At 36.1% G+C, this 268645-nt stretch overlaps 52 protein-coding genes, 4 long non-coding RNA genes, 4 other non-coding genes and 9 pseudogenes across 112 annotated transcripts in view; 41 read left to right on the top strand and 28 right to left on the bottom strand.

Moving 5' to 3' along the window:
• Window positions 1-239, top strand: part of LOC104745405 (homogentisate solanesyltransferase, chloroplastic) — a 2827-nt gene extending 2588 nt beyond the window's left edge. The window contains exon 10 of the mRNA XM_010466637.3: window positions 49-239. Within this exon, the coding sequence (XP_010464939.1) occupies window positions 49-123 (75 nt within the window). The 3' untranslated portion in view covers window positions 124-239. The remainder of the gene's footprint in view (window positions 1-48) is intronic.
• A 362-nt stretch (window positions 240-601) lies between these two features.
• Window positions 602-2179, top strand: LOC147926286 (small ribosomal subunit protein uS7y). The gene is made up of 5 exons (XM_087489674.1): window positions 602-721; window positions 808-902; window positions 1272-1543; window positions 1662-1865; window positions 1955-2179. Exons 2-5 carry the CDS (start codon window positions 810-812, stop codon window positions 2007-2009), a joined length of 624 nt encoding a protein of 207 aa, XP_087345800.1. The 5' UTR covers window positions 602-721; window positions 808-809; the 3' UTR covers window positions 2010-2179.
• Window positions 2180-3639: 1460 nt separating this feature from the next.
• Window positions 3640-6002, top strand: LOC104745404 (small ribosomal subunit protein uS7y). Its single transcript, XM_010466636.3, has 6 exons — window positions 3640-3726; window positions 3814-4459; window positions 4545-4639; window positions 5069-5340; window positions 5459-5662; window positions 5752-6002. Exons 3-6 carry the CDS (start codon window positions 4547-4549, stop codon window positions 5804-5806), a joined length of 624 nt encoding a protein of 207 aa, XP_010464938.2. The 5' UTR covers window positions 3640-3726; window positions 3814-4459; window positions 4545-4546; the 3' UTR covers window positions 5807-6002.
• Window positions 6003-6219: 217 nt separating this feature from the next.
• Window positions 6220-11640, bottom strand: LOC104745401 (uncharacterized). Of its 6 annotated transcripts, none has more exons than XR_015582997.1 (5): window positions 11214-11640; window positions 10804-10907; window positions 10598-10716; window positions 10272-10490; window positions 6220-6312 (listed from the first exon to the last, which is right to left on the bottom strand). XR_015582997.1 is itself a non-coding variant. In XM_019237279.2 (4 exons), exons 1-4 carry the CDS (start codon window positions 11512-11514, stop codon window positions 10397-10399), a joined length of 618 nt encoding a protein of 205 aa, XP_019092824.2. In that variant the 5' UTR covers window positions 11515-11640; the 3' UTR covers window positions 9990-10396. The 6 variants fall into 6 exon arrangements, 3 of the variants coding, with proteins under 3 accessions (XP_019092824.2, XP_087345799.1, XP_010464929.2); XR_015582998.1 differs by having other exon boundaries at window positions 10804-10904; window positions 11214-11590; XR_015582996.1 differs by having other exon boundaries at window positions 10804-10910; window positions 11214-11575.
• Window positions 7559-8326, bottom strand: LOC109129064 (uncharacterized). The gene has a single exon (XM_019236641.1). It carries the CDS (start codon window positions 8324-8326, stop codon window positions 7559-7561), a length of 768 nt encoding a protein of 255 aa, XP_019092186.1.
• A 1128-nt stretch (window positions 11641-12768) lies between the features above and the next one.
• On the bottom strand, window positions 12769-16044 carry LOC104745399 (uncharacterized). Of its 2 annotated transcripts, XM_010466624.3 has the most exons (6): window positions 14978-16044; window positions 14469-14524; window positions 14135-14365; window positions 13740-14034; window positions 13454-13650; window positions 12769-13132 (listed from the first exon to the last, which is right to left on the bottom strand). In XM_010466624.3, exons 1-6 carry the CDS (start codon window positions 15926-15928, stop codon window positions 12976-12978), a joined length of 1887 nt encoding a protein of 628 aa, XP_010464926.1. In that variant the 5' UTR covers window positions 15929-16044; the 3' UTR covers window positions 12769-12975. The 2 variants fall into 2 exon arrangements, 1 of the variants encoding a protein (XP_010464926.1); XR_015581529.1 differs by lacking the exons at window positions 12769-13132; window positions 13454-13650; window positions 13740-14034 and having other exon boundaries at window positions 14314-14365; window positions 14469-14549.
• A 1112-nt stretch (window positions 16045-17156) lies between these two features.
• Window positions 17157-19036, bottom strand: LOC147926285 (uncharacterized). The gene is made up of 3 exons (XR_015581544.1): window positions 18300-19036; window positions 18081-18211; window positions 17157-17994 (listed from the first exon to the last, which is right to left on the bottom strand). It is a non-coding gene; the product is annotated as an uncharacterized LOC147926285 (long non-coding RNA).
• Window positions 19037-21422: 2386 nt separating this feature from the next.
• Window positions 21423-30738, top strand: LOC104745398 (ubiquitin C-terminal hydrolase 13). 2 transcript variants are annotated; one of them, XM_010466619.3, is made up of 32 exons: window positions 21423-22009; window positions 22324-22390; window positions 22567-22717; window positions 22822-22979; window positions 23237-23502; window positions 23601-23819; window positions 23902-24010; window positions 24112-24227; window positions 24503-24601; window positions 24696-24805; window positions 25087-25161; window positions 25495-25573; window positions 25658-25804; window positions 25882-25962; window positions 26074-26193; window positions 26470-26592; window positions 26926-27003; window positions 27127-27215; window positions 27408-27516; window positions 27606-27674; window positions 27759-27866; window positions 28050-28105; window positions 28176-28353; window positions 28438-28539; window positions 28623-28694; window positions 28866-28931; window positions 29088-29153; window positions 29583-29666; window positions 29771-29887; window positions 30007-30081; window positions 30164-30250; window positions 30329-30738. In XM_010466619.3, exons 1-32 carry the CDS (start codon window positions 21980-21982, stop codon window positions 30368-30370), a joined length of 3348 nt encoding a protein of 1115 aa, XP_010464921.2. In that variant the 5' UTR covers window positions 21423-21979; the 3' UTR covers window positions 30371-30738. The 2 variants fall into 2 exon arrangements, with proteins under 2 accessions (XP_010464921.2, XP_087345797.1); XM_087489671.1 differs by having other exon boundaries at window positions 21443-22009; window positions 22327-22390.
• A 364-nt stretch (window positions 30739-31102) lies between these two features.
• LOC104748143 (amino acid transporter ANT1) lies at window positions 31103-33331 on the bottom strand. The gene is made up of 3 exons (XM_087489672.1): window positions 32705-33331; window positions 31963-32613; window positions 31103-31772 (listed from the first exon to the last, which is right to left on the bottom strand). The coding sequence occupies exons 1-3, from the start codon at window positions 32948-32950 to the stop codon at window positions 31365-31367; spliced, it is 1305 nt and encodes a 434-aa protein (XP_087345798.1). The 5' UTR covers window positions 32951-33331; the 3' UTR covers window positions 31103-31364.
• Window positions 33332-34399: 1068 nt separating this feature from the next.
• Window positions 34400-36740, bottom strand: LOC104745397 (uncharacterized). 4 transcript variants are annotated; one of them, XM_010466615.2, is made up of 2 exons: window positions 36562-36740; window positions 34400-36095 (listed from the first exon to the last, which is right to left on the bottom strand). In XM_010466615.2, exons 1-2 carry the CDS (start codon window positions 36725-36727, stop codon window positions 34513-34515), a joined length of 1749 nt encoding a protein of 582 aa, XP_010464917.2. In that variant the 5' UTR covers window positions 36728-36740; the 3' UTR covers window positions 34400-34512. The 4 variants fall into 4 exon arrangements, with proteins under 4 accessions (XP_010464917.2, XP_010464919.2, XP_010464918.2 ...); XM_010466617.3 differs by having other exon boundaries at window positions 36566-36699; XM_010466616.3 differs by having other exon boundaries at window positions 36441-36643.
• A 976-nt stretch (window positions 36741-37716) lies between these two features.
• On the top strand, window positions 37717-40532 carry LOC104745396 (myosin-binding protein 7-like). Its single transcript, XM_010466614.3, has 4 exons — window positions 37717-38160; window positions 38265-39741; window positions 39858-39904; window positions 40122-40532. The coding sequence occupies exons 2-4, from the start codon at window positions 38371-38373 to the stop codon at window positions 40225-40227; spliced, it is 1524 nt and encodes a 507-aa protein (XP_010464916.1). The 5' UTR covers window positions 37717-38160; window positions 38265-38370; the 3' UTR covers window positions 40228-40532.
• A 91-nt stretch (window positions 40533-40623) lies between these two features.
• LOC104748142 (F-box/kelch-repeat protein At5g51250 pseudogene) lies at window positions 40624-42363 on the bottom strand (annotated as a pseudogene). Its single transcript, XR_015582803.1, has one exon. The product of XR_015582803.1 is annotated as an F-box/kelch-repeat protein At5g51250 pseudogene (transcript).
• A 1617-nt stretch (window positions 42364-43980) lies between these two features.
• LOC104772005 (uncharacterized) lies at window positions 43981-47145 on the top strand. The gene is made up of 4 exons (XR_015582995.1): window positions 43981-44217; window positions 44937-45003; window positions 46107-46159; window positions 46809-47145. It is a non-coding gene; the product is annotated as an uncharacterized LOC104772005 (long non-coding RNA).
• A 125-nt stretch (window positions 47146-47270) lies between these two features.
• On the bottom strand, window positions 47271-48888 carry LOC104748141 (F-box/kelch-repeat protein At5g51250 pseudogene; annotated as a pseudogene). Its single transcript, XR_015582774.1, has one exon. The product of XR_015582774.1 is annotated as an F-box/kelch-repeat protein At5g51250 pseudogene (transcript).
• A 1563-nt stretch (window positions 48889-50451) lies between these two features.
• Window positions 50452-52461, top strand: LOC104745395 (E3 ubiquitin-protein ligase PUB24). 2 transcript variants are annotated; one of them, XM_087489670.1, is made up of 3 exons: window positions 50561-50748; window positions 50839-50953; window positions 51251-52461. In XM_087489670.1, the coding sequence occupies exons 1-3, from the start codon at window positions 50608-50610 to the stop codon at window positions 52303-52305; spliced, it is 1311 nt and encodes a 436-aa protein (XP_087345796.1). In that variant the 5' UTR covers window positions 50561-50607; the 3' UTR covers window positions 52306-52461. The 2 variants fall into 2 exon arrangements, with proteins under 2 accessions (XP_010464915.2, XP_087345796.1); XM_010466613.2 differs by having other exon boundaries at window positions 50452-50953.
• Window positions 52462-52514: 53 nt separating this feature from the next.
• On the bottom strand, window positions 52515-56565 carry LOC104745373 (T-complex protein 1 subunit eta). Its single transcript, XM_010466583.2, has 14 exons — window positions 56451-56565; window positions 56088-56348; window positions 55762-55887; window positions 55461-55664; window positions 54863-55032; window positions 54637-54772; window positions 54204-54320; window positions 53977-54096; window positions 53799-53897; window positions 53634-53723; window positions 53270-53357; window positions 53091-53179; window positions 52879-52953; window positions 52515-52797 (listed from the first exon to the last, which is right to left on the bottom strand). The coding sequence occupies exons 1-14, from the start codon at window positions 56463-56465 to the stop codon at window positions 52714-52716; spliced, it is 1674 nt and encodes a 557-aa protein (XP_010464885.1). The 5' UTR covers window positions 56466-56565; the 3' UTR covers window positions 52515-52713.
• Window positions 56566-64293: 7728 nt separating this feature from the next.
• On the top strand, window positions 64294-66271 carry LOC104745374 (syntaxin-121). Of its 2 annotated transcripts, XM_010466585.3 has the most exons (3): window positions 64294-64580; window positions 64700-65247; window positions 65594-66271. In XM_010466585.3, exons 2-3 carry the CDS (start codon window positions 64764-64766, stop codon window positions 66052-66054), a joined length of 945 nt encoding a protein of 314 aa, XP_010464887.1. In that variant the 5' UTR covers window positions 64294-64580; window positions 64700-64763; the 3' UTR covers window positions 66055-66271. The 2 variants fall into 2 exon arrangements, with proteins under 2 accessions (XP_010464887.1, XP_010464886.1); XM_010466584.3 differs by having other exon boundaries at window positions 64353-65247.
• Window positions 66272-67745: 1474 nt separating this feature from the next.
• LOC104745375 (uncharacterized) lies at window positions 67746-69131 on the top strand. The gene is made up of 2 exons (XM_010466586.2): window positions 67746-68823; window positions 68906-69131. The coding sequence occupies exons 1-2, from the start codon at window positions 67751-67753 to the stop codon at window positions 69036-69038; spliced, it is 1206 nt and encodes a 401-aa protein (XP_010464888.1). The 5' UTR covers window positions 67746-67750; the 3' UTR covers window positions 69039-69131.
• Window positions 69132-69267: 136 nt separating this feature from the next.
• Window positions 69268-70662, bottom strand: LOC104745376 (uncharacterized). Its single transcript, XM_010466587.2, has 3 exons — window positions 70269-70662; window positions 69816-69923; window positions 69268-69727 (listed from the first exon to the last, which is right to left on the bottom strand). Exons 1-3 carry the CDS (start codon window positions 70587-70589, stop codon window positions 69416-69418), a joined length of 741 nt encoding a protein of 246 aa, XP_010464889.1. The 5' UTR covers window positions 70590-70662; the 3' UTR covers window positions 69268-69415.
• On the top strand, window positions 70660-72746 carry LOC104745378 (MD-2-related lipid-recognition protein ROSY1). Its single transcript, XM_010466588.3, has 4 exons — window positions 70660-71329; window positions 71676-71777; window positions 71971-72131; window positions 72449-72746. Exons 1-4 carry the CDS (start codon window positions 71239-71241, stop codon window positions 72557-72559), a joined length of 465 nt encoding a protein of 154 aa, XP_010464890.2. The 5' UTR covers window positions 70660-71238; the 3' UTR covers window positions 72560-72746.
• A 367-nt stretch (window positions 72747-73113) lies between these two features.
• LOC109129063 (uncharacterized protein At5g39865-like) lies at window positions 73114-73950 on the top strand (annotated as a pseudogene).
• A 3483-nt stretch (window positions 73951-77433) lies between these two features.
• Window positions 77434-78765, top strand: LOC104745379 (protein RISC-INTERACTING CLEARING 3'-5' EXORIBONUCLEASE 1). Its single transcript, XR_015582592.1, has 2 exons — window positions 77434-77639; window positions 78006-78765. It is a non-coding gene; the product is annotated as a protein RISC-INTERACTING CLEARING 3'-5' EXORIBONUCLEASE 1 (transcript).
• Window positions 78766-78838: 73 nt separating this feature from the next.
• Window positions 78839-81913, bottom strand: LOC104745380 (uncharacterized). Its single transcript, XM_010466590.3, has 4 exons — window positions 81472-81913; window positions 80795-80953; window positions 80011-80700; window positions 78839-79922 (listed from the first exon to the last, which is right to left on the bottom strand). Exons 1-4 carry the CDS (start codon window positions 81808-81810, stop codon window positions 78984-78986), a joined length of 2127 nt encoding a protein of 708 aa, XP_010464892.2. The 5' UTR covers window positions 81811-81913; the 3' UTR covers window positions 78839-78983.
• A 2337-nt stretch (window positions 81914-84250) lies between these two features.
• On the top strand, window positions 84251-85633 carry LOC104745381 (dihydroneopterin aldolase 1). The gene is made up of 3 exons (XM_010466592.3): window positions 84251-84466; window positions 84839-85040; window positions 85150-85633. The coding sequence occupies exons 1-3, from the start codon at window positions 84430-84432 to the stop codon at window positions 85346-85348; spliced, it is 438 nt and encodes a 145-aa protein (XP_010464894.1). The 5' UTR covers window positions 84251-84429; the 3' UTR covers window positions 85349-85633.
• Window positions 85634-85808: 175 nt separating this feature from the next.
• Window positions 85809-87031, bottom strand: LOC104745382 (protein LURP-one-related 10). Its single transcript, XM_087489669.1, has 3 exons — window positions 86559-87031; window positions 86216-86446; window positions 85809-86091 (listed from the first exon to the last, which is right to left on the bottom strand). The coding sequence occupies exons 1-3, from the start codon at window positions 86766-86768 to the stop codon at window positions 85948-85950; spliced, it is 585 nt and encodes a 194-aa protein (XP_087345795.1). The 5' UTR covers window positions 86769-87031; the 3' UTR covers window positions 85809-85947.
• Window positions 87032-87497: 466 nt separating this feature from the next.
• Window positions 87498-89858, top strand: LOC104745383 (ras-related protein RABD1). Its single transcript, XM_010466594.3, has 8 exons — window positions 87498-87766; window positions 87863-87935; window positions 88040-88087; window positions 88199-88246; window positions 88349-88420; window positions 88619-88774; window positions 89086-89189; window positions 89582-89858. Exons 1-8 carry the CDS (start codon window positions 87753-87755, stop codon window positions 89685-89687), a joined length of 621 nt encoding a protein of 206 aa, XP_010464896.1. The 5' UTR covers window positions 87498-87752; the 3' UTR covers window positions 89688-89858.
• Window positions 89859-90425: 567 nt separating this feature from the next.
• LOC104745384 (uncharacterized) lies at window positions 90426-93501 on the top strand. Its single transcript, XM_087489668.1, has 10 exons — window positions 90426-90949; window positions 91044-91174; window positions 91256-91364; window positions 91440-91479; window positions 91562-91651; window positions 91751-91850; window positions 91949-92055; window positions 92141-92243; window positions 92339-92982; window positions 93060-93501. The coding sequence occupies exons 1-10, from the start codon at window positions 90832-90834 to the stop codon at window positions 93298-93300; spliced, it is 1683 nt and encodes a 560-aa protein (XP_087345794.1). The 5' UTR covers window positions 90426-90831; the 3' UTR covers window positions 93301-93501.
• A 205-nt stretch (window positions 93502-93706) lies between these two features.
• On the top strand, window positions 93707-97569 carry LOC104745385 (lysine--tRNA ligase, cytoplasmic). Its single transcript, XM_010466597.3, has 15 exons — window positions 93707-94149; window positions 94255-94330; window positions 94465-94530; window positions 94633-94798; window positions 94911-95004; window positions 95088-95173; window positions 95265-95368; window positions 95460-95522; window positions 95677-95802; window positions 95901-96280; window positions 96387-96543; window positions 96640-96783; window positions 96890-97102; window positions 97189-97246; window positions 97340-97569. The coding sequence occupies exons 1-15, from the start codon at window positions 94022-94024 to the stop codon at window positions 97363-97365; spliced, it is 1887 nt and encodes a 628-aa protein (XP_010464899.1). The 5' UTR covers window positions 93707-94021; the 3' UTR covers window positions 97366-97569.
• An 819-nt stretch (window positions 97570-98388) lies between these two features.
• On the bottom strand, window positions 98389-101002 carry LOC104745386 (fasciclin-like arabinogalactan protein 18). The gene is made up of 3 exons (XM_010466598.3): window positions 99363-101002; window positions 98757-98901; window positions 98389-98667 (listed from the first exon to the last, which is right to left on the bottom strand). Exons 1-2 carry the CDS (start codon window positions 100678-100680, stop codon window positions 98831-98833), a joined length of 1389 nt encoding a protein of 462 aa, XP_010464900.2. The 5' UTR covers window positions 100681-101002; the 3' UTR covers window positions 98389-98667; window positions 98757-98830.
• A 7006-nt stretch (window positions 101003-108008) lies between these two features.
• LOC104745388 (uncharacterized) lies at window positions 108009-109533 on the bottom strand. Its single transcript, XM_010466599.3, has one exon. It carries the CDS (start codon window positions 109002-109004, stop codon window positions 108240-108242), a length of 765 nt encoding a protein of 254 aa, XP_010464901.1. The 5' UTR covers window positions 109005-109533; the 3' UTR covers window positions 108009-108239.
• Window positions 109534-115207: 5674 nt separating this feature from the next.
• Window positions 115208-117700, top strand: LOC104745389 (aluminum-activated malate transporter 8). Its single transcript, XM_010466600.3, has 5 exons — window positions 115208-115565; window positions 115659-116072; window positions 116169-116278; window positions 116381-116524; window positions 117065-117700. Exons 1-5 carry the CDS (start codon window positions 115289-115291, stop codon window positions 117575-117577), a joined length of 1458 nt encoding a protein of 485 aa, XP_010464902.1. The 5' UTR covers window positions 115208-115288; the 3' UTR covers window positions 117578-117700.
• An 871-nt stretch (window positions 117701-118571) lies between these two features.
• Window positions 118572-119937, top strand: LOC104748140 (putative FBD-associated F-box protein At5g56440 pseudogene; annotated as a pseudogene).
• Window positions 119938-124150: 4213 nt separating this feature from the next.
• Window positions 124151-127959, top strand: LOC104745391 (digalactosyldiacylglycerol synthase 1, chloroplastic). Its single transcript, XM_010466603.3, has 7 exons — window positions 124151-125211; window positions 125352-125384; window positions 125578-125665; window positions 125882-126363; window positions 126463-126729; window positions 126831-127180; window positions 127265-127959. Exons 1-7 carry the CDS (start codon window positions 124522-124524, stop codon window positions 127773-127775), a joined length of 2421 nt encoding a protein of 806 aa, XP_010464905.1. The 5' UTR covers window positions 124151-124521; the 3' UTR covers window positions 127776-127959.
• A 1037-nt stretch (window positions 127960-128996) lies between these two features.
• Window positions 128997-129918, top strand: LOC104745392 (NDR1/HIN1-like protein 1 pseudogene; annotated as a pseudogene).
• Window positions 129919-133562: 3644 nt separating this feature from the next.
• LOC104745393 (NDR1/HIN1-like protein 2 pseudogene) lies at window positions 133563-134699 on the top strand (annotated as a pseudogene). The gene has a single exon (XR_015582994.1). The product of XR_015582994.1 is annotated as an NDR1/HIN1-like protein 2 pseudogene (transcript).
• A 2869-nt stretch (window positions 134700-137568) lies between these two features.
• LOC104745394 (T-complex protein 1 subunit eta-like) lies at window positions 137569-141398 on the bottom strand. Of its 14 annotated transcripts, none has more exons than XM_087489660.1 (12): window positions 141219-141398; window positions 140401-140526; window positions 140103-140305; window positions 139780-139896; window positions 139554-139673; window positions 139383-139475; window positions 139282-139304; window positions 139014-139065; window positions 138507-138926; window positions 138354-138402; window positions 138008-138225; window positions 137569-137907 (listed from the first exon to the last, which is right to left on the bottom strand). In XM_087489660.1, exons 3-9 carry the CDS (start codon window positions 140166-140168, stop codon window positions 138906-138908), a joined length of 492 nt encoding a protein of 163 aa, XP_087345786.1. In that variant the 5' UTR covers window positions 140169-140305; window positions 140401-140526; window positions 141219-141398; the 3' UTR covers window positions 137569-137907; window positions 138008-138225; window positions 138354-138402; window positions 138507-138905. The 14 variants fall into 14 exon arrangements, with proteins under 14 accessions (XP_087345786.1, XP_010464911.2, XP_087345790.1 ...); XM_010466609.3 differs by having other exon boundaries at window positions 138008-138200; XM_087489664.1 differs by having other exon boundaries at window positions 138008-138200; window positions 139383-139471; window positions 141219-141396.
• A 3675-nt stretch (window positions 141399-145073) lies between these two features.
• LOC104745372 (uncharacterized) lies at window positions 145074-146217 on the bottom strand. Its single transcript, XM_010466582.3, has 2 exons — window positions 145705-146217; window positions 145074-145617 (listed from the first exon to the last, which is right to left on the bottom strand). Exons 1-2 carry the CDS (start codon window positions 145834-145836, stop codon window positions 145261-145263), a joined length of 489 nt encoding a protein of 162 aa, XP_010464884.1. The 5' UTR covers window positions 145837-146217; the 3' UTR covers window positions 145074-145260.
• A 125-nt stretch (window positions 146218-146342) lies between these two features.
• LOC104745370 (2-Cys peroxiredoxin BAS1, chloroplastic) lies at window positions 146343-148450 on the bottom strand. The gene is made up of 7 exons (XM_010466577.2): window positions 148072-148450; window positions 147582-147656; window positions 147332-147413; window positions 147158-147237; window positions 146885-147010; window positions 146682-146795; window positions 146343-146597 (listed from the first exon to the last, which is right to left on the bottom strand). Exons 1-7 carry the CDS (start codon window positions 148279-148281, stop codon window positions 146481-146483), a joined length of 804 nt encoding a protein of 267 aa, XP_010464879.1. The 5' UTR covers window positions 148282-148450; the 3' UTR covers window positions 146343-146480.
• Window positions 148425-151162, top strand: LOC104745371 (uncharacterized). Of its 2 annotated transcripts, none has more exons than XR_015582993.1 (13): window positions 148425-148615; window positions 148757-148867; window positions 148960-149033; window positions 149149-149220; window positions 149358-149386; window positions 149511-149561; window positions 149683-149733; window positions 149886-149945; window positions 150025-150107; window positions 150218-150361; window positions 150527-150577; window positions 150694-150798; window positions 150890-151162. XR_015582993.1 is itself a non-coding variant. In XM_010466580.3 (13 exons), the coding sequence occupies exons 1-13, from the start codon at window positions 148446-148448 to the stop codon at window positions 151031-151033; spliced, it is 1149 nt and encodes a 382-aa protein (XP_010464882.2). In that variant the 5' UTR covers window positions 148425-148445; the 3' UTR covers window positions 151034-151162. The 2 variants fall into 2 exon arrangements, 1 of the variants encoding a protein (XP_010464882.2); XM_010466580.3 differs by having other exon boundaries at window positions 150218-150365.
• A 1278-nt stretch (window positions 151163-152440) lies between these two features.
• On the bottom strand, window positions 152441-153251 carry LOC104745369 (protein GL2-INTERACTING REPRESSOR 2). Its single transcript, XM_010466576.3, has one exon. It carries the CDS (start codon window positions 153034-153036, stop codon window positions 152671-152673), a length of 366 nt encoding a protein of 121 aa, XP_010464878.1. The 5' UTR covers window positions 153037-153251; the 3' UTR covers window positions 152441-152670.
• Window positions 153252-155464: 2213 nt separating this feature from the next.
• LOC104748139 (uncharacterized) lies at window positions 155465-155873 on the top strand. The gene has a single exon (XM_087489073.1). It carries the CDS (start codon window positions 155498-155500, stop codon window positions 155687-155689), a length of 192 nt encoding a protein of 63 aa, XP_087345199.1. The 5' UTR covers window positions 155465-155497; the 3' UTR covers window positions 155690-155873.
• LOC104745367 (uncharacterized protein At5g41620-like) lies at window positions 155799-159258 on the bottom strand. Its single transcript, XM_010466575.3, has 4 exons — window positions 159107-159258; window positions 158478-159008; window positions 157645-157767; window positions 155799-157242 (listed from the first exon to the last, which is right to left on the bottom strand). The coding sequence occupies exons 2-4, from the start codon at window positions 158970-158972 to the stop codon at window positions 155971-155973; spliced, it is 1890 nt and encodes a 629-aa protein (XP_010464877.2). The 5' UTR covers window positions 158973-159008; window positions 159107-159258; the 3' UTR covers window positions 155799-155970.
• A 14372-nt stretch (window positions 159259-173630) lies between these two features.
• Window positions 173631-176245, top strand: LOC104745365 (B3 domain-containing protein At3g11580). Its single transcript, XM_010466573.2, has 3 exons — window positions 173631-174478; window positions 175128-175300; window positions 176002-176245. Exons 1-3 carry the CDS (start codon window positions 173896-173898, stop codon window positions 176053-176055), a joined length of 810 nt encoding a protein of 269 aa, XP_010464875.1. The 5' UTR covers window positions 173631-173895; the 3' UTR covers window positions 176056-176245.
• A 2339-nt stretch (window positions 176246-178584) lies between these two features.
• Window positions 178585-180937, top strand: LOC104745363 (protein trichome birefringence-like 8). Of its 2 annotated transcripts, XM_010466571.3 has the most exons (5): window positions 178585-179107; window positions 179431-179820; window positions 179919-180077; window positions 180165-180498; window positions 180579-180937. In XM_010466571.3, exons 1-4 carry the CDS (start codon window positions 178701-178703, stop codon window positions 180490-180492), a joined length of 1284 nt encoding a protein of 427 aa, XP_010464873.1. In that variant the 5' UTR covers window positions 178585-178700; the 3' UTR covers window positions 180493-180498; window positions 180579-180937. The 2 variants fall into 2 exon arrangements, with proteins under 2 accessions (XP_010464873.1, XP_010464872.1); XM_010466570.3 differs by having other exon boundaries at window positions 178614-179107; window positions 180165-180937.
• On the bottom strand, window positions 180224-187047 carry LOC104745364 (uncharacterized). Of its 2 annotated transcripts, XM_087487754.1 has the most exons (19): window positions 186078-186242; window positions 185533-185965; window positions 185353-185444; window positions 185015-185140; window positions 184758-184922; window positions 184237-184630; window positions 183772-183890; window positions 183607-183679; window positions 183298-183524; window positions 183170-183214; window positions 182784-182826; window positions 182500-182691; window positions 182211-182314; window positions 182015-182081; window positions 181638-181787; window positions 181230-181352; window positions 180979-181149; window positions 180717-180776; window positions 180224-180641 (listed from the first exon to the last, which is right to left on the bottom strand). In XM_087487754.1, the coding sequence occupies exons 5-19, from the start codon at window positions 184889-184891 to the stop codon at window positions 180528-180530; spliced, it is 2016 nt and encodes a 671-aa protein (XP_087343880.1). In that variant the 5' UTR covers window positions 184892-184922; window positions 185015-185140; window positions 185353-185444; window positions 185533-185965; window positions 186078-186242; the 3' UTR covers window positions 180224-180527. The 2 variants fall into 2 exon arrangements, with proteins under 2 accessions (XP_087343880.1, XP_010464874.1); XM_010466572.2 differs by lacking the exon at window positions 185015-185140 and having other exon boundaries at window positions 186078-187047.
• LOC104745361 (uncharacterized) lies at window positions 186450-189084 on the top strand. The gene has a single exon (XM_010466568.2). The coding sequence runs from the start codon at window positions 186450-186452 to the stop codon at window positions 188880-188882; it is 2433 nt and encodes an 810-aa protein (XP_010464870.2). The 3' UTR covers window positions 188883-189084.
• Window positions 188991-190044, bottom strand: LOC104745362 (casparian strip membrane protein 2-like). Its single transcript, XM_010466569.3, has 3 exons — window positions 189675-190044; window positions 189462-189585; window positions 188991-189355 (listed from the first exon to the last, which is right to left on the bottom strand). Exons 1-3 carry the CDS (start codon window positions 189947-189949, stop codon window positions 189140-189142), a joined length of 615 nt encoding a protein of 204 aa, XP_010464871.1. The 5' UTR covers window positions 189950-190044; the 3' UTR covers window positions 188991-189139.
• A 337-nt stretch (window positions 190045-190381) lies between these two features.
• On the bottom strand, window positions 190382-196485 carry LOC104745360 (putative UDP-N-acetylglucosamine--peptide N-acetylglucosaminyltransferase SPINDLY). The gene is made up of 18 exons (XM_010466566.3): window positions 195796-196485; window positions 195076-195492; window positions 194758-194919; window positions 194476-194651; window positions 194296-194371; window positions 193879-194007; window positions 193509-193628; window positions 193355-193423; window positions 193194-193275; window positions 192921-193015; window positions 192780-192844; window positions 192499-192697; window positions 192196-192390; window positions 192009-192103; window positions 191779-191914; window positions 191466-191683; window positions 191263-191390; window positions 190382-191175 (listed from the first exon to the last, which is right to left on the bottom strand). The coding sequence occupies exons 2-18, from the start codon at window positions 195466-195468 to the stop codon at window positions 190778-190780; spliced, it is 2736 nt and encodes a 911-aa protein (XP_010464868.1). The 5' UTR covers window positions 195469-195492; window positions 195796-196485; the 3' UTR covers window positions 190382-190777.
• A 3709-nt stretch (window positions 196486-200194) lies between these two features.
• Window positions 200195-202220, top strand: LOC104745359 (vacuolar protein sorting-associated protein 55 homolog). 2 transcript variants are annotated; one of them, XM_010466565.3, is made up of 4 exons: window positions 200195-200373; window positions 200781-200832; window positions 201570-201694; window positions 201780-202220. In XM_010466565.3, exons 2-4 carry the CDS (start codon window positions 200800-200802, stop codon window positions 201961-201963), a joined length of 342 nt encoding a protein of 113 aa, XP_010464867.2. In that variant the 5' UTR covers window positions 200195-200373; window positions 200781-200799; the 3' UTR covers window positions 201964-202220. The 2 variants fall into 2 exon arrangements, with proteins under 2 accessions (XP_010464867.2, XP_010464866.2); XM_010466564.3 differs by having other exon boundaries at window positions 200203-200679.
• Window positions 202221-203348: 1128 nt separating this feature from the next.
• LOC147926284 (small nucleolar RNA Z266) lies at window positions 203349-203453 on the top strand. Its single transcript, XR_015583342.1, has one exon. It is a non-coding gene; the product is annotated as a small nucleolar RNA Z266 (small nucleolar RNA).
• Window positions 203454-203506: 53 nt separating this feature from the next.
• Window positions 203507-203592, top strand: LOC147926283 (small nucleolar RNA Z266). The gene has a single exon (XR_015583343.1). It is a non-coding gene; the product is annotated as a small nucleolar RNA Z266 (small nucleolar RNA).
• A 5778-nt stretch (window positions 203593-209370) lies between these two features.
• LOC104745356 (cyclin-B1-3-like) lies at window positions 209371-211423 on the top strand. Its single transcript, XM_010466560.3, has 6 exons — window positions 209371-209531; window positions 209626-209771; window positions 209856-210095; window positions 210185-210286; window positions 210377-210963; window positions 211057-211423. The coding sequence occupies exons 1-6, from the start codon at window positions 209492-209494 to the stop codon at window positions 211199-211201; spliced, it is 1260 nt and encodes a 419-aa protein (XP_010464862.2). The 5' UTR covers window positions 209371-209491; the 3' UTR covers window positions 211202-211423.
• Window positions 211424-211925: 502 nt separating this feature from the next.
• On the top strand, window positions 211926-213457 carry LOC104745357 (small ribosomal subunit protein uS11y). The gene is made up of 6 exons (XM_010466562.3): window positions 211926-212076; window positions 212367-212489; window positions 212593-212638; window positions 212714-212799; window positions 212891-213020; window positions 213136-213457. The coding sequence occupies exons 1-6, from the start codon at window positions 212074-212076 to the stop codon at window positions 213201-213203; spliced, it is 456 nt and encodes a 151-aa protein (XP_010464864.1). The 5' UTR covers window positions 211926-212073; the 3' UTR covers window positions 213204-213457.
• A 601-nt stretch (window positions 213458-214058) lies between these two features.
• LOC104745355 (putative small nuclear ribonucleoprotein G) lies at window positions 214059-215456 on the top strand. The gene is made up of 4 exons (XM_010466559.3): window positions 214059-214481; window positions 214631-214653; window positions 215011-215132; window positions 215247-215456. Exons 1-4 carry the CDS (start codon window positions 214447-214449, stop codon window positions 215304-215306), a joined length of 240 nt encoding a protein of 79 aa, XP_010464861.1. The 5' UTR covers window positions 214059-214446; the 3' UTR covers window positions 215307-215456.
• Window positions 214145-214216, top strand: TRNAP-CGG (transfer RNA proline (anticodon CGG)). Its single transcript has one exon. It is a non-coding gene; the product is annotated as a tRNA-Pro (tRNA).
• Window positions 215457-215847: 391 nt separating the features above from the next.
• LOC104745354 (rho GTPase-activating protein 4) lies at window positions 215848-219851 on the top strand. The gene is made up of 5 exons (XM_010466558.3): window positions 215848-218057; window positions 218492-218612; window positions 218707-218826; window positions 218909-219139; window positions 219216-219851. The coding sequence occupies exons 1-5, from the start codon at window positions 217672-217674 to the stop codon at window positions 219684-219686; spliced, it is 1329 nt and encodes a 442-aa protein (XP_010464860.2). The 5' UTR covers window positions 215848-217671; the 3' UTR covers window positions 219687-219851.
• A 1275-nt stretch (window positions 219852-221126) lies between these two features.
• Window positions 221127-223925, top strand: LOC147926282 (uncharacterized). The gene is made up of 7 exons (XM_087489174.1): window positions 221127-221276; window positions 221511-221620; window positions 222036-222101; window positions 222274-222506; window positions 222552-222604; window positions 222763-223290; window positions 223371-223925. The coding sequence occupies exons 1-7, from the start codon at window positions 221127-221129 to the stop codon at window positions 223923-223925; spliced, it is 1695 nt and encodes a 564-aa protein (XP_087345300.1).
• Window positions 223926-224475: 550 nt separating this feature from the next.
• On the top strand, window positions 224476-226791 carry LOC147926281 (uncharacterized). 3 transcript variants are annotated; one of them, XM_087487752.1, is made up of 4 exons: window positions 224476-225948; window positions 226039-226084; window positions 226361-226555; window positions 226652-226791. In XM_087487752.1, the coding sequence occupies exon 1, from the start codon at window positions 224828-224830 to the stop codon at window positions 225644-225646; it is 819 nt and encodes a 272-aa protein (XP_087343878.1). In that variant the 5' UTR covers window positions 224476-224827; the 3' UTR covers window positions 225647-225948; window positions 226039-226084; window positions 226361-226555; window positions 226652-226791. The 3 variants fall into 3 exon arrangements, with proteins under 3 accessions (XP_087343878.1, XP_087343879.1, XP_087343877.1); XM_087487753.1 differs by lacking the exon at window positions 226652-226791 and having other exon boundaries at window positions 226198-226555; XM_087487751.1 differs by lacking the exon at window positions 226652-226791 and having other exon boundaries at window positions 224593-225948.
• On the top strand, window positions 226666-228393 carry LOC104745349 (rho GTPase-activating protein 4-like; annotated as a pseudogene). Its single transcript, XR_015581893.1, has 5 exons — window positions 226666-226795; window positions 226992-227112; window positions 227179-227294; window positions 227393-227623; window positions 227779-228393. The product of XR_015581893.1 is annotated as a rho GTPase-activating protein 4-like (transcript).
• A 66-nt stretch (window positions 228394-228459) lies between these two features.
• LOC104745350 (salicylate/benzoate carboxyl methyltransferase) lies at window positions 228460-231070 on the bottom strand. 2 transcript variants are annotated; one of them, XM_087487743.1, is made up of 5 exons: window positions 230858-231070; window positions 230616-230721; window positions 229617-230012; window positions 229261-229521; window positions 228460-229136 (listed from the first exon to the last, which is right to left on the bottom strand). In XM_087487743.1, exons 1-5 carry the CDS (start codon window positions 230899-230901, stop codon window positions 228750-228752), a joined length of 1194 nt encoding a protein of 397 aa, XP_087343869.1. In that variant the 5' UTR covers window positions 230902-231070; the 3' UTR covers window positions 228460-228749. The 2 variants fall into 2 exon arrangements, with proteins under 2 accessions (XP_087343869.1, XP_010464857.2); XM_010466555.2 differs by having other exon boundaries at window positions 228460-229103.
• Window positions 231071-238969: 7899 nt separating this feature from the next.
• On the bottom strand, window positions 238970-241155 carry LOC104745351 (uncharacterized). 3 transcript variants are annotated; one of them, XR_015581483.1, is made up of 4 exons: window positions 240924-241155; window positions 240338-240524; window positions 240019-240100; window positions 238970-239785 (listed from the first exon to the last, which is right to left on the bottom strand). It is a non-coding gene; the product is annotated as an uncharacterized LOC104745351 (long non-coding RNA). The 3 variants fall into 3 exon arrangements; XR_760744.3 differs by having other exon boundaries at window positions 238970-239174; XR_015581482.1 differs by having other exon boundaries at window positions 238970-239170.
• On the top strand, window positions 239935-240693 carry LOC147926280 (uncharacterized). The gene is made up of 2 exons (XR_015581484.1): window positions 239935-240138; window positions 240251-240693. It is a non-coding gene; the product is annotated as an uncharacterized LOC147926280 (long non-coding RNA).
• Window positions 241156-242355: 1200 nt separating the features above from the next.
• LOC104745352 (rho GTPase-activating protein 4-like) lies at window positions 242356-244386 on the top strand (annotated as a pseudogene). The gene is made up of 5 exons (XR_015582599.1): window positions 242356-242639; window positions 243158-243176; window positions 243254-243373; window positions 243462-243673; window positions 243748-244386. The product of XR_015582599.1 is annotated as a rho GTPase-activating protein 4-like (transcript).
• On the bottom strand, window positions 244359-247059 carry LOC104745353 (salicylate/benzoate carboxyl methyltransferase-like). Its single transcript, XM_087487750.1, has 5 exons — window positions 246694-247059; window positions 246365-246470; window positions 245503-245895; window positions 245131-245388; window positions 244359-244593 (listed from the first exon to the last, which is right to left on the bottom strand). Exons 1-5 carry the CDS (start codon window positions 246729-246731, stop codon window positions 244528-244530), a joined length of 861 nt encoding a protein of 286 aa, XP_087343876.1. The 5' UTR covers window positions 246732-247059; the 3' UTR covers window positions 244359-244527.
• A 3977-nt stretch (window positions 247060-251036) lies between these two features.
• On the top strand, window positions 251037-253590 carry LOC104745346 (uncharacterized). Of its 13 annotated transcripts, none has more exons than XM_010466552.3 (9): window positions 251037-251333; window positions 251474-251568; window positions 251754-251929; window positions 252288-252355; window positions 252452-252553; window positions 252662-252817; window positions 252941-253045; window positions 253197-253326; window positions 253406-253590. In XM_010466552.3, the coding sequence occupies exons 2-9, from the start codon at window positions 251507-251509 to the stop codon at window positions 253483-253485; spliced, it is 879 nt and encodes a 292-aa protein (XP_010464854.1). In that variant the 5' UTR covers window positions 251037-251333; window positions 251474-251506; the 3' UTR covers window positions 253486-253590. The 13 variants fall into 13 exon arrangements, 11 of the variants coding, with proteins under 11 accessions (XP_010464854.1, XP_087343872.1, XP_010464851.1 ...); XM_087487746.1 differs by having other exon boundaries at window positions 251090-251329; XR_015581892.1 differs by having other exon boundaries at window positions 251201-251333; window positions 251474-251572; window positions 252723-252817.
• LOC104745348 (putative pentatricopeptide repeat-containing protein At3g11460, mitochondrial pseudogene) lies at window positions 253053-255462 on the bottom strand (annotated as a pseudogene). The gene has a single exon (XR_015581889.1). The product of XR_015581889.1 is annotated as a putative pentatricopeptide repeat-containing protein At3g11460, mitochondrial pseudogene (transcript).
• Window positions 255463-255644: 182 nt separating this feature from the next.
• LOC104745345 (uncharacterized) lies at window positions 255645-258673 on the top strand. Its single transcript, XM_010466546.3, has 2 exons — window positions 255645-255824; window positions 256466-258673. The coding sequence occupies exon 2, from the start codon at window positions 256528-256530 to the stop codon at window positions 258460-258462; it is 1935 nt and encodes a 644-aa protein (XP_010464848.1). The 5' UTR covers window positions 255645-255824; window positions 256466-256527; the 3' UTR covers window positions 258463-258673.
• Window positions 258674-258812: 139 nt separating this feature from the next.
• On the bottom strand, window positions 258813-262291 carry LOC104745344 (transcription factor MYB65). The gene is made up of 4 exons (XM_010466545.3): window positions 261740-262291; window positions 260428-260863; window positions 259330-260311; window positions 258813-259243 (listed from the first exon to the last, which is right to left on the bottom strand). Exons 2-4 carry the CDS (start codon window positions 260794-260796, stop codon window positions 258966-258968), a joined length of 1629 nt encoding a protein of 542 aa, XP_010464847.2. The 5' UTR covers window positions 260797-260863; window positions 261740-262291; the 3' UTR covers window positions 258813-258965.
• A 3352-nt stretch (window positions 262292-265643) lies between these two features.
• On the bottom strand, window positions 265644-267978 carry LOC104745343 (glycerol-3-phosphate acyltransferase 5). Its single transcript, XM_010466543.3, has 2 exons — window positions 266954-267978; window positions 265644-266833 (listed from the first exon to the last, which is right to left on the bottom strand). Exons 1-2 carry the CDS (start codon window positions 267539-267541, stop codon window positions 265913-265915), a joined length of 1509 nt encoding a protein of 502 aa, XP_010464845.1. The 5' UTR covers window positions 267542-267978; the 3' UTR covers window positions 265644-265912.
• Window positions 267979-268645: the final 667 nt, after the last annotated feature.

The raw sequence follows: 268645 nt of genomic DNA, 5'->3' as shown, positions 1-268645 counted from the left end.
CATTGGCGTGTATATCTAATGGAGTGTAGAAACTTTTGGTTGTTGCAGGAAGCTATCTCAGAATATTATCGGTTTATATGGAATCTCTTCTATGCAGAGTATCTGTTATTCCCCTTCCTCTAGTTCTCTTTTGTATATCTTTTCTTCCTTTCTTCTTTGTCCATGTACATCAATCACCAAGGATATGTCTTTTTGGAATTTTGATAACTTGCAATAATATTGTTGTTACCAATGCAAAACACCAGCTTCTTTTTAGTTTGATGATCATCCTTGACTAAGATTAAACCGTAAAAGAATAAAACAAAATTCAATTCTGAATTCAAAAACTGATCCATTAATGTGAATATAATCCATAAATTCATGTACACAGTAATATCGATATATGTCCATTGTATATAATCGGTTTTCATGATTATCACAAAATTCATTCCTTAAACCATAAAAAGATTCGAATTTTTCACTAATCAGATTCAGATCATATTAATAATTATGCTATGTAAGTCCACGAGTAAACCCGCTAACCAAAAATAAACCGTTAAACCGGTTCTTTATTGGACAAACAAATGTGAAGCCCATTTGAACAGCCCAAAACCCTAACTTCCAAAATATATAAAAAAGAGTGATATTAGGGTTTTCGTTCGTCCTTTTAAAGCTTTTTAGTTTTCTCTGCCGTCGTCTCTCCCTCTCTCTCTCTCATTCGCGCGACGCTACACTATATCAGGTGATCTTATTTCTCCAAATTCTCTCTCTCGGTACTCTGCTTTCGTATTCGTGAGGTTTGGCTCATTACTCTGTTTCATCTTGCAGCCATGGCCGCCGTAGCAGAAATTGACGCTGAGATGCAGCAACAGCTCACCAACGAGGTCAAGCTTTTCAACCGCTGGACCTATGACGACGTTCAGGTAATTTCTTCAGCTTTCATTCTCTTGAAATTTTGTTTATGGAACCCTTTCTCATTGATTCTGTTTCATCCGAAGGATTCAATCATTTGCAATCTTAGCTTACTGTATTAGATTTGGTTGAAATCATTTCTAGCCCCTTTATTGCATCCTTCTCTTTTGTTGTGATACTCATATCTTTGCATTGCTGTTTTTGATTGGGGAAATGAGATTCAATTCGTCGAGTTCTGTAGCATAGCTGCAGGACCAATTTAGCTTTCACTAATATTTGGTTTGTACTTGTAATGCTAGAGATTAGTCACTATTTTTTTATTTTTCATGAGATATGAATCTTATTGATTGTAAGTAACGGTTTGTTTTCTAATCTTGTAGGTCACAGACATCAGTCTTGTTGACTACATTGGAGTTCAGGCAGCTAAACATGCAACCTTTGTCCCCCACACAGCTGGAAGATACTCTGTGAAGAGATTCAGGAAGGCTCAATGCCCCATTGTTGAGAGGCTCACTAACTCTCTTATGATGCACGGAAGGAACAATGGTAAGAAGTTGATGGCAGTTAGGATCGTCAAGCACGCCATGGAGATTATCCACCTCTTGCAAGACCAGAACCCGATTCAGGTCATCATTGACGCCATCGTCAACAGGTATTTGCTAAGCTTGAGAATTAGCAAAGCAGCCAGCATGTTTTACCCTGGAATATATCATTGCTACTATGAACATTTCGTTTTTATTATTAATGTTTTTGATTGTTGTTTGTTCCAGTGGTCCACGTGAAGATGCTACCAGAATTGGATCTGCTGGTGTTGTTAGGAGACAAGCTGTTGATATCTCTCCTCTAAGACGTGTTAACCAGGCTATCTTCTTGATTACCACCGGTGCTCGTGAAGCTGCTTTCAGGAACATCAAGACTATTGCTGAGTGCCTTGCTGATGAATTGATCAACGCAGCTAAGGGCTCTTCCAACAGGTACATACACTCCCAATGACTTCGTTATTTTGCTCTCATATACAATTTAAGTAAAGCGAAGCTAATGATAAAACTGTTGTGTCTTGCAGCTATGCCATCAAGAAGAAGGATGAGATTGAAAGAGTTGCAAAGGCCAATCGTTAAAGATTTTCCTTTTGCCTTGATGATTACAGTCTTATCGATGAGTTCAATGTTTTATTTTCATTTAGATTGAAATGTGTCTCAGATGTTTTGCTCTTTTGTGTTATGAAGTTTATTTCGTCTGAACTACTTTGAATAGATAAATTTTTGATGCTATAAGCTATTTCGCATCAGTTTATTGTCAGTTTTTGAACTTATCTTACTGACTGCCTTAAACCACCAAATGGATCGGTTTTGGTCGGATTGTCCAAATCAAAATTAGAAGGACAAGATGTGCTTAGCAAAAAAAAAAATTAGAAGGACAAGATGTAATCATTGTAAACATTCAGAGTACACTTTCAATTCTTTAATATGCCACTAATTATCTAAATCAAACACAACACTTACGTACACACACTTACGTTTATTTATAAGAATGTAAATAAATACAACACTTTTGATCTTGCCAAGCCACGACTACCCACAATAAGAAGATCAAAGTGCATGCATCTGCTCCACCACCTCGCAAATCATCTCATTGTCAATCATAATTTATATTTTCAAGATTATGTTATATGTAGATTACATTAGTAATTTGTAAAGAGAACAAAATAAAAGTTATTTAGGTTTTGAAAATATAATTTACAGTTATGAACTGTATCCTACAATTAAACATTTTATTTCAAGTTTTTTTTAAAAAAACTTGACACTTGAATCATTGGTGTACAAAATTTTCAATTTTCGAATTAGTTTAAAGTTAAGGTTTTGATACCAACAAAAGTATAAATTATAAAGAAGAAGCAAACAAAAAGGAGAAAATTAAAACTATGATGTTATCATAACTTAAAAAGCTAATACTAATTTTTCGGAAAGGAAGAAGCTTCTATGCCAACGACGTCAAAATAAAAGTAATCGATATTAGTTAGTAGTTCATGGATGCGTGATTTATTCATAGGACGTTATCAGAATAGTCTGTTTTGATATTAGTTAATAGTCTGTTTTTACATGTTATTATTTACTATTATTGCATAATAAGAAGAAAATAAAGTACATTTTATCAGTTATCAGATGAAAGAAATGAAAATGATTAATTAAAAGTCACTGATTAACTAATAGAGAAAGGAACAGACCTCGATAGAAGCATAATATAAGCCCGGATTAACAAAGTAGAGGCTGTCCCAACCACCATAAGACTCGACTCGGGCAATATTAGCTTCAATCAAGGCATGGTAGTGATTCCAAATGTTCAGTTATGTATTGTTTAACCAAAGAGAGTCAGATAACATTCAAGACTTATCCGGTAAGAGCCAACACCCGAAAACCAGATCTACCTGTTTATCGCCCCCATATTGCTCATCCAGTGCTCTTTTAACATCAACTATTTTTACTACTTCGTCCTCGAGTTTCAACCTAAAAGAACAACAACATTTCATTAGCGTACTTTTACATTTCTTGGTGAAATCCTCTTTTACCAACATTTACCACAACAAAGCAATAAAATTTAGCAAGTATTTGGTGGATTTTAGCAGATAATTACTAGCAATTCAAATTTAACCAAGAAAGGCAAAGTTTTCATTAAAAGGGGCTACTTTTTTTGATTTTTTTTTTGTTAAATTTTTTCATCTAAATAATAAATTTAAATGATAGAAAAGCTACCCGAATTGGATCTGCTGGTGTTGTTAGGAGACAAGCTGTTGATTACCACCGGTGATCAACTCAGCCAATTGGGCTCTTCCAACAGGTAAATAAACTCTAAATGACTTCGTTATTTTGTTAACATATTATATAAGTACAGCGCAGCTAATGATAAAACTGGTGTGTCTTGCAGCTATGCCATCAAGAAGAAGGATGAGATTGAAAGAGTTGATATTCCTTTTGCCCTGAGAGTTACAATCTTATCAATGTTTTATTTTCATTTAGATTGAAATATGTGTCTCAGATGTTTGCTCTTTTGTGTTGTGAAGTTTATTTCGTCTGAACTACTTTGAATAGATAAATTTGTGATGCTTTAAGCTATTTTGCATCAGTTTATTGTCAGTTTTTAAACTTATCTTTACTGACCACCTTAAAGACTACCAATTGGATCGTTTTGGTCGGATTGTCCTAATCTCTTTTCTCATATTTTTGTATACTTCTGTAAATTCAATCTCGATCGTTAATACCTATTATTCGTTCCCAAGAGGGGATTTGATTTACAAGAAATCAAAACAAGAAGAACAAAATGCTTCTACCTATCAATCATTTTAAACATTCAACAATATGATTTGGAACAAGATGCTTTAATTTCAACCCATATTTTCATTGACATTACTTTTCAGAGTACACTTTCATTTCTTAATATGTCACTAATTTATCCAAAGTATATAAAAAAGAGTGATATTAGGGTTTTTCGTTCGTCCTCTTAAAGCTTTTTAGTTTTCTCTGCCGTCGTCTCTCTCTCTCTCTCTCATTCGCGCGACGCTACACTATATCAGGTGATCTTATTTCTCCAAATTCTCTCTCTCGGCACTCTGCTTTCGTATTTGTGGAGTTAGCTCATTACTTTGTTTCATCTTGCAGCCATGGCCGCCGTAGCAGAAATTGACGCTGAGATGCAGCAACAGCTCACCAACGAGGTCAAGCTTTTCAACCGCTGGACCTATGACGACGTTCAGGTAATTTCTTCAGCTCATTCTCTTAAAATTTTGTTTATGGAACCCTTTCTCATTGATTCTCTTAGCTTCAGAGGGATTCAATCATTTGCAATCTTAGCTTACTGTATTAGATTTGGTTGAAATCATTTCTAGCCCCTTTGATGCATCCTTCTCTTTGGTTGTGATACTCATATCTTTGCATTGCTGGTTTTAACATTGTGCTCTTGTTTTGGTGTTTTTTGATTGGGGGAAATGAGATTCAATTCGTGATACTATCGTGATACTACCTGCGTTTCTTATTAGATTCATATTTTTGCATTACTGGTTTAACCTTGTGCTCTTGTTTTGATGGGGAAATGAGATTCGCTTTCACTGATTAGTCACTATTTTGATTTCATGAGGTATGGTTCTTATTGATTGTAAGTAGCGGTTTGTTTTCTAATCTTGTAGGTCGCAGACATCAGTCTTGTTGACTACATTGGAGTTGAGGCAGCTAAACATGCAACCTTTGTTCCCCACACCGCTGGAAGATACTCTGTGAAGAGATTCAGGAAGGCTCAATGCCCCATTATTGAGAGGCTCACTAACTCTCTTATGATGCACGGAAGGAACAATGGTAAGAAGTTGATGGCAGTTAGGATCGTCAAGCACGCCATGGAGATTATCCACCTCTTGTCTGACATGAACCCGATTCAGGTCATCATTGACGCCATCGTCAACAGGTATTTGCTAAGCTTGAGAATTAGCAAAGCAGCCAGCATGTTTTACCCTGGAATATATCATTGCTACTATGAACATTTCGTTTTTATTATTAGTGTTTTTGATTGTTGTTTGTTCCAGTGGTCCACGTGAAGATGCTACCAGAATTGGATCTGCTGGTGTTGTTAGGAGACAAGCTGTTGATATCTCTCCTCTAAGACGTGTTAACCAGGCTATCTTCTTGATTACCACCGGTGCTCGTGAAGCTGCTTTCAGGAGCATCAAGACTATTGCTGAGTGCCTTGCTGATGAATTGATCAACGCAGCCAAGGGCTCTTCCAACAGGTAAATACACTCCAAATGACTTCGTTATTTTGCTCTCATAAATAATTTAAGTATAGGGAAGCTAATGATAAAACTGTTGTGTCTTGCAGCTATGCCATCAAGAAGAAGGATGAGATTGAAAGAGTTGCAAAGGCCAATCGTTAAAGATTTTCCTTTTGCCCTGATGATTACAATCTTATCGATGAGTTCAATGTTTTATTTTCATTTAGATTGAAATATGTGTCTCAGATGTTCTGCTCTTTTGTGTTATGAAGTTTATATCGTCTGAACTACTTCGAATAGATAAATTTTTGACGCTTTAAGCTATTTCGTATCAGTTTATTGTCAGTTTTTGAACTTATCTTACTGGCTGCCTTAAGCTACCAATTGGATCGGTTTTGGTCGGATTGTCCAAATCTTTGTATATTCAATCTCGATCGTTAATACCTTTTATTCGTTCCAAAGAGGGGATTTGATTTACAAGAAATCAAAACTAGATGCTTCTATTGTAAACATTCAACAATATGATTTGGATACAATATTAGTTGCTGATAAGCAACAAAACGACGAGAATTCGCTTTATATTCGACCCATATTTCATTGACATTACTTTTCAGAGTACACTTTCATTTCTTAATATGTCACTAATTATCCAAATCAAACATTACACTCTTACGTTTATTTATAAGAATGTACATAAATAAATACCACAAGAAATGGTCACGATGAAAGCAAAACCATTACCAAACAAACAACAGACCACTTAAAATTGTGTGCGATATGTTTTTAGTGGTAAGAACTAAGAAGTACTAAATTTTAACTCGAACCTGAGATATTAGGCATAACAAAAGACTACTGAACAATCAGACCAAACAGATTATTTTGTATTTGTGGCCTTTCAGTTAATTATATCTTATGTGGCCTAAAGCAAGCAATAGCAGACCCATGATGCATTTTTACCCAGGTCAAACATAACTATAAAAAGAAATTTGATGGAGCAAATGTGTTTTTTTTTTCTTTTCTCAATAGCATTAAGTAAAATTAAAAATTTACACAGGTCATTTGAAAATATAAATTACAGTTATGAACTGTATCCTATAATTAAACATTTTATTTCAAGTTTTTTTTAAAAAAACTTAACACTTGAATCATTGGTGTACAAAATTTTCAATTTTCGAATTAGTTTAAAGTTAAGGTTTTGATACCAACAAAAGTATAAATTATAAAGAAGAAGCAAAAAAAAAAGGAGAAAATTGAAACGATGATGTTATCATAACTTAAAAAGCTAATACTAATTTTTCCAAAAGGAAAAGCTTCTATGCTAACTACGTCAAAATAAAAGTAATCGATATTAGTTAGTAGTTCATGGATGCGTGATTTATTCATTGGACAACTTGGAATAGTTATGTTTGAATTACAATCTCACTACTGATAACTGTACTTAATTATGACAACTTGCTAATGCCAGACCTTGAAAATCATAAATATGTTGTCAGCTGCATCATCATGTCTTTCTTTATCATTTTTTCATTCCCCTCTCTTTAGCCTCACCTGCCCAAAACACATTTTAGGTAGTTAGGTTATGCTTTTATATGTTCTTACTTACTATTACTGCATAATAGAAATGGTCTCTTACATTATGGTCAATGTTGCACACTAATATGAGCATGAAATCATTCCTGCCTTTCTCAAATATGAACGGTGGATGCTGCATCAAGACTTATCCGGTAAGAGCCAACACCCGAAAACCAAATCTACCTGTTTATTGATCCCATATTGCTCATCCAATGCTCTTTTTTTTTTTAATCTAATGTTAAATTATATTCAAAAGAAAAATAAACTGTTTACAAAGCTTTGATATATATTGTTTTAAAACCTTTTAGAAAGAAAGAGATTACAAGTTAATAGAATCTTGCTTCAATAGAATCTTGCTTCAAACCAGACTTGAATATTTGATCCTCCATCCTCCTTGATTGTACTTAGTCGATTACGGACAGTCTTGTCTATGAATTTGACAATCGTCTCAGCTAGGGAAGGTTTTTCTCCATGCCGTCGGTCGTTCCTCTCTCTCCAGATAGAGTGGATCGTACTTTGAAAAGCATATCCCACAATTAATCTCTTTGTCTTGTCCAGTATGCTCCCTGCTAATAGATACATGATGTCTTGCCAGTGGTTTGTGAACTTGTCAGAGAGCAGCTTCTGTACTAATACCTCCCAGACCTGCGCTGAGAAAGGGCACTGGAAGAACAAATGTTCTCTTGTCTCCAGAGGGTGAGTGCAAAAGATACAACCTGTATTAACCGGTTGATTCCAGCGTTGCATCCTTTCTCCTGTTGCGATTCTATTTTTTGCCACGAGCCAGGTGATAAAAGCGTATTTGGGAGTAGCATGTCGAAACCAGATCACTTTATGGTTCTCCATTGTGGGACGAACGACATGGATATGGTTCCACGTAGCTTTAGTAGAGAACTTTTCCCGATAAACACCATCTTTATCTTTCCACAGAGCGATGTCATATTCTGCAGGTACTTGTGCTATCCGATATTTTGATATTTCCTCCTCAACAGATTGGAGCCGAGCATCTCTATGTCTTTGATGCCGAGACATAGCAAAAACTTCAGCCACAATACTGTTTTCCGGGATTCCCATAGCAATGTATCCTCTATCTCCATTCAGTATTCGCATTCTACCCAAGGAGGACCAGTTATCAAACCAAAAAGAAGTGGTTAAACCATTTTTTACCTCCACACGATGAAACTGTGCCGCTAAATCTCGATATTTTAGCATTTTTTCCAAATCTATGAGCCACCTGTGGCATCATCTCGCACAGCCCATAGAGAACCACACTGTAGAAGATAGCGTGTCACCCACGCAGTCCACAGCGAGTCCTTTGCTGACAGAAGTCGCCAAACCAGTTTTAACATACTCTTTTAACATCGACTATTTTGACTACTTCGTCCTCGAGTTTCAACAACATCAACATTTCATCAGCATACTTTTAAATTTCTTGGTGAAATCCTCTTTTACCAACATTTACCACAACAAAGCAATAAAATTTAGCATGTATTTAGTGGATTTTAGCAGATAATTAATAGGAATTCAAATCTAACCAAGAAAGGCAAAATTTTCATTAGAAGAGATACTCTTTTTCCTTTCTTTTTTTTGTTAATTTTTTTCATCTAAATAATAAATTTAAAGAATGGAAAAGCTACCCGAATTGGATCTGCTGGTGTTGTTAGGTGACAAGCTGTTGATTACCACCGGTGCTCGTGAAGCTGCTTTCAGAAACATCAAGATATTGTTGAGTGCCTTGCTTATGAATTGATCAACGCAGCCAAGGGCTCTTCCAACAGGTAAATAAACTCTAAATGACTTCGTTATTTTGTTAACATATTATATAAGTACAGCGCAGCTAATGATAAAACTGGTGTGTCTTGCAGCTATGCCATCAAGAAGAAGGATGAGATTGAAAGAGTTGCAAAGGCCAATCGTTAAGGATATTCCTTTTGCCCTGAGAGTTACAATCTTATCAATGAGTTCAATGTTTTATTTTCATTTAGATTGAAATATGTATCTCAGATGTTTGCTCTTCTGTGTTGTGAAGTTTATTTCGTCTGAACTACTTTGAATAGATAAATTTGTGATGCTTTAAGCTATTTTGCATCAGTTTATTGTCAGTTTTTAAACTTATCTTTACTGACCACCTTAAAGACTACCAATTGGATCGTTTTGGTCGGATTGTCCTAATCTCTTTTCTCATATTTTTTTATACTTCTGTAAATTTAATCTCGATCGTTAATACCTATTATTCGTTCCCAAGAGGGGATTTGATTTACAAGAAATCAAAACAAGAAGAACAAAATGCTTCTAACTATCAATCATTGTAAACATTCAACAATATAATTGTCTTGTATTTTTTTGTTGTATAACTTTTTGTTGTATAACATTTTGTTGTTACAAATTATTAATCTTTTTATTTATTATCAAAAATACATGAAAATAGAAAAAAAAATATTATTTTTAGGAGAAAAGAAAAAAAATCTGATCAACGCCGGTCAACACTGGTCAACGCCGATTAAAACTGGTCAATATCGGTCAACATTAGTCAATGCCAGATTCCAGCGAATCAACCACCAGAATTGAATGTTTATAGTGTTTTACACATAACTTATACTCCCTCCGTTTGACAAAGAATGTCATTTTGGAGAAAAATTTTTGTTTAACAAAGAATGTCATTTTACATTTCCAATGAGTGTTTTAATGCGAAATTCTCTTTTTTATCTCTAAACCCAAAGCTATTTTCATTGAATTTAGATCATTAATCACTTATTAAATAGGAACAAATATGTATAATTCAAACTTTTCTTAATTTATGTGAAATGTGTCAAAATGACACTCTTTGTTACAAAGAGAGAGAGTATTTGTTTATGAATATCTTTATATGATGATAATAATTGACATAGTTAAAAAGATATTTATATTATTTATATATGTAACTATATATTGACATATACCTCAAAGTAGCTGACAAATATTTTTTCTTTTATATTTGACCCATATTTTCATTGATATTACTTTTCAGAGTACACTTTCATTTCTTAATATGTCACTAATTATCCAAATCAAACACAACACTTACGTACATACACTCTTTTTTTTTTTTCTTTTTCTTTTTTTCTTTTCGTAATTACTACACACTCATTATATATCAAAAGGAACTTATAATAATAACCCAAACATATAAGTAGATCCACGTTACTTAGTGAGGAGCTCCTTGGGTGGCTTGACAATAAGGATGGGACAGTTGGCGTGATGAGCGCAGTAATCGCTAACGCTCCCAATAAACGCTCTTCCGAAACGCACAAAGCAAACAAATTGAAAAGCGGTCATACGTTTTGGTGAGTTTGGTTAATTCAATATGATATATAAGATTAAGAATGTAAATAAATACAATACCTTTTGATCTTGCCAAGGCCACGACTACCCACAATAAGAAGATCAACGTGCATCTTCTCCACTGCCTCGCAAATCATCTCCTTGGCTTCGCCTTCAAGCACTAGGGTTTCGGTACGTATCTGCACATCCATCAGACAACATTTATAAATTACGTATCATAATAAGAAGATTTAGTTAGCTAGTATATAGTGAAATGTGGTTAGGACCTGTTTGGCTCGGCAAATTTGGAGAGCACGAGAGAGAAGAGCAGCAGAGGTCTCTTGTTGTGCTTTTTTCACTGACTCAATCATAGTCGAAGATGCGTACACTGCTGCTACGTGCGTTCACAAAACCAGGTTATCCACAATAACATTCTTATACAAAAATCAAATTTGTTCGAATGATGACATACTACAACGTTCTGTTTTTCGAGGGTTAATTTTATTTTTCGCTCTAATACGCACTATAACTTAAAATAGTAATCGTAAACAAGATTATATATATATATATATATATATAATCCGACCGTTATATTGGCTCTTACTATTGAAAACCATAAAATCTCTAATATGATCATATTTAAGATATTAATTAAAATTCTATAAGATGAGAGAGATCAAATTATATAGGAGCAGACCTGTGGCGCCGCCCGGTCCAGCCGGAAAGGCAGCAAAGTGATGGAAAGGGGACTGCACATGAACCACCGTGAGCATTCCACCCTCCGACTCAGCCGCCTCAGTGCCAGTTGTCATTAAGAGGTTAGAGAAATGGTCAATGACCCATTGGAGAGCGTAGAAGCTCGAGTCGCTCTCATCGATGGCAACCATCATCCTCTTCGTCCTAGCCACACTCGGTGCACCTTCAGCCTCTGCAATCGTCTCTGGCTGCTTCTCCACCGCCGATGTTTTCATTGTCGTAGCTGTTTGATCTTCGGCCATTGATCTTGATTCGTTTACAAGTTTGATTATAAGTGAATGATTGTGATCAAACTCTGTTTCGTTTGTAGTCCTTTTTATATTGCATGTTGAGGATGATACGTCTCAAAGTATACTGGACACGTGGCATGCATGGCTGAGAAGATTGTAACGTGCAATAGGATATACATAATATTTACTTTATTATTATAAATTATTAAAAGGAAGTTTCATGTTGATCAAATCAACAAAACAAAAAAAAGTTGTGTGCGCTATATGTTTTTAGTGGTCTGTTGTTTGTTTGCTAATGGTTTTGCTTTCATCGTGGCCATCCCTATCTCTATCTTCTATCTTTGATCCTTTTGCTTTAAATTTTTAAATGCCACTCAGTGTAAAGAAAGAGGATAATAGGCAGATATTTTTTAGTAGGGGTTATATGAGTTTAGCGATCGATTAGGCAGATATTTTTTCCGTTTAGGCAGAGATTATAGCTGAATTTGAGATTATATTGTTTAATTTAAAAAATATGTAAATAAAGGAAGATTACTTTTGTCCAAAAAAAAAACGAAGATTACTTTAATCACATGGAAGTGGTTAGGGAATAGGGAATAAGAGTTCCCTTAAATGTGTATAAAGTAATCTAATTTTGTAGATGGAAAAATATCGCATCAGAAGTAATTTGTTCGTTTCTCAATCTAACCGTCACCGTCATATAAGTATTACGTACACTCTAACTGCACCTTAAAGCTCTCCCTCTTCACAAGTTCCCAACAAACCGTGAAATAATTGTCATCAGAAATGATATTTCAGAAACGCAATTAATAGTGACTTTGTTAACAGAACAAAATGAACAATTAAAAATATACAATTTAAACTTATAAACTGAATCGTATTTAACAGTTAATTTCGAGTTTTCTTTAAGAACACTACGCTTTAAGTATAAATATTTTTATTTCTGGAATTAGCTTAAATATAAAGTTAAGGTTTCGATATCAAAGAAAATGAAAAATGTGAAGAAAAGTAAGAAAAAAAGGAGTAAAGTAAGACGCTGATGTTATGACTTAACATCAAAAGCTTATATCATTTTTCCAAAAAGAAGAAACTTCCACACCAACTAAATAAAAGTAATCTATATCATATTAGTTCATTAGATATGGGTGATTATTCATAAGACGTTATCCGAATAATAGTCTGATTTTATAAAATCTTTTGAATAACTGCTGCGTTTAATTATTGAGATTGTTTATAGTCAATATGATAGTTAGCAGTATAAGTCTATAAGGTAGCTAGCTAAGCCAATATATACATTTGAAATGATCCTCAACAACAGAGTAGTGAATACAAAATACTAAAGTAGTTACATTTAACTATTGGCCGTTGGAATATAGTATATTTATCTTCTTTGATTCTTAAAGAGTAAAGAGCCCCGCAGTGAATCATGCATGAACAAAAAAATGAGTTTTGATATGGATCAAAAGTTTAATTTCAATTGTTAATAGACCAATCATAGTCTTGATAAACGATGTTAACAGAACCTCCTCCATCACCAAGAAGATGGGTTAAAAGACCTGCTTTATTTGCATCTATATAACTCATTATCCACTTCAACATTTTCTTGTCTTCAGTGAAATCTTCTTTGTACCTATAATTACCATAACAAACAAATAAGTGCTTAAAATTCGATCGTAATTATTTTGGTGGATAATTACTAGTTATAATTTCAAAACACCATTTGAGCTATGATCAACACTCTCATTTTGGTTAACCGTTTGACTGCATGCATCGTGTCTTGGTCCATAAGTCCATTAGATGGGTGGGTGAGTATGAAAATTAGCAGAATCTTATTTTGAATTCAACTAGAAATTATGAGGGTAATTTACCTATGACTCATATGTATAAATCTCAACAAGTATATATCATAATATCAATATTCAATACTGATACTGTAAAAAGGATTAATTACCACTTCATGATTCTTGATAGATGTATGGTCCTCTTGTCCAAGACAACCTCAATTCCACCTTTTTGGAAAAACTCTCTAGCTGCTCGTTTGAGCTCAGCTTCAACTCCTTGCGGTGTGAAAAACCTCACCACTGGACTTGATTTAGTCCCATCGCATAGCCCAAAATGTACTAATGGATTCAGTTTTTGAAGACCAAGCTGCCATTAAACCAGAAGATTAGACCTATAGGGAATAGTATATCACGGGTACGTATGAGTATCAAACAGACCTGGAAGTCTAAAATTACCTCATGCCGTGTTGTATTTCCGTTGATGAACGGCCTAATAAATGGACTAGACAGTCTGCGACCGCGTCTAAGGATGTCATTTCGGATGGAATTAAGAGAATAAGAGTAGCCTCCTACAACGTACTGAAAATCTGTGAAGAAGGACCTTCTTGCGATCATTCCTTCGGGACGTCCGATTCTGATCAAGGCATGGATCACCATTGCGTTGTATAAGTTCAAGAAAAATGCTAACATCTCTTCCGTTGAGAGTTCCACAAGATTCAAACGGTGAAGGTCTTGAGCCATATTTAAGTACCTTTATTCATGGCCATGGTCAAAGCATATATAACCAAATTAATTAACTAAAATAAACTAAAATCCGTTTAAACACTCTTAAATCGATGACATGATAGTACCTTCTAAATTCTTCACTCTGGCTGATTCTCGTATAGTCAACACTAGTACGGTCATTGGAGGAATAAGACTCGAGAATAGCAGTCATGATTTTGAAAAGCTTCTGCCCAACCATGGCTGCACTTTGGGGCTCCATGTCGTTGGTAGAACCTCTAAAATTGTAACATTTTGTAATAAACGGCTCGTGCTCAAGGAAACGATAGTAATGATTGCCATCTTCAAACTCGTTCTCTCTACAATTTTTTTTATCAAAAAGAAAGAAAATTCCACTAGATTAAGATGACAACTTATGCAAAATCCTTTACAAAATAACAAAAGGGAAGGAGAATTATGTACCCAAAGACATGGTGGATAAAATGTTTCTTGGCTAGCCTCTTGCCAATCTCGACGGCCTTCACGAGAACGTCAACAAATAAGCTTTAACAAACAATATAATCATCAAGATTCAAGAATTATATTAATGATTATTCTAGATGAAGAATATATTATGTCAAATACTTTGACTTTAGGAAAAATATACTTTCTTCTAAAATAAATTTAAAAGTACACATATACACATATGCATGGATCACACATATTCGATTTTAGTGCCGAATAATAATATCTAAATCTACCAAAATTAGGTTGACCAAAAAAAAAAATCACATCATTTGACAATCAATCATGAGAAATTGGAAAGAAATATCTTTTCAGAGAATATATTGTTATAATATATTTGATTTGACCTAATTAAATGATTTCAAACCAAACTTGGTAATGTAGCGTCCACGTAAAGATAACATAGGTTACGTAACACATGATCATTATAAAATTATCGAATTCTCACGTATTAATTACGTACGTACCTTGATCCTCCCACAATCCGAGTGATGAACCATGAGTATCTCGATCATCTCACCGCCGGAGAAACAGTTCTTAACGATCTTCATCTTCAACAAACGATCCTTAATCGGTAGCTTCTGTCTCAAAACCCTAACGAATCTCATCATCTCATCATCACCATCTACAAAACCGTCTTCATTACTACTGCTCTCTTCGTCGAACCCGTACATAACCGGCGACGGCGCATCGCCGCAACATTTCTCCGTTAAAAACTCCTTGATCCTCCGATTGAATTCACCGCTGTTTCTCAGCGAGTTCAACGCCGTTAACCCTCCGAAGTGTTTCTCGTTGAAAAATATCTGAGGGACTTGAGACTTCCCTGTTCTCTCGACCAGCTCTTTCTCTCTCTCTGTATACACGTCGACGTTAATCTCCGAGAAATCGAAGCCTCGTTCCCGGAAAAACAATCGGACGGCTGTGGAGTCTCGGCAGTTAGATCTCGAGAAGAGAGTCACACGGCCTTTGAACTCTTCTTCGCTTTTCAGCTTCACGAGGACTTTGACTCCGGAGATTTCGAACTCGGTCACGTCTGACTTGACGACGTCGACGTCGTTGACGCAACTCTCCTGCGAGATCGAGAGGCGTTTCGAAATCGCGTCTCCGCTTCGGCGTATGAGTCTCATCAAATCGGACGTGAATTTCTCGGGAGGGTGCAACAGTTCTTCTAAAGAGACACGACGACCACGTGGCGGTTCGAGTCTCGGGAGCTGAGGATGTGGTGTGAGAATCTTCTGGTCGTCGATTGAGATTTGCTTCATCGGGTTACGAGTGGGTACCGTGGCGGGATGATCGTGATCACTACTGCTCGAGTTTGAATTTGAATATGGAGAAGAGATATGGTGGTTTGCATCTTTTACGGTTTGTAACTTATTCAGATTTTCTCGGACTTTGCCGAGAAAATTTAATTTCGTCATTGAGATTTTTTTTCTAACAAGATGTTGAAAATGGAGAGAGAGATATATAAAATCAGATTTCAACAATTTTGGTAATATTGAAGAGAATAAATTAAGCAGTTTTGGTAAGTGTTAAAAATTAAGTTCCATACACATCATCTCTTTAGTCAAATTACAATACTGTATGTATTGTAATGTAACTCATTTATGAACTAGTCAAAACTCAAAAAGTAGTTTTGGTCCAATGAGAATTAAATAGACCAAACCAGATGAAACCACTAACAAGTGCGAATTGGTTACCTGTAACCTGAAAGATCTGGTACGCTATAAAGTGACGTCCCTGCTAGGGTCATTTCTTCACTTTCACAAAGCTTCCTACCACTTTATCCGCCAAGCTCTCATTCTGCTTCAATAACTCTACGATTAAGCTCTTACTGAAGCCATGTTCCAACGGTATAAACCTACACCTTGAATTGACAAATCCTCTTTAGTTATATAATAGATACGCAAAACTCACAAACAACCCTTCATCACCAGAAATCCTCAGACCAAAACAGCAGCAGCATTATGTTTTTCCTTTATCGGAGTTAAACTAACACTATAAAAATTGTAAATAATCGATATTATTACTGATTTATATGACATTAATGAATTCATTATAATTGATGCAAATATAAATTATTTACATTACTTTCAAAATACTTACACAAAATATATAAATTTTCTTCACTTAATAATTGATGTATTTATTAATTTATATTAATTTATTAATTTATCCAAAATTTACATCATTTAAAAAATGATGCTAGTAAAATTATATGTCAAATTAATATATTAGCTGACCTAAAGAAAGGAAAAAAAAACGAAAATTATGTTACTCTTTAATCCACTGAAACTAAAATTCAAATTGGCAACACACAAAAAAAAACAAAACAAAAACAAAATAGCCTATATCTCACATTGGTCGTATAAAAAAAAAGTTCTCCTAATTGCTCCTATATATTCTCTTTTCACTTAGTCTTACATCTTTAACGCCATTACAACTATTTGTGTGGATCCTATCATAAATACAATATAAATAATATAGGTAAATTACAAATGAATATATATCATCGGTTTTTTTGAAATGATATAAATATTTAACATTAGTTTTGATAAATGATGTAAATATTTTATATCAATTTAGTAAAAATAATGTAAGATTTACAATATTTTTTGGAAATGATATAAATGAACATCGATTCTAATAGTCGAAGCAAATATTTATTTCAATTGATGCAAATTATTTGCATCAATAAAATAGAAATTATTTATTTAAGTGATGCAAAATATTTTAGCATCATTTAAATATGATATAAACATAAAATATAAATGATATGTTGAAAAAAAATATATAAATGATATGAAACCATCTTTTTTTTGGTAGTGAAATCTCCTCCTAGCAAATTAATTGAACAAGAAGTGTACTTAAACCAGTCAATATCATAATATCTGGTTGAGTTGTTGAAGAAGTGACTCCCACAAAAGCTAAGGCCACAAAGCATCGTAATATCAATTTATGTCTGGTTGTTCCATGTAAAGCAATCTTTTTGAATGAATCATCTTCAAGTTCTTAGAGGAGTTAATTTCATCCTCGTCTCTCATCCATACTAAGATGATCCATTCTTCTATGTCAACAACTAAGATATTCCAATCTCTGCCCACTTTTACAAGCAAATAACCATATTTGGTCATAGCTATCTGATCAACTGAGTATTGATGGGAAGTTGAGAGAATTCCACTTAGCTTGACATGTAGCTCAGTCCCATAAGAAGACCGCATAGGTTCATCACGATTCCACAGTTGTATCACTTTGTCTGACAATAGACCAATTACACATTTACCGTCAAATGCGCAAGAAAGAGTACCACGTCCGGTTGTTTCATAGGTTTGAATGCATTGTCCTGAGCAGCCCACCATTTGATTACCTCTTTGTCTCCACATGTAATTAGCTCTTCATCATTTTTACTCCACAAAATCATAACAACCGGAGACTTATGCCCTTTAAGTTTATGCTTGACTGAAAAACTCATATGTGAGTCGTCCATCTGTAAGAACACCATAATCAACCAATTCATTTTGAGGTTAAGTATACGATATAGCTAACACTTCACAGTTGGGTTTATGTACAAACCTCCCATATAATTGCAGAGTGATCTTTCGAACATGAGGCCAAGAAGTTACCATCGTGGGAGAACTTGAGAAACAATACTTCATCTCGATGTTCTTTCAACGTTAGAACAAAAATTGGATCATTTGGTGTATCTATAACATCACATATGTAGAGAGAGCTTAACATTAAGTCACTGAAAGTGTGAAAGAAAACCACAACGTCATAAAATTGTCTTATTACCTGTAGAGTCTTAGAAGGTATCATACCAAGCCCACAATTATGGTCAGAGTAGAGGGAAATCTCACTGTCATACCCAGTTTGGTCATACCAAGCCCACAATTATGAACATTGTGAAACTGGCAACGTTCTCGATCGATCAGTTTTAAGTGTACTCTCTAGCAGAGACTCCAGCCTCTTTGTTGGGATAACTGATAGAGGAAGCAACCTAGGGTACCACCATATGCATGGAATATAGCGTTGTCATTCCCAAGGATGATCATACTACATAAACCATGTAATTGTCTATGAATGAAAATATACTAGCTACTACTATTATATAGTTACGTTAATGTTTGTACTTGGTCTTGGTGTACATTGGAATCATCGCTGAAGTGATAAAGTCTATGCCAATAATGGTCCGATATATATAAAACAACACACTGGAAATAAAAAGTAAAAAATCCATGACCAGACAATAAGCATATCTATCGATTTCATCATCATTACTCAGTTTGAGAATATGAAGACAACTGAAATATCAAAGGATGATTGACATAACGAATATGAATGTCAATAATAAACACAATGTTGTCGACCTATTTACTAAGAAAAACGAGCGCAACAGATATTTTACAGACAGTGTCTATAACGAAACGCGTCTTCGAAAGTGATAGCCGACATAAGTTTTTTTTTCATACCAGAAAAAACAATCCTGGTAAGAAAACCATAGAGATAACCCCATTTATCTGATATAAATTATCAAATAATGTTATATCCGAGAAGTACAAATATAAAACTAACTTTAAATGTGTAAAAAATTACATTCAATTTTCATTAGAAAACTTAATTAAGATTAATAAAATAATTAAATAAAAATAATTAATAAAAAACATAAATTGGGGATATATTAAATAAAATAAATTGTAGAAAAGTAAAAAAAAATCTACTATAATCAAAACTAATCTGTATTAGAAAGAAAATTCCAACTAAGATTTTAAAAATCTAATCAAATAAAATCTACTACTACAAATTTTATACTACTATATTAATTGAGAAGTACAAATATGAAACTAACCTTAAAATGTGTAAAAAATTCAATCGCCATTAAAAACTTAATTAAGATTAATTAATTAATTAAATTAATAAAAATAATTAAAAATGAAAATCGGGGACACATCAAATAAAAGAAATTGTAGAAAAGTAAAAAAAATCTATTAGAATCAAAACTAATTCATACTTTTTAAAAAATAACAGGTAAGATTTTAAAAACCAAATCGAATAAAATATAAAGCTACAAATTTTATCAAAAAACAATTTCCACCACAGGTTAAAATTATTACAAACAATAAAAGGAAGCCACAAAAAAAAACAATGAATGTTTTTTTCAAAGAGATATTTTAGAACTTTTACTAGCTATATTTAGTTGCTTTTTTTACATGTTAGTAAGGATTGTGTTTAGTTGACAAAGGTTTAAACAATTTTATTTATTACATACAAATGTTTTATTGACAGATTTTCAATAAACATTTTTAAACTAGAAAAATTATAATATAAGCAAACCAAATTTTTAATCATAAACTATTATAAATAATATTATAATAAAATAAATTATTACAAACTTTTATTAAAAAAATGTTCATCCTGCGGTTCTCCGCGGGTTAGTACCTAGTTTGGTAGTAAAAGGAACCTACTAAAAAACAATATATTATGAATCAAAAAAAGTATTTGATCCTATTATAATTCAGTTCCACAATGTGATTTTGTTAATCTAGGTATTGGTTTGGCTTGTTGGATTTTTAATCAAATATAAAGCAAATGCAAAAATTTAATTGCCTTTTTTGGCTCTTGTTCAATTCACAGTTTTAGCAAAATATGTGTAGATTTCAAATGCTTTTAAAAGTGAAATTTTTGATCTTTTTCATTTTTAATTTGTTTCGATTACATTCTCTACATTTTATTGCAATGGAGAAAAGTTAACTTTTATACATTTCATTTTAGTGGATACCTCAAACCTCAAATAATGTACACTAGGAAATATCTCGTGCTTAAAGCACGAGTCAATATTTAAAAAGAAAATTACAATAGAATAATAAAAGTTATCGTTATATTTTTTTTAAAAATTATTTTGTTTGAGATAATATTTATTTTTAATTATTCTGTAAATCTATATTTTTTTTTGAATACTAATTATTTTAGATTATTGTAATATTTTATTTTTGACGTATATTATAGTTTTATATTGTTTGTTTGTTGTATTTCTATCATTATTTTGTGAAATATGAAGTAGTAATTTTAATATTATAATTATGAACAAATAAAATTTATTAATTTATCAGCTATATAAATTTAGTTTTACCAATCCGCCAATGTGAAAATTAAAACACACATTTTATTTTCATAGATCGAGCTAATATATCTTTGTTTTTTAAAATTCATATCACAACATATGCAGAAAAAAAATCTGCATTTTATTAATCATAAGTATTATATGAAAATTCCAAACAATTTGTAACTAAAATAAAATAAAGATGATAAGAGAATCATAATTTGAAATTTTAACAAAATTTTTGAAATCTAGTTTTTAAAAATAATTATATTGACTACTTAGTTTTTAAAATTCTGATTTGTTTATATTTTTTTAAAAAATATTTTGTAATTTTTGTCCATAATTTATTATAGAGAGAAAATATTTTTTTGAACTAATAATTATTTAAAATCAATGGCATGATAATATAAAATTAAACTCTACTTGAGAAAAATTTATTCATATTTTTTTAAAAAATCTTAGCAGTTATTTTTATTTTTCAAGTATAAATTAGTTTTGATTTGAATAGATTTTTTTTACTTTTCTAGATTTTTTTATATTTGATCTGTCAGCAGTTTTATTTTTAATTAACTATTTATTTAATTAATCAATTAATTTTAATTAAGTTTTTCTAATGGTAATTGAATGTAATTTTTTTTACACATTTTAAGGTTACTTTCGTATTTATACTTCTCAATTAATATAATAGGATAAACAACCTTTTTTTTTGGTAATAAATAATATTGTAACAAATTAATGTTAAATATAATATGTCAAAAAAGTGCAAAATTTATAAATGAAGGTGGATATTATAAGTATTGTTATACTATTTATATAGTACATCATTCACATTTAAAGTAGTGTGACAGGAAATAGTAAATAACAAAATCTAAGCATTAATTTCCGTATGAAATTTCCTAAAATATACTTATGAAACTTGCATTTCCATTTACCCTATTTATAAGCCCTTTAGAATAAATTTTTTTGAAGCAGAGAGAAGTAGAGAAGCCCAAAAGTTCACCGAAGACCTCCAAAACACCGTCACGGTCACAGTCACGTTCAAGCCACGTGGAGAGGTTTAATTGGTGTTAATATGAACCTGTCGCATTCTCATTAGCCTGTCACGCTTCTCAGACGATACCTCAGGGGAACATATAAATCTGAATCCCAATAGTATTTGGAATTACAAAACAAACCCTTAAGTTTAGTTAAAATATCGAAAATTATCCCTATCGAAAAGCGAGAAAGAGTAAGAAGAAATTGAGAGCGATTGATCTCTCTCCGTCCTTCTGCAAGTTCTCTCTATTTCTTCCCTCACTCCTTCGTCTTGTGCCATCTCTCTGCTCGACGCTCTCTTCTCTACTTCTCGATCCATCCGTGAATCGCTCTCGGAGCAATGACTATGATGACTCCGCCGCCGCTTGATGTAATCTCCGATTCGCCTTGTTTTTTTTTGTGTGTGTTTGTGTCAATTTGATGTCGTGTTCGTGGGGGTTTTTTTTAACGCGTATTCTACCTTCTTCTGCTTCGGATTCTTTGCTCTCTTCGTTTGACTGATCCGCTAGGGTTTTGTTTTCTTAGATTTTTTTGTTTGTGTTTCGAAAGCGGTAGAATCATCGGGAGATTACCGTGTTTTTTTTTGGGTGATTGCGGTTTCCGTTTGATCTTCTGATCACGGGGTTGGGAAATTAGGGTTTCTATTAGTCGGAAGTCTGATTTTTCTTCTTACGATTTTGACAGCAGCAGGAAGACGAGGAAATGCTTGTACCGAATCCGGATTTGGTCGAGGGACCTCAGCCTATGGAAGGTGAAATTTTCTGCTTCTTCTACTTTCGTCTGTGTTATATACTCTGATTGTTTTGGTGTAGATGCTGTATTACTAGTGGATAGTGCTGGAGTGTAGAATTGATGTTTTCACTGTGTGCTAGGGTTTTGTCTATCTTTTGTTTTTGGATTTCTTAATAGTTGTTTATGCATTTGTAGTTGCCCAAACTGAGACTGCTGCTACCACTGTGGAGAATCCGCCAGCCGAGGATCCTCCAAGTCTGAAATTCACGTGGACCGTCCCTATGTTCACTAGGCTCAATACCAGGAAGCAATACTCTGAAGTATTTGTTGTTGGAGGTTATAAATGGTAATGACATATAGACTTTTTGATGCTTTTTTTTTGCAATTGATTTCATGATGTGCATTTCATTGGTTGACGTCATGTGAGCTTTTTTTTTTTTCCTCTTGCAGGCGTATATTGATTTTTCCCAAAGGAAACAATGTTGACCATTTGTCCATGTACTTGGATGTTGCTGACGCGTCCAGTTTGCCGTACGGGTGGAGCAGATATTCACAGTTCAGTCTGGCTGTAGTGAATCAAGTTCACAGCAGATATTCCATCAGAAAAGGTATCTTAGTTTATTAATTTCGTTATCTGAATGCATGCAAAATGTGAATTTCCTGGCAGATGTTTATTTCTTGGAGTGATGATTTGGATTTGTAAGAGGAGTACATGGTCGACCTTGGAATGCAGTCAAGATACCTGAAAACTGAATTGAACATGATGATTTTCATGCAATTTTTTGAATTTCTTGAGAGCCAATGACTTTTTTACTTGTTTTCTGGTCAACCTGCTGTTCTGACTTCTTTCTTTTGCATGTTGCAGAGACGCAACATCAATTCAACGCAAGAGAAAGCGATTGGGGGTTTACATCATTCATGCCTCTCAGCGAGCTCTATGATCCCACTCGAGGGTATATAGTGAATGACACTGTTCTGATTGAAGCTGAAGTTGCTGTGCGTAAAGTTCTTGATTACTGGTCATATGACTCAAAGAAAGAGACTGGTTTTGTTGGACTTAAAAACCAAGGTGCTACCTGTTACATGAATTCTCTCCTGCAGACGTTATACCACATACCTTACTTCAGAAAGGTTGGATGCACGTCTTGTTTTTTCTTCTTCAATTTGCTTAATCAGGAGTTCACTAAATTCTATATAAAGACATCTGAATAATGCACCGATGCTTGTAGGCTGTGTATCACATGCCAACGACTGAAAATGATGCACCGACCGCTAGTATCCCATTGGCGCTCCAAAGTTTGTTTTACAAACTTCAGTATAATGACACCAGTGTAGCCACAAAGGAGCTGACAAAATCGTTTGGGTGGGATACATATGATTCTTTCATGCAACATGATGTCCAAGAACTCAACCGAGTTCTCTGTGAAAAGCTCGAGGACAAGATGAAGGTAAATTTTCTTCTTCGGCCCAGCCTTTCTTCCATTCCCAGTTGGTATTTTATGTTTTACTTTCTTTTTTGCCTTTTTAAAGGGAACTGTTGTGGAGGGGACAATACAAAAGCTATTTGAGGGTCACCACATGAATTACATTGAGTGCATTAATGTAGATTACAAATCTACTCGAAAAGAATCATTCTATGGTATGTACTTTTAAACAGTAACGCATCTTCAGTTGTCTTTTATTGAAGCTGATATGTTTATATCAAACTAACTGTACAGTTGTGTTTTTGACTTGTGACAGACCTCCAGCTTGATGTTAAGGGCTGCAAAGATGTATATGCTTCTTTTGACAAGTATGTTGAAGTCGAACGCCTTGAAGGAGACAACAAATACCATGCAGAAGGACATGATTTGCAGGTAGGCTGTCGTTTATCTTTCTTTTATTGGTTCTTGGGGATGTTGAGAAGTGTCAGTGTCTCTATGTTGGTCCTATGCAAGTCAATCTAGTCTATCATTTCCTGCAAATGATTTGGTGTTCATAATGCGTGTGGATGCTACCAACTACCAAGCAAGCTAAATTAGGAAACTAGAAAAGCTTTTTTACTTGTAATCTTTCAAAGCAGCGGAAAAAGTTGTGTTTCAGTAACTGTGAACTAATCTTATATTGGAATGATTTATCTATTTATTTTCAGGATGCAAAAAAAGGTGTTCTATTCATAGACTTTCCACCAGTGCTTCAACTTCAGCTCAAGAGGTTTGAATACGATTTTATGCGGGACACAATGGTGAAGGTTAGTATCTGAAATTCCACTTACCCAACAAAGACAGCATGTAGTGCCGACTGTGTTTAGACTTGCTTTTAGGCTGACGTTACTATATTTACAGATCAATGATCGGTATGAGTTTCCTCTGCAACTGGATCTCGATAGAGAGGATGGAAAATATTTATCCCCTGATGCAGACAAGAGTGTCCGCAATCTCTACACCCTCCACAGGTATATATTTTTATTGTATCTCTACTTTTGTAATTTGAGATACAGTAGATTCAAGCAGGGCTATACAGTGGTGGGATTTTTCCTGAAGTATATAGTTCTATTGATTATAAGGCTAGGTTCCTCTTCTCAGGAATCTGTTGCCGTAGCTTAGGTTTCCCTTGAAAGATGGACAGTTCATCTTCCTTCTGTGATAGTGAAATACAAGTTGAATTATGTTGTAGTAAGATCTTGTTGTTCCTTGTGGGCTTGCTTGAACAGTTTGCTGCTCATTTTCTATGCAGTGTCTTGGTTCATAGCGGAGGAGTGCATGGAGGGCATTATTATGCTTTTATTAGGCCAACACTTTCTGATCAGTGGTACACATCCTTCAACTCTTTCATGCTAAAACAAGTTAATTGAAAGTTAGTTTCCTCATCATCTAGGCTAGCAAGACCCGAGTCATTTCGTATGATACTGAAAAATGTTATCGTATTTCTAATGGCTCTTCTATCCACATATCCAAACGTGGATTTACTGTTATTAGATTCACTGTATAAGTGATCTTTATAGTTTCTTTTTTGCTTCCCTTTTCTCCCAAATTATCCACTGAAATAAGTCTTTCTGTGGCTTCTCGTGTCTGTTTAGATGACAATAATGAACAATTTTTTTCATTGCTTTACTTTTACACTATCTAAACTTAATTCTCTCAGGTATAAATTTGATGATGAACGGGTAACGAAGGAAGATGTGAAAAGGGCACTGGAAGAGCAATATGGTGGTGAAGAAGAGGTAACACTCTCTTCCTAGGTTTCTCTTTTTGCTTCGCTCTTATTTTTCTCATTTTATGTACTTTCAAATTTTGTGTCGCTTCAGTTACCGCAGAATAATCCTGGTTTCAATAATCCACCTTTCAAATTCACAAAATACTCGAATGCGTACATGCTTGTTTATATTCGGGACAGTGACAAGGATAAAATAATCTGCAACGTTGATGAAAAAGACATTGCGGAACATTTGCGGGTAAGAAATTCATTTACACGCTTTTTCCTGTTTACCTATCTTTGTTTTGCCTGAATCAGTTAATTATTTTCTGACAGGTGAGGCTGAAAAAAGAACAAGAAGAAAAGGAAGATAAAAGAAAATACAAGGCTCAAGCTCACCTTTTCACGACAATCAAGGTTTTCTACTAAAATTATATTTGGGTCTGAAAGTGAACACAGACGTAATTACCTATTGCTGGTATAGGTTTGAATTAATGATCTTACTAATGCAATTTAACTTTCATAAAGGTCGCAAGAGATGATGACATTGCTGAGCAAATTGGAAAGAATATTTATTTTGATCTTGTTGATCATGAAAAAGTTCGGAGTTTTAGAATCCAGAAACAAACCCCCTTTCAACAGTTTAAGGTACATGCCTGTATATTCCTATTTGTTTCCAGACAAATGCAATTTATTGCAGCAAGAGATGGGGTTTGTGAAGAAGCTTCTTTCTTGGTAACCTAAATCTATCTTGAAGGAGAAAAATAGTGATCAGGATTCTGATGAGAAGAATATTGCCTTCGTTTGGAATCTAGTTTGTTTAAGGGTTTTTATAAGATGCTGTCTTCGATGGAATTATTCATTGGTTGCAAGTTTCTTAGTGTCTTGTGTACGTAACATTGTTTAAAATTTGTCCTCATGTAGGAAGAGGTAGCCAAAGAGTTTGGCGTCCCGGTTCAACAACAGCGGTTCTGGATCTGGGCAAAGCGTCAAAACCATACTTATCGTCCCAATCGTCCCCTGTTACCTAATGAAGAATTACAGACGGTAGCTATACTTATGTTTTTTATAAGCTATACTTTGTTTTTTATAATTGCTTCATGCCTATGGTTTGCGTCTTTCATTTGGTATTATTCCTTTTCTGGACTTTAAAATGTACAACACATAAAAACCGTCACTGATTTTTTTTCTGTGTCTAGTTATCTGCTCTTAAGACATATTACTAGTGGGGATTATTCTTGTATTAGGTGTGGTGAGGCAGTGGTGCCTTTTTAGGTCTCGTTATTACACTAGTTTCTCGTTTCTCATATCTGCCATTCCTAGGTATTTAAATCATGTTTTTTATATTAGGAGTAAATAATTTTTAAGATGTTATTGTAGGTTGGACAAATAAGAGAGGCATCTAACAAGGCAAACAATGCTGAACTGAAGCTGTTTTTGGAAATAGAGCGCGGACCGGTAATACTACTCTGCTGCAAAGTTTAATTGTTGAGGCCTATTCATTGAATGAAAATCTGAAACCAATTGGTCAAAGGGAAGAAATTAAATAGTCGTACTAATTCTTCAATTAAAATTATCCAGGATGACCGCCCTATTTCTCCCCCAGAAAAATCTCATGTAGATATTCTTCTTTTCTTTAAGCTCTATGACCCTGTGAACGCAGTACTAAGGTAATTCTTGTACCCACCACTTTTTCACTTTGACGTCTGTTCAAACAAAAGGTGGCATACTCCCGTATATTCTCATCCTAAAAGCATTATTTCTTTCTTCCATTTTCTTTTTAATGGAGAATTTGTCACCTTTTCCCTGTTTCTTGTTTGCAACTTTCATCATACTTACATCACTTTGTCCATATGTTGTAGATATGTTGGCAGGCTCATGGTGAAAAGTTCCAGTAAGCCCATGGATATAGTAGGGCAACTGAATAAAATGGCCGGCTTTGCCCCTGATGAGGAAATAGAACTTTTTGAGGTTGAGGCTGGTGCCTTTTAGTTCTACCTTTTCATCATACTTATGGCCATGAAACATTTCATTTAATTGGTTTTTGTGCCCATTTTCAGGAAATAAAGTTTGAACCTTGTGTAATGTGCGAACATCTAGATAAGAAGACTTCTTTCAGACTGTGCCAAGTAATGTTAATCTCATTCTATCAAATGTGTCAAGTGATGTTTCATAGTTTGTCCTATTCATTGAAATGGGTTTCTGGCGTATAGATTGAAGATGGAGATATCATTTGCTATCAGAAACCTCTTCGTATCCAGGAGAGTGAATGTCTATACCCAGATGTGCCATCATTTTTGGAGTATGTACAGAATCGAGAGGTATAATAAACCTGGGCACTGATGGCAATCTTGAAATGGGCTCTAACAGTAGAGCTCCAACTGTTATAACTTCTTTTTATCAAACTGTGATGATTAGCGTCTTTTTATCAATTCCTTGGAAACTACTAATAGTTGTTGGCAAGTTTTGGTGGTAACTAACTTATGTGGTTTGTTATTTCGTAGCTGGTGCGTTTTCGTACACTGGAAAAACCAAAAGAAGACGAGTTTATTCTGGAGTTGTAAGTACCTCTATGGACAACTTTGTGTCATTTATTCCAGTATTGGAATTCGTAATGCTTCTACTTTCAGGTCAAAGCTGCACACTTATGATGATGTTGTCGAAAGGGTGGCTGAGAAGCTTGGCCTTGATGATGCATCGAAACTTAGGCTTACATCTCACAATTGCTATTCCCAGCAACCCAAGCCTCAGCCAATCAAATACCGTGGAGTAGATCATCTTTCAGATATGTTAGTTCACTATAATCAGGTGATTGACGTTGGTTTGAGTGAACTTACATATGTTTTTTTCGATTCCAATGCTGAATTGCTTATGACTCTTCTTCTTTTTCAGACGTCTGACATTTTGTATTATGAAGTTCTGGACATTCCTCTTCCAGAATTGCAAGGTCTTAAGACTTTAAAAGTTGCTTTCCATAGCGTCACAAAGGATGAAGTATGGGTTGAACTTTTATTTGTGATTTGTAGCTCTCTACACATGCTATTGTATTTTAGTCCTTAAAACTCTTAAAATTGCAGGTGGTTATTCACAATATCAGACTACCTAAGCAGAGTACTGTTGGAGATGTTATTAATGAACTTAAAACAAAGGTCAGTATAGTTACAATTTTTTATTAGATCATTGCCTGCATCTCTGTTAATTGGCCACATATTGAGCTATGTTTTCTCCTTATAAAGTGCTTGTCTTTTAATGGATTCTGCTCTATACTTTGTGGTTTAATCTATTTCATAGTTTAAATATAATCTACACTTGTGCATCAGGTGGAACTTTCGCATCAAGATGCAGAACTGAGGTTACTTGAGGTCTTTTTCCACAAGATCTACAAGGTAACAGGCTAACTTCTTGTCTTTTACATTGTAGTTAACATTTTAACTATTTTAAGATTATGGCTTGTAGACTATACCACATCTCGTGTGATGTACTTTGCAATCTTCTCGAACTTAGCAAATTTTTGATCCAATTTGTTCGGGTGCTCGTTGCAGATATTTCCATCTACTGAAAGAATTGAGAACATCAATGACCAGTACTGGACTTTACGGGCAGAGGAGGTATATCTCTCTTCCTCACCTTCTTTCGCTTTAGTTCTGTAATCGTCCAAGCTTTTTATTGTATTTTGTTAACTGACTTATCTTTTGTTTCTCCGATGGAAGTAGATTTTGTTTTCTTGGAACTTTTTGCCCGTCTCTTTTTTAGTTTCAAACTTGCAAAATTAAAATGATGTGGTACATTTGTAATTGAATAAGATAATCATTTTACTGCATTCGCTGTTTTGGAGTCAGAGGCATAGGTTGTTTGGATTGATAATTGCTTGAGAGGAACGTCATCTGCATTGTAACTAGTTTGTGCAGGTTATTTGAATGCTTGAGATGAATAGTTGCATTTGAGCTAACATTAGTAAAATGTAAATGCAAGTTTTTTGCTGGTTAATGACTCAAAAGATGCTGAGTTTCTTCTTTTGCTATCGTGTGAAATCTCAGATACCTGACGAAGAGAAGAATATTGGTCCCAATGATCGGTTAATCCATGTATATCATTTTACTAAAGAGCCCGGACAAAATCAGGTGGTAGTCCATGTCACTCTTAAGTTACTTGAAAAGCTATATGAGGGTCCAGTGTTTTGGATCGGAGGTTTTGAAAACTTTGTTAACCATTCTTTCTTTTGCAGCAAGTACAAAATTTCGGCGAGCCCTTCTTTTTGGTAATCCATGAAGGTGAAACTTTAGAAGAAGTCAAGACCCGTATCCAAAAGAAACTTCATGTCCCTGATGAGGACTTTGCCAAGGTATGCATGACTGTTGTCTGATTTGGTAACAGCTAGAAAATGTCAATAAGTTTATTAATTGTTATTATTGGTGGCGGAGTAAGATCATTGTTAATGTGTTTTTGTCTTGTGTTATTCAGTGGAAGTTTGCATCATTTTCAATGGGACGACCCGATTACTTGCAGGACACAGATGTCGTTTATAATCGCTTTCAGGTAAGACTTTTATTTTTAGTTCTGTTCAAAAAGAAATTCGGGATTTAACTCTATATTTTCGGAAACTAAAAATGACTAACAGAGAAGAGATGTGTACGGTGCGTGGGAGCAGTATCTTGGGTTGGAGCACATTGATAATGCTCCTAAAAGGGCTTATGCTGCAAATCAGGTAAGAAGCTCTCGCTCGTTTTCTAAGAATCCATCTCCCTTAAGACTACTAACATCTGCTTGAATGCTCTTGTTGTAGAACCGACATGCATATGAGAAGCCGGTGAAAATATACAATTAGGGGAGAGACATGGCGAGGAATCTCAAGGGTGGTTTTGGTGCGAGGATAGGATGTAGAGAGTCTCAATTTAGATTTGATAACTAAAATGAATATATATCTTTCAGGAAAGGGTTTTGATTTTGGCTCTGACATTAGTAAGTGTGGTCTATTTTGCTTCCGAAACTACTCAGTTGGTGTTAATATGGTATTGTCTGAGACTCTCTCTCTCTCTCTCCCCCCCTTTTCTCTCTGCAAAATTCCCATTTTGAAGACAAAGGCCCCGTTCTTGGATTTGAGAGGGTGTTGGCTTTTTTTGGTTCTAAATTAGGATATTGTATTTCGAGGTATAGTTTTTAATATTTTCAAAATATTCTACTCGTTTCGCTGTTTATTTCTCTCTCATTTCCTTCCAACCTTGGGATAGGTTTCAGATTCATGTCCTTGTACGTGACAAATCAAACCTGTGGCCTCTTGCACAAGAATACTAAATTGTTGTTTCTTGCACAAGAATACTAAATTGTTGTTTCAAGCTTACACTTTACAGTCTTTACTGTAATATGTAACAAATGAGTTATTCACAAACGTGTACAAAACAAACCCTCCCGAGATGAAAACACAATACAATCAAAACAATATTCCCCAATTATTTTATAGCATCAATGATTTCTTTTATAAATAATATTCGAATTACTAATGTTTAATGTGTTCTTTTGATAAGAGTATGGTTCCGACTATTTTGTTAAGACACACATATCCCGAGAAAATGGATCTATAATCTAGCCACGTTGTAGTAGTATTTAAATAGAACAAACGAAGCTTGTCAAATTAAACAAGTGATCACGACTTTCCCTGACACCATTAAATGATCATACAACAATCTCACTTTTCTCACCATATATTTCTATTTCAGATTCATGTAAAAGATCTATGCATTTTCTTGTTTGTTTCACCAAACTTCTTGTACGTGCTTGTATTCGTAATCGTTGCTTTACACAAGATCGCTTGCTTTCCCTTTTCACACTCCGACGACTGTGTTGTACGTACCATAAACAGCAAAGAGCAATCCGCAAATCACGATGAATACATCGACGGATTTGTTCCACACATTTAGTGAAGGACCGAGCAGCGTGAGGTGATAAGAAGCCGGCAACACAAACGATATGAGTGCACACAAAGTACTTCCAACAAGAGATGCACATGTACCAAACCCTGGGACTAAACTCGCGATTGCTGCAAGTCCTACCACCAAAAGTGTCCTCGTCACAAAAATTGCATATTTTGAGACTGAACCTGTTTCGTTGCTGTACCCATGATGATGCTTCCGTTGAAGGCAATCTATCCTCTTCAGTTTCTGCTCTATGATCTCGTTAAGCGGATGTACCATGATCGGAAATGTAAACGTCAATCCCACACATAACCCAATCTGGTCAAACCAAAGAAAACAGAAAAAAAAAAAAAAAAAAAGTGTTTTATCAGCTTACATGATCAACAAACACCAAGATGCCAAAACATACTTTTCAAATGATACACAAGCTTCCACACAAATCTATTCAAAGGGAAAATCATAAGCAAGAACAGAGCAGTAAAACATTGTTAGCCGCATAATTTTATACCTGGACAGCAATGGCAGACCAATTATTAGGGAGGTTAAGCGTGATGATATCCTTTGTTTGATCTCCATAAGCCATATAACCACAAAAACCAAACAACACATAGACAAACGTAATCCCAGCAAGAACTTTAGCTAACAACTTAGGAAAAGCTTCTCTATCCTTCATAGAACTTTCTAAAGCCAAAGTCATTGCAAAACCTTCAAAACAGAACACAGCAACTCCTCCAGCAAAAGGTAAACCACCAATGGTAGACGAAATAGCAATTCTATCACTAAACGAGAAGTCTCCTTCAACCACCATTTCAACATTCTCTTTCACAACGAAACACATCGCTATAATATTGCATATATCAGCAAAAATACTGAAAGGAGAGAGAGCTGATAAAGAAGTGATCCAAGACAATCCAACTTCGATTGGAACCAGAATCAAGATGAAAGAAACCATACTTAACCCATAGGAAGTGAATATAGAAGACAAGTTTCGACCTATGAAGACTAGATACGCTACTGATCCACCACATTGAGCTGTGAAAATGAGGAACTCGGTTAAGTATCGACCTTTTGTTCCCATACATTTGAAACCTAGATCACCATACGTTTTCGATTCTTCTTCTTCTCCTTCTTCAGATTCTAGCTTGTCTCTGCACTGAATCTGCAATCGAAAGATTCCAAATTAGATTACGTTGTTTTGAGATTTAAGGATTTTGGGGAGAGAGAAAAAAAAAAAAAGAAAGGGAGCTAACGAGGAGGAGCATGCAGTAATAGGTGGCGAATCCGACGATGATGACGCCGAGAGATCCGGCGAACCAACCGGCGATACGGAATGCGTAAGGGAGGCCAAGGACGCCTGTACCGACGATGGAGACGATAATGTTTCCGAGCGTTTGAAGAGCAGAGGTTCTGTCGCCGCCGGTTGTTTCAGACGGCGGAGGTTTTATCAGAGGAAGAGTTGGATCACCGTTCGCCGCCGTCAGGTCTTTAATCGCCATCGTCGAGATTCACTCTCGTTTATTTATTTTTATTTTTATTTTTATTTGTTTTGTTGCGAAGATTTTTCTCGATAACATTGGAGGAGACGTAAGAAACATTGCCGCCGCCATTTTTATAGGTGACATTGAGCCCCCGCCCAAAGATTGATTTCTCGATCTGACGTGGCGCCACAGCATCCTTACATCTGGCACGTGCGTACCACGCGCTCCGTCGATGAGATAGATAGATCTGTGCACGATTTGGAAGCCAGAGGTGATATAATAATAAGTAAAAGGAGGATGGAGAGAAATCAAAAAAAATATCCACAGATTTGTCTGTTCTTTTATAAAATTCAATTTTCTGACATCATAATAATTGTAGTTAGATCCAAAAAAAAAAAATAAGGATTATATTTATATATGGGAAAAATTATGCAAAGTTTTTGACGTGTCTGCAACAACTGAAATGATATGTCTGTAATATTAATGTTGATAAGAGTTTGTTTATTATGAATGGGGAACAATATATTGTCAATTATTTTGTAGAGAAGAAGATTGTACATATTGATATTGTTGTCGCATATGAAGCTTTGACTGTTTTGTCTTCTACTTTAAAAAAGAAAACGGGAAATACAGTTGTGTTAAACAACTCTCAAGTTATACTTAGCAACTAATAAATGTCAGAAGTCAGCTATAAATAAATTTGCGTACGCGTTTGTGAAGAACTTAATAGTAGAATCCTTGTACATGGTACAAGATTCTTGTAATTTATTGTATTTTTATAGTTAATGGATCTTGTAAACTAAACTACTATATCACATCATGATATTGCATGTGCAAACGCTCACACTAGAAACAGAACAAGTTATCCTCAATTGTCACAATACAAATAGGCGTGATATAACATTATCACATCAAATTCAGTGACATTGTAGCATTCACCACGTGAAAACACGTCAGTATTTCTACAATTTGTCCCACCTCATTTGTCCTTTTAATAATCATCATATATAGGCTTTGATTTTTGACTCATTGAATAAATTTTAGTTAAGTTTACGTCTTAAGCTTTTTAGTTGGATTTAAACAAAAAAAAAAAAAAAAATGTCCGAATTTATCGGATAACCAGGGTTGAGTGTTTTACCCACCTTTTGTCTAAGCAATGGTATAAGACTATATGTATCCGGTTATGTGTAAACCGTGTGAATTAGAGTCTATACCGGTCAAACCGGATTATACACTTCACTACATAAAGTGAATATAGTCTGTAACAGAATCTTTTGTGATACGAGGAAGACGAAGATGAACCTTACACAATAAACACCTATCTCGTTAAATTGAACTTCAACCAGGTGTTTCGTAACTTTACTTGGCTGACCTTGGAAAGCTTTAGGGAGAAGAATGAACAGGATCAGGGTTCGAATCCCACCATCAACAAGAGGTAAGAGACTAGTTTTACCTTGCTCTGGTCTATGGTCCAAAAAGACTATCACTTACCAAAAGATAATAATTGAACATCAGTCAACGTATCTAATAAGTATTATTGCCCCCACATTAATGGCTACACTTTACTAGATTGTTCTCAGTTAAAAGGAAGCACGGAGACAATGAGGGTGATAGACACAACAAATCGCATGTATAAGCTTTCTTCTTGGCCCAACGGCTAAAGCACCCATCTGCTTAAGCTTCTCCATTGTCAAATTTGCCATCTGAAACTTATTCATCCTCTGTCCTCTCAACATCCTCTCAAACTCTCTCCCCAATCCTATTGATCCAACCCACTGGTTCAATCCGCCTGCTTTCTCAACCTTCTTCTCCAGATTCAGCACTCTCAGCTTCTCATTATCCATAACAACTGAGCTGCACATCACTCTAGGAAACCTTATGGGCTTGTGGCCAGCACGGCTCTTGTGAATCTCCATTCTTCTATCCCGATTCTTACTACAATCTTGAAGTGATCTCCTTGGAGCTGAACCTTTCCTGGTTGTGACATTGCGACCAGTAACTATCTCTGGTTTGTCTACTGAGGTGAAATCAGGACAGGCCTCAGGTTCCACGGTGTGAGCATGAGTAACCACAACCATGTCTCTCAGCTGAGTTTGTGGCTGCGAAGCCGCAGTCTTCTGCGAAGTGCACTGTTCAATTACAGGAAGGGAAGGCACCACTGTTTGGACAAGAGTAGCTTTGCGCGTCTCTGCTCTTATCTCAGCTTGTGATTGAGATGTTGCAGGTTCAGGTACAAGAAGAGAAGGTATCACAGTGTGAACGAGAGTAGCTCTGCGTGTCTCCGTTCTTGACTCAGCTTGTGATTTAGAAGTTGCAGGCTTCTTCTGCAAAGTGCAATGTTCAGGTACAGGAAGAGAAGGCACCACAGTGTGAACGAGAGTAGCTCTTCGTGTCTCCGTTCTTGACTCAGCTTGTGATTTAGAAGTTGCAGGCTTCTTCTGCAAAGTGCAATGTTCAGGTACAGGAAGAGAAGGAAGTATTGTGTGAACAAGAGCAGTTTCGCGTGTATCCACTTGTGATTGGGAAGTTGCAGGCTTCTGCAAAACTAAAGGGTCAGGTAATGGAAGAGAAGACATCACTGTTTGAAGAGGCGTTGTAGTTCTCTTAGTATCCGCAATAACATCTCTTTTCTCAACTTGTAACTGAGAAGTTGTAGGCTTCTGCAACGTGAAATGTTCAGTTACCGGAAGAGGAGTAGTAAGTTCGTGCGTCTCCGCAACACAGTCTCTTAACTCAACTTGTGATTGAGAAGCTTCAGGCTTCTGCAGAGTGAATTGTTCAGGTAGAGGAAGAGAATGTACCAGAGTGTGAACAGGAGGAGTAGTTTCGTGCGTATCTGCAATAACGTCTCTTAACTCAGCTTGTGACACCGAAGTTTCAGGCTTGTCGAAAATACAATGTTCAGGCACCACAGTGTGATCACAATTACTGTCTTGCGCATCCTCGACGCCGTCTCTTAACTCAGCTTCTAACTGAAAAGTTAATGCAGGTTTATCCAAAGTGAAGTCTACAGGTGGAGGAAGAGAAGGCAAGACAATGATGATTCTCTGCTTTTTGACAAAGACCCAACCGTCTTCTTCTTCTTCTCCATCCAAACCAAACTTCAAAGGACCAGTCTTGCCTGGTTCCAACTGTCTCGGCCTTAGCCTTGCCATCATCAGACCTGAGATTATCAAAACAACATTGAGCTAAAAGAGCAAACCAAGTTTCAATCACAGAAGTACACATTTGGTAATACAAATTACAAGGAAGAACGCATAGAGAATTAGAGAAGTATGCTTGGAAAGACACAATCACGATAAGAAGACACCAATTTTGTGTTAAAACCCATTTTCGAAGAATCGAAGCAAAAAGAAGGACAATTTTGTAAAGTATTAAACCAATTTCAGAATTTGGACTCTTCGTATGAATCGGAGTAACACTAGCACAATTTTATGAAAGTGATTTAAGAAATTACAATCGAAACAAAAGACTAACCCAGTAAATTAGCGACGAGGAATAAACAAACCCTAGAATACAAAATCTTTTGTTAGCAGATAGAGAAATTGAGAGACGGGAGAAACATTTCGGAACCCTCCCAACAGAAGAGGGTGCTAAAAGCTTCAAGGGAAAATGTCAACGAGTCTTACCTACCCTCTGCGAGTGAGTGACGATGATGATGACTCTCTCTCCGACCGGAGCTAACTTTTTTTTTCCCGACAAAAGGTATACAGAATCCCAGTATTGACTACCTTGTCCTTTAACTATTGAGAAATTGGAGAAATATTGAAATGTTTTTTTGACATTTTTTAACATAAAATAGTAAAATACACACAAAAGAACAAAAAAATATTAAAGGCTAATTTAAAAAGCCTTTTTCGTAATAGTTCAAAATGGTTTTGTATTATCAAGGTTGAAGTAAATTAAGAATTTTATCTTAAAATTTACATTATATAAGACTATATTTGCTTTAAAATAGATTAAAAACAATTTTAAACAATATTTACTTTGAAACAGATATAAAATATGTTAATAAATCTTCTTATGCTTTTTAACTTATTAATGCAAATCATTTATTGTGATATAACTTGTAAACTTAGGATAATGAGATTCTAATTATCAACAATATGAGCATAATAAAAAAAAATATAATTTATTCAAATAAATAAAGTTGATTTGAAACTACACAAATCCTTTTTTGTACATAATAAGTCCAATTTTTTTAAAAAACCCCAAATTCATGACTGGTCTAATACATAATTTTACACTTGCAAGCAGAGTTCAAGAAAATGCTAGACGGCATGTGGACGGTGACCCAACGCTAAAATAACGTTAACTTTGAAGCAGATATAAAATATGTTAATAAATCTTATGCTTAATTTATTAATGCAAATTATTTATTGTGATCTAGCTTGTAAGCATAGAATAACGAGACTCTAATTATTAACAATATGAGCATAATCACAAAAATATATTATAAATTATTCAAATAAATAAAGTCAATTTGAAACTATACAAAACTTTTTTTGTACATAATAAATCCAATCAAAGCAAAACTTCAGTACACCCCAAATTCGTGATTGGTCTAATAAATTCTACACTTGCAAATTGCAACAAATCAACCATAATGTTCAAAAAAAAAAATTTATAAAAATTAAAATTGTGAATACAAAATAAACTCGCTCGAACAAAGAAAGCTAACCAAACGAATTTTTACTGGGTTGTATTGGGCCTTGAAAAACATTCACCTCGTGAAAAAAGTATCCAGTAAGTATATATATTAAGGAGATCATGCCGCCATGTATATTTTTCGTAGGTTTTTATTATGACTAATTCTCAAAGTCAAATCAAATCTGAACCGTTGATACTAAAGCCAAACCCATCCTGAACGTTGGTTCATTCAGAGCATCGTCTCCCTCGTTTAAACCAAAAATAGTCTCTCTGACAACCAGAGAGAGTCTCTGAGACAGAGAAGACACTCCATCAAACGCCTTCTTCCCCTTCTATTATAGCAAATAAAATCCAAATAACAAATTTGATATTACGAATATTCCTTTTTTTATTTTTTTTTTCCTTTTTCGTTTAAGCGATTAAAAAAAGCAAAACGGAGAAGGAGAAGCGCGCAGAGATATTGATTTTGGTTATCTCCTCCTCCCTTTGTGAATTTGTTTGTTTCGTGGAAAGGGAGCCAAAATTCTCAATCTAAGCTTCTCGATTTTTTCCTTCTCCGATTTCTGAGTCGCCAAGGGGTATGGTTTATCTCCGATGTTTTTTTTCCTTTTTCTTCCGATTGTGATTTTACAATTCCGAGAATTGAGTTTTTTTGGTTGTTGTTGTTGTGGTTTCTCTGCAGAATTGGCTTCAGCTTGATGTTCATCGATTTAGGGCTTTAGTGCGATTTTAGTTTTTGTGGTTGGTTTGTTTGTTGGAACAATCTCTGGGAATTGGAGAATTCGAGAATGGAGTCTCCTCCGATAAAATGTTGTGATTGTGATTGCGATTGTTCATCACAAGGTGGTTCATGGATTCGATCTATAAAGAGAATAAACGACGAATTAGTCAAGGATCAACGTTTCTCTGTACCAGAGCTAGACGACCTTGACATGTTCTCTAATCCCAGAGTCCATATCGAGAACGAATGTGAATTACTACGCGAGACCGTTACCAACCAACAGCAGACGATTCAGCATTTGTACGATGAGCTCGAGAAAGAGCGTAACGCTTCATCTTCAGCTGCAGATGGAGCTATGGGCATGATTCAGAAGCTGACGACTGAGAAAGCTGCTCTACAGCTGGAATGTACACAGCTTGAGCGTACCGTTAACGGCAGAGTGAATTACGAAAACGCTGAGATTGCTGCATTAGAAGATGTGGTCTATCAAAGGGATCAGATTATTCAGTCTCTTAAATTTGAGATTCAGGCTTATAAGCATAGGTTGATGAGTTACGGACTCACCGAGGCAGAAGCTGATGGTGACAAGAGCTTGCTTACTCGTTACCCGAGCAGCGTGATCGACGTTAGTTCTGAGTTTGACTTCCCTACTTATGACTATCCTCCTTTGAAGTGCAATATAAATGAGAACCAAGAAGATCCTCTGGAGGCTGATATCTATGTTGCAGATGATGAAAACTACCCACCTGTTGATTCTCCTCATGGCCGAGAACATTTGAAGACTTTGGATCGTAGACTAAGTCAGATGGAGACAAATCCTAGCTTTATTCCGTTGAATGGTGATTTCTCGGGAGGTAGAGGGAGGGATGTTTCGGAGAAGGTAATGGTTGGTGAGAGTCCTAGGCATCAAAGACATTTTAGGAGGATGTCTACCACTGGTTCAAGTTCACATTTGGGAGCATCTAAAGAACTAAGACATGATGTTTTTGTTGATTCCCCAAGGTATGAAAGCTACAGCTCTAAGAGAGTGGAAAATGCAGAGAATAATAATAATACTAAAGATGACTCGTCAGAGATAGGGGATGACATGAGTGATAGAGTTTATACCATTGATTCTGTCCATCACAGCAGTGTGTCTTATAGTGGCGGTGTAACTGAACAGAAGCTTGAGGATGGCACTTGTGATAGCAATGTGGTTTTCCCGAGAGAACAGACAGATCTTGGTGATCCTGATATAACGAAACTATACATGAGGCTTCAAGCACTGGAGGCTGACAGGGAATCAATGAAACAGGCACTTGTCTCTATGAGGACTGAAAAAGCTCAAATGGTACTGCTGAAAGAAATTGCTCAGCATTTGTCAAAGGAAGTTGTCCCTCAACGGAGATTGCCTCTACGTAAAGCATCTATTGCTGGGCCTTTCACGCCAGTCTTTAAGGTTGTTGTCATGTTTCTATATGATCACAAAAAATTCTGACTGGAAGCTACTTCTTCTAAAACTGTGTCTTGTTTTCTACTGTTCTCATTCTCTAACTTGATCTTTTGATTATGCAGTGGGTCACATCTTTTGTTTCCTGGAAAAGAAAGGCTCGTCGAAGCAAGTAAGTAACCTGTAACAAACTTTGGAAGATTTTATCACAAAGAGGAGGTGGTTGATTAAATCAAACCGTTGCTCGCTTGCATTATAATCTAGTCTTTTAATATTCCAAAAGCAGGGACACTGTTTCACTTGATAGTTAGAAATCACTGTTGAATTTTAGGGAGCTGCCTCTGAAACTTACGCTCGTCTCTAACCTCTATTCCGATGCAAACATGCAGATACATGTATGGAATGTCAGGAAACAACGTGGGCTTGCAAATGCTTCTAGAAAAAATCCCTCGGTCACAAAAATGGCGATGTCTTCTTAGGAGCACGCAAGTGTGAAACAGATTCATCCCTTTCAAACAAACAAAATCACTCTCATGACTCTAGAATTCGAAGCACATAATGTCTAATACTGATGGATTGGATTGCGAGGTAACATTTGTATGCCTTTCTTCAACTTGGAATTGGATTCTCTCATTCTTTCTTCATTGTGCTGTTTTCCCCGAATACTTCAACAGTTGTATAATAGAATTGGGTTGAAGAATGATATACCTCAGAGGCCATACAATCTTTGTATGGTTTCTAACTTGAATTGTTTCATTCATGGGTTTCTTTTTTCCAATATTTTATAGATCGATTCATCACAGTAAGTTCTTTAATTCTTTTTGTGTTTTGTGACCATCATAAGTCAATTACCACGTTTTTTTTCTTTGTATGTATTTCTCCGTTTTAATACCCAAAACTCTCTTTTAAATAAGGGTACAACAGAAAGTGATCTTAATTTAAAAACTACGAACCAGAACGACACCGAAATACAAATCAAAGCACAATAATACTTGGTTACAGGTGAGCCTCCTTACCCCCACGTGACTCCTCACTGACTCAATTCTATCTCCCAGGTTTCCTTAAGTTGTCCTCTTCTTTTATTCTCCCATATGTATATGGCATTGGAAGGTCTATCACATACTACACTTAAAAAGAACACTCACATTCCAAATAACCAAAAAGAACACAAAAGTTGAAGCCTTGCGACACATCCATCAAACAGTAACAGCAATAATACTGATGAATTCATCAAATGCATGTGCTGTAAGGGTAAGCACATGATCAAACCACTCAACTTTCCCCAAAATTTCACAAGTTGCGCTGCGCCTTTCAAGCACAATCTCCGCACACCAAATCTTCTTCTGTTGGGTGTAATAATAGACCGTCTCCCACATAACAGCTAGCTTTCCACCAAAATTAGCCAATCTAAAAACAGAATCACGAGGAAACTTGGGTAGTCCAACCAAACCCTGCAAAACTCTCCACCTTGCTGCCTCGGTGTCATACCATCTGAATGATTCCGGAGAAGCCGAGTAGACAACATTATCTATCTGGCAATAAGAATTAGAAACCATGCCATAATGCATTGATTGATTAGAGTATATGTCCCATTTAGCTTCCTTGACATCGTAAGCAGCCATCGTTTTACCAGCCACCACATGTACCTTTCCGTCAATAGATGCGCTGTGGCGGTCAAACATACCGACTGGACGGCAGGGGAAGGGCTGAGGATCCCAAGCTTGTGTTTTTGGGTCGAAAAGCGAGAACGAGTTCTTCAACTTCCAAATATTAATATTGGGATCGTCATCAGCGCATAATCCTGTGGCATAAATCTTTCCATCGATGACGCCAACAGAGACAGTATACAGCTCCATCGGCAAGCTTGGAGCCGTGCGCCACGTGTGAGACTGGCAATCCAGAATAAATACGCTAGAGAAGGAGGCTTTCCTGTATTGGATTTCGCGGGTTGCGGCGACGCCAATGTCGTAGATTTCAGAACCAACCGCCACCATACTCGCAAACTCCGCGCAAGGAGAATTGGGGATTGGGACTGAAGCCAAAGCATACCCACTTGTTGTTGTTGATGACTTCTTCTTCTCCTCATTGTTGGTTAGGGTTTGATGATGATCAGGTTTCCTGCAGAGGGTAAACCAACAAAAACCAGCAGAGCACTTGAAGCACGCATAGAGACAACTCTCGGTGGTTCCCAAGAGTGACCTGACCTTGTATAGCTCCGGTGAAGCTACGAGAGATCGAAAGCTTTTGGAGACGAGGGATAAAATCGGATAGTACAATCTTGAGACGCGTGCGACGATGCTCAATGCCAAATCATCGGGAAGTGAAGGGATTATGGCCCATTGCGGCGTTGACGGCTTCGTCGTAATCGTAGGCGGCGTTGTCTTCTTCTTCCTCTTCGTTTCCGGGGATGACATTGACGAACTAACGGTTAGGACGAGTTCACCATTGATCAACCTCGATCTCCTCTCCATTTAACTTTTAGGGTTTTGGGTTCCCGCGGAACGCTCAAACTAGAAGAAGACAACACATTTGTTGGGCTTTATGGGCCCATTACGAAATTGTAATACTTTTGTTATTGGGTTCCTTTGTTCTCTAGAGTAGGTTTTGAGGGTTTTTTTTTACACATGTTTTGAACCATATTATTATTTAGGTTTAGCAACAAATTAAGAAGCTAATATGCTTAACGCAAAACCCAATACATTTAGATGCATGAGCAAATATATGTCACAGAGAAACTCTCTTACAAGCACAATTTAAAGAACTCTTCATATTTTTAATGTATGCAAATTAGAATACATATATTATAAAATGTTCATCTGCTTCTTCATATGAATATATTGATGATTTGAGACAACCGAAAGAAGATTGTCAATGAATGTGTAAAAGAAAATGGTCCAAGAAACCGTTCCCAAAAAGAAATGCTTCCAAGAACACTACCAAAAACAGAGTTAATTTAATACTTAATAAATAAAATTAATTAAAAGACACTCTTGATGAGCTTATGTGATGGGTAAGGTCTAAGTATATTCATTAAATTATAAATATGTTTTTATGCTAACTCTATTGATATATAGTATTTGACAACCTAATTGAATTGTATAGTATAATAAATATATGAAGTGGATTAAGAAAATATATGACCAAGTCAGAGAACCAATATCCTCGGGCGGCTATCTATGTTGACGGTGATAAGAACCAAGATCCTCTAGAGTATTTATGAAAATAGAGTATTTCTAAATTTTTTTGGTTGAGAATAGAGTATTTTTGAAAATGAGTTTTTTTAACAAGAATTAACTAGATTAAAAAAATTAGATTTTTTAGATTTTAGAATGAGAAAACAAACATGGAAACAAAAAAGATTCAAATCAAAAATGACCACAAAATAATAGATTATCACCACTTTCAATATAATTTCTAATTTTAGTTTGTAAATCTAAAATAGAAGAAGACATATTTGAAAGAAGAGAAATTAACAAAGATTGAATGAAAATAAAGAGAAACTGGTTCAAGAGATGGTGGAGAAGATTCAGAAGAGACTACCAAAATATGTAGAAGTTTTAGGTGATTATTGCTTTAAAAAAAAAAAAAAAAGGTTTTAGTATTTAATAAAAGAACTAGATTCGGACCCGCACATACGTGCGGGATTATATTTAAAATACAAAATTTAAATAATTTATATTAAAATGTCAAATGATGTTTTGTGTATTTTATAAACTAATCCAAATATTTTTAACAATTTGATTAAAGTGTTAAATTGGATTTGGATTCAGATTTAGTTTGAGTTATTTTACGTATATAATCAAGACATATCTATTTTGGAATGGGAAACCCGTCCCGCCCTGGGAAATCCGCCCCGACCTGTCTCGTCGCGTAACTATAGAAGTATATGAACTTAGTAAAATGAATTATTTCAAAAACAAATCAGTTGAAATTTAGAAACTTCAAATATATTTAAAATTGTTTCTAAAACAATTATAACGCCATGAACCTTATGACCTATTGCTTTATTGATTAAACGAATACCAACTTTCATAGTGTAGGACCTGTAGGTTTCTGTTTTCAACAATTTGTATGAAACTCAATTACTAACGGGTTTGAACAAATAACGGATTTGTAAAAACACTTACTACTTTTAGACATTGACTTTGTTTTTGCCTTAACTAACAAAACCCAATCTTAATTGGGCCTTGACTTGCTTCTGGCCCATCTGACCTCTTCCTTTCTTCGTTGACACAAAAACCACGCTTTGTTCTTCTCTTCGTCTTCCTCCTCTTCGCTGATTCTTCTTCTTTCAATGATTTCTTCTGCAATTATTCTTACTAACTCTCTTCTTCTCATGCTTGATTCTCTTGACACATGATTGATCAAAGATGAGATTTCAACAGTTCCTACTCCGAGCAACCCTTTTTCCGGCACCTCGTATGCGGCCTAGATCTGGTGCTTCTGAAGATAAGTCTCAGGCTAGCACTATTGTACGTGCTCAAGGTACTGCTTGTAATCCGAGCATACACAACCCTTGTTCGATTTTTATTTGTTATTGATCCTTCAATTTCATCTCTATTTCCCATGCATTACTTTCTTCAATTCAAAGATTCAAGTTTTAGCCTTTTTGTTTTCTACAAATTTGGAAAATTTCTATAAATTTTTTTAATTCATGGGTTTATTGTAGTTTTGCTGAATTAGATTTGTGGGTTTTGTTGTTTCACTTTTGGTGGGTTTCAGCGACCTTAGCAATTGAAAAAGAAACACAGACAAAGCTAAATTGTAGCTGAAACTCAGTATATGAATTCATATAAGTAAAAGAATTTCATAGTTAATAAGTTTGTAAATAGATTTATATGTTGCTATTGGCCCGTCAAATTACTTTACGTCCTTGATTGATATTGAATAAAATTTGTATGCTCTTTATGTAATGGCTACATGATGGTTGTTTCTATTTTCCACGCCATTGTTTCACCTTGTGCATTCAAAACATCATAGGAAAGAATTTTGAGTTTTTTTTGCGTTCAGTTCAACTATATTTTAATCTAGTAAGTGCATTTGAAACATGAAAGTATACTATAGGATATGGTAAAACCAATGAACCATCTAATTGTATGTTTACATTGGTTAAACTCAGAAACTTGAGTTTTCAAACAATTTTTCTTGTTCACTGTAATTATACATATAATAATAATACTTTTACGGTTTGATTCATTTTACAGCCGGTCTGTTATACTGAAGTAAAAGATGGAAAAATCCGAAACAGGAGAGCACCCATCATCTCAACAGGTTAGTTACTATTACTATAATCGAATATTATTAGACTCATGTGGTTCATATTAGCTATATAGGCATAAGTAGGATGAAAAACTGATGGTGAAACTTAATTGAAAAACAAAGAAAAAGAGTAGGAAAATTATTCATCTGTTTATTTATGACATTGCATTACAAAATAAAACTCAACAAAGAAACCAAAGAATAGTCTTAGAAATGAAATTTAACGCAAGAAATCAAGTAAAATAACCAAACTTCACCATCAAAACCTAAAACCAGATCACTTCTTCTCAACCTAACTCCCATCAGCGTTTTTGTTTCGCCCTTGTTTTTTGTCATCATCACATCATCTTTAGATGTGGAAGTGCTTGACACATAAGTCTCTTGTAAATAAGTCAAGGCGAGTGAAACCTGATATTAGGCAAAATTCAATTGTTTAGCTTATAGACAATGACCAGATCATCAGAGAATATAAGATAGTATTAGAACCTGATCACGAGAGAAAATGGTAGTTGGTTTCACCATTTCAGCTGAATCATCAATGACTTCTTCTGCTAGAAGGCCATCCTTTAAAAGTACCTTGGAAACCATGTAGGAGTTCTTACCATCCCACAAATTTTCTTTTTCAACACACACCAAGAAAAGATAGGTCTTTGCAATCAAATTATTGTAAATTTTTGATTAGGAATATAAGATCTGATTAGGAACTTATTTCGATTATTTAAAAAGATAAAGCTTTAAATATATTAGTACCTCATTAAGTGATTCGGCCTTGGTCTTTGTGATCATCACATCATCTTTCTCATCACTCTCATCCTGATTGATTTTATCATTAAGTTGCTTATTCTCCATTGTCCAGGAACAATAACTCTCTGAAACTTGATGAGTTGTTGTTTTAACAGTGGCATGAATCAGGGTTCCCTGCAAAGTACATATAAAGAAACATATAAACTAATAACTAATGAAAAACGAATATGATAAATAAAACAAACTACTAATATAAGCTTACTGAAGCATCGTACCAAATGATTTCTATGGTTTATTTGGAGTAAGTGGTGTACTGCTTCCAAGTATGAATGATTTTAACTTGAATTCTCCATTAAAATCTGTTATTGCAGGAAGCTCAACCATTTTCGATTGAAGCCGTAAACAAAGTGAAGAAAGTACAAAGGTATTATATAATTCAGCCTTCATGAATAGCATGTATTTATAGCATTTCATGATTAAGTAGGTAATTAAATCTTTACCATATATATTTTTTGATTTGAATCAGTTAAGGATAATATTTTCTTAGATTTCCTAATCGTTCGCAATGAATTGAGGAACAATACGTTTTGGTATGATATTAAAAATATTTTCAAATGATTGATATCTTTTTTATTTGCGAAATCAATTATTGGTATATTTCGTATGATAATTTTTGGATGTTTTTTTTTTTGCTAAATAATTTTTGGATGTTCAAGTAGGATTTAATATTGATCGGTTTATTTTTTATTGTTAAGATTTTAATTAGTAGAAATTTTAAACGATGAAATTGTTAACTTTATTAGTTTCCTAAATTACAGGATCGATCAATATTTTTGTAATTAATTATGGGAGATGATTGAGTCCGATTAAATATTCGAGATTTTAACTGAATAATTTATTTTGAATTCGAATTTAAATATGGATAGTTTTTATATTGACTCGTTTGTTAGGTAGGATTTCTGAGTAATGCTCCGTAATAATAGCTATGGTATTGATTACGGGTAATGATCTTTGTATTTATTTCCTTAAAATGTTGATATTTATATTATCTTAATTATTATTTTTGCTTACAGGTTTCTAAGAAGTCATTGTTTGGAAACTCTCTTATCTATCCACGATCCGAATAAGTTTAGCCCGGATCATGTAAGATCCGCGAGTTTTTACTCATTAGGATTACCAGTTTGCCCTCGATTTAGTTTTTTCTTTGTTCTTCCTTTTTTCCAACGTGGGGGCATTGTATGGCATACTTGTTTTTTTGTTTTTTTTTGTATTCCTAAGTGTGCTCCCCAATTAATAGTATAGATATGTTTAAAAACGAAGATAGACATCTACCCAACTACACTACCGCCAACTTCTTGAAACAACGGCACTCAATTTAATATATACCAGATGCTTGTTGGGCTTCTGATCCGGGCTGGCCCTGAAGAAGGTTATGAATACCAAGAATGTGCGATAATGTCACTAACAAAGATGTGAAAAATCTTTTTTGGGTTTTTGCAAATACATGAATTCACAATCCAACTTTTGCAAATACATGAATTCACAATCCAACTTTTGATTCTCAATAAATCAGAACACCGACTATGAATTTAATCAGAGTAGCTTCGAGTGTAAACAACACCGAAAACGAACTGATGTAAATAAACTAAACAAATACAAATCTAAGCTCAATAATACTTCGTTACAGGTGAGCCTCCTTACTCCACATGACTCCTCACTAACTCCCAGGTTTCATTAATTTGTCCTCTTCTTTTATTCTCCCATATGTATATGGCATTGGAAGGTCTATCACATCACATACACTTACAAAGAACACTCACATTCCAAATAACCAAAAAGAACACAAAAGTTGAAGCCTTGCGACACATCCATCCATCAAACGGTAGAAGCAATAACACTGATGAATTCATCAAATGGACCGGATGTAGTAAGGGTAAGCACATGATCAAACCACTCAACTTTCCCCCAAATTTCACAAGTTGCGCTGCTGCGCCTTTCAAGCGCAATCTCCGCACACCAAATCTTCTTCTGTTTGGTGTAATAATATACCGTCTCCCACATAACAGCTAGCTTTCCACCAAGATTAGCCAATCTAAAAACAGAATCACGATGAAACGTGGGTAGTCCAACCAAACCCTGCAAAACTCTCCACATTCCTGCTTCGGTGTCATACCATCTGAATGATTCCGGAGAAGCCGAGTAGACAACATTATCTATCTGGCAATAAGAATTAGGAATCATGCCATAATACATTGATCGATTAGAGAGTACGTCCCATTTAGCTTCCTTGACATCGTAAACAGCCATCGTTTTATGAGCCACCACATGTAACTTTCCGTCAATAGATGCACTGTGGCGGCAAAACATACCAACTGTCTCACGGCAGGGGAAGGGCTGAGGATCCAAAGCTTGTGTTTTTGGGTCGAAAAGCGAGAGTGAATTCTTCACCTTCAAATTATTATTGGGATCGTCATCATGGCATAATCCTGTGACATAAATCTTTCCATCGATGACGCCAACGGAGACACGATGCAGCTCCACGGGCAAGCTTGGAGCGGTGCGCCACGTGTGAAACTGGCAATCCAGAACAAATACGCTAGAGGAGGAGGCTTTCGCGGGTTGTTCTGCGCCAATGTTGTAGATTTCAGAACCAACCGCCACCATACTCGCAAATTCAGAATAAGGGGTATTGGGGATTGGGATTGAAGCCAAAGCATACCCACTTGTTGTTGCTGTTGATGTCTTCTTCTCCTCGTCATTGTTGGTTAGGGTTTGATGATGATCAGGTTTCCTGCAGAGGGTGAACCAACGAAAACCAGACAAGAACTTGAAGCACGCATAGAGACAACTCTCGGTGGTGCCCAGGAGTGACCTGACCTTGTAAAGCTCCGGTGAAGCTACGAGAGATCGAAAGCTCTTGGAGACGAGGGATAAAATCGGATAGTACAATCTTGAGACGCGTGCGACGATGCTCAATATCAAATCATCGGGAAGTGAAGGGATTAGGGCCGATTGGGGCGTTGACGGCTTCGTCCTCTTCTTCTTCTTCGTCGTAAGCGCAGGCGGCGTTGTCTTCTTCTTCCTCTTACTCTTCATTTCCTTTTCCTCTCCATTTGAGAACATATTCAGTGGGAATTAACTTCCTATTTGGGTTCCCGCGGCGGGTGCTGTGTCGCTTACTCTCTTAAGTACACGAAGATAACACCTTTGTTGGGCTTTATGGGCCGTTACGAAATTCCATGACTTTTTATTGGGTTCATGTGTATAAGGAAATAGTCCAAAGAAATAGTTCCCAAAAAGAACGCTGCCAAGAACACAACCAAAAACAAAATTAATTTAATACTTAATAAATAAAATTAATTAAAGACACTCTTGATGAGTTTGTGTTGATGAGGAAGAAGGTCTAAGTGTATTCATTAAGTTACAAACATGTTTTATTGCTAATTGTATAGTACAATTAATATATGGAGTGGAATAGTGGATTAAGAAATCTATGATGGAGTGGTATTTTGGTTAGTAAAGGTAAAAATCTTATTATATCTCAGAGAATTTTAATTTTTTTGTTTGTTTCATATTAAGAGTCAACAAATATATAGGAATAGTGACAAAAAGGGAGTTTTAAAAAATACCAAATTAGAAAGAACAAAATAAATAGTAATAGTGATTGTTTTCTTGCCTAGTAGAAAACGTTTTTAACTATTTTTATATATATGTTTTTGTTAAACTCAAATTTTATTAATTAATAATAACAAATTTTATAGATTATTTCTTTTATATACATACGTTTGGATATTGGACCAAACTTGCCTAATACCATATAGCAATTTGATTTTTTTTAAAATATTTTTTTTCGAGAAATTCTTTAACATATAGAAGGAGAGGAAGACTAAGTAAAAAATATTACATTTTTATTCATCGGATCACTTGAAAAAGAGAATCATCAGTTTTGAAACTTCAAAACTGTGAGGAATCTCATATTTACGCCAAATTACGCAAGATTAGGCATAAAAGGATTAAAGGATGATGTAATTGCTCTAATGAGCAAGAGAGTAGTTGATATTGTTGCTTGTTGGGGAGAAAAGGTCACTATTAAGTTTTATGAAAAAAAGTAATTCTATTTCAATCATTTGAAAATAATGTTGACCTATACCTAAATGCGTTCCCCTAAATGCGTCCAACATGGCAGATCCTCTCCTAATTAAGGTTTTTTTTGTGATTATTTTTGCTCACCTCTAATAAGATTGTGTCTTACATGTATTTTGATTTCGATTTTCATCTAGTTAGGGTGATGGTTGAAAAAAATGATGCCAAATGGGAACTTTGTGTGACTAAAAGTGATAGTCACATGTTGATTATGTGACCAACCAAGTCTGTGACTATATAGAGAAGGTTATGAATACAAAGAACGTGCACTATAATGTCACTAACTTTGGGTTTTTGCAAATGCATGAATTCACAATCCAACTTTTGATTTTTCAACAAAAAAAACACTGATTATGAATCAGAGTAACTTCCAGTCTCAAGTAAAACTATAAGAACATCATAGATCAGAACATTCATAGCATTAGAGTACACATTCTTTGAAGAAACATTAAAAAAAAAAAAAAAAAAGTCAGTTACGTGCATGATTTCATTGACAATTAAAACATACACGTCTCATGTGTTTAATAATGAATATTCTTTGTCAAAAAACATATGTTAGTGGAAATTCAAAGCGTTGACAAATCAACAAACCGTTAGTCTCTGCTCAAGTAAACGGAGCCGCCACCTCTTACCTCCACCACATGTTTTTCTTCTCCTTCTTCTTTACTAATAAAAAATATTCTCTAGTCTACATATATATCATTACAAACTCATACGTTTTCTCGTCAAATGGATCATGAAGAGGAGGAAGAGGTCGAGATCCCTAATTACTTTATCTGCCCAATCTCACTTGAGATCATGAAAGATCCTGTCACGACCGTTTCTGGCATCACTTACGACCGTCAATGCATCGTTAAATGGCTCGAAAAGGTGCCCTCCTCTTGTCCCGTCACGAAACAACCTCTTCCTTTAGACTCCGATCTTACTCCTAACCACATGCTTCGCCGTCTCATCCAGCAGTGGTGCGTCGAGAACGAGACTCGTGGCGTCGTTAGAATCTCTACACCTCGAGCTCCTCCTGGCAAACCTAATGTTGTCCAGGAGATCAAGAATCTTAAAAAGTTCGGCCAAGAAGGTAGGAACCCGGTTATTTCGAATTACGTGGTTATTTGGATTAATTTTGGTTCGGTTTAGAGCTACAAATTTATAGTATTTTCGCTTTTGGATTAATAAATGTCAAAGTAATAACTATTTCTAAGAAATTAAATAGTAGTATTTTTTTTTGACGTAAACTTAGATAGAGTGGTCCAAAAGAAAACTCAATTAGTTAGGTTCGGTTAGAATAGATCAAATTTAAGTTCAGCTCGGTTAGTTTTTTTCTACTGATCAGTATAAGGTTAACAATTTTGGTTTGGTTTTTTGAATCGTATAGCCTTCGAAAGAGAAGATACGTTGCACAAGCTTGAAGTTTTGGCTATGGAAGGAAATAACAGGAGACTGATGTGTGAAGCTGGCGTACATAAGTCTTTGATCTTGTTCGTAGTCAAGTGCACTAGCGAAGAAGATGAAGAAGGACGACGTCATATCAAAGGGCTAGATGAGTCTCTTCGTCTTCTTCACTTGATCGGTGTTCCATCAAACGACGCAAAAACAATCTTGATGGAAGACGATCGAATCATGGAAGCGTTGACTTGGGTTTTACACCAAGAAGACTTCTTCAATAAGGCGTACACGATCTTGCTCTTGAGGAATCTAACTGAATACACTTCCTCTCATATTGTGGAGAGATTGAATCCCGAGGTTTTCATAGGGATCATAGGGTTTCTCAAGGATGTAGTAAATAGTCTTAACCGGACGAGCCCTAGCGTGAGAGATGCGGTGCAATCTTCAAGGCCTAGCTTGGGAAAAACGGAACCATCGAAACTTGATCATACTTTGGTCATCAAACAAGCTGTGACCTCCGCGCTGATGATTCTTTTAGAAACTTCTTCGTGGAGTCGAAACCGATCGATCCTTGTGGATCTAGGTGCAATTTATGAACTCATAGAACTCGAAATAAGCTACTCGGGCGAGAAGAGAATCACAGAACTTATGTTAGGAGTTTTGTCTCGTTTATGTTGTAGCGCGAACGGTAGAGCCGAGATTCTTGCTCATAGGAGTGGAATCGCGGTTGTGACAAAGCGGCTACTGAGGGTTTCACCTGCCGCAGACGATAGAGCTCTCTCTATCCTAAGCACTGTCTCAAAATTCTCGCCAGAAAACATGGTTGTGGAAGAGTTGGTAAATGTTGGGGCAGTGGAGAAGCTCTGTAACGTTCTAAGACTGGATTGTGGTCTGAACTTGAAGGAGAAAGCTAGAGAGATACTTAAAGATCATTTTGATGAGTGGAAGAAGTTTCCATGTATTGATATGAATCTACTTACTAAGCTTCTAAGCTCCTCACCCAAAGATCAACTCAACGAGTTCCAGTCACGAGTTGGTGTTTAACTTTCCTCTTGTGTACTCGGATCAAGAATATTTATAATCTGCCGGGCACAGCACATACTTTAGCTACATAATTAAATTAAAATACTCACCATAGAGATTTCGGTGTATTCAAGTGTACGCATTCAATAAATCCTCCATCGACCTATTATATCAAAATAATGATGCATAAAGTTAAGCGATACAGTCATTCATCCTTTGTCAAGATCTGATTAAGCAAATGTAATTCTTTAAGTGTAACCAAAACCACTCTAAAACTTCTGTTTCACAGATTGTATAGACAGACATAACCAACAAGTAATTCTAATTGAAATACACACACCCAATAATAGCCTTCTTAACTCCAAAACCAAAATTCAACAAAATCGAAATTAGAGGAGAATCCCACAAGTTTGGCATAAGAGACAGAGCTTATCGCCTTCGCATTCCACGGCCACGACCTCCACCGCGTCCTCTTCCCATTGCACCTGCAGCATCTCCCTGTGCGCTCTCCGACTGCAATGTACAACAATTATCAAAACAATATATACACATTATCACAACATACAAAAGAAAATGAGAGCATGTGTTATATACTTTAGGGTTCTTCACAGTTTCGTCCACACTTAGAATGAGGCAAGCCGCTTCAGTCGCAGCATTTATTGCGTTGATCTGCCAGAACAACGGGAATCAAACAATCAATAAACTTTTCAATAAAAGATAGCCACACAAGATATAAACATATTCATCACTGGCACAATAGTCTGAAGAACGACAAGAGAGTGAAATTTAAGAGAATCTTGAAATACCTTCACAACTGCTGGTTCCCAGACGAAGTTAGCAAAAGAATCTGCTATTCCACCAGTATTAATGTCCACTCCATAAGAAGCTCCTTCACCTGTTATAACACAGATATCATGAATGACATTAAGCAGCTGCCCATCAAAAGATTAATATATCAAGCTTGTGACAGTGAGAGAAGGCTCACCGCTTTGCATGGCGTGTTTTTGTCTAAGTTTATTTAAGACATCAGTTGCATCAAATCCAGCATTGTCACATAACTGTCGTGGAATAACCTGCAGTACCACCACAACCAGTGTGAATTTAGATTTTTGTGTATCATATGTTAACCAACAAATTTCAGATCCCGGGGGTCAAAGATCCTTATAAGTTGTTTACTAAACTCCTATTATACACAACAAGCGAACAGAATACGTCTTCTCTGTAATGCTTAATAAACAGAACACTTCGAAAACTCTTTTTCTTTATATGCCCATATAAGACAAATTTGTGAGTTTTTCAGAATTTAATAGGCACAAAAGAAAAACATCCAATCCAACCAGGAAGTGTACCTCCAGAGCCTTTGCATAGGAGTTGATGAATAGCTGTGACTTCCCAGCAATTGTTCTAGAATGCTGCCTCAGGTACTTGCTTATCTCCATCTACAACCAGGAGGAAGGATTCAACCCTACATGCAAAACATAAATACTGAACCAAAGTGAATGGAGGACACTTACATCTATAGCTCCACCTCCAGGAACAACAGTTGAGTTCTTTACAGCTCTTCTCACAATCATAATCGCATCATGTAAACTCCGCTCAGCTTCTTCGATGAACTGCGATTAATGTTTCAAAGGAATTCATATTTATGCTGATTAGTTTATATTCATGAAGCTTCCAATATCTGATGTATACCTGATCAGCTCCACCACGGAGGACAATAGTTGCTGTGCGGCCTGAAGGGCAACCACTGAATATGTTAAACCTCTCCCCACCAACTTGTTTTTCCTCAAAAATCTCACAAGTTCCAAGAACCTGCATAGATTAAAAACAGCCTTTGATTCAGATGAATGAAATCAACAAGTCACTGAAAGCTAGTAAGCTTATCCAATAGCAAGCAAAGAAAATCATTTTTCACGGGCCTCATCTATTATGTTGTTAACACTTGTCTGAACTGTTCCTCCAGCTGCAGCAGCCACACGGTTAAGATCTTCTTCTGCCACCCGACCAGCACAGAATATATCACGATCCGCAAAATACTGCAACAAAAAGCCAAGTAAAACACAGTCAAGCACTCTTGAGTGATACGAAAATGAAACATCAAATTGCAAGGTACCGCAGTGAACAATATCGATTGACAAGAGCAAACGAACATACAATTGCAACTTTGAAGTGTTGCTCATGCTTAATAGTCTTATACTGAGAATTGCAAGAGTATTAACCTACCAATGTAATCATGCTTATAAGTTGCCAAATGATTTAACAAGAAATACAGAGAGACGTCAGTATTCAGACTGAATATGGAAGCACATCCACCAGTAGATGAGAAGAATAGAAAAAAAGATATCAACAAACCTGAGTAGCTAGATCACCAATAGCCAGTCGAGAAAGAACAACTTTTGCTCCACTCTCAACACATTTGTCTAGCTTGTCATAAATGATATTCCATTCTGCATCAACTATTGACTGGTACTGTGATGGATCTGACAGCCTGTGAACAATGGGTGGAGCCAAGTCAAATAAGGCTAAAAGATTCTTCATTGTAGGGAAAAAAATAAACATAAAGAGCCAGAATGCCGACCTAATTTCAGCGTTTTCTTTCTCAGATTTCAACTCCAATTCAATGTTAAGCAAGAGAATTTTGGGGCTAAGAAATTTCTTTGGCTGTTGCTCAAAACCCGCATATGAGAATGTCTTTTTGAAAGCTACACCATCAACGAGGAAAGAGTCTCTCATATTGCCACCAGGAACCTGCAGAGAAAATCATGACATTAGCTTAGATGCATAATTAACCTGGCTTTACAGTATAGGCACAAATGGGAAAGTCTATAACTTGACTTGGATCATATGGACCCTGTAGCACTAAGCCAATTCACACTGCCCCAAATTTAACTGGACCTAGTAGAAATGAAATGCAATGGATAGAGGCAGAATGCAGCAGATATGCCATTTTTGGTACAAGATTGCAACTAGAAAACACGAAAATGCCATTCTATTTGATTGCAAATAGCCATGTAGAAATCCCTTGATAGATAGAATTGAAGTCGCAAGATAAACAGAACATAGCACAAAAACATTCATTGACATAATATGCAAAGCCAGTTTAAAACATTCCCGGAAATCCAAAGAATGAAAGAAACACAACAGATTTGAAGTATAAAAAACAAAAATGAGTTTACCTTCTTGATCCCAATCAGATTTAACCTATCGTCGTTCCCAATAGCCATTACAGCATCAACAACCATTGTAGCAAAAAACTCCTTTTCACCACCAATAAGCTTAGATGAAAGAGTAGTAGCAGCGCATTTAGCCAACAAACCTTTCTTTTCCTCTACACTCTTCCCCTCAATGCTAACAGCGAGTGCTTTAACCTTCTCAATTGCCTACATCAATAAAGAGTAGTGATTTTAAGGTGTTAAAAAGATCCAACAATTAAAAAAAAAACTTGTAACTGTACTAACGAAAAAGAAAAATACAAACCAAAGTGCAAGCAGTGCGGTAACTCCTAATTAAATTCTGAGCGTGAACACCATCCTCAATAAATGGCTTAGCCTCCTTCAAAAACTCTGCTGCAAGAAGAACAACAGTAGTTGTCCCATCACCCACCTATAACCAACCAAACAACAGAACATTCAGAGTTCATAAACTAAATCACGCATTCTAAGATCTGAATACTGGATCGGACTTCATATATCCAAGATTTGGATCAGTAATTAGGTCAAAATCAGAATGGGACACACAAAATCCAATTGGGAAAGTTTTTTGAAAAAACGAGATTGGGAAAAAAAATCGAAATCAAACAAGACCTCAGAGTCTTGGGATTTGGCGATATCGACGAGGATCTTAGCAGCAGGATGAACAATATCGAGGAGCTTCATGATAGTAGCACCATCGTTGGAAATGGTGACGGATCCTTTATCGTCGTGAATGAGTTTGTCCATACCTCGTGGCCCGAGCGTGGTTCGAACCACATCTCCAACCGCCGTACAAGCGTTGATGTTGCTCAGTAGCTGTGCTTTTCCCTGAGAAGTGTCCGTACCTTCCTTCAACAGTATGATCTGCGGTTGCTGTGCTCACGAATCCAAACCACAAAGTAGCGGCGCGTCAGTCAGTGACTTAGACATATATGTATGTAAAGCAGAGAGAGAGAGAGAGTAGATGCGACTTACCATCATCGACGCCATTGTCGATGCGTGAAGAGAGCTTTGTAGATTTGAAGAGAGTGAGAGAAATGGAGCAGAGAGAGAGAGAGAGAGAGAGAAGGAGTTAGGGTTTAGGTCTTGTGTTATAAAAGGAGCAACTAGATCGAACGATGATTTTTAAACCGGACCGGCCGGTTGAACCGATAATTTCACTCAAAACGCAGCGTTTATGGCCCCGACAAACAAACCCCTCTTAAAATAGTTGGAAAAATTAAAAAAAAGCTAGTCAGAAATTTCTCCTCAACTTAGTAGACCCTTCGATATTTTTTTTGTCTTTAAAAAACTCTGTTTTTAAAAACGATCCTGAAGATTCAGAGATCGTGATGGGGAGAAAAGTGTTTTCTGTTGTTTATTTATTGAATGATACGATTACAAGGTTTAAGTAGACTACTAAAAGAAAAATTTTAGAGGAGTATCGATGTGGCTCTTGATACCATGTAAACTGTGTATCTTGTTATATTTATTATTCAGAAGAGGTTACAGCTTGATATATATATACATGAGTCGAGATAGAGCTAACTATGGAAGGTAATATACAAGTAAATGATATATTGCAGAAGTAATGGTATGATACTGTCATATCCTTGACATGATACGGGCGTATCCTTAACACAAAGATCTAAAACAATACATCTACAATTGAACAAACTCCGAATTGCTTGTGGAACGACTTCTAACTTCTTGTTACCTCATTATCCGTTTAATACATCCCCGTTATCGTACGTTTTATCAAAATTCCTGAGTGTTTTGCCGAATCATATAAATTGTCCCTTTACTTGGGCTCAAAGTACAAACGGAATTGTAATTAGACTAACTCATTCACAAAACAAAGGGTGAGAGATTGAGAGTGACCGATTCATCACATGCTAAAATAAAGGAGAAGTAGTTTGTGGCCGGAGAAAGCTTCCTCTTAAGGATGGTACGGTGTACCATCAAATATTAACTTCATTTTAATTATATACAAAAACCAGGTTTGATCGTAGTCTACCGGATTGTAATCTTCTTAAACGCTGTTATTCTCCGCGTCCAACAACACTGATCACTTCACCTTTTCTCTCGGTAGGTCGCTGTTAGAAACATTATAACAGCGACGTTTTCTCTTACCTATTAGTGATACAAGACTCTGAGATATTGTTTGACGATATGAGAGACTGTTCTCACAACTAGTTACTTTAGTTCGCATTTCTATCCATTATGAGATTATACATAAATTGTTGCTGGCGTAGATTCGTTGTGAGATTGTTATGCTTATGCATGTGTGTAAGAAAGAAAGAGAATGATTGACATAACGACTACAGACCATTAACACTTGGAATCAAAATCAAACAATTGACTTCTTCTTTATTACATTTTGAATATATTTTTTATCCTAACACAAGTCACCTATCTAATAAGATTAAGCCATATCATAAATCTTTTATCGGCAAACTAAACTGTTCCACGATCTCCAATTTCTTCTTATTTTTTTTTTAATATCTTTTATCCTATAAAGCACAAGTCACATGTCCAATAAGATTAAGCCATATCAGAAATCTTTTTATTTTGTTTTTAAAAATCAGTTTTTTTGTAACAAATCATCGTCCAGAGAAGAGAGAGGAAAAAGAAGAAAATTTTTACTGATGTGTGAAATAAGTTTTATCGGCAAACTAAACTGTTCCACGATCTCCAATTTCTTCTCATTATTTTTTTAATATCTTTTATCCTATAAAGCACAAGTCACATGTCCAATAAGATTAAACCATATCAGAAATTTTTTTATTTTGTTTTTAAAAAATAATTTTTTATACAAATGATCGTGCAGAGAAGAGAGAGGAAAAAAAGGAAAAATCTCACCGATGTGTGAAATAGGTTTTATCGGCAGATTAAACTGTTCCACAATCTCCACTTTCTTCTCATCATTTTTTTAAATATCCTTTATCCTATAAAGCACAAGTCACCTGTCCAATAAGATTAAGCCATATAAGAAATTTTTTTATTTTGTTTTTAAAAATCAATTTTTTTTACAAATGATCGTGCACATAAGAGAGAGGAAAAAAAGGAAAAATCTCACTCATGTGTGAAATAGGTTTTATCAGCAAATTAAACTGTTCCACGATCTCTACTTTCTTCTCATCATTTTTTTTAATATCCTTTATCGGTTTATCCTATAAAACACAAGTCACCTGTCCAATAAGATTAAGCCATATCAGAAAAAAACATTATTTTGTTTTCAAAAAATCAATTTTTTTAACAAATGATCGTGCAGAGAAGAGAGAGGAGAAAAAGGAAAAATCTTACTGATGTGTGAAATAGGTTTTATCGGCAGATTAAACTGTTCCACAATCTCCACTTTCTTTTCATCATTTTTTTTAATATCCTTTATCATATAAAGCACAAGTCACCTGTCCAATAAGATTATGCTATATAAGAAATTATTTTTTTTTTGTTTTTAAAAATCATTTATTTTTACAAATAATCGTGCAAAGAAGAGAGAGGAAAAAAAGAAAAAATCTCACTGATGTGTGAAATAGGTTTTATCGGCAAATTAAACTGATCTAGTATCTCTACTTTCTTCTCATCATTTTTTAATATCCTTTATCCTATAAAACACAAGTCACATGTCCAATAAAATTAAGCTATATCAGAAAAAATTTTATTTTGTTTTTAAAAATCAATTTTTTTACTAATGATCGTGCAGTGAAGAGAGAGGAAAAAAAAGAAAAATCTTACTAATGTGTGAAATAGAATTTATCGGCAGATTAAACTGTTCCACAATCTCCAATTTCTTCTCATCATTTTTTAATATCCTTTATCCTATCAAGCACAAGTCATATGTCCAATAAAATTATGCTATATATGAAATTTTTTTATTTTGTTTTTAAAAATCAATTTTTTTTACAAATGATCATGCAGAGAAGAGAGAGGAAAAAAAGAAAAAATATTACTGATGTGTGAAATAGGTTTTATCAGCAAATTAAACTGTTCCACGATCTCTACTTTCTTTCATCATTTTTTTAATATCCTTTATCCTATAAAACACAAGTCACCTGTCCAATAAGATTAAGCCATATCAGAAATTTTTTTATTTTGTTTTTAAAAATCATTTTGTTTACAAATGATCCTGCAGAGAAGAGAGAGAGAAAAGGAAAAAACTTACTGATGTGTATATTAGGTTTTATCGGCAAATAAAACTGTTACCCGATCTCCACTTTCTTCTCATCATTTTTTAAAATATCTTTTATCCTATAAAGCACAAGTCATCTGTCAAATAAGATTAAGCCATATCATAAATCTTTTTATTTTGTTTCTAAAAAATCAATTTTTTTACAAATGATCGTGCAGAGAAAATAGAGGAAAAAAAGAAAATTCTTACTGATGTGTGAAATAGGTTTTATTGGCAAATAAAGCTATTCCACGATCTCCACTTTCTTCTCATCATTTTTATAATATCCTTTCTCCTATAAAGCACAAGTCACCTGTCCAATAAGATTAAGCCATATCAGAATTTTTTTTATTTTGCTTTTAAAAATCAATTCTTTTTTTTACAAATGATCGTGCAGAGAAGAGAGAGGAAAAAAGGAAAAATTTTACTGATGTGTGAAATAGGTTTTATCGGCAGACATGTGTAGAATAGGTTTTATCAGCAAACAAAACTGTTACACGATCTCCACTTTCTTCTTATCATTTTTTTAATATCATGTATCCTATAAAGCCCAAGTCACCTATCGAATAAGATTTAGCCATATCAGAAATCTTTTTATTTTGTTTTTAAAAATCAATTTTTTTTACAAATGATCATGCAGAGAAGAGAGAGGAAAAAAAAAAGAAAATTCTTACTGATGTGTGAAATAGGTTTTATCGGCAAATAAAACTGTTCCACGATCTCCAATTTCTTCTCATTATTTTTTTAATATCCTTTATCCTATAAAGCACAAGTCACATGTCCAATAAGATTAAACTATATTAGAAGTTTTTTTATTTTGTTTTTAAAAATCATTTTTTTTACAAATGATCGTGCAGTGAAGAGAGAGCAAAAAAAAAGAAAAATCTTACTAATGTGTGAAATATAATTTATCGGCAGATTAAACTGTTCCACAATCTCCACTTTCTTCTCATTTTTTTTAATATCTTTATCCTATCAAGCACAAGTCATATGTCCAATAAAATTATGCTATATATGAAATTTTTTATTTTGTTTTTAAAAATCATTTTTTTATAAATGATCGTGCAGAGAAGAGAGGGGAAAAAAAGAAAAAATCTCACTGATGTGTGAAATAGGTTTTATCGGCAAATTAAAATGTTCCACGAGCTCTATTTTCTTCTCATCATTTTTTTTAATATCCTTTATCCTATAAAACACAAGTCACATGTCCAATAAGATTTAGCCATATCAGAAATTTTTTATTTTTTTTAAATCAATTTTGTTTTTCAAATGATCGTGCAGAGGAGAGAGAGGAAAAAAAAGAAAAATCTTACTGATGTGTGAAATAGATTTTATTGGCAAATAAAACTATTCCACAATCTCCACTTTCTTCTCATCATTTTTTTAATATCCTTTATCCTATAAATCACAAGTCACATGTCCAATAAGATTAAGCCATATCAGAAACTTTTTTATTTTGTTTTTAAAAATCAATTTTTTTACAAATAATCGTGCAGAGAAGAGAGAGGAAAAAAAAAAAATCTTACTGATTTGTGAAATAGGTTTTATCGGCAGATTAAACTCTTCCACAATCCCCCCTTTCTTCTCATCATTTTTTTAAATATCATTTATCCTATAAAACACAAGTCACATGTCCAATAAGATTTAGCCATATCATAAATTTTTTAATTTTTTTAAAAAATCAACTTTTTTTTTACAAATGATCTGCAGAGAAGAGAGAGGAAGAAAATCTTACTGATGTGTAAAATAGGTTTTATAAGCAAATAAAACTGTTACACGATCTCCACTCTCTTCTTATCATTTTTTAAAAATCTTGTATCCTGTAAAGCACGAGTCACCTGTCTAATAAGATTAAGCCATATCAGAAATATTTTTATTTTGTTTTTAAAAATCAATTTTTTATAAATGATCGTGCAGAGAAGACAGAGGAAAAAAAAAGAAAAATCTTAGTGATGTGTGAAATAAGTTTTATCGGCAAATTAAACTGTTCTACGATCTCTACTTTCTTCTCATCTTTTTTTTAATATACTTTATTTTATAAAACACAAGTCCTATGTCCAATAATATTTGGCCATATCAGAAATTTTTTATTTAAAAAAAAAAAAATCAAATTTTTTTTTACAAATGATCGTGCAGAGAAAAGAGAGGAAAAAAAGGAAAAATGTAAAATAGGTTTTATCGGCAAATAAAACTGTTACACGATCTCCACTTTCTTCTTATCATTTTTTTAATATTCTGTATCCTATAAAGCAGAAGTCACCTGTCGAATAAAATTAAGCCATATCAGAAATCTTTTTATTTTGTTTTTAAAAATCAATTTTTTTTTTATAAATGATCGTGCCGAAAAGATAGAGGAAAAAAAAGAAAAATCTTACCGATGTGTGAAATAGGTTTTATCGGCAAATAAAACTGTTCCACGATTTCCACTTTCTTCTCATTATTTTTTTTAATATCCTTTATCCTGTGAAACACAAGTCACCTGTCCAATAAGATTAAGCCATATCAAAAAAAAATTATTTTGTTTTTAAAAATCAATTTGTTTTACAAATGATCATGTAGAGATAAGAGAAGAAAAAAGGGAAAAATCTTACTGATATGTGAAATAGGTTTTATGGGCAAAATAAACTGTTCCACGATCTCTACTTTCTTCTCATCATTTTTTTTAATATCTTTTATCCTATAAAATACAAGTCACCTGTCCAATAATATTAAGCCATATCAGAAATTTTTTTATTTTGTTTCTAAAAATCATTTTTTTTATTGTGCAGAGAGAGAGGAAAAAAAGGAAAAATCTTATTGATGTATAAAATAGGTTTTATCGACAAATAAAACTGTTCCACGATCTCCACTTTCTTCTCATCATTTTCTTTTAATATCCTTTATCTTATAAAGCACAAGTCACATGTCCAATAAGATTAAACCATATCAGAAATCTTTTTATTTTGTTTTAAAATATTAATTATTTTACAAATGATCGTGCATAGAAGAGAGAGGAAAAAAGAAAAAATCTTACTGATGTGTGAAATAGGTTTTATTGGCAAATCAAACTGTTCCACAATCTCCACTTTCTTCTTATCACTTTTTTAATATCCTTTATCCTATAAAGCACAAGTCACTTGTCCAATTTGATTAAGCCATATCAGAAATTTTTTTATTTTGTTTTTATAAATTAATTACTTTTTACAAATGTTCGTGTAGAGAAGAGAGAGGAAAAAAGGGAAAAATATTACTGATGTGTGAAATAGGTTTTATCGGCAAATTAAACTGTTCCACGATCTAACTTTCTTCTCATCATTTTTTTATTATACTTTATCCTACAAAACACAAGTCACATGTCCAATAAGATTAAGCCATATCAAAAAAAATTATTTTATTTTTAAAAGTCAACTTTCTTTACAAATGATCATGCAGAGAAGAGAGAGGAAAAAAAAGGAAAAATCTTAGTGATGTGTAAAATAGGTTTTATCGGCAAATAAAACTGTTCCACGATCTCCATTTTCTTCTCATCATAATTTTTTAATATCCTTTATTCTATAAAACACAAGTCACATGTCCAATAAGATTAAGCTATATCAGAAATCTTTTTATTTTGTTTTTAAAAATCAATTTTTTTTACAAATGATCGTGCAGAGAAGAGAGAGGAAAAAAGGAAAAATCTTACTGATGTGTGAAATAGGTTTTATCGGCAAATGAAACTGTTCCACAATCTCCACTTTCTCTTCATCATTTTTTTTTAATTTCTTTTATCCTATAAAGCACAAGTCACATGTTTGATAAGATTAAGTCATATCATAAATCTTTTTATTTTTATTTTTAAAATCATTTTTTTTTACAAATGATCGTGCAGAGAAAAAGAAGAAAAAAATAAAAAATCTTACTGATGTGTGAAATATGTTTTATCGGCAAATTAAACTGTTCCACAATAGTTTTTGTGCTCAAAATTATGAATATACATGTGGACTTGTAGGTTTATATTCAAAAATCAAGTCTCTAGTTATGTCACTTGAGATATTACACATATTTCCTTCTAAATAAGTCTGGAAATAGAATCATGTCAAATCAGCGTTGGATTGTCCTTACAGTTCTCATTTGTTTCCATCGGTATGTCACTTTGTTTTCTTTGTATTTTATTTCATCCAAAACATTTCGTTAACTTCTCTTTCTCCTACAAGAAAGAAGTTTCTAACATGAGACTGATATTCTTCTCTACACTTAGTATAAGATTGTGTTGAAAATGATTTTTAAGTGAACTGACCATTTCTCAATTTTGCTCTCTCTATATTGCTTTCCTTTTCTGTTAAAAGCAACAACAAAAAAAAAAAAAAAAAAAAATCTTAGCATTTTGCATATGTTGGTTCTTTGAAATTTTGTGTTAAGCTAAGTTTTATAAATCTTCAAAAATTTACTCACTAATATTTGTTTGGGTGACTCTTATCGTGCGTCATATGTAATACAGATTTTTTATTTTGGGTCAAATTCACAAAGCAATACAGGTTTATAACATCAATTAAGTGAATCATTTTCTTACGTACGGGTAGTAATACTAGTTAATTATAAATTGTGTAATCTTTTAATATAAAACACTCTTTTTATTTTATTTTCCGAATTATTTCCTTTTGAAGTCAATTTTAATCCAATATATGTATACATAGTAGATTTATCAACAATGTTCCATATGGGACAAATTAAAATTATAAATTCATTACATTACGAATGTTTTTTTTTTTGTTTTTCCAAATGAAATTGCGATTTGTTTCCATATCATTACTTACGATACGGGACAAGGCACTAGACACGCTATCACTTTCAACATCACCTTCCCTTCTCCGCCATTGCTACTTTCTCAGAAGCTTCCAAGTCAACCCATAGAGACTTGCTAATATTTGACCTCTTCCGCCTTACCTTATAATCTCCCTTTTGGACTTTTCAATAAAACCGTCTCGTTGATTGAATCAGTACGACTTCTCTATTCCTTCCTCTTTTAAGTCTATCCTTTTTTGTCTTCCGATTCCGATCTGAATCTCTCTCGATTTTGATTTCTTCGATTTTTTTCAATGAACGATTTGTTTTCCAGCTCGTTCTCACGCTTCCGCGGCGGAGAACCATCTCCTCGCCGAGACGCTCCCGGAGGAGTTCAGATGACGAATCCAGCGGTGGGATCAACCGGTGGTGTAAACCTCGACAAGTTCTTCGAAGACGTTGAATCTATAAAAGAAGAGCTAAAAGAGCTAGATCGACTCAACGAATCACTCTCTTCCTCTCACGAGCAGAGCAAAACGCTTCACAATGCTAAAGCCGTTAAGGATCTCAGGTCTCAAATGGACGGTGACGTTGGAGTCGCTTTAAAGAAAGCCAAGATGATTAAGGTTAAACTCGAGGCGTTAGATCGCGCCAATGCTGCTAATCGTAGTCTCCCTGGCTGTGGACCTGGCTCTTCCTCCGATCGAACCAGGACCTCTGTCCTCAATGGTCTCAGGAAGAAATTGATGGACTCTATGGATAGTTTCAACCGTTTGAGAGAGCTCATCTCGTCCGAGTATAGAGAGACTGTACAGAGGAGGTACTTCACCGTCACCGGCGAGAATCCTGACGAAGGAACCCTAGATCGACTTATTTCCACTGGTTAGTTTACTCGTTTCTTCCATTCATATCACTCTTCCAGATTCATCTATAAGTAGAGAAGCATCATCTAGGTTATATATACTGTAGTTCAAGCCTTCTTTGAGTTTGGATGATGAACAATTGGTTTCAGAGTAACTGATTCAAGCCTTCTTAGTTCACAATATTGTTGATTTGTGAAAGAACAGTAACTTCTGATTTTGCATTAGACAATGAAATTGGATTTGTAGCAGGAATTGTGCAAGTTCTTAGTTGCTTAGAGCTGGAATTGATCTCTGAAAAGGAGATATGTTGTTACATGAGTGGTGTGTGACATATTGGGGGATTTTTGCTACTGTTTTTGTTGCAGGAGAGAGTGAGAGATTCTTGCAGAAAGCAATACAAGAACAAGGAAGAGGAAGGGTGTTAGACACCATTAACGAGATTCAAGAAAGGCATGACGCGGTTAAAGACATTGAGAAGAATCTCAGGGAGCTTCACCAGGTTTTTCTAGACATGGCGGTGCTGGTAGAGCACCAGGGAGCTCAACTTGATGACATTGAGAGCCATGTGGGAAGAGCCAGTTCTTTTATCAGAGGCGGAACTGAGCACCTACAAACCGCGCGGGTTTACCAGAAGAACACGCGGAAATGGACATGTTACGCCATTATTATTCTCATCATCATCATAATTGTTGTGGTTCTTGTTGTTGTTAAACCATGGAACAGCGGAGGTGGCGGCGGTGGTAGTGGTGGCGGTAACAGTGGAGGAAGTCAACCAAATTCAGGGACACCACCAAGTCCTCCTCAGGCAAGGCGTCTATTGCGTTGAAGTTGAGTTTCGTTATTTGCAAATATATTCTTTCTTTGAAAAGCTTTTTAATCAAACCAGCTTTGTGTTTCTACTTTCTAATGCTGGTTTGTTGTTAAATCTCCCTTTGATTTGATTTTTTGTGAAAGAAATTAAAATTTGGGTTAGATGAGAAATATTAGTAGAACATTCTCTTTGTATCTATGTTTGCTATATGGGTTATTTTTTTACGTTGTGATTTCAGGGTTTATAGTTTCTTGTTCTATTTGGTTGAAGCATTTCGAACCAAACAAGGCTCTATCAACCGGTAACACAAAGTCACAAACTATACAGAATTAGTCTTAGGCATTTTCCAAGTGAGAGCATGATACTATATCTAGAATTTGGTATTAAGATTTGTTCTGCTCTCCGAGAGAGAGGATCACTCTTTCGGTTGAGTTTGTCTTGTCATAACACATTTCTTTTGCTTCCAAAGCTTTTCAAAGTTAGTTAGTGATCGTCTACGTCACTTCCGATATGTCCTCTTTCGGCCATGAATTATTAATCAGTTGCGGTGTCAACAGCGACGACCTTAGTGAGGAACGAGAATAGAACAATGAGGATGTCATATTAATATAAAACACATCCAATTTTATAATATATAGAGTCGAACAATATATGAAGTCAACTAAAACGTCTTAAACTGTCTAGTTGCCTACTAGATACTGTATTTTAGACACTAGTACCGGTCAACTACACCTCAGCATTCCAGTTCCAGGAAATTCCTTAAACCAATAACTATGAAACTACAGAAGTACAGAACATAGTGTCGAAGAACCGTGTGTTAACCCAAAAAAAAAAGTGTCAAAACAGGAAAAAAATAATATACTGTATATAAATGGTAATATAAAACATAAAATTAAAATATTAAAATGAATCTTAAATTGAAGACTATGTACAATAATATGGTCATATATTTATTTATTTTATCTGTATGAAAATATTAAAATGAATCTTAAATTGAAGACTATGTATCGTCAACAATTAGTTTCCAAAATAATTGTCAAACACTACCAATAATATGATTCACAATAATGAAAATAATGTGGTCAATATAATTATTAGCATTAAGTATTGACAAAATAATGAATTAAATTAATTTCCTATATTGATTATGACCACAAATTTGAAAAGGAATTCAATTTGAATGTGCAAATAATTTAATTCCATTTAACATCACAACTACATAGAGATTTGAAGATGTTGGTGGTTTAATCCGGGTTTTAGTTTTGGTTTTTAAAGAATAATTAATGTAAACACCAAACAAAATCTAATATAAGTATGGTAGAATTATAACTTAGCTGTGAATAAAGTTCTTAAGAAATTGTATTTACTCATTTTGGTTCAAAATCGGTTGTGGTATTTAAGATATTTTTAAAATAATGATTATAACCAAACCAAAGGAATATTTTTCAGCTTTTGAGTTGATATTTTTAAACTTGATTTAAATTGAAAAGGTTCGGTTTAAATTAAAAAGCACAATTAACATTCCATACTTTTTAGTACTATAATTACATTTACATCTTTCTTACTATTTTAAAAATAGTAATCTTCAAAAATAGTAGCATTTAATTTTACATCTTGAATAATATCCATCTTCTCTCTTTCTTTTGACTAGTATTGGCAGCCAACATTATATGAATCTCAAAAGAGAGAAATTAAAAATCAAAGAGTGATCATGCCAAGAAAAAAAGTAAAACTTGCACGGATAGAGAATAACCAGACAAGAGCACTAACTCTGAAGAAAAAAATAACAGCATTACAAAAAAAAGTGAAAGAACTAACCATATTGAGTGATGTAAGGGCTTGTCTAATCATTTCTAACCCTAACGAAGTTAAACCGGTGGTGTGGCCATCTCTTGAAACGACTCATGGCCTTCTAGATCGTTTTTTCGCCTTACCAAAGTTCGTGCGAGATAAATATGCGATGACTGTCGAGTCATACATAGAAGAGGAGACAAGGAAAATCCAAGCTCAATTGACTAAGGTTCATAACGAGAAAAGAAGGTATGAAATTGATGAGATGATGAATCAACTACAAGAACGTCATATAACTATTGCGGATCTTAGCTTGAGTGAGAGATACGCCATGTTATCTTTCTCAAGAGAGAAGATCATATCTTATAGGAGGCATCTACACGAGCAATTTCCTCCTCTTCCTGATCTACCGGCGTTCCCAGTTGAAGTGCAAGTCGAGCCGCTTAATACCACCATAAATGATGTTTTTGTAGGACACAATCAAGATGATGAGAGAGCAACAAGAAGAATTAGCATTAATGCTTTAGTGGAGAATGGAAGTCATTACTTATTTGATCAATGGGTTTCTCCACTCAATCCGCCCATTCTTGAAATGGATCCAAACCCTAGAAGCTATCGTCCATACCAAGGAAGTAGTAGCAAAGGAAACCATCATTTGGAAATGGATCCAGTTTATCCCCAAATGATGAATTCTTATGGTTTGCTTGGATCAGTCTCTCAACCTTCACAACATCATAATATGAACGTTAATCCGATGATGGTTAATTATCCACCAAGGCAATATCCTTTTGATATCATGAGCTATGATGTGGGAGTAAACGAGGAAGGAAATAACATGAGCAGTTCACAATTTTACATGAGCAACAATACCAGCTTACCGACTAATGATGGTCTTCGTCAAGAACCACAAATGATGGCTTTTGATGGTTTACATGGATCAGTCTCTCAACCTTCACAATATCATAATCCGATGATGGTTATGAATCCACCAAGGTAATACTCTTTTGATATTATGAACCGTGAGATGAGAGTAAACGAGGAAGAAACTAACATTAACAACTCAAAATTTTTACAGGAACGACAACACTATAGCGACTAATGATGGTCTTCGTCAAGAGCTACCTCCTAATGGTCCTAATGGAACAATCACTGGAGAAGATAATGTTGATGCGACATTGTTTAATATCAATAATTGGTTAATGTTCTAAGTTTGATGTGCATTTATTTTAAATTTGTCTTTTTATTTTCTTATATGGATCGGATCTTTAAAACTTTTTATCGTTGTTATTTGAAATATTGTTGGTTTGTTTCGTTGTTTTGGAGTTTAGATTGTTTAGATTATCGTTTTTGATCTCTATAATGTTTACAACTCGTTCGTAACTTCGAGAAATTACAGTATAATAAAATTTGATTTAGAAACACTCATAAGAAAACATATCTAGAAAACGTTACACACTAAATAAATAAAAATACAGTGTATATATATATATAGCATAAATCATACGAATGAAACCAAAAAAAAAAGGTAGGCGAGGAAGAAGAATACAAAAGTAAGTAAGAAACACACAAAGGAGAAGGAAAGTGATCAGAAGATGTTTTTGAAAGGGTTGGTAAGAGAGTCCTTAACATTGGAGTATAGGCCATAGAGAGAGTACTGCTTTAGATTTGCAACCTCATACCACGAATTCAAAGCAGTGTAGTGCTTATCCGTGCCTGAAAACGCCAACTGGATCCCCAAGCTACAATCTGCTTGTCCTCCTTGGTTCTTGCAGTTTTGCGACTTGATTGCACATTGATCACCGTTGAGGCACACGAATTTCGTATCTCCAGAACATTTCGAGCATCCGTCTTTCTTCCAGAACATGTTCTCAAGCCTCCCCTTCTGGAACTCAAGAACCTAGAAGCCGATGACAGAACTAATGAGTTTTGTCCAAAATTTCTATAAAGAAAACAAAAATATAGAGCTTTATCCAATTACTACTTACAAGGGTGAAGCTTGTCACGATGTGATTGCTGTCTGCAACCATAATTGGTACTGATCTTGCAGCGTATTTTGAACCAGCGAATGCTACCATATATCCCTTTGACGCATCCTGGAATCACATAGTACCCATCAGACAAACCAATAATTTGATAGGGGCTATCAAGACCAATGCTACTTATATGCCAAATCTCTCTGTTTTGAACCTCTCATCTCACTGAAACAAATGCACAAAGGAACCAGATCTTCCAAGAACAGAGACTAAATCCTAACAAATTTGGTACCAAACTAAACATTCTAAGCAAGGATTTTTTTGACGAGTCAACTAATCTGGGAAGATGATAATTCCGATCTATACAAAATTCCCTTATGATCTACCTAAACCGTTTTCTAATCTAATCAAAACCGCTGCAATCGAAACCCTAAATTCACCAAGATAGATCAGAGAGACACGAACCGGGCGAAAATTGTTGGAGCTAGAGGTATTGATGGTAAGGAGAGTGATCTCATCGACTTTAGGTCTAAACACGGCGATCTCAGAGTTTCCGTTGAGAGAGAGACGACGGCGATCGCAAGGAGAGTATTGAACGGTATGGTTTGTACTACCACCGAAGAAAGTATCTTTAGACGCGAAGGCAATGCCGAAAGTGAATCCATCTCCGATCCCGACTGTAGAATCCGAACAAGGCGAGTAGACTCCGTTATCGTCTCTGGCCACCGTCAATGATGACGTCAGCGCCGCCGCGAAGAGGCAACACAGAAGAAGGAATCTAGCCATCTGTCAAAAAAACTCAAAACAGAAGCTTTCCTTCCAAAAAATTTCGAATACTCCGATTCATTAGGCTGTCTTCAAATCATTATTATTCAAATAAGCCTTTTAAGTTATGGGCCTGACCTTATCATTCGGCCCAATATCGGTTAAAGTATACAATTTTATAATTTTAGGAGAAAATATATCATGATTTCGTGTTGGAAAATAGAGGAAGATTTTTTTCCAAATAGGAAATATTTTTAATTTTGCAAAATAATGTGTGCTGTATTATTAAATAGAGTCAAAAAAACTGAGCTGGCAAATCTAAATTATTACTTAATTTAGTTTTGGTGCCAAGTGGGTAACTTAAAATTGAAACTGTTAAACAAATCCCACCTAACGGTTTGTTCACGGCTAATCATATGCGGTTAATCACACCGTAATAGATTTGACTACGAAATCTAAACCGTTCGTTTATAGTAATCATGGACCCTACGTAAACGAACGGTTAAGATCAATCCGACATTTCTTGTGAAATGAGAATCCCGATTCCGCATTTCTGTCTTTGTCTCTTGCTTCGTTTTAAGTTTTTTTTTTTTAGTCTTTCCTCATCGTCTTCTTCAATCATCATCTGAAGCTCTTGTAAAAAAATCGAACCTTTTTTGGATTTTCAATCATGTCTAAGTATATGGGATTATCTTCTCTAGCTATTTCTTATTTTCTATTCGTTTCAACGATTGTAGCAGCCACCGATGTTCATTACTGCGGTATGTTTTGGTCTCCTTTAAGTTCTGAGATTGCTGCTAATTCTTGCTTGTAGTAATTTGATCGGTTTAGTTATGTCTAGTTATGATGATTTTGATTGTTCGGACAGCTGCGTTGAAAATTTGGTGTTCTTTGATTTGTACTCCTAATTTGTGTTGAAATTTTGATTTTTATTTAGATGGTTTTTGGTTTGTAGTCTTAATTTGTGTTAAAGTTTTGATTTTTATTTAGATGGTTTTTGATTTTTGATCATTGTTGAGTTTAAAGTTTCAATTTGGATATCTTGGGAACTGCTGGGGAAACACCAGAATCTCGATCTGATTTAGTTACGTGTTTGTTTGGTTGCAGATAGTAATGAAGAGTATGAAGTGAAGGTGAAAGGAGTTGATATATCTCCTTATCCTATTGCTAGAGGCGACCCAGCCACTTTCAGCATTTCTGCTAACACAGGTACACACTCAGATTTATCTATGAGGCTTATATGACTTATAAGATCTTTTGCTTGTTCGTTTCTTTTGATGTTTTTGTACTATTAATTGCGTTTGTTGTTTTGATTTCAATGTTTATACTTTATACGCTGCAACTCCTTGTTCTTGCTTTAAGTATTGATCGTTTTTTAATCTGGTTTTGTTTCATTATGAAGACACTGAAATTTCGGGTGGAAAGTTGGTGATCGAAGTTTCATACTTTGGATGGCATATTCATTCTGAGACACATGATCTTTGTGATGAGACTACTTGTCCTGTGGCTATTGGAGATTTCTTGGTCGCTCACTCGCAAGTTCTGCCTGGATATACCCCTCCTGTAAGTCCATTGATTTTTCTTGGAATAAGATGTTTATGCTCATTAGAACTTGATGTATATCTCATAGAATCAGAGCAAATGGTCTAGTCTAATCAAATTTGTTTAGTTGAATAACCAAAATAGACTGACAATAGGTTTAGCTTGGTATCCATAGCTGATAATGAGTCCATATGGAAGCATAAAGTTGCCAAAGGGAAGAAGTTGAACCTATTAGTTGTCAACATTTGCTTGTTCTGATCAATAGTTGTTTGTCATACCAACATCAGTTTGCGTTTTCTGCATATAAGGACCAATATAATCCATTTTATTTCTCATAGGGTTCATACTCACTTAAAATGAAGATGCTTGATGGACGCAAGAAGGAACTGACTTGCATCAAATTTGGATTTGACATTGGATTTGGATCATCATCTGTGGCCGACATTTAGAGCTGATTCACTCTTGTGGAATATATACTATGGAATCACCCCATTTGTTTTTGTATAAAAAAAACACACTCCTTTTTCTATACAAGAATTGTTGATCAAAAAACCCTTTTATATTCTCATTATTGTTCTCATTCTGGACCATTTATGAAATCACATTTATAGAAAAGAAAAAAAAAGTATTGAACTATTGATTAGGTTTTAGAGAGCTATGGTTGATTCTAGTTGCAAGCTTAAAGATGAGCCTACTTTAATACATCATTGCATCCACGTTCATGGAATTATAAAGACGTGACATACATCATCATTCAACCAAACTAATGACTCTTACCAGAAAAGATGAATATTTTTTCCCACAGCTTCATTATACCAACATGTGAAAAGTCTCTCTTTCTTCCTTTTTTTGCTATGTATTTGGACAAATTTGGGCTAAAGTTGGGTAAATTAAATGTTTTTTCCTTTCTTATTGAGCTTCTTGTCTACTTTTATCTCTACAATGACCCATCAATGGAAAGAATTTGGGAAGCTAACCCACAAAGTAGCTTTTTTTTTTTTGTTCACTTAAGTATCTTTTGTCGATCTTGATATAGGTTTTGCCCCTCCTCTTTCACAATTTATATTGAGTTTTCCTTAAAGATCTAACTTTAACCCAGAATTGTATCGAATTTAGAAGCAATGAAGGATGTAAAGGAGAGAATGGTGAAGAAACTTAAGCTTATAACATCTCTCAACAAAAGCAATCTTGATCGCACAATCTTTCATCAAATAGATGAGAAAGAGTGTCTTACGCCAACAACACTTGCGGCTTCTCATGAACAACAACTTCAACAGAATCTTGAAGAGCTTGTATCGGCTTTTGGAAAGAAATGTGTAGCTGGACGGGAAGATTCTGTTTTCTTCTACACGACAAGTCTGCGAGGACCGAGGAATGAGAAAGACTTTCGAAGGTTGCAGAAAGAACTCAAGAAGAGACGTGGAGGTTGCTTGTGGAGAAAGTTACACCTCCTAGGCTCTTCGTAAAGTGTAAAATACATTGGTAGAGCAGACGAAGTGGTAGCTCTGAACGAAAACGGGAAGCTCAAGAAGCTTCTAGAAGGCTTTTCATCAGCTAAGTCTGAGGCAGTGTGAGCGATGCGAGAACGAACGGTTTTTGATGTGTTGGAAATGCAATGGGAGGTCGAGAGTGATTGCAGATGACGGGATGTGGAAGAGATGCATAGAGTGTAATGAGAATGGTCTTGTCAAATGCGATCTTAATTGACAAGAGTACAAGACCATTAAAAGACCATATACAGTGTATTAAAATTTTCTGTTGATCACTTTGTTACAGTAAAAACCATTCTCATTGTTTATTAGATTCTAATTTATAAAAGTTTTTGAAAAGTTCAACAAAATCATTAAAAGTGAATAAATGAAAGATGGTTAAAAACTGATAAAAAATTTTGTTTATTAGTTTTCTAAAATCTTGTAAAGTGTTCCAAACAATCAATGTATTTTTGTTATATTTTTCATGACTTTATTTTGTAAAAAAAGTGTCTAAAATCATGAACCAATAACATAATAATTGAATTCATTAACAATCTTAGATTCTTTTCTTTTAATTGAATAACACAAAATTTTTACTGATTTTATAAAAGTCTGAATCCAATAATCCAAATTTGTTAAGATTTTAAATGACTTTTTACAAATCACAAACTAATAACACTAAATTTTAAAAGAGTTTAACAAAATATTGATCTAATAACAACAGATTCTACATAACATTTAAAATCTTTAAAAGTCTATTCAAATCTCAAACTAATAAGCCCACTTAGTTTTCTATAATCTTGTAAATTGCTCCAAACAATCCCAGTATTTTTGTGATATTTTTCATGATTTTATTTTGTAAAGAAAATGTCTAAAATCATGAACCAATAACATAATAATTGAATTCATTAACAATACTAGATTCTTTTATTTTAATTGAATAACACAAAACTTTTAATGACTTTATAAAAGTCTGAATCCAATAACCCAAATTTGTTAAGATTTTAAATGATTTCTTATAAATCACAAACTAATAACACTAAACTTTAATGAGAATTTGTTAAAAATGCCCCTTTTGATATACCCCTTTTCAAAAATACCCTTTTTTTGGCCATTTTTATTTATGCCCTCTTTTAATTTTTAATGATCATTTTACCCTTAGATGAAAATTATTTTATTCAATAAAAAGAAAAACAAAATTTTCCCGCCAAAAAATTTCCGACATATTTTCCCGCCAAAAATTTTTCAAAAAAATTTTCCCGCCAAAAAACTTTTGATAAAAAATTTTTCAAAACAATTTTCCCACCAAAATTTTTCCGACCCAAAAAAAATTTACAAGGTTTTTAAAAGGTTTTATAAGGTTTCTACCTTATAAAAGCCTTATAAATACCTTGTAAAGGCTTTTACAAGATTTTTTAAAGAGTTTTAAAAGGTTTTTTAAACAACTTGTAAACGCTTTTACAAGATTTTTAAAAGGTGTTTAAAAGGTTTTAAAAGATTTTTAAAACGTTTTTAAAAGGTTTTCAAATGGTTTTTAAAAGGATTTTTAAAAGGTTTTTAAACACCTTCTAAACCCTTTTACAATGTTTTTAAAAACCTTGTAAAAGTTTTTATAAAATTTTTAAAAGGTTTTTAAACACCTTTTAAATGCTTTTAAAAAGTTTTTAAAAGCGTTTACAAGGTGTTTAAAAACCTTTAAAAGCATTTACAAGCTTTTTAAAAGCATTTACAAGGTTTTTAAAAGCGTTTACAATGTGTTTAAAAACCTTTTAAAAACCTTGTAAACGCTTTTAAAAATTTTAAAAGCGTTTACAAGGTTTTTAAAAGGTATAAATTTCAATATTTTTGGCGGGAAAATTTTTTTTTTTTGCGGGAAAAAATAATTTTTTCGGGAAAAATTTTCGATTTTGGCGGGAAAAAAAATTTTGGCGGGAAATTATTTTCGATTTTGATGACTGTACATTCTTGCTGTCACTCAAAAAGGGTAATTTGGTCATTTTGTATATAAAAAGGGGTAGTTTTAAAAATGGTCAACATGAAGGGGTATTTTTAAAAAGAGATATGGAAAAAGGGGCATTTTTGAGAATGCCCCAACTTTAATAGAGCTTAACGAAATCTTAATCTAATAACAACAGATTCTACATAACATTTAAAAATTTTAAAACTTAATTCAAGTCTCAAACCACCCCCACTTAGTTTTCTAAAATCTTGTAAAGTGCTCCAAACAATCTCTATATTTTTGTGATATTTTCAATGATTTTATTTTGTAAAGAATGTGTTTAAAATGATGAACTAATAACATAATAATTGAATTCATTAACAATCCTAGATACTTTTGTTTTAATTGAATAACACAAAACTTTTAATGATTTTATAAAAGTCTAAATCCAATAACACAAATTTGTTAAGATTTTAAATGACTTTTTACAAACCATAAACTAATAACACAAAATCATAATCTTATAATAACATACTAGATTAGGACCCGCGGTACACCGCAGGCAAAATTATTTTTGTTAAAATATTAAAATTATAAATTTTATTTGTTGGTTAAATATGTTATAATTATATAATAATTGTTAAATAAACCATATAATACCGCACTATAAATTTTTTTTATATAATATTTATTTAAATTTAATTAGATATATATATTTTCTGATACTGACAGTGTTAACAAAATAATGAAATGATGTTTTATCCGTGTAACACCGAATTACTGCTATTTTTTAATTTATATAAATATCGATAGAACATGTTCCGTTATATAACCCCGTCCTGAGATATTTTAACTCACACTATATCATCTTAACTTTTAATATTTATTGTGTATCTATGGTATAATATTTATCATATTTAACTTTTTAACAGTTTTAAATATTTTTCATATTTAATCTTTTAAAAATCTTTAAAATAAAGAACCGGAATAAACCAAATAAAAGTTTTTAAAGTTTGAATGCCTGATAAATCAAGAGTATATTGCAATGTAAATGAGAGTATCATTTTGGCAATTGAGAGTATCATTAATGTCGTAGTTATTGCAATGTAATTTTCCAGAAATTTTGTCTACAAATTCATTTTCTGGAAATTTTGTCTAGATTATTAGCAAAAGAATATATTTTCGCGGGTCCTATGAAATTTTGAACATTGTTTTATCTACAACCTAAATAAATGGAGACCCCTAAAATTATAAATTTATCAAGAGGCCCATAAAATAGTAAAGGGGGTGTATTCAAACCATGATTTTGGAGAATTTGATGGGATTTAGGAAATTTAGAATTTTGATAGATTTTAAGGAAGTTCATATGATTTTCTGTAAAATTCTTTCAAATCCCACCTAAAACCATGAGATTTGGATTTCTGTATTTTTAACTAAACAAATCCTCCAGAATCCTAAAAATTATTAAAATCCTAATCTACAAAACTGTTTTGAATAACAGTGGATTTTAAAGTAGATTTTTAAATCATCAGTTCAATAACAAGGGATTTTAATGGATTTTAAAATAGATTTTTAAATCATCAGTTCAATAACAGTGGATTTTAATAGAATTTTTAAAATCCATGATTGAATAACATAGAATTTGTAAATTTCACACAAATCACTTAAAATGTCAAGTTGAATACACCCCCCTAAGAAATCCATATAAAATTGCTAGAGGTCGACAAAATTAATTACATTAATAACATTAATTGCTAAAACTTTCCTTATTAGTATTTTTAAGCAAAAACTGCTGCAAAAATTCTAGTATAGATAAATAACATTTAAAATCTTTAAAACTCTAATCAAATTTCAAACCAGCAAGCTCTCTACTAATTGATATGAAACAGAGAGTGCCAAATGTTAAACAAAGTGAACCGAAAAATTAACCAAAGCACGCATGGCGACATCCGCACGTGTGGAATACGTAGATTAAGACACGTGTTCTTCTTTCTTTCTTTCACTGTGCAGGCCTTTACTTTTTCACTCGCGCAATATAAACCCAGAAACAGTCTCTCTCTATCTCTCTCTCCGACTCCGTTTACTATATCACCCTTCATCTCTCACCGGAATCTCAAGGTTCGTTTTCCTCTTTTCTGGGTTTATGTGTTTGGATGTGTATATGACAATCTTCAAACCAAATCAACAAAAGTATGTTCTATTTATCATCAACGTATTTTGGGGGTTTTAATCTCTCTCTGTTCGACACTTAGTAAAGGTCGTACCTTTGTATTCAGTTCATAGAATCCAAACGTTGACTAGAGTAAATTTGTTGTTCTAGCAAAGACCCATTAAGGATATTTCTTGAATAGCTGCTACCTTCTCAAATCGATTAGTTCACGTATCACGTGTCAGATGAATGGTTTTTATTAGAATTGTACTGATGGATCTACGATGCTGTGTCCAATGCGTAAATTTGATCTTATTTTCCTGTGATGATTTCAGACCACATGGCCTCCTTCGATGGTCCAGGGTTTATGATGGTTGATAATTCTTGGATCCAGACCAAAGCCATTGATGTTGAATCATCAACCGATATCTCTCCTTACCTAACCAAGATCCTTGAAGATTCCGTCTGGAACGGAAACCGCTCCATTGTCTTCGATGTGTATTGGGATGTTCAATCTGTTGACAAGAAGTCTGAATGGCGTCTCTGCTCAGTGAAGTTTAGCACGAAAAACTTCTGTCTCTTCCTCCGCCTCCCAAAGACCTTCAGCGATAATCTCAAGGATCTTTACCGTTTCTTTGCTTCCAAGTTTGTCACATTCGTTGGTGTCCAGATTCAAGAAGACCTCGCTTTGCTTAAGGAGAACCATGGTATTGTGATTCGAAGCTCCTTGGAGATTGGGAAATTAGCTGCGGTAGCACGAGGAACTCCAATTGTTGAGTTTCTTGGAACTAGGGAATTAGCTCACAAGATTCTTTGGTATGACATGAGTCGCCTTGATTCGATCCAGTCTAAGTGGGATGAAGCAAGTGCTAATGATCGTATTGAAGCTGCTGCCATTGAAGGTTGGCTTATTTTCAATGTGTACGATCAATTGCAGCTGTGACCTACCTAACTTATGTTCACTTTCTTGATCAAATGGGATTTGTGAGATTGCGCTTGATTGTTTCCTGTTGTGCATTTTGATTTGTTTGTTGTTGCTATGACTGAACTGTATTGTCTGAATAAAATCATGCCCGGATTGTCTTTTTGTCTGAAGATTTTGAGATTATGTTACTTGCCAAATTTAAAACTGGATGAATAAAACGAACCACAAATGAGACATGGAGAATTAAACGAGCAAAAATGTTTATTTAAAAGAGTTAGATACAGACTGGTTTTACTCTAGATCACATTCACAAGTTAGTTAAGCTAAGAGAGAGTTACAAAACTTACAAGAAACTCAACAAAACGTTAGCAACTCTCTGCCTATGCTTTCATACCACACTTTCTACATTTGTAGTGTAATGAAACTCGATCTGTAAACGGTGATGAACAGGCGCGGTGGAGGCTAATCCTTTCTTGATATCCTCCTGCAACTCTCTAATTGGTATTGCCGCCAAGAAATTCTTAATATACTCTTTACATGACTCCTTCCCTCTGCACACAATCTCTGATTCAGGTTCTGACTCGGATCCTGCTTCTTCTGTATGAAGAATCTTGTGGATGATGGTTTTGTGGTCAAATTTCAAAACGTAAGCTTGATCACAACCTTCGTAAAGCCTTTCTCCAAGTGTGTCAATGATATAGTAAGCTTCCTTTTCAACTTTGAGGACAAAGAAGTGATCATTCCAACTCACAATGTAAACACGAGGTGGAGAGTCATCAACATAACTATCGATATTCGTTGAGCTTTCCTCAAGACTGATAATCTCAGCCCAAATACTATCAAACGACATTGCGCCTTGCAAAAACTCGAATCTTCCTTCATTGATCATCCCGTCGGGGTGGAAAAAACCAACAAATGACTTCCCGGGGATAACTGTTAGAGGACGGATCTGCGCTTGTAGCACGGTATCGAGATCAAAATGCTTGTCGGGAAACTGCTGCATATACGTTTCGTTTTCACAGAGGTTTCTCCACTCTAAAGAACCTTCTCTGATCAAACTATCGAACTGAGACTTGATCGGTAGGAGATTACCATTCTTCTGAAACCAATCCGCAATAACAGCTACAAGAGCTGTGCAAGCGCTCTCACCAGCTGCTCGCTCGCTTCTCTGGTCAATAGAAGCAAGAAAGACATTTGTCTGAAGCTTCATGTGTCCATCTCTGCTTATCACTTCTTTCTCCTCCCAACTTCCAATCGCAAAACTGTCTTCTCCAAACTCCGAGAAAGAAGATCGCTGATTCGCATATGAATCTTCATCAATCTTGCTCTGCAAATTAAAACATGCAAAATGAGAACTTGATTCACATAGACCATACCAACTGCATTAGACACCTGACCAGTAAATAAGAACTTACACCAAAAAGAGAATGAGCTTCATCTGCACTAAGTTGCCTCCGATCATAATCAATGTCATCTCCACCTTCTTCTCCATTATCCTTCTTTAACAAAGGCTCTCCTTTGGATTTCGGAGACCTAAAGCTCAACTTCCGCTTTCTCCATGGCAATATGCTACGCCGTGGAAGAAGTGATGTCTCATAGACCAAACCAGCAGCGGGATCTTCAACGTCCGAGCAACCTGTTCCTACGTCGGACTTCCTGTGGCTATAATAAACCCAATCTTCGTCTTCGTCGCTGACTTTGGCGCCACAGTTTAAAGAAGTTCCCACACCATTTGCATAAGACAAAGGTCCATAAGAGAAAGATTTTCTCACACTCATCAAGTCTTGTTTGCATTCATCAAAATCTGTCTCGAAATCATCAAGTGATTCTGATGATTCAAAGCTTGAGAATCTGCCTTCTTCTTCCCGGCAAGCTTTCTTGGCTTTCCTTGTAGAAACAAACTCTGTAAAAATCTTGACTTTTCTGAGACCAGCTTTGATTGCAGAAACATCCTCCTTCTCATTTGAGTGTGTTTCACTAGGCTGTTGTGGTGATGGGGACGGGACAGGGACAGAGACAGGCACAGGCACAGGTACAATCGCAGTTTGTGCTGCCGAGTCTGATATTTCTGGAGTGGTTCTAAGCTCAAGCAGGCTCAATGATACCTAAAAGGAACAAGAGTATCTCAAAAGGTCAGAAAACCCATAACTGATCCAAGAAAGTAGAGAAGTAACGAAAGAGAGAAGAAGTAAACCATACAAAGAGCAATGGATGTGGCTCGGAGGCAACACAAGCAGAGAGCGTGAGAGGAATGTTTATTTCGAATTCTTTTTTATCAGTCACACGGGCATATTCAGCAAGATTCAAAAATGCAGTTCCAACAACAGGAGCTTTATTCTTCTGTCCTTGCTTCATTCCCTAGGAATCAAAAACCATAAATCAATTTATTTGTCTCTGAGGAAATTGACACCAACATACCTATAACAACTAAACATAGTTTGAAATGTAACACAATAGAACCTCAACCTCTACAACAACAGGAATCAAGCTCAAGTTTCAAGTCTTAATCAAACTCGTTGAGACATTAATCAGTATCAAAATCTTCCAGCCAACAAATCAAAATTTGATCACCTAGCTAGGAGGGTTCCATCTACAGCCTATAACAATTAAACATAGTTTGAAATGTAACATAATAGAACCTCAACCTCTAGAACAACAGGAATCAAGCTCTAGTTTCAAGTCTTAGAATCAAACACGTTGAGACATTCATTAATGGCAATCAAAATCTTCCAGCCAAAAAAATCAAAAAGTCTCGTGATTTGATCACCCAGCTATCTATGGTTCCATCTAAAGCCTAATCAAACCATTTCCAAAGTTCAACATTCGAATCTACAACTTAGATATCAAATCTTAAGATACTGATTCTAAAGACTTACATTGGTAAAGACAGAGAAAGCAATCTCCCAAGGATAAAACAAACTGTCCTTGTAAGAAGTAAGAGAGCATAAACTCTGAAACTCTTCATCATCCCATGAAACGACATCGCTTTCTCCCAGAGCTTCTTTGGTAAAGTTCCTCTTCACCGTCCTTCTTAAAGATCCCAATGTCGCTTTAGGTCCTTTCCAGCGAATCTCCACCGTCAACCTCTCCTCCTTCTCCGGTACACCTTCACGCACCAGATCCCAACCTTCAAGCTTCTTCACCGCAAGCTTCACCTCGTATTTCCTCGTTACCAACGGCGGCCATGGTCGCCACTTCATCATCTTCACCACCATTTACGCAAAATTGGAAAATTTGGAGTCGTCAAGATAAAAAACACACGAGATCAAAGAAACGTAACAAAACTCTTTTGCAGTAGTTGAGAAATTTTGCAGTGGTGGGCGGATAAAACAAACAAACCGGTCTTTAACCGATGCGTGGACTAATTAACCGTGGTTAAGTTATGTATAACGGTGTCGTTTTGTTCCGGTTTAGATTGACTTCCCATTTCTAACCATAATCCCAACGTCACGGGTGGGGGAGACGCGACTGCTTAACGGCGTTAATAAAATTCCGTTTTTGTCTTATCTTTTTTTTTTTTTCCTTTTCTTTTGTTTAATCAAAACCAAATTAGTTTAACACTTCAAATTTTGGTTTCATGTGTTTTTTGTCCATGTGTTGAGGAATTTGTAGACCATGTGTTTTTGTCGCATAATCTTTCTTGCACTTGTCTATTATGAATTTATGATGATTCCTCTCAAAATTATAGCAAAGAAATGTGTATGAGAATGAATATGATGATCTTGTTGATTAATAATATTATTATTTATTAGAGTTAAGCTGCTGATCGATCTTTAATAATCAAATTCCATGTGAAAAAAAAAATTACATCCTACAAGCCTTTTTCATAAGAAGTGTTTATATATTTTAAGGTTTATATTTGTTTGTTTGTCCTAAGAGTTTTCTGACTTTCTCTATGTAAGTTTGACTTATCTTTCACAAGAAAAGAAGAAGAAAAATATTAGTTTCACTTTTACTGTAAAATTTTATAGTTTCGGGTACATACCCATTTTTAACCCGTTTGATTTCTTAGAAAAAAAGGAAATCCCAAAACCCAGTTTTAAACATGATTTCGGATATCCATTGGGGTTTTACTCTCTTTTAACATCCCTACTTTTACATGATTATTTTATGCGACAACATGGTTCATGCCACTGAATGTGGTGGTCACTGGTCATAGTTATGCTTCACACGAAAGGAACATACGGTATCTTTGCATTATGCATGGTCGTGGATTTCTATTATCGCATAAGAATGTGTTGTCAACAACTAGCTAGCTAGTAGTGTTGTAACATCCTTGAAAGGATTACTTTCGCAATTATTGTATAAAAATTAATTAAATAACAAATTTGAAATGGATCTCTTTATAATATGTCATTACTTTTATAAATTAGCACTAATTAGCCATGCAAGTCAAATTACTCACCCATCATCAGTATTACAATAAGATATATCTTTAAAAACCAATTAAGTTAAAAAAAATCTAAGAATACTATGATTAAAAATTACTGTAGAAATTATAATCATGAAAGCAAAATGCCAAGTGTGGATTCCTTGAAATAAAGTGAAACATCTTTTTTTTTTTGTAGCTCTAAGTAGCCATTACATTGTTTTTTACTAGATATTCTATTAAATAGACAAGATCATAAAAGTTTAGATTGCTTTAAAAATTAAAGTTTAGTTAGGAATTTTGTTTTTTTGTCAATAATTAGGAATTTTATAAGTAAAATTTATAGTAAAAGTATCTTCCAATTACATGTACTATAATAATTATCTATCATTATTTAGTGGATAGTGATGAATGCACTATATTTAAATATACTAATATATATACATTTTTAAAAAAACATACATATCTCTCAATTCTTAATTGGAAAATCACATTTTAAACCTTCAAAGTGTCACTGGGTAGCACTTTAAACATCGAGAGAATTTTATTAACACTATAAACCTTTAAAATGATTTTACTAACACTTTAAATCTTTAAAATGATTTTACTAACACTTTAAACCTTAAAACTAACTTTCATTTTGGTACTGCCATAAAAATAATAGAATAATAATATCCGTCAACGTAAAATAGTGAAAATATGTTGGTTTGATTTAAATTTTAATCAGTTTTAGTTTTTATAAATAAATATAAAGATAAAATATAATTTTGCGTTCATCTTCATTATAGACAAAAATTTTACGACGTTACTATTCACATTATTAATCATTTTAATAAATGTATCTCACTGGATTCTGAATCAAATCGATTGATTTCTCATTGGAAACCAATAAATCTTCTAAATATGTTATCGTCTTCAATTTTACATTTGTCAAATGTTTTAATCTTACCTCTACCTCTGATTCTTCATTTTTTTTGCTTTGATATATTTTTATTTTTTTTTGTATCAATTGTAATAAATAATTAAATTAAATTAAATTAATTAAACAAGTATTTAAATCAAACCAACATAGTTTAACTATTTCACGTTGACGGATATTACTGTTCTGTCATCTTTTATGGCGGTGCAAACAAGAAAGGTAATTTTAAGGTTTAAAGTGTTAGTGAAATTATTTTAAAGTTTTTTTGTGTTAGTAAAAAAATTTCAAAGTGATACTCTTTGACATTTTAAAAGTTTAAAATGTGATTTTTCCGTTGTAATAAATATTTTTTTAGGAAGAAAAAAGAAAACGAGGAAAATAAAAAAAAAATGTTTTCCAAGATTTTTTGGGCCTACAGATTTGAGATTGTGCTACTACTATAGAGCCTCTCTGTCTGCTTCAATTATTCACTTTCAATATTTAAACTGATTTCGTCCGACATCTCTCAATCTAAATCCCAAAAATCAATCTACTGCCGCGAACTCAATGGAGACGACGGCTCCGGCGACGTTGGAACGGCGAGGTATAATCCATATTTTTCCTTTTGAAATCCTGTACCGGTTGCAAAAATCTCGAGTTATCATGTATATCGGATTTTTTTTTTTTTTTTTTTTTTGGGTTTGTTGACTTTAGTGTCGAGTAGATGATGAAGATCGAGATATCTACTAGTTTTTTATTCTTGTCTTCCAATTAGTTATTTTCTCTTGACATGGTTTTACTGTTCATTAAGCTCCAGTGATAGATTTGGTGTATTCTTCGTTAGTTAATGTTATGTGTGTATAAAACTGTCACAAGACTCTTGCTTTTGTAAACAAAAACTGTGGATGAAAACATATAATATATACTTTTTTTGTTTTGTTTTCATAAGACTTAATTTGCAGTTTTTGTTATATAGTTGGCACAGAATTATCAGAGTCAATGCTTGGGGACAAACTGGTACTAAAAGGGTTGAAATTTTACGGATTCCATGGAGCGATTCCTGAAGAGACGACACTGGGGCAGATGTTTCTTGTTGACATTGATGCTTGTACCAGTCTGAAAAAGGCTGGTGTATCAGACGACTTAGCAGATACAATCAGCTATGTCGACATTTTCAGGTTAGATAATTTATTATTGTATCCGATTTGTGTCCATCCTTAAGTTATGATGACTAGCTTTGTCTTTGAAGTTATGATTTTATTGTGGAAAGAATGATATTGTTTGCAGCATAGCTAAGGAAGCTGTTGAAGGATCATCAAGAAACCTTCTAGAGGCAGTCGCGGAACTCATCGCCACCAAAACGCTTGACAAATTCCCTCAGGTAACCGCTGTTCGAGTGAAGCTCGTGAAGCCAAATGTTGCACTTATTAAGAGCACTATCGATTACTTAGGTGTCGAGATATTCAGACAGCAACGCAAGCACTAGTTCAATTAAACCTGAACAACCCTCAAAAACTTTGTCGGGATAATAAAGTTTATTACTCTATCCATGTGTATCTTTTTCATATCATCTTCATGTATATCTAAAAGCTTTGAACCATGTCATGAGCTGATTTAGATGTTTCTCTTTTTTTTTTTTTCTTTTTTTATTAATGCTCTTTCGGAATCATAGATTGTCTATTGGGATTGGTCTGTTCTTTTCCTATGTCACAAGAGATTATGTTCTTTGTGTGTTGTTAAGTAATAAAATCATTGCGCACATTTGGGATCAGTTTATAGTGCTTATAACAAGTATTATTGAAATCATCATTCAGCACCCAACCAGAACCAGTTGTCATATTTGGATCCGAGTATCTTTTGACGCATCACTGTGCCAATAAACAAGAAATCGCTCATTGAAAAATAAGGTCTGTTTAAAAAGAAACAATGGATTTTTCTTTTGCACATTTTTTATAAATATGATATATATTTATTATAACGATATCAATAATTGTCAAAAAAATAATAAAAAATGATATCAATGATATTATATATCACTTCAAGAATTTGCAACGCACAAAAGAATTTTAGCTGGAAAAAATAATTTTAGTCTTCAGAATCTTCCTTGTTAATGTCATCGAGAATTACAATGAGGGAGACAATAAAAGCAAAGTCAACATTCGGATAGACCGTAACCGAGAAATTACTCTTCCCAATTAATATGCTTTGTGCGGTATGTTTCTTGTGCATCTGAAAAACCCACATAAAACAAAACAGCAATGAATCAAATCAGCACGATCTGATCTCGATCATATATATACACACTAGCTAGTCCATTTTATAAATTACAAAACATCTGAACCAGTTTGATTACCTGAGCAACAATGACATCAGACTTGCCGGCGTAAACGACACATGACCGGTCGAGCCAACTTCCTTTGACATGGAAGTCGCATACCTTCATTTCTTTATTTTCAGCCAAGAAAATGTCAAGTTTTGGCTTCATAATTTGAATCATCGACGATCGTTTCAATGTGTATACTAGATCACTTTGGCTCGTACTTTTTCCTCTAAATACTTGCCACCTATCATGCAAGCTCACCCTCTGCAGTTTTTAATTAACGTCACAAAATTAAATAAAGAGTCTAAAATTGTGGCTAATTTCAACCATTACAAAAAAAAAAAAAAAAAAAAAAAAGAACTTTTGTAAAAGTTACATTTTCACGGAGAGTCAATATAGGGTTATCTGATGCGTCCATTAAAACCCGTTTGTCGCTGAGGCTAAGCAAAGGCTCTTTGACCTTGAAAAGGAGATTGCCGTTGGCGTCGGTGACAGTAAAGTTACCATCTGTTATAGTCATCACCTTGCGTACAATCCCCAACTCTATTGGGTAGGGTGCACAGAAATTGGGACTCACGATCGCCATTTTTTTGTTGTTGTTGTTGTTGTTGTTGTGTGTTCTCTAACCAAAATGGCGATCGTGTTGTTTCTTTCTGATTATTCCTTATTGAATACGGATTGTGTTGGTTTATTTATAATCAGGATCATATTCCGCGGAATAAAAGAAAGATACTCCGCGTAAAAGGGGGATCAACCGCGTATAATGTGTGTAACAAAAATCTTTGTGAAATTTTTTTATCCTTCTTTATTTTGTTTTTGCTTATTTTTAGTCATTTATCTCTTTATCTTATTTTAAGTATGTTTACCAATTTTATTTTTATTTTTGGCCAATCCTGGAAAAAATTCATTGACGAATTGTATCTTTGGTTGTTTCATTATCTACTTTCATTGAGGGAAACAAATAAAGTAAAATAAGACGGTAATTTTGTGGTAGGATTGAAATTATTTAATTTGACAGAAATGGAGTAGATGACAATATAATGATTTATTTTGTTGATAAAAATATACTACAATGTATGATATAAAATTAAAAATAAAATCTATGCGTATTCAAACATACTGTACCTTTTTAAATTCATTTTAAAGATTACAATTGTGTGTTATTAATTCACGATTAATAGTAATTAATTAATCAAAATCCAATATTTTTAAATCCGAGGACGAGGTATAGCCAAAGATTTGAGCTCGGCCCAATATCTAAGAAAAGCCCAAATAAGGAGAGAGTATAAGACACACATACACGTAAAGAAGAAATAAGTGAGACAAGGTCAAAAGCTTCTTTATTGTCTCGTGACTAAACAACAAGCAAAGGAATTAAAGTTAATATTTTAAACAAACAGTTTCGATAAAAAAAAAAAAAAAAAAAGGAAGTGGTGGGTTCCCTTCTTCAATGTTCATCTCAATTGATTGACACGCCTAACCGTAGAAAAGTGCTTCTTCCTCTCTTTTTTTCTCGTCTTCTAATAAGAAATCAAATCGAAGAAACGCTTCTTTAGAATCAAAAACAATCATGAGCAACGAGTAGTAAGTGTATCATCCCCTCTATCCTTTTGTTTGTTAACATTGTATCCTCCTTTTTCGTTTCGTCTACGCATTAGCGAATTCGTTTTTTGGTTGTAGCGATTACCTGTTCAAGCTTTTGTTGATCGGTGACTCTTCTGTTGGAAAATCTTGTCTTCTTCTTCGATTCGCTGTGAGTTTGACTTGCGTTTTTTTAAGAATTTAGCTTAGCTCTTGTTTGTTTTAGGTTTATGTTTCGTGATTTTGGGGTTTTTTTTTTTTTTTTTGTTTTACCAGGATGATGCTTACATTGACAGTTACATAAGTACCATTGGTGTTGACTTCGTGAGTTCCTCTTTTTCACCTTGTTATAGTAAAGGATTCATGTGTATGTGATCAATTGAGATTGTTCATTCCATTAAAGTTAACTTATATAAATGTGGTTCTAATTGGCAGAAAATTAGAACGATTGAGCAAGATGGGAAGACCATTAAGCTGCAAATTGTGAGTTTTTTTCTTATGAGGACTTTTTATATGATATGAATCGGATGTGATTTGTGTGTTTACTCATTTTGTACTTTACTGTTTGTTGCTGCTCTCTTTTAGTGGGATACTGCTGGACAGGAGCGTTTCAGGACCATCACTAGCTCCTACTACAGAGGAGCTCATGGCATCATTGTTAGCTTTCTTTATTATTTCCTTTCTTTACCTGCTTTCTTATTTTAAGTGGTTTAGTTTGAGATCGATATTGCAATGCTCTGTGTCCTCTGTCCTCTGAAACATGTTTGTTAGTTGAAAGAAGATCCTGAAAAAAAAACTAATTTTGATTTTTATGTTCAAAATTCCCCTTCCTTTAACTGATGATAATTGTGACAGATTGTGTATGACTGTACTGAGATGGAAAGCTTCAACAATGTGAAGCAGTGGTTGAGTGAGATCGATAGATATGCTAATGAGAGTGTATGCAAGCTTTTAATCGGTAACAAGAATGATATGGTTGAAAGCAAAGTTGTTTCCACCGAAACTGGAAAGGTAAAGCTCACATCCCTATTTAAGTTCCCAGCAAATTTTTCTGCACTCTATTTCCAGTTATGATTTTTGTTTCTTTCTTGTGCAACATCTTTTGCCTGTAACTTTCCCCTTTCCTCATTTGATTTCACAAATTGAAAACCAACAATGAACAATCACTGCGTCTGAATGTATGTATGATCATTGACCAAACTCCAGAAGTTAAAAAATCTGATTCCAGTGATTATAAATTGCATAGTTTTAGTAGCTTTTCCTCTTGACACAACTGTGATATGGTTTTCTTAAGTTTCATTTACTCATAAAAAACACTACAGGCGTTAGCAGATGAGCTCGGAATTCCCTTTCTTGAGACCAGTGCTAAGGAATCTAACAACGTCGAACAAGCATTCTTAACTATTGCTGGCGAGATCAAGAAGAAGTATGTTCACTATCTAATCTATTTTCATAATTTCCGCAATAAGTTAGCCTATATTCTTTTAGTGAATCTGATCAAAACTATTTCCGTTGATCATCATTATTTATCAAAGCGTTTTCTATAGAATTTGCTGCAAGCCTCTTTGATGCTGAACCTTCTTCATCAAAATGAACTATTAAAGTGTTATATACAATTTGCAGTTTTCTAGAATTGATGACTAATTTACAGGAAATCTACAAACATATTGTTGTGTCATGTAGCCTCAAGCTCTTGTATCTATTAATAGATTTTTTTTATATGATTGATATCTTTGTGTACAGACATTTACTGATTCACCTTTTGATTATGCAATATGGAGGATTGAGTCTCATATGGTTTACTCATTTGCTTTGCAGAATGGGAAGCCAAACGAATGCGAACAAGACATCTGGTCCTGGAACAGTCCAAATGAAAGGTCAGCCAATCCAACAGAACAGTGGCGGCGGTTGCTGCAGTCAGTAGTTAATATAAGAAAGTACTATTATCAAAACTATCTAAGACTCTTTTTTCCCCCTTTTTACTACGCGTTGTGAAAACCAATGGCTGCTGTCTAAAACATCTGAAAACTGTAATATGTCATGTCACTGTCCGAATAAGCTTTGGTGTTAATTGCAAGATCCTTCGTCTTTAATATTCGGAGATTTGCAACACGTGATTTTGACTTCACGTATATACATAATCGGAGACCTGCAACACGTGGTTTTGATTGTACATAGATTAAACTAGTACATAAATTTGTTTCTTTATAGGCTGATTATGTTCATTGCAATCAATATGATCTGATTTTGAAAACTTGCAGCTCAATAGAATGAGAAAAATATACTATAAGATAAGAGAAAAGAGTCAATACATTTTTTACATTAGCATGTGGATCAAATTAGAATGGTAGTTAGTTTTTTTTTTTCACTTTTGCTAGAAAATAACCAAATTTTTCTGATTTTGATGAAATCGTTTCGAAGTTTGGATTCATTCATCTACCCCCACAGTTTCAAAAGAAACTTTCATTCATGCACATTCTTATTTTTCTTTTAAAACTCAAAAGTGATCTTCTAAATGATTATACTACCGTGCACATTAATTGGAGATCAGTTTTTGTTAACTAATCAATTTTGTTGTTTAATTAAAGTAAGATTAAAAAAAGACACAGAAAATCTCATGACAGCGATACTTAACCGACCTGGTCCCTCTAAAGTAAAGTCTGACATAAGGCTCTCAAAACTTTGTCAAATGCAAATTCGTATTATTGGGACAATGAGAGACTTTTTCTTCCCTTTCCAAAGATGTATATTCCCGAGAAACTGAGAGAACGTATCTAATCGGGAAGAACACAACTCTCCACGTTCTTTGCCCGTCTCGTAGGTTACGCAACGCATCAGCAGCTGGGTTTTGTCTGTCTAACTTCTTTAAAAAAACTTCCTTTCTTATAGTTTGCCGTACGTTTAAAGGTGTTCTCTTCTCACTTCTTCAACACGATTCTTCTTGATGCCACAAACTCCAGTTTCTTAAATCAAACAAATCTTCTGTCTTCTGTTTTGATCCTCTTTGGTCTTTGATTTGAGTGTTAATCTGTTCTCGAAAGGAGGTGTCTCTACGGATTCAATTGAATATGCAGAAGAAACAAGAAGTTTCTGAGTACAGAGAGAGACTTAACGAGACATTGTCGTCTCCTGATCTCTCTAATGACCAAACTCTTAAAACCCTTATCAAGAAACAGCTCAATGAAGGTTTTTGTTTGTTGTTGTCGTTGATGATTTGCTATATATATACTCTTAATTTTACATTTGCTGTCAATGTTTTTATTTTCATGTTTCTTCACAGAGTGTAATGTGGATATATTGGATCGGAGAGTAGCTGCTTTATCCAGTACGATTGAGAAGCTTAGGAGTGTATCAAAAAAGGATCAAGAACTGGCTAAATCAAACAATGATGCATCTTATGGTGATTGGAAAGTATGTTTTGTATAGCTTTTGTGATTATTGTTCTTAACATTCTTAAACCAGAATTGGCATAAAGTGTTTTCTTGTTTGCAGTTGAAACATGATGATGAAGATTGTCGTGTTATGTACCGTGAAGGACTTAAAGGAAGTCCATTTCATACACTGCTCGTTGAAGGTTGCATTGATGGAACTATCGAAGACTGTAAGTTTTCTTCATTAAGAGTTTGTACCGCAAGAAAAAAAGGTTTTGGATTTGATTCTAACTTCGTTTATGCAGGTTTATGTGTATGTTTGGAATCATCATTCTATGAGAAATGGTGAGAGTTTTATTTTTCCTTTTATCAAAATGTCTCTTGTTTGCGAAGTTTGATCGTCTTATTGTTTTCTATGTTGTTTCAGGTGGCCAAGATTGACATTTCCGTCATTCAGGGTCTTAGAATCTAAATGCTTGCAAAAGTGTAGGATCGATGAACAGATATGTTTAGTGAGGTCTGTTTCACAAATTGTTATGTTTGTTCATATTGTTATTTATTCATGAAGCTAATCTAAAACCTGATTACTTTGATGATGTTTTTTTTGGGAAGAAAGGGTGAAAGCACCGTGGCCACTAACAGACAGAGAAGCTATTTTGCAGTTTTGCGTATTCGAATACTTTAAAGACGGTTTAGTCACCATTTTATTAAATTCGGTAACCAAGATTAGATTTGCATATTTTTGTTGCATCCTTATTCATTTCTTAATGATATGACAGCATCCTAAACTGTTATCTGTTAGTATCATCTTTAGATCGAAGTAGAGAGCAACGGTATAGCTGAAGTAGTGAATGCTGTGAGGATTGATTTCGTAGGCGGAGTTGCGATACAAAAGGTGACTCAAGAGAGGAGTTACGTGAGGTGAGTGTGATATGATATCATTTTGGATAACCAAAAAAAAAAATGTCTTTGGTTTTTTGTTTCTGAATTGCTAAGCTTTTTGTAGATTCATAGCAGAAGTGGATATAAAGCTGGACTTGGTCCCTCCATCTCTTATTAATTTTATGTCTAGGCAGCTCCTCGGCAACGGTTTCAAACTTTTCAAGAAGGTAAGTTTTAGGCTTTTAGCTCATAAAAAGTTGATTTGTCAGTTGCTGCTAGCTTATGTGAGAGATGTTGTGGTGTGTACTTGAATGTTTTACAGACTATAGGTTCGGTGGCTGAATCCGATGATTACAAGAGAGTTTTAGCTGATCCATTGTATACTCAGATACATGAAGCTCTGTATTCTACTGCTAAAACTAATGAAATCTGCCAAGTAAATGAGCTTTGTAGCCAACAAGGAATAGACTGTGAAGAGAATGAACCCAAGTTGGAAGCTGATGATCTATATATGGCAAAAGGAAATGAGACTCAACATGGCGAGAATGGATTTGTACCTAGCAAAAGAGATGTTCCTGAGATCCAGGAAGAAGATTGTGTAGATGAAAAAGAAGAAGATAAAAGTGTTCACTCTTCTTCTTCTTCTTCGGTAGAGGATGAAAATTTCACCGGGAAGACTCAAAACAAGGTTGGTAAAACACGGTTCTGCATAAGTCCAGAGGTGAAGCAAGCTTTAGGGACACTAGAGAGAGTGATATCAATGGTTAGAAAATCAAAAACAGATAATATTAATAATAAAACATCAACCTCTTCGGGGGAAGAAGAAGAAGCATCACCAATGCAGCATTCAGGGAGCGCTCAGATTGTTTCTAGTAGCAAAGTTTGTATTCAAGATCCTAAAACTGAACTTCTTGAGGAAGCATCCTTTGCACATTATCACAACAACAATAACAACAACAGCAACAGGTAAAAGAACCTTAAGTTCTTAAAAAAAGGTTTGCTTACGAGTAAAAGTTTTTAACCTTAAAAGAATTGTTTTATAGGAGAAGTGGATCGAGTTCTTTTGCAAGAGAAGGCAACAAAATAGCCCCTGCATCACCCGAGATCGATCTTACAACAGAGGTCCCAAGGATAACAGTCTCACAAGCCACAACTCTTTTTAGTCAAACAATAGAGAATTGTGAAGACAAACCGAGTGGTTTAAATGGAGGTAAGAGCTCAAGTGTACAGAGGAAACGTAACAACTCGGGCTGCTTTGGTTTCAGGTTTTGCGTAAGGACTTGAAAACTGGCATTGGTGTAGAAAAGCCAAAGATTTTGTTTCTTTTGAGTTGCATATACAGGGAAACATCAATTGTTTTCACTTCACTGTGGTCAGTGTTAATATTTTTCAACGGTCTAGAATCTTATGAATAAGAATGAGAAATTCGGTTGTAAAAGTTCTATTAATAATTCCAAATAAATATAATAAGATGAGATTTTGAGATTTTGATTTAAAGCATTAATAGACTTTTATTTTATTTTTAAATATTTGATTTTATATAAGCCATGAACTTTGATAGAATTTGCAAATAATTTAAAATTTCACATGGTCTTTGTAAAAATATCAAATTAGCAGTGTAAAGTTTGAGATCATGGTATTAAATTTTGTCACTTTCTTTATAATGTGGAACATTTAATTGTTTTTTCTTAACTTACAGAGAATTAAATTAACCTATAACCGAATATTTAGATCTTAAATACTATTAAAATAATTACGTTACGACGAACCGGTTCGGTTAGTGAATAAACCGAAGAAGCCCTACTTGGCTAAATGGGCTGGATCTGCGTAAAGGAATAATAAACCCTAAACAAGTCTCGTCTCTTTGTTTCTTCTCTTTTTCTTCGCCGTCTTACCTCATTAGACTTAAGAAAAATTCACAAACCCTTGAGAACAAATCTCTATCTTGTTACTTCACTGAGGAAAGAGAGCATTTTATCATCTGGATTTTGGAATCTCCGTTACGATGGAAGGTTCGGCTGATCAAACCACGAAAGCGTTATCTGAGTTAACCATGGATCCTTCTTCTACCACCTCGAATGCTGCTCCTGCTGAGCCTGCCGTTGCTGATGCTTCTGAACCTCGGAGTAAAAAGTACGTTTTCTTCTGATTGTTATTCTTTTACACTCTTGTGAATCTTCGTACGTTGATTTGATTGTATCGGATGCGTTTTGTTGAAATTCGTTTTCGTGTGTGTAGTGCTCTGAAGAAGGAACTGAAATTGAAGCAGAAAGAGGAAGAGAGGAGACGCAAGGAGGAAGAAAAGGCAAAACAAGTAAGCACTCTCTTCTGATTCGTGACATTCTTGTTGGGGAATTATCATAGATTATTGAATTTATCTTCTTGGTAGCATCTCTATCGAGAAATTTCAAGTTTGGTAGTTAATGAGATTTGATTTTATTGATGCAGCCTCCCAAGGCAAGTTCCCAGAGCCAGAAGCAAGTGGCAGCAGATGATGATGAGATGGATCCAACTGTATGAATCAGTTTGATAATTTTCCTTGTTTATCTTATGCGATGCAGCTTTACATGTGATGTAGGTATGAATCAAGTGCTCTTATTCTTTTTGTTGTTGCAGCAATACCATGAGAACAGGTTGAAATATCTTGCCGCTGAGAAGGCTAAAGGGGAGAATCCATACCCTCATAAGTTTGCTGTGTCAATGTCAATTCCTGAATACATTGAGAAGTATGGTAGTTTGAACAATGGGGATCATGTTGAAGATGCTGAAGTTTCTCTTGCTGGTATGTCTTCTAACTGCTAAATGCTAATTGAAATGGAGATGCTGAAGTTTCTCTAGCTGGTATATTTCCCTTTTATTGAAATGGAGATTCTTTGGTTGTTGAACTTTGATAGGGCGGATTATGAGCAAGCGATCTTCTTCTACCAAGCTCTTCTTCTATGATCTTCATGGTGAAGATTTCAAGGTTCAAGTGATGGCTGATGCAAGGTGAAATCCTTTGTTTACCAGATTTTGAGAAAAAAAAAAACTTATGCTGCATTACTTAGATTTATTGCCTTTTATCCTTTCAGTAAGTCAGAATTGGATGAAGCTGAGTTTGGTAAGCTCCATTCGAATTCTAAGAGAGGTGATATCGTTGGAGTCACTGGATATCCAGGTTTGTGCAGTCTCTGTTTCTTTTTACATATATATTGAGATTTGATATAATCCCAACATCCTATTCACTGTTCGCTATACTCTAATTTCAGGAAAATCTAAAAGAGGAGAATTGAGTATCTTCCCCCGATCATTTATTCTTCTTTCTCATTGCCTCCACATGATGCCGAGAAAGGCTGATAATGTGAATGTGCAGGTAGAGTTAATCCTCTGGGGCTGTTATAATACCTTAAGATTCACCTTATTTGTTTTAAACTAACCTCTTTCACTTTTATACTCAAATGTAGAAACCTGAAACCTGGGTTCCAGGTGATACGAGAAATCCTGAAGCATATGTTCTGAAAGATCAGGTATTATCAATTTTACAAAGGCCTATAAAGATTGTTGTAGCCTCTTACACTGTTGAATGTTATTTTTTTTGTGGTGGACTTGTCAGTCGATTCTAGTGACTCTATTATTCTGTTTCTATCCAAGCAAGCGTGTGATGTCTTTGTTTATTTTCAGGAATTAAGATATCGCCAGCGTTATCTTGATCTCATGTTGAACGTGGAGGTTCGTCAGATTTTTAAGACCAGAGCTAGTATCATCTCCTACATCCGCAGATTCCTCGATAGTAGAAAGTTCTTGGAGGTTCTCAATTTCTCGCAAGACAAATCTTTAGCTTCTTTTGATTTTGTCACTGGTTCGAGTGTTCTTTCCTGCATTTGATTTTCTGAAGTTTTATATAGGTCGAGACACCTATGATGAACAGAATTGCTGGTGGAGCAGCTGCTCGTCCCTTTGTGACACATCACAATGATCTAGATATGAGGCTGTTCATGCGTATCGCACCTGAACTCTTTCTTAAGCAGCTTATTGTCGGTGGCTTGGATCGTGTTTACGAGATAGGAAAGCAATTCAGAAACGAGGGTATTGACCTGACCCACAATCCGGAGTTCACCACTTGCGAATTCTATATGGCCTTCGCAGACTACAATGACCTGATGAAAATGACTGAGGATATGGTGAGTGGCATGGTCAAGGAATTAACAGGTGGTTATAAAATCAAGTATCATGCTAATGGATATGACAAGGATCCAATCGAAATAGACTTCACACCTCCATTCAGGTTTGAGACAACATCTTCATTGATTAAACTATAGCCTTTAGGATAGAGCTTTTTGTAGGAGCTTTCCTTTGGTAATAATCTATCTACCCAATTTTTGTTTTTGTAGGAGGATTGAGATGATAGGAGAGTTAGAGAAGGTGGCTAACCTTAATATACCAAAAGACTTGACTAGCGACGAAGCTAACAAGTATCTGATTGATGCATGTGCGAGGTTTGATGTCAAATGCCCTCCTCCTCAGACAACAGCTCGTCTGTTAGATAAAGTAAAATCTTCTGTCTCACAGATGCCTTTCTAGCATATTTAGTAGGATAAGAAATTTAAATCTGAAATATTGCCGTTTTTATTTTTTATTTTGCAGCTTGTTGGTGAATTTCTGGAAGTGACATGTGTGAACCCAACTTTCATCATCAACCATCCGGAGATCATGAGTCCATTGGCAAAATGGCACAGATCGAATGATGTTTTGACAGAGAGATTCGAGCTGTTCATCAACCAACATGAAGTAAGCAAAAAAAAATTAAAAAAAAAAACTGATGAAACTTTTGATTCATTGCTTCCTGTCTTTAATAGTGTTTTTCGACTAACATGTTATAACTTGATCACACAAGCTCTGCAACGCCTACACGGAGCTGAACGATCCTGTGGTACAGCGCCAGCGTTTTGCTGATCAGCTCAAGGACCGACAATCTGGAGACGATGAAGCGATGGCTTTAGATGAGACATTTTGCAATGCTTTAGAATACGGATTGGCTCCTACAGGTGGTTGGGGATTGGGAATCGACAGACTTACTATGCTCTTTACTGATTCACAGAACATCAAGGTCACACTCTTACCTCCAAAATATATCTCTGTGAATGATCTAAATTCTTTTTTACCTAGAACTCATGATTGGAAATAATGTTACAGGAGGTTATTCTCTTCCCAGCAATGAGGCCACCACAGGACGAGACATTAGCCGCTAAAGGTACAAATTAACTTGTACTTTAGTAATAATAATCGACAGGTAACTTTTCCCTCAGGATTGCTATTTTAAACCTGGTCTTTTGATATGTTACAGCTCCTTTGACAACAGAGAAGAACTAACGAGAGATTCTGCACAAGTTTTCAGTCTATGCTTTTAAAGTTTGGTAGTCAATTTGCTATCATGCGCTCCGTTCTCATATTACTTGTAATTGCAGACCATATTTTTCAAAAAAAAAAAAAAAGTTACCAATTAGTTTATTATCGGAAACCTTTGTAAGACGTTTTGCAATCGTTGATTGGTATTTTAGCCGTGATTTGACTTCATATTGCAGAGCGTTATTTGTTTTAATATCATATTATCATGTATTTTTTATAACCAGAGCTTACCTACCGATCGCTACTCTACATATAGTAAACTATGGTGGGTATACGAGTGGAGACAACTCAGACTAGTAACAGTTCTAGTGAAATTATTGTGTGTGTGTGTGGGCCATTTTTCTTTGCCACCGTTCAACATTATTATCAAGTGCGGTGCGTTTTTAGTTAAAAAGGAAGAGAAAATATAGCCAAAAACAAAATGTGGCCGCTCCATTGTAATATGATATCATATCTAGACCGAAGACTCTGAATTAATAAACAGGTTATTATTGTTTAAGTGGTTGAAATGGTCTAGTGTTGTTGATAAACTTGTTTAGACTAAAAGGATTGAAGGGGGAACAAAACAAAAAAAGTCATCGATTGAATATGATAGGTCATTCAGCTTTAAGCTTTGTGTTGTAATTGGGTCTCAATTCATGATAAATAATATCTCACAAGACAGCCATAAGCCAACTCATCTCCTCTCTCCAACACATGTTTCATCATGGCTCTTACCAAATATACCTTCCATTTTATTTATTGTATTTGCTATATAAATTAAGAAAAAGAAAAGTCATACCTTTCGATAGTAGTATATGCCAGTTGACACACAGAAATATTAAGAAATTACTCAGAATTAAAAAATATTTAGAACAAGAAGTACAATTTTGGTATCTGATGATATAATGATGTCATTATTTCCAGTCAAGTGTAATTTTACTTACCAATTTACCAAAACCATTCACAAGTTGAGTAAAGAAAATAATGGTGGTGGGTTCTCAAGTCTTTTTCTTTTGTTCCCCACTTTATGATTCTTTTTCATTACACCAAATCAATTGAAAAAATGAAGTTCACATATCTAATTACAGTATTTATAACCCAAAACTCAAAACCCCACCCAAAAAAATATACTCTTTTTTTTTTATATTAGAAAGAAAATTCCAACAAACCCCTCTTTCATATTCCATTGAAGAAATATGCTTTCAACATTGATGTATATTCCTCCTCTCTTGTGTTTTTTTTTTCGCTCTTCCTCCAAATCTTTTCATTGTTTCTCCAAAGAACCTGCAAAAACACACCAAAAAAACTATGAGTTCACTTGTTTATAACGATGCAATTAACCGATAGTGAAGGCTATTACCGCAAATACTAACCTTTCGTATGTGTATACAGATAACACTCAAGAGATCTTTCTTCAATAAATCTCTTCCGGGTTTGTGAATTACCATCAGCATCTGCTTAGATAAGAGTCCTTGCCAATAGCTCCAAGCATTCTACATGCTACTTCCAGCAACTTCCCTGTTTTATTTTTCCCATCAATAAAGAAACTTTTAATTAATTATTAGGTCATGATCACAATCAATCACAATCACAATCTCCTGTCACCTAATTAAAATATTTCTGGAAAACAAAAAGCTAAAAAAGGTTTAATTAAATTAACTCAATATAATAAGTGAAGTTTAGAAACGTGAGAAGATGCTTTTAGGTAATGTGAAGAAGCTTCTTTTGATTCTTTCTTCTATTTGAAATAATCCTCACAAATCTTTCTTTCTAATTACTCCGATTATAGGAATAATCCAATAATATCTTGAAACTAATTACTTTGAGCCAAAACAGTTTCTTTCTAACATGACACAAACACAAAGCCTAATTAGTGACTCAATATGGTAAATATTGTAATAAACTCAATGAACCTACATAACTAATGTTACCGAATCTAGACACAAAATTAAATCAAACAAGAATGAATTAAATCGTACCTCTTCTCTGTTGAACAACTTTCTTAACCGAACCGGTCGATTTCTTAACCGACTCTTCTTCCTCCTCCGGGAACAAAACACCGTCAATCCCTTGAACCGAAATCCGACCGTCGGTGTAAATATCCGGATCAAACAAATAAGCAGACCGGTCACCAGAACCGAGCTTAACCGAACCATCAGCTTCTTTAGCCCCAACCTTATGAGGAAAACGCAGCGTTTCATACTTAACCTTCCCAAATCTCCTAACCGAATTATACATACTCTCCTCCGTCTGGTACTCCGGTATAATGTGGTAATACATGATTTGTTCCGGAGCTCCTGGCTCGCTAAGCTGATCCGTCGTCAATTTCGCCATAGCTTCGTCGTTCGGAGCCAACACGGTGAGTACGTAACCTTCCGACACTAATCTACCCATCTCCGTCGCGAGTGACGTCAGATTCACGAGTATATCAGCCATTTCGTTGTATCCGCCGTAATGCAACAATGTGTGGATGAAATCTTTGACCTGAGCATCGCCGTTGAAGTGTTTGCGAGCACCTCCTGGTCCCGGAGCCGGAGCCGGAGCTAGCGAAGGACCTGGAGCCATAGCGGATTGAATCGGAAGCACCGGCGGAGATCCAGCGGGTACTGCGGCGGAAGCGGGTTTCTTGAGACGGTTGGTTCTCGGATCGATCTCAGGAGCACCTTCGGGTAACACGGCGGAGATTGATCTGAGACTTCTCCGTCGGTTGAAATCTTCTTGAACGGAACGAGGGATTAAAAGCCGTTCGATACCGTGGATCAACCCGTCGGGTCGGGTCAAATCATCGGGTCGGGTGATAACAGCGGAATTCACCAATCTCTTTCCTCCTCCGTTTGTTCCTTTGAGTTTACTCAAATGCAGCACTTGATCATTCCCTAACGTGACGTGTTTAACACGACCCGAATTCTCCTCAGGCCATTCGTTTGACCCGACTCGTTTTGGTATAATGTGTGACAAGAGAAGCGTTTGGAGAGATTTGAGGTTACCTGGTTGGAGCAAGAACCGTTTAAAATCCGGGTCAAGGTCACGCTCAAGCGCTTCATTGCGAGGTGCAAAAATAGTAATATTGTGACGACCGACGGCGTCTTCTAAGGTTTGGAGGAGAAGAGCCTTCTCGACTAATTCGGCTAGCTCGGTGTAACGAGAGTCGAGGAGAGCTACGAGGACGGAGTTTGAGTTTATTTGACCTGACCCTGTTACGTTGTGGTGACCCGATTCGAGAGCGGATGCATTGAGGATAAAGTAAAAGAAGAAGAGAGTAATAATGGCGGAGCAACCATAGATACAACGATCCATGGTGCTCTGTAAGATTGAAATATTCTTTTGTAGAAGAAAGTGATTAATAAAAAGCTGTTTTTAGGAGAATTTAGTACGTTTAGTTGAATCGTCGGCGATTGGAAAGTGGAGAGTGAGAGACAGAAGAGATGAAAGATAGAGAAAGATCAAAGATGTGAGAGAGCTTTTGGTGGTGGTCTGTGTTTTTGTTTGTGTATCAAAACAGGTTTGGGTTTTCGGACAGGCTGGTGGTAGGGACCACACGGTGTCTGAAAGCAAAATAAAATTCATTATTTTTAGCTCTGACTTTTTTATGTATCGGCTCGGCTCGGCTTCGGCTTCCATTACTACTGTACGTCTCCTTCTTTTAATCAACCCTTTTTATGGAGTAGTAGTATTATTTTTTATATCGGCTAAATTTTTTTATATATAAAATCATTGAAAAAACAAACACCACTTTGTTTTTTTGTCTTTATTAATAAAACTAGTATTTTTAAAAAATAAATGAAGTATATTACTATGTCAGAACAAACAAGGTCTGCTTATACTAGGTATTAAACTCTTCAGATGGAATTTCTACTTTGCAAGTGAATAACTAACTTATTGCTTTTTTTTATCTGATATTTAGGTAATCAGATGTTCATGCGCAAGAAATGAATGGTCATTTACAATATCAGATGATTTGTTACTCAAGTTAAAAAATTCTTTACAATCGATATCCCGAAATCATATATACTAAAACAAAGTAATTGTGATTTGAGTTAAGAACAAAACATTTATAATAATTTGCCTGTATTGATACGTAACCGTAACATACGTCAGAGTGAAAGTGATGGTCTTTTTAAGTTTTCTTTACAAGTCTTTAACTCTTAACATACAAAGGACTGAGACAATCAGCGCAAATACAACAAGATGATAATAAAGGGGAAAGTAGTTAATTAGTCAGTCTTCTTCTATAGTTAATGAATGATGTTAGTAGTTAATTAGTCTGTCTTCTTCTGTAGTTAAATGATGTGGTGTGATACTTGAATCGAAAGTGTAATTAAGAAACCCAACCAAACATAATAAATAAAGAAAGAAGAAGAAGAGAGACATGTGAAGCAAAGGAAGAAGCCGAAGAAGAAGGAAGAACACGTGGCTTGAATTGGAGCTGTCGGTGTAGTATGACCTAATACTACAACCATCATTTATTATTAAAATTTTTAATAGACAGAGACACACCTTTTGGTTGCTACGCTATGTTCGTGAATCGTGTAATGTCCCACCCTCAATTTCCTTCCACTTACCTGTTTTATACTCACTCGTACGCGCTCCAACTTGGCACGTGCACTTACGTCCAACCAAATCAACTAATCATGGACAGCTTCTTTTTGCAAATTGTTTCGTAGACTACTTCTCTAACTTTGTAATGATAACGCAAATTCTCATTGTTCCCGCCTGATAGGAAGACAAGCTTTAAGGCCCAATTGAATTAAGTTAAAACCCATTATTTCAAAGTCTCGTTTATCTTATTTTCCTTGGCCCCTGATTATATCTACGGGCTTAACTCTTTTGACTAGAACGATTTGAAATCCATATGAAGAAAACAGTTAATCAAATATAGGCCCTAGGGATATGTTCTAAAGAAGTTATGAGCTTTAAACGATTTGGCAATGAATGAATCAACCTATGTAGTATATGTATACATGCATTGACATTATTGACCTAATAGGAGGATCACTTTTTAGGATGCTGGATGCATAATTTGATTCAAATGTGATTCAAATTATGCATCCAGCATCCTATACCCTTATGTTATCCTCATGATCATGTTCATTTAGTTCATTCTGCCAAACTGAAACCTGTATATCGTTAAAAAAAAGTGAGAATGGGTTATATAATTACAGCTATATAAAACCTATGACAAACAAAGATTCCAAGGTCACCAACTTTAAAAAATTTCGTAACCGTCCCACTAGGTGAATTACCTTTTTTGCATTTGAAGAAATAAAATAATCGGATCTTTGAATAACAAGAAAATGTAAGGTCCAAGTATAAATTAACTAAAGTGTTGCCGAAAGAGCCGAAAGATAATACATTTTTAAAAAACCCTCCTGATTTTAATACTAACAACAAAATAACAACCAAGACATTCTTAATAAAAATATTATCTTATATAAGTAAGTTGAATCCTGCAGCATTTCCTTTCAATACAAGACACGCACGATTTCACTTAAAATACGATTTATGTTTACGGTTTTTTTTGTAGGATACATGAAATATATTATTTTAGCAATCAATGGTTGGGGGAATGGGTTTGGTTGTTCAGTCTTCATTAAATAAAAAAGCCATATTTTACAGATTAATTTTTAAAATATGTTTTTGGGTTGTGTTGGGGCTAGAAACAACAATTAGAAGAATAAGTTTGTAAAATGAGATCTGGGCAGATTTTCGGTACAAATCGACTTAGAACTATGAAAAACAATGAACTGGACTTTTGTATTCACTTTTTCTATTGATTCGCTCTGAGCTTGATTACATGTGTTGTGTCCTTCACATTCATCTGCTATTTAAACTAAAATTCCTCGAAACCCTTCCTGAACGTCTTGCTGCAATCTCGGCTCCCCAATCCCGATTTCTTCTCCAGGTTGACTTCATCCTCCTGCTCGGGTTTTCCTCCATGGGCCCTTACTGGGCCTCTTTTCCTGGCCTGCGCGTACGCCCTAATGGGCTTATTTGGTGGGCCTTATGATCGTCGAAACCCAACACCAACAATTGCCCCCCAGCCTTTTAACCTATTTTTGGGAGGGTTGAAAGGCGAATATCCAGAGAATCTTTCATGTCGTTTCGGTTTCGCGATCTTCCTCGGGGAAGGGGCAAAACATGCGGAGGCGACTCGTCGAGCTGTTCGTGAGGCCAAGGAGCGGATGTCCCAAGACTACCGGGCGGTGCTGGATTCAGTGAAGAGCAAGTGGGAGAGGAAGAAAGAGCAGACCGCGGTCGAGAGCGATCTCGCAGAGATCGAATCCAACCTTCTTTTGATCAAGCAGATCGACGGGGGGAGGACATCAATTGCGGAGGAGGTGCAAGTTCTCGAGATGCAGCGGGCGGTCCTTGCGGTTAGGTCCAACTCCTTGGCGGTTTCGGACTTTTCGGTGAGCAAATTGGACCTTCCTCAGATCTCGGAAGACTCGGTCGCGCCCATGGAGGTTGACGCCGGAACCGGGGTCCCGCGCGGTCTGGACGAGCATGGGAGCAACGCGAGTGCCGCGAAGGATCCAGAGGCTGGGACCGGGGAAGAAGACGTTTGAGTTATGGCGTCTTTATTTTATTTATCGTTTTGAACTTGCGTTATTTGCCCGAAAGGGCTTTTAAATCTTTTGTTATGACTTGCCCGGGGGGGTCTTAACCCAAGACTTTATTTCTTTTCGTTTTTTGGAATCAACTGCCTGGGAAGGCATTTAAACCCTTGTTCTTTTCATATTGTCTTTGTTAACTGTTTCGGGTCGAAACGCGTGAGTTCTAATATGTACTCGGGGTATACGGAACTCTCCTAGGCCGGCTTACGGACAGCGGGAAATGTTCCCCGGGCACCTAATTTGTGAACTCCGTAGAATTCACTAAAAATTTGCTATTTGGGGATGAAGTCCTTTGAGGTTTTCCAAATTGGGTAGTGAAATCTTATTTGCTTTCACGTGAGGTCGTGGGGTGCGGACCGTTAGCTAGAGCTGTGTTGACCTTGTTGTTTTTTTTGTTTTTGATGAAGTGTTCGAAAAAGCTTGAAACGGTTGCAAGACAGTGCGAAATTCGCATGTGCTGTTTGGTGTCGTAGGTACGTTTATTTGTAGGCAATTTCGTCGTGCCGTTAGAAAGAGTTATTGTTTGTTGATTTGGTATATTTGGTAACGGTGCACCAGGTCATGGTAAAATTCGCGTTTTATTTGGAAAGATTTTGCGGAGCGGATCGAGTTGGGAAGGTGGCTGCGCTCAGGATATTGAGCTGCCTACGTACCCCGTAAGGGGATCAAGCCAGGTCGTAGTTCGATTATTATGGATACCTCTTAGAAGTATTTTTTGAGGTTCATGACGTTCCAAGGCCGGAGCTCGGCTTTACCGTTGCTCTCGTCTACGAGGCGATATACGCCATTGCGAACGACCTCGGTGATACGGAAAGGTCCTTCCCATTTGGTTCCCATTTTGCCGGCGTTCTTTTCTTTTCTGTGATCGAACATTCGACGGAGTACTCGGTCCCCGACGGCGAAACGCCGAGGTCGGATCTTTGAGTTATAGAAGCGAGCGATGGCATTCTGGTAATTTTGAACTTGCACGTAGGCTTGTTCTCTCTTCTCGTCGATGACGTCGAGGTGATCGCGCAGCGCTTCGCTATTTTCCTCCTCATTCTCGGGGGAAACAGCTCGGCGAATACTGCCTATGGTAACTTCTGCCGGTATTACGGCCTCAATTCCGTAGGCTAAGGAGAACGCGGTCTCGCCCGTGCTGCCACGCGGCGTAGTTCGGGTGGCCCACAATACTCCGGGGAGCTGAGCGTCCCAGCCTGACTTCGCCGAGGTGTACTACTAAAACCATTTACGGTGCTTTTGATGACTTATGGATCTCAGCCAGAGCGGCCCGCTCCTCTTCTGCTCGGGCGAAATTAATCGACCTATGGAGTGCGTCGTCGAGCGACGGGGGTTGTCGAACGGTGAGCTCTTCGCGGAATTTTGAGGTGTACCATAAGCCATGCCGAAGGGCTGCCAGGGCAACCTCGTCGTTTAGGTTGGTTATCCTGGCTTTGGTTGACTTGAAGCGATTGATGTAATCGCGGAGCGGTTCGTCTTTTTCTTGGACGAGAAGCCAAAGGTCTGATTCGGTCACCTTAGCTTGGAAAAAGACTGAATACTGCTTCAAAAATGCCGAGGCGAGCTGATCCAAGCTGTCAATGGAGTTAGATTCCAAAGAGGCGAACCATTCCAACGCCGGTCCCACCAGGTTCTCGGCGAAGTAACGGCAGTAGCTGGCTTCACACTCGTCGTCGGTGAGATAAGCTTTTGTTATGGCTAATCTGAAAGCTCGGAGGTGCGCTCCCGGGTCCGTTATGCCCGCGTATTCGGGAAGGCGGAGCTTGCCCACGTCACGAAGGCGAACCTTCGTGATTCGGTCTGTGAACGGGGTACGCCTTGTTTCGGCGATCACGCGATCGATGTCTGGGGCTGCGCTTGTTGCCAGGTGCACCTTAGAGCGGATTTGGGCCATCTCGGCGCTTGCCTTATTCATGTACTCGGTTAGGAACTGCGCGATGAATGCGCCGCTACTCGGAGGTCCGGGAAGACCGAGATCCTCGGTCGTTATTCCTCGTGACACCCCATTTCTGAGTTCTCCTGTCGGGACTGGATCCAGTCTCACCGAGGAGCCCTCCAGAGCCCCCGAGGTGCGGAGGACCTGCCCTGCTGACCCGACGTCCCCGGATGGGGGATGCTCGTCACGTCGCGAGCTCGCGTTACCATTTAAGACCGACGAGCTCGGAGCTCCGTTGCTCTCTAACGGCGCGAAAACGGGTAACGTTCTGATCCCGGGCGGGGTAACATGGACCGCCTCAAAGTCGAGACGAGTCCGGGGAAGCGCTCTTTCCGTGGGATTGGTTAAAGCTGTTCCCGAAGAGTACGCGGAATCCCGATAGGGTCCGAGATTTGCGCGAGAAGCGAGCTCTTGTTCATGCCGCTCGATTCTGTTCATGAGGGCCCGATTTGTCGCATCTTGACTTTGGGTCTTATCGATCAGAACGGCGAGCATTCCGCGAATCTTGGACAGATCGTTGCTGACGGGGTCCCGGAGGAGACCACCGGCGCATGGTGCTGTCCGGGTCGGTTCGTTCCGTTATTCTCTGAACGAGTCCATACTCGGGACTGATTCCTGTTTCCTGTCAAGATCGCGGGGGCCGTGGGAACAACCCCGACGGTAACCCCTGGGTTTGTACTACCGAGATTCTGAGTTTGGGCGGGTCTGTGATGAGTGAGACCCGAACCTCCCAAAATACTTTGGTTCGGTGCTTGACTGTCGTCAAGTGATGAGCCTGTCCCGGGTCTGACTAGATCTGTAACCTCGTTATCGGACTGGGCTGACGCGGGTGCACCCTGGGAAGGTGCACTGATGGAGGTGGATCCGTGGACTGCCGCTGGTGGAGCAGTCTCTGAGATGATTGTGTTAGCGGTGGATGGATCCATTTCGCTGGAGTTCAAAGCAGTCGATTTTTGAGAATAGAAAGACCTAACTCCCCACAGGCGGCGCCAAATTGTTGGGGCTAGAAACACCAGTTAGAAGAATAAGTTTGTAAAATGAGATCTGGGCAGACTTTCGGTACAAATCGACTTAGAACTATGAAAAACAACGAACTGGACTTTTGTATTCACTTTTTCTATTGATTCGCTCTGAGCTTGATTACATGTGTTGTGTCCTTCACATTCATCTGCTATTTAAACTAAAATTCCTCGAAACCCTTCCTGAACGTCTCGCTGCAATCTCGGCTCCCCAATCCCGATTTCTTCTCCAGGTTGACTTCATCCTCCTGCTCGGGTTTTCCTCCATGGGCCCTTACTGGGCCTCTTTTCCTGGCCTGCGCGTACGCCCTAATGGGCTTATTTGGTGGGCCTTATGATCGTCGAAACCCAACACCAACAGGTTGGTATGAAACTATGAATGTTCATTTTTCTCTCTTTAAGTGTATGAATCTATTATATTTTCAAAGATGTGAAAAAAAAAAAAAAAAAAACAGTTGCATGGGATTCACCAAATGATGAAATAAATGAACTAGGGTCACATCAAAAGCTGAATTAGTGAGAGAGAGTGTATAGTAAAAAGACAATTGAAACACAACAAAGCAGATAAAACTAGGAAAAAAAAACACACAGAGATGAAATAGGAAAGAAGAGTAATTAGAGAGATGCAGAAGAAAGAGGTGGGTAGTGGTGGTAGCCAACACCTGAATTAATGCTTTAACACTAATGACAAGTGATTTTTTTCCGTGGTCCCCCCCTATAATTACCTCACACACCTGCAAACAAGTTCTCTCAAACCCCCCCTTGAATGAAAAGGACAGCTTCCCATTATAAACTCTAAAACTCCCACTTTTCTTTTTCACCCTCTAAATCTTACTGCATGTCACTAAATATTTACCACATCAGCTAATCAATGTTGATATGTTTTGTTGTAGGAGTGATAGACATAACACACACCAAACTAAACTCTCAATTCTGTGTTTATGTTGTTATTTCTGGTTATCCTCTTTTCATTTTAGTATTCATGGAATTTGGTCTAACGAATCCAACTCCCATATCAAATCCGAATGTTGGGATGGTTTTAGTCACACCAATAAAGATCGACAAATTACATAATCACAAATTCAGTTTAGAAAATTCACATTTGACGATCATACAATCCCATACCATCGAGGAAATTTAAAATCACAACACCAAAGATTTGACAAAAGGCAGAATCAGAAGAAGAAGCTTAGACACACAACAACAACAACAACTCTCTCACAACACAGATCGAACTATTAACAAAGAGACAACAAATTTGTTTCATGAAGCCTTCTCTCATTTCACCTAATCAAAATGCCTAACGGCTCTCGGTGTCGTCGTCGTCGCCACCACCGTAGTATTAGCTCCTCCTCCACCGCCTCTACTCGTTATGTCCCTATTCCGGTATACTTCAGTAAACGAAGGTCTCGGCGATGATGAAAGAGACTTTGAAACCCTCGGAGACGAAACAGATTCCCTCTGCGACGGACTTCTCCAAAACCCGGCGCCGTAAAACCTATTCCACATCTCTTTCTCCAATGCCACCACGGCCTCGTCGTCTTCATCGGTCTCCTCCTCCTCCGTCGTAAACCCCGCCGATATAGGTTTTCCGATATACTTCAGATCCAAGAAATTATCATCGTCGTCGTCCTCGGAGACGTCTTCGCTATCCAAAGGATGAATAGCGAACTCTGAGTTCTGAAAAACCCGCCGCTCGTCGGTCGGAAGCGGCGGAAGGATACCGTTCTTGACGAGTTGTTTACGGCGGCGGTTACGGATAGCGCGACGGCAGATACCTTTAGGGACTTTGTAGATGGCGAGAACGAGGAGGTTAACGAGTCCGCAGGGACAACAACACCAGACGGCGGCGCAACTTGCGGTTGTACCACCGCAAAACTCGGCGGGAGTGGATCCGCCGCAAGTGGCTCGAGGAGAAGGGGAAGAGAGGCTTCGTTGGAGTAAAGGCTGTCTACGGTGACTACGTGAAGGAGAAGACGATGGTGTATCTGATGGTTTCGTTTGCCTCGAGATCTGTCTTGGATCGTAACGTAACGTCGTCGTCTTGTTCATTTTCTTGAATCGTGTTGTTCTTTCTTCTTCTTCTTCTTGCTTCAATTTTTTTTTGTATCACAAAGAAATTGAAAATTTCGAAAGGCCAAAACGCAAACAACCACGGAGTAATCTAATCTCCGGTGATGGCGACGGCGAGAAGAAGAAGAAGAGAGGCCAAAAAGAAAAAATAGAGAAAAGATGAGTGACCCAAATCGTTTAATTTTTGACACAAAGAGAAAATAAAATTGTGTTACGGTCGTCCAAAATTGGAGGGAGAGGGATGAGTTTTGGATTTTTGTGGTAAGGACTTGTTGGGTCGTGGGAAGGTTAAAGAAGAAGGAAGAAGGAGAGGTTGATTTGTTCTGTCTTTATATATACATAAGAGAGAGAGATCGATAGATAGATAGAGAGAGATAAGACACAACAAGGAGAGAGTCCAACGAAAGTCTTTTAATTGTTTATCTTCTTCAGGTTGGGGCTTACTCTGTTCTTTCTTCTCTCTCTATAACAAACTTTAGTTGTAAAATCATATTTTGACCGCAAAACCCCTGCAATTATGACTTATCACTGTAAATTTATCTTTCTACATTTACTCGTGTGCACTAATTCGATTACAAATTTTTGTTCATATATTTTCTAAAATTGATTTATTGGTTAATAAAGAAAATAAAAGAAGAAAGCATATCATTATTGCACATAAGGCTACGAAAATGACATTTTTTTGTTGTCGAGAGAGAGATATAAATTTAATGATTAGCTTATCTATCAATACACGTATGTGTTTGTGTATTTTTTTCAGATATCTGACAGTATCTGGATTTAATTTATTAGACGTCATCTTCTATCGTTTCTGTAGATGTTGATTGGTTTGTTTTTTTCCCGAATTTTTTTTTTTTCGTCAACGAATTTGATGATTTAATCAACAACAAAACAAAACAAAACCAAGTATGGCGTACCACTATCAATTAAAACATGTATTATATATTATTATCTGGAAAGCTTTTTAAATTTTTCTTAATTTTGGGGAGACTGGTTCATGCCTTCGAGGCATATTGGTAAAAAAAGGTCAATATGCAAATACTTATCTTGAAAATATTTGGAGCAAGAGAAAAGTAACACAGTATTTTTCTCAAGAACCTTTTTGGCAACCAAATAAAAAAAGAAAAGTAATTAAGAAAATATCATTCTACCTGTGAACCTAAATGACACATCAATCTTAATTTCTTTCTTTTTTTTCTTTATACATTGACAAGTTTTTTTTTCGAAAGACATTTTAACGTCAAAAATAATGCCATGAAAGATATGCCGGCACAAACTTCCACGAGTTGTGTGATTAAGTAAACGCGTTTAAAATAGAAATATCAGTTTCTGGTTCAAAGTTTTTAAATTACAGTCCCAAAATGTGTAATGAGTATATAATGCTAATAGTAACTCCAAAACACAACAGACGAGAAGGAATCAATCCATTAGTGGCAAAGGTAAATACCTTAAAATCGGACTATAAATTTTATGAAATAGTAGTGAACAAGTTGAAAAGATTTGCTTTTTACAGTGGTCACTCATCATCAGTCATCACTACCTGTGGACCGGGTTGGGTTACATACAAGATCCCTCACGACCCCAGGAGTTGCTGCAATGTATAGAATAAAGACTGATTCTCACTTTCTCCTTTTCAAAAAGATATCCGCGAGTATCTTTATCTAGAGTACTCGGAAAGTCGTATTTTACATATGTATGTCATGTAACTAGAATCAAAGATTTGAGTATTTTGGCTTAGATATTCGGTGACAAATGTTTTTGGATGCGTATACCAAGTCTTGCATAAGTTAACACATGATGATCAATGGCCTGAAACAAAACAAAACATAACAAAACAAAAGATTGGCAAAAAGATACGCGGCCTACGCATAGATAGATTCATCAGATTAGATGTAACGCTCCTCAAAATTTCAACTAGCTCACCTAACATTATTTTCTTACAACAGTTTTTTGTTCTCTTAAAATAGTGATTGATTTCCTTTCACGTCAAATTATTTCTTCTATTAAGAGGTACCTATTGACAACTTGCATGGGTCCTGTTAGTATACAAGTATAGGGGGAGGAAGCAACCAAAATGGGTATAATTAACTAATATAAACCATGTTTCAAATTAAGGTCTATTACTCGAATACATACTTACAATATATGGACCCTCTATGCATCTCTAATGTGGACAGGAAATGTTTCAGTTTTTTCATCTTGTCTGCATCCAAATTTTATACATTATTTAATTCTTAATGGTCAAATCATGTCATTTTCTACTTCACGTACGCGATCGACAATATATAAAAATACATGTCATAATAGAGAAAGAGAAGTATTGACAATATGTAGATAATATGATAGCTTGAGTCCAACAATTTTATAGTTAAAAAATCCTAATCAAATTTACACAACCTCCTCAAGTAGAAAATGATTAAAGAAGATGAAAATGGAGGAAGAGGATGTTTCCGCAAGTGCACGAGAGAACGAAAGTAGAAAAGGACATCGTATAACGTTTCATAAGTCATAATCATTATCTTCTCTCTCTCTCTTGCTTCTTTCTTCATCAGAAAGTTCCATAAGACTACAAAAATCTCATGTCTGGGATCTTTGTTTTGTACTTTGCACTGAACTAAGGATATATATATACATGTGAATTATTAAGTACAAGGTTATTTTTGTTGCTTAACTTGTAATATAGTCATTTGAACAATTGAATTAGTGATATGGCTATGTATGAATGCTCGCGGAGAAAAAGAAAAAAAAAAAACGAGTATGCAACAACTTACGAGAGGTTTATTTTTATTTTCATTGGTTGATTTGATATTTGGATTGATGGTCCCTTTCAATTTTGTGAAAGAAATGACACGTGTTAACCAGAAATGGAAAAAGCATCAATGCAAATATTTCAAATCTTGAACTAACTTGTCACTAAAATGTATTATTGGGATATTTTATAAGAAAAAACATGGCACTACAACAGAATGGGATACACACAAACGACGACACAGCCATACGCGTGTAACGTGTTCAGTTGTCAATTACGATGATGATCATGTTCAGACAAAGGGTGGACATAATGACAATTCAGGTTTGGTCCGCGACTGTTTCGTTGATGCAAAATTTATAGCTGGATTGATTTTCGTATGACTTTTATTTGGGTGTAGATTATAGAATAGCTATAAATTACAGTATTTTTAATTTAAATTAATATACATTAAAAAATATTATCTATAGATTTTATTTAAAATTAAGCTGGTTCACTCAGTTGGGTTGAAATAGTTTTGAATTAATTTCAATTTATTTCGGGTGGAATTAAATTTCGCTAAAAACCATGATTGTATAAGCGGGGTAGGCCTAATTTAATATTATATATCATGGGTCTCAAATCAGGCCTGAATCAAAGCCCAATTAGGCTGTAGACATATTGGTAAACCATTTCAATATCTCGTTTCGGTCATAATCACTTTTGTTTTTTTTATTTATATAAATGTATAATTTCCCGAGCGGTTCTTGATATATTTGATTAAAATTTCGGATTTGTTTCTCTAGTTTATGGGTACAAAATGGGTTGGTTCTTAATGGTTAGGTTTAAACATATATATATTATATACAACAAAAAATAACACCAAAAAACGAATGAGAAGTTAAGCTAAATTGTCATATAGTGATGAAATGTTCCTTTTTGGCCGGTCTCTCCCGACCAATCCGACGTGAATTTTGATGTCCTTTCTCTGACCAATCTTACGTTTCATAAGAAGACCCACGTTCCGGTCACATTGATCTTCTTCACTTCGGGCATTAGTCACGCACTAAGTTTTGTTGGAACTTATCACCGAAACATTTTTGTATGTATGGTTCGTGTATACAGGTGTATTTATTTTAACAAACACGCTTACAAAAGAACAGCATAAACATTTTTGTCTTAAATGATCAATCGAGATACAACTTCTACAAGAAATTTCTATTCACCAACACACCCATTCCGATATCACATTTTCTAGCTAGATATTCTATTGTTTTTTTAAAAAGATTCTGTTGATATTTAATATGTATTTATAACTTCAAAGTTATCTGATTTGATAAATAGTAATTAGCGAATCGATGACTGATAACGGGTGGTCGAGAGTTTGCAGCAGGTGTTCATAAGCATGCAAACATATCAAAGGAATATTTTGTACATCACTAGTCACTAGTCACTAGTCACAAATATATATAATTTTCTCGAGCTTTCATATGGAATTCCATATTTTGTGTTTGTTTTCGGACTAGCTACGAAAATTTTATTCACTTAAAATATTTTGTTATCAATATATATAAATATTTTACAACTAAAACCCTACCATTTTTTTTGAGAGCATATATTTCTTGGTTTCCAAATACATTAGAATGTTGAAGAATTGTATGCTACTTGTTCATGTTTTCAAAAACTGATTTCGTTTTTTGGTTCATTCATGACATTAATTCATTGCAATTTTCAATTTCACGTTCATAGCAACGTTTTTAATAACTGATACTAATATATATGTTACACTGATGACTCATGTACATACACATATAAAAAAATGTAAATCAGAATTTTGGCAGGTTATGATTATTCATTAGAACTTGTGTTCAAATCATGTATTTCTTGTTATGTTTTTAGTCCTCTCTGAACTCATTATACTATTTATCATCAATATAACAACACGTTAAGTAGTTGTTTGCTATGGATTAAGTAATCGATATATTCCTACCCAAAAAAAAAAGGGAGTGAAAGAGGATATTTCAATAATTAAAAAATAGTGCGACACAAAATTGTTCTGTTGTAGTGATAAGTTATCTTGTCACATTTAAAGATGTGAAAATGAAAGAAGAAGAAAAAAACAAGAATATTATATACGAAGTACGGATTGGTGCAGAACTCAGAATGAAATCTCGATCATACATTCATGTTATATTCTTGGAATAATGCTTGGAATAATGCTTAGATTTGGTGCCAACAAAATGAAAATAAATAAATGGATGTGTTTTTACAAACTCTAAAGGTAGAACAAAAAAAAGAATGGACGAAATGACCATTGTTTATAAATAGTTCTTGCACTTAATTCATCTTACACTTTTTTAATAATAAATCAGTGGTTTTACAGAGATTGACTCGTCAATTGATCAATTTCCGAATCCTTAGATATCAAATGTTTTTTGCCAAAACATTGATATTACTTAGTTTCGTCTAATTTGATCTAAAACTTTTGGGTACATAGATAATATGTATCAGTTTTCAGAAAAAAAAAATCAATAAAGAATCAAAATATATTTGCTGTGGTTATGTTCCTTGCATACAGAGTTATGGCGTTTTTGTTCATAGATAAATTTAAAATAGACAAATACCGTAAAATATTAGTACTAAATTTACTCTTTACTCTATATAATTTTTTTTTGGTTTTAATACTAAATTAATACCAAATTTATATCAACAAAGGTTTGAAGCAAAAACGTGTTAGGTAGAGAAGCTGAAAACAATGTAAAAAAAAAAAAAAAAAACTAATTTTCCCAAGTTCATTCCAACATATCAGTATTCACTTATCAGCCATATGATTATCATTATCATTATCTTTACTTATTTATATATCAATTATTATTATCTAATCATCATAATACACATTGGGAGCACTTAGTTTGACAATTTTACAATAATATTTATTTTGTAACATAAAGTTGCCTGAATATTTTCTTTGTTTATCAAACAAACACACAACTGCTGTAAAGTTAGAAGCAAAACATTCTCAACCTCTGATTTAGAGAGCTTCTCTGCTAAGGTCTAGTGGGTTCGATCAACTTGGTCCTTTAATTTTAATTTTCTTCTCCATTTCATTTTTTATATATAATATTTTCTTCACTTTCCTGACTATTACCGTGTGTAATACACTGGAGCTCGTAAATAAATAAAAATACAAATTATTAAAAAATAAATTTCAGTCTTATATTCGTCCTACGTAATAACAACATGTACATCTATATTCTACCTAGTTAAATGAACATCCATCAATTTATGAGATCTAAAAAAGTCACCATCACTTTAAAGAAACTGAAAAGAAAAATCAAGACATCCATAAAATATTGGTTTAGCTGCAAGCTTAGTCAGCTATGAAAAATATGTCTATTCACAAAACTACGCTATTTTTCTCTACCTATAAATATAGCCCAAAACTATCCCACATAAGCACCACACATCCCAAAGGTTTTACGAATATAAGCCAATTTCACTAGCTTTGCTTTAACATTTTCTTTGAGATTCTAAAATGGAGATGGATTTGAATGCTCAAGAGAAGAAAGAAGGGTTCTTTCAAAGGCTTAAGGATTTCCCTAGCAAGCTCAAAGATGGTGTCACCAAACGCATAAAGAATGTGCAAAAGTTTGGGAAGGATGATCCAAGACGTATCATCCACTCCATGAAAGTAGGGGTTGCTCTCACATTAGTATCATTGTTGTACTATGTGCGGCCACTCTATATCAGCTTTGGGGTTTCGGGTATGTGGGCAATACTTACTGTCGTCGTAGTCTTCGAATTCACTGTTGGTAAGTCTATCAAACCGAATCAGTTACAAAACTGTAGTATTTAAAACGTTCTGATAATAACAAAACAACTAACAAAAAACAAATTTTTAATAGGTGGAACACTTTCCAAAGGTTTAAACAGAGGCTTTGCAACATTGACAGCAGGAGCCTTAGGGGTTGGTGCCGTACACCTAGCTCGTTTCTTTGGACACCAAGGAGAGCCCATAATTCTTGGAATCTTAGTGTTCTCACTAGGTGCAGCTGCAACATTTTCGCGGTTCTTCCCAAGGATTAAACAGAGATATGACTACGGCGCCTTGATATTCATACTCACGTTTAGTATGGTTGCCGTTTCGGGTTACCGTACAGATGAAATATTGGTTATGGCATATCAAAGGTTATCCACTATTCTCATCGGTGGAACGATCTGCATACTTGTGTCGATCTTCGTTTGTCCTGTATGGGCTGGTGAAGATCTTCACAAGATGATTGCTAACAACATTAACAAACTTGCTAATTACTTAGAAGGTGACTTACAATATAACATTTTGCTTTCTTCTTCTTGGTAAATATATATTTTATAAATCTATAACTTATGCATGCATACACGCTTTTTCTAAAAAGCTTTCGAGGGTGAATATTTTCCACTGTCGGAAAAGATTTCGAAGGAGACAAACTCGTGCGTTCGAGAATACAAGAGCATTCTAGCATCAAAAGGCACCGAAGATACTTTGGTATATATATGTAATATAGTTTAAAATAATTAATATAGTGATCAGTGATAAATTGACGTTCTTATATATATACTCATTAATTAATTACTGGTCCTTTTGCAGGCGAATCTTGCAAGATGGGAGCCAGGGCATGGTCGTTTCAGGTTACGCCACCCATGGAAAAAGTACTTGAAAATTGCAGGACTCGTTCGCCAATGTGCCTTCCATTTTGAAATCCTCAATGGCTACGTTCTTTCTAATTATAAGGTTCGTGTGAATCACCTAAAACGCCGTTTTTGAAGGAATTTTAATTGTTGTTAACTTGGACGTGTGTATATTTTATTTTATTTGTTTTGTTATGTCGTCTGCTTTTATTCTTTTTTATACTACCAAAAATTGCGTATAAATGTCAACCCTCTAAATGATTAAAATGACCTTATTCAATTAACGCTTGCAACAACACATATATATACTCTTCCATAAGAAATTAGTTCTCTTTTTTTTTTTTGGTCAACAAGAAAAAATACATTAATTCTCTAGGTTTTTGTTTTGTTGAATGAAAGAAGTTCATACTTATTTATAGCTTTGAATGTATTTTGTATTAGTTGAATAGTTGATGTATAATAAATTGTACAGTTCAAAAATTATAGATAGAAAATGCATGTTTACTATTAGTATGTAATTAGACGTAAACTGTTTTTTTTTTTTTTTTTTGTGTGTGTGAAAACTCTGTAAAAGTTCAATTCTTTAAATAAAAACAAAAATTAATTGTTATATCCGATAAATTGTTAATAATAACTAAAGCAGGCACCAGAAGAATTCCAAAGTAAGATTCAAGAGCCAATAGCAACTATGAGCAGAGAAGCTGGTGAAGCACTAAAAGCCATAGCCAAATCTATTAAAACAATGAGCAAAGACACTGCTTCAGTGAACGCACACATTGACAACTCCAAAAAGGCAATAGAAAACCTAAGGATTGCACTCAAATCTTCTTATCCGGAGACAGAGAAAGATCTTCTGGAGATCATTCCCGGAGTCACAATGGCATCAATCCTGATCGAGGTTGTGAACTGCGTCGAGAAGATCTCTGGGGCTGTGGAAGAATTCTCCAGCCTTGCACACTTCAAAGAGACTTTGGATCCAAAATTACCAGTGGAAATAGGACAACATCAGTTACTTCACAGGGGAAGTGTAAAGCCGGTTCTAGATGGTGACAACGAGGAAGAAGACAATAGCTCTCCTCATGTTCTTATCACTGTCCATGATGAACAGCCACCAACGACCACCGGGAAGAACAGTTTGGGAGCAGAAAAAAACTAATGTCCTGTGATTATTTTTGCTCATTACCAAACTTTCAAAAACTCTTTGAAGAGAACTTGTTATAACATTATTTAGTATATGAGAGACATCGATCGGCATTCTACTTATTGCCAGTTTATATGATTTCCGATTTCAAAACTATATATATATATATAGATAAATTATATATCAAATGTAGCTGACGACATCGCAATATATTAAACCTTTAATGAAAATGTAGTTTAATTTAAGAATCAATTTTATGGTTAAACCACACGACGCAGTAGTGCCTGACTTATAGATTGACCACACATGCATGGCATAAAGACTAAAAAGAATAAAATCATCTTTGGGATCCAAAAGCTCAAACCGAGGAACCTTTGCTCTGTTTGCAAATGATATAGTACTGTTAACAATACTATCTTAATTAGTTTAAGTTATGAACATATACGAATCTGTTTTTTAAAAGATCCTGATGAATATACCTGGCCACTTTAACCAGGAGAAAAAGTGGAACAATTAAGCAAGCAGGTCATCATGTGACTAGGCAGTTCAACTTGTGTTTGCACTGGTTAATTGTGCTTGTGAGTTGTGAGTGATCAATAATTAACTTAAGTTAAAATATATCTATACTAGACGTAAAAAAAGTTAATATAAAGTATGATAACAAATCAAATATATAGAAGAATAAATTAGATTTATAAAATATTAATTTACTTGATTTGTTTTGAACTTGATGCAATTATTCTCCCTATCTATCTTCTTCTCTGTTTCTCTTGCTATTGCTTGTTTAACTTATCTCTTATGTTACCCTTTTCTTAAAAACAAAAATTGGCTAGGGTTTTGTCTGATTAATAGGGACTTTAACTTATTTCTTAGGTTACCCTTTTCTTAAAAACAAATTGGCTAGGGTTTTGTCTGATTTATAGGGACTTGATCTGTTTCAAGTTAAATCGAAGGCAATTTCTGTTTATCAGTGTGGCTAATTTTAGGACTTGCAGAGGAGTTTTTAAGTATGAGCAGTATTTGTGGGCTTAATGACGATTTGCTCGTGACGATACTGTCATTGGTTAAGACGAAAGATGCTGTTGCCACAAGTCTTTTGTCAAAACGATGGCTTTCTCTGTGGAAACTGGTTCCAAGGCTTGACTATGTTATTACTCCATGGTATGCATCACATTCAGGTTCAGATTTTATTGATAATTTTCTGCTGCTAAGCGAGGCTCCAGTTCTAGAAACAATGCATCTCAGACTCGGGTTTAATTGTGAACCTGAGGAACAAGAAAGATGGGTTGATATTGCACTGGCTAGACATGTGCGTGTTCTTGAGCTTATTTATTCCCGTTCCCCTTCATCACCAATGCCTTTTCCTAGGAGCTTGTTTACATACAATGGCCTTGTGGTTTTACGCCTTCAAGAAGTGGTGATTTGGGATATTCCTTCGACAATATTTCTCCAGTCCCTCAAGACTCTGTCCCTTTTATGTGTCAGGTTCTGCTCTAGGGATGATGAACTTGTTCATACGCTTTTATCCGCTTGCCCTGTCCTTGAAACACTGGTCGTACGTCGGTGGCTTTATGACTGTGTTACAACCTTCAAAATTGCGGTCCCGTCGTTGCAGAGCTTATACATCATGTGCAGACCAGGTGGTCATGCAAAGACAGATGATCGTGAGTATATAATCAATGCTCCTTCTCTAAAGGATTTAAAAGTTTGTGATGAGTTTAGTTGGTTCCGTCCATTAGTGGAAATGCCGAAGTTGGTGAAGGCAGAAATCAAGATTAGACCGGATAATTCTAAGAAGCTTTTGGGATGTATAGCCTCAGCCAAACACCTCTCCTTATGTGTTACCTCAGCCAAACAATTACTAATGGAAAAATCTGTTGAGTATCTCTGCCAGCTCGAGTATTTAGAGCTTTGTACTAATTGCTCTTCAGATTGGTTATGTCTTTTACTTAAACATTCCCCTAAATTGCGAGTTCTGAGGTTCAACAATCCAGTAAGTTATTTGCTTTTTTCAGTTTGCTCCTTCATCTTTTCTCCACTTAAATCTCATTCTTGAAAAAACTCTGTAGACATCTCAGATAGACGGCTGCAACTCGTTGAGACGGATCAGAGATAGGTGGGAGGAACCGTGTTGTGTACCTGAATGTTTGGTGACGAGTCTCGAAACTGTTGAGTGGGTTGAGTATGAAGGAACAGAAACAGAGAAAGAAGTGGCGATCTACATCTTAGAGAAGGCAAACCACCTAAAGAAGATGACTATATCCCGACATATCACCTACTTGAGAGAGAAATACCGTACGCTGATAGATTTGGTGTCCAGGCTGAGCTGTCCTATCAAATGTCGACTTGAGGTTGTGGCCTTGGAGCAGCATTAATATATTTTTTAGTGGATTTTGGGTTTATTTTCACTTATAAATTTGTCAATTACTTGTTATGTACTTTCTATCTATGTCAAAGTTTGTATACCAAAGATATTGTGAGGTCAAGAAGAGTCGTTGACACTTGACAACTTCAGACACCACTAAATGTATTTTACATGAAAAGGTCAAAACAGTGAACAAAAAAGGTACTACTTATACAAGTATCAAGATTTTTGCTAATTGTCTGTATGATGGGTTCACTATATACTCTCTATACTTACCCGGAAGCACTTTTCTTTACGGAAATAATATGAATATACTATAGATTTTATCTATGTTTCTTCACTTATTACAATGAATCATGATTGACATTTTGCGTTTGTCTTCCCAGTCCGTTTAGGCCTGTCCCAGTTTGTTCGTCCTGAACTCTAGCGACCTTGATGATGATACGAGTTAGATTAAGAGAAGACAATTAATTATATCAAATCACCGTGATTAAATATTAACCTTGATTATGACAAAGCTGTCGGTTTGATTATCTTCTGCTTTCTTCAGCCTTGCTGCTTTCTTCAGCCTTGCCTATGAGAAAAAAAAAAAAAAAACTCAATTAGTTAAGTACGTATTACATGTTCAACCATAATTCCTCAGTCTTACATGCTCAGGTATGTCTTTATCATCCATTGTGCAAAATATATTGTCCTTCTCACTTTTCCGGACATATACAAGCATAATTGCCTTCGAGCCCTTTGTAAAGGTGAAAGGAGGAAACTACAATAGTATTTTTGCAGCAGTTTTTGCCATTTAAATCTGTTTTGAAAAGTCTGAGCATTTAATACCATTCAATGTTATATCTATATCCAAACAACTTTAATTAACTTTCTCTAATATCCTTATAACCAAACACAATTAAAATATTATATATATATAATGTTTAAAAATTAATATAACTATTTAGAAGATTTATTCCAGATTTAAACTAATATAAATCTTTGTTTGAATTTAGTTTTTAATTATTGCATGTGAATCATCATATGATACATGAAATTAATAAAAATGTATATTTTCTGCACATATTGTGATTTACATTTTTAAAAACAAACATATTTTTATCAATTAATATAAACACCGTGTGTTCAACATACATATATAGTAAATTTATCATATATAGTAAATTTTAAATTTTTAAGAAGTTCAAAATATATAACTGATATATCTAAACTTGATAAGAAGTTTAAAATTATGAATATCTTAAAATATTAAAAATTTTAAATAACACAGACGAGTTATTGCATGACGGTTTATATATCTGACGGGACGATTTTGAATCAATAATAAAAAAATTATTAATACGATCTTCAATATGGGTTAATTTTTCATTTTAATATTTTTAACAACACCAATGTATGTCAAACTTAATTAAGATTGTGCTAAACAAATATAGTTTCATGGTATATCGCGAGTTTAATTTGGGTTTTTAGTTGAACTATTTAAGTTAACCGTATAAAGTAAATTTTAAACTTTTAAGAAGTTTAAAATATGATAATTAATATATCTAAACTTAATAAAAATTTTAAAATTATGATTATTTAAACATTCAATTTTCAAAATAACACAAACAGGTTATATTGCAGGACGAGTTATATGACATGATAATGTTGAATTGGTAATACTAAAAAATATGATACTTCAGTATGGGTTAAATCTTCAATTTTACTATTTTAACAACACAAATATAAAATATATTGAATTAGACTGATTTAATTAAAATTGTATTAAATAAAAATTGTTATGCGGTATACTGCGGATTGCATACTAAATCACTAGAATTAACAAAATAATACATTAATACCGCAGCGTCCATGAAACGATTTGTATAGAGAAACCTTTATTCCATTTGTCTCTCATTAGCTCATTTAGTGCCTTACAAAAAACATCTAGTCGCTGGTACAATGTTCTAAAAAGAAAATTAATGACTCTTTGTGGACAATGATACAATGATAACAAAAACTACAGAGCTTACCACAAATCTGACAGTCTGGGCCTAATGAGAGCTAAGTAATTTCCATCTCCGTTGTGGACAATGACACTGTTAAGTGAAATCAGTCTCTTGTCAATCGACTTGTGAAGCACAAAGCACAAAAGTAAAGACGGATAACTAATTAACCACTAACCTGTGAAGAGTGTATAGATTCCGGATGCTCCTGTCAGCATCAATGGACAGATATTTACTGTTCTCCTTATCAAGATCCAGTTCTAAGGGATACTCGTACCGAGCAATTATCTGTAATGAAGAAGATACATTAGCTGCCATATAGCTAAACAAAGACAAACACTGCTACTGCAGCATGATGCAGATTACTATGTACACTCTCGCCTTAATCTGTTTGTAGCTTTCGTATAACCCATAGAGTCAAACATATTTCACTAACTACTAAGAGGTACGAAAACAAACACAGTCTCACATCTGGAGCTTATACTATATTACCTTACTATTTTGAAACCTCGAAAGATGAAGTTGAAGAACTGGAGGAAAATCTGTGAACAAAACACCCCATTGTTGCACCCTGAAACAATAAACAAAACAACTTCTTGTGAAACTTCTTAATCCTCCTAATGTTAGCTATATATATATATATATAACAAGTACCATCCAGAAATTGAAAAAAAGGGCGCGGAACAGAGTGGTACATTGAATTTTTTTTTGTCAAAAGAAGCATACACATCCTTGCAGTTTGTGACATGAAGCCTGAGACCTTCAAGAAGAAATAAAAAATGTCAAACTGGCTTTGTTAATAGAAGACAGAAGATAGGATGGGACGCGTAGTTTAAACTACATACTGGAGAAGGATTCCTTTCTTGTATTGTTGTCATCAGCAGTACCCTGGACATACAAGTAAGAGATGATGAAACTTGGCAAAGAAACAGAACCGAGAAGGAAGCAACAGAGAGGAGACAGACATGTTGTACCTTCAAAGATTTTTCTAGCTCTTTACAGAGAAACTGAACATCATATCTTGTAAGGTAGAGCCAGAGCTAGACGTGTTCAGCCCCGTTCTTGAAACACGAGAGACGACACTTTAGACGCAGAGTCGGGGGGATGTGCGAAACAGCCTACAAACCAGCATAATGCAGCAATTCATATGTATGTATATCTTGAATCTTTCTTCAGGGTTTATTAGCAAGGTGAAGAAGACGAGTGAACAAGAAATGGATCCTTAAGGAAACTAAGTGGAAACAATTGATTCCACTAATTCGATCAATTGATTCTTTGTTTCTGCAAAATTTAACAGAGGGGCCGCTTCCAATTGACATTTCGCTACCATATGACTCTAAAAAACAGTAGGATCCTTAACAAAAACACAACTCGAGGAGTAGATATATGTCAATCAAGGAAATGGGACTATGCATGAAAGAAGAAGATATCGATGGAATCGTATACATATTAATATTAGAATTAAGGCAGAAAAGAATTAGTATTTATATTGATCATCATACGATACTAAGGTAAAATAACCAAGGCTGGTAATGATTATTGCTGTTAACATCCACACACAAAACAAAAAAACAAAAGAAAAACCCAAGTGATAAAAAAAGGAGGTTGAGTTATAGTATATGTTATATAGCAAGTGTTGGCCTAAGATTGTGCCTCTGGAAACTTCACTCGAATTAAGAATGTCATCTTTGAGATTTGATTGGAAAAAAGTTCCCACTTTTGTAAAGAATGAGGGCTACAAATGATAAGTCCAAACTAGACTATCATCAACATTAAAGTCAATAATTTCCATAGAGTCAAAAGCTGATCAAACTCTCTTGGAACTAGGAATGGGCTTTGAAGAGTCCAAAGTTAGAATGTTTATCAGAACTTAGCCATGATTTGGAATCAAACATATTTATTTGTATTCTTTAATACAAAGCTTTAAAGCAGATTGATCCAATTCAATCGTTAGAAACTCTTAAGCAAGCGAAGCGTTCATGTCGACCGTGATATTATTGCATGATATATGGTCAAGATTCAAGAATCAAGATGGTGATCAAGACAAAGATTCAACTATTTTATTATGTTTGTATCAAATTTTTTGCTAATTTGTCTATAAACAAACCAGTCACAAGCTTGTCACGTGGCGTCCGTTGCTTGTTTCGGCTAAGTCGGCCACTATTTTGGGCCGTTAATGGTACTCTCGTCTCGTTAAGGCCTCCATTTTGAGCCGTTAATACTATGTTTCTTTTTGGCCGATGTCATTGTCATTGCCCATATGCCTCGTAGGACCAGATTCTTCGGTTCCAGCATATTCCTGCGTAAACAATCCGACACAAATCGGATAATCTCGTCAACCATTCACAACACGCCATGTCATCAACGAATAAGACTCATGCCACGTCAGTCACGGGTCAAGGGACTCAAGCTTCACAAAAAAGCTCCTATCGTCCGACTTGTTTATTTTCCACGTGTTCAATCTCTTTCAGAATAATAACCAAATTAATCTCAGCCGTCCGTTTCTCTTCTTCTTCTTCTTCTTCTTCTTCCCCCAATTCTCTCAACAAACCTTAAGCATATACACTCACGAAATCGTCGTGACGAAACGATAAAACCCTAAATTCATGGTTAAGGAGACTCTAATTCCTCCGTCGTCTACATCAATGACGACCGGAACATCGACGTCTACGTCTCTTTCGATGACGCTATCTTCGACGAACGCGTTATCGTTTCTGTCGAAAGGGTGGAGAGAGGTATGGGACTCAGCTGATGCGGATTTGCAGCTGATGAGAGACAGAGCTAACTCCGTTAAGAATCTAGCGTCGAGCTTCGACAGAGAGATCGAGAATTTCTTAAATAACTCGGCGAGGTCTGCGTTTCCCGTCGTCGTATCACCATCGGCGAGTGAAATTGGTATCATGAAGAAGCTTCAGCCGAAGATTTCGGAGTTTCGTAGGGTTTATTCGGCTCCGGAGATTAGCCGTAAGGTTATGGAGAGGTGGGGACCAGCTAGGGCGAAGCTTGGGATCGATCTATCGGCGATTAAGAAGGCGATTGTTTCTGAGATGGAATTGGATGAGCGTCAGGGAGTTTTAGAGATTGGTAGGATGAGGAAACGGCGTAATAGGGATAGGGTTAGGTTTACGGAGTTTTTCGCGGAGGCTGAGAGAGAGGAGGGGGAAGCTAGTTTTGGTGATTGGGAACCGATTAGGTCTTTGAAGACTAGGTTGAAAGAGTTTGAGAAACGAAGCTCATCGGAATTATTGAGTGGATTCAAGAACAGCGAATTTGTAGAGAAGCTCAAAACTAGCTTTGTAAGTTCTTCCAGCTTTCAGGGAACCTATTTCAATTTCTTGATTAATTCTACTCAGATGGTGAAATCCTTCTCTTGTAGTTTCTTATGGTATATGGCAACTTATCTAATTGGCGCTTTCTCTTTTGTTCTATTTTGCAGAAATCAATTTACAAAGAAACTGATGAGGCAAAGGTTGGTATTTGGAAGTTGGAGCTCTATCAATTCCATAATGTTTTAGATTGTTTACTCAAGTTGTTTTCTTAATTTTCTTTACAAGAACATGTTAACCTGCTGGGTTCTTCTTGTTATAACATATAATTTAGGTAGACCTTGGTATAGTGTTATATTGGGAGTTTAACGTGGCATACTTTAATGTTTGGTGCAGGATGTCCCTCCATTGGATGTACCTGAACTTTTGGCATGTTTGGTTAGACAATCTGAACCTTTTCTTGATCAGATTGGTGTAAGGAAGGGTAAGATTGCATTTTTCTCTTCATGATGCTTACTCTTTTTTTATCTGTTGTACGTACTGAGTTGTGGATGGTTATGGAAACATATCACTCAGATGACATCTGCCATAGACTTGACAATTTCCAGATGTGTAGGTTAATGGTTTTAAATTATCGCACAGTTTAGTACTTACATGAGAAACTAAGTCCCTGATTATGTTCCATTATTTTGTCTTACAGATACGTGCGACCGAATAGTAGAAAGCCTTTGCAAATGCAAGAGCCAACACCTTTGGCACCTCCCATCTGCCCAAGCATCCGATTTAATTGAAAATGATAACCATGGAGTTGATTTGGATACGAGGATAGCCAGTGTTCTTCAGAGCACAGGACATCATTATGATGGTGGGTTTTGGACTGATTTTTTGAAGCCTGAAACATCAGAAAACAAAAGGCATGTGGCCATTGTTACAACGGCAAGTCTTCCGTGGATGACCGGAACAGCTGTAAATCCCCTATTCAGAGCGGCATATTTAGCAAAATCTGCAAAACAGAGTGTTACGCTCGTGGTTCCTTGGCTCTGCGAATCTGATCAAGAACTAGTCTATCCAAACAATCTTACCTTCAGTTCACCTGAAGAACAAGAGAGTTATATACGTAAATGGTTGGAGGAAAGGATTGGTTTCAAGGCTGATTTTAAAATCTCCTTTTACCCAGGAAAGGTATGTTGATCATTTTGGATTCTATACTTTGTTTCTGTGACTGCCAATATGCTTTTCAATTATTTCTTGAGAGTAACTGAGCTTTCTGGTTTCTTGTAGTTCTCAAAAGATAGGCGGAGCATATTTCCTGCTGGTGACACTTCTCAATTTATACCGTCAAAGGATGCTGACATTGCTATACTTGAAGAACCTGAACATCTCAACTGGTATTATCATGGCAAGCGTTGGACCGATAAATTCAACCATGTTGTTGGAATTGTCCACACAAACTACTTAGAGTACATTAAGAGGGAGAAGAATGGAGCTCTTCAAGCATTTTTTGTGAACCATGTAAACAACTGGGTCACACGAGCGTACTGCGACAAGGTGAATCATCTAGTATCTCTCTTTGAACCTTTGTACTGTTGCTTGAACCCTCTTTAAAAATAGTACACAAGCTAATACATAATGTTTTCCACTCCTGAAAGGTTCTTCGCCTCTCTGCGGCAACACAAGATTTACCAAAGTCTGTTGTATGCAATGTCCATGGTGTAAATCCCAAGTTCCTTATGATTGGGGAGAAAGTTGCTGAAGAGAGATCCCGTGGAGAACAAGCCTTCTCAAAGGGTGCATATTTCTTAGGAAAAATGGTGTGGGCTAAAGGATACAGAGAACTAATAGATCTTATGGCTAAGCACAAGAGCGAACTTGGGAGCTTCAATCTAGATGTCTATGGGAACGGTGAAGATTCAGTCGAGGTCCAACGTGCAGCAAAGAAACACGACTTGAATCTCAATTTCCTCAAAGGAAGGGACCACGCAGATGATTCTCTTCACAAGTAAGCTCTGAAAATATGCGGGTGCTTTTGAAAAATGTTTAATGTTTCTCTCTCTGATTGTTTTCCCCTCTCGTCTAAATGAAGGTACAAAGTGTTCATAAACCCTAGTATCAGCGATGTTCTATGCACAGCAACCGCAGAAGCTCTAGCCATGGGGAAGTTTGTTGTCTGTGCTGATCATCCTTCAAACGAGTTCTTCAGATCATTCCCGAACTGCTTAACTTACAAAACATCCGAAGACTTTGTGGCCAAAGTGAATGAAGCAATGACGAAAGAGCCATTACCTCTCACTCCAGAGCAAATGTACAATCTCTCTTGGGAAGCAGCAACACAGAGGTTCATGGAGTATTCAGATCTCGATAAGATCTTAAATGAGGGAGATGGAGGACGGAGGATGCAGAAATCAAGATCTGTTCCAAGCTTTAACGAGATGGTCGATGGAGGATTGGCATTCACACACTATGTTCTAACAGGGAACGATTTCTTGAGAGTATGCACCGGAGCAACACCAAGCACAAAAGACTATGATAAGCAACATTGCAAGGATCTGAATCTTGTTCCACCTCAAGCTCACAAACCAATCTACGGCTGGTAGATTTTTCCCTCACAGCTTTTGACTTGTTAAGCATCCACTCGTTTATTGTTTTCCTTATTATTATTGCTACTTTCTATAGTTGTTGAAGGTCGTTTGTTAATAGAAAGGGTAGATAGATGTCTTTTTGTAGAATACGAAGCGTATTTTGATGATATATATATTAAGAAAAAAAAACTTTTGTTCACGGATCCAAGCTATTTCCCATTTCTTACTCCAAAGATCATGTAAAGAACACTATTAACACGAAAAAACGAATCAATATAGAAATTATATATGCCCTCGACTAATAATACTTTCTCCCCAAAGTTACATATTAATCAACGTAAAAGGACAAGGAAAATGATGGGAAAAGTGGTGGTGGTTTCTGCTTTGGCAACTAGTGTTAGGTCACTTACGTCGTCTTTTCTACGTGGGAGAATACGTGGATAAATTGAACTTTCTTTTAATCTCTATCAATTATTAATCCTACACATGGTATAGCCGATATATGATCATTAAAATATATTACAAAAGTTAGATTGGGGTATAATTTCTTATCACCAAATTGGACTCATAATTGGTAGTGAGAATTCATTTACCCATATGATGGCTCCAAAAAGCTGTCTGTATCCATGAGTTTTTCACTTTGCATCAAATATTGTAGATTTTTTAAAAATTGATCATGAAAAGAATTTCATAAGTTCGATAGTGAATGAATAATATCGAGGGATGGAACAAATCCGAGTTCCATGTTTTGATTTTAACATAACCTTTATTATAGTAGATATATATTTGTTTGTTTTTAGGTTTTAAGTGTCGGTTTTTAAATCGGGAAACTGAAAGTTAAACTAACTAAGCTGAATTTCTTACTATGGTTTGGAGTGGAGCCGATGAAAGTTTCTTCGATCACACATAAAGTCACCTTTCTAAAGAGAAACTTGCACCGACCATATCAAATCATGTATTCATATTTTTCAACATTTCTAGAAATGTAGAACAAAATATATATATTCAATTATAAATAATAATAAAAAATCCTTTTAACATTCAACATATCACAATACAAATTTGATGTTATAAGGTTAGTACATATTGTTTTCAAATATCTTGTATTGTTTTGGAAAAAGAAAATAAAAAATATATTAAAATACCGTTATCACTAGGGAGAATTATTATTTTTGGTTTAATGTAAGACTACCTTTATTCCCCTATCACGTTCCTATAAATCCTACATATAATTAGCACCATTATTTTAGAGCAACCAAAAATAAAATTATCTCTTAACAACTTCTCCACTTGCTCCCCCCACCACCACCCACCGTCGGAGAAAAAAATAAACTCACCACCATGACCTCCAAAGACTGTGGTTCCCACAGCCACTCTCGCCGGAAACTTATCCGGCGAATAATATGGTCTATAATCTTTTTCCTCTTCATAATCTTCCTCACGATCCTCCTCGTTTGGGCAATTCTCCAACCTTCAAAGCCACGTTTCCTCCTCCAAGACGCAACCGTCTACGCTTTCAACGTCTCCGGAAATCCACCGAACCTCCTCACCTCTAACTTACAAATCACTCTCTCTTCCCGGAACACTAACGACAAGATCGGTATCTACTACGACCGCCTTGACGTCTACGCTACTTACCGAAACCAACAGATCACTTTCCGAACATCGATCCCTTCCACGTATCAAGGACACAAAGAAGTCAACATCTGGTCGCCGTTTGTCTACGGAACCTCCGTTCCCGTCGCTCCTTTCAACGGCCTTGGTCTTGACCAAGATCAAGATAACGGTTCCGTTATGTTGATCATTCGTGCTGACGGTAGAGTGAGGTGGAAGGTTGGTACTTTTATTACCGGCAAGTATCATCTTTATGTGAAGTGTCCAGCTTATATAGACTTCAATAATAAAGCTGCCGGAGTTATTGTCGGAAACAACGCCGTTAAGTATACGTTTACCTCTAGTTGTAGTGTTAGTGTCTAAAACGGCGACGGAGAAAAAAAAAAGGTAACCAAAGTCTACGTTAAATAATTTGTCTTTCCTTAATTACCATGTGAATTGTACATTTTGCTTATACGAATAGCAAATATTTACAGATTCGTGATGTTGTTTCTTGTAACGAGTTTTAAGAATTTCAATATGGATCGGATTAGTACTTTTATTATAGTTGAATGTTAAATTCTATTTTAGTGAGTTTGTTTTAAAGTATATTTTTACTGATTTTGATGCATCTTCTTCTGATCCTGTCAAATCTACTTTTGTTTGTAAACTTTTGATATGATTCTCTTTTGTGTAATGGTAAAGTTGGACGGCGATGGAGATTAAATTTTAGTTGAATAGATTAGAGTCGTTAATGTTTTGTGGACGTTGTGTGATGGTGTCATTGTCCATTTGTCTCCATCTTTTTTTCTGAAATTAAATAGAGATCCATGCATTCTTCATATAAAGACTTTTATATATTTGTACAATATCCCACAAACAATAAATTTATGTGGATTGGATTTTTTTTAGTCATATTTAATCATATTTATGGATTATGTATAGATTATTTTCATCTATTGGTGTCTGGCTTAAAATATGGTTTTCTTGCACATTACAAAAGCCCATTCCCCTAAAGTTTTGCTACATTCAAATAAAGTTAACACGTAACGTTACTTAGGGGTTACACCGTGAATATTCTTGGATCTTGAAATGAAAATATATGAGAATCCGGTATTCGCTGTTACAAGTACAACTTGCAAGAATAGTGCCCTAGTTTTAATTTGCATTTTTATGCTAGTTACTACTAAATAATTAGTATCTATACTTGGCTCTAATGACTCTAGAGATTATGTGACGCAGGGGAGAAGACTTATCTCTTGCTAATTTGCATTTTCATACATTGTGATCTCAAACATGGTCCCTTAAATTGACAAATGAAAGAGGAATATATGGTCCTTTAAAACTTAGTATTATTGAAGTGTTGGGAGAAAAAATAATATAAGAACCGTTGACGGAAAAGTCAGTCACCAATAAATATCACGTTGGATTTCAATCACATGATCATAGACACAAAACGTTCTATATCCCAAATAAAGTTTAAGAAACCTAACCCTTGGATTTTCTTTGATAAAACAAAAAATAAAAATAAAGTGGTTATGAACGTGCTATGTGGGCTGTTACACACAGGCACTAGAACGTCCGAGTAAGACTCTGCCAAACTCATAGTATAATCTCATATAACTAAAAAGAGATCATTCTAAAATTTTATTTCAGAACTTGACACCTATCACCTAAAGAGTTATTATCTGTAAAATATATTATAAAATGTTTAATTTTTATTCTACTTTTAAATAGTAATTTCCAATAATAATTTTCTGTTTAATTTGTTCACTTTAATAAAAATAATTCAAATAATATGATTATTCATTTATTTTGTAATTTTATTCTAATTATAATAAACTAAAGTATATTTTAATATAAAGTTTATTTTAAAACTTTCTTCTAAAATTTGACATCTATCACCTAAAGAGTTAGCATCTGTAAAAAACAACTTCAATTAAGTAATAAATTATAAGTTGTTCAATTTTTCTTTTATTTTTTAACCATAGTTTCCAATAATAATTTTCTGTTTTATTTCTTCACTTTAATAGAAATAATTCACATAATATGATTATTAATTTCTTTTGTAATTTCACTCTAATTATAATAAACTAAAATTTCTTTTAATATATAAAATATATAAATATTTATAGAGAAATAGCTAAATACATATTCCTTTCTAAGAGAGAACAAAATGTATAATTATTACAATTTGATTAGCTTGAAGCTCCTGTCATATATTTATATTAATAGTAATTTCAAATTTTATATTCAAACAAAAAAAATCAGTTCTTTATTCACAATAAATTTATTTTATGAATTCTCTCACATATTTTATTAACTTACATATTCTATAAAATATTTTGTAACTCTCATATTTCTAATCATATCCACATTTTAAGGCACTAAATTTTAATTAATTACAATTATTTATTTGTGTTTATGTTATTTTTTTCACCTCCACCTCCATAGTATTTATAGCATTCTAATGAATGATTAATGACAATTAAAATAGAATAAATAATAAAATATATTAATAATTAATTATTGCATTTTTTAATTCTTATATACTTTATGTAAGAGTTCAACATGTGTGTAGCATATGCTATTATGTTTATAAGAAGTTCAACATGTATGTATGATATATATATATATGTAATATATGATATATATATATATATGTGATATTTTTTTTAAAAAATATGATTGAAATATTTAAGTTTTCTATCATCTAAATTGTTCTTAATTTTTTTTAGGGATATTAGTACTACATATATATTATTCCTATATTATGAACATCAAGATGTATAATTTTATTTTCAATTCTACTTGTCATCCTTAATATATGTCGCATATTTTCTATTTCGCGTTTATTATTTTATTAATTTTAAGATAAATAATTCATATGAAATTATTATGTAATTATTTTTTAATTTCTATTCACTTATTCATATCATTCTAATCATATATCATTTATCAGTATATAGTTAATTAACATATATATATATATATGTATAATATGTTTATATTAGTTTATTAAAATCAAATTATTATGAATTGTAAATATATATAAGTTAGGTTTTGGTCTCACTTATACTGGTATAATTGAATCATTTTTTATATGGACTTTATCAATCATCTCGGAAAAACGTCTTTAGTTTTCGATTAATCATCTCAAATAATATTTATTTTCACAATGAATCTAAATAATATAATAAATAATAGGTAAGTTTTCTTGCATTTGTTGGACAGTGATAAAGCTATTGAAGGAACTAAGAAATCTATAAAACCATAATTGAAGGATTTTTTTTATAATTTCTGTACAAGTTTTGAAAATTACTTATTTCAAAGAATATTTATGTAATATAAACTATTAAATAATTAATTTATTCAATTTGTTACTAAACTCCTTTAAAAGTATATAATTATATTTTATTATATTAATTATAATTACTAAGCTCCTTTAAAAGTATATAGTTATGACATTATCTAATTTTAGAGAAATTGGGCTTATTCTACCTGACTCCAAAATGATTTACAACATCGGAATTTTTGGATTACTACTTGATCAATTGTGTGCTTACTGTTTAGAATTAAGCAATATTGGATTAAATGGATCTATCTCCAAATTTTAATACATTTTTTAATATCAAAACAACTAATTTTAAAATGTGAATAAATAATGATCTCATCTACGAACAATTGAGTTTGTGGATTCATGACTATTGGGCTTAAGCCTATTTATGTTGGGCCTAATTATTATTCGTTAGGGTCTGTTATGATCTAGAGTCTTGAGCTGTAAACCAAACATCATAGAAATTAGAACGACAAGGCTTCTACAATTTGGGATATCATATTACTTAAATCACATTTTAGTGAGAATTGACTAATTGAGAATTAAGAAACAAAACTTTCTAGAGAAAAAAAAAACGTCTGCTTAAACCTTGAGTCATTTGCATGGAAGAACTACATCAAATAAAAAGCCTCATATTGAAAATATTTAATAGTCTATAAAAAAAGTGGCTAGCTAGTTTTAAAAATTAGTTAGAACTTTAATAAGATTTGAATTGCTTCTCGATTGCTGAAAAAGCTCCTTGACCACATTCAAAACCCTATCAAACCATGCAACAGCTTATAACGGCACTTTTTTTCTTTCTTTTCAAAAAACTAAACCATTGGTCAAGAAATAACCCAGTCTTAAGTTGTAATCAATAACTTTAACAAAATTTGCAAATATGGTCATAATTAAAACTTTCTTAATAATTGACAAAAAAATATACACAAAAATTCATTTCCTAAATTAAAAAACAAAACCGCGTTACATTAATTAAAATCTTTGATTTGAATTAAATCACACAATTATCTCTTTTCTATATATATATATATTAACCTCTTCATCTTCATCTTCACTAAACCGAACCATTGGTATTCTGAGATTCTCTCTCTGGCAAATCGTCGAACACTTATGGGGTCCAAACAACCATACCTAAACGGCGCCTACTACGGCCCATCGATTCCTCCACCTCCACCACCCAAATCTCACCGCCGTTCATACGACTCGCCAGGAATCGGATGCTGTTGCTTCAGCTGCATCGGAAGCTGCATCGGAAGCTGTCTACGCTGCTGTTGTTCATGTATCCTAAGCCTGATCTGCAACATCCTCATAGCTGTAAGCGTAATCCTCGGACTCGCCGCTCTTATCCTCTGGCTCATCTTCCGTCCAAACGCCGTCAAATTCTACGTCTCCGACGCTAACCTGAACCAATTCAGCCTCGATCCAAACAACAATCTACATTACAATCTCGATCTCAATTTCACAATCCGTAACCCTAACCAACGAGTCGGGGTTTACTACGATGAGATCTCGATTTCTGGATACTACGGAGACCAGAGGTTTGGATCTGTGAACGCGTCGTCGTTTTATCAGGGGCATAAGAACACGACGGTGATCGGAGCTAAAATGGAAGGACAGAATCTGGTGGTGCTTGGAGACGGAGCGAGGTCGGATCTGAAGGAAGATGAGAAATCTGGGATTTATCGGATTGGTGCTAAGTTGAGGCTTAGTGTTAGGTTTAAGTTTTGGTTTGTTAAATCGTGGAAGCTTAAACCGAAGATGAAGTGTGATGATCTTAAGATTCCTCTTCTTGGTGGTTCCTCTAACTCGACCGGAGGGTTTAAGTTTCAGCCAGTGCAGTGTGAGCTTGACTTGTCTTAGTCAAACTCTCCTAGTTTTATGATTTCTTTATTGGATTTATAGTTTTTGGCATTAGAATTATTGTGTTTTCTTTGATTAATTCATATGGATATTGGATTTATGTTGGAGTTGGAACTTCGAAGATATATATATTCCATATGGCTTTAACTTTTATGTGAATAGATTAAAATAAGATTTTAGGGTATGAATTTGTATGCGTTAACATCACATTTCAACCACAAATTAAAGAATTGCAAAACCAAAAATATCTGACGTTGCGAATTTTAGTGTTTGGGTGTTTGGTTTACGTATAGTATGATCATACATCGAATTGGTTCTTAGTTCTTGCTCTTTTTTTTTTTCTCTACGAAAAGCGAATCTAAATGCACTAGCTATATAATCGGTTTTACAAGTTAGAACAATGGGTAAGCTACTAAGCTTATTAAAGTGAACGCTGGATAGAATTAGGATTTCTAAATGGGATAACAACAAATTGCGTTTTGTGTGTATCGCACTAAAAGCCAATCCAAACGGTGCATAAAACACTTTTACTTTCTTAGCCCTTTTTCTTTGGCTTTTGTAGAAAGAAAAGAAAAGTTAGTATCATTACCATCACATCGTTTGTTGTCAAGAAATAGACTAGGTTAACTAAAAAAGCAGGTTTGCTAATTCGATTATACTTCATTTCATTTGTAGAAACTAATCTATATATTGCAAATGTGTAGATAATATCTTCTTCTTTTTTTTTGGTTTTGTTCTTGTGGTTTAGATCTGGTTGATCATTCATATATATTACTGAGAATTCAAAGTCAAACTCTAGATTCAACTCTGGAGTATTAAAAGACTAGATTATAATGCAAGCGAGCAACGGGTTGATTTAATCAACCACCTCCTCTTTGTTACCATTTAGAGAGCACTTTTTAATATTTCATACTAATTGTTCATATATCTTTCCAGGGGTTGGGTACAAATTCGTCTGTGGAGGGAAAAGAGTACTTTTCTAATGTTTATGAATATAAAAAATATCTTGTTTGCGAAAAATATGATCTTGATGAAGCGGATTTCGACACTGCGTTCGGTAAATCAAAATTATTTGGTGATAAACAGATAAAGTGGATTAAAAGTTATGTGGTATGAAAGATTGAGTTATCATTTAATTATCTGCTATCTTTGCTTGTTTATATGCATATGCTGATGTCTCTTATATCGTTCAGCCTGGCAGGTATATTGATCCGAAGGAACATCAAATAACATTTGGTGATTTCATCAAGCAATAACTTATTATGTATTTCAATGCGGAATTTCTAAGATCCATACCTTCAGTGGTTGATGGGCTGAAATCGAGTCAAAGACAGATATTACACTGTGTTTTTATGAGAAATTTAGTGGACAAAGCCAAGGTTAGCCAGCTCGGATACTTTGGGACGTCCGTGCGAACTGGCTAACTTCATTCGTAATAATTTAAGCACAATACGTGCGAACTGGCTGACCTTGGCTACATTATGAGAAATTTAGTGGATGGAGCCAAGGTTAGCCAGTTCGTAATAATCTAAGCACAATCGCAACTACAATCACAACATTTGATCTCCATTATCTAATTAACCAAGGCCCTAAGGATGTATATCGATAATATTTTGACATGTATGAAAAGAAATTTTATTTAATAATTATAGGAAAAACATAAAAAATCCTAAAAATAAAAGGATTAAAGTTAATATTTTTGAAAATATATAAAACCAAAAGTAATCTATTATATCACTAACTATAATAGGAAATTTATCTATTAAGTTACTAATTTCAATAGGAAAATATGTGCAATTAATAAGAAAAATATTTGCAGTTTAATTGCAATTATTATTTATTATAATCATATAGTAAAAAAGAAATTTATAAGAAAAGTGATTAAAGTGTACAAAGTTTGATGCATTAAAATTAGTGATTATCATAATATAAGAAAATTAAGATAATCAAAATAAAAAATTAATGTAATTTTCTTAAGTTCTTTAATCCATGAATAATTTGATAGCATATTTAATATTTGATTGATATTTGGAAGAAGTAAAACTGATCATATGTAAGACGTAAAAGTAAAATTGATCTATCATTATATGTGTTAGGTAAAATGATTACATGAAATTTCTTACGGAGAAATGATTAATCATAACAAGACTGTCATAATGTAAATGTGACAATAGTGAAAACTCATAAGCTTTAATAAGAGAAGGCTTCAGAGGAGGATCTTGGTTCTTGTCACCAGATTCAGCTGAGGATCACCACCAGCTTCAGCTGCTGCCTCGGTCAGCCCGTAGCTCTTCAATCTATCCTTAAGAGATTGAGTTTCAATCTTAAGTAATTGAATAATTTGTGCGCAATTGCAATTGCAATCACAACATTTCTCCATTCTCCAACCCCAACCCCAAGGATTCCCAAAAAAACTCAATTCAATTCAATTCTCTTCTAATCGTGAAATCGGGAAACCTTTACCCCTAAATCGATTTTATTAATAATAAAGTAAATGTTGTTTAAAATTATTTTTTTAATCTATTTTAAAGTAAATATAGTCGTATAATATAATGTAAATTATACTATAAAAAATATATATATTTGCTCAAAGAGACTATTATTACCGTACCACTTCGTCGGCCTAATATGCTTTTTATTGTAAAGTTATATCACCATTTTGAAACGCTTTGTTTAGCATGTGACGATGACTCGACCATTCTCAGCCTTTGGTTTTGTGAATGAGTTGGGTTAATTACAATTTCGGTTGTTTCCAAGACGAATAAACTCTTTTACAATAAGTCCAGTTTTTTTCTTCTTACACACATGCGATATATTAGACACAGCATCCTTCCCAACCTCTGTAACAGCCTCTGCGATTCTACGCCCAAAAACAAAACAAAACAATTTATGTAATATGGTGACTTTAGATGGACCACAACACATGTCTTCTCCTCTGTTCTAAAATCCAGCTGAAAACCTTGGCAACATATTGATATGGTGGTTTGTATAGAATTTATCTTTGTGCTTCAGGCCAAATAAAAGGACAAGTTATATATATGAGATTCCTCAAAACACTCCTACATATTTTACATATACAACTATGGTTTTTGATGAATAAAAAACGATATGGTGGTAATCATTCTTGAGCGGAACACGCCAAGCCACAAGAAACATCTCTCAGCTGGTGTTTTCCACATTCCAGATAAACAACAAGTGGAAGACATCATTCTTAGCTGCATTACTCTTAATCTTGAAAAGCTCTTCATAGTGAGTTACAATTGTCCGGAGCTCAGTCTCACCTGCATCTCAGCTCATTCATTTGCCCGTTCTTTTCTTCAAGCCACCGTGAATGTTCAGCATCAAATGCCAAAGCCCCTGCAGAATCCAATGAACAAACCAGAAGGACCCAAGGATTTATTTTAGAGCATTACCACCTTTACCCAAGAAAACTATCGATGACCCATAATTCTGTTACCTCCTCGACTTCAGCTAATCCAAGACTCGACTAACTATTCCTTATTAGTTGAACTGACATATTAGGCCTCGGCTGAAGTCTCTTTTATCTTATTTATAAAGAGTTACTTAATCAGAATCAAACCAAGTCTCTTTTGTCTTGCTCTTTACAGCTCTTGCTCAAGTTGAGTCTTCTTTAATCGACTATTCTCCAGCTGCAGAACATACAACATATGCCTTCTTCCTCAATGGAGGAAACAATAACATGTTTTAAGGTAATGGCAAAATAGACATTCTTCTAGAGATGTTGCAAGGAAGTAAGAGGAATATATAAGAAATATCAAAACAAGAACAGATGCAATATATACCTTCTTCCCCAATCTGCTTTTTCTTGTTACCTCACGATTTTGAGCAAGCCTACCGAAGGGTATATGGATCAAAATATATAAGGAAACAAAAAAGATTACGAATATGCGCAATACAAACAGATACTTGTTCATCAACAGAGAAGAATTTATCACCTTTTTCATCCAACATATCCGTTGATTGGTCACTGGAATCAGACGCAGCAGCAAGCATCATTTGCCCTCTCTCAGACGGCAATTAATATCAGGAATTACTATGTCATTCAAAATTTTGACGTTTGGTGAACATAAACAAATGATTTGTCCTGTGGATTTGGCTCTACCCGGTAGATTGTCCCAAGTTTTACCAAGGGAACCCGGTGCAAGCCTCCCACGACTGACATTTTCGAGAAAATACAATAATAAAAAGATTAGAGCCAGATTACGAGCTAAACCCCCAGATCTCTGTGATCTGTATCGCCATCAGTCCTTGAACTGGTATCATCCATATTACTTTCTATAGTGTTTACTTGACGCAGAGACTATCCACTTGTGTTCCCTTTTGCCGTGGTAACTTTACACTAGAGGGAGCAAGGACTGCCAAGAGGAAATGAAGATGAAGGAAATTATTAGATACCAGGGTGAATAAACATCAAAACAGAAGAGAGAAACTAAACACCTTACCAAAACAACCAGTACATATGGAAAAGGAACAACCAGTGAACCATTGACTGTGCTGAATTAAAAAAACAGACAGTTAATTTTATATAATCCATAAAAATTCTGTTTCATCCATTAAAAAGAATGCAAAATGGTCCTTACTATTGAACACAGAGAAAACATTAGACTAAAAAAAGATGTAGATAACACACGAAGGAGCTTTAAAGGTTTATCTGTATAATAGAAAAGGATCAATAGCTGTGACTTCCCAGCAATTGTTCTAGAATGCTACCTCAGATACTTGGTTATCTCCATCTATAAAGCCAGGAGGAATGATTCAACCCTACATGCAAAACATTAAAAACTGAACCACGGTGAATGGAGGACACTTACATCTATAGCTCCACCTCCAGGAACAACAGTTGAGTTCTTCACAACCCTTCTCATAATCGCATCATGTAAACTCCGCTCAACTTCTTCGACTAACTGCCATTAATGTTTCAAAGGAATTCCCATTTATGCTGATTAGTTTTTATTCATGAAGCTTTCATATCTGCTGTATACCTGATCAGTTCCACCACGGAGGACAATAGTTGCTGTACGGCCTGAAGGGCAACCACTGAATATGTTAAACCTCTCCCCACCAACTTGTTTCTCCTCAAAAACCTCACAAGTTCCAAGAACCTGCATAAATTAAAAACAACCTCTGATTCAGATGAATGAAATCAACAAGTCACTGAACGCTAGTAAGCCTATCCAATAGCAAGCAAAGAAAATCATTTTCACGGGCCTCATCTATTATGTTGTTAACACTTGTCTGAACTGTTCCTCCAGCTGCAGCAGCCACACGGTTAAGATCTTCTTCTGCCACACGACCAGCACAGAATATATCACAATCCGCAAAATACTGCAACAAAATGCCAAGTAAAACACAGTCAAGCACCCTTGAGTGATACGAAAATGAAACACCAAATTGCAAGGTACCGTAGTGAACAATATCACAAAAACATTAATTGACATAATATGCAAAGCCAGTTTAAAACATTCCCATAATGAAAAAGAATGAAAGAGACGCAACAGATTTGTAGAAAGAAAAAACAAAAATGTGTTTACCTTCTTGATCCCAATCAGATTTAGCCTGTCGTCGTTCCCAATAGCCATTACAGCATCAACAACCATAGTAGCAAATAACTCCTTTTCCCACCAATAAGCTTAGATGAAAGATTAGTAGCAGCGTATTTAGCCAACAAACCTTTCTTTTCCTCTACACTCTTCCCCTCAATGCTAACAGCGAGTGCTTTAACCTTCTCAATTGCCTACATCAATAAAGAGTAGTGATTTTTAAGGTGTTAAAAGATCCAACAATTAAAAAAAGACTTGTAACTGTACTAACGAAAAGAAAAATACAAACCAAAGTGCAAGCCGTGCGGTAACTCCTGATTAAATTCTGAGCGTGAACACCATCCTCAATAAATGGCTTAGCCTCTTTCAAAAACTCTGCTGCAAGAAGAACAACAGTAGTTGTCCCATCACCCACCTATAACCAAACAACAGAACATTCAGAGTATATGTATGTGTCAGAAAAACAAAACCATAAATAAATAAAGGAAAGAGATACAATTTTGTAGCAAACTTAATATACTGCTAGACGACTTCAGTACTTATTAAACTAGACAACAAAACACTAGCCCTACATAAAACTAAGTTCAAAGCGAATACCAAAGCAAGAAGCAAACCGAATATAATTCTATCCAACCAAAATAAATAGTTCCAAAAAGTCCAACACCCTTCAAAGATTGATTAACTACGTTCAGACAATCCTCGAAGCCAACACTAGTGGAATTTATGTAACTGCAGAGACAGACAAAAAGCTGCCTTCGGTTTGGAATTTTGGCACACTCACAAGTATCAATTGGCTCAAGTCACAATGAGTAAGTAGCTTAACAAACTGAGTTTGTTTAGGAATTGGAGTCGAAACGAAGAACGGTTCAAGTACTAACATCGACTGAAACAATTACAGTGGAATTTTGAGAACTAAGGTTATAGCAGCTCATCACTCAAATCAATAACTGACCGCAGAGGATTCAAAATCTATTCTCTTATCAGAATCCAACAGACACATGAAATTCAAAGCATACTAACATTAGTAGAAATCCCAAGTAAGAATTCGTTCCAGGATTCGATGAATTTTGGTTTGCTGAATAGAGTTGGAGAAAGCAAGAAGCTCACCAGAGAAATGAAATCTTCTGTCTGAGTAAAAAAGGTTGTCCAAAATCGGATTGAAGGAAGAAGCAGAGAGAGACAACGATCCCGTAGTTTCAATCACCGAGACATCGTTTTGTCTACAAATCAAAAACCCACCATCCCCCAAAAGAACATCGAACGGGAAATTGCAAACTTAACCCCTATACTATTCTTATTACCACTAAATTAACCTCTATATTCTTAAAATTACAAAATATCTCCTACTACAGAGTTTAGTTTTTTTAGATATATGGCAATCGATCGGTTTACATAGTTAAACCGATACTCAACCGAAAATTCTGAGATTGAGAGTAGTCCAGACAAGAATGCACGGCCCTTTTTGTCTCGACCTGCTAAACTAGGTCACTTGAAACTCATGCACATATGTTAACCTTAGCAATATATATATATATAATACGTTTCTCCTCGATCATCATCAATATCCCTTCCCTTCTTTCTTCTTTTACGACTTACCATTTGTCTTTACTAAACCGGTTTTTTACGACTTACCATTTGTCCTCTAACTCGACCGGAGGGTTTAAGTTTCAGCCAGTGCAGTGTGACTTTGACTTCTCTTAGTCAACTCTCCTAGTTTTATGATTTCTTTATTGGATTCATAATAGTCTCTTTTTTTTTCTCTCTCTCTCTCTCTAGTTTTTGGCTTTAGAAATATTGTGTTTTCTTTGATTAGTTCATATGGATTAATGAATTTTTATGTGGTGGTCTTGGAGGAGTTGGAAGATATATTTTGTGTTCTTAGTTCTTTACTCATTTTTCTCTACGAAAAGCGAATCAAAATGCACTAGCTTTATAATCAATTTTACAAGTTAGAACAATGGCTAAGCTTATTAAAGTGAACGCTGGGTAGAATTAGGATTTCTAAATGGGATAACAACAAATTGCGTTTTGTGTGTTATCGCACTAAAAGCCAATCCAAACGGTGCATAAAACACTTTTAACTACTTTGTGATGCCCTTTTTCTTCGGCTTTGGAAACGTTTTGTAGAAAAGCCAATGTTTGGTAGAAAGCAAAGTCAAAGTTGAGAAAAGAAAAGTTAGTATTATTACCATCACATCGTTTGTTGTCAAGAAATAGATTAGTTTAACTAAAAGAAGTAGGTTTGCTAATTCGATTATACTTCATTTCATTTGTAGAAACTAATCTATATATTGCAAATTTGTAGATATAATATCTTCTTTTTTTTATTATTATTATGTTCTTGTGGTTTAGATCTGGTTGATCATTCATATATATTTCTGAGCATTCAAAGTCAAACTCTAGATTCATCTTCGGGTCGACTGTTTCACTTTTGGTTAAAGTTTATTTTTCTCTAAAAAAAACTTTAACCGGTTCATTGTTTTTTTTTGACTTGTCATGAGTCACAGGACTCATCATATTCTTTCAATCTCCGTCTGAGTCACATTCATTGATGTTAATATAGTAACTTCTGTTTCAATTTTCTTTGAAAGTCATTGCACCAATTCGTATTGTGTTTTATTTTTTCCGTGATATATATAAAATCAACTATGTATACCTCATAAAATCAACAAGCAAAAAGAGAGTAGATAATCAAATGATAACTTAATCCTTCATACCACATAATTTTTAATCCAGTTTATCCGTTTGTCATCAGAAGATGATTTTGATTTACCTGGAAATATGTCAAACACTATAAAATATTGGGATAAAATGGGTATAAGTGTTTATGTGAAGATGAATTGAATCTAAATACCTTCACATCCTACTATACTAATTGAGAAGTACATATATGAAACTAACATTAAAAAGTGTAAAAATTTACAGTCAAATGCCATTAGAAATATTTAATAAAGATTAATTACTTAATCTAATAAATATAATAAATACTTTGACCAAATATAAACAACATATCAGAATTTTCTAATAAAAACTTTGAAATAATTATTAATTTTAAAAAATATATATATTTTTTCTAATTATAATTATGGACGAAAATTATTATTTATTTTTAAAAATATATAACCAATCAGAAATTCAGAATTTTAAAAACTAAAATTTTATATCCAAGTAGATAATATGATTATTTTTCATAACTAGATTTGGAAGATTTTGTTAAGATTTTAAAATTATGGTTCTCCTATCATCTTTCTTCAATTTTATTTACAAATTGTTTTGAATTATCATATAAAAAAAAAATTGTTTTGTTCTGCACATGTTGTGATTTGAATTTTTAAAATCAAAAATATATTACTCAATCTATGAAGAAAAAATGTGTATTTTAATTTTTCATATTGGCGGATTGGTAAAACTAAATTTTATGTGGCTGATAAATTCATAAATTTTATTTACTCATAATTACGATATTATAATTACTACTTCAAAATATTTCACAAAATAATGATGCAAATAATACAAGCAAGCAATATAAAATTGTATTATACAACAAACAAATTAAAAACTATAATATTCTAAAATAATTAGTATTCAAAAAGATATATATAGATTTATCGAACAATTACAATATTAAAAATAAATACTATCTCAAACAAAATAATTTTTTAAAATAAATATAACAATAAATTTTTTTAACAAAAATATAACAATAAATTTATTATTATTATATTATTATTTTTTAAAAATATATTGACTCAGCATGGAATATTCCTAGTATGGTGTAACTAAAACAGTGATGAACGATGGAACCCTTCTTAGTAATTGTGGTAAAAAAGTGTGGATGAGGTTGATCATAAGACCTTTGATGTGAAAACCGTCACAGTCTTGTGGATGGAGAGAAAGATTAGGTAAAGTGCATATATATAAACATCTATAGAATAATGAACTAAGGGCATAGAGTAGAGTGCAATATTAGAACAATTTATTTGAACAAATTATATTTTTTTTATTATGCTCATCTCGTTGATAATTATAATCTCATTATTCTAAGCTTACAAGTTAGATCACAATAAATGATTTTGCATTAATAAATTAAAAAGCATACAAAGATTTATTAACATATTTTATATCTGTTTCAAAGTAAATGCTGTTTAAAATTATTTTTTTAATATATTTTAAAGTAAATATAGTCGTATAATATAATGTATTATATAAAAATTTATCTATTTGCTCTAGTGAATCTCTTGTTCAAATAAGATTACCAAAAACAATTAAAATGATTAATAAGAGAGGTCTCAAAGAGACTATTACTACTTCGTCGGTCTAATATGCTTTTTATTGTAATGTAATGAACTAACTAATGATATATCACCATTTTTTAACACTTTGTTTAGCATGTGACGATGACTCGACCATGCGGATCCACCTTGACTAAGGGTGGTGCATGGGCACCATATGAAAAATATAAATTGTTTAATTTGTTTATAAATTTATAAGGTTAAAGTAGCTTAAGGGTAAGAATGCACCAGTTGATTATGAGGTCAAGAGTTCTACTTTAATTCTCGTAACTTATTTTTGAATTTTCTTGAAAGTCATTGCACCAATTCGCATTGTGTTCCTTTTTTTTCTCATGGTATGGTCTCTTAAATCAACTATGTATCTCATAAAAAATACAAGACACAAAAATAGCCTAAATGTTTGAATCAAACATAAAGTGATAAAACAATACGGAATTGAAACACAAGGGAGATCAAGTTCCCAAAACAATTTGGTTCATTTAGGTATAACCAAAACCAAAGTTTCAATGAATCAAACCAAATCAAAATACATTCACAATCTAAGAAAACAAAAAATGTAACCATCCCTCCCTCTTTTACATCATCATCATCAGCTTCATAGCGTCATGCCGTCATCTCCACGACTTATCACATATTCACAATTTCACATTACGTCCTAATTTTGACAACATTTGTTTATGATGCTGCCTTGGTTAATATTCAAATTGCCGGAAAAAAAAATGACGACGACAAAGTTGTAGTAACAAAAAAAAACGAAATACTAAAATAATTCCGACAAAACCCGTAAAAATAATTACGGAACTGTTCCACCTAATCTGTAAAAACCGTTGGAAGTAATTAAGCAAAATAAAACAAAATTAACACATCTGAGAGCCTTGGAAATTGAAACAACAGCTAGTACTTCTGCTGCTGATGTCATAAACATCAATGACGTCATCCTCATCCCGACCAGGAGATGGCGAAGGAGTGAAGTACGTAGGAGAGTCGCACGGCGTCAAGAACGGTGTTGGATCGCCGGAATATTCCATTGGAACGTCAACTCGGAGTTCGCCATCAGTATCTACTTCCACAGAGGCCACATCATCATTATCATCTTCCAATTGATCCAAATCCTCTTCCTCGATTGTGAACAAAAGCCTCGACACTCGCCACTTGTCCGCAGCCGTCACATCCTCCTCCGGCGCCGCCGCAGCAGCAACAGCGTGCTCCTCCATCTGTACAGAAACGATTCCGGTACTTGGCTCAATACGAGAACGAGAGTGATGTTTCTTCTTGCAACACATCAAGAATTGGAAAATAACCTCTTGACTTGCCGGAGACGGTAAAGATCTAGTGCGGCGACAAAAGATGTAAGAGAGTTCGGCGACAAGGATGAGGAGGAAGAAGAGTAAAACGGCGAGAAGTACGGCGCCGGAGTTGGTGAGGGCATGCATTGTTTAAGAGAGTGTGAACAAACAAAAAATCACAGTGACCGGGGGGTCGTAGTGTAGTTAAAGCGGAGAGAGTTGACCGGCGTTTACCGGTTACCGGTTGGTCGGAGGAGGTTGGGTTGATGATGATGATTAATGATGTTGGAACTTGTTGGCAGGGGGACACATGAGGAGCTTTTTACAGGTAGCATCAGCTTTTTTAAGGATCATAATTATCATATCCTACATATTAATGATAGTTAATACTTGTTGTCTTCTTTGCTTCTTTTACATGTATGTCTTTAATTGTGGTGTGTACTGTATGTGCTTTGGAAAATATACTATTATCATATTTTTGATTTCTCAATATATAAACTGTTCTGTTCTGCCAAAGATCCCAAAATGAGTGATAATTCTATTTTTTTCTCTTTAATATATAGAATGGTTGTTGTTACATCATATAATTTTTACCATTAATATGACTACTGAATATGATGAATGTGTAAGCGTAACACAATAAGACTCTTTCATTAACGGAAAAAAGTTTTATTATGGCATTGAGGACAAAGTGAGAAATCAAACAAAGGATTGTTTTTAGCGTACAAGAAAAAAAAAAAAAAACTCAGCCCACATGATTTGTACCTTTTTGCTATCATAGTAGAGAGTTTCTAAATAGCAGCGAAGTAATCTTTGCTGAGTTTAGGGTCGGGTTTCATTGACTTCTCACCTGGCTTCCATCCGGCTGGGCAGACTTCATCCGGGTTTTCCTGGATGTACTGCAACGCCTGCAACATTTGAAAACGTATTAAAGCAAAGGTGAAAGGAAAAGAGTGGTTGTGGAGTTGTGTGTATTTTATTTGTATCAGTACCTGGAGGGTTCTCATTGTCTCATCAACGCTTCGGCCGATACCAAGATTGTTGATGGTGGAATGTTGAATCACTCCTTCCTTGTCGATTATGAAGAGCCCTCTCAGTGCTATTCCCTGTTCTTGCACAAACAATGTTTATGTCTTTATATTTTTATCCCAAACAATATTTTAAGTTTAAAGGAAGCCAGAGGATAACAGTTAACCTGATCATGGATGAGCACTCCAAAAGATTTTGAGATTGATTTAGTGACATCTGAAACAAGGGGATAGTTCAGATCACCAAGACCTCCAGATTTCCTGTCTGTTTGGACCCACGCAAGATGCGAGAACTGCATGGACAGACAAGAAGTAAGCATGAGTCGAGCAATTTGCAAACAGATAAGAACACCGGTGATGTAGGTTCGATTTTTCAATACCATCATAAACAAGGATGAGAGATTGAAATAATATGATAGTAACTGTACAGTTATACTTACCACACTATCGACAGACACACCTAATACTTCTGTGTTCAACTTCTCAAATTCTGAGTAGCGGTCACTGAAGGCAGTAATCTCTAGAAGACAAAAGAAAAAAACAAAAGAAAGAGATTAACACACAGTGAATCTTGGATATTCAAATTTCAATATACTTCTTGAGAAATCCCTAACCTGTTGGGCAGACGAAAGTGAAGTCCAAAGGGTAGAAAAAGAGAACCACATACTTCTTCCCAATGTACTCAGAGAGCTTCACCTGAAATATTCATCAAATACCAATTAGTTTCGTGAACAAAAAGAGACATACTCAATAACAAACACAACCTAAATGTCTCAGATTAACTAGAAGCATGACCTGTGTTTAACATTTGTTGTAGGAAAGTAATCAAGATAGAAAAGGAAGGCTCTTAAGACAATAATATACCTTGATGAACTCTTGATCGAACACAGCCTCTGCCTCGAAATCAGGAGCCTTGTTTCCAACCAGTGGAAGTTCATCCTATAACACACACAAAAGTAAAACTCGTTAACGCATCAAAACCTATCAAAGAAGCAAAGATCAGTCAAATCAACAATCAGAGAACCAGTGTACTGCCTAAACAACATAGAAATCATTCAACAGACATATCAGGGGTAACAAGTATAGCATCTGTTTCACTAAATCAGAGATTCAAATTCACCAATAAGAACGAAATTGACAACCGTAAACGAAAATGTCACTCAAATTTCTAAACTTTTATTCAGAGTAATCTGCAGTAAAGCATATAAATCGCTAATTCAATCCCAAAAACCTAAACTTTTAAAGCTAACAACAAGTAGGAAGAGAGTGAAGTCTATGATAGACTAATGGATTCAAATTCCAATCAAAATTCAGATGACACCGAACGAAAAGTATCAACATTGCGATAACTTACGGTCTGGGCCTTGACAGCAAAGCTCCGGCGAGAAGTAGAAGTGAGGGAAGAGCGTCGAGCAAAGCCGGAGCGGAGAGCAACAGCAGATGCGGAAGGAGAAGAAAGGGTTCGAAGGAAAGAAACAGATGGAGACGAAAGTGAAGACTTTACTGGAAAAACCCTAGAAGAAGGAGAAGAGATGAGAGTAGTTGAAGAAGCTACAGACGCCATTGGAAACACACTTTGTGACTCTCTCTCTCGCTCTCGAAAGCTACAAATGAAAACTTATCTATCTGCCAATCACTTCTCTCTTTGTAGTGGAAGCATGAGGTGGAGATAAAGGGGCGGAGGAACCTGGAGAGATAAGCCCAACGACCCCTACACTCTTCAAAACGATGTCGCATTGCTTCAAAACGATGTCGCATTGTGTTGCAAGCGAAAAAGATGCGACTTGTTGTTGTCAATCTTCTTCTCAACCTTGGCCTTGGGTAACTCCGTCTCTCCGTTGCTTTCTTCCTAAGATCGAGGGTTCGATTCTCCGAAGTGTCCACTCATCCCGTTTCAGGTGCATTGTTGTGGTCTCTTCAAAAAACAACTTTCTCTACTCATTGTAGTGTACAAAGTTTCGATTTTTTCCTCTGTATTTGTTGTCCTCTGTTTCTCAGTTCAATCTTTAACTGATTCTCTCATTGATTCTCTTTTTCAGTTCTGGAAGAAGATATAGGTTGAATCGTGTGACTGCAGATATGGAGACTCAAAACAAACTAATGGAAAAAGCTAAAAGACCTGTTAATTTCAGATTGTGCAGAGTCTCTGGGTATTTATTTATTTATCAATCTGTTTTCTTCTCTTATTTTAAAAAAATTTCGACTTTGATTATAATTTACCTTATGATCGACTTTGATCAAGTTCAATGACGGAGATAATGGAGATTCAAGCTGAGAATCCCACATTCCATGTATTGTTTATCCCAGGGAATCCAGGTTTCATTCTATTCTTAAGCTCAATATGCGTGTGTCTGTGCATGCATTGAGACTGAGATATGACAATTATATTTCTTGTTTTAGACATTGGCTTGTTTTTTTTTTGTTTTCACAGGTGTTGTGTCATTTTACAATGAGTTTTTGGAATCTTTATATGAGTTTCTTGATGGCAATGCATCTATAGTTGGTATGGCTCCTCAAGTCACTCTAGAATCTCGAGTTTGTTTTCTTTGGTTCCTTGTGATTAGAAGATGTTTATTTATGAGCTTTTGTTTGGCTCTTCTGCTCTCTCTAATGGTTGACTGGTTTGTTTGATTTGTGTAGCTATTGGGCATATATCTCACACGAGCAAGGTACTATAACTTTGTGTTCCAGATTTTGCATGTTTGCATTAATACTACTCTTCATATTTATCTTAGTTTGTGGTTCTAAAGCGTGTAGCTCAATTCATGCTTTTGTTGTTTCCCTCCTTTTTAGGACTGGGAGTCTGGGAGGCTATTTTCGTTTCAAGAACAAATCGATCATAAGGTAATAATAATTGTTTGAAAAGAAGTCATTTCTCTTGATTGCTCTGGATTTGAAATACTTCAAGTTCTTGTATCTTTCATTCCATTAAGTAAAAGATCTTAATCTGTTAGTTATCATACAGATGGATTTTATCAGACAGGAGTTGGAGAAAGTGAAAGTTCCAATAGTATTGGTAAGACTTATTGTGTCATGTAACAATGAGGTTGCATAACATGTTTTCCATTCACATATTGCAGCATCTTATGACTGTAGACGTCCATTAATTGAAGGATTTACAAATTCTCATGAAAATTTTAAAACTTGAATCGTAATTGCTCTTGCTAGGTTGGGCATTCTATTGGATCTTATATATGCCTTGAAATATTGAGGAAGTTCTCGAAGAAGGTAAAGACGGATTCCTCTAAGTGTAATTCTTTCTCTCCATGCTATGTATGCTCTTATATTCTCTGGAGTGCTTTTGCAGGTGGTATATTGCATTGGCTTATATCCATTTTTGACTTTAAACCAACAATCAACAACGCAATCATTAATTGGGAAACTTGCAGCGTGAGTCAATAATATACGTGATGAATCCTCCTCGATATGAAAAAACCAATGAAATCATCTTTATTTAGAATGATAGGAGATTGTGACCAAATCATGTTGTTGAAATTCAGGTCTTCTGTTCTGTCAGCTACAGCAAGTTTTCTGATTGCATCACTGAGACTATTACCTATGTCAGCTGCACGGTTGCTTGTGGCCAAATCTGTTGGAGCGTCATGGTCTGATACTGCTGTTCAAGCTGCTTGCACTCACTTGAGGCAGGTATTAATTGTCTTCTCTCCATATTCACTGATTTTCTTGGATTTTACACTTGAACTTAGCTGTATAAAATCATTGCATCTTCTTTTATTTTCAGTTATTGTTCCCTACTACTAACTATTAAGGCGAGTTAACTTCATCTGATGCTGATTCTTTCATTGCAGTACCACACGATGCGCAATGTTCTCTTTATGGCAAAGTCAGAGTTTATACAGGTACTCTTCTTTCAACAATGTGTTCATATAAGAGTTTAGAGAGTCTCATGTTGAATTATAAGTATGCAAGTGTTTACTCGGAAGCTCTCAAACATGTTTCATATTTGGCTTATAAGCTTGCAGCAGAGCCAGATTGGGATTTCATGAGAGAAAACCAGAGCAAGCTTGCATTTTTATTTGGCATTGATGATCATTGGGGTCCTCTGCAACTCTTTGAAGAGGTTTAAGTAGTTTCCTTTCTCCTCGATTAATCAAAAATGCATGTTCTTGCACAGAATGAAGGAGAGTCTCTCATAGAATCCCTTTGTCCAGATTTCTAAGCAGGGTCCGGGTACTTCCTTATCTATCGAGAGGGAAGGTCACACACACGGATTCAGCTGCACGGTGGCTGGCTCAGAATGGGTTGCGCAGCACGTAGCCACTCTGATCAAGAACCGGTTTTCACAGCTCCAATAAAGTACATTCCCCTTCCTCTTCCTTAAACAAATTAAACCAGTCTGTGTTTTGTTTGTTTAATAATAGTTGTCTTTTGGTTATGTAAAAAAATGTTTGGTTTCTTGGTAAAACTGAACCACAGTTCGAATATACATTCTTATAGTTTGTTTGTTGGGGTTAAGATAGGAGCGAGTTGGTAAACCACAAATCGTCTTGCAACCACAAAAGTTGCATTAATTCTAATCTTAATCCAATAGGCAATAATTCACGTTTAGTCAACTATAATTGAATACCCCAAACAAGAAAAATTAGTTTAGTTGGGTTTGACATTCTAGTGTATTGAAAAAGGTTGATTAGCTAACGCATTTGCAGAGCAACCACAAATACATTAAATGCATAATAACAAGAAATTGAGGCTTTTGAAGAATGAATGAGAGATTTGCTTAAATATGAAGGAAGGATGATGCAACATAAAGGTGACATTTAGTGAAATAAAGAAAAAGAAGAGATAAACCAAAAAAGAAAAAGTAATTTGTATAACTTATTCTTTGACAAATGATGAAAAAAAAGGATGTACTGTAGTAGTAATATATTTAATTGAAGGGTGGAATTAAATTCGTATTTATCATTTCTTACGTAACGCTCATAATTCTCAACTGCCTCAATTACTACTATATGCATTTATATTTGATTTAAATGATTTTCATTACCATTTTATATCTATTGAAACCTATCTGAACTACCACCTCTTCAATTTTAACCAACTTTAATTCACCCCTAGCATTATGAAAATAATACAATATATTTTCTAAATTTACCATTTAGATTTATCATTTTTTTCTTTGCCATTTGCAAGTCTTGTGGACACAAAATAAGAAGATCTATAATATTGGTTCTCCAAGGGGACAATAACTAAATATGAACTCAAACTGGGGTTTAGGTTTGAGTTGTTGGGAGTCAAATATTGGTACCAAACTAAAGACTTACATGTTTGGTAGGAGTAGGACCATAGAGACTAAATTGTTTCATCTGGATCCTAGTACTCCAAATTATCTTTGCTCTGTCTGTTGCAACCAAAAACTCAACAACATTTTAATCAATATAAAACGATATGTCTTGCTAGATAACATAGTATTTTAGACTATCACCTCTGGGCGTTTATCTCTAACCATTTGTAACAAAGATTGGGAAACATAGTCCGGAGAGTTTTTAGACATGTTCGAGAAACAGAGGATTAGAGACAGAGTACTCAAGTAATACATCTCCATTTGCATTAAAGAGTCATTGGTTAAGATTTCTTGTGAGAGAAACTCATCTTCGAACAAAGGGTTACTGGAATAGCTAAAGAAAATGGCTGCATGGTAAAAAAAGAAGTAAACGTGGAAAGGAAACAACAACAATAAATGTTTCATCAATACTAAGCATCAGTTATAAAAAATAATCTTTCATCCATTTTAAGCAAAGTTAGTGCTATTGACGCTCCACTTCAAGTCTGGTCTAAAAGTGGAGCGTGATTAGCACTACCCTAAAGACAAAACAACTATAGAGAAAAATCAAAAGAACAAACCATAAAAATACGGTTTGGAGTAGTTTAGATTTCGGTTTGAGATCCCTCGATTACATACACACACAACACAAAAAAGAAACACGGGTTTGGATCAGTTCCTCCACCAAGTCTTCTTGCGTTTGGTGTTGGCAACGGGAGCTGTTGTTGTAGCGGAAGAAGCGTTTTGATGATGGAGGAAATCTAGAAGAACGGTGCTTTTGCATTTAGGACATTTAGGGTCATCGTCAGAAAGCATAACGTACATAAGGCAACGAGGGCAACCTACAAGAACCATTGAGGTTGTTGTTGTGTCGATCTCGTCCTCCTGGTTCGTTTCAGACGAAACGCATGAGCTCGGTGAAGTTGAGTTGGATCGGGTCGGTGATCGAACAAGACTCATCTGGCTGGCTTGAGAAGGAGGCGGCGAAAGATTCAGCCTCAACTCAATCTTAGGGCCGTTCTTGTTTCTCCGGCTCATCGATCTCTCTCTCTCTCTCTCCTTGGTGTTTGAGAAAGAGGTTTTGGAATTATTGAGAAAGTCGTCTTCTTGTTGGTTATGCTTATGCCATTTTATAAAACAAACACACAAAAGTTGGTTAGAGGAAGGAGAGAGAGAGAGAGAGAGGGAGATGTATTCATTAAGGCCTAATCTAATTATGATAGGTGAGATGTATATACTCCAATAAATAGTACAACGATAATACGACTAGTCTCTTTAACTGCTACCAATTATTTTTGCTGAACCAGCTGAAGAGAAAGAAATTATTTTAAAAATAAAATAAATGTCAATGCTGACATGTTTATTTCAAAGTATACTATAAATGTGAGCTCGGTGAAATCGTGTTGGTAATTCTAATTACTTCAAGTCTATATAGCTCATCTATGATCTCGAGCAGTGAACTATATATTTTTTTTTTTTAACATCACAAATTAAGATTCCAAATTGGATGAGAGCAAACGCAAGTCAATCGCAAGTCCAGAGTTTTTTTTCTTGGTTATAAAAAAAATAATATGCTTTGACAATGGGTTTTAACTTTTTGAACTTAGAGTAACCGTACGGTACTTGTAAGTCTTTTAGTTGCGCTAGGTATCTCCACTGACACGGTCCACGGAACTAGTCGAGCAATATACGTACGTGATAGATTTGTAGACGTAAAATCATTCATTCTACATTCTAATGCATACATAGTAGTATAGTACTGTACTCTCAAGTAATCTCAGCTTAGTTCAATATTTGGTTATATTTGTAAATGCTTTTAACTTATTCCATTTTTGTTGTTTTATATCTCTTTGTGTACAATGATACAGTATATACGTTTATGTATTAGTGACTTAGTGTAATAGGATGTTATCAGTGTATGTTTATAAGTTTATTATGGGGTTTTAGTTTTGTAAGATTTGAACCAACAATATTTACTACTACATTTTAGTATTTTACAATACTTGCAGTCTTAAAAACTTGTAAACTAGCTTTGAACTTAGGGTCATTTATAATATGGAGTATATTATCAAGAAGGAAGAAATACGAATAGTATTTGAAATGTATTAATGGAAACAGATATACGTACATGTAAAGGTGTCTTAATCGAAGCAGTAAAGGAATTAAATGTATATTAATGTTAATCACAGGATTTACAAAATCTTCTAAAGAAACTTACAAGATACTTAAAAAAAAAAATGGCTACGTCAAAGTTATTTGTTACTATGACTTATAATGACTACAACAATAATAGTATCACGTAGCTTCACACCAAAAGCAAGCTATTAATATTGCAGTGTGAGTTAATTTCCCATGTGAAGTTATTTAATGACTTATTGTTTCTTTGTAAGATTAAATTGATAAACACAAATTTATAATTTTTTTTCCTATTAAAAACAAAAGATAATAAATATAATAACACGGAAGAAGTAATATCTTCCGAACTACTAGTATAATAAAAGCTGGCAACCTTACAATTAATTTCATTTAATTGACACTATGACCATGCATGGCTGGATTTACAATTAATGTTTAGAGATAAGTATGAATTTTTGGATTTGGCATCTCATAAGAATATAAGATGTAGAAATGCATGGAATTAAAATGTGAAAAAATGATGAGACAAAAAAAAATTACAGTTCCCTTTTGTTGACAAAACAGAAAATAAGTGCAATGTTTAAACAGAAAATAAGTTACTTTACTATTTTAATGTCTTTTTTACGTCAAACTTGATAGTCTATAATTCCTTAATTTTTTATTTTTTTTTTCATTGTAGTATGTAGGATTAATTAAATATGGTGGTCATGAACTATACGTTTTTACATTTAAACATTAAGTTCGACCGTATTTGAACAATGGATAGACGCGTGGGATCATAATAAATACGGCTAATCTAATTAAATTAAATGCATACTATTAATCAATGATTCAGTTTCGTTGACTAAAAAAAGTCCCTTTATAGGTACGTGAATCTTTAGGATTAAATTGATAGCGTTCGTGTAAACGACATGGGCAGACTAACAAAACGATTTGATTACTTTAGACTTAATTATTCTCTACGGCACAATACAAAATCTAAAGTAATAGTAATTCTCACAAGGAATATGAAATGTTTCTCAAGTAAAGCTAAAGCTTTGAACATGTGTCTTTGTTAGTCCCTACTCTTTAAGTCTTTATCAGTTTGCAAGAACCTAAGTGACGCATGATCAGGAAAACATATCATCATGTACAAGTACAATGTTCCTGAGATCTGAGAACGGAAACTAAAACACCGAAGATTTGGCTTTGAGCACGAACGAGTTATTCAGAATTCTCAACTACTAATACTATTCGTAGAATCAAAGTTATGATAGAAACTGGACATTAAGACTAAAGCCCAAAATATAAAGCCTGGCCCATTAATTGTTAGTACTATTAAAACAGACATTGCAAGTGACGGCGGTAAAGTAAAAGGGAAGGAATGGTGTTTTTTATGTCGTATCCGCCGACAAGGCGGCAGTTAATGGTGTCTGTGGGTTTTTTCGCGGCGGGCGTTTCTCTCTTCGTCGCTGGTGCGTATCTCTCACTTGCCAACATCGCACCGCAACAAGATCGCGTCAAGGCTCGGAATGATTTCGTCAAGGATCGACTCAGGAAATGGCTCGACGATTAGAGCTCAATAATATTATTATTATTATTATTAGTGTGCTTTTTCTTTGAAAGGGGTGTAGGCGAACTGAATCTCAAATGTTCACTTCGTGTAAAATTCATGCTCTAACATGTTTGGATCATTACCAGTTCATTCAAATTCATGTTTTTAAGTCACTTACAGATATGATAATCACTCTTTGACAAAACTAGCAAACAGAGATAACGTAGATGTAATCATTGTCTTTTAGATTCTGTTATCTTCTCTGCGCTGAAAATGTGAATACAAATTGCCGGATCATATCATCACCATCTTGATTTCCTAGCATTCTGGTTTTCGCCTTTGGCGGCATCCGATAACCGCGACTTTGAAACGGCTCCACCGCGGAAGTTACTTAGTCTCGAACCAGAGACGAGATGATGATCTTTTGAAGAAGCCTTGTTTGGTTTATAAGCTTGTGTTTCATCTAAATACCCTTTAGGCTCAACCTCAATAGATCTTCCCCAATCCAATCCTCCATCTCCTCCACTCTTTTGAAGCTTCTCGCTCTGTACAACCCAATCAACACAATCCGATATGCTTCTTTGTAGAGAAAGGCTTTTCCTTGGCGTTGATTTTCTCCCTCTGTTCTCTTCACCATAAGGCCATTTATAGCTCTTGTTGTCTATGTTCAGTTCTATGGAATGAAGATCGCTTTCTCCTCCTGAGTCCTCTTCATTTCCATCTTCGACTTCTCCGTCTTCGGTGTTATATGAACCGAAACCGATGTGGTGGTGGTTCAAGTACTCTCCTTTCTCTTCGTTATGTAACTGAGTATGAGGCGGTTCACGGGTCTTCTCTTTACATCTTTTGGCTTTGAGGTAGGTTTGAAGCTGGTTCCTTAGCTTATCAACAGCTGCATTTTTCTCCTCGAGCTGATGCTTAGCTTCTGAGAGTTTCATTTGCACTCTCTCTTCCCGCAATGCATCTGCTAACTGCAACATCTCTCTTTCCTTTTCGACTTCTTCTTTCACTTTAAAGGATTCCCTCTTCAGTTCTTCAACTTCGGCTTTGTCTTCGCTTATGTCTCTTGCTAGTTCATCACAAACTTTCTCGACCATGATTCTCGCTCGCTTCTCGTTCTCGATTTCTTTAACTGCTTTCATCAGAGCTGATTTTGTTTCAGCCAATTCTTTGCCCAATTTCTTGTTCAAGCTCTCAAACCGTCGCCTCAGCTTCCTCTCCACTTCTAGCTCACCCGCAACAGATTCGATTGCAGCCTCAACAACTTCCTGCTCGTTGCTTTTCCATGCTGCTTTCTCTTCAGCAAAACGCTTCATCAAGTAGCTGATGTCGTTGTTTTCAGGTTTATGTTCGTGAATTACCTGATTAACCTGTAAGCGAGCTCTTTCAAGCTCAGAATGTAAAGCAGAGACGAGGGACATGCTAGAAGATGGACGATCATCTTGACCCCACATCCTGTTTATGATTTTCAGAAGCTCTTTTGATGTTGTGAGAGCGTTACTACAATCCTTCAAACGTGTTTTGACTCCCACAGTTGATCCACTCGGTGTCTCCACCCGTGATCGAGTCTCAATCTGCATTGGAAAAACCATGTGAAATCTTTCTGTAAATGTCTTTGTTGCACACATAGTGGATTTACAGATGATGGAGGCAAACAGTCTAAATCATAACAAAGTCTCAATCTGTCATAGTTGCTTGTAGCCTTAAATGTGATGTTTATGTGCATAGCAAACAGAGATTGTAAGCGTCCAAAGTAAATAAGAAACTCTAATTCCAATCTCTAACTAACAGCCACAGAGCATAATGCTCAATCAAGCACTTTCTTCCAGTAGCATTTGATACGAACAGCTCAATCAAATACCGAATTTGGTCCGACAAAAGTATGAAAGCTGCATATAGTCCACAGAAAGGTTTCTCCACGATGCTCAAAGAAACAGCCCCAAAGAGTAAAAAAAAAAAAAAAAAATTAAACTTACATCCATGAAGCTGCCATTGCTAATAGGATCCCTAGCACCCACATTGCAGTCTCCAAGCCTAAGCTTCTGTACAGTTGATGAAGCTCTTCTCTGGCGACTTCCAGTCCCTGATCTTTCCATCCTCTACAAAAATCAATAAGTAGTTTCTCAGCTTCCCAATTACCCTAACACAGAAGTGAAGAAAGCATGGAAAGCCAAACTCTTTGCATTGTCCATAACCAGATTTATCATTATATATAACTTGCTTAGGTCTCAATTATAAGAGAATCTAGGTCTAAATTATTCACCAATAAATCAACCTCTAAAAAACCACCAACTAACTACCTCCATATGAAGAACGAATAAGAAAAAAAAAAAAACTAGTAGAACAGCCCAATTATGCAAAGAATAAACGGCACCAACTTATAAAGCAACGCCCTTTCATATGCTTGTTTTAGAGGAGCACATGACAAAAGATTCCGAAGATCAAAACAGTTTTCTATTCTTCTCTAATCCCACTCCTTAACATCAATCAGAAAGCTTTAAGACCTTGAATGAATAAAATACTCAATAGAGGTTGCCAAAGAAAAATCACAACTTTGACTAAATTCAGACCTTCAGAATCACACAAAGATTTATCAATTTGTATCAGTTAAAGAGATCTTTATAACTTCCCCCAATATCAATATATTACTAGTATAATAGTGTATTCGCTCTCTCTCTCTCTCTCCTTTGATCGGTCAGGGAATTAAAGCACATGACATCCAGCAAGAACTTGGAATCACAGCACATTCCCTTCACACTCAACCAATCATAACAACAACAACTACAACAACAAGAAAGCTTTTTTTTACCTCAGAGACTGGACTATGCGACGGATCAGAAAGATGAGGCGGTAAAGAACCAGAATGAACAGACGATCTCGGCGGAGGAAGCGGCGCGATTCTCTCCTTCCTACTCTTTCTAATCATTGGCACAGCCGCAGCCTCCTCCTCCACCACTCTCGGTGAAGGCATCTCGTTCATCTCCCACAACGTCGCAGCTAACTTCCTAGCGGAAACAGGAGCAGCTACTTTACCGGATTTGCTCCCGCAGTGAGACGGAGACGCGGCGTGTAATAAAGAACCGTTGGAAGCAGCAGCTCGTGGAGAAGGAGATCGGCCCATGAGTCTCCATGTAGGTACAGGAGTAGTGGATCCTCCTCCTCTTTTACCAACTACGATCGCTCTTTTGAATTTGTAACCTTCACGGAGGATCGATGAAGTCGACGACGTCGGCGATGAACATCCACGTTTCCTGATTTTACCTAGTAGAAGTAGATTCTCTACGCTTTGGTTCTGCCTCGGCATTTTTCAAAATACAATCCCTAGATCTCCTCCTCCTCTCTTTACATTTATCAGAAACCAAAACAAAACAAAATCACCGATCTGTAATTAAAAAAAGATCGAAGTTATGGAGAAGATGAGTGATGAAGAACACTTACAGAAAACTTCAAAGCATTTTTATGGTTTCTTGTTGTTGTGGAGAAGGATTGAGAAAAGTGAAGACTTCGCAATTAGGGGAATTTGGAAGGAAATGGCGGTTTTTGATATCAGTGTGTGTGTGTGTGTGTACAGAGTGTTATGTTGAAAGTGTAAAGGGGAAAAGAAAAGATGATTGGAGTGTTGATCTTGTGTGGTAAGGAACACTGTAACATGTCCACGTGGTTTGATCTCTGTGGATAATGGATGTTGTTGCTCCGTGATTTACAGGGTGGATTATTTGTTAACCGAATTAAACCGATATATTGAAATCGAAAACCGAAAATATTTTTTGAAATCGGAGTACTGTAATTGTTTATCTATAAAAGCCAGAACTTCAAATCAGAAATCAGAATGTCCTTTCTAGGGTAACGTAGACTAGAGTGAATATTTTGGTTCTCAGTTTTGGTTTATGAAGAATACTCTGTTAAGTTCCTAAATTGTTTAGTAAGTTAGGGTTAGATCGACTTCCTTTGTAATTCTATATCCATAAGTTAAGGTCGGATCGGCAAATTTCATATATAAACCAAATATTTGTGTAGTGGAGTTTTTGAATTTATATATAACCATATTTCACAGTGTTTGAAGGATCGTTGAGAACTTCGGTTAGGAGAAAGTACATCTGCTTAAAAGTAAAATAAGGAACTTGCTAGGATTATATATATATATATATATATATATATATATATATATATGAGTTGATTTGGATTTTGGAGATTGGATCGTGTTTGTACTTTGTACTATAAGCTTTCTAATTAAACTTCGTCGAATGTACTTGATTTAATATTTGAAATGATATTAGAACTTATTAGTACATTTGATCACTTGGCCATCAATGACGCATATGTGATTACGTGACGCATCAATGGTTTCTATAAAATTCTTTATAAACGGATAATTTTGAATGGTATACATATTGATATCATTCTCTCTTCATCTCAACTGTAAGCACACTGTACGTAAGTCTAATTGTGTGATATCGATAAAAGACCAAGTAATCTTATACCGAACCAAGATTTTTTTAATTTAGGTATATCATATATAGGGCTAAGAAATTTTGGTTCGTTTTGGTTTGGTAGAGAATCCTAAGGTGGAGCCCATATCGTGTTAATCTCATGCTTATGACTCATAAATCATATGATCATGTTCCCATGTACCCCTTTTTGTCTGTTAAACCGGTGAGAGTGAACCGGTGTGTGCTTAAATTTGCTCATTACAAATGGGTCTATCTATTATCCCATGTGTTTAGATAATCATTTCATTTTCGGTTCGTGAAGTTTTTATATATTTCCAAAATCTCTTTCTCTGTGTAGATGGATGTGGATACGAATATGGATATTACAGCTTTCATAAAACATGAATACTAGTATGATGTTCTCAAGATATGTAACCTATACACTAGTCGGTTATCAATTGACTAAACTGAACAATTGAAACTAAAAACATCTAACTGTACGAATAAAATCCACTGCCACATCGTCTTTACCAATGCTGATGTAACTATTTGTGCCGAAAGTAACTTAAAAGTATTTTGTTCAAAATTCTAATGATATTACAAAAACACAGTACACTTTGTTTTCCGAGTACTTTCTGACAGAACACTTGTTACTATTAATGGTGAATCCGAAAGGAAAAAAGAAAAAATATTTTGAAAAGACAATTCAACCTAGAAATAGTTACGTTGGATCTGTGTATATCATGTCAAAATACATAGGTGCCAATAAATAAAACATCAAAATACATAGTGTAGATAAAATTAATTGCGTAGTAAACATTCAAAAAGTACGAGAAAGATTAAAATATATACGAATCAGTTAGGCAGGCCCAACTAGGATCTAAATGCCCAAATAAAGAACTATGGAAATGGTTTCAAAACTTTATTCCAATGGGTTTGTTTTGTTGTATTAATCTTCTAACATCATTTTATTTTTGGTATGAATTAGTACTTTGGTTTATGCAAATATACCCGAATAATTGGATATCTGCAATGCTACGTAGTCAAGGAATATTTTGGATATCTATATGCCCAAAAGCCAAAATACATCTTTTTATATTTAATTCATTTATCCATGATTAAGGTACCTGTGAGCGTATTCTAACTTTTAACAGTCTAGGTTTTTTTTCAGTTGTAAAAACTGACACAAAAAAAATATATACATTTACATTATGGATATGGTATGGGGGTACTGGATAAAAAATGTGGTGAACCTATGAAACGAATGAATGAATATATACTGGATGGAATATGGATATATAAGATTAGATAAAATATATACAAGACAAAACAGGGTGGACCATTGCCGACTATAGCATGTTTTCATCCTTTTGTGCCCAGAAGCAAATATAAATTACCATTCTGTTGTACCTTGAAATAAAAATTTACAATTAGAAAAAAACTAAAAAGAAAAAATGGAATAAAAAGAAGAGATAATAATCAAAAAGCGTGAGTGGCTTTCGGATAAACACAGAAAATGTCTGTCTCACTCCATTTTCTTTGGAAATTTTGGGATCATGGGCTTTTTCTGTGGGACCTACTTTTTTACCCTATCTCTATCTCTCTCAGAGCCTGCTACTGCCACACTGTGGGCCCATTTTAAAAGCCCACTCTTGTTTCTTTTTCTCTCTCACGTGAAACAACAAACTTATAATAATATATATATTTTTTTTTTTTAAATACAAAACGCTCTATTATCTCCTCAACGTTTATCTGTCATTACATATATATGACTTGTATTGTATCCTAGTAATGTATAAACACAAATAATTGATTGATTCTAGTTTTAATTTTATCCAGGCATTTTGTCCACTAATGATCCTTTCCAAAACACATGTTCGCTCTCATTGACGAAGAGCTAAGTCAACAAGTCAAGTTCTTTGAAGATAGAGTTATGCATTACAGGGATATTATGTGCTCTTTTTATAAAAGGAAGCAAATAATATTACATTTGACCCTTAAACTTAAATTATTTATAAACACAGTGCTTTATTTACTGTATATTTCACACCGTAAAATGTAATTGTCATTTGGAATAAGACAGTACGTAAAATTCATTTTCATTGTGGCTTTATAAATTATAAGTTATCGATCTAATGAATTAACTAAGAAACAAACTCAAGGTAAATAAAGTGAAAAGGAGAAAGCAAAACGGGGTTAAATATGAAATGGGGCCTGTCATATATACTACTAGAATAGGGACCTGATGAAATCTTTGACGCATTGTGGGTAGAAGAAAGAGAGAGAGAGAGAGGACTGAGGAGAGGCGTGCAATTGTGTGTTGTTCTCATTGTCCCACCATCTCCATCTCATCTCATCTTCCATTCTTTTTCAACTCTCCAAAACCGCCAAACTTAGCCGTACCTTTTCTTTTCTTTTTTTCTCTTATCAATTTTATACATTTTTTATTTTTATTTTTATCGTAAGTTTTGTACGTACGTAATAGTTTTGAATATTTTGTCTTCTACATTTGTTAAACTTATCCTCCGTTTTTTAAAAAGAAAAAGTCTGATTGTCCTCCAAAATTGGATAGAACCTTGAAAGTATTGCGTGTAATCTATAGTTGCGGCTGAACCAAAATAGTCAACAGTTTAACACGATCAATAACACATGTACGTTACTGATATATCCGTTAATGCAGTAATTAATTAAGTGCAGTCAAAATATTTCAGTATGGTAAATTACTATAGTTTCTAATAGTAAAATGAATAATTATTCTTATCGGTTGTCTAATCTTTGATAATTGGTTATCTTTCAGTTTACTCTACTTCTCTTGTAGTTTACTTTTCTCTGAAGAGCTTTGGTATTCGTTACTTACTCTTATGTGTCTAATTATGTTCCTTTGGGGACATCCGATAAAATTGCTACTTACTCTTATTTCTTCCCTTAACATACTTGAGATTTTAAAATATTGTCGGTCTAAGTCTAAGATATCGGCTGCATAAATTTATATCTGAACGTTTTCCAAAAAAAAAAAAAAAAAAAAAAAAAAAAAAAAATTATATCTGAACAGTGCAGATATGTATATATCTTTTAATATTTTAAACCCATCAAAACAAATAAAGACGTTAAAGAAATAGTATGTGGTCCACTCCCTCCGGGCATTTAGCTTTGGTTTCATAGAATATACAACAAATAGCTTTGGTCCCCTACTTAGGAGAAATAAATATAAAACTTCTACATATATATATATGTAAACGAAAATTATCATCAGATTTATAAAATCCCACATGCAGATATATTTCTTTCTAGCTCTCAAAATATCTGACTGAAATTACTTCACTCTAGGATTGGTTAAAGATTTTACTGTCTTTAAGTTAACTGTGCTTTAAACCACTTTTCTTACCAATTCTTTTGAAAGAGAATGACGTTGTTTATATGAAAACGTTTCCCTTGTAATCCCTATCTCTCAGCAACTTGATTACTACATTAATCAAAACCAGGTCAAACACATAATACGCTTAATCACCATCATTAGCTTTTCTTGAGACGAGTTGTAACAAATCAAAAGGTTACTTTGGTAGTTAGCTGATTTTTGAAACGAAATGTGAAAAGGTAAGAGATAGACTGATTAATTAAGTTAATTATCTAGCTTTATAGTAGTTTTTTTGTCTCTTTTGGTCAAACGTTTTATAGTAGTTCTTAACCCTAAAATCGTGGTAGAGAAACTAACGTAATTAATCATTAAATGTGTATAACTATCTTAGATGGGGTCAATTTCTTTAATAATCTCGATTGTTCCTTCGTATTTGTATATATCATGCAGAACTACACCATTGGTTTCAACATGACTTGCATCATTAAATGTGTATAACTATTCATGAATACAATATCAAATACCCAAAAGATTCAGATTAGAAAGAAAAAAAAAACTAAACGGGGATAATATTGGAGAAAACAGTTCATAAAGTGGTCTTTAATTTGCTAGGGAATGGAGAAAATGTCAGAAATAGAAAAAAATAAAAAGCAAAAGTAGCAACTTACCCTGAGTTTCATGAAGCTTCTCGCACCACTTTCCATAAATGACAAACTAGTTTTGTCGTCTTCTGAACATTTTTATGAAGAAATTTGCATATTTTATCATTTTTAGGAACCCTCCACGAATTACATTGCAGATTCCTCTCGTGCATTTCCTTTGTGCTCAAGAGATATATATATATCTACATTATTGTCCACAGGTGATATATAATTTATTACTATGTGATCATCAATATTATCTGTTTTGTTTCTATGAACCTCTAAATGATCACATACTTAGATGTAAAACTAAAATTCAACAGATAATTTCTCTTGCTATATTGGTGTAAAGATTTCTACTAACTATCCTACTCCCTTTATTAAAAAAAACAAAAAAAAAGAGAGAGAAAAACTGCTAGTGGTGAAATCAATTATTTCAAAGAAAAATATACATTGTTTCGGATCTTTGTCTAAGCTAGGCAACGTCGCATTCATTGGAACTTTATTTTTGTCTCCTGATACTTTAATCATATAAATAACTATGGAGTAGTTTTATAAGGTTTAAATGGATTTTCGTAACACCTTTTTTTTGTTAGAGAGGTTTTCTGTAACATGGAAATTCATATTTTAAAAAGTTGAAATAACGAGTTTGGTGAGAAAGTTGTGGGATCGTATACGACTGTGACGTACCTAAACAAGCTGTAATGTTTGTTGAAAAAGCCAATTAATGTAATTAAGACTCTTGTTGGAAAGTTTGTTCGCAAAAAGAGACTAGGTTAAAACTAAAATGTGTCACCCGTTAAATAATCTACATTTATTTTGCAATACAAAAGCTTCAATAATTTTTGAACGATTATTAATTCGGATTTTACCTTTCTATCTTGACTTCTTGAGTAACCTAAAAAACATGCTTATTTACATTTTTCACCCAACAAAAAAATATGAAATTAATAAATAAAATATTTAAGTTAAATTGTAAAAGAGCATAAGAAAAATGAATATCTAGAACTTTTTCCTTCGAAGTTCAAACTATTGGTTAAAGAACTTCTGAATTGCAGACATCGATGAAAGAGGTTTTATCTATGTTGCAAATCGAATAATCAATCTTTCTGATTAATTTGGTGTACGGAGAAGAACGAAGTTTGATGCAGATCATAATGAGATCCTTTAATGCGTGGTGAAGGATAAAAATAAATATGACTAAAAGCGGTAAAATGTTATTTTATAATTTATCATTCGTTATTTCCAAACTAATGACGTGAATATGAAGATCACACATGACAACTTTGTGTTTGTGTCTTCATGGTATAAGATATTGTTTGTTGTTTGTCAAAAAAAAAAAAGAAAAAAAAAAAGAAAGAAAAGAAATTGTTTGTTTTTCTGTAATGCTATGGATTTATTAAATATCAAATAAATAATAAGAAGTGATATTAGTAAATTAAGCGTTTGTCAATTTCTTAAGTAAATTGTCTACTAATTTACTTTCTGAACTCAACATTATGATACAAAATAATAATCGTAAATGAGTTTTGCTCAAGGATGTAGGTACGTACAATCAAAATGATAAAAGTGACAGGTCAATATTGTAACACGCAAATCAAATTAGTTAGGTGATGGAATACATAATTTAGCATTATTGATATGTGAAGCTCTTCTCTTGTTAATTTTTATATAAAAGGATTCTAATCAGTTAGAGGTCACTAGCTAGATAAGTGATTGTCAAGTACATTTGAAATTTTAGACATCACAGTTCAATTATTTATTCGTATAAAGAAGCCTCCTAACTAATGGAGTTTTGTTTGAAAAGGCCTCTTGAATGAGATAAAAAGGAAAGTTTATTTTTGTGACTATAAATAACGTTTCTGAATGATTAAGCACAATACTAATTGGATGATTGAATTGTGTTGCTGATAGTAATTTACAAATTCGCGATGTTATAGATAAAGATTTGATGGAGAACGTCGGCAGTGTAATAATAATTTTGATGTTATTTTTATTACGATGCATATTTTTATGTATAATTCTGATACACCTGTTTTTTTTTCTTTCTTTCTTAGAATTGTTAATTAGAAAAAGACGAAGTAAGCAAGCGACCAACAACCTCTATTATTCGTGGGAAGGGATATGCCCCCCACAACATGTGCTATATTACTGAATTATTAATAAAAAAATTAAACTGGTTTGACTTAATTAATTATTTATTTCGAAAATATACTTAAAAAATACTACTACTAACTTATAGTGAATTGAAGAGTTAGTTTAATATGATATTTAATGGGGTCGAGTTGCAGACGTACATGCAAAAAGGTGCCTCTAAATCGACCTGGAAAATCATGTCAGATTTGTCTTTTGGTCCTTTTTTAATTATGCAACAATGACATAACGACATAGATTAAGTGTGAGGAGAGGAGTGAAACACGAAGTCTAATTGTAACAAATCTTATTGTGTTTTTTTTCTTCTTCTTAATGACAATGATATTTGAAAGCCAAGTTGTTTCGGTTATTATATAATACTCTTGTTATACATATCAGTCACAAGACTTGACCTCAACTGAAGCTTTTACAGAACATGAATACGAGAACCTATAACATAGATATGTTCTTAACTAAGTAAGTTAATTATATTGAGAGTAAAAAAAAAAATTTATATTGAGAGGAACCTTTTTCAGAGAGGGAATTATTGTCAAAATTTAAACTAATACTACTAATTTTGTGAGATAATTAAGAAAGAAAAAAAGAAACGTGTAAGCACCAATGATATTGTCCTGAAAGCACGTGACAGATATTTCATGATCCTATAATTTACAAATGATATATTAATTAAAATGACAATTGAGAAAAAACTTCAAATAAAATAGAAGAGGACCACGCACGTAACCATTTGCACGTCCCCTTAAATTTTTGTGGTAGACTGGTAGCTTGGTAAGTTATATATACACACACACACACACACATTTCTTTTCACAAAACTATTCATTAAACTCACGACTTAAGATGGTAATAACTAGCCAGGGAAATTTATACCATCAAACAAGAAAGCAAGTTCTAATAAACATGTATACGTAGACCAAAAACTTTCTCTTATCTTTTTTCATTTACTCAACCCCAATACATTTATATAACTGCGTCTCTTTTTATAAAATGGATCAAATGTTTCACACTCTTGTCAACTTCTCATTGAGGTAAACTATATGTTTTGTCACATATCACTGCATGTTAAGCATTAACTAGTATCAAAGTATAAATAACTAAGATGGTTGTTCAATATCATAAAGCAAAGAAGAGAGAAACAGGGCTAAAAAGTCAAGTCGATTTCAGAAATAAACCTTTAAGTCTTTATCCCTCCTCTCCATGATAAAATGATTAGAAAAAGAAAAAGAGAGAATAAAAATGTAAATAAAAAGTCGAGAAAGAGGAAAACATAAGGGATGGTATGAAGTAGAAGTGAAGATGCATGCGATGGTGTGTCGGAAAGGCAAAGCACATGCTCCACAACTTGAGCTTCTCACTTGCGTCAGGAGTAAGTATCCTCTGTACCTTCTTACTTTTGCTTAGTATGTACCACCTCACTTCTCACCCGTTGGATCCCAAATCATCCATTATATATTTCGGTTTGTTTCTTCTTTCACTGCATTCTATTCATGTTGTTTTCGTTTTCAATTCCTGTCTCGCAGATTCATTTACAAACTAAATATACTGTTTTCTTCTTTCCAAAGAAAGTGATATTTATGATTTCTTATCCGATTATAACTAAATTTAATTGTCAAAATTAAAGATTATCTTTTACGTTTATAGACAGCCGTGACAAACACTGTCTGTCAAAATCTATATATATATATATATATATTCTAATTATACTTTTTTTGTTTTTTTTTTTTAATTTCTGTAAACTTATGTTTATTAGTTTTCGTAGGTTCCTATCCAAAATATTGATGAACTAATTCATAGCGCTTATATATCACTTTAACTTGAAATGTGTGATATACTAACATCTTATATTCTCTTGTTGACCAAAAAAAAAAGTTCTAAAAAAAAAGCATCTTATATTTCTATAGTCGTTTGACAAAAAAAAAAAATATGTCTATAGTTGAAAACTACATGTATTCCTATAAATTAATAAACACATAATAATAGAAGTGAAAACATCAAGAGAACATTTAATTTATTGACTGTATAAACGAGTAGTTCTTATTTATGAAGTTTTCTGATATCTTACAGTTGAGATTTTCTGAAACAAAATCATATATTAATTACTTATAAAAAGGGTCTGACACAACTTACATATTAAGTTAAATTCAGATGGTTGGGAGAAAAGAAAAACAAAAGAAGAACTTAACTTGTCTACCAAAGAAATTAATGGCCGTGAGTGAAATTCTCAGCTTTAGGATACATCGAAGGTGAAATTTAAGGCATACAAAACTGAATGGTCTCTAACAACACATTTATGTGAATTTAATCCCTTAGAAAGCAATGAGGATTTAATCAATATAATTGCAAACCAACATTGAGTCATGACAAAGGATTGTTTGACTCACGCCAACCCACATATTTATGGCTGCTTGATAAGTAAGGTTTATCTGTTTTGACAGTCTATATATAGGATCTTGTTAATTAACAACGTTGTAGTTTTCTTTTTAAAACCGAGAAAGTATGGATTTTAATTATCTACACAACTACACCAATTAACTGATAAACTGTTTTATAAAAACGTAAAATCATCTTTTCTCCGAAGAAAATTCGAACTTTCAAGCCCGGCAATGCTGAAATGACATCTCTTTACCTGTTGAACTGATAAAAACATTTTTTTTTTATCATTCTTATTTTTGTTAATATTTCAATAATTACATTTTCTTTTACATGATCAAATCCTTTTCAACTCTAAAAGGGTTACTTCACGGCATTTTGTGTGGCTTAATCTTTTTCTAACTCCATAACTATAGAGAACACTCGTGGGATCCAATGCCTTTTAGGACATGATTTAATCAGATGAGAGAAAGAAAAAAAAAAATATCTTCAAATGTATTATGTATACTTATACATATATGGGACTAATGCACTGCAACAACAATATATATATATACTAGGAGTTGCCCCGTGCTACGCACGGGCTTATCTTAGTATTTGTTCGATTGGCAATTTTTTTAACTGTTAGATTTTTATATTTCTGTATTTTGTTTTTTTAATTGGATTTTTTTAATTGATAAAAATTATATAAATTTTAGGGAGAAGAGTATGTATCTTAAGTAATTAAACTACACCTTCATGTATAATAGATTTTATTAATCATGTTTACTTTTTTGAATAACAAAATGTTTAAAAGCTTAGACTGATTCTCTTTTAGGACATGTTGTTTTGCGATGTAACCATTTTGCAATACACTTAAGGCAAATTTTGTGATTATAAAATAGATGATTTATGTAATATATTTGTAAACATTGAAATGATATTTAACATTAAAATGGTCAATCAATATTTAAACAACTTCCAGAATACTAACATGCTTGATGTAAGCTGTATGGGCAAATGATCATCGTCTTTGTATTTTCTGTTGGGTGAAGACGTAATGTGTAAACTAAAAATTATAGACTCATATAGTCATATTAATATATGTCACTTTCAAACTACGACAATAACTTGTTTGGACGTTGTTTCCGCTGTGGCTTTACAGAAATAGCCGAGATCTACCATCATTGTTGAGTTTTGAATTTATCCCATGAGAAATCTTTTATTAAATATGGTGAAGTTTAGAGATATAAAATAAATATTATATTCCTTAATATTGCACATTTTTCATCTTCAGATTCAGATAATGTGTAATTTATTTCTCTTTTAACTGTTGGTAACCCCTAACATCAAAAGCACCTTTTTTGTCCTGTCAACACAAGATGAAAAATGATACGAATCCTTCAAACTTCAAAGCTTATTCAGTGGCTTTAAACCAAAAATAAAATAAAATAAAGATCACCTTTTGGTGATTTTATTCACTTCGACATTGAGTAAGGCAAATCCTCATCATCTTTATTTTGTTGTTACGTGAAGACATAAGCAAAAGTTGAAATTGAAGTCCCATATCACAAGTTAACTGAAATCAATTACAAATCACCTCGTCTAACGTTGTTTCTTCTAATGTCTTCCTTCGATATATATATAATAGAGATCTGATCATCTATTTTAAGCTTTAGGTCTCCCTATCCGTAGTAATCTTAACAAATATCCAAGTTAGAATAATATATAAATAAAAAATGTATAATTAAGTTTTAAACTCAAAAAATCATTTTCTAACACAATTATACCGTTGTGTGATAAATATCTTAGGCTAAGCTGCATTGTTTTAACTTTATGAATATGTCGTAGTGTACATGCACGTAGGCTCATGGTGTCTCCATAACTTAATAGAAAACTTTACTCAATATGGCAATAGAAAAAAAGCTTAAAGGAGAAAATAAGAGAACTAAATTTTTTATTTGATTGTTTGGTCATTCCGTAAAGGTTTTCTCCTCCACCTAACCACCAGTCCAGACTATTACCTTACATGCTTGCATAAACTTTAGTTCCTTGTCAGAGATCTTAAATCCTCCATTTTCCTTTAAAAATGAATTGTGCAATGAGCAAATCATTTACATGATCTAAAGGAAAAATGCTTCAGAGACATTAGAACTTTCCTCGAATCATAACTATAATTTGAGTATGAAGTAGAATACATCACATGAAATATACATATTAAGAAACCAGCCAGTCAACCATTATAGTAGCAGAATTTGGCCGTTTAAAATTAGGACAATATAGAATTTTAGTCAAAGAGAAATAAGAGATTGGAATGTATAAATTTATGACTAAACATTGAATTTGATTTTTGGATATAAATGTAAGTTAATTTATTGAGATTTTAAAGGTGATAATGGGATTTAAAAATTATATGTGCAATGAGCAAATCATTTACGTGATCTAAAGAAAAAATGTTTCAAAGTCATTAGAACTTTCCTCGAATCATAACAATAATCTGATTACAAAATAGAATACAATCACATGAAATATACATATTAAGGAACCAGCCAGTCAGACATTATAGTAGCAGAATTTGGCCGTTTAAAATTAATGGGACAGTATAGAATTTTAGATAAAGAGAAATAATAGATTGGAATATAAATTTATGACTAAACATTGAAATTGATTTTTTTACTATAAATGTAAGCTAATTTATTGGGATTTTAAAGGTGATAATGGGATTTAAAAATGAACTATGCAATGAGCAAGTCATTTACGTGATCTAAAGGAAAAATGCTTCAGAGACATTAGAACTTTCCTCGAATCATAACAATAATTTAAGTACGAAATAGAATACAATCACATGAAATATATATTTTAAGGGACCAGCAAGCAGCCATTATAGGAGCAGAATTTGGCCGTTTTAAATTAATGGGACAATATAGAACTCTAGATGAAGAGAAATAAGAGATTGGAATATAAATTTTTGACTAAACATTGAAACTGATTTTTTGATATAAATGTAAGCCAATTCATTGGGATTTAAAGGTGATAATGGGACGTTACTAAAACAATATTTAGCTTTCCACGGTTTATTGAATTGAAGATGAAGAACATCAAATCTTAAACAGAATTAACCATGCTCTAATTTTGAAATTGTCAACCCATGCTCTAATTTTGAAATTGTCAAGAATACATATGGCCCATTGTTAGCATTATATTCATTCATAGGCTCATATACATTGGTCTTAAGTTTTAGAACACTAAAACGTTGAACCAATTAATATTTAATAGAAAGTAGAATGTTAAAAACAAAACACTTACGCCTAACTTTTTGTGGGTTTACATGGGTTACAATGACAACAACTGTTTCATCTTTTAGGGTTAAAAGTTTGGCATGGACATCGACCGCAAGTTCTTTCCAAAGAGATATATATACGTTGTCACCACTACAACAAACACCATATATGTTACAGACTTACAAAGTGTAGAACGAATCTGAAAAAAAAAAAAATCCAATACCTTTCTAAAATGCAAGTATGTATTAAACTGAAAGTTGTCTTTGAAGGGTGGTTCTGATCTTTGTTTTCAAATGTTCGAGACGAGGATATTTGGCCAACAACATCTGGTGAGTGGAATGTAGATATAAATCATATACCAAAGAACAGAGTGGAAGCTAAGAGACCAGAAATACGAACAATGCAAAAAAGGTTGTTACCTGGAAGCTCCTCACTCTTGTTTACCATATCAAGCAAGTCTGAAAAAGTAGAGAACCTAAAATAATCAAAACCAATAGAGCATTGTCATTTTTTAACAGTCTCCAAAGACGTTTTCTCCGTGAAAACAATTATCCACTTGTGCTTGGTGTGACGATAACGGTTGGAGGATGCAACAACATCGAAAACATTGATGCTGTACAACTGGCCTTTAACCAATTGATCTTGAAACTTAGACACACGATTAGGAACATCTGAAGCTTGTATAGCACAATCCTGAAACAAAGGCTAAATGAATGTGTTAAAATGGAGGTAAATCAGGGGTCAAGAGGAACAATAATAGAGATAATATACATTTTCATCAGTAAGGAGACATTTTAATCAGGAACAATAAGTAACATATTGTTTCTTCAAAAGTCTCGAACTTCCCAAATATGGATGATCCAAACAACAATCCTATTGATACCAGTGTCGTGTATTTCGTTGGAGGTTGAATCAAGGGTAGAGTAGGGTGCTATTGTTTTAGTTTTACCCATGGTGTGTGAGAGAGAAGATGAGTGTCGTCAAAGGTTGTTATTTAAAAAAAAACTTAATGCAATGGTTGAGGGAGAGTAATCAGGGATTGGAATGAAATGTTAATGACCATGAAATCATAGGTGTTTGGTATTATTTTCATTACGTTATAATTGGGTGGTAAACGTAAAGATGAAAATGAAGGATATACTTCAATGGAATTCTTTAATTACCTTAAAGATTGTAATAAGTAATACAAATAACGTCATAATAATGGTTTATATGATTATAATTGATAGTGAAGATCTAAACCCCTTTCTTAATATTTCTAAATTTGATACCAAGCAATTTAAAAACGATTTTGGACAGGATTAATGTTACATACAATTTGGAACTTCAAATAGGTGTTCGGGATCTTGACACAGACATTAAACCGAAAATGATTTAGAATTTGGTGGTGGAGTAGGAAAATTAAACCAAAGAAACCCAAGGATTAGGAGATTTTGTGAAGGTACATCCGAGGTGGTAGCTGCTGGGAACGATGATTGTGAAAAAGTGAGTATAGGTGAATTTGACATCGTTTGGTTCATATCCTCTTGATGGGTGTAAGGGCTGTCAATTATATTTGCTGGACTTGTAACTGGTTTTATTTTGTTAGGCCCAATTTAAAAATGTAAAAACAATGGCCTTTAAGAATAAGAGAGGACATGTGTCAGTTATATAATAAGCCAGATGTCATGTTCTAAGCAGAAGTTGAGAAAAACCTTCTCTTATTATATAAGATATAAGATATATATAAAAAGGGAAAATAAAATAATGATTGAAAGGAAATATCATCACGCAAAACCTTAAAAGTACTATCGGTATCGTGTCCTCCTCTCCTCATCAAATAGTTCCCACAGTTTTCACATCAAATTTAACCCATTTTCAATTTTATCTTTTTTCACTTATACTCTCTGTCTCTCTATCTCTCCTCTCCTTCGTATAATACTATATTAGTACCATTACCCATCTCTCTTTCACCACCAAACCAACATCTGCAAATCCTCTCTCTCTCTCTCTCTCACTCCAAGAAAACACAAGAAAAATGTCAGTCAACCATAGTTACCACAACACTCTCTCGTTGCAGCAGCAGCAACATATGCACCACCAAAACGACGTCGCCGTAGCACAAAGAGAGTCTTTGTTCGAGAAATCACTCACGCCAAGCGACGTCGGGAAACTAAACCGCTTAGTCATACCAAAACAACACGCCGAGAAATACTTCCCTCTCAATAATAATGGCGGCGGAGGGGATGACGTGGCAACGACGGAGAAAGGGATGCTTCTTAGCTTTGAGGACGAGTCAGGCAAGTGTTGGAAATTCAGATACTCTTATTGGAACAGTAGCCAAAGCTACGTGTTGACCAAAGGATGGAGCAGGTACGTCAAAGACAAACACCTCGATGCTGGAGACGTCGTGTTCTTTCAGCGTCACCGTTTTGATGTCCATAGACTCTTCATTGGCTGGCGGAGACGCGGCGAAGCTTCGTCTTCACCCGCCGTCTCCGTCGTGTCTCAAGAAGCTTTGGTTAATACGACGGCGTATTGGAGCGGCTTGACCACACCTTATCGTCAAGTACACGCGTCGACTACTTACCCTAATATTCACCACGAGTATTCACACTATGGTAAACTTCAAACTCTTTATTTCCTCTTTTGTTTTTTTTTTTCTTCCCTTTCTTATCTATATGTCAGATTTATACTCCTTTCTGTAATATATATATTTTTGAAAAGGAGAGGTCTCGTATTTTTTTTTTTTTAAAGATATATATTTACATGGTATTTTTACAAGAACATTCATTATTTTTTTCCAATAACTCCTATATTAAGGTTATCAATAAAAGAACTCCTAAGTTATGATAATTTTTATTGAGCTCTTTGTTTTTGGTTTCCAAAACAAAAAATAATGAGATTTCCAAAAGGCTAGGGCAAGAACTCAAATTAGCTAGTGGAATGTATTTCTTGCAAACGAGTTATCTAAAACTATAGTATATGACAATTATTATAGTTGCGTGTGTATGTATACAAAATAACAACCTGAGATAAACATTTTGTTATATAGTATTATGTCCTTTTTTTTCTTCTTCTTGCAATTTAATTTTGGACCCGACAATTTCAATAATCTTCTCCAAGTTGTAACTAATCCGTTACATGCGCGTGAGGAGAACCGTCCAATCCACTTAGACTAACGTGCTCTTTATTTCTTCCTTTATAATTCATTTTAATCCATTTTAACTAAAAAGACGCGCACGTGTCGTGACGGTGCAAAAATTGTAGGCGCCGTCGCTGATCAGGCTCAGTCGACATCAACGGCGGTCGCAGGGAGCTCGAGGACGGTGAGGCTATTTGGCGTTAACCTAGAGTGTCATGGTGACGCTGTCGAGCCACCAGCTCGTACCGACGGATATAACGGCCAACACATTTACTATTACTCAACTCCTCACGCCATGGTAAATATTATTTAACTTACATTTTTTGTTTTTTTTTTTGGTTATTAGATTCGAATTGCTTATGTCATAGTATATGCATGCTACTATCTGATAAAATATGATAAAGATTGAAATGATACGTATGAATAATTAACAGATGTCGTGGCTGTTTCTCGAGACGAGACAGATGAAATTACTAGTTTTAAAATAGACCTGAAAGAGATTTTTTTTTGGCTTAACTAAATAATATTAAAAGGGGAATCAGGGGAGAATAATACCTACACTTACTGTAAAATCACATGGCCAATTTGTTTTTTTTTGTTGTTGTTGTTGTTGATTACTTTGATTTGTCTTTGTTTTCTTTTGGAGGATGTATGTAGCCTCCTCCTCGCATTTAGTATCTAATTTCCTGTGAGAAAAAAGTCTCTAGTTTAGTTTTACTATTCTTATTTAGTTTGGCACCGTCAAGTTTTTGTGAAAGCCGAAAGCTTGACTAATATTTTGTTGGAAAGCAAAACTGACCAAAAAACATCACAAACTTATCAGTGACATAAGTTTTGACTAGATAACTACGTTTTGTAATGGTTGAAAATAATTTGAAATTCTTAGACTGATATATATATATTAAATAGATATGAAAAAAGACAATATATATATCCATATTTTCTTACAATTTTTATGTAGATAAGAATAAAAACTTGCGTGTTGGGATTGTGAAACAGAATCTATCATTTGCTGGAGAAGCATTGGAGCAGGTAGGAGATGGACGAGGTTGATGACATCCAAAAAAGAAGAAGTGACCAAAACTTTTTAGATTTTAACTTTAGATTATGGGCCCATACTTGGCCCAATTGTCATAGACAAGAAACACCCAAAAAAGGGAGGAGAAATTAATTATCAGTAGTTTCGCTATGTATTTACTATTTGACTAATTTGAAAACAAAAATAAAAAGAGGATTTTTTTTTCTTCTTTTCTATATATTAGTCAGAATGGAAAAATTATATATATGTAAAAAGATGTAAATTATTGGGTTTATTGTTTTTAATATTTTGAAGCTTTTTCTAACACAAAAGTCATTATTTGAGGGCAGATACGCCCTTAATTGGTGAGCTAGGCCTACGCTAAACCTCAAACACATGTAGTACTATATGTATCTGACGATGAAAGATGAATTTGGAACTGTTGAGATTCATGGGAGAAGATTTCATGAAGAAAAAAAGTGTGGGCCTGATTTATATATATCAAATGATTAAAGAAATGAGCATAGCATGTGTGTGTAAAATTAAAATATAGGTTGTGTTACATCGCCTTTTCACTCTGGTCCAAAGCCAAAGCCAAAGGAAGGGACCATTTTTATTCCATGTTTTTTTTTTTTTTTTTTTTTTTTGTTAAAGGGTATTCAATTAATAAACATATAATGTCCAATGGGCTATTTCCGGAGTAGGCCCATATACATAAATCCCTAGGGTCCAACTCATTTACAGTTAACCAAAACTAAACCGATGGAAACAAAACCGGCCGGGTTCACAGACCGAACCAAACCGGGAACCATGAAACCCTAATCTGCAGAACGAAGAACTCGTTTGCAGCCGCCGCCCATACTTGCGGATACTCAGCCGGAACAGGACCTCCGGTGAGCCTGGACGACGGTAGCCGAACAGATACGGTGATCCAAGATCCATTTGCCGTCCTGCCACCGTAGAGCCGTTTTGGGAAGGAGGAAGAGATCCGATCTGCCTTTTGTCGAGGAGGTTTTCACGCTCAGTCGTGAGAGAGAGAGGCAGCAGGGAGTAGATAAGCGGGCCTTCGATGGTGGTTTAGCTTCGCCGGATCGGAGACTACCTCCCCTATCGTAACCGATCCCGCGAAGCCTCCAAGATCTCCAATCCTCCGATCTATCTGCCTTCTTCTCTCGTTCGTCGCCGTGAATCTCCCTCTTCCACTCCGCGTAGCAACTCCTTCGGCAGAGCTCTTGCCATTGGCGTCTCGCGAATTCTTCTCCTCTCCACTGCTCCCTTGATTTCGTCCATCAGCTTCGCCGGTAACATGCAAAGAGTCGCGAGTGAAGAACCATGGGCCGAGGGGTCCTCGCAGTCACCGGAATTGACGGAGGACCCAGATCGGAGCACGAGCTTGTGGTCAGAAGAAAAAGAAACGGTGGGAGAGAAAAAATTGCCGCGCGTGTATCACACTCGCTCGACTTTCTCTCTCGACTTTTTTTAATAATGTCAGATTGTCCATTTTTATTCCATGTTACATTCTTCTTTTGTTGTTTTTGAATTGCAAAGAAAGTGTAAAAGGAATATGAATCATTTTTTTACAAGTATGAGTATGACGACTAAAATGGGGTTAGGTCCCTATTTTTTTCCTATGCATTTGCGTTTGTGTTCATGCTTATGCTGTTATGCATATGAGTATTGGTGTGGTAACACAAACGAGCAAGCATAAAGACAAAGAAACAAAGTGTAGCAATTACCTTTGACATTAATTGAAACATGTCCATGTAGAAAAGAGAAGAGTTGATTACTTTTGACATTGATAGTATTCAGTTGTTATGTTTGCACACTTTGTTTGACGAGAGAGATACCTATACACGAAAGGAACTTAGTTGAAAAGGAAAATAAATATAATAATGATATAGTTTTCTAGCTAAGTTCACGGACCCATACATCAGTCAAAGCCATTCCACATCTTGTGAAGGTAATAGTCTTCACAGACTTGTATCAACTCTTTTTATACTGATATGACACTGTAGTCTTTGTTTCCACAATTTCCATAAATACTCTTCAGTACAATAATTCACCAATCTTAACTTTCAAAAGTACTGAAGTTGTAAAGCCAAATTATAGCATGTGCGACTTGTGAGTGTGAGAGGTAATGGATACTCGACCATACCAGAAAAGTTCGGTCCAATCCTTTAAACTAATTATAATTTTATAAGCATTCATTAACTTTATATGTGGGTTATACTTTATTTATTTTTGGTCAAATTCAACTCAAATCTTTCACTTTCGTTGTTTATTAGGACAACGAAAAAATAGAACGCGATAGGTGTAAATTTTTTTTAAAAATATCTTTCATCTAGATCATATCTTTCAGTTAAGAATTATAATAATATCTTGAAAAATATGATAGTCGTCTCGATCTAATAAAATGTGAAAACGAACATGGGAAGAAACTTCTATTGTTATACGTTAATTAATTTATGTGGGATGCATTCTATTAATACTTTTGTCTGTCACATGGATGAATTGATGATGGATCTATTAATAATTTAAGTATGAATTTATTGCCTACCGAAACATATTTATTTATACTTTTCTTTGGCAAAAAAGAAGATCGCGTATTCACATTTTCACGTCTCTTTCTTTACAACAGAGAAAGAGAGATAGAGAGAGAGATTGCATCTTATGCGGCGACATGGATCATCATCATCAAGAAACGAATCCTTTGAAGGAGCTTGTCTCTCTATCTTCGTCTCCTTTCTTCTCAGCCTTGAAGATCAAGAAACCTATATTTGTTGGGATCTCTCTTCTCACCAGCTTCCTAATAATCTCTGTCGTCGTCGTCGACTTTGCCGGCTTTGAGCCTTATCAATGTATTGGATTCTTGTATTCATCGCGTACCCTAACGAAGGAACGAGGAAACGAGGATGTATGCGACTATTCATACGGAAGATGGGTTCGTGGACGCCGTGATGTGGACGAAACCTTTTATGGAGAAGAGTGTCGGTTCCTAGATCCTGGTTTCCGTTGTCTGAATAATGGAAGAAAAGATTCTGGTTTTCGAGAATGGCGATGGCAACCACATGGCTGCGACCTTCCACGGTAGTAACTTTATTCTTTATGTAATTTTGCTTGGACCTTAAGGTATTGGTTGATTTTGGTTCTGAGTAAAACAAACATCTAGGGCTTAGGGTTGCAAGCAATTCATTGATTCACTAGAGTTTTAGAGTTATTACAACCAATGCTGCTAACATCCCACTTTCATTTTAATAAGATTTTAAATTTGTCCACTTTAATTTTAGTTGGTTTTGTGGGGTTGAAACTTTAAACCTTTAGTTATGAATCTTGCGCCAATCAAATTCAAAATTTTAACTTTATTTGTTAATTTAACGTGACTTTGTTTACTTGTGTGACAACAATAATAGATTTAATGCAAGTGATTTTCTGGAGAGGAGTCGGAATGGGAGGATTGTGTTCGTCGGAGATTCTATCGGAAGAAACCAATGGGAGTCTCTTCTGTGTATGCTGTCACAAGCAGTGTCTAATAAATCTGAGATATATGAAGTATATGGGAACCCTATAAGCAAGCATAAAGGTTTCCTTTCAATGCGATTTCCGAATCAAAACCTAACCGTTGAATATCATAGAACACCATTTCTAGTCGTGGTTGGTCGGCCACCTGAGAACTCACCGGTAGATGTCAAAATGACGGTTAGAGTCGATGAGTTTAACTGGCAGTCTAAAAAATGGGTCGGATCTGATGTTCTAGTCTTCAATACAGGACATTGGTGGAACGAAGACAAAACCTTTAACGCGTAAAGACTTCTTGTGCAAATTCAACATTCTGGTAACAAGAAAAATGTGGTTGATGAGTCTTACCGGGTTTCTCTTGTTGTTGTTGTTGTTGTTGTAGGGGTTGCTATTTTCAGGAGGGAGGGAAATTGAACAAGACAATGGGAGTAATGGAGGGATTTAGGAAGTCTTTAAAGACATGGAAGTCATGGGTTTTAGAGAGACTAGATTCTGAGAGTAGTTATGTCTTCTTCAGAAGCTTCTCTCCTGTACATTACAGGTCAGTTTCAGAACTAATCAAAGAGGGACGGATCAGATGAAAGTCATTAGAAATTTGACCAGGTTTGAGCTTTTTGGGTGTTCGCAGGAACGGGACATGGAACTTGGGTGGTTTGTGTGATGCAGAAACAGAGCCAGAGACTGATATGAAGAAAATGGAACCTGATTCTATCCACAACAATTATATTTCTCAAGTAATCCAAGAAATGAGATATGAACATAGTAAGGTTAAGTTTCTGAACATTACATATCTGACTGAGTTCAGGAAGGATGCTCATCCTTCGCGGTATCGAGAACCGGGAACTCCTGAGGATGCTCCTCAAGACTGCAGTCACTGGTGCTTACCCGGTGTGCCTGACACTTGGAATGAGATTCTATATGCGCAGCTATTGGCAATGAATTACCGGACAAAATGAAAAGAGGTATAAAACTATATATCGCTTCCTTCTAGTCATAATGGTATTTCCTCGACTCCTTCGGTCTCATTTTCATTTGTTTGCAGTTCCTTGATTTTCTCAAGCTGTCTCAATAAGTTCAACCTTTCGGACCCGTATGTGGATGGAATCTGAATGAAGGATATTATCAAAAGTTAGTCAAGGAGAAGGTTTTGAATTCTGATGTATAGAGAAGGCATGCGTACCAGGCCTGGCACATATCTCTGAATTCCAGCCAGCATGGCTGCGTGACCAACCGCTGTGACCTGTTCAGAATAGCTTACTCATTATATTAGTCCCATAGACTAGAAAATGAGAAATGTTAACACTGCAGAGGTTGTGACACAGGTTTGTCGAAAGCAACTATCTAAAGATGTAGCTTAGAATATTTCAGTGAAAGTGTATAACATGATCAGAATTACAAAAAGGTGAACATAAACTTCTCTGGAAAGGTTATTTTTGACTTACAGGAAGAAGCATTAGAATACCGATGGGAATAACTGATGCCAAGTCAGTCATGGTTCTGCGCAGGGCTCTCTTTTCTTTTCCTGTTAATTCATCACCAATCAGAGACCTCCGAAGTAGCTGCACAGCAGCTGCTGAATCGATAGCAAGAAGTTGAGTACCTTGCCACACGTCCTGTAAATGTAAAAAAATTAACAAAGCTGACAGAGGAAAACACGCCATATAGTTTTAGTCTCTAGAAGAGATATTGGTACCGTGGTGGTTTCTCTTAGCTTTTGAAGAGTTTTCTCAATCATGTTTTCCTTCTTTGGAGTCTGAACCAACTGAACATTTTCCGTTCTACTGCTTGGTTGAGGAGTATCCTCAGAGATTCTTTCCTGTAAAATATGAACACTTGGTGACACAAAGAACGCAAGACCCAACATTTTGGATTACTAAAAAGGAGCTGATTCGTCATCTTCTACCATGTTGAGAAGTTTAATCATGAACATAACAGAGCACAGAATTAGGCTAGGATGTCATTATTCATCATACATGGTTTGACTTAATAAAATGATGGTTAATCCAACTGACACGCTCTGTTTGGTAAATATGTCATCAAATAAGTGCATTATTGAAACTAGCAATTTGACAGTTAAAGAAATTTTGCTGCAGTTACTAACCTCATCATCTACTGACTGATCAGTGCTTCTTTTGACCCGGTTTTCCAGTTCTATCAGCTCGTTCCTTAGAATATCGAATCGGCTGATCTCATTTGGTTCTGAGTCTATGCTAAGTAAGTTTCCACTGGATTTCCCAATAGATTCATCTCCCTGCATATGCAAAAAGAATTCCTGAAACCTTTATCAATGGTGGACTGGAAATGGCTGGATTTTAAATGCATCATCTTCATACTAAATGAAAACGAAATACACCAAGTAACTGACTGAACAAACACAGAGTACTACGCAGAAGAGTCATCAGATTATTTCAGGATACTACATATGCAAAGCCCGTTGCCAGAATACTTTAGATAATATTATCAAAAATTGGAGCTTACCGATAACACAGGATCAGGCTTCTTAAATGGAGGCCGTACAAAGAATCCCCAGAATCCACGACTCATACTAATGAAGAGTAAAACAACAAATACGTCATTGTGACCAGAGTGTAACAAAAAAGTATTCACGCTTATATTATCTCAAACTAACACTGTAGGTGCGAAAAGGAATAATAATAAGCAATAGGTAGCGTACCTTTTGCCTTGTTCAACAGAACTAATTGCGTTCTTTGTGTCTTTCCCTTTAAAATACCCTTTTTGTACCACGTAGGATTCCTGAGAATCATTTTTATCTCCTCCCTGAGTTCACCATATGAGGTTTTAGTCTCCCACACAAATTAAAAACACAACATGCACTTTTAATTGTTTCTTTCTTATCCTATAGTGAGACTGATGCTGCACCGCGTAAAGAGGGATCCAATTGGTTTGTTTTGGTATAATCACTAGCAGGATCAAAACAAAAAGTGACAATGAAAAGCAAGAACCTGTTGCAAGGAAGCTGCTTTGGCTCTAAAAGTTGCCTCCAGAAATTCAGCCTCTTTCTTAAGCTTCCGTATTTTTTCTAGGTCAGAGCATGCGGCTTTTATTTGTTCCTTCCCAGACGATGAGTTTGAAACATGCAACTCCTGTAGCAGGTTTTCCAGTCTCACGAGGGCTTCATCTACACTTTCTAGGGCCTGGGGACTATGTATTGTTAGTATATAATGTCTTCAATATGATAACAATCTTAACAGGAACCGGATCCAAGTAGTGTACGAAGTACACTAACCTTGTCAAATGAGTTCGACTCTCTAACAATTGATGAAGCATTCCTGTCAACAATAGGTTTTTGTTACTTCCATCCAGCATCACACATTATCCAAATGCAGACAGTCTGCTAGACTGATAGTAACTGATAAAGGCAGACTACAGAATCATGAATGTGACAAATGCAAATTTAATGGAGGTGGCCTTCAAGGATGCTTCCCTTACAGTTTGTTGTAACTACGACATAATTGTAATTTTCCAAGACATATGCTTTGAATTTTGCTTGAAATTTATGTTTCTCACAGGTACACTCTCAATTAGTAGAGTATACCAATCAAGCAGGAAAGAGATTTTCCAAATGCAGGCATATATGTATAGATTAAAGAGAGGGAGTTTCCGTTATCTTACTTGAACATCCCCAGTTCTTCTTTACACCGAACCAAAGTCTTGTGCCTGAACATTAAGAAAGACAGTCAGCATGATAACGATTTACTTCCTTTATTGTCCAAATATTGAGTAGACAATATGTCTAATACCCCTTGGATAAGAATTTAGCTGCCTTGACATTAGAAGGATTCTCTGGCCATTTACTGTACTTAATAAAGCTCTGTAGCCAATAAGAGCAAACATCCAACAGTTCGGGAATAACTTCATAATTAGGTGGCCCTTCTGGTTTGCTCTTATGCCCATGTGATTGTTTTGGAGGCTGTGTGCTAGTATTGTTTGGATAGAAAGGAATCCAGTCTAGTTCTTCGCAAACAAGCTACACAATAAATTTCCATGAAAAGATATCAACACAGTCCTTAGAAATTTTCTACCAATGATTTGATTAATGTCTAGTCTACCTCGACATACAGCTGGTATGAACTGATGGCTGAAAGTTGAGGATAGTACAGGACGCTGCCCCCAATAAGATGCCTGAATGAAATAGTTCATGCGTATAGTGATAAGCAAACACAAAGTTACAAAAGTGTATGGGAATGGAAATAGGGTGAAACAGTGACAATTACCTAACAAGGTCCTCCAAAGGATTCTCCAGGGAATCAAAACCATTTGCAGCTAAAATAGACTGTGTGCTCCTGCCTAAAGCAATGAAGAAACCAAAAATTGCTAAATCTCTCTCCAAAACCTGCAAGGCACCAACAGGTTTCAATTAACTTCAGAAGATTTATATACAAGTATACTGCCATAAATCTTATAGGATAATACAACCCAGATAAACTTGGAATCACTGTTTTTTACCAAAAAGGAACTCTGAAAACTAAAGTCTATCAATATTTGTTCTTGGGAAGATTCCTTAAATTTCTAAACTGTTTGTGCCACTTCCTCATGTTTGAATGGCAGTTACAAGGAGAGTGAGTAGTCTAGAAAAGCTATTATGCTCATATTCAGACATCAAAAAGAACTCATATGACCACTGGCACAGAAAGCCTAAAGCTTCTTAGATGTATCCTCTGGACGGTTCTAATCCTTACCTCTATACTCTCGGATGTTGTTAACTTTGACCATATTTTCTCTCGATCTATAGCTCGCTGCAGTTGTTTCTGTATAAGATCGACCCAGAAAACAACTTCATCTGTAGCAACGTCACCATTTACTCTGCACCCTGCTGCGCGAGGACCAAAATGAGTAAGAAATTCTCTTTGTAGGCCTATGCTTTTGATTGAATGATACGCTTGGGGAAGTGGAACGAAGTCTACAAGTTTTTCCATCAATCTTCCAGTTGTATCTGGAATCACAGAGAAGAAGGGCGGGCAGGAAAATTTTGCCGGGCCAACTTTCGTTAGGGCTGCAATGCAATTGAGCACAAGCATGAGAAGTGACACCTCAACCTCATTACTTGCAGCTGTGGACTTCCCTTTTGGATAGCTGGAATGAACCATAAAGAATTGTTACTTCATCAAAACCTCACAGTCAAACTAGTGTTTTACAGTACTTATAAGGTGAGATTCGAATGCTTTAAACCAAAAATGGACATTTGAAAGAGAAAACATACACAGAAGTGGCAGCAACAAATCGTTGGTCTCCCTCTATATAATTCACAAAAGATGTCACTGTGGAAGGAATTTGCTCGGACCAAAACGATTCATAGGCTTTAGGATGTTTCGAAGATAGATTTTCTCGTATCATATTCTCAAGGGGAGCAGCTTGGCGTGATAAGCTGTTTAATGCCAAAAAATTTCACAAAATCAAAAACATAGAATAACTCAAAGGTTGGGTTATAGCACGACAAGTTCCAGAAAGATATCTAACATTGATGAAGGAAGATTCCTCAGAAGAATATGCGGGAAATGTACCACAAAGTAACACAACTGGAAATCTCAAACAATCTTTGCAAAGGCTAAAAAGTTTGTGCTCACTAGTTAACATAGCCATCCCCTGAGATTCATTAGGAATAGCGTCTCCAACTCAGACATTGCATCAATAAATTTAACTATTTCAGATAACTATCTATCTATCAGTTAAGTAAAGGAAATCTAATCTCTTGACAAGGAAGTAGCTGACATAAACCTTTATGAAGCAAAAACGTATTAACAAGTTGTGCTCATGTCAAATGCCACAGATTCAATAATAAACTTGTGTAGTAGTACCTCCTTTGAACAAAGACATTAATATCCTCGTCTCTGTAATTTCCTCTAGATGAAATCTCATTTACTGCTTGCAGTAAGGAGTACAGAGAAGCCTGTGAAACATGAATGCAAGTTGAGAACTGAGAATATGGAGACAAAAATATCGACAAGAAAACACCCAGCCTAAAGATAAGTACAAACCTGATAGGAAAGGGTCTTCACCCATGCGTTTTTATCAGCACCAAGCCAAGTCACAGAAAACCACGAAAACCTAGACGGAGAAATCTTTTCTATAACAGCCAACTCAATAGTTCTAGCAGCATCGTGCAAAGACTGAATCAGTCCATCACAGCTGTTTTCATATTCTACTGCTCCAGCGAAACTTGTCCTCACCTCCACAGAATCACTCCCAGATCTTGGCTGTGGACTTCCATTAATAGCCACTCCATCTTCAGCAGATGCCAATACCAGCCTCTGTGATCTCCTCCAACCTTTGCTCTTTTCCAAATAACCATATCTTACAAACAAATGGCTCCTACTAGGATTGCTCCAGCAATTTGACAAGTACTGTACCGTCTTTTTACAGGATATGAAAGTTACAATAGACATCCTCCGCTGACTTTGATTTGAAGAGCTACAGAAAAAAAAGAGATTCAGTATTAAGCACTGGTGAAGATGGTTGAGTAAATAAAAAAAAACCCCAAATTAATAAATAAATCGCAAAGGATCACAAAATCGAAGGTTACCTTGAAGATACAAGACCAGGTCTCTGTAGTCTAACTGCCATCTAACATCAATATTTTAATCACGATTTTGGTTTGGTGAAGATGATGATTGACGAGAATGAAGAAGACGAAGTAGAAGTAGAAGAAGAAGAAGAAGAAGAAAAGGTGACGTGGCATCAGGAAGGCTCGTTTTATCCTTAAACCCAAAAAAAGTATATACCCAAAGATACTTCCGTGAAGGTCCAATTATATAACGCCACGTATGGTATTTTCTTACTACGCACCGTAACATTAACAATAGACGACGGCGACAGACAAACAAAGAAGCTGAAATGTAAGAAAAAAGCAGAGGAGAGGAGAGAGTTAGAAGAATCAATCACAGTTTCATCAACAATGGCGGATCATCATCATCATCATCATCATCATCATCATCATCATCATCAACAACATCGACCGAATCGTCTATCAGTACCAACACCAACAATGGGAAGAACTTATCCTTCTTTCCCTTACACTCCAACTCCAACACCTTCAAAAACCCGTCTCTCTTCTTCCTCCTTCACCTCCAGATCGATCAACAACAACACAAGATCATCACTTTCGTTTCTATTTCTAATCCTATTCTCTCTTAGATCTCTCTACTCTCTTTTACCTTTCCTTCGTTCTTCTCCTTCTTTCTCTCTTTTCCCTTTCTCCTTCCTCGTCTCTCTTCTCTCTTTCCTTTTCTCTCTTTCTTTCTCTTTCTTCTCTCCTTCTAAGAAAGGCCGCCATCAAAATCGTTCCTTTCTCTTAATTTCATCTCTTTCTTCCTCTCAATTCAAACTCTTACTCGCTAAATCGTTTCTTCTTGCTTTCGTTTTCCTTCTTCGTTTCCAAGCTCTTCGTTACTGTAGTGCTGCTGCTATGATCTTAGCTGAACTCTCTGGTACTGTCTCAGCTAGAGCTTTATCTTCTGATAATGGTGGAATTGGAACTCGATCGTCTAAGGTTCGTGGGTTTTGCGTTTTGTTTTCGGGGTTGTTGTTGTTATCAATCAGCTGGGATCGTGTTGATTGCTTCCCGTTTTCATCATCTGTTCAAAGCTGGGGTTTTTGGATTTACCCTAAAGAGAATTGCTTGAGGATTTGGCCTTTGTTGCTTCCTTTTCTATCTGGGTTCTTGGCTTGTTATGAGAAAGTTTCAACGAATTGGGTTGAGATCAAACAATTAGATCAGAAACGAGTTCGGTTACTGTCTCTGTTTTTAACCACTCTCTTGTTGTTCCCACTTGCTATTTGGAGTTTCTTCTTCTCTGCTAGTGGTGATGATACTGTCTCTATTGGGAATTTAGGTTGGCCTTTAGCTAACACTGTTGTATTTGGAGTGTTGTTGAGTGAGAGTTATAATGATGATAAGTTTTCGAGTTCGAAGAAGAAGGATTCAGAAAGGGAGTTTCTTGTTACGTTTTTATGTACTATTGTGTTGGAGCTTTTCTATTTTCCTGAGCTATCTCTTTGGGGATTGTTGTTGTGTGGTTTGTTGCTTTATGTTGCTGTTAGAGAGTTGGACTCTGTGAATCCAGAGTACCAAGAGATTGGGATGGAATCACCTGAGTCTTTCTCCACTACGTTTATGAAGCCTATACGTCACATTTTGAGCGAGAAGAAATCGAGGAAGATTGCGTTGTTTCTTTTGATCAATACGGCGTATATGGTTGTTGAGTTTGTGGCGGGGTTTATGAGTAACAGTCTTGGTTTGATCTCAGACGCTTGTCATATGTTGTTTGATTGTGCTGCTTTGGCTATTGGGCTGTATGCGTCTTATATCTCTCGTCTTCCTGCAAACCATCAGTACAACTATGGCCGAGGTAGATTTGAAGTGCTTTCTGGTTATGTTAACGCGGTTTTACTTGTTCTTGTTGGGGCTTTGATTGTGCTTGAGTCGATTGAGAGAATCTTGGATCCTCAGGAGATTTCTACAAATAGTCTTTTGGTTGTTTCAGTTGGAGGGCTTCTCGTGAATGTTGTCGGGTTGATTTTTTTCCACGAGGAACATCATCATGCTCATGGTGGATCTGGTTGTGCACATTCTCACTCACATCAATCCCATAGCCATAAACATGAGGAGCATCATGAGCACGACCATCATCCTCAGCAGCATTCCCATAGCCATAATCATGAGCACGACCATCATCATCAGCATTCTCATAGCCATAAACATGAAGAGCATCATGAACATGTCCATCATCAGCATTCTGATAGCCATAAACTTGAGGAACATCATGAGCGTGACCATCATCATCATTCCCATAGCCATAATCACGAGGAGTGCAACCACAGTCACGACCATGAGCATCATTCTGATCACAAACATGGGAAAGGCGAAAAGACAGAGCATCGCCACATTGACCACAACATGGAAGGAATCTTTCTTCATGTTTTGGCAGACACAATGGGGAGTGTTGGAGTTGTGATATCGACACTCTTGATCAAATACAAGGGCTGGTTAGTTGCTGATCCAGCCAGCTCAATCTTCATTTCCATCCTCATCATCGCTTCAGTCATTCCATTGCTCCGAAACTCTGCAGAGATTCTACTGCAAAGAGTCCCTAGAGCTCACAGGCATAACCTGAAAGAAGCTATGAGGAACATACTTAAGACTAAAGGTGTTTGCAATATTCAGAGGCTGCATGTATGGAGTTTCACGAACGCAGACGTCGTGGCGACCCTCCATCTCCTTGTATCAGCGGATTCAGACAAGACAAATACTAAGTTACATGTCTCACGTTTGTTAGAAGATGCAGGAGTAAAGGATTTGACGCTACAGGTGGAATCTGTTAGTTCTTAGCAATTGATACTGGAGACACGAATTAATCGTGCTTGCTGGTGTGTCTAGTTCTACTTTGTGTTATAGGCCTTTTTGATCATTACTAAGAAACTGAAATGAAAATTTCAATTTTGTATTAAAGAAAAAACAATCACACTTTCATTTTTCCTTTTAAAAAGATTAATACAACAAAACACAAGGCATGATGAGTAATTTACACAAATGATTTCAATTTTACAATAATGATGAACAGACATGTACTGTATATAGGTTTTTGATTAGTGTCTTTTCAGAGCGACGCCGGAGATGACAACGAGGATGATGAAGAAGACTACGGAGACAAAGGCGGAGACAACAGCTCCGCTGGATTTCTGACAGAAGTCTCCAAACTGTTGGCAAATGGGGAGCCAGTTCGTGTTCTGGTTTCCACTGTGTGCTAGATACGATATTGCTGCCGCAGATGAAGCAGCCCCCATGTTCAACGCCAGAACCCCCTGTCCCCAACACGATTCTTATTATTTTACAGTTTTACTTAATACCAGAGTTGAAGTAAACTTAAGAAAGAAAGCGTAATGTAATTTGAAGAGTTTGAGAATATACAGTGTCAAGAACAAGCAAGAGGAGTCTTGGGGCAGTGGCAAGAGGGCGAAGGATTGTAACGACGGATATTGGAAGAGACAGAACGAGATATCCTCCTACTAAGGCCATGGCGATCACAAAGAACCTGAAGTAAAATTATGACCTAATTAGATGACTTGTTTCACAAGAAATGGAAAGAATCTATATGATTGATCAAACATTTATAACTCGTACTGGAAAGTTGGTAGATCGTCGTAACTAGCTTCGAACTGTAAGAATTGTGTGAAGAATGGAAGAGTCTCGTCACTTGTTCCCATAGTTGCAGCAGCGGCTAAAGCTGCAACAATGGCAGCTAAACGGAGGAGGAAGTCGAAGATGGCAAGACCTCTCTTGTATCCACCTGAGCCAGTAGCTGTGTGGTCTCTAGCAACACCTATTAGAGGAGCTTTGCCTTTCATGGCTGAGCTGGATTCTGCAGGGACATCAATGATAGTAGCTTCGTGCTTCATATCTCTTAATTTGTTTCTTGCTACTTAATCTTGTGTTGCTTTGAAAGTGGAATATCAGTAAAAGTTCGATGCTTTGGTGGTGAATGAGCAAAAGGGATTAGGCATTGGGTTTTATAAGGTCTTTAGGGCTTTGGTGGAATCAATGGAGCAGTAGGAAATGGGGAACTGAAGAGTAGTTGCTTGCCTTTTTACTCTCTCCACAATAATTAATTAAAGAGATATGGAGTTGGCAACATAATACAAGTCAAAAGTCTAGATTTAACTAAAATATTTAGTGTTTTCATAATTGAAAAGTCTTTCACTGGGTCCTCACATCTTTCATTTCCCTAACCAATAAGGAATATGCCAACTTTGTTCTGATTTTCATGGGATTAAGCTTAAGCAAGATTTTTAAAATTGCTATATAATGAAATAGTTTGGACACTGATAAGCTTTGGCTATAACTATATTTACTATCATATGATTCAAAATCCAGCACATGAAACCAAGCATCCTAAAAAGCCTTAAACCCCCTAACTGATACACACAACAACTTGATCTCTCAAATGAGAAGAAAAACTCCAAATACACTTCCACCTAATGACTTCCCAAGAATCATGTAAAGCTAAACTAATAGTGGTAGGAGACAGAACCAAAAAAAAAACAAGAGAAGGGTGATTTTACTGTTCTTTTTACTACACAAGCAGTAATCTAAAGTCTAGTTCCTATAGTCTTGGAAGTAAAAAGCAGGAAGAGCTCATGGACTCTTTTTCTTTCACACCTTTTCCTTGACGGGTCATGAATCTGCAAAGACATTGACATTCTGCAGCAGCTTGAGTTGCCGGATATCTAACTAGTGGAGTCCAATCTCTTCTGCGGGGATTGGGTTGGTAAAGAGGAAGGTACAGGAGCAGAACCATTGGCCTTGAGAGAAGGAGTGGCTTCTCCAGTAACGCTTTGTCTTGATGCTGCCAAGTCATTTGAGATTAAGGGATCATCTTGGACCTCTTTCTGCAGCATTTCCATTCGCTTAAACGATGGCACTTCACCTTTGCAGTACTTTCTCCACATATTCCGGTATGCAGATTCAAGAGCAACAGCAAAGGAAGGTCCATTACAAACAGGAGATCCAGCCATTAGATCCCGGAGACTCATTCTCAATTTAGCAAGAGCTGTGACATCAGAGGCTAGATCAACAGATAACTGAACATATTCGTCCTCGTTTTTAGCAACAAGGTGTCCTAATCCTGATTCAAGAAATGGTTGCATTAGCTAAAAGATGTAACGAGTATAACCAAATCTGGCAAAAGAACCAAACTTTGCCGAGTGCTTACCAACTTTAGTGAGAAGACTGACACCAACATTATGCGCATGTACTGAACCAGCCATTGTAACACATGGAACTCCCATGTAGAGAGATTCACAGGTAGTGGTAGTACCAGCATAAGGGAATGTATCCAAACTGCATTAAATGTAAATTGAATATGTGAATCTATTCGCCGCGGTGTTTTACAGAAAACGATGTGTCAAATCTTACCTAATATCCATTAAGGAATAAGCTTGCATATGGTCGTGGTTGAAAAGAATCAATGGCAAGAGATCAACACGCTTTGATTCTAACCCAAGCTGCTCCAGCGTCGTGAGAAACCTCTGCCTAATACTATCGCAGCAGAAAGGTTTGCATTTTACCACTAAGCGAGAATTGGGAACTGCACACAGTATCCTAGCCCACACTTGCAGCACCTTAGGAGTGATCTGATTTGCACAAACATAGAAGTTAACCTATCAAAACATAAAAGAGATACGAGGGGGGATAGGTGTGTATGGTCCAAGGACAAAAAATATCTAACCTTTGCGAGATTGTTGAAACTACCAAACGTGACAAAGCCATTGGAAAGTGCAGGTGTTGGACAAACAGGACCAGCCTCTGGGGAAGGTGTATAACAAAGAAAACACTCTGGAAGCCTAACCAGCTCCTCGACCTGCCTGCAATCAAATCCACAAAATAAATCAGCAGTACTAAGGTTTATCTTTGGATCACTCCCAAAACCCAAAAATTTCATCATGAATTAGTACGTACTTTTGTTTGGTATCTAATGGATCAGCCAAGGGATCCGTAATTCTGTAATCAACAGTGGGCAAGCCCGTAGTATTTGGATAGCCAATCCAAGTAACCTGGTATTTTAGAAAATAAAGTAAACTTGAAATGGAAAGTCATAGGAAAAATCCAAAAAAACAACATAAGATAGAGTTATCTATTCACTCACCTGAACAGGTGCTGGTCTGCAGGCCATTGTTCCCAACTTGTTGTTTGCCGTATGACCAGTGAGTTCTACCAAAATGTCAATTTTGTCTTCTCTGACCATACTTGCTATCTTTTTCTCATCTATCCCGTATATATCCTTCCAAACTCCACCTTTCTTCAACACTTTATCCCTAAACCTGTATGTTTTTGCATCTGCCTGCAAAACCGTGAGAGATCAAGGATTGCTTTAAGGGGAAAATGCTACGAGAAAACAGAAAATGTATTGCTTTGAGGGAAAATGTATTTCTATAGGTAAAAATCCTACCTTAACTACCGCTGAATAAACCACCACCTTGTACTTTGTATAATCATGATGCGTAAGGGGGGCTTCAATGAAATAAGATACTGAATGAGTGAAGAAATCTGGTGAGATATATCCGATGGTGATAGGTCGCTCTGGATCTTTCAGATTGTCCCATGAAGTGTATTGCGGGTGTAATCTTGTGAAGCGCCAACCCCAGTCTCTGTGGTCATACGAGTTTTCATTGTAAGACCCATAAAAGCAGTATAATACAAATCTACACTATTAATAATTTATGTGCATACCTATGAGCCTCAAATAGTTTGTCATCGAGTCCTTCATTTATGTAGTTCATGGCAAGCAATCGGTTCTACGTAAGAGACAGGCAAGTTTAAAACACATATATTTCAACCTTATATCAAGAAGAGCATGCTAAGTATAAATACCTGGCCAGCATTGCGGGAATCTGGATCTATCTTAAGGCATTCCTCATAAGCATCAATAGCCATAGTTATATTTCCAGCATCTCTGTAAAGAACACCTACATTTGAATCGCATTATGAAAATGGTTATAACAGACACTAAACGACTCTTAGCGCCAGGGAGGTAGGAAAAAGAAAAGGACACGAACATAAAATCAAAATCTAGAAGGAATTAAATTTCCAAGCATTGGTTACACACAAGGAAGCTCAAAAAGAACAGAAGAGTAGATAACAAACCTAAGTTGTTAAAAGCTTCTGCATACGTCGGATTTGCAAGGATGGCCTTCTCGATCATGCTGGCAGCAGCATCCATTTTCCCCTGTAATATCAGAGGAATTGACATTCTATCGATGCTGGAGATTCAATTAAGAAAACTGAAAGCCGCCCTTAATTCATACCTGGACTGTGTAGACGACACCAAGGTTATTAAGCGACTGCGCAAAATTGGGTTTGATTGATAGAGCCGTCTACATAGGTTGGGAGATATTATTACTAGCCATCGAACACAATGAAATTCTCATGAATTGCTGCAGATATCTGCAAAAACAATACCTGATAACACTCCACAGCTTTATCAAGGTTGTCACGGTCTTTGTAAAGTACTCCCAAATTGTTGCAAGCCTCAGCACAATGTGGATTGAAGTGGAAAGCAAGCTCGTAGAAGACAATTGCCTGCACATTAAGAACGCAATCATGACACAGATATATTTCATTCTTTGAAATATAGGGATATACATTCTCCGCCCATGTTCTTGTAGTTTTAAATTAATTACAAGAACTATACAAACATGGGAGAAGGATCAAAGTATAGGTAGTTAAACTTATCAAGATAAAGATCATTTATCACGCAAGTACTGTGGCGAAGAAAATATAAACACGCAATTACTGACTAAAAGAAATGAGTAAAACACAAATTAAATACCATGTCAAACTTCAGCATTTCACCATAAGCCACCCCAAGATTATACATAGCATCTGCATAGTGCCAGTTATAATAGAGAGCCTTCTTGTAATATGCCACTCCTTGGGTCACATCGCCTTCAAGTTTAACCTGAAATATCATTGACAAGTCAGATGTACTCGCAGCTCCACAGCTTCTCACCAATGGTAAAAGAATGATTAAGACACTGTAAACTGTAAACCAAAATTTTGAAGGAAAATCTGTAGTAGAGAACAGAAACATATTCCAATGTCATTGCCGTGACTTAAGTAAAAAGCACACACAGCACAAAAGCCAGCTAAATAAAACGAAGTATATAATGAATTTTCCAGAAGGCGCCCCCTTACAAAAAGTTATCCTTAAGTTACCAAAATTATGATAAAAGCTACGGAAATTTACCTTTGTTCCTAAATCTGTCAGAGCTATGGCCATATTGTTCTTCGCAATCTCAAAGTTTGGAGACACAGCTAGACATCTAAATGCAGAAGAAGAAAAAGAAATATCAGTGCGACACTTATACCTTCAACTATGTAGCTAGCAACCAATCGAAACTTAGCAATGAAATAACAGATATGCTACCTCTCATAACAAGTGATTGCCATCTCCAAGTCACCACGGTTCTTATAGATGACACCCATGTTACAATACGCTTCAGCATACATAGGCCTCTCAAGTGCAGCCTTCTCGTAGCAGCTCAAGGCATTGTCATATTGCATCATTTCGGAGTATACAACACCTAAGTTGTAATATGCAGGCTGCATAACGAAATTAGAGCGTAATTAATCAGAGAATCAGTTAAATGGTACCAACAGTGTAAAAAGGTATCAACTGTGTGAATTGGTAGAGGATCAGAAAATTTACAGCATAGTGCGGGTCAATCTTAAGGGCTTCGTAATACTTTTGAATTCCCTCCTGGGTGTTCCCAGCCAGCTTCAGGCTAGTTCCAAGGTCGGTCAAAACAATTGCTAAACACTCTGCTGCTGGCTTGTATGATGCATCAGCCATCAGTGCTTTCTGGTAGGACTGTGCAAAATATGATGATTAACAACAGTTAGAAATTGGTTAACGTAGAAAAAGAAATCTAATGCATATCACCGAGTTAACAAGGTTTACAGCCTAACTATGCAGCACTCTCAAATGGAAAATCACCACAGATAGAAGGTAATGCAAATGTCATACCTCAGCAGCTTCTACGAGGCGCCCTTCTTCTTTATGAAGAATACCACAGTGGGTGAGGGCACAAGCATTATGCGGATCCAACCTGACAGCTTCAGAAAAACAATCGAAAGCTAGATTCCCTTTGTTTTGCGTCTGCAAGCATATCCCTTTCCCAATGTGAGCTTCAACATTCTTGCAATCTTTCTCCAGCATAGTCTCATAGAGAGCAAGCGCATCAGCAAACTTGTTTCTTGCCCGAAGAATATTGGCATAAGAAAGTGTGTCGTTCCCTTGAATGGCCTTTTGTGATGGAGACAAAACACCTGTGCTAGGAGATGACCGAGGTCCATTGGAGAAACCATTCTCTACCACTGGTGACCTCTCTTTCTCAGTATTATCTTCCAACCCAACCATTTTTGCACCTAAGAACTTGTTTACCTTCAAGGAAACAAACACAGCACATAATCATTAATAAGTGAGAAAAGATTAAGTCTTGCACTGCTGAAAAATGTATTGAAGCTAAAGAATTGATCTTTTAACAGTATCAAGTCCAACTCATCACATTCAATTCAACAAAACCCTAAGATTAAACAAGTGGAGAAATGTGCAAAAAGATCACACCTTTGAGATATAAACCCTAGGAATTAAACTAAAAGAAACGATTAAGAAGAGAATGCATCTGAACAAGAGAGTAAAATGAAACAACCAAGTTGCGATAATTAGGGTTTAACGATAACTTACCGAGGAACCTGACTCTGTAGTGACGACGAAACTCTGAAGCCGCTAGAGACGACGAAATCGAGAGGGCTAGAGAAGAAGGATAGCTTTGAGTAGAGAAGACATAGGAGAAGAAGCTGATCCCCCGGCCCTCGCTCCTCAAGAAAACAGGAAAGCGTTGATTGATCAGTAGCAAGCAAGTTAGGGATTTTTATAAAACCTCAGAGAAGTTGAAGCGGTGGAGTCGTCGCTTGGCCGTGAATGGAAGGGAGCGGAGGCGGAGAAGGCGACAGGGTAGCCTCTATTATAATAAGCTCGGGGACAAAGCGCGAAGTGGTACGAGGTCGGTCCGAGCCAGTGGACAGAGGCAACGACTCAGATTAGCTTCTCTCTCCTGGCTTGTCTCTTTTTTTTTCACGGCTGGATGATTGTTTCCTACTTTTATTTTTATTTTTTTAATATAATATGACAAAATAGACAATAGTAATTATTTTGCCAAAAGAAAAAAAGGAAATCAGTCAGGTAATAAGGAAAAATAATTAACCCAAGATATGAAGAAACAAAAAAAAATAATGATGTCCAGCTTAGGAAATTTTTATTTTTCATTGACCAGAATTATAAACCAATCTCTCTTTTTTTTTTTACTGCAAAAAGAAAAAAAGTCTTTATATGTATCAAAAAAAAAAAAAAAATCTACTTCTCTAGTTCTCTTGCAGCGAGATTGATGATGGAGATATGGAATTATTGGCATCTCTATAATTTGCTCAATACTCACATGTGAAACAAGTTGACTTCGAAACTATTGGTAAAAAGGAAAAACATATCTTTTACCCAACCAAAAAAAAAACAGATTTGGTGGTGCATCAAACCGGACAAAAATAAGTGGTTTGAATAATAAATTAATTTTAAAAATTATAACTAGGTAATATTAGGTCCAAAACCCATACTGATATCCAAACTTATAGATAACTAGATTAGGACCCGTCCGATGTATGAGTTTAGAGTTTTTAAAATAAAATAAAATTTAACAAAAAAATATAAAGTAAGTATTTTTAGTAAGTAAAATCTATCTATAAAAGTAAATAGATACACCGAGGTGTCCAATGTAAATATATGGTGTAAAAGGTGTGACTCTGCGGTTAAGACTATTAATCACTTTTTTTTTTGAATGCCCTCACTCGTGGGAAGTTTAGGATTTATCTCTAACTCCGGTCTCATCAAACGGTTTTCCATATGAGTCGGTGTACTCAAATTTGGATTTTGTTTTCTGGAGGGATGTCTCTCAAGAGGGTGATCCTGATCAACTTCTTCAATTACCATGATTTTTATGGGCAATCTGGAAGACCATAAATAAAATAAAAAAATTTAAGGTTTAGAGATCGAGACGAATGATATAATTGCTCAGGCTTTGGGCGATAAGTTACCCTGGGAAGAAGCGCTATCTTTTACGGCGGTCATATCGGCTCTATCTCTGTCCTCGGATGTCCAAGTTTCTTCACCTTGTTGCCAAATTGATGGTTCTTGGAAAACAACCAATGAACATTCATGATTGGGCTGGTTGTGTTGTATTGGTGAGGAGCAAACCTTGTTGTTGGGGGCCAAGTATCTAAGACGGAGCCCCTCCCCCCTGCATTCGGAGTTAGAAGTGTTGTTGTAGGCCATGGAGCAGATACGTGATGAGTTACTCACTATGGTTCATTCCCCTGAATATTGGCCATCCTTCTTCAACTTGCTCGATGAGTTTAATACGCTGGAGTTTTTTCCACTATTCTCCATCTCTTGGATCCCGCATGCGACAAATTTGAAGGCGGATTATCTTATCCGTGCTTCGTATTCTCTTATCTTTGAAGTTTCTTTTGTAAACCCCTTCCCTCTGGCTTGAGCAACTAACCGAGAAAATTCCTTTTAATTTATTATTTGGTTGAAAAAAAATAGATACACTTTTAGTCAAAAGAAAATAATTGTAAATTAGTTCAAAAGTATTAAAATTAAATTAAATTTAACAAAGAATATATATTTAATTATTTTTGTAAGTAAAAACAATGTATAAAAGTAAAGAGATAAACTTTTAGTTATAGAAAATAGTTATTTTTTTTTTGCTATAATACACTAATGTATATACATTTATAAATCTACTGTCTACATTATCACTAAAAGTTTATTTGTACACACTAATATATTTTACTGTTAAAATATACTTTTTAGTCTTAACTACTACCAACAAATTGTCTTTATGAACACATTAAATAACCTATTATATGTCTTTTCACTTTAACATTTTTATAGTTACAAAAACGCATACGTTAATCTTACATACTTCTATCATATATATTACAATAGCAGTCATTTGAATAAATTATTTGATTGGTGAAAAAAATATGAAACGATCTTTTTTTTTTAGTTCAACAATCTTTTTCTTTATGTAAAGATGAGTATTTACATTTTTTTAGAAACAATAACTAATTGTATAATTTTCACAATCATTTTTTTTATCTTATATAAAAGTAATCTTTTTCTTGTAATATAGCAACTAAAAATTAAAATAAGTAAACAATATTATTATTTTGAATTTTATGGTATATATATATATAATTTATCTTATAATTAAATTTTAAATAAAATTAAGTTTTATTTTATCTATTTAATCTTATATAAAACCTTTTTAGGTTAGGTTTTAAATTTTTACATTTTTAGTTTTTAAAATTTTAATAACTAATTGACATGTGTCAATATCTGAATAATATAATTGACACGTGTAACGATCTTGTTAATGAGTAATTTTGTCATCAAGGTTTATATAATTGTATAATTTTCACAATCATTTTTTTATTTTATATAAAAAATAATCTTTTATTGTAATATAGCAACTAAAAATTAAAATAAGTAAACAATATTATAATTTTGAATTTTATGGTATATATATAATTTATCTTATAATTAGATTTTAAATAAAATTAAGTTTTATTTTATCTATTTACTCTTATATAAAACTTTTTTAGGTTAGGTTTTGAATTTTTATATTTTTATTTTTTAAAATTTTAATAATCAATTGACATATGTCAACATATTAATAATATAATTGACACGTGTTACGATTTTTTTAATGAGTAATTTTGTCATCAAGGTTTATATAATAAGATTGAGTTTTTTTTCTGCAATAATCAATGTTTACAAATTAACATTTTATACCTCTAATAGTAGAGTAGAGGTCGTAGGATGTGAGCTCTGAATTCAACTCACAGATCTATACGGGACAAATGGTATCTAGAGTCATAACATAATAGTATATCAGTATATGATCACGAATTTATATGGTATAAAACAATTTTCTTAGTAAAATGAATGTGTACATAAACAAAAAAAAAAATTGTCACGTAAAAGAAATCACACGTTTGTTTCTGTTTGTCACAATTTTGTAACCATTTTATTTTCTTAGACAAACAAAGTAGTTACGATCAGACGTTCAAATTGTCAAAAAAAAAAAAAAAAACCACTCTCGTGTGTAAAACAAGTGGGGAATGGAGCAAAGAAGTTTCACAAGTGGGCACTGAATAGTTAGGAACATGTCGGCCTCCACTTGCGTTCTCCTGCTCCTGCTGCCTTCTTTGATTTTACGAGATCACTTGTCTCAAACTCTCAACTATCGTACCAATTATGTCAATTCATCTTCTAATAATTGGACTATGCTATTTTTTTTTCACCGTGTAATAATTGGACTATATGCTACTTACTACAAAACGAAAGAGCCATTTTAAATAACACCTTACTTATTTGGAGCAAAACAAATATAATACACCTTGCTTAACGAAGAATAAGGGTAACACCTTTTCTTTTTTGGTTAAACAATATATACATTTTCTTATTATTAAACTAAGGTTTAAGAATTTGGGGTTTAAAACATTACAGAGAAGTTTGTAAAGTTATATCACAATAGCATCATAATGAACACTTTTGAATCATCCACCAGACATGAACGCACTAAGCAAATGATAACATGACGTTTGAGTCCCAAAAAGTTATTTAGTGGATTCACATATACCCTAACTAATGTTATGGAAACGAATCAACTCGATTAATATGTTGTTTCACGAATAGTTTATTGTGAATGCAGTTTCAAACGTAGTTGATTACATCAAATAACAATATTCAGCATTTCATATATTTTTGATGAATGATTGGTATGAACTTTGGTTCGAAATTTTCAGTTATAAAAACATTTTCCTACTATTATATGATTTATGAATGAGTTGTTTTTTCTTGGTAAACTAATTTTAATCGTATTTTTAAAAATCACTAGTTTTTAATACTTTTATTTTGACTAATAACTAATATCAAAGACCACAATCCTTGAAACCCAATAATAACCAAAATAAACCAATTAAACCAAAAGGATGAAATCGATTAACGAGAGAAAACCAACTTTGGCCGGTCATACATTGATTGTTGATTTTGCTCCAAAATCGCGACTCTCTCTCTCTCCAAGAGCAACAACGAAATCATCGCCTTCTCTTTAACAGTCACCGGCGATCAATCAAGCAAGACTCAATCTCCGGTAATCAGAATTTTCTTCATTCGCCACCGTCATGGCGATGACCATCGAAGGTAAAATCTAATCACCTCTGTTTCTTATAAGTATCATTTCCCGACGGAATCGATTCAGATTCAAGTCGATTTGCTCCTTTTCCTTGTCTCCTTTGCTCCATGTTCATATTCTTCCTAACGCTTTAGATATGATTCTTGAATTACTCAGATTGCGGCTCTTTTGTGCTTCATGATCTGTTAATTTTGTGAGCTAGGGTTTCTGGATTTTTTGAAATGTTCAAGCTCACTCATTGTTTGGTTTTTTCAATTTTCCGATGTGGATTGCTTCTGGAATGCTCAAATCTGCTGTTTTTTTTTTGGTACAGTGTAAGTTTAAGACTTGAAGCTCTTTGATTACTATGACTTGTTATATCAGAGTGTATGTATTCTCTTGATCTTACAGATTTATAATTTCTTGGTTTTCACAGACTTGCTGGACTTGCTTTCATGTTTTCATCTAGTATCCTCCTACAGATCCTGGTACGTTTTCTATATAGCTGTCTGCTTATCTTATAACTCTTGAAGCCCGATCATACGTTGTGCTTGCTTAAAGATCATGACTTATTAAGCTTTAATACTCCGAGAGAAACCACTGAGATGAATCTTATTATATCAACATGTTTGTTTAGTTAAGTTGTAAGCTAGTCTTGCTGTTAGGTTGTGAGCTGAGGGTACGGGTCTCCTTTTGTACCCTGGTTGGTGTACCAAACAGAGTTGTGAGTCTTGGGCCTATCTTATGCTTGGCCGAGATACTTCTGAAGTAAAAAACTGTTACATTCAAACCTTATTGCATATTTGAAGTTTTGAGCTTCACTCTCTTGTATCTTGATGAACTAGCTCTGGACCAAATATTACACTTAGAATTCTTATCCTTATCACATTCCCACACTAACCGACCTTTAGTATACTATTTGCTAAGCTGGTGCAGGTGCTTACTCAGGGTCTAACTTACTAAATGACATAGACTTTCTGAAAAACTTCTCTAAACTCAAGCATCTTCTCTCGTCAACTTCTATCAAGTCCTTATATAGGTCTAGTTTGTTTTTCTTGCAATTTGATTAGAAGAAGAATGGATCATTAGATTTACATATCTGATCAGTTTTTCATATTTTGTTATTCCCTTGTTGTACCTGATTGTCCCATGCAATAAGAACACATGTTATAGTCATAATATCATATGAGAACTTTAGCGATAACTATTTGTTTATGATGGTCAGGCATGCGCGATATATGGTAACTGGTGGCCAATGCTATCAGCACTTATGTATGTAGTGGTGCCTATGCCTTGTATGTTCTTTGGAGGAGGCTCAACCCAATTTCTTACTAGTCGGGATGGTGGAGGGTTAGTTACTAAAGAGACTTTACTGCTACTTCGAATTACATGATGAAACATGGATTACCAAATTTGCTCGTCGTTTAAAACGCAGGTGGATAGATGCAGCTAAGTTCTTGACGGGAGCATCGACAGTGGGGAGCCTCGCTATCCCAATCATCCTAAGGCACGCACATATGATCGAGACCGGTGCAATGCTCATAGAATTCACATCGTTCTTCATATTCATTTGCACTGTCATGTGTTTTCACCGGGCTAGTCTTGATGATGACTGGTAGGTAACAGAGAGCCTTGTTGCTCGTGATTTACTAATTGGATTCGTATGAGTTATTATGAACCCGAGAAAAAAAAAAGTGGTTAGGAAAGTTGTGTTCTTCTCACTCTTTTGTAAAGCTTTGTATCAATCAGTGTCTGTGTAAAAAGTTGTATTCATCATTGTGAATGTTTTCTGGAAACAAGAAGTGCCAACAATATGCGGTTTCACATGTTCAGGGAACAGTTTTTCGTTGCAGGATTATAAGTTTTGGTTTTTAAATCTGCTGCAGTCTTACTTTCATGTACATGAACAATTAAGGAAGCAAAAAAGGTAGATTTGGTACTTGCATATCAAGAAACGAGAGTAAATCCCTAATATGTTGAGATGGTCTGTCACACCTCTCAATCACAACTGGATTCTTCAAGAAGACCCTCGTTAATTAGGATTGGATTCGTGATATAGAAAATTGTAAAACGATAGTAACAGAAGAAAGTCGCTATGGTTTGGGAGCTACTATGGTTTTCGATTTTCCGCGGATCTAATTGGACTGACCGTTTGAGACATATTGCGGCCAAGCAGCTTACGACGTTGGAGAAGGTGGATATCTCAAATCTGTGATATACGGAGAATTAGCTCCGGATCTCTTGGAGACCCACTTTTGTTCTGTTTGTATATTCCAAGTTTAGTGCAACTACGAATCAACAACCAACGGGGCAAAAGGAAAGAAAGAGATTATTATTAAGTAGTTACATTTGCAATGCTCTTGACTTGTTTCTGGTACCATCTCCCTCCTGAACAAAAGACTACTTCTAGTCAAATAATTTACTTTGTGTTTAATACTTTATAAAGAAGTTTGTTTTTGCATGTTTTTAATTGCCCATGTCAGTTTTTAGATGATATTAATGCATGAGTTCATGTCGAAGTAGAGAATTTGAGTTCAAAGGCAACACACGTTTTGACTTGATGTGTCAGTGCGAGAGCATCACCAGGACCTAGACTTGAATTGATGATCCTTTCGAACCTCTTTTTTTCTTGTTTGTCTTTAAGATTTTAGTAACAGAGTTGAATTATTATTTCTTGATTTTATAATTAAAAAAGTTAATAATATACGTCCGAAGGCCCTTTAAGCCCGTGGACTAACAACAATAAGCCTCATAAGGGTAGAACGTAATTTCATGGAGATCAACCCTACTTCATATCTGTATATATATATATCTTCGTGAAGCTCTTCACGGACTTAGCCGTCGTCTTCTAGTTTTGTAATCGTTGTTCTGAAAGTTTTTATTTTATTTTTATTAAGTCTCTCTTTTAGTTGCATCATTGTTTCTTCACGAATTGTTTTTCGATCGCTCCTTTTGTATTTTTAAATGGAACTTGTTTTTTTTTCTTTGATTTGTTTTTTTAAAACACGGCGAAGGATGATGATTCAATTAGATGTGCGAATGGAGATTATTAGTTTCTCCATTTTGAGCTTAAAACTTTTATTTGGCAATTTTTTCTGACTTCGCCGATTTTGTTTTTTTTTATTATATTGGAATTTTTTTTGGGAGGAGGAATGGTTTTATGATGATGAATGAGGATTCAATTAGATGTGCGAATGGTTTCATCATGAACTCAAAAACTTTATTTGGCAATTTTTATCTGACATCTCTCCCATATCTCCAAAATTATCCGTTAAAGTACTTTTGGTTAAAGACATAGTTTATAACGATGAGATTTAATCGAGAAACTTTTTGTTACATGTCTATTTTGCTTATCTGATATTCTGATTACGCCATTGAAAAACACTACGCTGTAAAAGTAATGGCAATGGAGTTGCGCAGAACGATCATGCTGTCAAAGGCGCCATACCAAACTGTCCCGCTGTCAAAGGAGCCGTACCAAACGACCCCTCTGTCAAAGGCGCTGTACCGGACAATCCGCGGCCGTATGCGATGCACCGGACAATCCGCAGCCGTAGGCGACGCACTGGACAATCGCAGCCATAAGCGACGCACTGGACCGTGAGGCGTCCTGGTCTCTCGATCTCGTTGTGGCGCCGTTGCCTGATTTCGTTGAGAAGATCCGGCGAGAACATCGTTCGTAGGCTTCGGTCGAGACCGTGAGGCGTCTCGGCCCCGCAATGGCGCTTCTACTTTCGATTCGCTTTGTTGCTCCAAGGTGGTATCATCCGGCGTCTCGATGCGCTGGTCCCCTTGCTCGCCAGACCTGGACTAGACCGTTAGGCGTCTTGGTCCAGCTTCCACCCCGATCGTGTTGGCGGAATGACAGCGCGCTTGTTTTGAAGGAGACCGCGTGCTCGTGATGTCTCGACGTGTTGGTCCCCTTGCTCGCCAGACAGTCCTGGACTAGACCGTTAGGCGTCTTGGTCCAGCTTCCACCCCGATCGTGTTGGCGGAATGACGAGGCGCTTGTTTTGAAGGAGACAGCGTGCTCGTGATGTCTCGACGCGCTGGTCCCCTTGCTCGCCAGACCTGGACTAGACCGTTAGGCGTCTTGGTCCAGCTTCTACCTCGATCGTGTTGGCAGAATGACGACGCGCTTGATTTGAAGGAGACGGTGTGCTCGTGATGTCTCGACGCGCTGGTCCCCTTGCTCGCCAGACCTGGACTAGACCGTTAGGCGTCTTGGTCCAGCTTCCACCCCGATCGTGTTGGCGGAATGACGAGGCGCTTGTTTTGAAGGAGACAGCGTGCTCGTGATGTCTCGACGCGCTGGTCCCCTTGCTCGCCAGACCTGGACTAGACCGTTAGGCGTCTTGGTCCAGCTTCTACCTCGATCGTGTTGGCAGAATGACGACGCGCTTGATTTGAAGGAGACGGTGTGATCGTGATGTCTCGACGCGCTGGTCCCCTTGCTCACCAGACCTGGACTAGACCGTTAGGCGTCTTGGTCCAGCTTCCACCCCGATCGTGTTGGCGGAATGACGACGCGCTTGTTTTGAAGGAGATGGCGTGCTCGTGATGTAGCTGTGGCGAACTCGCGACGTGCTTGCGGGATACTATCGAGAGAGTCATGAGGTATGATGTTGGGGCAGATCATATTTGAAGCTCGGCGATGACGGTATGGCGAGATGGCGGGGCGAGATGGCGAGATGGCGTGGTGAGATGGTATGGCGAGATGGCGAGATGGCGTGGTGAGATGGTATGACGTGATAGTTATCTCGGTGCGTCCTCGAGGTCGTGACGCGTGGTTGACTAGTGCGTTTGTCAAAGTTGGTCGCGCGCGTGTCTTGATTCGGAAACGAGTTAGACTTTGGTGATGTTGCGATGGTCATGGACGCGCGGGATGTGCGGGAGGTAGCGTGACGACTTGGCGGCGCCATTATCTTTCCGGGGCATGTCGAAGTGGAGGTAATTTGTCCGCGTGGTGGTCCAGGGCGAGGTGACTAGTCTGCGTATATGTTGAAGGTGTTTGTCCAATCGGCATGTTCAAGACTTAGCGAGGTCAAGGTCATGTTTCGAGAATTGGCGCCTTGGCGAGGTCAAGGCTTATACCGTCGAGACTCTGCGAGATCGTGGCTTTTGGTGATGAGGCGACGCAATGGATATGTACAGGAGTGCTTATTTTTAGTGGCGAGATATGACAGTACGCCGCAAAGTGTGGAAAGCGAGACAGTACAGTACGCGGGACGGTGATTGTGCGCAGTGTGTAGTACACAGAGAACCCTGGTGTAATCGATTTATCTCGTATATTGGCGTTTTCGTTGTGATTTGTCGTTCCAATATTGAGCGGTTGCATGGTTGGTTTTGCAAGGTTTCGCCTCATGACTTGAGGAGATAATGTATTTGGTGATGTTCCGGAAGAGTTTGGAGATGATCAGTATCGCGCGCTAAAGAGAAGTTTTGACGACACAAAGAGACTGCCCGATGCCGTGCTATGCTGATTTGTTCGACGAAGTTGGTCATACCAATCAGCATAACATGGCATCAGGCAGTCTCCCATTAAACCGGTCTAGTGTCGTCGAAACCTCTCTAGCGCGCTATACTGATCATCTCCAAGCTCTTCCAGAACATCACCAAAGACATCATCTCCTGAAGCCATGGCGCAAGGCAAAACCAACCAGACAACCAGTCAGTATTGGAGCGACAACAAAGTTATCTGCATACAACACACTGCGAACCATCACTATCCCGCATATTGTACTGTCTCGAATATCGTACCGTCATATCTTGCCATACCATCACACCTTAGCACGAATCGATATATCGAAACTTGTCTCGAGCACGCAATGACACTTCAGCCATCTCTCGAGTCTCTGCGCCATCAGCACGTCCTCATATCAGGACCTGCGCGCAACCTTGCCACTAAAAATACGTGTTCCCGTACGATGTCTATTGCGTCACCACATCACCTCGTCACCAAAAGCCTCCATCTCACAGAGTCTCGGCGGTATGAGCCTTGACCACGACCAGGAAACCGAGACACCAGGACAAATCCTTGAGCATACCACCAAACGGAGCCCATCACTCCATCTCGCTGCGCCATCTCGCCAAGGCCATCGAAGCTACGCGCGGAGACAATCTCAAATCCACAATACGGAGCTCGCCGATCTCGAACCCGCAACATCGATCTCGTTAAGCCCCGAGCTCGCCAACCCTTGTACTCGTCACCTTGATCTCGCCAACACATACGAGCAAGCCATCTCGCCTAAAATCGAAAGCACTCATACGCGGACTTCCACTGCGTTGTCTCGACACCACATCGCCGAGACCTCTGAGAAGACCACGCATCACATAACGATAAGTTGCACACGCTCCCATTCCCATTCAACACGTCACTCCGCACAAGTCTCTTGATAGTGTCACGCCACCTGCGCGATGCCAGCTCACCACCTGCACGGAACGAACTCACCACCCGTGCGATATGACCTCGCCATCTGTGCGAGACTAGCATGCTATTCCCGCAAGTCAAACACGCCACAGCTAATTCTCGAGCACACTATCTCCTCAGTCGGGCGACCTATCATCCATCCGGCAAAGCACCATCATGACCCGATCGACGATTGGACCGAGACGCCTAACGGTCTCGGCCAGATACGAGTTGCGGCTAGATAAGAGATGCGGCCAACAGAGAAGGGACGGCGGTGGCAAGGAATCATCCACGACGTAGTGGCACTTGGGCCGAGACCCCTCACAGTCTCGGTCGGATCTGGCGAGAACAAAGCCACCACATGACGAGAAGGGCTGGGCGTCTGGAGAACGGCTGGCGGCACACGATGACGGAAGAGCTGGGCGAGAGGAGGCCGTAACCGGCGGTGGAGGACCACGTCCGGCGAGGAGGCCATGGCAGGCGGCGAGAAGCCATGATCGGCTAAACCAAGAACCATACATCCAAAAATAAAGTAAAAATAGAAGAAGATAAGGAAGCGAGAGAAGGAGAAATTACCTTGTGGAGGAGATTCTCAAGAAGTTTAGGGCCTAAAGTCATAGATCTGGCCCATTTGGCCGTAGGGGCAAAATTGTCATTTGTGGAAAAGACAGAGGAGACCCTAGTTCAGTGACCCACTATAAATTTCAAATGTCATTGTCAGAGTTTTGGATCCAAAATCTTGGCAATCAGATAGAAAAGAGCAATTATTACCGTATTAACTCCGCTTAGATCTCATTTGAAATTCTACGTTAATAAAATGACCAGGTCTGATTCATCCCCATTAATTTTAGAATAATTTCTTAAACATCACTTGTCGCTTATGACGCTTTTGAATCTATCCATAAAGGTCTGCAACGATTAATTAGGTTTCTGGTACATTGTCCACAAGTACACAAGTACAACGATTAATTGGGTTTCTGGTACATTGTCCACAAGTTGGCGTTTGAAGCGGGCATGTGCATTTAACACAAGTGATGCTGAATAAAAGCTCTCGTAGATACCCGTAGCTATCAATCAAATTGGCCTCCAGTTTTGAAAACTAGTTCAGCGCTTCGCCTGATAGATTCTCGAGAAATAGCTTCCTGCATCCTCTTCCTTTGCGCATTCCTACTCACAGCGCTGATCGTGCGCTTTTCCCCTTGGATGGATTTCACCAAGCAGGATAATCTTCACCGGGTTTGTCCAAAACCTTCTTGAGCAAACAGTACTCATCATTCTCCACCAACCTTGCAAAACCGATCAAGCAATCAGTGACGAAGGAGCACCGAATCTCATCAAAACACCGTCCGATGGCGCACCACTCGTGCTCAGAAGTCAAGCATCAAGCGTCACCCGCTGATAGTCACCGCACCAAGACCACCCTCTACGTGCACCATAGACCCTCGCACCAGAAGCACGCTCCGAGTGCGCACCGAGCATGCTATTCAACCCGCGTCGTCCTCGTATGTGCCTAGCTGCGCAAAGAAGTCACCACCATTCTGGAATCAACGGTCTTGAGACCTTTCTAGAGTTTGTAAGGCAGCGTTCGAGGCGCCTTTAATCCTGAAAATTGAGTGGTGTTGAATGAACACAACTGTGAGCGCTCTATAATTGTCGATAGAGTTGGACTTGAGTCGAGAGAACCAGTTTAGTGCTTCACGGTTAGATTTTCGGCCAAGAGCTGACAGCTTCTGGCGTCTTCCTCCTCAAGAGTAAAGTAATGAGTGGTGAACGTGGAGACTCATTGATTTGAGGTAGAGTTTCAGGTATGTTGTACTGTTGAGGGCGATATTTTGGTTTTGCTGGAGTACCGAGCTCAAACATCCGAGATGTGTGCGGTGAATGGAGAACGCTTCACCTCCTCCAAAACCTTTTCTAGCTCGGGCACCGCGCTGACGGCCATATGCATTTGTGTTGAAAATTTTCTTCATCTACGGATTGACTTGTCAGGTTTTCGGCCATTGACTTGTCAGGTTTCGGCTATTTGGAGGGTTCTCGCAAGATGCTCAAGTTTTATCCATTACTTAAACAGAAAATTATGCGTAATTCTATTTTTCTTAAAACGTTAAGCAGAAAATGCTAATAACAAAAGTTTTTCTCCGTTGGTTCTTCAAATAAAAATAATTTCTTGTAAGCAAAATATGAATTCAAACCGATGAAAATTGAACTACCAAATCTTTCAAATCATTACATGAATTGTGTAAAGGTCTCTCTGGAGCCATTTTGTTGAGCAAATAAGGTATATATTCAAAAATAAATGAAAGCCTTGCTTTGACCCATAAAAAAAACAATTATAGAATAGAATCTTCATTTGATTCGAATTAAAACTCCAAACCTTGACATTAACGGAAAGAAATAAACCTGTAATTAAAACTCAGACCTGGTCATTTTTTTAAAAAGTGTGAATTTTCGTTACAGTCCAACGGTAACTTTGGGAGAGAGAGAGAGAACGGGTTAAAAAAAAGACAAATAAACAAAACTCACTCATCCACCGTTAGATTCGAAGTTTATCATCCAACGGCTAGAAATCTAATCCCGCTTATCATTTGACCGTTGCCAAATTATGCTTTATTGGCTCCGCTCCTCTCCTCTCTTCCCCTTAATCAATCTCTCATCCCTCTTCTCATATACTTTCAGATTCTCTCTACAGAGAAAATATAAAAGAGTCTTTGAAAAACACCGACAGAGAAAAAAAGATCATGCCGACTAGACCTGTTCTTCGTCCTCAACCCGTTAGAGGTTTGTTTCGCCGATCAATCTTTGTTCTTTTTCTTTTGGGTCCTAATTGACCAATTCCGTTGTTGATTTGGTTGCTTTATGTGAAAAAATTCAGGTGAACCCAAGAACCGTCGTGCTCTTGGTGACATTGGAAACATCGATTCTCTTCCCGGTGTTGATGGAGGAAAGATCAATCGACCCATGACTCGTAACTTCCGTGCCCAGTTGCTAGAGAACGCCGCCGCCGCCGCTAATAAAAAGGTCTCTTTTTTATTCTTACCAGATCTCTTGTGACTCAGAGATTCTTAAATCTTACTTTGTTTTTTGTATTCTCTCTCGTTGCAGGATCCAGTTCTTGATGGATCTAAAGTTGTTGTTGTTACCAAGAAACAAGAAGTTGTAAGAGCGGTTCAAAAGAAACCACGAGGCGGTGATAAGAAGGAGCCGTCAAAACCTATTGAAGTCATTGTGATTAGTCCTGATACTAACGAGGTTGCGAAAGCTAAAGAGAGTAAGAACAGTGATGCGGCTGTGTTGTCTCATAAGAAAGTTACTTACTCTTCGGTTCTCGATGCTCGTAGCAAGGTTAGATTCTTTGATTAAGGATTCTTCGGTTTTGTCATATTGTTATCATAGTGTGCAATGTTCTGATTGATTTGTATACACACACTTAGGCTGCTTCGAAGACTTTGGATATCGATTCTGTTGACAAAGACAATGATCTTGCTGCTGTGGAATATGTTGAGGATATATACACTTTCTACAAAGAAGTTGAGGTACTTATCATAGTCAAAACCCTCTTTTGTTTATACTTATGGATGAGTTATGTGAACTGTTCTTTAATCAAGCTTTGTTCTTTGTTGCAGAATGAGAGCAAACCTCTGATGTATATGCATACACAACCTGAGATTAATGAGAAGATGAGATCAATCCTTATAGATTGGCTTGTAGAAGTTCATGTCAAGTTTGAACTCTCCCCTGAGACTCTCTACCTCACTGTCAACATCATTGATCGTTTCCTGTCTTTGAAACCTGTGCCTAGAAGAGAGTTACAGCTTGTAGGTATCAGTGCTTTGCTCATTGCTTCCAAGTACGAAGAGATCTGGCCTCCTCAGGTTAATGATTTGGTATACGTGACTGATAACTCCTACATCAGCAAACAGATTCTAGTGATGGAGAAAACAATATTGGGAAGTCTCGAATGGTACTTGACAGTTCCAACACCATATGTGTTTCTTGTGAGGTTCATCAAAGCATCAGGTTCTGATCCGAAATTGGAGAGCATGGTTCATTTTCTTGCTGAGTTGGGTTTGATGCACTACGACAGTTTGATGTTCTGTCCTTCCATCCTTGCTGCATCAGCTGTCTACACAGCCAGATGCACCTTGAACAAGACTCCTGTTTGGACTGATACACTAAAGTTCCACACAGGCTACTCTGAATCTCAGCTCATGTTAGTCTTCTTTCTTTCTTTCTTTCAAACAACTTTGTGATTCATTATGTTTTGTATATTAATATCTCTTATATCTGTATGTGTTGTTACCAGGGATTGCTCAAAGCTTTTAGCTTTCGTTCACTCGAGTGTTGAGGAGAGCAGGCTACAAGGTGTGTTTAAGAAGTATTCAAGACTTGGAAGAGGTGCTGTTGCTTTGATTTCACCAGCCAAGTCTCTTTTGTCGTCTTCTCCTTGAACAAGTCTCCGTCTTGCAAACTCTGCATCTTTAGTTTCTCGATTACCTTCTTCTTACTATGTAAAGCTTTTGGATTCATGCCATGAAATGATGTTTCTGTATGAATTCAAAAGTATTATTAATGAATTCTTCTTCTCTTTCTATATCATAATCATTTTGGTCTTGATTCCAACATTAACTGTATAGTCAAATTCGAATAAAAATTGATCTGTTTCAAAAAAAGTTTTTCTTCATGAGACCAAGTACAACGATCAATGTTTAACATTGCCAATTTACCCTTGTTGGTGAATTTTGCTGCTCAGTCTCGGACCACAAAATAACAATTTGCTCATTACAAAACTAGATGAAGAAAAATTAAGCCTAAAGTGTAATTTTGCTGCTCAGTCTCTATTACCTTCTTACTATATGTAAATGTTATGGATTCTTGCCAAGAAATAATGTTTCTGTATGAATTCAAAAGTAGTATTAATGAATTCTTCTTCTCTTCTTCTATATTTTGGTCCTTATTCTAACACTTTATTAACTGTGGAGTCAAACTCGAATTAAACTGATCTGTTGAAAAAAAAATTGTTCATCATGAGACCAAGCACGATCAATGTTAACATTGCCAGTTTACTCTCAAGGGCACAAAATGTCAAATTTGCTTATTACAAAACTAGATCAAGAAGAATTTTCGCATAATCAAACTAAAACGACGACGTATTGGGTAATCAAAAGGGCTGAGGGTATTTACGTCATTTATTAGGGGAACTCCGATGTAACCCTAATCTATAATAAAGAAGATTTGTAGCGCCGTGAGTGTCTGCCTTCTTGTTTATCACTGAGCATCCAAAAACCTTAAGCGTTTCGTCTCTTCTCATCCATTTTTCAACATGGTAAGCTCTTTCTCTCCTCCAAACACTTGTTTCTTCCGGAGAATTTGGTTTCTTGCGTTAGTCTGTAGGGAACTTAGATCTGCGATGAGATTATTTCCTTAAGTTTTGCTAGTTTCTAATGTTCTATACTTTCTAGGTTTTGTAATTGATGAATCAAATGATGTTAATTATGTTTCAGCTATATGCGATATTGATCTTTGCTTGTCTGGTTCTTAGTTTGATAAGGGTTAGACCAGTGGTGAACAATTTGTTTCTCAAATGTCTTTTGCTTTCTATCTCTGTGTTTATAGTCGTCTAAGAGAAAGACTAAGGAGCCGAAGGTCGAGACTGTGACTCTTGGACCTACTGTTCGTGAAGGAGAGCAAGTGTTCGGTGTTGTTCACATCTTTGCTTCATTCAATGACACTTTCATTGTAAGCTTTTGCTCTTTGAGATCCACAGTTCGTATGATTATTATACCTTCTGTGAAATGAGTTCATGACATTGCCTTTGAATCACTTTTTTTTTTTTTTGCAGCATGTGACTGATCTGTCCGGGAGGGAAACTCTCGTTCGTATCACCGGTATGCATCCTTTCTATTCTTTACATTGGAATGATCAATGCGATCTGAATCTTTTTTAAATAAATTAATTTGTAGGTGGAATGAAGGTGAAGGCTGATCGTGATGAGTCCTCTCCTTATGCTGCTATGCTTGCAGCTCAAGATGTTGCTCAAAGATGCAAGGTTAGACCATTAGTCAATATTCATGATTTTTTTTTCTTTAATGACATTGAGATTCTGGATGATAATCTCTAATGTCTATATGTTGTTACAGGAGCTTGGCATCACAGCCATTCATGTGAAGCTCCGTGCTACTGGAGGAAACAAAACCAAGACTCCAGGTCCTGGTGCTCAGTCTGCTCTCAGAGCTCTTGCCCGTTCTGGCATGAAGATTGGTCGTATAGGTAACATAGAATCTGAATTTCATTGTCTTTTTTTTTTTTTTGTGTGTGTGTAGACAACAAATTGTTACTTTTGATTGGTCATGAAAACTGAATCGTTCTTGAATGTATTTTGCAGAGGATGTGACTCCGGTTCCCACAGACAGTACACGCCGAAAGGGTGGACGAAGAGGAAGAAGACTCTGATTTCACGATGTGGCCCATCATCATCGTTCAATTGTGCCCTTGACTCTCTCTGTATTTTCTTGGGTACACTTCGAAGTTAGTTTTGTCTCTCTCCAGTTTATCTTTCCAGTTGCTTCAAGAACGTTATAAGCTGTGTTTTTCTTCGACATTGTATTTGGAGTTTTTTTTTGGTAATGAGAAAAAATGATAGTGAGTGATTGATCACTTTGTATTACTGTTATTTTGTGTATTGCTATTTTGCATTTCTCTCTTAATCTCTTTTCAACTTCAGATCATAGAATCCCTTATGCGATGGGTGCCTTTTCAAACCAGACTACAAAGTCGCATGCAGTTTTTGATAATTTTTTCTGTCATGGATCTGTAACCAAACCAATCTAGATTGTTATCATAATGCGTTTTTGAAATCAATAATTCAACTAGAATGCAATCAATTTATTTATAATGAAAAAGAGTTGATGTGTGGTGAATACAATTTACTACGAACGGAGAGATTGTTTGATTAGTGCTGTTCCTTTTGTTTCTTTTAAGCTCCAAAGGTTCATTGTTATTAACCTAACTCACCTTCAAACTAATGCACAGCCATGTCTAGGCATCCTCCAGTGTTGGCTAGATGTTTTTAATCAGCAGTGGAAATTGGTTGAAGTTTGTAAATGTTGGATTTGATACACAGGTCTGGTTAACTGCAGAAAGAAGTGTCCAAAACCAGGTCTGATTTTTGTGTTTGCTTCCAAGCAAGTTAAACATGTTTATGTAGCAACTAGCAAGTGATTGGAATTTGGAACTTTTATTTGTTTTTTTGTACACATCTTACATATGAGACTCTACATGAACGAGAAATGCTGACTTAGACCTTTTGTCAGATCATGGTTTCAAATTCAAGTTTGGTGTATTCTATTAAGGTTTTTGGTTAATAATATTCTATATCTCCCTTTGTTCACAGAGGGTGTTTGGTCTAGTGGTATGATTCTCGCTTCGGGTGCGAGAGGTCCCGAGTTCGATTCTCGGAACACCCCGTCTGTTTTAATTTTATAAATCATATTACAACAAGCCTTTTTAGCGATTTGGGCCTTGAAACGATGCCGCTTAACCTCTAGAATTCCAGACCGACTTTATTTTCATTCTTTTGTTTTGTTTTGTTTTCTGTGGAATCGAATTAGTAGAGCGAAAGAGTGTGTTCATAGCTGAGAAAAAAACCCTAAATCTCTCCTTCTTCTTCGTCTACGTCTTCTCCGAATCTGCAAGTATGAGTCGATCAGGTCAGCCTCCGGATCTGAAGAAGTAAGTTTCTCTCCGCTACTTCAATCTCTCTGTTTTGGATTTTTTTGTTTGGGATTTTTTTCTCTACATCCAGATGTTTTAGTTTCAAATCGAGCTTCGTGTTTGAGTGTTTCTGATTTTTGTTCTTCGTTCGTTTCATGTAATTCCAGGTACATGGACAAGAAACTCCAAAGTAAGCTCCTCCCATCTCCCTCTCTCTTTTTTTTTTTGAAGTGTTTCAGTGTTTTTACCTAGTCTCTTGCTGTGAATTGCTTCAAACTCTTGAACCTAATAGCGATGTTTAGTGAAGATATGTATTGCATTTCAATTCATATCAATAGAACAAGTATCACATAGTACATAGCATAGTCTCTTCTCATTGATTACAATTGGTTTAGTCAAAGTTGCAGCAGGATGGTTTATGGATTATTTGGTTTTGTTTCTTCTAATGCCTTTTATTATTGAACATTTGTTTCTTTTGGTAAATGGTTATGGTCAAGAGAAGTTATTGTCTCATTTTTTTTTTTGTGTGTTTCCCCTCCAATTGTAGTTAAGCTTAATGCCAACCGAACGGTAGTTGGAACTCTCCGTGGGTTTGATCAGTTTATGAATCTTGTTGTGGATAACACTGTTCAAGTCAATGGTGATGACAAGACTGACATTGGGATGGTGGTACGTTTTCTCTATCTCTCTTTGTCTTCACTTTTGGAAGATACCAGAGAATGTTCTGGATGTATTCATCCATCATCTGTTCTGTTTTTAACATATTATATTTCCTGGATGCAGGTGATTAGAGGAAACAGCATTGTCACTGTTGAGGCTCTTGAACCAGTTGGAAGATCTTAGCTTTGATTACTTTGCTTTGCACCACCAGTATTCTCAATCTCAATCATCTTCTGTAATATGAGTTTGACTTAGTTTGCTCTCTTGTACTTGGCATGTATGGATCTTGAAGAAGTTTAACTTGATGATATTCAACTTCTTTGACTCCCTTCACTTCTGTCTCACTCCTGCTTATGCTCTGAAGTCTTCTTTTTTTTTTAACCCTTGGCTAGATCTGGATATACTGTCCAATTGTGTCCAATTATATTCCTCATAGGGTTACATCTTTGGTCCAACAATTTTTATGCATTGCTACACAACTCTACAAATGAGATTCAAGGGAAAAGCTAACTTTGATTGGGCCAAACCTTACACAAAGTAAAATACTTTTTGTTGTAAAGATCTGAATTTTGGGTAAACGAGCTCCAACGGTCGTTTTCTTTTGCTTGCTTTTATCACTAATCCTCAAAACCTTTAGTTTTTTTACCCATCTTTCTCTAATTAGATCATGATTGTGCCGTTTGGCTCCTCTGTTATTATGATAAAGATGTTTCGTGAATAAGCAGAAGCGAAAAGAAAAAGGGAATAATAGAGTAAACGAGAAAAGAGAAGTGAAAGTGGAAGGAATCAAGGAAGCATGTGCCCCACGAAGTATTGTTTGCAAGGCAATTGAAATGATGATGATACGGTACCATCCATATAATCTAAATCTAAATCTGACTATCTCCAATAAAACAGCAACAACAACAACAACACGTAATCACAACGGAATGTTCGGCACGTGGGTCGTCGTCGGCACATACACACACGTGGGGTGGTATTAGTTTCCAACTTACATTCCTCTTTCTTGTTCTATAAATCAACAAAAACTTATGATACACATCTATCTAACCATGACTCGATGTACTTTATTGGTAGAAAAAGTAGGTATTTGTGTTTTGTCATTTACAATTTGATGTGTGTTTTTATTTAAACATTCGTGGTCGGGGTATCTCTAACTAATATAGCAAAAGTTTGATTAGAAAATTTAAAACACATGGATTTACAACTAATCCAAAAAGAACTTCCACCAACTTCACTTTATTTCCTCTCTCTTTGATTCTTTTCTCTTTAGTTTTTGGGAAGAGGCTAGAGAGAGTCTGAGAGATTGCTTCTTTCTAAATTCTAACGGTAACAACTATTCCATGAAAACGTAAACTAACTTGATATATTTATTCTCGTGGACCATTGCAGGTTACTAAAATATTCACTTTGGATTATTATACAAGTTGTTCAATAAAACTTCACCATCCTTTTCTTTTGGCTATAATATATCAATCACATTTTTGATCAAAATTGGTTTTTGACTGATTTAAGACACATCGTTTATATTATCATTAGGCAAATAAACTCCCACAATGATTTAACAACTACGGAAAATGTAAATTATTCACAATTTGCATGGATTAAAATTTTGTATTCAAATTCGACCAAAAAAACATAGAAAATTTATTATTATGTGAATTTTCAACTAACTTAACTATCATTCCTATTCCACTTTTTTATTTTTGTGTAATGCCATATTTGTTCTGGGAAGATTAGTTGTGATTAGGTTACCAAGTAACATAAGACTAGTCTTATTGTAGATAAAATTCTTTTACCATTTGCTCTCAACTGAATATTATGGTAGATTACTTCTTTTACAAGTGTGTTTGACTTTGTCATAGATAATATATCTCCAGTATGGGAACATAACAAAACGGAGTTATTTAATAATAGTCAGAATTAGAATTGTGAATTATCCTAGTAGATAGTATATTTGATATCATCTCACATAGAAACAAAAAGTTATTACATACTATCTACTTTAGATACTTTTTCCTTAAAGAGAGAGAGACACCATTACAAAAAGGAACACAGCAAAGAAAAAGAAAAAAGACAGCTCGACCTTCATCTTCCTTGTTAATAATCTCTTCATCTTCTCTCTCACCAACCTCCACCTATCTCTCTCTTTATCTCTTCTGTGAGCCACGACTTGTGCTGTTGTGTATACAATACGAAGAAGCAAGAAAGAAAGATTGAAGTGTGATAATTACAAAGCCACCAACTAAAACCCTTTCTTCAATTCAACTCTACGCGTCTCTTAGTAATACCCAAAAAAAAAAGTTTTAATCTTTTTTTTTTCCCAACAGAAACCAAAGCAAATCATTAATTACTCCCATTTACTAATCCAATTTTCTAGGTTTTTTTCTCTGAATTTTGTTTCTTATTAAAGATTGATTCTTTATAGCTCTATTGATTTTGACCTCTCCTTCACTGTTTCTTCTCATTGAGAGAGAGAGAGAGAGAGAGAGAGAGAGTACCCATCACTCCAAGATTTGATTTTTATTTTGGATTATCCTTTGAGATAATGGCCAAAGTACTAAAATCAAGCCAATCATGCCATTTCCCTTCACCTTCAAGCTCTTCTTCTTCTTCTACATCATGTGGTGGCAATGATTGTAACAGAGACCCACATTCTCCTTTTAACATTTCTCAAGAGGAAGAGGAAGAGGAGAGAAGCGAGAAAGAAAGAGAAAGATTCGAGCTTTCCTCTGCATTGGAGATTCTTGTTTCTGCTATTAGAAGGTCTGTGATTGGTGGCTGTGTTGGTGAAGAAGATCTTTGTTCTATGGAGATTGGTGTTCCTACTGATGTTAGGCATGTCGCTCATGTCACCTTTGATCGTTTCCATGGCTTTCTCGGTTTGCCTGTTGAGTTTGAACCTGAAGTCCCCAGACGTGCTCCTAGCGCAAGGTTCGTTTTTTTAGTCCCTTATCGATTTTTATTTGGTGATTGAGTTTGTTGTTTAAATGCTTTAATCAATTATAAGGAACCAATTAGTGTCTGTGGTTTAGTTTCTATATCCTCTGAAATGATTCTACTTGCGATTAGTGTAGCCCCTGACATTTTTGATGTTCTTGAATCAAATCCCTTATGTTCTATGAGTTTGGATGATACCTTTTATCAAGTAGATGGTTTGTTTAAGGATCTTGAGTGAGGTAGATAGATTAAGGACTTCTTGTGTGATTTACATTTTCTCAACTCTTTGCCAACTTTGATGTTCTTGAATCAAAATTTCTTGTTTTCTTACAATGTGCATGGTTAGTCAACGCTCTTGAGTGAGTAGATAGATAGTTTTACTCTTTTGTTCGAGCAGAAGCTGATTAAGACTGTGTTTGTAAATGCAGTGCTACCGTGTTTGGAGTCTCTACCGAGTCAATGCAGCTATCTTATGATACTAGAGGGAACATCGTGCCTACAATACTTTTGATGATGCAGAGTCACTTGTACAGTAGAGGCGGGTTGCGGGTAAGTGTTAATCTGCATGTTTATACCAATTTTTTCATCCGGTTTTGCGACAATGGGTTAATAAAGATTTATTTGTTTCGTTTGTTGTATATAGGTAGAAGGAATTTTCAGGATTAATGGTGAGAATGCTCAAGAGGAATACATAAGGGAAGAGTTGAATAAAGGTGTTATACCTGATAACATTGATGTCCACTGCCTAGCAAGTCTCATTAAGGTAAAAAACCTGTGAACTTCCCAACGATCATAAAGGTGTTGTTTCTTTTTACTTTTTTCTTGAATTTTGGTTTTTCTTCTAGGCTTGGTTTAGGGAACTTCCGAGTGGTGTTCTGGATTCGCTCTCACCAGAGCAAGTAATGGAGTCTGAGAGTGAAGATGAGTGTGTGGAGCTTGTAAGGCTTCTTCCTTCAACTGAAGCTTCTTTGTTAGATTGGGCTATCAATCTAATGGCTGATGTTGTCGAGATGGAACAACTTAATAAGATGAATGCTCGCAACATTGCAATGGTTTTTGCACCTAACATGACTCAGGTTAGTGTTTCGAATGTATCTCTTATGATTGTTTTATGTGTACGTTTTTGGTAAATGACATCAGTCAAAATTGCAGATGTTGGATCCATTGACGGCTCTCATGTATGCTGTGCAAGTTATGAACTTTCTTAAAACACTTATTGTGAAGACGCTTAAAGACCGGAAAGAATCTCGAGACAGGTTGGTTCCAGCCTCAAATCCAAGTCCTCGGGACCATAATGGTGATCAGAGCAGCAGTAGACAACTGTTGCATCTCATGAAAGCTAACAAGGATGAAGCTTTAGACAGCTCTGAGGCCGAGATGAAAGACAAAGAAGTGTCTGCAGATGAAGAAGAAGAAGAAGAAGAAGAAGAAGAATCTGTAGAAAATCCAGAACTTGTTGGCATAAAGTCTTCTCAGGTGAAAAGCTGTAATAATGGAGGTTATGGACAGAAACACAATGATTGGGAGGAGCAGAGGAAGAAGACTACAACAACCATGTCTAAAGCGAATAGTATTGTCGGACGCGTGAATTACAGAGTTGAGCTATTCGAAGCTTGGCGATGAGGAAAGGTGAATAGTTGTTGTTTTTTATCCAACTTTTGGATTTTCTTGATTTGGGTTTTGTGGGATGGATGGATGGATGATGCTTTTAAATTTTGATGATGGTTGCTTGTGTATCAAGAAATGCTACGTCTCTGCATATAATTTTGAAAAAGATAAGCTTCTGCATTCTGCTTAAGGTTTTATGTTAAGAATCTGCAACTTTTGCAGAATTATCGTCATATATATTAACGACTGTAGATGTAAACAAAAGATCTTAAAATTAAAACAGAACATATTAGAAACTTACAATCACACTCTTTTTTCCAAGACAACTAGACAAGCATGAAGCATTACATCGTCGTTACATTGAGACTTGAGAGTGGCAGGTCTTGGAAATTATTGAAGGAAACAAATGAAAAACATCACAGAAGTTGAATATTTCTTAGTCAACGAAACGACATGACTGACAGACGTTTTGTTCCTGCAGTTGGCATGCTGAGTCACATGGTGTGCATACTTATCAAATAAGGTATCGATAATCTCTTTTCCAAAATGGGCAGTGAGCATTGGTTCACTAACCGCTCTAATACAATTGGCTTCATGCTTCATGCCCATCTTCTTCGTTGTAGTCGCAGTTACTATAACCAAGATCGAATCCATGTTCCTCCAATTCATTGATTTCAAAAGAGCCCCTCGTTTCGTATTACTTCTTTGAGTTCATGTACGTTCGGATCATAAAACGGCATGTTGAACGTATCCAGCTTTGATTCACTGACATGGCCATGTTTTATATGAAGATTGGGATGATTGTTGTGGCCCTAAATTTGATTAATAATAGATTGTATTGTATTTGTTTGTGTTCATGCTCTCAATAAATACCTAATGAATGCGTCTAATTAAAATGTTTGACCAGTAAAAATGAATAATTTGATTTGATGTACCTCGAAAACTAAGTCACGGAGAGATTTTGATAGCAATGTCCAAAAATGACAACAATCTCTATACATTGGATCTTTAAGATGAGTGTTTCTTCCGATGAAGTTAAGAACCATACGTCCATTAGAGACAATTTCTTCAGAACGTAATCTTAGAAACATCGTGAAATCTTTTTGGAATTGATTCAAGTAAGCCTTGTATGCACTTTTAGGACTTGAACTTGTTATGTACACATTCCCCACATTATTCTCAAGCTTCTCAGGGTCCCCCTATATATATCTCCTTGACTCCTTTTTAACATTTACTTCCACTTTCCACTCCATAAGGTAAACTTCTCTTCTCTCTCTCTCTTCTCTTATTTTTTTTTTGCTTGGTCCATGTCGCGCTCTTTACGCTAATGCCGCCGTCGAAGGACTTGCTTCCGCCCGTCTCTTATCCCTGTTTGTGAAGGCTCCGCCGTCGTGTTCCTAGCAGCCGCCGGATCCAGCCGAGACCGTGAGGCGTCTCGGTCGCGCCATCCTTGCTATGGCACCTTCGTCTCGACGCGTCTTCTCTCAACGTCTCTTTCCTTCTTGTACTGAAGGGCTTGGCACCACCGTACTCAGGACGCGCAAACCACACTATTCTGCCGAATTGTGGCTACTAGCGCGCCATGTGCTAAGATCTTCCGTGGAGGTGCGCGTGACGCTGGATCGCGCGGGTTGAGGCCTTGAGACGCGCGGAGGTTGAAGGTGCGCTGATCTTGAGGCGGTGGTGCGCGGAGACTGAGGGTTCGTAGATCTTGGCGAGATCATGCGGGTTGAAACGTGGTAGCGCGCATTGACGCGGAGGCTTGTCCACTCATGGTGCGGCTTAGTAAGAGGCTCGAAGCTTATTGGCGCGTCAGCTTTTCCACGTTGTGATGTGTAGACCTCGATGGGATGGCGTACTGGCGCGAGGGTTGACGCGGAGGCTCACAAAACAGTCAAGGCGTGCCAAGGCGTGGCAATGGTGACGGATGCGTGGTTCTTGGCGCCATGGTTCGTACTGGATTATTTTGAGGTGTAGAGCTCATCGAAAACTTCTCGTACCGGCGTGATGGTGGTGCCGCGCGTGATCGATGTGGTTTCTCGCAGGTGTGACTCTCTCTTAGGGCGTCGTAGATACGGGGCGCCTTGCAATGGCATCTCGTCGGTGCAGTTTCCTTAGGTCATGGATTCGTTGAGAGCTTGTAACGAGTATTGGCGTGGAGCAGCTTGATACGAGGCGTGGAACGACTTGATACGAGGCGTGGAACGACTTGATACGAGGCATGGAACAGCTTAATACGAGGCGTGGAGCTTGGTCCTAGGCATGGTGTTGGTGGCTCGCTATGCTGTATTCCGTATTCATGGCGTTTACGATGAAGTTTGACGCACGATCATCACTGATTGATTAGTTGATTGGTTTTGCAAGGTCTCGCGCCATGGCTTCAGGAGACGATATCTTTGGTGAAGTTCCAAAGGAGTTAGGAGATGACCAGTGAGCGCTTTAGACGAACCGAAGTGGCCTGTTTCCTTTGGATAACCCGAGCTCAAGTTTGATTCCCCGACCTTCAGGCCAACGACGTGGAATGCGGTCAGACTCTCGATTATGGGAGCCGGGACATTGCATTTTTGAAACTATCGATTTTGATTATCCAGAATGCGGTCAGACTCTCGATTATGGGAGCCCAGGAAGGCGTCAAGATCGATCACAAAATTTTCGAGCTAGTCACCTCCTTTAAACTTGACAACACGGGGTTGTGCAGTGCTTGTTCCAGGCCAGGCTTCAAGATTTCGCGTGGCCACAAAACTCATGTTCACGATTGGCAGAGCAAGTTCTTCTTCGTGGAAGTGAATAAGCTCTTCGTCGAGGATCCGTCCATGCCTTTCTCCTCCGCCTGTCGTCTATTGCTTTTGTCTGCTAACCATTTATGTTTTATACTTGCAGGTGCTCCTTCGTCTCCAGCTGCGTGTGCTCCTGACCTTCGCAATAGCGTTGTGGTACTTCTAGGGAGTGGGAATTTGTGGTAGCCTAACATTCTTTCTCATTTCAAGACTTGTAAGTCTCGATCCTCGTTTCTTCTTGTTTCGAGACTTATGCATATTTTTGCCTATCTTACTATATTGCTCGTTCTGCAGGTTCTCTGATTGGTTTCCAGATGGGATATAACGAGATTCCGTGCTACGCTGATTTGTTTGATGCAGATGAAGCGCCAACTGTTGTGACCGAGCTTCATGCGCATGATGCTAAGGTTAATGCTGAGATTGTCGTCGAGGAGCGTGGGACAGGCGAGGTGCCTATTTCCCAGAGTGAAGCTACGCGTAGAGCTCATTCTGCTAGGGTCATTGAGGCTCGTGCTGTGACGAAGATTTCGTCGGCACCTCGCGGGAGTGCTCCAGCCTCATCTTATGGTGGCAAACGTTCCCGGAAAAGGACCTCACGCACCAGTGCCCGGAGTGACGCAGGAGCGAGTTATAGGCGCCACCACCCTTTGCAGGATGGTGGTGAAGACGTCGATCAGTCGTTCTCCTTTTGCTACGAAAATAAGGACCAAATGTTCTGCAACGACAGGCGAGCTTGCGCGGACCTTGCCAGCAAAATCCTTGGTGACTTTGTTCCGCTTTCGACGCCTAGCGATCTAGCTTGCGCGTCCACGTATGAGGATTGGGCTCATCGTCAATTTCAGGTTTTCATCCGTTTCTTCAATTTATTCTGATTGGAATATCACTTGTTGACACAACCAGATCGTCTTCCTTATGCTTTCAGGGGATGAGCTGCATGAACCGTCTCGTTGGTGACTATGAGGATAAGGTGAGGGCGGCTAAGAGAGAAGCTGCTTTGGCTCAAACCGCTCTCGCTCAATTTGAGCGATCGAGCAAGGAGAACTTAGCGTTACTGGAGGTGAAGGTCAAGGAGATGACGGCTTCGATAAAGCAGACCAAGTCAAAGCTTGCTTCCGAGACGGCACGGCTGAGGAAGGCGCGCGATGAGCATGGTGAGGAGGAACGCGCGAAGGCTGCTGTCGAGATTGAGGGTCATCGTGCGCGTATCGATCGTCTTAGCAGACATGTACTTGCGTCTCGCGCCAGGATGCCTGACTTGCTTAGTCTCAGCCAGGTGAAAGGTACTAGGGAATGCCTTCAAACGATGATCAACAAGGGCATCTCCATTCCTGAGGAGAAAATGGTGCGTCTTGCTGCTAGCCAGGCAGAGTATCAGGCGAAAGTTAACAGGATCGTGGTGCCTCCGCTCCTTGATGGTGATCTTGAGTCCTTCCCGAAGTTTGCTGTCGGAAACGCTGACAAGACTACTAATGAGTGATCAGTCTATGTTGTATTCTCGCTTGTTGTTTTTGTTTTTATTATGGATTGTGTCGTTGTTGCAGATTTGGTCGACTTCATGAACTTTGTTATTTGAACCTCTATTGATCGTTTGCATTATTTTCGTGCGAGTGTTGATCATTGTCAATTTTTGTCGCTTTATCTTTGCGATGAAGGCGCGACGACTTTGTCGGTTACATGACATATTTTGCAGTGCAGGACGTCTCCTGGCTTACCCTGGATATGTTTTTTCCCGAAACGCCGAGAGTAGACAAGACGTGCGAGTTGGAAACTTTGGCTTATTCACTCTGCTCTCTGCTAGCTCTCTGCGAGTTTGGGCTCGACTTAAAAATTCTTACCGAAGCAAGGCTGTGGATTTTTTCACCGCTACTGCGGAGCGCTTGCGAGTATGGACTCAACTTTGATTCTTTACGAAAGTAAAATATGAATTATTTCACCACGACATTCATGCGGAATGTGTTAAGAGATGTGCACCTGGCCAGGGCGTCAGCATAAGAATCGACTGATTGCTCAGGAGTGTTTCCTTGTGAAACTTTATTTTTCATGTTATAGATGTGCTTCATGGGAGGCTGCCTACGTACGTATCCCAAAATGGATCAAACCATTCGTAGTTCATATTACATAGGAGTGCTCGGTAATATGAGCGATTTTTTTTTAAAGCGGCTTAGTAATAATATCGCTTGAGGTTAACATAGTTCCATGACCGGGAGACTAGCGTGCCATCCAGTTTGACTAGCTGGTAGACTCCTGGTTTGACGACCTTTAAGATTAAGTAAGGACCTCCTAATACGCGCCGAGCTTTCCAATTCTTCTCAGCCGTGTTCTTGTATACTTTGCGGAGGACTAAATCACCCTCGGCAAAGTGATGACACCAAGGATCGCATGTTTTTCAATGACGGGCGCCATCACGCTACTCGTCAAGACCTATGCGCCATCGTCCCATCACGCCATCACGCCATCATGCCAACATCTACGCGTCAAGACCTATGCGTCATCACGCCAACATCTATGCGTCAAGACCTATGCGCCATCACGCCATCACGCCATCACGCCATCACGCCAACATCTACGCGTCAAGACCTATGTGCCATCACGCCATCACACCATCACGCCAACATCTACGCGTTAAGACCTATGCGCCATCACGCCATCACGCCAACATCTACGCATCAAGACCTATGCGCCATCACGCCAACATCTACGCGTCAGGACCTATGCGCCCTCACGCCAACATCTACGCGTCAAGACCTATATGCCATCACGCCAACATCTACGCGTCAAGACCTATGCGCCATCGTCCCATCACGCCATCACGCCAACATCTATGCGTCAAGACCTATGCGCCATCACGCCAACATTTACGCGTCGAGACCTATGCGCCATCGCGAGCCTCAACAGCGAGACATCGTATGCGCCACCACATCGCACACGCCTTCAAACTCGGATCCGCAACCAAAGTCAGATCCGTCGTGCTCCTCGCCTTATCCAGATCCACGCGCGCCCACCAAACATCGCCGCCGGAAAACCCCTTTCGCGTTTCCCCTCACGACGGCAATCAAAACCGGCGCGTCACCATTCTCTCGACCTGCGCGCCCTCCACTGCATACGCGCCACGATTGCGCGTCCTGGCCGGAACAAATCACTACGCTGAGCCTGCGCGCCATCGCGTCTCCGGCTATTGGCTCCCCTCGCCGTCTTTAACCGAAGCACTAATTCAACAAATATATGTGGTTCGATTCGTATACAGGCGATTTTGGAGCTGATGAGGAGCAGTGTCATCTCTCGCAAATGCAGCGAAGCCTCTCAATGGATTTGCCTTCACTGATTCCTCTGCAACTTCCGTCTCGGATGATGATGAAGACGAAAGAAGTGTCTGCGACAACGTCGTCGGCGAAGAGAAATGGCGAGCGGAAGCAGAAGTCGAGAGAGCTCTGCAAGCACTTCGAGAACTCATAATCTTCCCTTTTCGCTACCCTCTCGAAGCTCGACCGCTTGGTCTCAAAGTACACATCAACACCTCTGTTTAGATTCATAGCTTCTGTATTTTGTTTTTCAATTGGTTTGATTAGCTTTGCTTTTACTCATCATTGCAGTGGCCTAGAGGATTGCTTCTCTACGGTCCTCCTGGAAACCGGCAAGGTAAAACCTTTATTTCAAGCTTGAAATTTTCATTGTGCGTTGGGTTCTTCAAAGTTCTCAACTTCGATCTTACATAAGCTAATTCGCTCGTATTGCAATTTTGATTACTGTAGACAAGCTTGGTCCGTGATGTTGTCTAGGAATGTGATGCACATTTGATTGTCTTGATGTACTTTTGTGTTGTAGCTTCTGTATGATTTATGGTCTATAGGAATAGGCTAAAGCTAAGTTTTGTGTGTATGATTTATGGTCTTTGTGTGTCAATGCTCTGTCCAGTCCTCATTCTGTACATCGTGCACATGCTGGTGAAAGCGAGAAGGTTTTAAGGGAAGCTTTTGTCGAGGCTTCTTCTCACGCATTTTCAGACAAGCCCTCTGTGATTTTTATCGATGAAATCGACGTTCTTTCTAATTTTGATCTTGGTTAATTTGGATTAACGCATCATCATCATCAACAAAAAGCCTCTCAATGGTATCTGTCTCATTTCTTTTGATATACATCAGATTCTAATAGATGATTCTCTCGCCCTGAGCTTGTATAATTATAGTTTCCTAATGTTTTATGAAGAGGATCTTTGTTCTATGGAGATTGGTGTTCCCACTGATGTTAAACATGTCTTGTCGCTCATGTCACCTTTGATCGTCTCCATGGCTTCCTTGGCTGGCCTGTTGAGTTTGAACCTGAAGTCCCCAGACGAGCTCCTAGTGCAAGGTTCGCTTTTTTCTATTTGTCTCTTATCAACTTTTTATTTGGTGTTCTTGAATCTAATTCTCATTTTTTCGATGAGATTGGTTGAAATTTCTTACAATGTGCATGGTTAGTCAACGCTTTGAGTAAGTAGAGTAGATAGATAGTTTTACTCCTTTGTTCGAACAGAAGCTGATTAGGACTGTATTTGTAAACGCAGTGCTACCGGGTTTAGAGTCTCTACCGAGTCAATGCAGCTATCTTATGATACTAGAGGGAACATCGTGCCTACAACACTTTTGATGATGCAGAGTCACTTGTACAGTAGAGGTGGATTGCGGGTGCGTGTATATCTGCATCTTTTAATTAAATGCAAAAGATTTATTTGCTTCGTTTGTTGTATATAGGTTGAAGGAACTTTCAGGATTAATGGTGAGGATGCTCAAGAGGAGTACATAAGAGAAGAGTTGAATAAAGGTGTTATTCCTGATCACATGTCCACTGCCTAGCATGTCTCATTAAGGTAAAAACCCATAAACTTCCCAACGATCATGTTGTTTCTTTTTCCTGATTGTCTTTTACCCTTTTTCTTGAATTCTTGAATTATGGTTTTTCTTCTAGGCTTGGTTTAGGGAACTTCCGAGTGGTGTTTTGGATTCGCTCTCACCAGAGCAAGTAATGGAGTCTGAGAGTGAAGATCAGTGTGTGGACCTCGTAAGGCTTCTTCCCTCAACTGAAGCTTCTTTGTTAGATTGGGCTATCAATCTAATGGCTGATGTTGTCGAGATGGAACAACTTAACAAGATGAATGCTCGAAACATTGCAATGGTTTTTGCACCTAACATGACTCAGGTTAGTGTTTTGAATGTATCTCTTAAGACTGTTTATGTGTACGTTTTTGGTAAATGAAATCAGTCAAACTGCAGATGTTGGATCCATTGACGGCTCTCAGTTATGAACTTTCTTAAAACACTTATTGGTAAATGACATCATCAGTCAAATTGCAGATGTTGCATCCATTGACGGCTCTCATGTATGCTGTGCAAGTTATTAACTTTCTGAAAACGCTTATTGTGAAGACGCTTAAAGACCGGAAAGAATCTCGAGATAGGTTGGTTCCTGCCTCAAATCCAAGTCCTCGTTACCATAATGGTGATCAGAGCAGCAGAGACAACTGTTCCATCTCATGAAAGCTAACAAGGAAGAAGCTTTAGACAACTCTGAGGCCGAGATGAAAGACAAAGAAGTATCGTATCAGAAGTGTCTGCAGATGAAGAAGAAGAATCTCTAGCATCTCCAGAACTTGTTGCCATAAAGTCTTCTCAGGTGAAAATCTGTAACAATGGAGGTTATGGACAGAAACACAATGATTGGGAGGATCAGAGGAAGAAGACTCCAGCGACCATTTCTAAAGCGAGTAGTATTGTGGGACGCGTGAATTACAGAGTTAGCTATTCGAAGCTTGGCGATGAAGAAAGTTGAATAGTTGATGCTTTTGGATTTTTTTGTTTTGGGTTTTGTGGGATGTATGGATGCTTTTAAATTTTGATGATGGTTGCTTGTGTACCAAGAAAATGCTACGTTTCTGCTAATAATGTCAACAAAATCAGTTTCTGCTTCTCTTCCTAAGGTTTTATCTTGAAGAATCTGCAACTTTTGCAGGAATATCATCATCTACTATTATCTAATTTAGTTGTAAACAAATTTATTGAAGGAAACAAAAAGATCTTAAAATCGACCAGCACATTACATACAGTATAACAAATTTACAATCACACTCTTCTTCGTTACGTTGAGTGGCAGGTCTTGGAATTTAAACTTATTGAAGGAAACAAATTAACAAGAGTAAATACAAACAATTACACTCTGTTTCCCAAGACTAGGCATCACATCTTTACATTGAGTGGCAGGTCTTTGAATTTATTGAAGGAAACAAATTAACAACAGTAGAAACAAATAATTACATCCCACAAGTTGATTATTTCTTAATCAACGAAAGGACATGACTGACAGACGTTTTGTTCCTGCAGTTGGCATGCTGAGTCACATGGTGTGCATACTTATCAAACAAGGTATCGATGATGTCTTCTCCAAAATGTGCAGTGAGCATTGGTTCACTAACCGCTCTTATACAATTGGCTTCATTTTGTCCTGCTTCATGCTCATCTTCTTCGTTGTAGTCGCAGTTACTATAGCCAAGATCGAATCCATGTGCCTCCAATTCATTGATTTCAAAAGAGCCCTCGTTTCGTATCACTTCTTTGAGTTCATGTACGTTCGGATCATAAAACGGCATGTTGAACGTATCCAGCTTTGATTCACTGACATGGCCCTGTTTTATATGAAGATTGGGATGATTGTGGCCCTAAATTTGATTAATAATAGATTGTGTATTGTATATGTCCATGCTCTCAGTAAATACCTGAGACCATACTTGCATCTATTTAAAATGTTTGACCAGTAAAAATAAAATATTTGATTTGATGTACCTCGAAAACTAAGTCACGGAGAGATTTTGATAGCAATGTCCAAAAATGACAACAATCTCTATACAATGGATCCTTAAGATGAGTGTTTCTTCCGATAAAGTTTAGAACCATACGTCCATTAGAGACAATTTCTTCAGAACGTAATTTTAGAAACATCGTGAAATCTTTTTGGAATTGATTCAAGTAAGCCTTGTATGCACTTTTAGGACTTGAACTTGTTATGTACACATTCCCCACATTATTCTCAAGTTTCTCTGGAACCTTCAAACACACAATTACCTCATATAAATATCAAATATCAGTTGATATTTTATACAAAGAAACTTGTTATAACAAAGTCTTGTATTTTAAAGTACCTTAGAGAGCCAATGGAGAGCGTAAGAGGAATGTATCAAATGGAGGCTGTTGCGAGAGAAGAGCCTTGAATAGAAGGAACCTGGAGCTCCATAGACGAAACACGATGCTAATTTGTTTTTGATCTTCTTATTGAAGAAAGGTATGGACTTGAATGTCATGTTGAAATCGTTTTCCGGAAGATCGTTGAGACAACAATCGATTTCTGGCGGGTTTTCGTTCACATGTTGGCACAACACATTAATGGTGTTGATGATCTCAGAGACAGCCAAAAACGTGTTTTCTCCTGAAGAACAACCCAATTCAGCAACTTTGATGTACGTTGGAAAGTCTAAGTTCATCATCATTTCTTCTGTGTTCTTTACCAAGACTGGTTTGGCCATCGATAAAACTCTTCTCTACAAACCAAAAAAGAAAACACGTATCAAAATTATAATAATCTCGATAATCTGTTTATGATGGACGATCTTCGTCTATGAGAAACTTGAATGAAAGTAAATGAACTCAAACTAGTTATGTACGTATCGGAAACTAGTGTACATGCATGTCTCATTCTTTATAAGTAACATATTAGTGATATAAACAAAACCGTTACAAGAGGACCTTTTATAGTCCTAGAAACGTCATCTAATTATCTCTTTTTTTTTTGGCTGAGGCAGAGCCGTCACTAATAGAACACAAGACTTTGATTTATATTGATTGTTTTTTGTTTACATTATTTTTCCTGCTTCATGCATAATATATATATTGTTACAATATATTTATTTTATAAAATTGAGTTTTGTTACAATTCGTATTTACAAAACAAATATAAGTATGCAAGTTCTTGAATATAGATGTAGTTTAATTTAATAATTAGGTGACATATAAACATTTAGCTAATGTTTTAGGTTTTATAACTTTATCAAAATGCAATATTGAAAAAAAAAATCATTTTTATCATCAAATAGTATTGATAAATATATTGGTTAAAACGAAGAAAAAAGAAGTTATTGAAGAACCTGAAGACGAGAATTGGCGGAGTAACTGTTGGCTCCATCTCCACCACTCATACGTAGAGCTTTCACAAACGCATATTCATCAAGATCACAGTTATCATCAATATAGCTGCATCGAGATATACATATATCATTACATATAAAACTGCATGCATATATATTTTTAACGAGCTAAATCAAAGTAAATTATACATGTATATGTGTGTGTGTGTGTTTTGTATTAATAATGAATTGGAGAGACGAACCTCAAGGAAGGTAAGGTGTCGATGAATCTTGGATCCATTTTCATTATTGTACTAATTGATGATAAGATTTAGAAGAGAAATATCAGAAGATGTTTGTGTATCGAGGAAGCACTACACACTCTTCAATTTTATAGAGAGGTCGATGGAACTTAATCAATTACGTAGCACATTATATAAATCACATGAAACATGCCAAGTGACTGCAAAGTCGTTGCTCTTAATACCCAAAACAATATAATTAATATTGATTGTTGGATATGAGTTTTGCCCCCAACATTTACAAAAGCCCAAGCAGAAGATCTCAGGAAGTTTTGGATTTGAAGTCTTGGATTTGACCCAACAGGCCGCAAGGGCAAAATCGTCATTTTATAGAGACAGAAGAAACCCTAGGTCAATGGTCCACTATAAATACCTGAAGTCATTGTCACGTCAGACGATCCATTTTTGGGCAATTAGAGAGAGAAGAGCAATTACCTTCGTATTAACTGCGCTTAACTCCTTAATTTTCATTTTCTGTAAACATTTCTGTTAAATTCTACGTTAAATAAAAGGACCAGATCCGATTCATCCCATTTATATTCTTATCATTTATATTGTTGATTTCCTACATCAATAATTTGGCGCCCACCATGGGAAAGATTTCGACGAGGTCGTATGTGCGAGACCGAGCGAGATCGTGTGTGAATGAGGTTGCGTATGCGAGACATGGCGAGGTGGATCGTGTTTGCGGGTCGCGGCGATATGGTGCGGTGGATGTAATCGCGGTAACCTCAGGAATGGCGTTGTGAAGATTTGTTCCGATGTATCACGGAGACGTGAAGGCATAGCGCGTTAGTGCGCAAGTCTCGATTCGGGGCGTTTGGCGTGATGCTACGAGCGTTCCGCGGAACGACTTGTTGAATAAGTTCATATTTTGACGTTTTGCAAGCTTGAGACTCTTGGTGGCGAGATTGCGATCATAGCGGACAATGATCTCGGTGGCGTTATCAAGAATTTGCGTACGTGACTTATGGCGAGATCAGGAGTCTTCGTACGAGACTAAGGCGTGCTTGATCCGGCGTGATGGGGGAGCTCGCAGGTCCAGATGCCGGGGCGTGTTAGGATCGGTGATGACGGCGCCATTGCCTCTCTCGTAAAGTCTTGAAGTAGAGATGATTCGCGTGGTAGTTGAAGGCAAGTTCGCCAGTTTGGTTGGCGTACTGATTGCGACGAACTCGAGACTTACGATGTCGAGATTATAGCGAGGTCGTGACCGGGGCGACATCAAAGTTTGGCGAGGTCGAGAGATCGAGGTTTTTGGTACTGAGGCAGCGAGCTACGGATTTTGGGGGCGAGGTCAAGATTCCCGTTGGCGATATCGAGATTCTCTGAGGCGAAGTGGCGAGGTAGCATATGTGACGAGACAGATGACAGTGAGCACGGTGGCGAGGTCGCGCTCGTAGCAAAGCGAGGTCGGCGAGATGGTGAGGTCAAGACCTTAGCGAGGTCGAAATTGCTGCGAGGTCGAGCTGGAATTTGGTGATGGCGAGGTGGACGTCGTACGGGAGTTGCGTATGAGATGGCAGGTTTAAGTGATTCGAACTTTGGCTGTGCGTACGAGGGTTAGCGAGTTCGAAGCTCATATACGAGATTTCTGCGTATGAGACTTTGACAAGTTCAAGTTTTTAACGTTGTCGTGTCTTGGCAAGATCAGATCGGCGTGGTCACCACTTGCGGAGAAACTGATGAGCTCATACGGGTCGAGATGTGAGCCAGACAGGACAGTGCACTGCGGAAAGTGATGCAGTACAATTTGCGGGAAGCTGTAATTCAGTTGTGATTGAATAATACGGTGTTTCTGATGTGGTTTTATCGCTCGAATACTAACCGGTTGCTTGGTTGGCTTTGCAAGGTCTCGCGCAATGGCTTATGGAGATGATGTCTTCGGTGATGTTCCGGTAAAGCTTGGAGACGATCAGTTACGAGCGCTAGAGAGAGGTTTTGACGAAACTTGACCGAGCTGTCCTTCCTAGTGGGAGCCGTCAGAAGGAGGAGGTGTCGTGACAGATCTTATGGATTTGACGAAAGAAGATGTTCGTGAGCTCGAAGTAATGTTCACTACGGATAACCAAGACCTCAGTCTGATTACCCTTCCTCCAGGTCAGCGTCGCGGGAAGGTTATCCCATACGGAGAGCGCACTGGATCGGAGGATGCTCCTACGTCTCTGGTCGCCGGCCTAGCTGTTGGTGATGAAATTTCGAGATGTCGCACAGATCGTACGGAAAATAGGGAACACATTTCCAGCGACACAGGAAGTACTTTATGCGATGAGAGTTCCATAGCCCGCGTCCTTGATCTCTTCCGAATGCCAAACGATTTGAAGTTTGTGTTACCGAGTGTAGACGTACGCACATGGGACTGCCCAGCAGGTCACCTCTGCGTTTACGTTGATTATTTTACCGACTGCGGCCTGTAGTTTCCAAACCTGGAATTGAAGTTCCAAGCAGGAGGACAGGTCGTGTCGGGATCTTCGACCGAAGTGTCCATTATTTCTACGTAGAAAAATCGTCTCCACCAATCGTGAATATGACTCTTCTGGCTGTGCATGATCGTGAGACCGGCCGCACAACAAGCACATCATAGCCCCAAACTATCACGCGTAAATCGAGTGAGCAGCTCGAAGAGGTCTGCACTCATCTTGATGTCCATATGCTTGCCAATTATCGTAAGCCCAACCGCGTTACGGATAGTGGAGATCGACAGCTGCGAAAATGCAATCTTCCGTTGCGCACAATAACTCGTCAAAATTTTTGGGATTGGAAACCACATGCCGCATTTGTTAAAATAATCAACGTAAACGCAGAGATGACATGCTGGGCAGTCCCACGGGCGTGCGTCTACACTCGGTAACACGAATTTCAGGTTGTTTGGCATTCGGAAGAGATCAAGGACGTGGGCTATGGAACTCTCATCGCATAAGGTACTTCTTGTGTCGCGGGAAATACGTTCCCTATTTTCCGTATGATCTCAGCGACGTCTCGGAATTCCATCACCAACAGCTAGGCCGGCAACAAGAGACCTAGGAGCATCCTCTGATCCAGTGCGCTCTCCGTACGGGAGAGCCTTCCCGCGGCGCGACCTGGAGGAAGGGTAATCAGACTGAGGTCCTTGTTATCCGTAGAGAACATTACTTCGAGCTCACGAACATCTTCTTCCGTCAAATCCGCAAGATCTGTCACGATACCTCCTCTTTCTGACGGCTCCCACCAGGAAGGACAGCTCGATCCAGTTTCATCAAAACCTCTCTCTAGCGCTCGAAACTGATCATCTCCAAGCTATTCTGGAACATCACCGAAGACATCATCCCCATAAGCCATTGCACGAGACCTTGCAAAACCAACCAAGCAACCGGTCAACCACGCCGTATTATTCAATCACAACCGAATTACAGCTTCCCGCAAATTGTACTGCATCACTTTCCGCAGCGCACTGTCCTGTCTGGCTCACATCTCAACTCGTATGAGCTCGTCAGTTTCTCCGCAAGTGGTGACCACGCCGATCTGATCTCGCCAAGACACGACAACGTTACAAACTTGAACTTGTCAAAGTCTCATACGCAGCAATCTCGTATATGAGCTTCGAACTCGCCAACCCTCGTACGCACAGCCAAAGTTCGAATCACTTAAACATGCCATCTCGTACGCAGCTCCCGAACGACGTCCACCTCGCCATCACCGAATTCCAGCTCGACCTCGCAGCAATTTCGACCTCGCTAAGGTCTTGACCTCACCATCTCGCCGACTTCGCTTTGCTACGAGCGCGACCTCGCCACTGTGCTCACTGTCATCTGTCTCGTCACGTATGCCACCTCGCCACTTCGCCTCAGAGAATCTCGATATCACCAACGGAAATCTTGACCTTGCCCCCGAAATCCGGAGCTCGCCGCCTCAGCACCAAAGGCCTCGATCTCTCGACCTCGCCAAACTTTGATGTCGCCACGGTTACAAGCTTGCCCTATCACGACATCACCAAGCCTCGAGCTCTTCAAGCTTCAAACACGACCTAACCCTCGCGTCGAGCATCTCGTCATCTCGTTCCCCGCAACCCTCTTAGCGTCTCGCATCCCAACGGCGAGCTCGTCACAGCCGCATCACCCGTGCTCCATCTTTTCCGACGCCTACAAGACTCGAGCGGCAGTTGGATCAGGACGCCTCACGGTCCTGATCTGTGGGCGAAGCACGGCGGCGTCCTGGCAGCGCGGCGGCGCGGCCTGACCGAGACGCCTCATGGTCTCGGCCAGGGTTGACAGTCACTACGTCTCGACGCGGCTCCGTTCGGTAATAAAGGAGCACCGAGAGAAGCGACACCGACCGGAGAACTAACGGGTGGTTGACGGCAACAGAAGAGCAAGGCGAGAGGGAGCTGCGACCGGCGATAGAGACCAATGCCCGGCGAGAAAGCTTTGGACAGCGACAAGAAAGCATGCTCGGCGGAATCAAGGTTCACACAGCCACAAAAATCTAAAGTAAAAAGAAGATAAGGGAGAGAGATAGAAAGAAGTTTACCTTTTGGAGAGAAGAAGAAAGTTAGAAGAAAAAATTAGGTCAAGGTAACATATTTATATGGGGGATCAGCGCGTTGACCGAGGTAAAAAGAAAAACCCTAGTTTTGAAGCTGTCTCTACTTCTCGCGCCTCGGGAACGTGCAGAATATAAAAGACTCCCGTTTAAAGCCCAATGGACCTCGAAAAACGTGCGTAACGTACTGTTCATCCCGGAAACTCTCGGATACCTCGAAAAACGTGTGGAACTTACTATTCATCCTAAAACCCTCCGGCAGGTGTCAAAACTCCTGAAATCTTCTGTTCTTCCCGCAAGACGGCCCTGCGAGATGTGGTGTTGGACCCGACGGGCTCAAGCAAGCCATCGCACATCAGACTAGGGGGGACCATTGTTGGATATGGGCTTTGCCCCCAACATTTACGGAAGCCCAAGCAGAAGATCTCAGGAAGTTTTGGGTCTGAAGTCTTGGATTTGGCCCAACAAGACGCAGGGGCAAAATCGTCATTTTACAGAGATAGAAAAAACCCTAGGTCAATGGCCCAATATAAATATCTGATGTCATTGTCATGTCAGAAGATCCATTTTTTGGGCAATTAGAGAGAGAAAAACAATTATTTTCATATTCACTGCGCTTAACTCCTTAATTGTCATTTTCTGTAAACTCTTCTGTTAAATTCTACGTTAAATTAAAGTACCAGATCCGATTCATCCCATTTATATTCTTATCATTTAAATTGTCGATTTCCTACATCAACATTGATCTTGAAATTATGTTATGTTATTGACTTTTGGTTAATTTCTGTTTACAACTGAAATGCGCCATAACATTTGGATCTTAGATTCAATCTTCATAAACGAACTAAGCAAGAAATAAAAGATATGTAATTTATATTGCATGGTTTAATTTTAATGTGAGAGTTATGTGTATTTTTCTGTATATTTCATCAAAGCCAATGATACAAAAAGTGAGTTATAAGATCAATAATCATTAATTCATTACAACTGGTTTTGTGTTAAAATCTCATTATCTAAGTATATAACAATAACCTAAATAAGAAATACAAACTTTAAAGTAAAAATATACGTGCAGAAAATTCTTTAAATAGTCTTGATGAGCTCTCTTAATTAAAATATGATTTTCTAATTATGTTAATTAGGTCCGAGACAAACAAAAATAACAACATTGAAAAAAGTTTAACTTACGGGACATATGTATATGACCCATAAATGACAAAACAAACAGAAATTATATTATTATTGTTGTTGGTGTTCATGTTGTAACGAAAAAAGGCCAAGCAAAAAAAACGTAATCGAAGAGAAAACCTAGTCGAAGAAACCACTTGGGGAGGAGAAGATTCAAGATACATTTTACATGTCAAATAAGTAATTAAGAGTATTTAAAGTATATTAAAGACCAACAGTATTAATTAAGTGTGTGCTATCCTGACGAGTGACGAAGATTATTTTAATCAAATCGTGTGAAGATAATCTCCATTAGCAACATCAAAATGTTGTGAAATGATAACTACTGTTTATATAACTCAGATATTTTCTCCAACAAAGAACGAATAGTAATTGCATCCTTAAAATATGTGGACGCGCGATGCTTTGTCCCGTATGCAATCCCTGTGCCACCTAAATTTTAGAGCATGTGTAGTGAAAGAGACTCTCAAATCATGTTGGCAACAAAAATCTTATTTAAATATATTTTGGTTAATTTGTCACGTTTTTAATTTAGAAATTGACAAGCATAATGAATCAATAATTCAATACGTTTCAAATTTCCCCGTACGAAAAAGATTCCATTATAAAGTTTAATCCTTGTTTTTTAAGACTGGACCAGAGATCGAGTGGAAAATATTCATCGTCGGACATCACCCAACGGGACGAAGTGGGTGATGGGAAAATACCGGTTCATACTTCTTACTATGCTTTTTAATTAGTCAAAGATTTGTTTCAACAACACGAAGAAATTGAAATCTTGTCCTCCGACTTAGAGCACCTTCAGTAGTGTAGAGACTTAAGTGGATTTTATTATATATATTTAAATTTTGTTTTGTTTTCAAAAATAATAAGTAATAAAGTGACATTGGTGGGAGAGTATTTAATGGAGTTCTAAGTTTCTCAAATGATCTCTTTCTCCAATTGTTTTTTTTTTTTTTTATCTGTTAATATAAATGGATGAGATACGATCGAATCTCCATCCCACTAATGGATGTGCTCTTATAAGAGATAAGAATTCCCAATGCACGTTTAGATACTTCGATGTTGTATCTAAGAGACAAGAATGTCAAACATGAAACAGTAAGAGAATATGCATAGAGAAAATAATGGAAAAATGCTATTTCACCATAGATTACTGACTGAATGGGACATTATTATCAATGGCGAGTGGGAACCACGGGGATATGATAATGTCGGCCGCATCTATATATATGTTACGGTGTTTAAGAAAAAAACAAACTGACTACAAAAAAAACTAGATGTGGTATTACTGTATTAGTGTTATTTCTGTGGATAAGACTTGTTTTAGTAGATATTTTTTTAAGTTATATGGATTGGTTTTGGCTAGCGATCCGATATCAGCGTATACTAATGAATTTCTACTCTTAACGGTTTGATTAGAATCCTGATTGTAACGTAAAACATACTAAACAAGATATTAAAATTGATTTTCGATCGATGAAATGTTTCTGCACATCCGCTAACGAAAACAAAGTGTAATTTTTGGGTTAGTTGTTCAATCGGTTCGAGGAAAACAAAGTGTATACTAGGGTTTCTTCCGCTAGTCTCAAATAAATTAAGTGTGTGCTGACGAAGATTCGTTTAATCAAACCGTGTGAGAGCTAAAGGTAATCTCCATTAGCAACATCAAAACTCGATATGGTAATGGTAATGCATGTATGCAGGGTGGCGATAGACATGTGCAACAAATACATTTGCACTGGGATTATGCCAAATTTACATGTATTTTAAAGCCCAAAAAAAAAAAATTAAACAAATTTATATGTAATTAAGATCCATTTTAGAAAAATTGAACAGGGACCGTGACCATTTTTTATATTTTTACATCGGCCCATGTATGGTCGGTCTTATAATATGCACTGGGCGATGATGCTTTAATTTGTCACATACTAGATGTTAAATGTTCCAATATGCCTCGTAATATTAAAATCATGAGGAAATACAAATTAAAGACTTTATAAAGATAACATTATAATTAGAAAACATGTTATATGCGTTATGGAGTATGATCTAATTAAACTTTTAACAAAAGAGGATTAGTTAACAGATATCGGATAATGAGAAGAAAATAAAATATATCTTGGGACTAATCCAGACACATATAAAGGAAATGTGGTAAGAGCGGATCACTCGTCACTTAGCCAAATTTGCACAGTTTATCTTCAGATAAAAATACCTAAATCCTGCTGTCGTAAATAATCTCTATTATATTATTTAAGCAACCCTATAAACAAATAACCCTATATTATGTAAAATATTACACAAAATGCCATTGTATATTAATACCAATTATAATAACCAAATAATATAAATACCAGATAATAATTAAACAAATTAATCGTAATTATATTAAATAAATCGTATTTTAGTTACAAATTACAAACAGTATTACCAATTACAAACATTAATGTAATAGTAAGATAACATCATGGAAGTAAATGAAAAAACGTAGATAAGCAACCCTCCATGGAACAGCTTCAAGCTCAGCTTCATTAGACTCGCATTTAGTGAAGATCCATTGCCAAGCTTCCTTCCATAATCAATAACCCATACGACAAAAGTATTAATTATTTTGTTGAAACATAATGCTATTGAACACCACAAGTGATATATAGCATAAGCATTTCAGATAAGAGCTAACATGATTTAACACAGTGTAACATGATATAACATAATTATGATTTATATACTTATATAGCATAAGCAACTCAAAAGTATTTTATATCTTGATCCCATTTCTACCATCAAACCAATTGATGCTAATGAACACCACAAGTGATATATAGCATACAAATTACATGAGTGTATGATATGATATGATATGATGTATGCATAAATATGAGATCTAGCATAATTTTATCTGAATAGTCGTAACAATAACATAGTCTACATGGATTATTCTGATGATGGTAACAAACGAAATCAAAGCAGATATCAAAATCCCACCAAAATAGAGTTCTTCAAACGTAAACAAGAACCTGAACTAAAAAATCAGAATACAATCCCGCAACTACACAACTAAGATTCTCATTTCAACAATAACAGTCAATTGAATCCATTCCCGTAGATTTGTTTCACGCGTTAGCAACAATAACAATATCCTTGCGTTGCTATCATTCCGCTAAAAACTGATTCGCAACCCTAAAAATATCCAGCAGTATCTCATCAAAATCGCAAAATAAGATATTGTTAACAATATATGCTTAAACACTTATCACTTTAAGTGAAAGGTAACCTAAAAGCTACTTCATTCTCTATATAAACAGACTATTAGCAATATTCTACAATCCATCATCACAAACATGCGACCAGCTATCCTATTATTTTAAGCAAAAGAGTTTCTCAAAGTGAATGGTCTTATGGCTATGATTTACCTTGCTGATGTGAAACCTTACAAAACCATCTGGCGAGTTCAAGTCAAGGTCCTACACATCTGCGAACACTTCACTGCCCAATCTGGAGAAACAATGGAGATGGTGTTAGCTGACCACAAAGTAAGTTTGTTTTAAACACACAAAGTATAATTGTTTATTCTATTATTTAATCACCATCGAACACACAATCTTTTAACGACTATGTTTGTTTTTGTTTTACTATCATAAACAGGGCACCAAGATTCATATGCTTCCATCAAGAAAGGGTCACTGAAAATTTCGGACAACTCAGGTAAGAGGCCAGTTCAGGGTTACTAACCATTCGTTTAATATGGGCTTTGTGAACAACACTCATGTAACCCCATGTGTTTCCATCTCTGATGATGTGTATCTCACATTGCCCGACTTTCAAAACATCATGGTGGTCGTAGTTTGAATCAAGGTCTCCTTATTAGCCACCATATCATAGAAGATAGAATCTTATGTTTAAAGCTCCTTTTGTAGATCTGTGAAGTACCAACACACCAAAACCCAAACGGCATATGTCATCATTACAAGAAACTAGAAAACCCCAAAAACGAATATGATTCTAATATTTACCTTCTTGGTTGCATTTGTGGAGCTAATTTCATGTATATATTGCGTTTATACAATAAGAAAACTACAATATACTCAATCTCTAGCAAATTATTAGAATCAGACATCGCTTAATACAGTTCGTATCAAATTTATCAATTTCACATATTTCCAATTGAAAATAAAAAACGAAAATTACAGATTGAAGCTCAATTCGTACTGAACATCTTTAAACTAATTCTTTCAAACATTACATCAGTAAGAAGATTGTCTACTAATTATGCCCAATTAATAAACTAACTTGACCTAATTATTGATCCGAAACATACCTCGATGTAGAATCCATCTTGCAATCTCTCATGTCCCAGCAGCGACGGGTTGATTCTCGCATATTTCAGGTTGGACTTTTTGAAAAAGAAATTGATGATTAGAAATATGAAGGTGAGATTTCGTCGAATTGCAGAGAGAAAGAAAAAGAAAAAACTATTACAGTATGTTTGTTTTGCTGGAAAAAAAACAAACGAAAAAAAATAATCTTAATCGACAAAAACATGAAGGGATGGATATTGGACTGGGCCGTTGACAATGGGCTAAAACATACTGAAAAATTATACTTATTGGCAACTTTAATTAAATCTATTATGCACTTTGTGAAAAATTAGGCGATGGCCGGTGAAAATCATACAAAGTAACCTTTATAAGTAAGAAATACATTACATGCTAATTCTAATATATACAGCTTCAATCATATATACTAATCTTTATATTGAAAAAACAATACTATTATAGGATACAAAACACACTATACAATACTATATTATATAAGATGTCAAATAATTATACTAATAGTTATAATCATAATAATCAACAAAAATAATAAATTGGTTATTTCCCCGCCCTACCAGCGTGGGTCATTATCTAGTATCATTGTTAATAGGGATATCAACAGGTACATTTCCGAACAGAAGAGTGTGTGTGGATCACGAAAATCTCATCTAAAATATCATTTCCTATTGGATGGCTGGTTTTTTCATAGCCACCGGCCAAACTGATTTTTTCATTAGATAGATTCTTTTTTTCTTTTTAAAGGTCTTTTTTTTTTTCATTTGAAGAGACAAAAGTGTCAGATACAATGAGTAGAGAGAGTTATTTTTTTACATTTTCGGTTTCTGAATGGGACTTTGGAACACTATTCGTACGTGTACCACTGGCCTTTGATGCATGTTTGACGACGATGTCGACATTAATTAAGTTTTAATAAATGGGTTTTATCATGCAATCCAGTGTCATCTGTATAACGATTTTCAATAACGGTTTAATCTGAATATAACTATCATCATCATCAACATACAATAATATTATCGCATATATATAAAATCCAATGGCTTAATATGTATTTTTTTCTTTTCTTGGTTTAAGAGACTTAAGTGTAATTGGTGCGCTCTTCTGTTCTGCTAAATAATATCAAGTGGACCAGAGACAGACAGAAGTGGAACAAAATTATTTTCGGTTTAGTTCGGTTTGAGGTTAAGTAAGTAAAACCGTTCGGTATTAAATATTTGGTTCGGTACGGTTCTTTTAAAGTATTCCCCGTCGGTTAGGTTAGGTTACATCTCCCTCCTTTACCGGCGGAGATACCTCGCCGTCGTTAGCCGAAGTACTAATTCAACAAATCTATGTGGTACGATTCGTATACAGGCGATTTTGGGATTCCACTTGTATTGATACTTTTCTTTGGGAGCTGATGAGAAGCAACGGCTGATGAGAAGCAATGTCATCTCTCGCAAATGCAGCGAAGCCTCTCAATGGAGAGAAGCGAGAAAAAGAGAGAGAGAAAGATTCGAGCTTTCGTCTGCATTGGAGATTCTTGTTTCTGCTATTAGAAGGTCTGTGATTGGTGGCTGTGTTGATGAAGAGGATCTTTGTTCTATGGAGATTGTTGTTCCCACTGATGTTAGACATGTCACCTTTGATCGTTTCCATGGCTTCCTTGGCTTGCCTGTTGAGTTTGAACCTGAAGTCCCCAGACGAGCTCCTAGTGCAAGGTTTGTTTTTTGGTCTCTTATCAAGTTTTGCATCAAAGATTATCGATTTTTCTGTATGTTTGGTGATTGAGGTTGTTGTTTAGAAGCTTAGGCAGTTGTGTGTGTGGTTTAAGTTTCTATACCCAGTAATTGCATTAATGTCTCTACCTTCGATTAATGTATCCCCTGACATCAATGATCCAAACGTTTTGAATCAAATCCCTTCTTTTCTATGAGTTTGGGTTAAATGTTTTTTATAGTAGGCGGCTTGTTAAGGATCTTGAGTGATGCAAATAGAGTAAGGACTTTTTGTGTGTATACAATTTCTTCATTTTGTATAGTCCTTGTCATTATAGGTACCAACTTCTTATGTGATGTTCTTGAATCTAATTCTCATTTTTTCGATGAGATTGGTTGAAATTTCTTACACTGTGCATGGTTAGTCAACGCTCTTGAGTGAGTAGATAGATAGTTTTACTCTTTTGTTCGAACAGAAGCTGATTAGGAACACCTCGCCTACAATACTTTTGATGATGCAGAGTCACTTGTTCAGTAGAGGTGGATTTCGGGTGCGTGTATATCTGCATCTTTTAATCAAATGCAAAAGATTTATTTGCTTTGTTTGTTGTATATAGGTTGAAGGAATTTTCAGGATTAATGGTGAGAATGCTCAAGAGGAGTACATAAGAGAAGAGTTGAATAAAGGTGTTATACCTGATAACATCGATGTCCACTGCCTAGCAAGTCTCATTAAGGTAAAAAACCTGTAAACTTCCCAACGATCATGTTGTTTCTTTTTCCTGATTGTCTTTTACTTTTTTTTTTTCTTGAATTTTGGTTTAGGGACTTCCGAGTGGTGTTCTGGATTCACTCTCACCAGAGCAAGTAATGGAGTTTGAGAGAGTGTGTGGACCTTGTAAAGATTCTTCCTTCAATTTGAAGATTCTTTGTTAGATTGGGCTATCAATCTAATGGCTGATGTTGTGGAGATGGAACAACTAAACAAGATGAATGCTCGCAACATTGCAATGGTTTTTGCACCTAACATGACTCAGGTTAGTGTTTTGAATGTATCTCTTAAGACTGTTTATGTGTACGTTTTTGGTAAATGAAATCAGTCAAACTGCAGATGTTGGATCCATTGACTGGCTCTCAGTTATGAACTTTCTTAAAACACTTATTGTGAAGACGCTTAAAGACCGGAAAGAATCTCGAGATAGGTTGGTTCCTGCCTTAAATCCAAGTCCTCGTTACCATAATGGTGATCAGAGCAGCAGAGAAACTGTTCCATCTCATGAAAGCTAACAAGGAAGAAGCTTTAGACAACTCTGAGGCCGAGATGAAAGACAAAGAAGTGTCTGCAGATGAAGAAGAAGAAGAATCTCTAGCATCTCCAGAACTTGTTGCCATAAAGTCTTCTCAGGTGAAAATCTGTGACAATGGAGTTTATGGACAGAAACACAATGATTGGGAGGATCAGAGGAAGAAGACTACAGCGACCATGTCTAAAGCGAGTAGTATTGTGGGACGCGTGAATTACAGAGTTGAGCTATTCGAAGCTTGGCGATGAAGAAAGGTGAATAGTTGTTGTTTTTGATCCAACTTTTGGATTTTCTTGTTTTGGGTTTTGTGGGATGGATGGATATGCTTCTCTTCCTAAGGTTTTATCTCGAAGAATCTGCAACTTTTGCAGGAATAGCGTCATTTATTATTACCAACTGTAGTTATAAACAACAGATCTGAAAATCGAATTTACAAATTACAATCAGAAGAAGATAGTACAAATTTACAATCACATTCTGTTTTCCAAGAGTAGCATCACATCGTTACATTGAGTGGCAGGTCTTGGAATTTATTGAAGGAAACAAATTAAAAACAGTATAAACAAACAAGAGAATTACATCGGTTGTCAAAAAAAAAAAAAAAAAAACAAGAGAATTACATCACAGATTGGGATGAGTCCCCTGACAAGCCCCTGTTTATATGACAAAGATTGGGATGAGTCTTGAATTCAACAAAATAATATTTTGGTCCTGAGTAGATACATATTATAAAAAATTTACTAATATATAGCTCACTTGGAACAAAACTAAATTGTTTGAAATTGAAACTATCAAAACTTATTTTTTTTTTGCTTTTTTTTACATACGAGCCTCTATTTAAAAACGAGTTTATATTTGCATCTTACAAACAAGAGTAACTAAAAAATCCATAAGTAAATTGGAGGATAAATGGTAAGAAGATTTTTTTTTTTTTTGGGTAAAAAAATGGTAAGGAGATTTTCATTAATGAATAAGTAATTATGTGTTTGCTACAGTATTTCCTTTGACTAATTTCTTGTTGTCTTTTTATGATTGTGGCCCTAATTTTGATAACTAAATACAGTACGGCGAAAGTTCCAAAAAACGGATTGTATTGGTTGTGTTCATGCTGTTAAATCCCTAAGACCATCATGAATGGACATATATTCGAAACGTTTGACCAAAAAAAAAAAAAATTTGATTTGATGTACCTCGAAGACTAGGTCACGGAGAGATTTTGATAGCAGTGTCCAAAAGTGACAACAATCTCTATATAATGGATCGCTAAGAGTTTTTCTTCCGATGAAGGTGAGAACCATATGTCCATTAGAGCCAATTTCTTCAGAACGTAACCTTAGAAACAGCGTGAAATCATTTTGGAACTGATTCAGGTAAGCATTGTATACACTCTCAGGACTCGAACTTGTTATGTACACATTCCCCTCATTATTCTCGAGTCTCTCAGGAACCTTTCAACACACAATTACATCATATAATTAGTTATCAAATATTCATGTTTTATATATACAAAGAAAGATGTTATCATGTTATAACAAAGTCTCTTTTATGTTTTAAGTACGTACCTTAGAGAGAAAATGGAGAGCGTAAGAGGAATGTATAAAATGGAGGCTGTTGCGAGAGAAGAGCCTGGAATAGAAAGAACCTGGAGCTCCATAGACAAAACACGGTGCTTTGTTTGTCATCTCCTTGTTGAACAAAGGTACAAACTTGAAGGTCGTGTTGAAATCGTTTTCCGGGAGATCGTTGAGACAACAATCGATTTCTGGTGGATTTTTGTTCACATGTTGGCACAACACATTAATGGTGTTAATGATCTCAGAGATAGCCACAAACGTGTTTTGTCCGGAAGAACAACCCAATTCAGCAACTTTGATGTACGTAGGAAAGTCTAAGTTCATCATCATTTCTTTTGTGTTTTTTACCAAGACTGGTTGGGCCATCGATAAAACTCTTCTCTACAAACCCAAAGAAGAGACAATATACTAGTTAGAAAATTTATGTAAGGAACTTAAATGAAGATCACTAAGAAATTAATTTTCTATAAAGTAAATGAACTCAAACTAGTTATGTGTAAATATATAATTACGTGTTGAAATTAAATAAACTAGTGTTTACGCATGCATACTCGAGTTCCGTATTAATTTTATCAAAATGATATATTGAAGAAAACATCTGTATCATCAAGTAATATTGAATCGCATGAGCACCATCGGGGAGGGCGGTGACTGTCGAATTCAAGTTTGTTTGCAGTCAGGTTACTTTCAAGATAAGATGATATGCAAAACAGTATTGCATTTAATTATGTAAACAAGTTTATTTTTCTTTTGAATATAATTTAATATTAGATTCAAAAAAAAATATATATATTGATAAATATTTTGGTTAAAAGAGAAAGAAAGAAAAGACGATATTGAAGCTAAGAACCTGAAGACGAGAATTGGCAGAGTAACTATTGGCTCCATCTCCACCACTCATACGTAGAGCTTTCACAAACGCATATTCATCATCACACTTCTTATCATCAATATAGCTGCATCGCCATATACATATATCGTTACGTACAAAACTGATATATATATATACATGTAACATCGCGATATACATATATTGTTACATACAAAGCTGCATATTTGAACAAACTAACTCAAAGTAAAATTATCTATGTATGTATGTCTATATGTGTGTGCGTGTTTGTTTGTGTGTATGTGTGTGTGTGTGTGTGTGTGTATTAACAAGGGGTTGGAGAGACGAACCTTAAGGAAGGTAAGGTGTCGATGAGCCTTGTATCCATTTTTGTTATGGTACTTGTTGGTGATAAGATTAGAGGAGATATGAAGATGTTTGTGTATCGAGGATGCACATCACACTCTTCAATTTATAGAGAGATGGAAATTTATTAAGGTACGTAGCACATTATACAATCACATGAAACATGCCCAGTGTAATAGTTGCAAAGTCGTTGCTCTTAATACCCTAATTTTAAACAAACAAACTCTATAGAATATTGATTCTGAAAGTATGTTATTTGTGTTATTATGTTATTGATTTTTGGTTAATCTCGGTTTACAATTGAAATACGCCATTTAAAAATGAGTGATGCGGAGAAAGATTTTGTATATAAAAAAGTTGAAAAGAAACTTGCGTTATATATAAAGGATGTGGTCCATCGACTCATCGCCGGTTGATTTTAAAGTATCCGAACACATGATATATATTTGATATTTCGTTCATCTAGTGTAAAAAGTGATATGATCACCTTATTAATTAGTGGTCCAAAAATGCTTAATCTCGTCAAGATAACTAAAAAATATTACTCTCTCCGTTTTATATTAAGTGTCATTTTTTACTGAGAATTTTGTTTCAAAATAAGTGTCACTTTGTATTTCCAATATAGATGTTTGATAAATTTTCTAATTTTATCCCTACTAATTTAATGTGTTGACCAATAGAAAAAATTGTATAATATATTAATAAGGGGTAAAAAAGAAAATTTAATGATTTTCTTAATATGTGTGAAAAATTCTAAAATGACACTTAATATGAAACAGTGTCATTTTAGGATTTTTCACACATATTAAGAAAATCATTAAATTTTCTATTTTGTCCTTTATTAATATATGATACAATTTTTTAATATCATTATCGTTGGTGTTCATGTTCTAATGAAAAAAAGGTCAAGAAACAAAATACGTTAACAGAAGAGAAAACCACTTGGGACTAAAAGATTCAAAATACTAGGATACGTTTTTCAGGTCAAACCATTATGAGTATTTAAAGTACATTAAAGACGGACAGTGCGTAGGTAATAAGTGTGAACAGAGTGTGTGCTGACGAAGATTCTTTTAATCAAATCGTGTGAAGATATCTATCAATCTCCATTTAGCAACATCAAAAAATCTTTTAAAATTATAGTGTAGCCACTGTTTATATAACTCAGATAACAACAAATATAAATGGTAATGCATTATGCATGTTTGTTTAAAATATATGGACGATGCTTTGTCCCGTATGGCCGTATGCAAATGGGTCCATATCACCATATGCCACATAAATCTTAAACGATGTTAACAACGAAAGTTCTCATTTAAATATATTTTCGTTTGTATAAAAAACTAATTTCTGCGGCCCTAAAATTGATGGTTCGTCACGTTTGTTTTGATTGCAAGCATAATGAAATCAATACGAACGAAAAAAGATTCTATTATAGTTTAGTCCATTTTTTTGAAGAGTGGACCAGAGATTCAAGTGGCGAATATTTGATTGCTGGTCATGGTCGGACATCAGCCAACGGGACGCAGTGGGTGATGCAAGCACACCTGTTCTTACTGATCAAGAAATCAAAACCGTATGATTTAATATTAGTCAAAGATTTGTCTGGACAACACGAAGAAATTGAGTTTTCCTACTAATCTGAAAATATGATTTTCAGTTTCTCACGTTTAGATATATTTCTTTCTATTTTTCTGTAGGATTAGTTGATCAATCCACATGCATTTTCCATGTATTTAAGAGACAAGAATATCAAACAGTACGAGAAAATTATGGAGAAATATGTTGTTTTTTTCACCTTCGATGACTGAATGGGACATTAGTGGGAACCACTGGCATATGATGGTGTCGTATAGAAGGTTTCTAAGAAATAAAAAGAAATGAAGAAAAAAACAAATCTATAATGCCTTCAAATTAATTTCCCTAACTGAAAAATAGAGACCGATTACAAAAATCTCTAGTCGTGGTTTAGTTTTATGATTGATGATCGATGCAGCATATATTGGTTTTCATCTTTAACGGTTTAATTAGAATCCTGATTTTGTCGTAAAACATATAGACTACATAGTACATAGCAAGAAAAATGATTCTCGATCGGTGAAATGTTTCTCCCAATCCAGCGAACCGAACTCGAACCAAAAGTGTATTTTTGGGTTAGTGCGGTTTGAGGAGAAGTTTGTTTTTCTCAACGAATCTATGAAAGTGACTGCTAGGGTTTCTTCTGCTAGTCTCAAATAATAAGTGTAAACAAAGTTTGTGCTGACGAAGATTCGTTTAATCAAACCGCGTGATATCTAATTAAGGTAATCTCCATCATTAGCAATATATATATTTTGTAGCTTGTGTTTATAAAACTCGAATTTTCTCTTCGGAAACGAATATTATAATCTTTGTAGCTTGTGTTTGTAATGCATGTATATGGTCTTAATTAATAATATACAGTGGGTGATATATGATATGCTTTGTCCCATATACGCCATAGTTCCAAACGTTCCCACGTAATTTTTAAATCATGAGGAAACTCGAAAATCTTTATATGAAACTAATCTTAATATATATAACGAATAATAAATTATATATTTTAAAAAGATTCCTAGGTTAGTAATTCGGAGCAAATTAAAACTGTTTACAAAGAGAAAAATAAAACTCAAGAAATCTAGTTTCAACTTTCATCTAAATATGTTCTAAACTTTTAGCAAAAGAAGATTTTACAGATAAATGAAATATCGGATAATTAATGAGAGAAAGTCTACTAATTAGACTAATCCAAACTCATATACTAGTCATATATGACTGATCATATTAAAGAAAATGATAAAAAGCGGGTCATCATGACTTAGCCAAATTTGCACAGTTCATCTCAAATACGTACGTAGCTAGTTTACTTGATCCAGCGCTCGAAAACAATTTCATTGTCGTTATCAACAGTAACATTTCCGAACAGAAGAGAGTGATAGACCATGTGAAATTGTGGATCACGTAAGTCTCATCTAAATAATATCTTTTCTTTCGTACTAACAGCTTCAAAAATTTTGGGCCGGGGCCAATTGTTGGTATACGTCACACCTAGCTATCAGTTTTAGAAAAAGATCAGCATGCATGGTGATGAATCAATACTTCCAAATTTCCTGGTACAAATTGGATTCTATTATAATAATTGGATGGGCTAGTCGCGACGTCCAACCGGCCAAACTTGGTTTTTATATTAGATAGATTAATAGATTTAATCTAAAATCAAAATAAATAACGTTGGCCAATCTTTATTCTCTTTACAGTACAGGAAGGGTCGATCTCCGGTACCTAACCATGGCTTGGCACGTAGTTAGTGATGAGTGATGAGAACATACCTGTTCTTACTTAGCTTGTTACTACTAAGCAAGTAGTAGTTTTCTTCTAAAAATTATAATAGTAGTGCCTTCCTCCTCTACTCGGCCGAAACACATGATTTCGATTCCTATACAGTTCCCTTTTTCGTAGGATTGGTTGATTCATTTATAAAAAGCAAATAGTATGGAGAAATGTAATATGCTGTCTGTGCTAATATTAATAATAGGGGGTTTTCTGTAAAAAAAAACTTTTCAAATCCTAAATTTTGTAGTTTTATCCTTATCTCCCAAAAATGTAGATTAATTATATATAATTAAAATATTATGCAATATAATCTTCATATCTTTTAAACGTTTATACGATCATATATGTTATACTTTTTTATAAAAAATTAATATAGACTTTGACTCATGATATTATATATTATTTTCAAAACAAAAAAGACATTCAAAAGTTTCAAATCCAACTAGTTTTCGGCGGCTTGAAATCAGCTCTCCTCGCCCGCGATCCTCTCCTTCTCCGTCTAATATTGTCGGTTTTACAGAGGAACAATGGAAACTTCTTCTCAACATATTCCATACGGGCAAAACTAGAGCTTCCGAAACTCCATTCAATTCTGAATAATTGGAAATCCCTAAGTTTTTTTGATCCGCAAAATCCGAACTAAAATTTTTTTGGCTCACTTGATCATTATTCACTGAGAGGCTAGAAATAGATTTTCTTTCGGCGGGTCTTTTTCACTCAAGATTGGGTCTCACTACCTGGTGTTCTGCCTGTGGCTTCAGGGGTTAATTCCGAAGTAAATCAATGGAAAAACTGGTTACGAAGTCATTATCAATACAATTTACCCCATATTGCAGGGGCTAGATTAGTAACCCAAAATTGGATATACGTCGGTTTAATAGTATAGATTTTATAAATTTGATCATGATAAAGACGTGTTATATTATATTTCTATTTTTAATTCATATGATTACTTTGCATTTTTTTAAAATGTAGTGTGCAAAGGATTTTGTTTATAAAAAACCTTAATAGTTTAATAAAATAATATCCATGAAACCGAAGTGGAACAAAATTACTTTCGGTTACTTCGGTTTGAAGTTAAGTAAGTAAAACCGTTCGATTTTAAATTTTTGGTTCGGTACGGTTTAAGTAAGTAAAACCGTTCGATTTAAATTTTTGGTTCGGTACGGTTTTGTTATATTTGGCACCCTTGGTTCGGTTAGGGCCTATTTCCTCCGTCACCTTCTCCGTTACCGGCGAGGTATCTCGCCGTCGATCACAAATTCAGTTGTTCGTAAGATTATTTATTGATTCTCCCAGTTTGGCTCGTCATCGATTTCGTTTCCTCATATATAATTTCCTTCTTCGTCCATTTGGTTCGATTCGTATAGCGAAGATTTTGGGATTCCTCAAGAAATAACTTTTTTTTTATAGGGAACTGATGAGAAGAAGTGTCATCTCTCGCAAATGCAGCGAAGCCTCTCAATGGATTTGCCTTCACTGCTTCCTCTGCAGCTTCCATCTCGGATGTAGGTATCTACCTCGTTGCGTATGTTTTAAGAGTCTTTTGTTATCCTTTTCATTTGATATATCAAGATTCTGATCAGTTCTTGCCATGAGTTCCAAATGTTCTGTGGACTTGTGCATAGTGTTCAGATGATTTTGTTGGTTATGGTCTTATGGACATTAATTGTGTGATTTCATTTTGATGTAGGGAGACTCATCTTTGGTATATTAGACCAGATGAAGTGAAATGTGCATCTCTTTTAAATCACTACTCTCAACTTCTGTCACCAACCGAGAAAGATAGAGTTTTTCAGATGCGAGGGGATGAGCTTAAGAAGAATGCTTTGCTTGCTCGCACCTTGGTTCGGACCACCATTGCTAGATGTATGTTACTTCTTTTGTAACCTTCCATCTATATGTTAATAATCATCAGCCATTATTGAAGCTTCTCATTAGGTTGTCTTTCTGGAAGATTTGATCATCTTAGTGACCTGAACCTGTTCTTTGATGTATATGATGCTATTTGTGTTAACTAGTCTCTCTCAAGTTTATGGCCTATAATAAAACTTAACTAGATACAACACTTATCTTCTAAAGATTTATTGAGTAATACTGCATTACCTGATTTTTTGAGCTTATCCTTTATACCACGGGGTGATTCCCTGCAGCTTGAAAGTTTCCGATAGAGAGTCTGAATTTTAACGAGTTTGCTGATAATTAACTGTAATGGTTTTATTACTAGATAAGACAAACAATGAGGTCAATCCTCGGTCCTTGATGTTCAAGAAGAATATCTATGGGAAGCCTGAGGTGAGAGAGACAGTTATTTAGGATTGTACTAGACTAACTCATAGTCTCTCGGCTTAAGGGAAAATATTCATTTTTGTTCTTGTTTATATTTCACAGGTAGATTGGCAGAATTATAACAACTGTAATAACCCACCATTGCATTTCAATATCTCCCACACAGATTCTTTAATTGCCTGTGGGGTGACTGTACATGTTCCGGTAAGTACTGTCTTAGTCAGGCAAAATGCATACAGTTTTGTCCAAAGTTAGTGGCGTCAATGGTTTCATGTTTTATGTTTGAGCAGTTACAGTTTACTACGACTGTAGGTTGGTATCGATGTTGAAAACAAGGAAAGGAAAATTAAACATGATGTCTTAGCATTTGCAGAAAGATTTTACTCTACTGATGAAGTGAAGTTTTTGTCAACTATACTGGACCCGGAAGTTCAACGAAAGGAATTTATTAAGTTATGGACTCTCAAGGTAGTTTCTACTAACAATATATATATATATATATATATATATATATATATATATATTGTATGTACAAGTGCCTGAAGTTGTTACTTCTCAAAAGTTAAAAACAGCTTGGATGATTCTGTCCAGGAGGCATATGTGAAAGCATTAGGAAAAGGCTTCTCTGCTGCACCTTTTAATACCTTCACAATCATGTCTAAGGCTGGAACAGATGGAGGCTACAATCTTTGCAAGGTTTGTGTTTATACTTTAATCAAACTCTGGAATTGAATCTGGTGTTTACAATCTTTGTGATGTACACTTTCTGAAAAATTCCCTTTGCAGTATTGTGTGTATAAACAGACAGTAGTAATAGAATTTTAAGATGCTTAATTGTTTTCTCTAGACATCTGAAATGACGGTCAGTTCACTGGAGAAGACAGAGAAGTGCTACGGAGAATGGAAGTTTGCCCTTTTGGAGTTGGCTGATTCTCATTATGCTGCAATCTGTACTGAAGATGATCAAGCTAGTGGAGGTGCAATTTCAATTAACATAGACACTGAAGAATCCGTTTATTCAGTGATTTCTTCATCACATCTTTCTCCTTTTTGCAGGTGCTCCTATGAGGGTGATTGTCCGAAGAACCATCCCGTTTGTAGAAGACGAATTTATATCTCAATCCAAACTTCTGTAGTTAAGTGCAGCCTTCGACTTTCAGATTTCTGTAATCATTTTGTTTTGAATACACCCTCTGTAGTAGTACAATCGAATAATCAAAGCTTTTAGATACCTTGGAAAATTACCAGTAATCCTTACACGAGCAGATCCCATCTTTGAAATAGTGGAACCGAGATGCATCTCTTACAACAAACTGACGATCTACAATCTTGCTAACCAGCTTGATGAACACATGACAATCTTCACACACCCTCAAATTCTTTATCACAAGAATTTCTGTGCCTGGATTACTGTTGAGAATCCCAAAAGCTATTGCTAACCTCTCGCTATGCTCACGGCTAGTGCTGGATACCTCTTCGCCTCTATCACAGTCCATGTTTCCCGCAAGCTCCATCACAGAAGTCTCTAACTCATCCAGCATTCTATGGACTTCCTCTGTTTGCTCATGACTTCTATCGCCAGCTAAAAACAAATGAACTCTTCCCTTGTGTTCCACGTAACTATACCCAGGCTTTTTCCTGAATGCTCTCTCTCTCATCATTACCCGAATTCTCCAGATTCCTTCTTGATTCTTTGAGTCTGAATATATATTTGACATCAATACATAGTAGCCAATGTTCATGGGTTCAAACTCAATCACCTTTGCAAAAGCTAACTCTGCCATATCCACATTCTTATAGATTTTACAGGCACCCAATAAGGCGCCCCAAACAGCACCGTCTGGTTCAACAGGCATTGAATTTATAAATTCCATGGCTTCATCTAGTCGACCAGCTCTTCCGAGTAGATCAACTACACAAGAGTAGTGTTCAAGACCAGGCTTCAGCTTATATTCTCTCTTCATCGCATCAAATAACTCCAAACCTTTGTCCGCTAGCCCTGAATGACTACAAGCAGATAAAACCATCACAAACACAGTCCCATCGGGTCTTACGCCTCTTCTTATCATATCATCTAAAAGCATAAGCCCAGTCTCTCCCATTCCATGCATCCCATAGCAACCTATCATGGCAGTCCACGAAACTAAGCTTTTCACAGGCATCATGTCGAAAACAGCACGTGCCTTTGCCAAGTTACCGCATCTAGCATACATACTAATCAATGCATTGCTTAGATACAAATTTGATCCAAAACCATTGGCTTCTACTAGCTTCCCTACTTCCTGACCAATCTTCTTAGCTCCAAGATGGGCACAAGAAGACAGAACACTAACCAATGTAACAGGATCAGGACAAACACCCGATGATTTCATCAGCTCATAAAGTTCAAGAACATCGTAAGCTAGCCCGTTCTGTGAATATCCAGAAATCACAGCATTCCAGGAAATCAAACCTTTCACAGGCAGTTCATCAAACAATCTCCTACCAGACTCTACCGACCCGCATTTCATGTACATCGTGATGAAACTATTCAAAACAGCTTCTTCAGAATCTGTTCCTCCTTTAACACATTGACCGTGAAGAGACCTCCCTAGCCAGAGGTAGTCAGGAGCAGAGCAAAGCGGGACAAGCCCGAGCAATGTAACTGAATCCACAGATACACCAGTTTCCTTCATTCTACGAAACATAAACACAGCATCAGAGACCTTCGAGTTTGCTCTGTACCCAGATATCAAAGCGTTGTAACAAACACCAAGCTGACTTGACTGAGGATTTTCGTCGAACACCTTGCGTGCATCTTCAACCAAACCGCATTTACAGTACATTGAGATCAGAGCAGTCAGCACAAAGGGCTCAGCCTCGCAACCTCCTCTGATAACATGCAAATGGAGCTGTTTACCGGAGACAGGAAGCGAAAGGGCAGCACATGACTTGAGAATGAAAGGGAAAGAGAACGCGTCGGGAGAAGAACCAGACCGGAGCATTGACCGGTAAAGAGAGACTGATTCAGCGAACAAGGACTGATACGCTAGCTCTCTCAGACGTACGTTCCATGACGTCGAAGCTACCGCAGCGACGGCGGAGTTCCGTACAAGGCTTGTAACGACGTTCATGGGTCCTCTCCGGTGAGTATGACTCGTTTGGTTAAACGAATAATACTATCCTATATGAGAGTGAGGCCCAGTAGTATGGGCCTGGCCCAAACTACTTGAGAATATATGTTAGGTGCATCTCCAAAATTTTGGGGGAATAGAGTTATACGAACAACCAAACAAGGTAATAATCTGATAGACCATTTCTTCTCTTCTTCTTCTCTAAATAACTTTCTCCATCTGCAAATCGTTGCCGCCGCTATTTTCCTCATAAACCAGATTGAACTTCTTCATCTTTCTCTACCAGCGTAGGTTGGAGGAGGCTCACGCTGGTTGAAACTCGCCGGTGCAACTTCCGACCCACGGATCCGAGTGAGTTTCTGGTAAGAAAAGCATCACTGTGTTGTATTAGTGGTGGTTTCTGAGTGGTTTCGAATGTTATCAAATAAATTCTTGAAATTTCTTATGATATGAATAGATCATCTTTTGTTTGTGCATAAAGGGGAGGAGGGTAAACTGATTGTAGAAAAAAATCTATTTTTTTTTTGTTTGATATGTGATGCAAATTATGGTATTGAGTGATAAGTAACCTTAGGATTAGGATTGATTTCTAAGGTTTTTAAGAGATGGATTGGTTTGTCATGTTCATCTTTTATGGAGTTGTTTTTAGTGGCTTCAGTCATGTTTTGTGATAACAATGTCTTTCAAAACCAATTAGGCTTTGTGGATTCTCTGGTTCTTATGTTGATGTTCTCTCGGTTTGTTTGTTTGTTTGTTAGTGCTTATTCTATAACTAGCTAGTCGAGGATTAGGTGTCTGTATTGTTGACTCAATGAATTTGGAATCTTTTTGGGATTTTAATTTGAGGTCTGGTTAGTACATCTCTATTCAAATCATAGGTTTTGCTACTAGATAAGTTTAGCTTTGCCTATTACTTTTGATAGTAGGTTAATATATGTAGATGAATATTGATCTGTTTCAATTGCTAACCAAGTTCACAATATTTCTGTAATCTTTTGGACAGAAATCAGCGTGGATACTCACTTGGGAGTAAGGTGATTTGCAGCTTCTGTACATTTTTTCATCATGCCGAGCCGGAGAAGTGACTCTGCCATTAAGCTAATTACATACTCTGAGGAACTTGTGGATGGAAAACCGTTCTATGCTTTTTCCAATTGTCTTCCTGTGAAGGCTTTAAACCGTGAACCTGCTGGTCATGCCTTCCATTCTGCTGCTCTTAAACTGCATGGTTGTGCTGAGGAACCCACTGACAATGAAGATGGTGATAAGAAAGTGGGAGATGATAAAGAGAAGGAGTATGTTCCTTCATTCAACTCATATGCCAACAAAGGAAAGAAGAAGTCTGGTACCCAGCAACAAGACCACTATGCATTGTTGGGTTTGAGCAATTTAAGATATCTTGCGACTGAAGATCAGATTAGGAAAAGCTATCGTGAAGCTGCTCTGAAGCATCATCCTGATAAACTCGCTACTCTCCTTCTGTTAGAGGAGACAGAAGAAGCCAAGGAAGCCAAGAAAGATGAGATAGAATCTCGCTTCAAAGCGATTCAAGAAGCGTATGAGGTGTTGATGGACTCAACAAGGAGAAGAATTTTTGACTCCACTGATGAGTTTGATGACGAGGTCCCATCGGATTGTTTGCCGCAAGACTTTTTCAAGGTGTTTGGTCCAGCTTTCAAGAGAAATGCTAGGTGGTCAGTGAATCAGCGTATTCCAGATCTGGGAGATGAAAGCACACCACTTAAAGATGTTGATAAGTTCTACAACTTTTGGTACGCTTTCAAGAGTTGGAGGGAGTTTCCTGATGAAGAGGAGCATGATCTTGAACAAGCAGATTCTCGTGAAGAACGGAGGTGGATGGAGAAGGAGAATGCCAAAAAAACTGTGAAGGCTAGGAAGGAAGAGCATGCTCGAATCCGGACTCTTGTTGACAATGCGTATCGAAAAGACCCGAGAATTGTGAAAAGAAAAGAGGAAGAAAAGGCTGAGAAGCAACAGAAAAAAGATGCAAAGCTTCTGGCTAAGAAGAAGCAGGAAGAGGACGCTGCAATTGCTGCTGAAGAAGAGAAAAGGCGAAAAGAAGAAGAAGAGAAGCGAGCTGCAGAATCTGCACAACAACAAAAGAAAAATAAGGAAAGAGAGAAGAAGCTCTTACGCAAAGAACGGAATCGTCTTAGAGCTCTCTCAGCTCCTCTCGTGGCTCAGCGTCTGCTTGACATTTCCGAGGAAGATATAGAGAATCTATGCATGTCACTTAACACTGAGCAGTTGCAGAATCTATGTGATAAAATGGGAAACAAAACAGGACTAGAGTTGGCAAAGGTGATCAAAGATGGATGCGATACTAGTAGAAACGACGAAGCTGAATCTAAAGAAAAAGAAAGTAAGAAGAGCAACGGTGGCACAGAGCCTACAACCCGAGTGTCTCAGTTAGATAGTAGTACTGTGAAGAAACAACCATGGAGCAAGGAAGAGATTGATATGCTGAGAAAAGGAATGGTAAAATATCCAAAGGGGACATCTCGAAGATGGGAAGTTGTTTCAGAGTACATCGGCACAGGAAGATCCGTAGAGGAGATTCTGAAAGCAACTAAAACAGTTCTTCTACAAAAACCAGATTCTGCTAAAGCATTCGATTCATTCCTCGAGAAGAGGAAACCCTCTGCTTCAATCGCATCCCCTCTCTCCACAAGAGAAGAGCTCGGAGAATCTCTACCTACGGCGACGACCACAACAAAGGCAAGCCCTTCTAAAGAGACTGTTGTGGCTAGCAGTCAGAGCTCAGACAACAATGATGAAGCAGGTGGAAGTTCAGACACAGATGGTTGGTCAACTGTGCAAGAAAGAGCTTTGGTTCAAGCTTTGAAGACATTCCCAAAAGAGACAAGCCAAAGATGGGAGAGAGTAGCTGCAGCTGTTCCTGGGAAAACGATGATTCAATGCAAGAAGAAGTTCGCAGAGCTTAAAGAAATCATTAGAAACAAGAAAACGGGAGTGTAAGTTTAAAAAATCTTTTCGGAGTCCCAATGAGAATTTTGGGTTTTAATCCTCTTGGGGCACCGTCACTTTGCGAGAAGCAAGACCTAAAAAACACTTTTTATTATTTGTAATGATTCATTTCCCTTTGATGTCGCTATATATATTGAGAATGCTTGAGCCACTACTATCTTATTATATATTTTTGACATAATCTTATTTATTGTTTTGGTAACATCTGGCATAAATATCCCATATATGTCATTTGGTATTAGTAGCTGTGTCTGGATTATATGATTACGATTTGCTATTTAGATCTAAACAAAACCAATCGAGCAAAGTACTGTATAAGGGAGTGAACAGGAAGCAAGAAATTGGGTAAATTGCCTTTCAAGCATTAGAGAAAATCCAAACTTTTACGACGTCCATAAAATCTTCTCTCACGTATAACAAACCGCAAGTCCTGAGTCATGTAAGCCAGTGAATGAAAATACAGAAAGATTCAAATTGTGATATGGTTCGTTTAGTTACAGCGACCAAACAGGAGGCATATTAGTCCATCCACAAGACCTGACACCTCCTCGTGGTGCTTGACCAGAAGATGACCCAACAGTCACGTAACTGTTCCCAATGTCGTCACCACCAAGAAGAAGCGCAAGCGCATCGCTCATGCTGCTTGTGTCTCTAACAATCCCATAACATCCTTGGTCAAGCCAGCTCGATGCAAGTAAAACATCAGGCCGTGTCATGTCAACTCTCTTTGGTTCCCAAACCTGATCCAACTCTTCTGTCTTTACAAAGTTCCCTGCAAAAGTGTCAAGTATGGACACCAATCAATATGGAAAACAATTAGTTTAGATACCAATCATCGAGTAACTTTGATCGACTCACCTGCAGTAAGTTGCGTGGGAATTGAAATCTCGGAGCGAGCCAAATTCTTTTGGGAATCTTCCAACTCCCCTGATTTGATCTGGCTACGTGGTATATTCTGAGTAGCATCGGTTGTACAAGTAGTTGAACAGAAACTCTTCTCAGGTGATGATGACAACAAACTGTGCTTTGCACTAGTTTTGATCTTGGCCTCATGAAGTAACATATCTAGTAGGCCGGTGTCGCATGAAGAGAAACAATCTGACTCCTCTATCTGCGATGGAGGTGGAGATTGAATATAGGCATCAACAGAATCAAGGAGATCTGAATGTGGAGGTGACGGTGTCGTTTTCCACTGATCAAATGCACTAGTTTCTGAATATTGGAATGAAGGGAGCTCCAGCTTCACTGCCCCAAACGAGGGCTTAGAAGTAGGAAGCATGCCATCCGTAAGGGTATGGCTATCTAGAATCATCATCATATCAGATGAATGTTGGTTTCCGTAAGGAGGATGATCAACATAACAAGGTGAGATACTGCAAGATCTGGGATTCTTTTGTGAAGCAGTATTCTGAAAGTATTCTGGGGATTGAACTTCATGCTTTATGTTACTGCTGCACATGGGAAACCGAGATCCAGATTCCCAGACTTGCTTTGGGGAAGGCAATATCGGTGGCATGTAGCTTTCGTACCAGGAAGAACTTGCGCCAGTTCCTAGCATGTTGCATGCAACCAAATCTGATATGTCAGAAGCGGCAGGTAATAAGCTAGCAGCAAAACTTAGATCATCAAATAAGAGATTCGCTTTGGAATTCCCGAACTGCAAGAAATCTTGACGTCTTCTTCTATCTACTCTTATGATATTACTCTTTGTATCCTCTTCACTCCACTGGAGATCTTCAACATGGATTTCAGGAGGGTACAGTGGTAAGCCTGCTCGTTGTCGCCTCTTGATACGAGTGTTCCAATAATTCTTTATCTCATTATCAGTTCGACCAGGCAACTGATAAACAAGAAGAGAAATTATACCAGGAGATTAGTCTTTAGGCAACACAGGAAAGATCAATCTATGAAAATGGACCATTATCAGATAGCTTCCACAGTTACAAGACTACTTACATGTTCAGCCATCTGCGCCCATTTATTTCCCAATTTGGCGTGCAGTTCAACAATGAGCTGTTCTTCATCTTCGCTAAATGCTCCTTTCTTCAAGTTTGGCCTCAGATGATTAGCCCATCTCAGACGACAGCTTTTACCACAACGGGCCAGGCTAGTGTGTTTCTGAACAGCATTCCAGTTACCCTCGCCGTGCTTCTTCACATAATCAATCAAAATCCCGTCTTCAGTTGAGGTCCATGGTCCTTTCTTCAGGGCACCTCCTCTCCCTCTACTTCTGTAGCCGTTGCTGACACTATCAGCAGCTGAAGATTCGTTATAGATGCTGGAGTGCATACCATCATCACTCTCAACCGTAGTCAAGTAACTCATCTCTTTCTATTTATATCAAGACAACCCCCACAACTTGAATAAACAATTTAGACATCAAAGCTCCCACCTGAACCAGTTTAGAGAAATAAGACAAACCCTTTAATATTCCAGCCAGCAGCCATTCATGTACATATCAACAAAAAAACGAAATGATAGACTTCCAAACGAGGAGAAAACTGAAAACAAACAGTTAAAATAATAAGTCTAGTAGAACGCACAAGATTTCTTATCTACCACTGAGATACTACTAGGCAACAACTAAAAAATCCATTGATGAAAATTCTACAGAACACACTACTAACATCATTAGATATGCATTTTCGATTTGTCACAACAAAAATAGCAAGTTCATCAAAGTAGGTTTTGGATTTCACAGCTAAACCATGCCTTGGAGTTATTATATACATCGTTTCTCACTGGATACTAACACAAAAGGCACTGACACTTTGAAATGACATCTGTATCAAATTCTAAGGCCAAAAAAAAAAACAAATCCACAATCTCAAGATTTTGAATCCCACTTCCAAAAGTAAAACTCAATATTCAAAATCATTCAGGAATTTATGATTAAACAAGTGAATCCCTCTCTATTTACAAGAATCGAAAAAGCAACATATACACACAAACCCTAGCTGAGGTAAAAAAAGGTAAACTCTATGTTCAGCATCTAGCAACCTGAATCAGTAAACTCGCAAAGGCTGAGATCTACAACATTACGACGAAATCGGAGCTCGAGTTGAGCTGAAGATACAGATTTGAAACAAACAAAACTATCCGATTCGGTATTGGAAAATTACAATCGAACAAAAAATTAGCTCAAAAATTCAAACTCAACACTGATCAGAAGACAACGAATTGAAGATCAGAGATCCGCGCAAATGGATTCAAAGACCTACCTACTAATAACGGAAGAACAATCTAGAAGAAGAAGAAGAAACATTACCAGGAGAGAGACGACGACGCGGGAAAGCTCGAGAGAGAGAGAGAGAACGATGAAGAGTGAAAGAGATTCAAAGTACGAAAGCTAAAAGATTCATCAAAGCTCTCTCTGGTTCTGCTGCTCAAACATTAGTGGCAAAGAAAGAGATGCAATTTTTGGAAAAATTATTTATTTTTATTTTATTAAACAAAAAAATAACTCTCCTACTTATTTATTGTTTTTTTTACCTTTTCTTTGCGGGAGATAAATAAATTATATACTGATAAATAATTATGTACGTATATTTGTGCCACCAAATTAGAAGGAAAAAAATATAGCAAACAAATCCAATATCTTTTTTTATCGTCAAAGAATCCGATATCTTTATTATTGTAAATTTTAGATTATTTAGAATGATATATAATCATAGTAATATATTTTACGAAATGTGTTATTGAAAAGTATATATATTGATAATGTTGTTGGATATATATAAAATCGTATACGTCTTTGATAAAAAGGAACCCAAACCGAACATAAATTGCAATCTATATATATACTTTCATTTAATGATATATGTTATAAATGAACTTATTGACGTATGTTATAAATTGCAAATCTAGTTATACGTTAAGAGATTTACAATGAGAGTCCCAGTCCGCGCCGCAACTCATATTAGTGCATGCATCGTCATTCATTCATTCTTTTGACAACAAAAAATAACTTATGTGATGACACACTGACTCTCTCTCTAATCAGATTTGCCCTCATCGATTTAATATGCAAAGCTTATTTAATACTACTGTTTTAAAGAAGCCAAACGACGAATCATGCCACTGATCGATCGATGACTTCAATAATAGATATTTCTATTTTCACGTAAAATGAATATATGTTATTTGGTAAACAAGATAATAAAATCCAACCATAGCTTTTCTTTTTTTTTTGCCCCTCTGGTCTTAATTAGTTGCAAGAAAGAGCGTGTGGACCTCGTGATTTTGAATAGCTCACGTATATTTTGTGGCCTGAATTTTGGTGTATATAATATATATAGTATATATTTGTGTGTGAAGATAACTAGAGGCCTGACGCAAGCTTGACAAGAGAAGAAACAAACAATATATAAAGAGAAAGCTGATAAATTAAAATGCCAATGTAGACATATATAACACCAAACCCACAAAAGATGATTGCTCTGGCTTTTTGGGTTTATATATTTCGAGAGACTCTAGAAATAATAGACCCACTCTACTAACAAGTGGTATCTTTCAAGGATGCCGAATATGAAAATCAATCTAATTTAATTCTATACTAACAACAATTGGAATACAAAATAATAGGGTATTTTTTACAAAACCATAAAGTGTGTGAAAGAGAAGGGATGGAGGGAATAATATAGAAATAGGGAAAGCAGTGGGGAACTCTTGTAAAACGTACGAGGAACGTAAGAGGATCAGTTTCCACTTCTCCGTGTCTCACGCTTGTCTCTTTTTCTATTTTGTTTCTCACATTTTATTTGATCTTAATTAAGATTCGCTAACTAGTGAAATAGTTGAAAATTAAAGTTGATTTGATCTGGTAAATTACGATTATTGGTTGATCGCGGAACAAGTGATAAAACCACTGGGACAATATTCTTTTGCAGGCTAACAAGTAAAAAAATACTTACGGATTATGGTAACAATGATTGAATATTGTTTGTTTGTGACAAATTTAGTTTCTGTAATAGTGCTAGTATAATAAAGATATTTCCTTGTGTTGTACCAACGACTACCTGAGATCTTAATTAACCTACATTTGATTTAATTATACGCAAATTAAAATATACTATAATATTGTGCACATTATTGGAGAAAGCACCAAATAGGCTCTCCTAGCTAGCTCTATCGCTTTATCCTTTATACAAGTCTATCTCTCTCTAGATTGAGGATTGAGATTAATTAGGGTTTGATGTTTCCAACAAAATGGTGCCGTCTTGAGTCTTGAAAAGATCCAAGACAAAACCACAGATCCATACGTCCTATCATCAAACAGCTACTGTTCGCTGTTGGAGCATCATCAAGATTCACAAATCATCAAGTATTATATATGTACATTCGTGATTCGTATGTATGAACCTATCCATGACAAGATTTTTGATGTATGTATGAGAATCTTGATGATGCTGCAGCTGCAATCAGTGGCTTATACCTATAAACAGGTATGTTCCGATGATTAAAAGTATTTTGTAGCTTTTTGTTTTTGTATGAATCCACAGATCGGATCAGAAGAGGAGGTATTTCTTGAATTTAGCTCGAGAACTTTTTGGTATGTTCATTTTATCTGTTTCTTGATGAGTTCTTGCCAGATATTTTGAATCTCTCAAAATGATCTTACAGTTGTTTTCCATAAATTCCTTAATCTTCTGCTTAATTTATATAGATATTAACATATTTATCTATATATATATTTCTTTCAGCTTTCTTCCTAGTTATAATATTTGCATCTTTGGATGATGAATCTAATGTATATCTTTTTGAAGTAAATTTAACGATATAGGCATATATACTTCTTAATTCTTTCTAAGTCTTATGCATTCTTGCTGCTGTTTTGTCCAGATCTACGAACATGTTTTTTTCTTTCAAATTCTAAATATAAAGATGAATTTATAAATCTTTTTTTTTTTTTGACAAACAGGTGAATTTATAAATCATCTTTCCAATATATACACTTTCCAGTTTCCAGTTGTAGCTCCACGGCGGATCACACACCCGCCAATCCCTCAATAGGCTCTAAATGGTCAAGTTAATGGTATTACAGAATACAGAACGTAATTTCACAGATGAATGTTCGACAACTTTTTCTTGTAATCAAAGTTTTTTTAAACTAAAACTTCAACAGAAGTATATATATATGGTGGACGTACGTCTTTTAGTGGAAATAGGCAGACGAGTTGTCGAGCATTCATCCCTGTAAAATTAAGTTCGGGACATTCATCTTTTAAATGGAAACTTTTAACTTTGCATTCGTAACTATATAATGGTTGTGGTTCTTGATGTCAAACGAATCTCACACAAATATTGTATATATTCCAAAACCTGCAAAATAAGCTTTAAAGGTTCGGTGTATTGGAAGCTGTTTCCATTTACCGCTTCTGTAAATTCTACGTTTGAAATTCATTCTTATCATTTATTTTACTCTGTTAGGATCTCTTAAGTAAAAATGCTATACAATTTTACAGCATTTTAGCTGAAGTTATTAAAAATACGTACTCTTGTATATAAATCTCATAATAAAATACATAAATCAAAGATCGATTCCTGTTAAATAAAAGCGCCTAGATAATGTTAAAATCATTTAGAGATTTGCCAAAAAAAAAAAAAAAAAACCATATATATATATAGAAATAATTTTACCACTAGTAACTTACCAGGAAAACACACTCGGAACTTCTATGTTGACTACTCTATTACGTTAATGGACGATTTTGTCACAAAAGAAAAGAAAAAAGAAAGTAAAAAACAAAAACGTTTATGAACGATGACGTGGAACTGAAAGTAGGCCAGCTGTAACGGGAAGTGTTCACGTGGCAACGAAAGTCTTCTGGTCAACGAGTTTGTCTATTTCTAATCTGCCCACCAAATTCTTCCAAAATGTTTGGCTACTACTAACTTAACAAATTCACACAACTTCATTTGGAGATTTCAATTTAGAAACTGAATTTTTAGTTTATCAATTAATCTTATCGGATATGGTGTGAACGAGTTATTGGCTACTATTGGGTTGATATTTGAATATTACTAAAAGTTAAAAACTAAAAACCAAAAAAAAGAAAGCACTATATATATGTACAGTTCATTATATATATGGTTGCAACATCAAAGAGAAAGACAAAATATTCTTGAAACAAATGAATTGTTGGAAAAAAAATCAACAAACAATTCATAAATGACTAACCAAACTATATATATTTTATTCCATCAACAACTGTTAAGAGGAATTACATATCTGAAAAAAGAATAACATTTAAACAAGATCAACACAACACTTATATATTAATTTAACCATATTAAAAAAAATCAACCCTTACTTTTTATATCACAAGCAAAACTTAAACCAAGTGAAAGAAATTGCAAACAAACAGGTTTGAAACTACTAATCTAATCAGTTAAAACAAAGATGAAATCACCAGAGTGTGATCGGTGATTCGAGTTATCTTCAGTGGAGAAAAGGCTCGAAAGTGCTCACCACCTTCTTCAATTGGTCAAACAACGACAAATTTGACACCGTTCCATCGTTTCCAGCGAGAACCCTATACTTATCTTTCCTTGTGAAGTTAGTGCACTCGAACCCTAACGTAGCCGCCAAGATTCTCTGAACATAGTTCGCCACATCATGGGGGCTCTTCCCGGACGAACACGTTGCCTCAACCGGAAGCTGGTTCAAAAACGTAACCTCGTAAACCGGTCTCGGGTTCATGAAGAAGAAAATCGGGTCTAAACCTTTCCAGCCTCTCGCCGTGGTCGCGTGGAAGAATCCAACTCTATAGTTCATCGCGACGGGAACAATCCTATCCGTTAACTCAGCGAAAAGCGCACTAAATCTTAGCAGAAACGGTTCACGACAAGTGGTTCCCTCAGGACAAACCACTAGATCTCCTTTAGACAGTTGTTGTTTGATCTTCGCAGCGTCTACGTCTCTGATTCTTGTCAACCTAACGGTTGGAATGGGAGATAAGATCTCGGATAACCGCGAGATTGAGTAAGTAACGGCGGGGATGCTGCGTCCGAGCACGTAAGATAATACCACCGGGTCCATTAGGGTTCTATGAGTACACACAAAGAGCACGCCGGATTTTCCAGCCGCCGGTGGCTGAGGAGGCTTGCCTTTGACGATGATATGGCCGCCGAATACCTGAGAGACGTAAGGTGTAGCCCACAATGGGAGGATGGCTCCAAGAGTTATCCTGATGGCAGCTAGAATGATTCCGAATGGGATCCAAAGGAGGATAAGGAGAGCGGTGGCTGGCGTTGGCCGCTTCACTAGGCGTCCGTCGTGAAATATCACCGGGAGTGGACGTAGCTGAAGTTGTTCGTTGCCGTGGTTGTAGTTCTCCGGAATGGGTGCATGAATATGCTCCTATATAAAAAGACAAATATCTTTGAGAATGATAAAATAAAGTTGTTGAATTTTTTTGCTTATAAGTGTAACAAATTAGATTTACTATTTTAGTAATCAGCTCATGCAATTAGACGTTACCTCACATAACGATAAGAAAGTTGTAGAAGCGGTCACAGCAGGTCTTCCAAGACCTAGTTGAGGCCTCCGATCAACAAACAAATTAGCGACACGGTTCAGAAAAGACTGATCGACCTCGGTTTCACGTATCAAACCGGTAACAAAACCGAACCGGTTCACGATCAGCTCCGTACCTATGACCTCATCGGCTCTAAGATGCTCCTTGGCAAACCTCTCCACCATAACTCTAGGCATTCTCGTCACCACGACCCTCTTATTACACGAGCTGAAAACCTTCCACGTGTCCATACTTACGTCATCCATGTAGAACTTTGGAAGGACGGCTCTAGCCACCGATTCGATCTCCGGTTCACGTAAGCCAACCGTAGCTACAAAAATCATGAGCTTGAGAGCGGCGTTTCTGTAGCTGAAAACGTCAAGGACTGTGATTACGGGCCAGAGAAACAGCAAGATTGCAAAACGAATTAGACCAGATGCTTCGAACGCTACGAGCATGAAGTAAGAGAATGAATCTGCGTTCTTCAGTATTGTCCCTTCAAACTCTGACACGACTGAACACGGTGTAGTTCCATCTTGCTCCATCACCATTTCTTTATCGAATATTAGTTTTGACTCGATTGGATTGGGGATGAAAGAAAAAATGGATTATAACGTTTTATGTTATAAGGGTTTGGATTGACTAGTGTATCTAATACAATGGGGAAATTGGCAGTTTATCAATATTGCACCTACCGTATTTGTATACATGATTTTTTAAAGTTGAAATATGTCATTGATGAGTCAATATATTATACATAGATATGTGAAGGAAAAAAGTTTATATATGCACGTCACGTGTTTTTCTTCTTCTTCATCTGATGTAACAGTAGTACACGTAAAGTATAACAAAGAAATTCATGGTTTGAAACTCAACAGTTTTGTCCGAATGTTTGGCGGGATGCACCAAAATTAGGCAATCTTTATTATGTGCAACACTATATATATGGATTTAATTAGGTTACTGACCTTATTATGCCATGGTTTATAAAGATTTATTTAATTTATTGCTTGTGATGTGTTTATATTCGGAATGATGTGCACACGTATCTTAGTTTGGTTTTAGTTTATTTTAATAAGACTAGTTGTGAGAGAAACTTGCCAAAGTAGAGCCTTATAATTTCGTTTTTTGATTAATCTGGCATGGTTTGGTTGCCTACCTGACTGACAAAATTATAGATAAACAGAAAGCTTGGAAATCAAAGCACGAAAGCATATGTTGTAATAGTAATTTTTCTGCAGATATAATAACAATACTAATATATAGTTACAAGAATAAATTAATGTTTTGTACATAATTGCGGCATAAAAGAAGTTGCGTAAACTTGCGTGTTTTACAAAGCCTTTATCTCCTTTATGCGCGAATGTCTTATCCGTTTCCCTAACTATATTTAGCTGAGGTTTGGTTGGAAAACTAAACGGCAGCTTCCATCAAAAAAAAAAAAAAAAATACTAATGACGTTGGATTTGACAACAAAATATTTAACGTTGAAATTAATCAAAGTTTAAATGGAAGAGACAAAAGAGAAAAATTTGTGAGGTTTTTATTTTATTTAAGGTATATATACTTCAATAATATCACGCTTAGAAAAGTTTAAATGTTATACGTAAAATTTCACAATTAATACTAAAATAGATCGAATGAAGAAACGTATC

The sequence above is a fragment of the Camelina sativa genome, chromosome 15 (genome assembly GCF_030686135.1).
Source record: "Camelina sativa cultivar CO46 ecotype springtype chromosome 15, ASM3068613v1".
Lineage (NCBI taxonomy): Eukaryota > Viridiplantae > Streptophyta > Magnoliopsida > Brassicales > Brassicaceae > Camelina > Camelina sativa.
This window is presented reverse-complemented; position numbering and strand designations above follow the sequence as displayed.

Bases quoted from the DNA above. Each gene is read 5' to 3' on its own strand.
- LOC147926286 (XM_087489674.1), top strand. From the start codon at position 810: ATGGCCGCCGTAGCAGAAATTGACGCTGAGATGCAGCAACAGCTCACC. The intron at 1,544-1,661 runs GTATTTGCTAAG...TGTTTGTTCCAG, and splicing joins ATTGACGCCATCGTCAACAG to TGGTCCACGTGAAGATGCTA. The intron at 1,866-1,954 runs GTACATACACTC...TGTGTCTTGCAG, and splicing joins GCTAAGGGCTCTTCCAACAG to CTATGCCATCAAGAAGAAGG.
- LOC104745404 (XM_010466636.3), top strand. From the start codon at position 4,547: ATGGCCGCCGTAGCAGAAATTGACGCTGAGATGCAGCAACAGCTCACC. The intron at 4,640-5,068 runs GTAATTTCTTCA...CTAATCTTGTAG, and splicing joins GGACCTATGACGACGTTCAG to GTCGCAGACATCAGTCTTGT. The intron at 5,663-5,751 runs GTAAATACACTC...TGTGTCTTGCAG, and splicing joins GCCAAGGGCTCTTCCAACAG to CTATGCCATCAAGAAGAAGG.
- LOC109129064 (XM_019236641.1), bottom strand. From the start codon at position 8,326: ATGCGAATACTGAATGGAGATAGAGGATACATTGCTATGGGAATCCCG.
- LOC104745401 (XM_010466627.3), bottom strand. From the start codon at position 11,514: ATGGCCGAAGATCAAACAGCTACGACAATGAAAACATCGGCGGTGGAG. The intron at 10,911-11,213 runs GTCTGCTCCTAT...GAACGCACGTAG, and splicing joins TGGACCGGGCGGCGCCACAG to CAGCAGTGTACGCATCTTCG. The intron at 10,717-10,803 runs GTCCTAACCACA...ATGGATGTGCAG, and splicing joins AAATTTGCCGAGCCAAACAG to ATACGTACCGAAACCCTAGT.
- LOC104745399 (XM_010466624.3), bottom strand. From the start codon at position 15,928: ATGACGAAATTAAATTTTCTCGGCAAAGTCCGAGAAAATCTGAATAAG. The intron at 14,525-14,977 runs GTACGTACGTAA...GTTCTCGTGAAG, and splicing joins CGGATTGTGGGAGGATCAAG to GCCGTCGAGATTGGCAAGAG. The intron at 14,366-14,468 runs GTACATAATTCT...AAAAAATTGTAG, and splicing joins TTTATCCACCATGTCTTTGG to AGAGAACGAGTTTGAAGATG.
- LOC104745398 (XM_010466619.3), top strand. From the start codon at position 21,980: ATGACTATGATGACTCCGCCGCCGCTTGAT. The intron at 24,806-25,086 runs GTATATATTTTT...TTTTCTATGCAG, and splicing joins AATCTCTACACCCTCCACAG to TGTCTTGGTTCATAGCGGAG. The intron at 27,517-27,605 runs GTTGAGGCTGGT...GCCCATTTTCAG, and splicing joins AGGAAATAGAACTTTTTGAG to GAAATAAAGTTTGAACCTTG.
- LOC104748143 (XM_087489672.1), bottom strand. From the start codon at position 32,950: ATGGCGATTAAAGACCTGACGGCGGCGAACGGTGATCCAACTCTTCCT. The intron at 32,614-32,704 runs GTTAGCTCCCTT...TTTCGATTGCAG, and splicing joins ATTACTGCATGCTCCTCCTC to ATTCAGTGCAGAGACAAGCT. The intron at 31,773-31,962 runs GTATAAAATTAT...TGGTTTGACCAG, and splicing joins GGTCTGCCATTGCTGTCCAG to ATTGGGTTATGTGTGGGATT.
- LOC104745397 (XM_010466615.2), bottom strand. From the start codon at position 36,727: ATGTTAAAAAATGTCAAAAAAACATTTCAATATTTCTCCAATTTCTCA. The intron at 36,096-36,561 runs GTAAGACTCGTT...TGATAATCTCAG, and splicing joins CACTCACTCGCAGAGGGTAG to GTCTGATGATGGCAAGGCTA.
- LOC104745396 (XM_010466614.3), top strand. From the start codon at position 38,371: ATGGAGTCTCCTCCGATAAAATGTTGTGATTGTGATTGCGATTGTTCA. The intron at 39,742-39,857 runs GTTGTTGTCATG...TTGATTATGCAG, and splicing joins CTTTCACGCCAGTCTTTAAG to TGGGTCACATCTTTTGTTTC. The intron at 39,905-40,121 runs GTAAGTAACCTG...GCAAACATGCAG, and splicing joins AGAAAGGCTCGTCGAAGCAA to ATACATGTATGGAATGTCAG.
- LOC104745395 (XM_010466613.2), top strand. From the start codon at position 50,608: ATGGATCATGAAGAGGAGGAAGAGGTCGAGATCCCTAATTACTTTATC. The intron at 50,954-51,250 runs GTAGGAACCCGG...TGAATCGTATAG, and splicing joins TAAAAAGTTCGGCCAAGAAG to CCTTCGAAAGAGAAGATACG.
- LOC104745373 (XM_010466583.2), bottom strand. The intron at 54,773-54,862 runs GTCGGCATTCTG...CATTGTTCACAG, and splicing joins AAAGAAAACGCTGAAATTAG to GCTGTCAGATCCATCACAGT. The intron at 54,097-54,203 runs GCCCGTGAAAAA...TAATCTATGCAG, and splicing joins TTAACAACATAATAGATGAG to GTTCTTGGAACTTGTGAGAT.
- LOC104745374 (XM_010466584.3), top strand. From the start codon at position 64,680: ATGAACGATTTGTTTTCCAGCTCGTTCTCACGCTTCCGCGGCGGAGAA. The intron at 65,248-65,593 runs GTTAGTTTACTC...TTTTTGTTGCAG, and splicing joins AGATCGACTTATTTCCACTG to GAGAGAGTGAGAGATTCTTG.
- LOC104745375 (XM_010466586.2), top strand. From the start codon at position 67,751: ATGCCAAGAAAAAAAGTAAAACTTGCACGGATAGAGAATAACCAGACA. The intron at 68,824-68,905 runs GTAATACTCTTT...AAATTTTTACAG, and splicing joins ATGGTTATGAATCCACCAAG to GAACGACAACACTATAGCGA.
- LOC104745376 (XM_010466587.2), bottom strand. From the start codon at position 70,589: ATGGCTAGATTCCTTCTTCTGTGTTGCCTCTTCGCGGCGGCGCTGACG. The intron at 69,924-70,268 runs GTTCGTGTCTCT...ATGTGATTCCAG, and splicing joins GCTCCAACAATTTTCGCCCG to GATGCGTCAAAGGGATATAT. The intron at 69,728-69,815 runs GTAAGTAGTAAT...ATCGGCTTCTAG, and splicing joins TCGTGACAAGCTTCACCCTT to GTTCTTGAGTTCCAGAAGGG.
- LOC104745378 (XM_010466588.3), top strand. From the start codon at position 71,239: ATGTCTAAGTATATGGGATTATCTTCTCTAGCTATTTCTTATTTTCTA. The intron at 71,330-71,675 runs GTATGTTTTGGT...GTTTGGTTGCAG, and splicing joins CACCGATGTTCATTACTGCG to ATAGTAATGAAGAGTATGAA. The intron at 72,132-72,448 runs GTAAGTCCATTG...TATTTCTCATAG, and splicing joins TGCCTGGATATACCCCTCCT to GGTTCATACTCACTTAAAAT.
- LOC104745380 (XM_010466590.3), bottom strand. From the start codon at position 81,810: ATGGTGGTGAAGATGATGAAGTGGCGACCATGGCCGCCGTTGGTAACG. The intron at 80,954-81,471 runs GTAAGTCTTTAG...TTTGATTCCTAG, and splicing joins CTTTCTCTGTCTTTACCAAT to GGAATGAAGCAAGGACAGAA. The intron at 80,701-80,794 runs GTATGGTTTACT...TGTTCCTTTTAG, and splicing joins AGCCACATCCATTGCTCTTT to GTATCATTGAGCCTGCTTGA.
- LOC104745381 (XM_010466592.3), top strand. From the start codon at position 84,430: ATGGAGACGACGGCTCCGGCGACGTTGGAACGGCGAG. The intron at 84,467-84,838 runs GTATAATCCATA...TTTGTTATATAG, and splicing joins GGCGACGTTGGAACGGCGAG to TTGGCACAGAATTATCAGAG. The intron at 85,041-85,149 runs GTTAGATAATTT...TATTGTTTGCAG, and splicing joins AGCTATGTCGACATTTTCAG to CATAGCTAAGGAAGCTGTTG.
- LOC104745382 (XM_087489669.1), bottom strand. From the start codon at position 86,768: ATGGCGATCGTGAGTCCCAATTTCTGTGCACCCTACCCAATAGAGTTG. The intron at 86,447-86,558 runs GTAACTTTTACA...TAAAAACTGCAG, and splicing joins TATTGACTCTCCGTGAAAAT to AGGGTGAGCTTGCATGATAG. The intron at 86,092-86,215 runs GTAATCAAACTG...TGGGTTTTTCAG, and splicing joins CTGATGTCATTGTTGCTCAG to ATGCACAAGAAACATACCGC.
- LOC104745383 (XM_010466594.3), top strand. The intron at 88,088-88,198 runs GTGAGTTCCTCT...TCTAATTGGCAG, and splicing joins GTACCATTGGTGTTGACTTC to AAAATTAGAACGATTGAGCA. The intron at 88,421-88,618 runs GTTAGCTTTCTT...TAATTGTGACAG, and splicing joins GAGGAGCTCATGGCATCATT to ATTGTGTATGACTGTACTGA.
- LOC104745384 (XM_087489668.1), top strand. From the start codon at position 90,832: ATGCAGAAGAAACAAGAAGTTTCTGAGTACAGAGAGAGACTTAACGAG. The intron at 90,950-91,043 runs GTTTTTGTTTGT...GTTTCTTCACAG, and splicing joins CAAGAAACAGCTCAATGAAG to AGTGTAATGTGGATATATTG. The intron at 91,365-91,439 runs GTAAGTTTTCTT...TCGTTTATGCAG, and splicing joins TGATGGAACTATCGAAGACT to GTTTATGTGTATGTTTGGAA.
- LOC104745385 (XM_010466597.3), top strand. From the start codon at position 94,022: ATGGAAGGTTCGGCTGATCAAACCACGAAAGCGTTATCTGAGTTAACC. The intron at 94,331-94,464 runs GTAAGCACTCTC...TTATTGATGCAG, and splicing joins AGGAAGAAAAGGCAAAACAA to CCTCCCAAGGCAAGTTCCCA. The intron at 96,281-96,386 runs GTTTGAGACAAC...TTGTTTTTGTAG, and splicing joins GACTTCACACCTCCATTCAG to GAGGATTGAGATGATAGGAG.
- LOC104745386 (XM_010466598.3), bottom strand. From the start codon at position 100,680: ATGGATCGTTGTATCTATGGTTGCTCCGCCATTATTACTCTCTTCTTC. The intron at 98,902-99,362 runs GTACGATTTAAT...AAAATAAAACAG, and splicing joins AGTTGTTCAACAGAGAAGAG to GGAAGTTGCTGGAAGTAGCA.
- LOC104745388 (XM_010466599.3), bottom strand. From the start codon at position 109,004: ATGAACAAGACGACGACGTTACGTTACGATCCAAGACAGATCTCGAGG.
- LOC104745389 (XM_010466600.3), top strand. From the start codon at position 115,289: ATGGAGATGGATTTGAATGCTCAAGAGAAGAAAGAAGGGTTCTTTCAA. The intron at 115,566-115,658 runs GTAAGTCTATCA...AATTTTTAATAG, and splicing joins AGTCTTCGAATTCACTGTTG to GTGGAACACTTTCCAAAGGT. The intron at 116,073-116,168 runs GTGACTTACAAT...TTTTCTAAAAAG, and splicing joins ACTTGCTAATTACTTAGAAG to CTTTCGAGGGTGAATATTTT.
- LOC104745391 (XM_010466603.3), top strand. From the start codon at position 124,522: ATGGTTAAGGAGACTCTAATTCCTCCGTCGTCTACATCAATGACGACC. The intron at 126,730-126,830 runs GTGAATCATCTA...CACTCCTGAAAG, and splicing joins CACGAGCGTACTGCGACAAG to GTTCTTCGCCTCTCTGCGGC. The intron at 127,181-127,264 runs GTAAGCTCTGAA...GTCTAAATGAAG, and splicing joins GCAGATGATTCTCTTCACAA to GTACAAAGTGTTCATAAACC.
- LOC104745394 (XM_010466608.3), bottom strand. From the start codon at position 140,168: ATGGTTGTTGATGCTGTAATGGCTATTGGGAACGACGACAGGCTAAAT. The intron at 139,897-140,102 runs GTAAACACATTT...ATTTTGTTGCAG, and splicing joins ATCTGATTGGGATCAAGAAG to TATTTTGCGGATTGTGATAT. The intron at 139,066-139,382 runs GTAAGTGTCCTC...TTTTTAATTCAG, and splicing joins CTGGAGGTGGAGCTATAGAT to CACAGTCAATGGTTCACTGG.
- LOC104745372 (XM_010466582.3), bottom strand. From the start codon at position 145,836: ATGCATGCCCTCACCAACTCCGGCGCCGTACTTCTCGCCGTTTTACTC. The intron at 145,618-145,704 runs GTTATTTTCCAA...GTTTCTGTACAG, and splicing joins CGTCTCCGGCAAGTCAAGAG to ATGGAGGAGCACGCTGTTGC.
- LOC104745370 (XM_010466577.2), bottom strand. From the start codon at position 148,281: ATGGCGTCTGTAGCTTCTTCAACTACTCTCATCTCTTCTCCTTCTTCT. The intron at 147,657-148,071 runs GTAAGTTATCGC...TGTGTGTTATAG, and splicing joins TTGCTGTCAAGGCCCAGACC to GATGAACTTCCACTGGTTGG. The intron at 147,011-147,157 runs GTAAGTATAACT...CTGTCCATGCAG, and splicing joins GTGTGTCTGTCGATAGTGTG to TTCTCGCATCTTGCGTGGGT.
- LOC104745371 (XM_010466580.3), top strand. From the start codon at position 148,446: ATGTCGCATTGCTTCAAAACGATGTCGCATTGTGTTGCAAGCGAAAAA. The intron at 148,616-148,756 runs GTGCATTGTTGT...TCTCTTTTTCAG, and splicing joins GTCCACTCATCCCGTTTCAG to TTCTGGAAGAAGATATAGGT. The intron at 149,946-150,024 runs GTAAAGACGGAT...GTGCTTTTGCAG, and splicing joins TGAGGAAGTTCTCGAAGAAG to GTGGTATATTGCATTGGCTT.
- LOC104745369 (XM_010466576.3), bottom strand. From the start codon at position 153,036: ATGAGCCGGAGAAACAAGAACGGCCCTAAGATTGAGTTGAGGCTGAAT.
- LOC104748139 (XM_087489073.1), top strand. From the start codon at position 155,498: ATGGTGTTTTTTATGTCGTATCCGCCGACAAGGCGGCAGTTAATGGTG.
- LOC104745367 (XM_010466575.3), bottom strand. From the start codon at position 158,972: ATGCCGAGGCAGAACCAAAGCGTAGAGAATCTACTTCTACTAGGTAAA. The intron at 157,768-158,477 runs GTAAAAAAAAGC...TGATTTTTGTAG, and splicing joins CGCATAGTCCAGTCTCTGAG to AGGATGGAAAGATCAGGGAC. The intron at 157,243-157,644 runs GTAAGTTTAATT...TTTCCAATGCAG, and splicing joins GCAATGGCAGCTTCATGGAT to ATTGAGACTCGATCACGGGT.
- LOC104745365 (XM_010466573.2), top strand. From the start codon at position 173,896: ATGTCAGTCAACCATAGTTACCACAACACTCTCTCGTTGCAGCAGCAG. The intron at 174,479-175,127 runs GTAAACTTCAAA...CAAAAATTGTAG, and splicing joins CCACGAGTATTCACACTATG to GCGCCGTCGCTGATCAGGCT. The intron at 175,301-176,001 runs GTAAATATTATT...ATTGTGAAACAG, and splicing joins ACTCAACTCCTCACGCCATG to AATCTATCATTTGCTGGAGA.
- LOC104745363 (XM_010466571.3), top strand. From the start codon at position 178,701: ATGGATCATCATCATCAAGAAACGAATCCTTTGAAGGAGCTTGTCTCT. The intron at 179,108-179,430 runs GTAGTAACTTTA...CAACAATAATAG, and splicing joins CATGGCTGCGACCTTCCACG to ATTTAATGCAAGTGATTTTC. The intron at 179,821-179,918 runs GTAAAGACTTCT...TTGTTGTTGTAG, and splicing joins GAAGACAAAACCTTTAACGC to GGGTTGCTATTTTCAGGAGG.
- LOC104745364 (XM_010466572.2), bottom strand. From the start codon at position 186,118: ATGGCAGTTAGACTACAGAGACCTGGTCTTGTATCTTCAAG. The intron at 185,966-186,077 runs GTAACCTTCGAT...TTTTTTCTGTAG, and splicing joins CCTGGTCTTGTATCTTCAAG to CTCTTCAAATCAAAGTCAGC. The intron at 180,777-180,978 runs GTAAGTCAAAAA...TATTCTGAACAG, and splicing joins GTATTCTAATGCTTCTTCCT to GTCACAGCGGTTGGTCACGC.
- LOC104745361 (XM_010466568.2), top strand. From the start codon at position 186,450: ATGGCGGATCATCATCATCATCATCATCATCATCATCATCATCATCAT.
- LOC104745362 (XM_010466569.3), bottom strand. From the start codon at position 189,949: ATGAAGCACGAAGCTACTATCATTGATGTCCCTGCAGAATCCAGCTCA. The intron at 189,586-189,674 runs GTACGAGTTATA...ATTTTACTTCAG, and splicing joins GACGATCTACCAACTTTCCA to GTTCTTTGTGATCGCCATGG. The intron at 189,356-189,461 runs GTATATTCTCAA...TGTTGGGGACAG, and splicing joins TCTTGCTTGTTCTTGACACT to GGGGTTCTGGCGTTGAACAT.
- LOC104745360 (XM_010466566.3), bottom strand. From the start codon at position 195,468: ATGGTTGGGTTGGAAGATAATACTGAGAAAGAGAGGTCACCAGTGGTA. The intron at 192,698-192,779 runs GTATGCACATAA...GTATGACCACAG, and splicing joins AAACTATTTGAGGCTCATAG to AGACTGGGGTTGGCGCTTCA. The intron at 191,176-191,262 runs GTAAGCACTCGG...TTCTTGAATCAG, and splicing joins CAGTCTTCTCACTAAAGTTG to GATTAGGACACCTTGTTGCT.
- LOC104745359 (XM_010466565.3), top strand. From the start codon at position 200,800: ATGTTTTCATCTAGTATCCTCCTACAGATCCTG. The intron at 200,833-201,569 runs GTACGTTTTCTA...TATGATGGTCAG, and splicing joins GTATCCTCCTACAGATCCTG to GCATGCGCGATATATGGTAA. The intron at 201,695-201,779 runs GTTAGTTACTAA...TTTAAAACGCAG, and splicing joins ACTAGTCGGGATGGTGGAGG to GTGGATAGATGCAGCTAAGT.
- LOC104745356 (XM_010466560.3), top strand. From the start codon at position 209,492: ATGCCGACTAGACCTGTTCTTCGTCCTCAACCCGTTAGAG. The intron at 209,772-209,855 runs GTCTCTTTTTTA...CTCTCGTTGCAG, and splicing joins CCGCCGCCGCTAATAAAAAG to GATCCAGTTCTTGATGGATC. The intron at 210,964-211,056 runs GTTAGTCTTCTT...TGTTGTTACCAG, and splicing joins TACTCTGAATCTCAGCTCAT to GGATTGCTCAAAGCTTTTAG.
- LOC104745357 (XM_010466562.3), top strand. The intron at 212,800-212,890 runs GTTAGACCATTA...ATGTTGTTACAG, and splicing joins ATGTTGCTCAAAGATGCAAG to GAGCTTGGCATCACAGCCAT. The intron at 213,021-213,135 runs GTAACATAGAAT...TGTATTTTGCAG, and splicing joins CATGAAGATTGGTCGTATAG to AGGATGTGACTCCGGTTCCC.
- LOC104745355 (XM_010466559.3), top strand. From the start codon at position 214,447: ATGAGTCGATCAGGTCAGCCTCCGGATCTGAAGAA. The intron at 214,482-214,630 runs GTAAGTTTCTCT...ATGTAATTCCAG, and splicing joins CAGCCTCCGGATCTGAAGAA to GTACATGGACAAGAAACTCC. The intron at 214,654-215,010 runs GTAAGCTCCTCC...CTCCAATTGTAG, and splicing joins CATGGACAAGAAACTCCAAA to TTAAGCTTAATGCCAACCGA.
- LOC104745354 (XM_010466558.3), top strand. From the start codon at position 217,672: ATGGCCAAAGTACTAAAATCAAGCCAATCATGCCATTTCCCTTCACCT. The intron at 218,058-218,491 runs GTTCGTTTTTTT...TTGTAAATGCAG, and splicing joins AGACGTGCTCCTAGCGCAAG to TGCTACCGTGTTTGGAGTCT. The intron at 219,140-219,215 runs GTTAGTGTTTCG...TCAAAATTGCAG, and splicing joins TTGCACCTAACATGACTCAG to ATGTTGGATCCATTGACGGC.
- LOC147926282 (XM_087489174.1), top strand. From the start codon at position 221,127: ATGGCACCTTCGTCTCGACGCGTCTTCTCTCAACGTCTCTTTCCTTCT. The intron at 222,102-222,273 runs GTGAGCGCTTTA...GAATGCGGTCAG, and splicing joins AAGGAGTTAGGAGATGACCA to ACTCTCGATTATGGGAGCCC. The intron at 222,507-222,551 runs GTCTATTGCTTT...TTATACTTGCAG, and splicing joins GCCTTTCTCCTCCGCCTGTC to GTGCTCCTTCGTCTCCAGCT.
- LOC147926281 (XM_087487751.1), top strand. From the start codon at position 224,872: ATGCGCCATCGTCCCATCACGCCATCACGCCATCATGCCAACATCTAC.
- LOC104745350 (XM_087487743.1), bottom strand. From the start codon at position 230,901: ATGAAAATGGATCCAAGATTCATCGACACCTTACCTTCCTTGAG. The intron at 229,522-229,616 runs GTACTTTAAAAT...GTGTGTTTGAAG, and splicing joins CTCTCCATTGGCTCTCTAAG to GTTCCAGAGAAACTTGAGAA. The intron at 229,137-229,260 runs GTACATCAAATC...AATCAAATTTAG, and splicing joins TCCGTGACTTAGTTTTCGAG to GGCCACAATCATCCCAATCT.
- LOC104745353 (XM_087487750.1), bottom strand. From the start codon at position 246,731: ATGGATACAAGGCTCATCGACACCTTACCTTCCTTAAG. The intron at 245,896-246,364 runs GTTCTTAGCTTC...TTGGGTTTGTAG, and splicing joins CTGCCAATTCTCGTCTTCAG to AGAAGAGTTTTATCGATGGC. The intron at 244,594-245,130 runs GTACATCAAATC...TCATATAAACAG, and splicing joins TCCGTGACCTAGTCTTCGAG to GGGCTTGTCAGGGGACTCAT.
- LOC104745346 (XM_010466547.2), top strand. From the start codon at position 251,481: ATGAGAAGAAGTGTCATCTCTCGCAAATGCAGCGAAGCCTCTCAATGG. The intron at 251,573-251,753 runs GTATCTACCTCG...ATTTTGATGTAG, and splicing joins AGCTTCCATCTCGGATGTAG to GGAGACTCATCTTTGGTATA. The intron at 252,818-252,940 runs GTAGTTTCTACT...GATTCTGTCCAG, and splicing joins TTAAGTTATGGACTCTCAAG to GAGGCATATGTGAAAGCATT.
- LOC104745345 (XM_010466546.3), top strand. From the start codon at position 256,528: ATGCCGAGCCGGAGAAGTGACTCTGCCATTAAGCTAATTACATACTCT.
- LOC104745344 (XM_010466545.3), bottom strand. From the start codon at position 260,796: ATGAGTTACTTGACTACGGTTGAGAGTGATGATGGTATGCACTCCAGC. The intron at 260,312-260,427 runs GTAAGTAGTCTT...CTTGTTTATCAG, and splicing joins GGGCGCAGATGGCTGAACAT to TTGCCTGGTCGAACTGATAA. The intron at 259,244-259,329 runs GTGAGTCGATCA...ACACTTTTGCAG, and splicing joins TCCCACGCAACTTACTGCAG to GGAACTTTGTAAAGACAGAA.
- LOC104745343 (XM_010466543.3), bottom strand. From the start codon at position 267,541: ATGGTGATGGAGCAAGATGGAACTACACCGTGTTCAGTCGTGTCAGAG. The intron at 266,834-266,953 runs GTAACGTCTAAT...CTTTTTATATAG, and splicing joins CTTTCTTATCGTTATGTGAG to GAGCATATTCATGCACCCAT.